General features: G+C 42.7%; 1 protein-coding gene across 5 annotated transcripts; it reads right to left on the bottom strand.

Moving 5' to 3' along the window:
* Window positions 1-109582: 109582 nt before the first annotated feature.
* Window positions 109583-242536, bottom strand: LOC144696719 (uncharacterized). Of its 5 annotated transcripts, none has more exons than XM_078568363.1 (7): window positions 242426-242536; window positions 202290-202413; window positions 175292-179672; window positions 174097-174165; window positions 171692-171775; window positions 163203-163279; window positions 145009-145898 (listed from the first exon to the last, which is right to left on the bottom strand). In XM_078568363.1, the coding sequence occupies exons 3-6, from the start codon at window positions 179544-179546 to the stop codon at window positions 163215-163217; spliced, it is 4473 nt and encodes a 1490-aa protein (XP_078424489.1). In that variant the 5' UTR covers window positions 179547-179672; window positions 202290-202413; window positions 242426-242536; the 3' UTR covers window positions 145009-145898; window positions 163203-163214. The 5 variants fall into 5 exon arrangements, with proteins under 5 accessions (XP_078424487.1, XP_078424489.1, XP_078424488.1 ...); XM_078568364.1 differs by lacking the exon at window positions 145009-145898 and adding an exon at window positions 154598-154838; XM_078568361.1 differs by lacking the exons at window positions 145009-145898; window positions 163203-163279 and adding an exon at window positions 109583-110042.
* Window positions 242537-288358: the final 45822 nt, after the last annotated feature.

Genomic DNA, 288358 nt, shown 5'->3' with positions numbered 1-288358 from the left:
CCTATACTTAAGAGCTGGGTTTTCCCCTTCAGTAGGGGTGGATTGGAGACTTAAATGATAGCTATTGTCTTACATCATTGACCTATTGCCTTACCAGGACATTTCCCTTCTCTATGACTCTCCCTTTTACAATACATCAAATCTCCTGAATTAAATTCTGTTTCAGATGACCTTATACAAAGCCTCAGTGCTCTCCAAATTTTCTCAACCTCAGCCTTGATTAAAGACTGCACCCCTAAGTGTAAAGTATTTAAATGTGCAAAAAAACAATAGATCTAATTGCAGTACCTTCTAGAACAAGAGGGCTATCACACTGCACAGAAGGCAATTTGGGGTTTGTCCATAAGACCAACTGATAAGGGCTATACGCTCCCAACCATCTAAAGTGAATTCTCTGCATGAACTGCCCTTACTAGGGCAGCTGTCAACTTGCAGTTTGGTTGATCAGCTAACATTTTATGCAGCATTTCATTGATCACTGCGATTCCTTTCACTGAGTCCATTGCTGAAAGGACTTTCAACTACAGTATTCATGACCATGATGTTCATGTCTTCATACATGTCTCTAAACTTATTATTGACAAATCCCACTCATTATCAGTAAGAAACTTAGCTGTTGCCCCAAGTCTGGTCCCTATCCATTTTTCTATGAATTTGTCTATTATTATCCTTTTGTCCTTGCAATTTATAATTGTAGAAAGACTAAATCTGGTTGTCATATCTTTGAAGAGTATAATGAAAATATTTGTCTTTGTCCCATACCTCCCATCTCTGTTAAAGTCACTTGCCAATGGAAGGCTTACAATAGGACATGGTGGCATCATCTGGTACTTATTACAGATCTTGCATTTCTCACTAATCTCTTCTAATAGCTTTGTATACTCTTCTTCAACCACACCTGCATCCTTTTGCATTGTTTTTAATTGTTAACAAAGGTGAGCAAATTTTCTGTGTAACTTTAAGACAATTTGCTTTTTGTCCTCTAATTCTTACCACCTGATGCCATTAATATCCTCTAACACTCTGAGAAACATTAGGTTTTGTTAAAGGGATACAATAATATCTTGATTTGGAAACTCAGGATCTGCATTTTACCCCAAAACCTTCACCTTATCATGCTCCACGTCAAGTTTCATTTGTGCCATTTTCATAAAAGGTTTACTCAACAGCAAAGGTTTATTACTAGACTACTACATCAGTACTGTTGACATCCCTTACTCCAATTATTTTACATGGAATCACAACACTTTACTTAGTTCAATTTGTTGTAATCACCAAATCTAAAACAAGTGGTACTTCTATATTCCTTGTGTGGATTCTCACTATGGAGTGAATTTATATATAACTTTTTGACCAATCTGTTTCACATACTTTTGAAGTGCAATCATTCTGTAACACAGCACAGTTGAACAAGTCCATGGCTAACATATTCATCACAGGACTAAAACTCCTTGTGACTAGTATAATTCATTCAGATTTATATTAACTTCATATTCTGCCTCAGAATTCTCTTTGTCATGTGTCAGTTCAGGGACCCTGCCTCTCCACTTTAGGCAGTTCATTGAATGATAACTTGAGTCACACCAGAGGCACCTATTAACTGTTCCTTAGGCATTCCTAAGATTCTTTTGCCTATTATTGCTGTTCTAATTCTGTCTTCTGCTGTTATAGCCAAATCCACTAACTGTGCTTTCATAATAATTCCATCTGTCTAATTCTTTCATTGCACTGATGCCTGGGTCCAGTATCTGGACTATTTTGAAAGCTGGCAATCATTGAGTCCTCTATTCCATGTGTTGTCAAGGCATGTCCCATTTGTTCCATCAAGGCTGCAGGAAATGACTGTTAAACCAGGAATTCTTTCAAGCCTACAAGTCATCTGACCCAATAAGAAATCTCTCTCTGGGAATGGAACCCCAGATAGATCCAGGAGCCTCTCCATATAGAACAGCTTAGCACAATCTAGCAATTTATATGCCAACACGGAACCAGGGATTTCTAAATTGAATTCCCTCAATCTTTTATACAGTTTGTTAAAGTCTATGATATATTCCTCCATTGAATACTCATCTGTTTTCTGAAATCTAGTGAAGTCTGATCATGACTGATATGCATTTACTAGGTCATCGTTCTTGTAAATTTCATCCAAGGACTCTAACAGAAGATTCAAACCTTCAACAGTATCCAACTGATGGGTATCCAACTTATAAAATGCTTTCCTTCTGATTTTACTTCTGCTTCTAAGTGACAATGCTAAGGCCATTCTTGTTTCCTCTTTTGAGGCCACAACCTGTGTCCACACATCCACTTCGTTCTTCCACTGAAGATCTGTTTCAGACTCCGAGAATATCGGAGGGTAACAATACCCCTATTTATATTTGTTTTCTGCTGTTTCTCACAAGATTGTAGTCTTCTGTCTGACTCTTTTTTTCTTAGTTTCCAAACTTCACCTTTAGCCTCTGCTAAATCTCTGCTATTGTGTTATAATGCAGAAAGCCGGTTGTTGGAACTGGAATCAAACTTTACTCAGTCTTACATTTATTTAGAGTGAAACATTACAAGCATATACTTCCTAACTCAACCAAACAAAATTTCAGTAAGTATCTCCTTATATGTGCTCAAGTAAACCCCTCTCCACTTGCATATAATTAAACTCAATTCATAAACAGTTAACACAAGTATAGCTGATCTGGACTCCTATTGCTTTTCAATCAGGCGGAATTGCAAGACCCAGTGGCAATGCTGACAACTACCTTTATTTGGTACTGTAAAAAGTGTCAGGAAATGGGTGGATTAAATAAAACTTCGATTTACAGCTCTCTGGCAATATGCAGGCAAAAGGCAGCTAACAATAGTGTACATGGTGAATAGTATTCAGGGTAGAAAACTAGCTCTTTAGAAATACGTAATAAAACAGTGATATATGTACTGTAGAACATACTGTAAAGAAAGAAATAACCTCAGAAGGACCAATAAAATTATTTTCTATTATCAGTGTCTAGGTTGATGCTGAGCGCCTCATCAGGTTTTACTCTTATTATCATTTCTTATTGCAGTTTGATACAGCTGAGTGGCTTCTTGGCTATTTCAGAAGGCAGTTAAGAATCAACCACATTGCCATCAATCTGGAGTCAAAAGGCACTCTGGGTTCAAGTCCCAACCTGGGACTTAATGGCCATGGAAGATGTGTTTGTGGCATAGCCAGGTAGATTGATTGTCAACCTGTAAATCCTTCTGATATGCCTGTGGCATGTGGTAAGAGCAGGAGTGTTTCCTGATCAGTCAGAATCATGTAGTAGCTGCAATGTGACAGCCTCCCACATTAAAAAACTCCATGTGCAAGTTCTTGTCATGGACCAGGTAAGGAGATTTCCTTCGATTTCCTTCCCTAAAGGGCATAGAGAACCTTTCCAACAATTTAGTTGTTTCGTGGTCATCAATACTGACATTAGCTTTTTTTAATTCCAGATCTATTTAATTAACTCAATTTAAATTCCCCAGCTGCCATGGTCATGTCTCATGTCTCTGGATTATAAATCCAGGTCTCTGGATTACTCGCCCAGTAACTGAACCACTCTGCTACCATTCCCTATAGGAAGGTAGTCAACTTACAAGAATATAGAGAAAATGGTGACACACTTACAAAGAGAAATATTTTATAAGTGTGATACTTTTAAAAGAACAGGCTACATTGAACCAGAAATTAATTGAATCAATCAAATTTCAGGTATTCATTAAGTAACTGGAGATGACCAAGTTCATGTCACTTTGATTTTTGACTTTTTAGTAATAAGAAGCAGTCTTTTCTGAGGATGAAAGTCTCCAGGATGAAAGCAGTTGATTCTGTTTATGCGGCTCGACACTTCTCAGTCTTTTCGTCAGTAGGAAATAGCCACTCTTTGGACCAACCGATTTCCCATGGGTTGGACATCTTCCGAAGAGCTGAGAAGAGTCTCATAGGAATGCCATGCATGTTCATTCTCTCTCTAGATAGGTCGGGATTTTTATTTTGCCCAATGGGTGATTGTCTTCCTTCACTGTTAGGAATATCATTTTGAGTTCAACAGAAATGCCACTGGAATGTCAGAGTTTGATTTAACTGTGTATAATTCCTGATCTTTTTCTTTCTTTCTCTGTTGGGATGACCAATACACAACCTTCCAACATGTGGCCTGATTTCTGAGTTGCCAGTACCTAATCATTTACCAAGCAAATCATTTCTGACAGCAAAGTGTCCTGAAATAGCATTGCACACCACTTTCTGCTTAGAAATCTTACCTCTTCAAAACTTTGAATTTCAAATGCATAGAGAACAATTATATCTATTAATGGTCATTATGGTTGATTCAGTGTGTTCTGTGCTAAGACAGTGTTAATTCAAAATATGAAGTTGTTGCTTTATACTCCAATGACCTCTGTTTTCTGCAGAACAGCCTGGATCATTTACTCTAGCCATCGCAACATTCACTTTAGTCTAGATAGAGTGCTTCATTGCTGATGCAAGGTTTCAGAGATTGCTTTACACCTTGCTATAATAATTGTATTCAGGTTCTTCATCTAATAAGTAACGTGTCAGTTATTTTAATCAAGGCTTATATTTAATATTGCATCAATTGAAAATGAAATGATTAGTTTATACAAGATACCTGGATTAATCCTCACGGCTGAATTGCATGCATGCCAATAAGAAGCCATAATCTTGACTACCATACTCCAAACATAGAAATCTCAGGCATGTTACTGTACTGGATATCAACGATTGGTAAAAAATCTCATCTACTTTTGTGAAATTGTCAATAAACACTTTTCAACTTTTCCCCTTAAATATACCAGAAATTCAGTGGATGGAATACACGAAAATACAGTCCTTGTCGAAATTCATGAGAGGCATCTAAGGCTTATAGTAAAAGCAGGCTAGCTGCACTTTGATTTCAACTCTAACTTTAACAGTAATGAGATCTTTCTGTTAGGGTAAAGGTTTCAAATAATCTACAGTATTTGAATCTAGTCCTTTCATTTCCCAACGTGACACAACAGTAACCTTTCTGCACTAAGGGTTTAAGCATTCACAACATATTTATGAAACCTGGAATCAAATTGCTGAATGATTTTGATGCTTCAAATGTCATGTTTTCCCTAACGTGTTTTATTTGTGATGAGCTGACACTCAGTTCACCATGAGATCAAAGAACCACATTTGGAATTGAAGTATAATGTGCAGTCTACATATCATGAACACATTCTTTGTTCCTCTGCACGGGGTTGATACCTGTCGTGTCAATGTCTGTAACCAAGAAATGGTAACTGACAGTTTATCTTGAGATGTAGAAAATTTTAAAATATCGTCTTAATTCGCTAACTTTTGAAAGTGGACATTTGAAATCAACCAGCAATATTGGTCTGGTACAGATTGTACCATGTGTAATAGGAGCATATAGCATATGCAATATTCTTATTGTGCATAAGCTTTGAACAGTATACAGATATAGTAAATTTTGGTATAAAGAATAGGGAAGTCACTTATTACTTGGGAGGTGTAAATCTAAGTTGGATGGAGGAACAAAGGGATCTCAGAGCTCAAATATACCAATCACTAAAAGTAACTTTTAGTAAAAAAGGTAAAAGATACAAACTAAGCACTAGGTTTTATTTCTATTTTATTTCTATTCACAAGAATGGTTCCTGGGCTGAAGAACTTCAGTTATGAAGACAGATTTGAGAAGTTAGGATTGTTTTCCTTAGAGAAAAGAAGGTTGAGAGGAGATTTGATGGAGAATTTCAAAATCATGAGGGGTCTGGACACAGTAGATAGGAAAAAAATGTTCCCATTCAAAGGATCGAGAATGAGAGGGCACAGATTTAAGTTAATTAGTGAAAGAAGCAATAGTGATATGATGAAAAACTTTTTCATGCAGTGAGCAGTTAGGGTCTGGAATGCTCTGACTGAGAGTGGTGGAGCAGGTTCAATTGAAGCATTCAAAAGGGAATTAGACTGTTACCTGAAAAGGAAGAATGCACAGAGTTAGAGGGAGAAGGCAGGGAAATGGAACTAGGTGAGTTGCTCATTCGGAGAGCCGATCAGACATGATGGGCCAAATACCCTCCTTCTGCACCATATGAATGCTATGATTCTGATTAACTTAAATGGTATGACCCCTGTAGTACAGTTAATTAGTTATGAGTGTTTTATTCATTGTTTTATCCCCGCCTTTTATCCTATTTTCAATCTTCTTCCCACCACCGTCCCCTCCTCCCACCCACCCCACCCCCACAAGGGCCACCTGTCACTTGTTCATGTTGTTCTTTCCAGAGCGCTTACCCTTGTCCTGATATTATATTCTGCTTTCTGACCTTAATGCCACCATCAGCACCTCCTTTAGTCAGTACCACTACCATTAACACCCCTTTTTCCTTTTGTTCATGACATCTTTGGCCATCTCTCCTTTTCCCCCACCTATCACTGGCCTTCTATCGAGCTTCACCTGCTCCACCCCCCTTAAACAGTATAAATTTCATCATATTTTTACTTCTCTTTAGCTCTGAAGAAGAGTCATACGGACTCAAAACGTTAATTCTGTTTTTCTCTCCATAGATACTGTTAGACCTGCTGAGTTTTTCCAGCATTTTCAATATTTAATAAATGCCAGCCTAGCCAGTGGCACACATACATCCTGAAAACAAATTAAAAAGTAAACACATATTTTACACAAATTGCAATACAGAAATTACTTTTCAACTTTGGCAATGGCCAGTTAACTAAATGGTACTTTTTTTATCTCTTCAGCTAATGGTTTTGTTTTCTTCCTGACATCAAGAGTTTGAATCATTACCAAGGATAAGTACAGGTTGTTAACATTTCTTTCTTCTGTACTGCTTTCACATTTTCTGGACTTTTCTATCTCAAGAAATTGTATCCTCCAGGTCTTGTGCTGTGAAAAATGCCTTGGTATTTGCCAGAAGGATGGATAAATATATTCCTTTGGGAAAAAATAATTGCATATACTTTCAAATGGGTTCAATTAGAACAATGCAGTTACACAATGTAATATTTAATGATTTGTTATACATAATGAACATGGCAATATTAGCAATGTTTAATAACTGTGGTGCTTCACTAAGCTTGATTAATTTTACATTACAAATATTGTCAATTTAGGAAGATTAAGTTCAGTTAATGTAAATTATCCGTAATAATTTGGTTAACCGGCATTCTTAGTTCAGAAACTTCACTTACCATTGTATTGAGTGCACATCATTAAATGAGAATTACATCATGAATTGCTCAAGCGATATCATTTTGGCTATTGGTTTAATTAGTGTGATCTGAAAATTCTCCCCATAATTTATCAAAGGAGGGACAATGATGAAAAAATAAGGCATTTTATTTTAAAAAACCTCAGTAAGGCCTCATGCAGGACACATGGAATTTGCAGAGCGGAATCAGTTGATGTAGCATTTTAAGTGTGATTTTCGGAACTCCTGCCTCATCAAACTGTTAAATTTGGAATTTGAGCGAGACATTGAACTGGAATCTGCTGAAGATACACACTGTTAATGCACAAATCAGCCAGCAACTTGTAGTGAGGGAAATAAACCTTGTGAATTGTGAATCACCACAAGTTGCAGAAAGATTTGCACTGCTTTGCTAATAGCCTTGTGGAAATCACACCTCACAATTAACCCCCCTGTGAGTTTCATAAAGTTGCTGAATTTGAATATTAAATGCTCATTACACTCAAAACAAAAAATGAAGTCTAGTAATGAATAGAGTAGAAATGGACAATAAATGACATAATAATTGATAATGATTACCAGTCAACATCTCTGGCCCAAAAAGTGAACATTTAAAAGTGTGGAGTTTCACTCCTTCAGCTCCTAAATTGTTGGCAATTTTAAAAATGCCAAGTTATAAATTTTAATTTTTTTTCTTATGTTTCTGTTTGTATGTCTCTGTTATCTCTCTATTAATCAAATTGTTTTGAGTATTGCTGAAAAAAGAGACCTTTTTGTTGAAGCTTTTCATCTTGCACTCATCAGGACAATTTGCAAGGAAATACCAATGTCATGGGAAACAACATATTTATACAGTATGGGAAGAGAGTGCTGATTGGTTGGCAAATGGACTCTGACTGGTAGAGATGTTGCCATGGAGAATGCATCAGTTGATGGTGACTGATAGCACTCTCTTCTCCATACAGTATAAATATGTTGTTTCTCCTGACATTGGTATTTTCTTGCAAGTTGTCCTGATGAGTGCAAGATGAAAAGCTTCAACAAAAAATGCCTCTTTTTCAGCAATATTCAAGTTCTGTACCACCAAACGACTAATCAAATTGTTCTTTCCCTCTCTTTGTTTCTCTTTTGTACCTAATTTAATATTGAATTCATCCACTTTGATTCACCCTCCTTCCAATATTTATATCTCAGTTTCATTAGTTAAGGAGATAATTATTCACCAAGGTCCCAGCTCAGACTTCCAGCAGCTTTAATGCAGGAAAAAGTCTAAACAATTGAGCTTACTGTAAGATGCCCCACTCCAGTAATGGAGTCATCTGGAGAGACAGCTATCACAGAATCCTTTGTGGAGAAAGCCCTCTACTGATTTTGTATTCGGATACTGTTAATACAAGATGTTCATTATAGCCAGGGAGAGCCTGATAACTCAATTCCATTATGTAAATTTGTTTGCTTTTTCCCTACAGTGGGAGAAAGCAAGAGAAGTGGAAAGTGTAACTTGGATCTGTACCCGGGTGCACTGTGAAAATAAGAAAAAGAGAAAAAGAATGTAAAAGAGAAAAATAAAAACAGGAAATAGGAATAGGGCAGGAATTTTTGATTAAAGCATCGATTGGTCTTTCTATGCATCCAGGTCCAAAAGGAAAGCAGGAAAATTTAATTGAAAGTGATTTGAGAATTACATTGGGTATTGTCTTTTTTGTGAGAAATGAGTCGTATTGCATGTTTTATCAATCATGTAGAGTGAAAGATTTGGCTCCAATGATGTTCATTTTGCTGTCTAATTAATGCAAAAGCAGCACTATTTACAGGGCTGGAGTGCAGCAATGTGGCTGACTTTGACTCAGTTGACCCCAATTAAAAAGATGTCCTCAGTGGAACTGCAGGAACATACTTACACCTTTAACAAAAAAAGTACAAATTTTTAAAAATGCATGTGCACAGATTAATTTTATCAGATAGTTTCAGACAAAGAAGGGCATTCAGCCTATTCACATCATGTCCTCTGAGAATAACGGTCCAAGTGGCTAACCAGAATTCAGTTTTTGAGTTGGTGTGCTGCTACCAATAGCCCCACGTGATTGGGTGTTCTAATTTTCTATTATTTAATACATTATGCTTAAACATGCTCAAAAGCCACTTTGAATTAAGAAAAGTTTGAAATGCAATATATGCACAAATAGTGACTCACTATAGCAGAACCAAATATCAGGAGCATTCCTTATCAAGGGTGTTCATTCAGACAGGATTCAGACCCAATGCAATCTGCACTGTTTGATGAATGAGTTCAACTAGATAAGGCAAACATTATACTTGCCCCAGGGTGTTCCACAGCACAAGAACATTCCCACTGCAACATCATTTGGTGCTCAGCAGAACTCAGTGTAGCTAATATGAATGAGTTTGATTTAATCTTAGCTAGGCTGCCAGGTGAGGAGAAGTTTTTTTTGCTCACATCAAACTCTTGTGAAATTAAAACTAATAAAACATGGAGCTGTGCTGAAACTTTCAACTGCTCACTGCAGTGAGATCTGGCTTAGTTCAAAATGTCTTGGGGTGGAAACTTGCCTTGGGTGGTTATGAAAAATGTGGGATTGCCTGTCATACCTCCCATCTGTTAAGGAGATAATTGTTCACTGCCTTTGACCCAGAAGCAGTAATAGTATGGAAATTTTCTAATTACTTTAAAATATTTGGGAAATCTGTACCTGTTTTTAAAAATGTTTGAAAAGGACTTTTAAGAGTTTGCATTAATTGTAATGGATCAACTTTAATTTTATTGAATAAGAACAATTGGCCCATGTGATCTGGTGACCCTTGACCTAGAAGTGGTACCAGCAGGAAATATGGAAGCCATGTGGCCAGATACAAAGGAGAGCTGGAGGCAGAAGGCAGGCAGATGCAGACAAAAAGAGAAGCAGAACAGGTGGAGAGGAGTTGAGAAGGTTCTGCAATGAAGTGCACCATACAGGGAAGATTGTAGGGGAGGAACACTGTACACAGAAACTGTTGTCTGTGGAGAATTGGCTAAGTCCAATTTGGAATTCGGCTTGGAAGACCTGTAGAGGAGATCTATAGGTGGCATGAACTGCCTACTAAATCAGTGCGATAGTCAATGTTGTATCTGCTATTCCATGTGTAATTTATAGTTTGTGTCAGTCATGATTTGCCTGTTTAGTTTATGTGTTATTTATATTGATTCTGATTTATGTGAAAGTAAAAGTTACAAAAAAATGAAATCTTGCTGCTAATTTCATTTTGGGGGCCAGTCGGTGAATTTACTTATTTTGGTTTATGGAGTCTACGGGGAAGTGCAGCAACTGCAATAAAACTAAATATCAATCAGATGATATAACAGGTTGTCCATACATTCAGTGTTATGATCCGAGATGAATTTCCAAATGAAGATATTCTAAAGTGGAAGAGGTCTCACTGTTTTCGACAAACAGAAGCTATATTTCAGTAGTGTTCTTAGAACAAGGACACTTCAAGGTGTATTAACACCATTATGAAATTCTGTACACAGAGCAGAAATTTGGAGAATCAAAAAAATTGAGCAGTCTATTTTATTCATATTAATTATGCTTGAAAGGTTTTGAGGAAATGTGAGTATTAAAGCCAGACCTTTGATTCTCCTCCCAAATGTCCTGAGTCAGAAGATTGTGGGTTCAAATCCCTCCCCAGAACTTGCGCATGAAATCCATATGAACACTTTGCTGAGGCCATTCAGATGAGATGTTTAGGTGGATGGAAAGAAAAGATTCCACACCACTATTTCAAAGATGTGGTGGGCAGTTCTCCCTGTTCCTGGCCAGTATTTATCCCTCAACTAACACCTAATACAGAAGGATGGACTGTTTATTTCATTGCTGTTTCTGTGATTATGCTGTGCACAAATTTGCCCCCGTGTTTCTTACATTACAATGGTGACGATCTCAAAAGAATTTTATTGACTGTAAGGTGCTTTGGGACCTGTTGATGTTGTGAAAGATGCTATATAAATGAAAGCCTTTTCTATCTTTTGCATTTTTTAATTTATTGTGAAAATTATAACTAATGTCAAGCTGCTACTCTGCTGTATTCAGGAATATGAACTTTTCAAGGCAGATGTTATCCAATCACAACAGATGAAATGCTGTTCTTATTAGCTATTTTAGATCTGAGAATACAAGAATCTCATCACTACACATGACTGGGAGATTTTAAAATCAAATTGTAAATATGCTACAGTTGACTATCTTACAATTCTCAACTCTCAAAATAGTGCCAATGATTATTTTTAAAGAAGCTTCCACAGTTTAGATTTTAGCTTGGAGGCGAGAGGTGGGGCTGTTGCAAGGTCAGGAAACATGCTCGGGCGGGATTCCTGAATATCTTGTTGAATTTAATTTATTTTAATTTTTCTTTCTGGGCATTCCCCAAAGCCAGTCTGACTGAATGGCTGGATGTCTCTTGGGTGGGAAGCCTGCTTCACAAGGCCAAACGCCATGAGAGAAGGTGGGCGTACTGGAAGGCTGAAAGAGATCATGAGGCTGAGCCCAGATCACGAAGGGTTGGGGGCAGATCATGAAGGATCCAGATTGCAGGGGGATCTGGGTCATGGGGCTTCTGGATTATGACGGGATTGGGATGGTGAGGGGAATCCGGATGCCAGGAGCTCCAGCAGTACAGCGGGGTCCCAATTATGGTTGGAGGGTCGGATGAATATATGGAGAAAGGTGGGGGAGATGGATATGGGGAGATGGGGTGTTCTGATCATGGACAGATGGTTGGGGGAAGGTTTATAATAGTGGTGGAGGATTTGGGTGCAGTAAATGGGGGAGGAAACAGATCATATCGGGGATGGGGGGTGAAAGAGCGGTTCCTGAGTAGCTGTTGGGTCAAAAATATATTAAATTAAAAATTAATCAAATTAACAAAATGGTAAAAATGTACTGGCCCACAAGCAGTGCTGAAAAGACGTTTATCTCATGGATTAAGGACATAAGAACAGGAGAAGGCCATTCAGCCCATCGAGCCTGCTCTGCCATTCAATACGATCATGGCTGATCGAACACTTCAATGCCATTTACCCACACTATCCCCATAAGCCTTTACATTATTGTTAATCAGAAATCTATCAATTTCTACCTTAAACATACTCAATGACTGAGCTTCCACGGCCCTCTGGGGTAGAGAATTCCAAAGATTCACAGCCCTCTGAGTAAGGAAATTTCTCCTCATCTCAGTCTTAAGTGGCTTCCCCTTATTTTGAAAATGTGTCCCCTGGTTCTAGACTCCCCAACCAGGGGAAAAATCTTACCTGCATCTACCCTGTCTATCCCTTTAAGTATTTTGTAGGTTTATATGAGATAAACTAGAAATTCTAGAGAATACAGACCCAGTTTCCCCAATCTCTCTTCATAAGACAGTCCTGCCGTCCCCAGAACAAGGCTTGTGAACCTTCGTTGCACTTCCTCTATGGCAATAATATCCTTTCTGAGGTAATGGGGCCAAAACTGCCCCTCACTCCTCCTTTAAGCTGCCAAGCTTCTTGAGGTCTGAGAAATTCAGCCTCCTGTGTTTAAAAATAGAACAACTATTAAATTGAAGCCCACAGCCTTGTTATAACATTTAAATGACCAACCCACTTCCTGCAAGTGGATTGGTCACCTACCCTTAATCCTGCTTCTGTTAAAAACGGAAGTGGATAGGTTCCTGTTGCATGTTAACCTCTGACATGATGCCAACCCACCCATTATTGGGAGTTAAGCTTCAACCCTATAAGCCATGAAGGGTGTAGCCAGGCTGAACGTACACCATATTAAAGCACACTTTAGCTCAGCTTGGCATAGGCTACAGCAAAGTTCGAAAGCTACAAATGTGCGATAGAAATTGGTCCAGTTTTCAATCCAAAGCCAATTGGATTGGAAGTTTAATAACCCCTGGAAAAGTTGAACAAATTCAGGAGACATAACTTCAAGAATGATTCATGTTATACAGGTATATATCGATTAGCCCACACTTTTAATTAAATACATTTATTTATATTGTATTGGTAAATTAATGTGTTTCATGACATCAGCGGTTATGTGCAGGAGACTTTGTAGAAAGATGAAATAGTCTGTACACAAGAGGGATGTGCTTACCTAGAAGCTTATTATGTATATAGTGTAAATAAAGTAGTTTTGAAGAAACCTACATGAATCAGACCTGAGTCACTCGTGACTAGAGGCAAACCTTCCTAATACTGATTAGGCCATAAGTTACTTGAAGAGGGACTCAGGCACTACTCGTTGTGGAAAGCAAGCCACAAAACATGGTGGCAGCAGTGGAATACCAACTCGGTGCCATTGACAGAACACCCACTGGGAGAAATTGGAAGAAGGCTTCTTCAAAGAATCAGACTTCTTTGCTAAGAGGCACACTGAGAATTGGTAGCGATGTCAGCACCAGTCGGGCAGTCACTGCTCTTTCGCAGCAGTTTGAAAACCTCGAAGGTCAACAGAGAGGATAGAGTTGGGAGTTGTGGAAAAAGCAATTCCTGAGGTATCAAGCAGTGTCAGGTTTGCCAAAGAGCAGAAGCATCAGTTTAGTTCATTCCTCTATGCATTGGGGCCTGTTGCCAAAGATGTCCTCCTAAAACAGGAGGTAAAAGAGACTTCTGCAGACTTCAAAACTGCCTTAAAAGTGTTTGATGTATATTTCAGCCCAAAACAGAACCTCATAATTGAATGCACACGAGTCAGAGATCCCAAAGGCCAGTGGAATCTGTCAGATTGTTTCTTACCGACTTGTACAGGCTAGCCAGTTGTTTAGCGGGCATGGTGCATTGAAATATGAACTTATTCACGACTGCATTGTCATCTGAGTCCGCGACGAAAAGCTGTCAGAGTTTCTTCAGACAAAAGACGACTTAATACTCGAGCAAACAGTTCAATACACTAGGCAGGTGAAACTTAGGGAGCAAAATCAGGCTATAATCCATTAAAATACTGAGGCCTTGGACGAGTCCGTTAGTTGGGTAGGTCCAAAGGTGGCAGTCTCACCCGCTCAAAAGCTTGCCAAACCAGTCAAAAAGACAGGAAACCCCATACCAGCCCACTTGAGAGGCACTGTGGCACTAAAAAGAAACACAGAAGGCAAGATTGCCCAGCAGAGGGTGGGGAGTGTTTCCAGTACAGACGAACAGGACACTTCAAGCAGTTCTGTAAATCTAAAAAGTTCATTAAAGGAAGAAAGCAAGAGAATGCCTATGAGATGCGGAAAATTCAAGAAATTGTGAATAAGGAAAGAAATGAAACTACAGATTTCCTAGGAGAAGTAAGGGATCAAGAGCCAGGATTTTGGTCAGTTACATTAGAAATTAAAGGCTTTAAAATTGACTTCAAACTTGACACTGAAGCAGCATTAAAATACTAGCTGCTCATTTGGAATGGCTCAAAGCAGTAGACATCCAGCCATCAAGCATTAAATTGCCAGGTCAGGCAGTACAGATCTTCAACTAAAAGGTGAGATAACCGCCGCCCTATGCCACAAGGGGTGACAGATTAGTGAGACCCTCTATATCATGCACAATCAAATCATATCTTTACTGAGTGGAAATGCATGTATTCAACTGGGCATTCTGGAAACAGTAAACAAGGGCCTACAGCAGGACAACCGTGTACCTTTCATGGAGGAATTTCCAAAGTCGGGTGCAGCAGCAGGTGAGGTTTATTCAATGAGCAGTGGATCATTCTCCATTCCAGAGACACCATCCACTGCATCCCAGGAGGAGACTGTATATCTCTCCAAAAAGGTGCAGAAACAGAAGGCACTGAAGAAAATGGTGACCACCTGAAAGAAGATTTTCTAGGCCTAGGTTGGCTCTTTCCTGAAGAACGTTCTGAAAAAGGGGCCGTTGTAGCCATGACTGATGTTGGAAGATCCTAGATATTGGTACACTTTTTTGAATCTACTTCCAAAGTATATGAAGTCCCTGTTGTTTTTTTTGAGGCGTCAGCTGTGTTTGCTGTCAAAGAGCTGAATTTGTACATTTGTCCCATTGAATCCACCAATGAGATGCATTGTCTATCGCTGGCCGACCATGGTGAACTGTTTAGGGAGAACAGGATGATTGATTCCATTGGCAATGGTAAAGCCTATTATTTTGGGTGAAAGTAAGTTCACGCCCACATGTCAATCTCATCAGAAAATCATCCTTCCACTAACGTTGTCGTTCAGCACAAAAACAGAGGCCAAACCTACAGAACTTCTACAGCTGAAGAATTTTTGTCTAGATTTAGTTCTGGCGATTCATTCCTTTGCTGAAGATTTGCTGAAGTCTTACCTTCTTATGTTGACACAGTCATACCATTGCCTACAGCAGAGCAGCCTCACACTGAAACAAGTTATGAAATGTTACCACTGCCTACAGGAAGTACTGGAGGTGGAGTAGGGAAGTTATATTTTCTTCATATCCTCCCATGTCTACAGGACTTTTGTCATTCTTCTTCTTATTTAACAGATTTGTTTAAATCTCAGATATTGAATACCATTTTTGTCCTCAATACAGGGGTGAATGATATAATTGTAAATTTTTTCATCGAAATTGAAGATACTTTTTCTCCTCAGGCCTTTCTCCAGTGTGCTAAGAGGGAACAGAAGTTCCCTGAGAGAGTGTTAGTTTGTTCTCTTCCTGTCCTAGAGAGTGCGATTGACCATGTCCTGAAGTCTTCTCCAATGGATCAGTCCTTCTTTGAAAAGGTTTCATGATCCTTACAGTTCAGCTGTCGTGGGAAGCTGCTATCCCATTCCGCCGATGTTGTCTTCCAGGGAAAAGACGAGCAACCATATGTGTCCACGATGTCCTCCCAGAGAGCCGAGAACACTGTGGGAGATTGAAGTTCTTTATAATAGTGACTTGGGGGGGAGGAGGAGAAGAGGAGGAGGAAGAGTTGGATAGGATCTGTAAACAGTAAAGGAGGTTATAGAAGTTCAAAAATGTAATGTAAATAGTTTAAGAAAATAGTTTAAGATTGTTATTAAAAAGTTGAGATTACACTTGGGGGAAGGCATACTATAATGGGTTAATAGTTATGGTAATGAGATAGTGATGTGTATCATGATGTAACAATGATACAGCAGTCATGTGCAGGGGACTGTAGAAAAATGGAAGTCTGTACACAAGAGAGATGTACTTACCTGGAAGCTTATTATGCATATAGTGTAAATAAAGTAGATTTGAAGAGATCTACCTGAATTAGACCTGAGTCATTCATGAGTAGAGGGAAACATTGTCAATACTGATGAGGCCACAAGTTACCTGAAGAGAGATCCAGACACGATTCATCATGGAAACAATCAAATTTGTATACATATGCCTAGAAATATGATCACACCACATCCATTCGGCTCTCTGTCACCAGCTAGAGTGCAAGCTGGAAGTATTAAGAACCCTCTTTAAAATATTGAAATAATGATTTATGTAGGATCCTAATGTGAAATTAGGCTGCCTTCTGCATGTGACATGCCACATGATAAACAGCGCTTTGTGTGAACCATCCCTCCTGTCCTCAATACACCACAGTCCTGCAATTTTCATCACTACCATCCTTATTGCCACCATCCCATTGCTTTCCTTCAGTCCAGCACAATGGATCTTGCTGTCACTTCACTACAAATATGGCTTTACACCAAAGTCATGAGGATGCTTTGTGCTCCCTGTGACCACAAGAAGATGTGCCCATGGCGCCCCACTTCCAGAGCATTATTTTAATCCTCCAGCTGTACAAGGTCCCAAGATTGAGTTTCAAGGCCCTAATATGTTTGGACAAAAATAAGTCTTGATATGGACTGATGCCAAAGTCATTAAAATGTAACTATAACCAGCCTCCTGTGTCACCAGGAAGAGTTTCTGATCTCTCAGGAGTCCCCACAGAGAAATTTGCATAGCAAATGTTACTGGCATCTGCTTTCTGAAGTTGTATGGTATGAAATAATGTTAATTTACAAATCCAAAATATTCTGACAGTCTGTTTAACCTTTATCCGTTGATAGTTCACAGGAAAATTAGACTATAGATGTCTCAATCTGCAATCCTTTGAAGAGATACCTATTTCAACAATTTCAGGCTGAGGTGAGGATCATTCTTCCAGGAGCATTGGAACTATAAAATGATACAGCACAAAGAAACCATCTGGCCCATGTTACCTATGCAGGCTCTTTTCTCAAACTATCACATTAACCCCAATCCCCTGCTCATTCCCATTAGCCCTGAGAATTTTTGCCTAGCATTTATCCAATTCTCTCTTGAATGTTAATTTGTTTCCACCCTCTCAGGCAGTACATTCCAAATTTCAACAACTCACTGTTTAAAAGAAATGTTTCCAATCCCACTTCTAGTTTTTTTTGCCAATAACCTTGTATCTCTGTTTTCTGACCCTTTTGCCACTGGAAACAGTTTTCACTTCTATCAAATTGCCTTTAACCCTTCTCTGCTTGAAGGAGAATAACCGCAGCTTCTCCGTTCTTCCCACATTACTGAAGTTCCTCATCCCTGATACCATTCTAGTAAATCTCCTCAGCATCCTCTTCAAGACCTTGACATCTTCCTAAAGAGCGATGCCCAGAATTGGTCATGGCACTCCATCTGAGGCCAGATCAGTGTTATAACATTCTTGCTTTTGTACTCTTGTCTCTATTCATAAAGCCAAGAATCCCACATGCTTTATTAACAGCCTTCTCAACTTGTCCTGCCATCTTAAAAGATTAGTGTACATACACCGCCAGGTCTCTCTGTTCCTGTACCCCCTTTAAAATTTTACCGTTTAATTTATATTGCCTCCTCACGATCTTCCTACTAAAGTGCATCACCTTGCACTTCTCTGCATTAAATTGTAACTTCCATGTGTCTGCCCATTTCACCAGTCTGTCTATGTCCTTCGAAAGACTGTTACTATCCTCCTCTCCGTTTTCTACATTTATGAGTTTTATACCATCTTTGAAATTATTCCCTGAAAACCTAAGTCTAGATCATTGATATATATGAAGGAGAACACAAGTCCTAATACTGATCCCTGAGATATACCACTGTATATTTCCATCCAGTCTGCAAAACAACCATTCACTACCATACTCTTACTATCCCTTAATCAATTTTGTATCTATGCTGCCACTGTCCCTTTAACCCTCAGAATGAAATTTGGTATATAAAAACATCCACTACAGTAGACTAAACATTACACTGCTGCTAGTTGTACTTTTGGACCAATAAGTAACTGTTAGTATTGCAGGAATGGCGGCTGTACCAACCCACAGTCCCTGTACAAAGTATAGGATGAGAAACTGGGCTAGGGTCATTCAGGCCCTATTGCTATAAAACCACTGGAACCAATTGGTCATTCAGTGACAGCTCACCAGTGCATTCCAGACCAATAGCTGTGCTGCTAACAGTAGCCCTCAGGTAGGTTCCGGAAAGGTCAGGGTGGAGGGCGGTGGAAAACAGAAGGGGGCATGAACCCTTGGCCAGTGGTCTGCAGTGTTGCTATGGAGTCAGGTGAAAAACTTCTGCTCTTCCTGGCTCCATGTTAAGGCCAGCTAAAAACAAAAAAACTAATTGATGGCTTCCCAAATTGCACGGTAAACTGCAGCAACATCCAAAAAAACTGAGGGAAGCACACCTATTGCATGCTCTGCTCAGTGCTGCCTTATTTTAGAGCAGGGCCTACTAACTGGTGTTTGGTCACTCATTAGCATATGCAAGGAACCTAACCTCTGTTTGAGGCCCCCGCCAGTGATGCCTGAGTAGACTGACACCTCCCCTGGCATACCCCCTTGACTTTGGAGGAGGGGTAGGTTAGTCTGGTAAGGAAGTTAGCAAACCTGGCTACAGCTTCCCTCCCAGGAGATGGCTGAAACTAATAAAATGGGGCGGGAACATGGTTCCGCTCGATTTTCCAGTCACTGATCAGAGATCTGCCCAGTCTGAAATTCCAGGCACAGTAATTTGTGAAGAATGTGTGAAAGCTGTGAACCCACAGGCTACTGCCCTCGTGCACAGTGATGTTGCTATTTAGCTCTAAGCTTTTCCCAGGATCATTCATTTCCTGAACAGAATAACAGGAGCCACAGCTTTTTCACAGATTTCAGCTGTTTCATGTGAATGTGTAATATACAGGATAAATGTCACTGATCCTCTGAAAGTAAGACAACAGAACTGGATTCTGAAATGGGGCTCATGCTGCCCACGAGAAATAGTGCTCACTTTTGAAATTAGGTCTCAATTTTACAAGAAATTGGAAGAAAAATAATCTGCAAAAAAAAAGATATTCACCGATACTAGTTACGAAAACCTTAATCAGCTCATTCAAAGGTTATTGGCTGCTTTTTCTTTATTAAGCCACTAACTTGTTTATCTTAAATGTGTTAAAACAAATGGCCGGAGGGATTTCACACTAGCATTTTGATGCATTAATTTCAAATGCTGTATAATATGATCCCATTCCAGAAATGTCTAAAATATTTCTCAAACTCTCCAAATTCAGACTGAAGTAGTTGGGTGAGGGCTATACTTTTTTTTCCATGTGTTGATTGTTGTTGGGTGGAGATGGGGCCAGGGGGTGGTGGGGGGGAATTTTCCACAGGGGTTTTCCGATTGCTTACTTTAGCATTGAGATGAGAATAGCAAAAAAAATTGGAGAAAATGGTATAACTGCCTTTTCTTTGCCGTTTCTGTGGGCATTTCTGCTGGTCTCCTATCACAGTTTCTGACTGACAATCGTGGAAATTTCCCCCCTTCCCTCCATGATGATGCCTTTCCACTCTGCTTATGTCCACTTATGCCCCTCGTGCCTCTTTTGTGTGTGATCCGTCTCACACTAACCTTCAGTTAATCTGCATCTCTTTATCTCCAGTCTAAATCATGTTACCATAGATGAGGAGTCTGCAAGCTATGGCTCCAAAGGACTCATGTGCGGCTCCCAACCTTGATCAATCGAATCCAGTTTGATGTTAATTAAATGGTTTGTTTCATTTTATTAACATTGTTCTTGTGAGAAAGTATCAGTCAATTAACAACTTTTTGTGAAAACTATTTAAAATATTGTTGAAATATGTCTGTCTCATTTTTCATTATTATTGACATTTGAGTAACTGCATTGTGGGTCATAAGATATAGCATCTTTGACTAAACTTAAAAAAATGGGTCTTGTTGTTAAGTTTGCCAACTCCTACCATAGGCCTCGCCTTCTCGGACTGCAGCATTCCCTTCTTTTCAGCTTGCCATTACCTCTCTGCTGCAGTGTCACAGGTTTAAAGAAAAAAATCTATCACTGACTACATTCAAAATCTGTAATGCGCCTGGTAAGTTAATGAGCTTCATTGTATTTCACCAGGGATATAGCTCTTGTCAGTTGTCCACAAAGAGACAGATTGATACTAACAGACCAGCACTGAGCCTTTCTTTCAGTCTTGTTAAAAACAATTTAGACCTTTGATTGAGTCACATGACTTAATTTTTAGCTCATTGTCTTAAAATAAGCATAGTTCTCTAAGTGAGACTTCTGAATATTCTTCATACTGAACACGTCCCTTGGATGTGGTGGCAAATTGAATCAGGACAGCAGAAAGAGTGCAGAGGGCAATAAAATATGAATGCTGCTGGTTCAAACCGATTGTACCCATCAGTGATTGGGTCGTTGATTAATCGAACGTGGCCTAAATAACACTGACAGGCTGATTAAAAAAGTGGACTGGGGTCAAAGTCTTCCATTGATGGATCTGAATGTGGAAAAATGGTCCTCCCCTTCTCACAAGCTGCTGCTCATTATCTTGACAGCAAGTCTTCCCTGCCCCTCTGCAAATTGAATTATCTATTGTTCAGCCTATATTTTTCCATTGATGTATACTTCCCTGAATTCCATGGGACCTTTTTAATTATCGTTCAACATTTTCATTCTAAGAATTTCCTTTCTTCGGATTCTAAAACCCTGCATTAGCACCAGAGCAAAATTAAGTTGGAGTTGGTGGTGATTTATAAACAATTTCTAGTCTTGTCTCTGGAGTCTTTTATTTTGACTCCTACAAAGGAAGACTCAGTGTTATAGTGTGTTGAACCTTGTGTTTCATTCTCAGACCTTTCTGAAGTGTTTCCTTTCCTCTTCCTGGTGATGTTTTTAGTTTCCAATTAAAATGGTTTCAGGCAGCTTCACTTCATTTCCCAGAGGTGGTAGCAAAACAAAGTGCATTAGATTTGGCATCAATTGCTACTGATTCAATAATGTTCACTCTGACAGACAGGGAGCCGAACATATGAAAACTGGAATATAACATATTGGCGCAGTACAGTGCAAATTGTCAAAATGATGCCAGAAAATCTTCTGCTGTAACAAACACATTCCATATCAGATCAATATTAGTTCTGTTTCTGGGAATGACAAGGGAGAGGTTCAGCTTCCTAATCTTACTGTCCCTCAACATCTACATAAACTGCTTCCTGCAAAGCAAAGATTTGATGCAATTTTCATCTTGCAAATTGCAGAGGAGTTTGTTTCTCACTTCTTTTTCTGCTAGGTTTCTCCTTTTCCTTCTTCTCTCCTGCACACACATACACTCAACTCATGGACTGCAGCGGTTCAAGAAGGCAGCTCATCACCTCCTTCTCAAGGGCAACTAGGGATGGGCAATAATTGCTGGCCCAGCCTGCGAAGCCCTCACCCCGAGAATGAAGAAAAAAGACATTGACTGTTGGCTGTGGTACAGCTTTCAAGGCAACTTCTGAACATTAGCTGAATGGCCATTCTTCACCCGAGTCATTTTCAGGATGTGGGAAACGCTGGCAAGACTGCATTCAATGCCAACTCCTAGCTGCCCTATGAAATGGTAAGGACACCAAGACAGACCATTGTAGTAATGATGGTACTACTGTGGTACTAGGATGGGATTCCAAGATTTTGAACTAACGAAAATGAAAATGTTCAAGTTAGTATAGTGTGTGGCTTGAAGGTGGTGATGTTCCTATAATCATAATTAAGATCATAATAGGAGCAGAAGCAGGCCATTTGGCCCATCAAGCCTGCTCCGCCATTCAATTTGATAATGGCTGATCTGATTGTGGCCTTAACTCCACTTTCCTGCCTGCCCGCGCCTCCCCCCCCATCCCACCCCTCCCCATAACTCTTGACTCCCATGCAGATCAAAACTGTGTCTAACTCAGCCTTGAATATATTCAATGACCCAGTCACCACTGCTCTTTGGAGAAGAGAATTCCAAAGACTATTTGATCCTCTTCTCCATCTTAAATCAGAGACCCCTTATTTTTGAACAGTGTCTCCTAGTTCTAGATTCCCCCATGAGGTGAAACATCCTCCTCAGTATCTACCCTGTCAGGCCCCCTCAGAATCTTATATTTCAGTAAGATCACCGCTCATTCTTCTAAACTCCAATGAGCTTAGGCCCAACCTGCTCAATCTTTCCTCGTAAGACAGCCCCTTCATCCCAGAAATCAGCTTAGTGAACCTTCTCTGAAGTTTTTCCAATACAAGTGTATCCTGCCTTAAGTAAAGAGACCAAAACTGTACATAGCACTCTAGGTGTTCTCTCACCAATGCCTGGTACACTTCTAGCAAGACTTTCCATGGTTATGCTCCATTCCCCTTTCAATAAAGACCAACATTCCATTTGCCTTCCTAATTAATATTCTGCTTTTTTGTTCTTCCTGCAGAAGTGGACAACCTTACTTTTTCCTCACATTATGCTCCATCTGCTAATTTTTTGCCCACTCACTTAACCTATCTATCTCCCTTTGTATCTTCCGCACAGCTTGCTTTCCTACATATCTTTTTATTGTCAGGAAATTTGGCTACAATACAATTTGTACCTTCATCCAATATATGAATATAGATTGTAAATAGTTGAAGGCCCAGCACTGATAACTGTGGCACTCCACTAGTTAACAATTCACTAACCTGAGAAAGATCCATTTTTCCCGACTCTCTATTCCCTATTAGTTAGTCAATCCTCTATTGATGCTGATATATCACGTCAACATCCATGAGCTCTTATCTTGTGTAGTAACCTTTTATGTGGCACCTTATCAAATGCCTTTTGGAAATCCAAATACACTCGGGAAACTGTCCGCCGCCTGCAATTGGCCCCCAACCGTGATTTCACACTGGCTGGCCAATTAACAGCCAGCTAGCATGAAAGGCGCGCTGAGAACCTCAGCGCTGTCGGGGTGGGGGGTTGGGAGGAGCGCAAGCACAAAAGTCTGCACATGTGCAGGGAAGCGTTCACTGGAAGGTCCCTGAAGGCACAGAGTTACCTCGGGGAGCTGAAGAATTGTGGATTCCAAAATAAAGATTTTAAAAATGATAAAAACATGTCCCCACGTGTGACTCAGTCACATGAACAAGGACATATTAAAAATGATGTTTAAACATTTTTATTGTTTTTTAAATTACTGCTGGAAACCTCATCCCGCCTGTGGATGAAGTTTCTTAAAAAATGCAAAGGCCGCCTGGCCAATTCGACCGCCCGTCAACTGTAAGGAAAAAAAGGTAGAACTTAATTGATTAAGGGCCTTAATAGGCCCCTTAATCGTTGGTGGGCACGCTACTGACTCTCGCGCGTGCCCACCAACTGAAATATCGTGCGAGTGCGCGATGACATCGGGACGCTCGCCCGACGTTCTCGCGCGCTATTTTACACCCGGTTGGGTCGGGTACGTGCCTGCGGTACGTAAAATTCTGCCCACTATATCTACTGTTTCCCTTTATCAACCCTGCTTGTTGCATCCTCAAAGAAGTGTAATAAATTTGTCAAACACAATTTCTCTTTCACAAAGCCACATTGCCTGATTGTATTATGATTTTCTAAATGTCCTACTACTTCCTCAAAAATGGATTCTAGCAATTTCCCAATGGTAGATGTTAGGCTAACTGGCCTATTGTTTCCTGCTATCTGTCTCCCTCCTTTCTTGAATAGTGTTGTTATATTTGCAGTTTTCTAATTGACTGAGATCTTTTCAGAATCTGGGGAATTTTGGGAGATTATAACCAATACATCTACTATCTCCAAGACTATCCACTTAAGACCCAAAATGCAGGCCATCAGGTCCATGGGACTTGGCAGTCTTTAGTCCCATTAGTTTTCCTTGTACTTTTTCTCTAGTAATTATGATTGTTTTAAGTTCTTCCCTTCCTATTGACTCTTCATTTTCTACTGTTCTTGGGATGCTTTTTGTGTCTTCTACTGTGAAGGCAGTTACAAACTGTAACTGGTGAGTAAATCACCTCTCACTCTCTAAAGCCTGTCCACCATCTACAAAGCACAAGTCAGGAGTGTGATGGAATACTTTCCACTTGCCTGGGTGGGTGCAGCTCCAACAACACACAAGAAGCTGGACACCATCCAGGACAAAGCAGCCCACTTGTTTGGCATCACATCCACAAACATTCACTCCTTCCACCATCATGGCAGCAGTGTGTGCCATGTACATGATGCACGGCTGCAATTCACCAAGGCACCTTGGACAGCACCTTCCACACCTTGGACCGCTACCATCTAGAAGGACAAGGGCAGCAGACACATGTCTGTTGTCATCACCTGGAAGTTCCCCTCCAAGCCACACACCATCCTGACTTGGAACTATATTGCCATTCCTTCACTGTTGTTGGGTCAAAGTTCTGGAACTCCCTCTCCAACAGCACTGTAGGTGTGCCTGCACTACATGGACTACAGCAGTTCAAGAAGGCAGCTGACCACCACCTTCTCGAGGGCAATTAGGGATGGGCAATAAATGCTGGCCTAGCCAGCAATGCCCACATCCCATGAATGAATTTTTAAAAATTCTTTTTGAAATCTCTGCTATTTCATTGTCTCCTATTATTAATTCCCCAGTCTCAACCTCTAAGGGGTCAATGCTCACTTTAGCCATTCTTTTTCTTTTTATATATTTGTAGAGGCGTTTATTGTCTGTTTTTATATTTCTTGCTAGTTTTCTCTCATACTGCAATTCCGCTGTAATTATTGTTCTTTTCGTCATATTTTGCTGGTTTCTAAAATTTTCCCAATCTTCAGACCAACCACTAATCTTTGCAGCATTGTATGTTTTACTTTTAATTTGGTACCATCCATATTTCTGCACTTGTCATTCTCACAAGTGGCACAGGTTATGGTCCTGGGAATTGCAGTTAAAATGTGAGCCTAGACAGTGACTGGCTACAGGCTATTTAACTAATGGGATATTACTATCAATCTGCTCCAACATCACTCAATGTCAAAAGGAGCCACTGGGTGAGGATTCTGGAGCAGAAACACTTGCTTTTACTCTTCTCAACTCAGAGCACTGAGTACAATTAGTAGGAAGGAAGACTTACATTTATCGAGGACAGGCTTGTCCAAACTTTTCATGCCAGGGATCACATTTCAATCTTTCTCTCACTCAAGGGACTGATGAGCAAATTCGGAAAGATTTGGCACAACATTAAACATGAATTTCAATAAAATGTTGAGGTACGAAGAAAAGAAACAACTTGCTAAGCAAAAATAAAACAACGTCAAGGCAATAAATTGATAATTTAAAAAATGAGTAATTCATAAAAATAACCATTAATTGTGATACTGTTAAATTGAGTTTGTCTGGCTCATTCCCAGTCTCAGGGTGCTTACTTACGCACCCTCACTCACTGTGTGAGTTGGTGTGACTGTGTTGGTGTGGGGAGTGAGGGTGAGTCTGAAACTTGAGACTGGGAGTGAGCCAGACACACATACACTCACTCTCTCCCTCACACATGCACTCTCACTCACCCCACCAGCAAGATAATTCCCTGCCAGCAACTACCCTCTCTCCCCAACCAGCAGGCACTCTCCTCCCCCCCCGTGCCCACCAGCAATCACTCTCCCCCCACCAGCAGCCACTCTCCCCCCCACCAGCAGCCACTATCTCCCCCACAACCAGAAGCCACTCTCTGCCCCAACTCAATAGTTGTTTTCTCCCCTTGCTAGGTAGTCACTCTCTCTCCGCCTACCAGCCACTTTGTCCCTGCTTGGCAGCCATTCTGACTCTTCCCCACTTCCTGAAAACCTCCCTCCCTCTCCAGGAGACTCTGCTGCCATCGTGCCATTTTTTTCAGGCTTCAGGCTGAAGGAGGCTACTCCTCCAATCAGAGACAGGTTCTCCCCCACATTTGCTGCTGATAGGCTCACTAGTGATCCAATCAACAAACGCAGGAAAGAAATGGCCTGTGATTGGAGGAGCAGCTCCTTGCAGAATCTTTGACTTCACTTACCAGCATTTTGAACACAGGGGTCCATGGTCCGGTTAGAGGGGCCTGGCAAGCTGGATAGTAGCCCATGGGTCACATGTTGAACAAGCCAGATCTAGAACTTTTCATGACCACCAGATGTTTCCAAGCACCTTATGGCAATGAAGTACTTTTTGAAGTTTAGTCACTTGTTCTAATGTAGCAAACACAGCAACTAATTTGCACTCAGCAAACTCCCACAAGCAGCAATATGATAATGACCAGATAATCTGTGTATTGTGATGCTAATTGAGCTAAATATTGACCAGGACACTGGGGATAACTATCCTGCTCTTCTTAAAAATAGCACCATGGGATCTTTTACATCCACCTGAGCAGGCAGATGTGACCTTGGTTTAATGTCTCACCTAAAAGACGGCACCTCCAACAGTGCAATGCTCCCTCAGTATTGCACTAGAGTATGTCTCAGCCTTGATTTTCATTTTTGAGCCCTAGAGTGGGATTTTCTGGCCCCTCCCATCGCCAGGATCGTCCGGTCCCACCAAAAGCCAATGGACTATTGGCTGGCCCGCCGCATACCCCATGGCGGGGCCGCAAAATCCCAGAACTGGACTGGGGCTTGAACCCATAACCTTGTGATTCAGAAGTAAGCATGCTATTAACTAAGCCACAGCTGATCTTGCCCTTCTGAACCCAGGGCGCTGAGTATAATCCGTGCCCCTAACTCTGCCTGGACTGAGATGAGCTAAATCTGTATGGAGCAAATCTAGAACCTTCCTGGCTTGTGGGACTCAGTTGCCCTCACCAGCTGATTCATCCGGGGAGGAGGGACGTTAAATAATTGATTAACTTTATTTGGTTAACCCTGCACCTTGTCTCTATCATCTTCCCACAATACACATCATTCACCACAGTGGAACATCTGAATTCAGGATTCTTCCAATTCCGCTCCTAAACTGGATGCTTAGAATTGCACAGATGGTTCCTCCAGATCACACCCCCACTCCACCCCCAGTTTGTGGAGCAAATGACTCATCTCTAAACAGAGAATTTGTATGGAACCTTGGCTGAGTTCACACTGGACACACTGCTGGGATTTTCTGAGTGAAATCGTCTCTGTGAGAATAAATCAATTGTGCAATGTTTCTCTATAGTCTCCAGAAGATTTTCATTCCCTGGCTATTTTGAGACATGTTTGCTTCACAACCGTCAGATGTGCCTGTGAGGATTGAAACAGTTAACAGGTTCAGTTTTCTGCTCAAGTTGAGTGATACAAGAAAATTGCACTGCTATCCAAATGCATTATTCATTTCTTTATTGATGTGTCAAGTACACACACATTCTACACACACACACACATGCACACACAAATCTGAAGCAAAGATGAGACCACTTCATTTTATTCATTTGCAGAGAACAGAGGAGGTCATTAGTTGAAGCCAGGGTCCATTTGTGTCCATTCTACAACACATAAATATAAATGCCCTTCCCCCACAGCATGATTCCCTCATTTGAATGAGCCCATTTGAGGAGCCATCTGTTGCAGCCGCAGTGCTCTTATATTATGAAGAGTGGCATTCTATATTTTCCTCAATGCGAAGAACACCACTGGTGCTGGCCCTGGGTTTTCTTTTATTTCAGATATCTGCTCACCTGCTGAGCAAGCTCTTGCTCCAAAACCAATCACTGGTTGAAATTGAAAGTAAATTAATTGGACTTTTTTGGTGCAACTACCTTTTGTAAACGTCTTAACTAAATCACTCTGTTGGCACAGGTACAGAAGTTGACGTGAACTAAGTGTGTCAGTGAAATGCTGTCAAGGCATATGGGCAAATTGCTAGCTGTGAATTTTTGCTGCCGTAGAGAATTAGTGACATCTGCTTGCTCTGTGGCTCTAGAGGGGACGATGTGTTTGATATCTCTTGTTAACAATAACTGCTCAAAGCATAACCAATGCATTGTGAATCAAACCTGCACACAGCTTACAGGATTTGCTAATTGGAATTGTGCACAAAGTGAAAATCAGATTCAAAAGAAGTTCCATAGAACCTACTATGCTTTGCCAATGTGACCTGTACATTGTTTGTAATCTGGAGGCAATTATTGTTGTTGGTGAAAACTGCCTTGTTGGTATTTCAGGAGGTATACGAAAAGCTGGCTGAAGTAGGGGACACAAAAAAATATTATCAGAATTCTCACCTGCTGCCCATCTCCTAGAGTCTTTTATGGCACAGAAGGAGGCCATTTGGCCCATCGTGTCCATGACAGCTCTCTGCCGAGCAATCCAGTCAGTATGGCTCCCTCATTCGATCCCCATAACCCTGCAGGTTTATTTCCTTCAAGTGCCCATCCATCTTTCTTTTGAACTCATTGATCATTTCTGCTTCCACTAGTCTTGTGGGCAGCGAGTTTCAGGTCATTATCACTCGCTGTGTAAAAAAAGTTCTTCCTCATATTCCCCCTGAATCTCTTGCTCAAAACCTTAAACCTGTGTCCCCTAGTCCTTGTACCATCAGCTAATGGGAAGAGTTTTTCCTTGTTTAGCTTATCTAAGCCTGTCATTATCTTGTACATCTTTATCAAATCTCCCCTCAGTCTCCTTTGCTCCAAGGGGAGCCACCCCAGAATTTCCAACCTAACCTTGGGGTGAATTTTCCAGGGGAGGCATATTGCTCGTGGGGTGGGGAGGTGCTGAACGAGATCACTATGGGACTTCTGCCCCTCAGTGGAATGAAGTCCCACCCTCAAGAGTTTCCAACCAATCTGATTGGCTGACAGCTCTTGCAGTCCCAACAGCTCCGAAACTCAGTCGTGGGCACTGCTTGATCTGCAAGCAGTCCGACAAAGAAGACAGCATGGATTCTGGACTCAGGTAAATCCAGGATTTTTGAGCAGGGAGGATCGGGCACCTCTGAGTAGCAAATTGTGGGTTTAAGACCCACTGGAATTGTGGGTTTAAGCCCCACTGGAATTGCCAGATATTTCAGCGTGATACCAAGCAACTGAATCATTGCTGGAGGAGCTGTCTTTCAGATGAGACATTAAACTGAGGCCCTACCTATTTGTTCAGATGGACACAAGACGTTCCATTGAAATATTTGAAGAATGGAACAACAACTCTGTTGGTGTCCTAATCAGTATTCTTTGCTCAACTAACACCATTTCAACAGACGATCTCAATTGCTGCTTGTGGGAGTTTGCTATGTGCCAATTGGCTACCACATTTGCCAAGCTAACAGCTATTAATTTGTTTTGGGATAGCCTGAAAATGGTTAAAGGCTCCGTCTAAGTGTAAGTTTTTTTGAACTGCCACAAACTACCCGTATATAGCTGTAAATTGGGATAGCTATAGGCATTATTGCTGTTTTTCATGGCTCCAATTTATTTAAGTGTGAGCTGCTTGTTATATTGACAAGCTCGTTCTATGAAGCAATGTAAAAGTGAACGATAATCTTAAAAAGTACATTGTAACCCTTACTAGCTTCTATTGTAGCAAAATTTTATGTTAAATAATAGTCTCCAGAAGGTATGATATTTGAAAGGACCTTTTACCATAGGCTATTGAGTTAGTTATAAGTCCATTGTTTACATAAGGTCCTAATATAGCTATTATTTCACCTTCTGAAACAAAGGTTGAATTTTACCATGGGCTTCAGAATCTTGACATCGGGACCAAACAGGGTTCTGAGCCTGCACTTGCCAATAGTGAGACCGGCAGCAAAATCTTCCTGGAGGCAGGCCCCTAATTGGCCACCTCTGCACTTGCCATTCTATTGAAGGTGGTGGGTGCACTCCCAAGGCTGCTGGCCCAATCAGAGTACTAGCAACTCCACCAGAAGAGGTGGACACTACTGAGGCAGGCCAGGAACCATGAGGACACCTTAGCATGAAGGTGCCCCTGGAGATGAGGATCTAAAATAACATTAGGCCCCTCAGGGTAGAGAGAAATCCCCTCCAGGTGAATCACTGGGCCGCAGCTGTGGCCCTCCCTGTCTTTGGCCAGGTCATTGGATCATGGAGTCTCTGGCTCCAATGACCCTCTGGCCTGCTGCAGGGAGGCTGCCTCCAGTTTGAGCAGGTGTACTTGACACACTGCGAGGGGCTAATCCACCACTGGAAAGAAGCCAGTGAGCTCACAAAATCATCCTTAATTGAAGCCTTAAACATCATAATTGGCTGCCCACCTCTGCGGAGAGGGCAGGCCACCCTGCTCCCAAGCCAGGACTGGGTAAGTTCCCCAGCAGGGGGATTGCAGCAGGATGCCATTCCAATGTGATTCTCCATATATCCCTGGCCTCCACCTGCCTCCAAACCCGCCTCTACAGGGCCAGGAAAATTCAGCCCAAACAAAGTTTCAGCCAGCAACCACTCTTTGGTGTAATCCCTCCAGCACAGTTTACAAGAGCTGGTATTCTCTTGTTTCTGTGCAAGATTGTAAGAGCTGAATCATTGGCCAGGATTTTCCGACCCGGTCGTGATGGAACCCACCAGGGGAAACTCCAGCCGAAAGTCCATTGACTTTCAACAGGACCGGATGATCCCGGCAGTGGGTGGGACTGGAAAATCCTGCCCATTGTGTTGTAAATAATAAAACATCTTATTCATTCTGCTCTTTGGCTAAATCTGTATTGCAAGAGCATTTGATCCTCTGATCAGACAAGTTTAAACTTAACTAAAGATGGCTCCACTGTACTGATTGTTCTTAAACAAACAAGCTTCTGTTAGCTTTGGATTGCTGACTGGCTGCTTGCTGATAAAGTTTTGTTTGTTGGGCCTTGAACCAGTTGAATGTCTTTAGTTGGAGACCAGCTGTGCAATTGCAAAAAGCTTACATTTACTTCCATGCATAGGTAACCCGGCAGGCCTGAGGCAGCAAAGTTTGTATCCAACCCCAAGCTGTGCTACAGAAATAGAACCCTACAACCCTATAGCCCAACAACTCTCCCTCTCTTTGTAATTTCTTCCAATCCTGCAATGATCCAAGATTTCTGTGCTCCTCCAATTCTGGCCCCATACGCATTCCCGATTTTAACCACTCCACCATTGATGACTGTGCCTTCTGCTGCCTAGACTAGGTTCTGGAATTCCCTCCCTAAACCTCTCCACTTCTGTATGTCTCTCACCTTCTTCATGTTGCATCTTAAAACCTACTTTTTGGCTAAGGTTTTGGTCATCTGTCTTAATATCACATGTGACTTTGTGCCAAACTTTGTCCAATAATGCTGCTGTGAAGTGCCGGATGTTTTATTAAGTTAAAGGTCTTATCCAAATGCAAGTTGTTGTTGTTGTTAACTCATCCTAGTCCACTCACGCTCTTTTGGAGAAGCATTTTTCTGCCCTTAGCCCTGCCTTTTTATCCTGCAGTCTTTTTCTCTCTTTGCTGGTTTCCCACTGATTGGCAACTGCCTGATGATTGTCGTAGTCCCAGTATTCAAGGCCAGCAAAATAGCCAGTTTGTGGCCACGAGCAGAAAAAGTTTATGTGGGACAAAACTGAACAGATTAGTTTAAAACATAAAATGTTGGGCATTTTCTTGAATGCATTGAGATGTTTTTGGAAAAATAACAAATCTTAAGTGAACTTCTTCACCCTAATGTGTCCATCAGAGACAATATTGGCTTCAGTGTTTGGATAAACTAATTCAACTGTTAAGGTACTGGGTTCAAATAAACGTTTGAAAGTCCAGCAGAAGTCAGAGTATTCATCACTGCTCAGTTACCCATGATGCCCATGGCAATTGCTAGGGGTCTAAGCAAATAATTCTTATACGACCAGCTTGGCTGAGTTTGTACCTCTCTTGCCTCTGACTCAGGGGGTTGCAAGATCAAGTTCTATTGCCATAATTGAACACATAGGCCAGGATTTTATGGCCCTGCCACAGCATGTCTCCCCCACCCCCCTACCCCCTCCCCCAACACCCCCCACCCCCCCACAACCCCGCCCACCACCCCGCCCCGGCAGATGCGGTGAGCCATTTTAAATCTCCATTCAATTCGGTGGGACTGTAAAACCCCGCTGGGCTGGAGGGGCCGTAAAATCCTGGCCATAATCAATATTAACAATTAGGGAAGGAAGTACAGCGTTGTTGGAGATTCTGTCCTTTGAAGGGGATGTTAATCTGAGGACCATCTACCTGTTCCAGAGATTCGAGCAGGTGCTAAAGATCCCATGACAGCTGTCTAAGAGCAGAAAGTTCTCTCAATCAAAATTCCTTCTACAGCAACTCCAACAAAACAGATTCACTGGTCATTCATCATTTTTAAATTTTTTCATGGAATGTGGGCCTCACTGGCAGTGCCAGCATTTATTGCCCATTCCTTAATGCCATTGAGAAGGTGGTGGTGAGCCGCCTTCTTGAACCGCTGCAGTCCATGTGGTGTAGGTACACCCAGAGGTCTGCTAGGAAGTGCTAAGTTCATTTGCGTTAGCAGAAATTTGAGGAATGCAAAGCGCTGCCACCATAACAAGGGTTCTTCATTACACATGAAGTACCTTGAGATGTTTCTGAGAGCTGAAGTAGAAATGCAAGTTCTCCCTTACTTTATGAATCATTGGGACAATCTCTACTGTGGGGAGGATGTACAATATTTGCTTTCAACCTTGCATTTTATCTGACTTCACTTCATTATCTGGTTTAAAACATCTTGCTCATTGACAAAATAAAGAAAGCTTAGTTTCCAGCTGCTTTCAGCATTGATTTAACCCAGCCGGGTCAGTGGGAATGGGATATGCGAGCATTTAAAATGGCAAAAATTGACTTACTGCCGGATCCCTGCTGGAACTTCAACTGCTATTTTTACAGTGAAGCTGATTCAGATTACCTTCCAGAAAGTGGCAGGTGTCTCATGAATAAATGTAAATAAGGCTCCAATGATGTTATTTGGGCTCCGACATGATTTTGGTGGTAAGGCCTTCTCGGAACTGACCCCTCACTGGTTGTCTTCCATTAAGCACAGCTGTTCATGCTGCTGAATGCTAAGTCTGGTGCTGTTCTTCTTCTTCCTCCATTCAAGCTACTAATAATATTGGGGAGGTGGTGGCATAGTGGTATTGTAGCTGGACTAGTAAGCAAAAGGCCCAGAGGAATGCTCTCGGGACCTTTGTACAAATCCTACAACGGCAGATGGTGAAATTTGAATTCAATAAAAGTCTGGAATGACCATGAAACTGTTGTAGGAAGGTTCCTATAAGGAGCAGGAGTAGGCCATTCAACCCCTTGAGCCTGCTCTGCCATAGGCCTGATAGTAGCCTGAAATCTGCATCCCATATACTGTTGATAACCTATCATCCCCTTGCTTACCAAGAATCTATTCACCTCTGCCTTAAAAATATTCAAAGACTCTGCTTCCACCACTTTTTCAGGAAGAGAGTTCCAAAGACTCATGACCCTCTGAGTGAAAACATTTTGCCTCATCTCTGTTTTAAATGGGCGACCCCTTACTTTTAAACAATGACCCCTAGTTCTATATTCACCCACAAGAGGAAACATCCTCTCCACATCCACCCTGTCAAGACCCCTCAGGATCTTATATGTTTCAATCAAGTCGCCTCTTACTCTTCTAAACTCCAGCAGATACAAACCTAGTCTGTCCAACCTTTCCTCATAAGACGACCGACCCATTCCAGGTATTAGTCTGGTAAACCTTCTCTGAACTGCTTCCAATGTACTTGCATCCTTCCTTAAATAAGGTGACCAGTACAGTACTGTACACAGTACTCTAGATGTGGTCTCACTAGTTCTCTGTATAACTGAAGCATAGCCTCCCTACTTTTGTATTCAATTCCCCTTGCAATAAATGATAACTTTCTATTAGCTTTCCTAATTACTTGCTGTACCTGCATACTAGCCTTTTGCAAGTCATGCACTAGGACACCCAGATCCCTCTGCATCTCAGAGCTCTGCAATCTCTCACCATTTTGATAATATGCTTCTCTTTTATTCTTCCTGCCAAAATGGACAATTTCATATTTTCCCACATAATACTCCATTTGCAAGATCTTTGCCCACTCACTTAACCTATCTATATATTTTTGTAGTCTCCTTATGTCCTCTTCACAACTTATTTTCCTACCTATCTTTGTGTCATCAGAAAATTTGGCAACCATCCCTTCAATTCCTTCATCCAAGGCATTTATATAAATTGTAAACAGTTGAGGTCCAAGCACTGATCCCTGTGGCATGCCACTGTTTACATCTTGCCAACCTGAAAAGACCCATTTATGCCTACTCTCTGCTTCCTGTTAGCCAGCCAATCTTCTATCTATGCCAAAATATTACCCCCTATACCATGAGCTTTCATTTTGTGCAATAGCCTTTGATGTGGCACTTCATCAAATACCTTCTGGAAATACCCATCTGGTTCACTAATGTCCTTTAGGGAAGGAAATCTGCCATCCTACATGGGACTCCAGATCCACAGCAATGTGGCTGATTCTTAAATGCCCTCTGAAGTGGCTTACCAAGTTGTATCAACCAGCTAAAAAGACGGACCACCCAGCCATGACCTAGGCACTAAAAACTCAGCCCTGTAGACCCTGCTTATTCCTCATTACTAACATATGGGGGCTAGTGCCAAAATTGGGAGAGCGGTCTCACAGACTAGTCAAGCAACAGCCTGACATAGTCATACTCACGGAAACATACCATACAGACAATGTCCCATCACCATCCCTGGGTCTGTCCTGCCGGTGGGACAGAGGTGATGACACAGTGGTATACAGTAAGGAGGGAATTGCTCTGGGAGTCATCAACATTGACTCCGGACCCCATGAAGTCTCATGGCATCAGGTCAAACATGGGCAAGGAAACCTCCTGCTGATTACCACGTGCCACCTGCGCCCCCCCCCACCCCCCCCCAGCTGATGAATCAGTACTCCTCCATGTTGAACACCACTTGGAGGAGTCACTGAGTTTGGCAAGGGCATAGAATGTATTCTGGGTGGGGGACTTCAATGTCCATCACCAAGAGTGGCTCAGTAGCACCACTTCTGACCAAGCTGGCCGAGTCCTAAAGGACATAGCTGATAGACTGGGTCTGCGGCAGGTGGTGAGGGAAAAATACACTTGACCTCATCCTCACCAACCTGCCTGCCGAAGATGCATCAGTCCATGACAGTATTGGTAGGAGTGACCAAAGCACAGTCCTTGTGGAGAAGACATCTCGTCTTCACATTGAGGATACCCTCCATCATGTTATGCGGCATTATCACCATGATAAATGGAATAGTTTTTGAACAGATCTAGCAACTCAAGACTGGCCAACCATATGGCACTGTGGGTCATCAGCAGCAGCAGAATTGTACTCGAACACAATCTGTAATCTCATGGCCCAGCATATCCACCACTCTACCATTACCATCAAGCCAGGAGATCACCGTGGTTCAATGAAGAGTGCAGGAGGACATGCCAGGAGCAGCACCAGGCATGCCTAAAAATGAGGTGTCAACCTGGTGAAGCTATAACACAGGACTACTTGCATGCCAAGCAGCATAAGCAGCAAATGATAGACAGAGCTAAGCAATTCCACAATCAACAGATCAGATCTAAGCTCTGCAGTCCTGCTAAGTCCAGCCATGAATGGTAGTGGACAATTAAACAACTCACTGGAGGAGGCGGCTCCACAAATATCCCCATCCGCAATGATGGAGGAGCCCAGCACATCAGTGCAAAAGATAAGGCTGAAACATTTGCAACAATCTTCAGCCAGAAGTGCCAATGATCCATCATGGCCTCCTCCAGAGGCCCCCAGCATCACAGGTGCCAGTCTTCAGCCAATTCGATTCACTCCATGTGATATCAAGAAATGGCTGAAGGCACTGGACACTGCAAAGGCTATGGGCCCTGACAATATTCCAGCAATAGTACTGAAGACTGGTGCTCCAGAATTAGCCATGCCCCTAGCCAAGCTGTTCCAGTACAGCTACAACACTGGCATCTACCTGGCAATGTGGAAAATTGTCCAGGTATGTCCTGTACACAAAAAGCAGGACAAATCCAAATTGGCCAATTACCACCCCATTAGTCTACTCTTCATCATCAGTAAAATAATGGAAGGCGTCATCAACAGTGTTATCAAGCAGCACTTGCTTAGCAATAACCTGTTCACTGATGCTCCGTTTGGTTTCTGCCAGAGCCACTCAGCTCCTGATCTCATTACAGCCTTGGTTCAAAAATGAACAAAAGAGCTGAACTCCAGAGGTGAGGCCAGAGAGACTGGCCTTGAAGCCAAGCCAGCATTTGACCGAATGTGGCATCAAGGCACCCTAGTAAAATTGGAGTTAATGGGACTCAGGGGGAAAAATCTCCGCTGGTTGGAGTCATACTTAGCACAAAGGAAGATGGTTGTGGTTGTTGGAGGTCAATCATCTAAGCTCCAGGACATCACTGCAGGAGTTCCTCAGGGTAGTGTCCTCTGCCTAACCACCTTCAGCTGCTTCATCAATTAACTTCCTTCCATCATAAAATCAGAAGTGGGGATGTTCACTGATGATTGTATCATATTCAGCACCATTCATGACTCCTCAGATACTGAAGCAGTCCATGTCCAAATGCAGTAAGACCTGGACAATATCCAGGCTTGGGCTGACAAGTGGCAAGTAACATTCGTGCCACACAAGTGGCAGGCAATGTTCATCTCCAACAAGAGAGAATCAAACCATCGCCCCTTGACTTTCAATGGCATTACCATTGCAGAATTCCCCAATGTTAATATTCTGGGGTTTTCCGTTGACCAGAAACTGGACTGGGCTAGCCACATAAATACTGTGGCTACAAGAGCAGGTCAGAGGCTAGTAATCCTGCATTGAGTAACTCACCCCCTGACTCCCCAAAGCCTGTCTATCATCCACAAGGCACAAGTCAGGAGTGTGATGGAATACTCTTCACTTGCCTGGATGAGTACAGCTCAAACAACACTCATGAAGCTTGACACCATCCAGGACAAAGCTGCCCACTAGATTGGCACCCGATCCACAAATATTCACTCCCTCCACCACTGACACACAGTAGCAGAAATGCCATCTACAAGATGCAATGCAGGAATTCACCAAGACTCCTTAGACAGCACCTTGCAAACCCACAACCACTACCATCTAGAAGAACAAGGACAGCAGATACACAGGGAACACCACCACCTGGAATTACCCCTCCATGCCACTCACCATCCTGACTTGGAAATATATCGCTGTTCCTCCACTGTCGCTGGGTCAAAACCTTGGAACTCCCTCTCCAACAGCACTGTGAGTGTACCTATTCCACACGGACTGCAGCGGTTCAAGGAGGCAGCTCACTACCACCTTCTCAAGGGTAAGTAGGGATGGGCAATAAATGCTGGCCCAGCCAGTGATGCCCACACCCTATAAATGAATAAATAAAAATAACATCCATTATAAGCAGATAAAGTTTCCTGAATATGGTGAAAATGAGACAGAAGCAATTTGGGAATTGGAAATTCTCCTGGAAACCTGAAGAACAAAAAGATCCAGTGACCCAATTACCTTCAGGTGAGTGCCCCTTTCAATACTGCTCTGAGACCCCAATCCTGCCAGGTTTTACTCAGGGATGGGCACTTGGTGGGTCTTCTATAATTTTGCATTACAACACTGGGATACTAAATGCACATGGGAGCCCAAATTTTAATATAGACAAAATGTCCTGAAAAGTGTGCTGTTAAAATGGCGAGTAGGAGGGGTCATATGGAGAACACAGTGTCAAGTACACTAGTGCCATTGTAACCACCTGTCCATTCCCTTTCCTATGGACAGACCAGGATTTAATCAGGACTTGTATCTCAATGCACAGGGAAGGAAACCAAATAATCAGAGCAATGTATATCTTCACTAAGTATAGAATAGCACTATACTTGGCAAATGAATTATCAGTTCCTAAACCAAGCAGAATATGTTCTGTTGAGTGAATGCATCATTAAAACCAATGGGACATGATAAATCCCATGAATGATCCAACCTGAGTTATTAATTATCAGGGCCATGAGTTAGCCATTAATCATACCATCAAGATTCTTTATAACAAATTCTGTTTTATCCATACATAAATCTAACACAGGATTGAATATGATTAATGGTGTATTGTATTCTTTTTACAGTTTGTGTGATGTGCTAATTGAGCCACTGTGTGCAGTTGAAATGAGAATTTGTTTTGAAGAGTGATCAAGATAAGGGAAATTTTTACAATTATAACATCACTATATGCAGTAACCAGATGGAATTCTTAACTCACATTTCTACCACCAGCCTCTAACTTCTCATTCAAAACAGTACTATCGTTCTTTTTCACCATAGTTTAGGATTCTGGCATTATTTATCAGTCACAGCACATTCTAGTGCAGATTCTAGGGGCAGGATTTTCACCCTCATAATGGACGGAGTATGGAAATGGGTGGGCGCAGAAATTCGTGCAGGTTTTTTGGCACTATCCTGCATGGGAGCCATTTTCTCAGAGGAGGGATGAGGGGATGGAAGGGCTACCCATCCATAAATGGCAGGTATCCAGCTGTAGTCATTTAATGGCCTATTAAATCGAATTGTCAGAGGCTGACTGGAAATTTGATATGCGTCCCTGGTGTGGACGCTTTGACACATGTTGAGCACAAACTTGGTATCAATCACTTTGCAGAGTAAGAAAATGCATCCCCAGTTCATTGTTTGTCTTGAGAGCAGTTCCACCTATTCCCATCATGGCCTCCCAGGGGTGGAGGTGGAGGGAAGCAACGTTTCAGGCAGTCTTTGCCTGCCCAGCCACATCTGCAGTTACAGGCTACCCTGTGGCAGGGTTTCCCTTCCACAATGGTGGCCAGCTGCTGAGGCCAATTTCTAAATAAATGCTTTTAAAATCAGCAGGGAAGTGCCAAAATGGAGGAATCCTCCCCCTCTTAAATTACAGGCTTCTGCTTCTTCTGATCTAGAGGGCCCTCTATTGACCCTCTAGCTCCAAGAGCCCACCAACCTTCCCTTACGGATGGCGAGCTCATCGTTTGACCCCTAGTTGGCTAGTTCGGGGAAAATCATTGCCAAGTCTCTGTTTCCACACAGTGCAGAGTCATGGCCGCATTTGACCCTGACATCAAGGGCAAAATCTTGCCCTAGGTTTTAGTTCAGTAGTTGCAAGTAATACTATGATTTCCATAGAGTGACTGCTGAGAATGTGGACTCACAATGCCAAGTTGATCTGAATATGAATTCAGCTTGGTAGTGACAATCTTGAAACTTGATATGCATCCCTGGTGTGGATGCTTTGACACATGTTGAGCACAAACTTGGTATCAATCACTTTGCAGAGTAAGAAGATGCATTCCCAGTTCATTGTTCGTCTTGAGAGCAGTTCCACCTGTTGCCATCCATTCCATAATGTTCTACTTGCTACAAATGTCCTTTCATCAACTGAAAGGTCAGACCTATGTGTCAACATTGGCAACTCTCTTCTTATATTTCTCCATGTGGCTAATGGCTAATATAACGCACAGCACTGGTCTAGGCTGAACATCAGTGCAGTACTGAGGGAGTTGAAAGCATCATCCATTCAACGATATGTTAAACCAAAACTCCACCTGTTAGTTTAAATGAATAGTAAAAATTGTATCACATTATTTACAAACTGACAGGGAGTTCTTCTGATATCTTAGCCAGCGTTATCACCTCATACCAACATACCAAAAATAGATTAACTAGCCATACATTTGCAGGACCTTGAGGTGTGCAAAATGGCTGCATTTGCCAGCATAGCAACAGGGATTAGCCTTTAAGAAGTACATGAATGCTTTCATATGGGGAAAAATTCTCCCCCCAGTTGGGTGGGAAATGCGGGAGTGGGAACGGGCAGGTGCATCTCCAATTGGCGCCCCCAGTTAGGGGCACTCCGCCATTTTATGTGGGCGGGCCAATTAAGGCCCGCCCAGCATGATGTCCGCCAGGAAGCGCTATGCGCTCCCTGTGTGGGTGGGGGGGGTTGGTGGGGGGGGGATGGATTCCCTCAGCCAAGAGTGCGCTCTTTCGGGTGCGGGCTAAGTGCTGCCTCAGGGAGATCGGCCCCAATTTAAAACTTATATTAAACATTTAAAAAAATTTTCCCTGCCATTTCCCCTCATGTGACACTGTCACATGAGTTGGGACATGTCCATAAGTTTTATTGAAACCTGTCTTGAAAATTTAAATACCCTCATGAAACCTCATCCCGCCCGTGGAAGAGGTTTCATGCTTTTTCCAAAGCCCGCCAGGGCTCCCGGCCTGCCCGCCAACCTTAAGGGCAGGTCCATTAACAACCTTAATTAGTTTCTAATGGCCTTAATAGGCCGTTGACAGGTCGGCGGGTGCCCAGCTGACTTGGCTGTACCCCCACCGACCTGAAAATGAAAATGACGCAGGATGACGTCAGGAGTTCCACCCGATGTCATCCTGCATCATTTTACGTGTCGGCGAGTGGACCCCGCCCCCGCTCGTCGACCAGAAGACCCTGCCCATGATGTTCTGAAAATGCAAGCCCTTTCTTTCTTGATAACAGACTTGAGCTTATCTGGTCTCTACAGATCCAATTTGGTCTAATGTTGTGCAGTTCAGATTTCTAGTAATCTGGTTTTCTAATCTTTATTTAAATGTTATACTATATTGTTGCAATTGGTGAGATGCAGAGGTCATTGAGAGAAAAAGTGATCTTGCCAGACTGAAATTTCACTTTGTTCCTGTCATTGTAGCATCCTGCTCATCGTGCCTATGGTGGCTCTGTGAAAGAGCTATTCAGTAGTCCCACTCCCTTCATCTTTTCACATAGCCCTGCAGTTTCAGTATAGTGGATTGAACTTATTACATTCATTATTACATAATGGAAGGGGTCATCAACAGTGCTATCAAGCAGCACTTGCTCAGCAATAACTTGCTCACTGATGCCCAATTTGGGTTCCGCCAGGGCCACTCAGCTCCTGACCTCATTACAGCCTTGGTCTGACCATGGATAAAAGAGCTAAACTCCCGAGGTGAGGTGAGAGTGCCTGCCCTTGACATCAAGGCATTTGGCCAAGTGTGGCGTCAAGGAGCCCTAGCAAAACTGGAGTCATTGGGAATCTGGTTGAAGTCATACCTAGCACAAAGAAAGATGGTTGTGGTTGTTGGAGGTCAGTCATCTCAGCTCCCAGACATCACTGCAGGAATTCTTCAGAGTAGTGTCCTCTGCCCAACCATCTTCAGCTGCTTCATCAATAAGCTTCCTTCTATCATAAGGTCAGAAGTGGTGATGTTCACTGGTGATTGCACAATGTTCAGCACCATTCATGACTCATCAGATACTGAAGCAGCCCATGTCCAAATGCAGCAAGACCTGGACAATATCCAGGCTTGGGCTGAGGAGTGGCAAGTAACTTTCATGCCACACAAGTGCCAGGCAATGACCATCTCCAACAAGAGAGAATCTAACCATTGCCCTTTGACATTCAATGCCTCCACTATCAACATCCTTGGGGTTACCATTGACCAGAAACTGAACTGGACTAACCATATAATTACTGTGGCTACAAGAGAAGGTCAGAGGCTAGGAATCCTGCGATGAGTAACTCACCTCCTGACTCCCCAAAGCCTGTCCACCATCTACTAGGCACAAGTCAGGGGTGTGATGGAATACTCCTCACTTGCCTGGATGAGGGGAGTTCCCAGAACACTCAAGAAGCTTGACACCATCCAGGATAAAGCAGCCCGCTTGACTGGCACCACATCCACAAACATTCACTCCCTCCACCACTGATGCACAGTAGCAAAAGTATGTACCATCTACAAAGTGCACTGCAGGAACTCACCAAGGCTCCTTTGACAGCACCTTCCAAACCCACGACCACTACCACTAGAAGGACAAGGGCAGCAGATGGATGGAAACACCACCACCAGGAAGTTCCCCTCCCAGTCACTCACCATCCTGCCTTGGAAATATATTTCCGTTCCTTCACTGTCGTTGGGTCAAAATCCTGGAACTCCCTCCCTAACAGCACTTTGGGTGTACCTACACCACATGGACTGCAGTGGTTCAAGAAGGCAGCTCACCACCACCTTCTCAAGGGCAACTAGAGATGGGCAATAAATGCTGGCCCAGCCAGCGAAGTCCACATCCCATGAGTGAATTAATAAAACATTCATTTACTAGTTCCAGAATCTGAACTGCTGCAGGACTGGCTTTGAATCCAAATTATGCTTTTGAATAATCTTAGATTGTCAATGTGCAGTTACTAGTTGGAAGTTCATGTGCTGAAAATAAAATGTACACAGAACACACAGATTGTTGATAGTTGTAATGCTGAACATATGGCAGCGTTGTCTAATGTCCATTAAGAAATGTGATGGAGTCCTTCATGCTCCATGCAGCCACATGATCTTGTTCCTGCTCAATGCTCTCATTAATTCCACCATCAATCTGTCATTGTTGGATTCTGACTGGGTTGATGTAATACTCTTGTTATTGCCATTTCACTATTTCCTGAGGGCTGCCTGAGGCCAATACACTATTTCCTGGGGTCTGCTCTGAATGTGAAGCCTCCATGTTTAACTCATGCAGTAGATTTTTGTCCTGCCTGCAAGGCCACTGATCCGGCAAATCAGATCACCTACTTATCATGGGAAGATTGCCCAATCTCCAGCCAGGTTTTCTGAAGGGTGAACAATCCACTCTGCCTAACTACCACCCTGGCAGTGAAGGTAAAAATCTATATCCTCTTTCCCAAAATAAATAGTAACGGTTCATTTTTCTTACTGCTGTGAATCTGCACTAAATCTATCTTGCACAGGGATTAGGAAATTTAAAAATTGTAGACATCAATTGTAGCCACTATCCTCAGGCAGAGAACAGAGATGCTGAAATTTGTGGATTGATGCCTGAGCCTGCAGTTATCCACCAGCTGATGCTCCCAACTAAAGCCTCAAGATTAATCCCGAAATGGTGAGGATAAAGGGATAATTAAATTCTGCAAGGGTTACTGGTCATGTGACCTATTCCTCACAGCACACATACACAATTAGTTTAAGTGTTTTCAACAGACAAATGGAGAAATAATGGATTGAGGGATAGAGTATGAGTGAGGTTGTTCTCCTTAAAGGTTTTTTGCAACTAAAGGTTTTCCCTTCTCCCTAACTTTCTTAACATTTTTATGCTACTCTGAGGTCATGGTGTATGGATATGTTTTCCATGTGCATTAATCACCCTTTCAGGACTACCCATTTCCCTCTCATCTTTTCAGTCCTGTTTCCACCTGAGTCTGGTGCTAATTGACCAGGTTCCCTCTCTCTTCTCAGCACTGTTAACAACAACAGCAGCTCATAATTATATAGCACCTTCAGCATAATTAAATGTCCCAAGGTGATCCACACAACCATTATAAAATAAAGTATGACACCAGGCCTCATAGCCATTAGGTCAGATAACCAAAAACTTGGTCAAGAGAGCAGTTCAAACAGGGGATGCTCAAGGGGCCAGAATGGGAGGAGCATAGATAACTTGGAGGGTTGTGGGGGTGGAGGAGATTACAGAGATAGGAAGGGGTGAGATTTGAAGGGATTTGAAAACAAGGATGAGAAATTTAAAGTCAAGATGTTGCTTGAGGGAAACCAATGTAAATTAGCAAGCACAGGGGTAATAGGGGGATGGGACTTGCTCTCCCACTGCTAATAGTTGTGATTATGGCTCCTTCTAAAACATTGTATAGAAGCTGCAAGCCCTATCATTAGCGCTGGAGCTAGATTGAGAGGAAAGGGTGACCTGGTCTAGTGGAATAGATGCCTGACTGGCCTAGGGATGGGATTAGAGGGAAAGAGCCCAATCCTGTCACATGCTGACACAGGCCACAAAGCAATGGTGTCAGCATGTCACACTGATCCTTCATGAGACAGCGCAGCTGAATCCTGCAGACCAAGGGAATTAAATCCAGGTTTAGCTGAGTTAGCTGACTTCAGCCAGTAGGTGGGGTGGCAGCAACAAGCATCATTCTGGCCTTGCTGTACCCGAGGTGAGGGAAAGGAAAGCCAGCAAGACTTACTGCTACTAATTGCCTTTCAATAGGCTCAGATACACAGCAGTAAAAATGGTTTCAAGAGACAGTTTGTTTCTGGGCAAGGAATGGATTGAGGAACACGGAGAGGAGTCTAACAAAGCTGCTCTTCACTGACAAATGAGACTTTTTTCTCATCCCTAAGTTTTCTTAAGTTCTTACATTAATTTCCTGACACCATGATTTGTATGTGTGGATGTTGGGTGAAGGTGGATTGGGATTGACTATCATGGCCCCTGTGATCATATTCATCATCCATGCCCACATGGTTCTGTTTTATACATGATGGATGACCATTTATGTTTTAGAAGGCACCCAGCATAAATGGAATCAGAAACTAGCATGGAATCAATACCTTGGGGGTGGAAGGGAAGGGGAGTGAAAAATGCATAGATGAAAGGTGGGATTTTTTAAAGTGATTAACAGGATCCATAACACTTCTCAACACAGAGTTCCTGTTTGATGCAGTGCCACCCAGTGACAATTTTCAGAACAGATTAATTATCAAGTGGGAGCTAACTGTACAATTCTGTATATTATTGTTAAACCAAGGCTGTGCTTCAAGAGCCCTCCACTTGAGTTGATTTGATTAAAGGTTTGAGGGATAACTACTTAATTCCATCAAAAGTTTTGAGTTTCTGATGCATTTGGTTTGGTGCCAGATCTGAAAATCCAAGGCTCACATTTAAAGCCAGCACTCAGCAGTGAAACTAGCTTTCTTCCACATCTTTATCCATTGTAACTGACTTGAAAATGTAATTTTATGTCCATAGACAAAATGAATAAGGAAAGATGTTCAAATAGGTTAAAAGAACATATTTTAAAATTCCTTGTCAGGCCACCATTTATCTTCTAGAGGTTTTGATCTTACAGCATTCCCGAGATTCTGGAATGGTCCATGTGGATTGGAAGGTAGTAATTATAACCACAGTGTTCAAGAAATGAGGGAGAGAGAAAACAGAACTATAGGCCAGTTAGCCTAACATCAGTCGTAGGGAAATGTTATTATTATTGATATGTTAAAGGAACTAGGAATATCAAAAATCACTATGATTAGACAGAGGGTGGAAATTAGTTGTGGCGATGGAGGTCCCACCCACTGGTTGGAGAACCTGTGTGTCTCCTTTCAATAGCAGGCCTAGCACAATTATGAGGTAAGCAGGCACTTACCTGGACAGTTTCAGGCCTCCCACTCAATCAAGTCCCCAACAGAGCAGTAGTCTCCCCACCAAGAACTGTCGGCCAATCAGAAGCTGACAGCTCTCCATTACTGTCAGCACCACAAGGAATGTTGGCTGCCACAGGTAACAAAATGGGACCTTCACCATGGATCATCACAGGACTCCTGAAGAGAGGTGAGTAGGGCAGGATAGGGGTCATGGAGGAAGCAGGGGGGGCACCGGAAGTTGGGAGAGGGGGTTCAATGCAAGGGCAGGAGTGGCTCTCAGCTGGAACCCACCTTCCCAATGCTGGGTCCCTCAGTCAGGCACTGAGTACTTGTGGAAGAAGGGCACCTCCCTCCCACTGCCACCACCCATTAGACCACTGGTAGACCAGCCAGGTTTTGCTGGACGGCTTTCTGGAAGTGTGGGCGACCCATGTGAGTCCTCGCTCAATCCCCGAGCCACTATTAAATCCCAATGGGCTCAGGGATCATTTGTTTTAAGAGGCTCATTAATGAGCCTATGTAATTGCCTTCCTGCCACTAGCACTTTTTCTGTGTTGGCCCCTTCCCACCGCTCACTAAATGAGGGACAGTCTTCCCACAACTGGGAGTCAGACGCATGTCCTCCCATATGATTCTCCTGCCCCACTGACCATCTTACTCACGCCCAATGGGCTCCACTAAATTCTGCCAGAGTCACCTTGGTATAATGAAAGGGAAATTGTGTTTAACAAATCTATTAGAGTTTTTTGAAAGTAGATAAGGGGTAACTGATGGATGTAATAGAAGCCACATAAGAGGTTTTTACATGTGGTTAAGGACTATGGGAGTGGGGATAAATTAGTGTGGATTGAGGCTTAGTTAGCAGATAGAAAACAGAATTTTAGAAGTGTTGTTGTAGGGTGGCCGAGTTGTGCTATTAATGATAGAATTGATCTGCAGACACTTCTTGGGTGGAAACATTAAGTTCATTTACAATATACTCAGCAGCAACTACACGTGTGCTTTCAACTCCAACTCTATCTCTGCCCTGACTGCTGAGGTAGCCCACGTTACTCTCCTATTGATTATTATAGATCAGGGGTGATCTTGCCAAACAAGTATTATTCTTAAAGATACATTGTACACTAAATAAAACCATAATTACTACATTCCTCCCCCTTTAACTCAGCTATACATATTATATTTACAAGTACATATTTTTCAAGACAACATAATAACTGGATAAGGAATTTACAAGTTTAGTCTTTCAGGCGGTTTCCTGGTACACGTGAAACATCACAGCTCCACAACTTCAGATTCTTTGTCAGGAACCTCCTTTTCTGGAGTTGCCTGAACATCAGGTGCTTCGGTGGGCACTTGCAGTTCTGTATCCTCAACCCTTACAGGAACATCAGACGTGTCAATCCTGGGTTGAGTGCCAACAGGAAACGCAGACCGGGTCATGACCAGGTCTCCCTTCTTTAAATGGTCCACATGTTTACAGAAGATCCAGCCTTCCACCTCCACATGGTAAGATGGAGGTCCAGTCACCGCACTTATTTCACCCGGTAACCACTTTGGTCCTTCCCTGAAATTTTTCACATATACTGGCTCTTCCACAGTAAATTTCCTCTCGCGACTATGCCAATTGTGTCTAGGTTTCTGGCTGCCCTGATTCCTTTCCACCTTCCCCTCGAAGTTCGGCATTATTAAGCTTAATTTCCTCCTGAGACGACATTTCAACAATAACTCTGCAGGTGTGACCCCTGTTGTTGTATGAGGGGTAGTCCTGTAATGAAAGAGAAAGCGTGCTAGCTTGGTTGCCAAGGAATTGCCAGTTAGCTTTTTCATGCCTGTCTTGAATGTTTGAACCGCTCTTTTGGCCAGTCCATTTGAGGAATGGTGGTATGGTGCAGTTTCACATGAGTGATACCGTTGAGGCTGATAAATGGTTGAAACTCAGCACTCGTAAATGACGTGGCATTATTGGAAATGACTACTTCTGGTAGTCCGTGAATGGCAAAGCTCTGATGTAGTTTCTCAATTGTGGCAGCCGAGGTTGGTGACTTCACCCTATATACATCAAACCATTTTGAATGTGAGCATTAACAATGATCAGGAACATTGTTCCCAGGAAAGGCCCAACTTAGTCAATGTGTAACCACACCCAGGGTCTACCCAGCCACTCCCACGGGTGTAATGGAGCTGTCACTGGCAACTTCTGCAGTTGCTGACAGTGCAGACAGCGCTTTACTAAGTTCTCTATTTTACCATCCATCCCAGGCCACCATAAGTAGCTGCATGCTATGGTCTTCATTCGGGAAATTCCTACATGGGCACTGTGTAGTTCAATTAAAAGTAGCTCCCTTCTCTTTGGAGGAACTATCACTTGTGCTCCCCACAATAAGATGCTGTCCTGGCTGGTTATTTCATATCTTCGGTTGAAGTACGGTTGCATTTTGTCAGACACGGGCTCCTGTGAGATAGGACTGGGTCCCGACTTGTCCAGTCTCTGATCCATCAAGCACATACCAACGAGAAATCTAAAAAATTTAACAATATAACAAGTTCCTGTGGAACTGGGACGTGCTCTTCATTTTCTTGTAAAGGCAAAAGGTGTCGGCATTTGCAATTTGATTGCCAGGCCTATGTACGAAAGTGTATTCATATTCTGTCAGAATTAAAGCCCATCATTGTATTCTTGCTGAGGCCATGGGTAGTATAGCCTTGTCCTCACTAAACAATCCTACCAATGGTTCCTGGTCTGAAACTATTGTAAAACGATGGCCGTGTACATGCTAGTGAAATTTCTTGTCACCAAAGATGATGGACAGGCCTTCTTTTCCTATCTGCGAGTATCCCTTTTCCGCTGTGGTGAGTGTTCTCGATACGTAACCTATTGGCCATTCCGTGTCGTTGTCCACCTCATGAGAGAGCACTGCTCCCACTCCGTAGAGAAATGCGTCACATGTCAGCACCAATTCTTTCGTCTGGTCATAATGTACCAATAGATTGGACGAGTGCAACAATTGTTTCACCTTTACGAGAGCTTCTTTCTGCAGCACCTCCCAAGACCAACGTTGGTTCTTTTTGAGTAGAGAATGCAGGGGGGTCAGCACTGTAGACAAATTGGGTGAGAACTACTCATAATAGTTGATCATTCCCATGAATGATTTGAGTTCTGAGGCGTTCTTTGGTGCAGGTGCCTCTCTTGTGGCTCTCACTTTCTCCTCAACCAGGTGGAGGCCCTGTGAATCTACCCGGTAACCCAAATAGATTGCCTCCCTTGCTTGGAACATGAAATTTTATTTTTTTAAATGCACTCCACCTTGCAAGAAACGTTTTAAGACTTCTTTTGAGTTTGCCAAATGCTCTTTTTCAGTGAATCCTGTCACCAATACATCGTCTAAATAGACTACAACCTGGGACAGTCCCTACATTAAGCTTTCCATTCTTTTCTGAAAGATAGTGCAAGCAGAGGAGACACTGAAAGGCAATCGTGTATATTGGTACAGACCTTTGTGGGTATAAATTGTGACAAACACCCGGGAGCCATTATCTAACTCTAGTTGTTGATAAGCATGACTCATGTCAAGCTTTGTGTACATTGTCCCTCCTGCCAGTTTGGCATACAGGTCTTCAATTTTTAGAGTGGGGTGCCTGTCTAGCTTAGCCACTTTATTAACTGTCAGTTTATAGTCTCTACAAATTTGGATGCTTTGGTCAAGTTTAAGGATGTGGACTATGGGTGCTGCCCATTCCGAGAACTGAACAGGTTGTATAACGCCCAGTTTCTCTAGTCTGTTCAGTCCAATGTTGACTTTTTCCTCACAGGGCATATTATTTGCCTTCATGAAATGAAGGGTTGCTTCCAGATCCATATGAACCTTGGCCTGCAGGCCCTGGATTTTTCCCACTTCGTCCTTGAAGACAGTGACGTACTTTCTAAGTAGCTCTGGTAGCCCACTTGCTCTCAACTGGAAAATTTCAGCCCATTCCAACTTAACCTCCTTTAACCAATTTCGCCCTAAGAGACTTGGTCCTTCACCTGTTACCACCATCAGGGGTAGCTTTGTCGATTGTCTTCCATAATGGACAGTTACTCTGCTTATGCATTTTACTTGAAAGTCTTCACCCGTATATGTTTATAGCTTGGCATCTGTTTCTTCTGAACTTAATTGAATGTTTACCATTATTCAAATATCTGAAGGTATGTTCCACAATTACTGTAGTGGAAGCTCCCGTGTCCACTTCCATTTTAACAGGTTTGCCATTTACTTTCATTGTGACAAATATTGGTTCTGTCCTTCCAACTTTCAAATTAAACCATGAGTAAATGTCAGAACTCGTTGTTTCGGGTTCTTCTACATTGTAGATTTCATTGGGCTTCTTCTTTCGTTTACTAGCCTGCTTGAATCTTTCCTTGCACTGCCTCATCATATGTCCATTTCTATGACAATAGTAGCGTTCGATTTTTTTAAACTGCCAAACGCTAAAAGACTGATTGTTTCCATCTCTATTAAAATTATTCTTCAATTTCGCTGCTAAGTTATTTTTCTTTATTCTTCGGCTAGTAGCGGCTGTTTCCCGTTTCTCGGCAGAGTCTTGCTTTTTGGCGCCGCTTTTGGCTGAGGTTTCCCGCCCAATGTGGAGGATGGCCCCATTTTGCACACCCTGTACTGCTTGTGAATCTCTTACAGCGCTTTCCATGGCCAGCGATATCCCTAGCGCCTTCTTGAAATCCAGATTCACTTCGTCAATAATCTTTTCTGAATAGGGTCCTCTTTCACACCACACACTAAATGATCTTGAGCATGTCATTCAAAGTCGTACCAAACTCACAATGTTCCGTTAACTGCTTAAAATTTGCCATGTAGCATGCAGTTGTCTCACCTGGGCTCTATTTTGTGAATTGAACCTGCATTGTGACTGAGGGCTTGGGTTGAAATTGACCCTTCACGAGGTCTACCAGCTCATCGATATTCTTCGCACCTGAACTGCTGGATGCCGTCAAACTTCGAATCAGACTGTAGATTTTGTTCCCACAAGTACTCAAGAGGATCACTCACCTCTCCTCTTCCCCCGTAATCTCATTCACTTGAAAAAAGAACGTGAGGCGTTCTATGTATTGAGACCAATCGTCTATGGCAGGTTCAAAAGGATCAATTCTCCCAACTTTTGGCATTTTGAGAGGGGATAACTTCTTCAATTCAAACAGAGCCTGCTACTTACAATCACTGGGCAAGGTACTGTGTCGATTTCTATCTAACTTGATTTCTTCTGTTCAATCCCGTTCTATCCTTTTCACCAGTTTGTTGTAGGGTGGCCAAGTTGTGCTATTAATGATAAAGTTGATCTGCAGACACTTCTTGGGTGGAAACATTAAGTTTATTTACAATATACTCGGCAGCAACTACACATGTGCTTTTAACTTCAACTCTATTTCTACAATGACTGCTGAGGTAGCCCATGCTACTCTCCTAATGGTTACTACAGATCATGTGATCTTGCCAAATAAGTATTATCCTTAAAGGTACTTTGCACACTAAAAACCATAATTAGTACAAGTGTCATTTCTGAGATGGCAGTGTTTAGCTAGTAGGATTTGACAAGGTTCAGTGCTTAGGCCTCAGCTATTTATAACCAGTATCAATGGCTTAGATGAGGAGACCAAGTGTAATGTATCCAAGTTACAAAGCTAAATGGGAGAATGAGCTGTGGGGAGGAGGTCAAAAGGCTGCAAAGGGATAAAGACAGGTGAAGTGATTGGGCAACAAGATGCAGATGGAGTATAATGTGGGGAAGCGTAAAATCTGCTTTGGTAGAAAGAATAGAAAAGCAGAATTTTTTTTTAAAAAGAGATTAGTAAAAGTGGTTACTCAGATAGATTTAGGTGTCCTATACAAATCACAAACAGGTAAAATACAGGTACAATAAATAATTGGGAAGACAAATAGTACGTCGGCCAAAAGTGTTCTGAAGAAGGGTCATACGGACTCGAAACGTTAACTCTGTCTTTCTCTCCACAGATGCTGTCAAACCCGCTGAGGTTTTCCAGCAATTTTTGTTTTTGTTATTAGAAAGGGGTTGGAGTATAAGAGTAAGGCAGTCTTACTGCAATCTTGGTGAGACCACACCTGGAGTACTGTGTACAGTTTTAAACTCCTTTCCTAAGGAAGAACATACTTGCTTTAGAGGGGGTACAACGAAAGCTCACTAGATTAATTTCTGGAATAACAGGACTGTCCTATGAGGAGACATTGAGTAGAACAAGCCTATATTTTCTGGATTTTAGAAGAATGAGAGGTAACCTTATTGAAACGTGTAAAGTTCTTAGAGGGCTTGATAATGTAGGTGCTTAAAGTCTGTTTCCCCTAGCTGGAGAGTGTAGAACTAAGGTTATAATCTCAGGATAAAGGGTCGGCCATTTAGGACTGAGATGAGGAGACATTTCTTGACTCAGAGGGTTATGGATATTTGGAATTCTCTATCTCTAAGGAGCTTTTGCAGTTAATGAGTATATTCAAGATTAAGATCACTACAGGCACACTAAGAGAATCAGGGAGATGGGACTGGGGGGGTGGGGAAGTAGATGTTCAACCAGAAAGGTGAAGGAAGAATTGATGGGCTGTTTGCTCTTGCTTCTTATGTTCATATGAAAAAAAAGGGAATTTCCAGTTTGAGGTGCAAATTGCACTCAAAATTGTGCCTGTTTTGAGAAGTCTTTTTTCTCTCATTTTCAAACTAAATTGCATGTCATGAAATCCAAAATCCGGCCTGAATCAATGCAATTGGGCAGAGTTTAGAATGTAATTTCCTAAAAAAATTGTTTAAAAAATATATTCCTTGATGTATTTAAGAACGGTAACTTGGTGCAGTTTGATTAATACAGCTGAAAATGGGTTTATCACAAAAAAAAAGCATCTTTTAAACACAGCGTCAATCCATTAACTGTAGGTAATCTGATTTGAAATGAGTGAAATGACTAATTATACTGAGGTACAGGTCAGTTTCTCAGCATTTTTTAAAATTTAAAAAAATATATTCAAATTAATCTATTAATGCCCTTGTGCTCAAAAATAACAGTTTAATTCTTAGAGCTTCCTTGAAGACCTGTAAATGAACACAGACCGCAGAAACTCCCACTGGTAGTTAATTCATCGTAGGAGTATGGCCAATTTTGTGAGTGAGTCACTTTCTAGCAAAATGTTTTTTTAATGTAGAGCAAAAAAAAATCACAGGATCTTGAGTTGTGTTGAATGTAACTTGCACTTAAAATTCTGTGATCTATTGTGGTGGTTAGACCGATTTCAGGCAAATTGCACTGAGAGAAGGAGCGCAGCTGAGTGGAAACTCCAGGGCAACTCCAGGCCCACCATCTTCTTCCCTATATAATCCAGATCCCTGGATCAGTGCCATTGTTAATCATTTCCTATCCGATCATTTGCTTATAATATGGAAGCTTGTGAAGATACAGACAGGCACTAAGCTGGATTTTAGCTCGTCTTTGCAAAATGCACGATTCGACTACAATGCCATTAGTTAACAGGCAAACAGAAATAACCCTGGCTGCACAAACTCAAACTAGTCATGTGTTGTGTTCCAAGGAGATAGTAAAGAAAGAGCTTGCTGTTTTTCATTTGTTTTTTGCACTAAATTTATCTCCTGTCCCTAGTTTCAATGACGGCAATAAGATCAACCAGGAGTCAGGTAGAAGTGGTAAACTTCCTTGCTTACCCAACATTAAAGAACCAAGTGGGTTTTTACTGCAGTCGTCAGCTTTCATGGTCATTTCCTGATTCCAGCCTTCAAGTTAATCGAACTCAGTTTCAGACCCTACCACAATGGGATTTAATCTCATGACCTCTGCATTGCTATTCCAGCAACATACCCACCAGGTTCGGGTCATCTCAAAGCAGTTTACAAGTAACATTTTAATTTTGAAGTTCCATCACTCGTTTTATGTAGGCAAATGTGGCAAGCAGTTTCACACACAAGATTCCACAAACAGCAAATGAGATAAACAACCACTTAAGCTGTTTCATTTTTGATGGCATTGGGTGTGAGGGAATAATATTGTCCAGGACACTGGGAGAATTGGGAACAACTCCTTTTGAAACAGCAGATTTCCTAATGAGTGGTCCTTATATCTCAACCGGCAGTTCCTCAGAGAATGACAGGATTACCTCCTTGGCTGACTCCCTCTGCTGTGCACAAATGGAATAACCTGGTTATAATCTTCACACTGCAGATTATTGCCCAAGCGAACTAATCAGGAGAAAGTTTGCTTTCCAAATCCTTACATGTTTTCTAATTAAGATCACGCCATGCTGTTGAAGAAACCTTGTGAGGAGCGACCTACTAGAACGTGTCTAATCAATTCCCCTTATTTCAAATATTAAATCTTGCCTCTCAATTCATGAGGTGTATGAAAGAATGGGCCTTAGGCTAGACATCAAGAAGACAAAGATCCTCTACCAGCCTGCTCCTGCTGCACAACACTGCTCCCCAACTATCAAGACCCATGGCGAACCATTTGACAACATTGGTTATTTCTCATTCCTTGGGAGCCTCCTCTTAGCGAGGTGAGACATCAATGATGAGACTCAACATCGCCTCCATTGTGCTGGTACAGTCTTCAGCCATCTGAGGAAAAGAGTGTTTGATGACAGAGACCTCAAACCCAGCACCAAGCCCATGGTCTACAGGGCTGCAGTGCTCCCTGGCCTCCTGTATGCATCAGAGACATGAACAATGTACAGCAGACACCTTAAATCTCTGGAGAAATATCACCAACAATGCCTCCTGCACATTCAATGGCAGGATAAGCGCTCCAATATCAGCATCCTCTCTCAGGCCAATATCCCCAGCAACACTGGTAATGGTTAATCAGCTATGTTGGGCGGGCCTCATTGTCCGCATGCCTGACACATGACTCCTAAAACAAGCCCTCTACTCCGAGCTTTGTCACAGCAAGAGGTTACCAGGAGGGCAGAGAAAACATTTCAGTGACATCCTCAAAGCCTCCCTGAAAAAATGCAACGTCCTCACTGATTTGCGAGAATCTCTTGCTCGAGATCACGCAAACTGGAGAAGGAGCGTCTGTGAAGGCACCAACCATTTTGAAAGTCTCCGAAAGAGCAGGTGGAGGCCAAGCGCCACCAGTGAAAGGAGCATTCCAAAATCTGAGCATCCCACCCATCTGACTCCTCAAACACTACCTGTGGCAGAGTGTGCAGATCTGGCATTGGGCTTTTTGGTCACCTCAGGGCCCACAACCTCCGAGTGGAAGAAAGTAATCCTCGGTCCCGAGGGACTGCCTAAGACTAAGAAGATCCGAAAAAGAACAATGAAGGTGTCTCAAGCAGCTTTCATAACAAAATAAACTTCATCTTTGAATCCTTGAGGGGGCGCATTTTTCATCCCTCAACCTTTTCTATTCTAATGAAGAAAAGAAGGTGCATTTATGTAACACCTTTCACAATCACAGGATGTCCAGAAGCGTTTCACACTCCATGAATTACTTTCATTAAAAATATCAGAGCATAAGAAATAGAAGCAGGAAAAGGCCATAAAGTCTGTTGAGCCTCCTCTTCCATTCAGTAATGGTTTTAGGATTGGATCTCTCTTCAGGTAACTTGTGTGGCCTAATCTGTGTTAGGAATGTTTCTTTCTACACATGAGTGATGTAGGTCTAACTCAGGTAAGTTTCTTCAAAAACTACTTTATTTACACTGTATACATAATTAACCTCTAGGTAAATACATCTTTCTGGTGTACAGACTATTCCATCTTTCTTCAGAGTTTCTAGCACATGATTGCGATGTCACTGTTACATCATGATACACACCACTATTTCATTACCATAACTATCAACCCATTATTCTACATCCCCCCGCCCAAGTGTAATCTCAGCTTTTTTAATAACAATCTTAAACTATTTTCTTAAACTATTTACACTACTTTTACACTACCACCATATCCCCACAAATTCCAAACTTCACAGGTTACGCCTTTGCAGTGCCTTCACAGCTCTCCCTGATCTTGTTCTTGTCACCGTTGAACAAGGATGACGGTGTTGAAGCAGTTCGCTGAATGAATCACTATTCTGCAAGGCTGTTGATGTAGCCTTTGTATCATCAGCCCAGAGCTTGTGATAATCAAACTCATTTGTTCTTGCAGCCTCTGATATGATTAGAGCTTTTCTGTTTCTCCTGAACATTCAAAAGAGAGTTGGATGAGATAGGAATGTGGTTATTCTGTTTGTTTAAGGTCTGTGCCTTCAGATTTTCGATCTCGAATCCATACTTTCTGACCTGGTACTGATGTTGCTAATGTCTTCACGCTATTTCAAGAGTTATACCACCTTTTTTGTTTTTCTCATTGATTATTCTCTATATTCCTTACTCTCTTATGTAACAATGTCGGATGTAACATCAGTTGTAAGTTCTGCTTCAACAAAAGAATTTGTGTTTGCAACCGTCAGCCCATGAGCAGCTCTGCTGGTGGAAAGCCATTTCTTAAGGGTATAGCTCTATAATTCAGTAAGGCTAAATTCCAATCACTATTCTCAGTCATTAGCATTTTAATGGTTTTAATTGCTCTTTCAGCCTCACCATTGGCCTGTGGGCGAAGAGGAGAACTAGTAATGTGAGTGATTCCACTGTCTTCTGTAAATTTCTTGAAGCATTTGTTCGTGAATTGTGGCCCATTGTCCGAAATAGTTTTGTCCAGAAACCCATGCGTTGAGAAGATATTCTGCAATCACAGTCTCAGTTGTAGTGTGGAATCTGGTAGCTTCTAACCAATTTGAATAATAATCCATTGTAATGAAGCTTTTCCTCCAAAGTTGAAGAGATCTAATCCCAATCTTTTCCAAGGCCTGACTGGAAAACTAGACGGTAATAAAGGTTCTGTTGGTGTTTGGCCAAAAGTTACACAAGTACAGCATGACAATACACAGGCTTGAATTACTTTTGAAATGCCTGGCCACCACACAGATTGATGTGCACAATCTCTACACTTCACTATTCCCAAGAAGAATCTCTTTCCTCATAGCCTTGAGTATTACAAGACTATGGTTGAATACCAGAAGATCATCCACTATCGTTAGGTATTTCCTCTGTTCATGGTACTTTTGTAAGAGTTGGTCAATTGGACTATATTTTGACCAACCTGCTCAGCAAAATTTCCTACCCTGGATACACTCCACATCTTCCTCTTGTGCTTTCCTGCATTAAAACTGCACTGAGGCTCAAGTCCATGGCTGCTACTTCCAAGGTGAACTCCCTTTCGGGATCTATGGCTCTTAAGGCAGGCATGGTATGCAGGTTGGACTTCAGCTGGACAAAAGTGTCCTTGCACGCCTCGGTCCACTCCCGTTCAACCTCTTTTCAGAGTAGGCAGAACAGGGGAGCTGCTGTGGCTGCATAGTCCTCAATAAACTCCCTGCATCCTTCCACAGTCATGTTTGTCTTTCCCAAAAGCATTAGCATTCTCTAGGACTAGGCTCCGGTACTGTGTTGGTACTCTTGCTAAGAGTCCCTGTAAATCATATGGCTTCATTGCAGCCACACGTCCTGTCCCTCTTCCCGCATGAGGAATTATCAAAATCCCTGCTTCTCCCTTTACTCCTCTCCATAGGCAGTCATTGGCCATATCCACTGCCACACAATGGGTGGTCAGCCAGTCTGCTCCTAACACCTTCTCTTATACCCCGTTCTCCACATGCAGCCTGCATGATCAGGCTTTGATAGGTCGACCCCAGTGTCCAGTTCTTGATGATTGGTCTGTTGATCACTGGCAGGCATCACAAGTATGCCACATCTGCCACAGTCAGTTGACCTTTCACCAGTCCAAACATCTGTTTGTTTTTCAAGGGTCTTACCTCTCAGTTTCGACCGCACAGGGCAGCTATTTCCCTTAGCTCTTGTCTCTCAGGAAGATAAGTAAACATTATCTCATCTCGTGGTCTCTCAGGTCTCTAAGCAACCAGTCCTGATTACATTGTTAATGTATATTTAGCCGTCCTTCACTCCTTCACCTTATGGACCTCTGGACTCCAGTATGCTTATTCCCCCATTTCCCGTCTCACTTCACTGTACATTATGTCTATTCAGCAAGTTGCGTTTTTTTTCTTCAGACACTTGTTTCTCTCAAATCTGTGTACAGCCCGCTCCAAATGCTTTAAATCATATCATGTATAGTTCATAAACATTAAGTGGTCGCCAACATCCTGGACCTGAATAGGTATTGTTGTAAGGTTTTCAGAACTTCACAAACTCTATGATCATGATTCAGTCTTGTGGCTCCATGGATAGCACATCATCCATATGACAAATTACTCCCTGTTTTCCTTTCAGAATGTTTGTCATGGTTCACAGAAATGTCTCCAGATATTCTCCAGATAAAATTCCATACTGAAGGGGAGGGGCAATAAATGTTGTTAGCAGCCTGGACTCCTGGTTGAGGGGTATTTGCCAAAACCTGCTATTAGTGTCAAGTTTGGTGAAGAGTATACTGTTTTGCCAAGCTGTCCTCCACTGATGCCATAACATGGACTTCTCTCTAGGCTGCTTTGTTTAATTACATGAGGTCTATGCAAAGCCTGAGCTGCTCATTCGACTTGGGAACACGAGCCACTAGCACCACCTAGTTTGCTCCCTAATGGGTGATATGACACCTCTATGTAACCTTCTGTCAAGTTCCTTTTTAATTTTCACCAGCAATTGGTGTGATACCCTCCTGGGAGTGTATAGACATGTAGGGTTATCATGTTGAAGCAATGTAATAAGATATTAATGCTTGAGTTTACCAACTCCTCGAAAGAACTTTGGGAATTTTTGGCGGAATTCTGTCCCATTGTCTTGTTGTAGGACTTTTTTCGGAAGACCCAATTGTATACATGCATTTCTGCTCAGTAAAGATATGCTTTGATTGTGCAAGATATAGAGGGTCTCGGTAATCTGTTGCCCCTTGTGGTAAAGGTTATCTGGCCTTGTACTTGATGATCCGTACCACCTGGGCTTTCTAATTTAATGCTGATAGCTGGGTGTCTACGGCTTTGAGCCATTCCAAACGATCAGCCAGTATTGTAACACTGGCACCAGTATCAGGTTTGAAGTCAATTTTAAAGTTTTTAACTTTTAAAGTAACTGATCAAATTTTTTGTTCTTGATCTTTTACTTCACTTAGGAAATCTGTATTCTCATTTCTTTCCATATTCCTAGTTTCCTGGATTGTCTACATTTCATAGACATTCTCTGGCTAGAAAGCCTTTAGTGACATTTTTAGATTTACAGAACTGCTTGAAGTGTCCTGTCTTTCCACATTGAAAACACTTCACGCCCCTTGCTGGGCAATGCTGCTTTCTGTGCTGCATTTAAGCTCCTCAGCCCGGGTACCTCAAGATGGCTGCTGTAGGGTTTCTCGTCCCTTCGCCCATTTTGATGGGATTTTGAATGGACCCAGCTGCTGCCTTTGGGCTGACCCAGCTGCTGCCTTTGGGCTGACCCAGCTGCTGTCTTTGGGCTGACCCAGCTGCTGTCTTTGGGCTGACCCAGCTGCTGTCTTTGGGCTGACCCAGCTGCTGTCTTTGGGCTGACCCAGCTGCTGTCTTTGGGCTGACCCAGCTGCTGTCTTTGGGCTGACCCAGCTGCTGTCTTTGGGCTGACCCAGCTGCTGTCTTTGGGCTGACCCAGCTGCTGCCTTTGGGCTGACCCAGCTGCTGTCTTTGGGCTGACCCAGCTGCTGTCTTTGGGCTGACCCAGCTGCTGCCTTTGGGCTGACCCAGCTGCTGTCTTTGGGCTGACCCAGCTGCTGTCTTTGGGCTGACCCAGCTGCTGTCTTTGGGCTGACCCAGCTGCTGTCTTTGGGCTGACCCAGCTGCTGTCTTTGGGCTGACCCAGCTGCTGTCTTTGGGCTGACCCAGCTGCTGCCTTTGGGCTGACCCAGCTGCTGCCTTTGGGCTGACCCAGCTGCTGCCTTTGGGCTGACCCAGCTGCTGCCTTTGGGCTGACCCAGCTGCTGTCTTTGGGCTGACCCAGCTGCTGCCTTTGGGCTGACCCAGCTGCTGCCTTTGGGCTGACCCAGCTGCTGCCTTTGGGCTGACCCAGCTGCTGCCTTTGGGCTGACCCAGCTGCTGCCTTTGGGCTGACCCAGCTGCTGTCTTTGGGCTGACCCAGCTGCTGCCTTTGGGCTGACCCAGCTGCTGCCTTTGGGCTGACCCAGCTGCTGTCTTTGGGCTGACCCAGCTGCTGCCTTTGGGCTGACCCAGCTGCTGCCTTTGGGCTGACCCAGCTGCTGTCTTTGGGCTGACCCAGCTGCTGCCTTTGGGCTGACCCAGCTGCTGCCTTTGGGCTGACCCAGCTAACAGACTCATCTGAAGTCTTGGCATTTCAATGGATTATAGCCCAATTTTGCTCCCCAAGTTTGGCCATTTTGAACCACTTGTTCAAGTGTCAGGTAGTCTTTTGTCTGTAAAAAAACCTGATAGCTTTTTGCCGCAGACAAAAATGCAGTCGCGACAATTGGGTATTTGAGCATCATGGAGTGTCCCAGGTGTTGTCTGTGACTATGTCCAATCGACTTGTATATGTTTGACTGTTGCATTGAAAACTCTCACTGCTCTCACATAGACAAGGACAACAGCCTCTGCCTATTCTTAAAACACTGAAAATTACTTCGATAGGCAGTTCACTGTCATTCTTGCTGTTTCTCCTCCTCTTCTGAAACGTTTCTGCTCATTGCACCTTGTGATCTAACACTGGCCTATCCAGCTCATTGGACAGCTTTTATAGAAACCAATATACACCACAACATCATGGCACATACAAACACGGTTCTACATATTGAGCAGCATGAGTCCAATCCACCTCTACCCACCACTTTCTCCAACACCAGAGGCTCATTCCACTGGAAGGAGTCAGCCTGTAGGACTGAAAGGAGCAGCTGCTGGGGACTCTAGTTATCTCTGAAAGTTCTGCTCTGTTCATCATTATGCAAATGGTTACCCCACTGTCCAATAAAAATGTGATGAACATTTGTGTTTGACCATGCCCTGCACTCTGCACTTTGTTTTCCAGGCACATGCGGGTTTGATGAAAATGGAATTTTCTGTCTATAATTTCTCTTAGTTTCATCTAGTCAAACTGTGTGTTAACCAATAAAAGAGATGCCTGGGTTTTGAGTCAATACCTCCTTGAAAGGAATTAATTTGTTGACATTGCAAATGTATTGATTAATACTAGGCTTTATTCAGAAATCAATCAATTAAGTTAAATTTTAGTCAGGCATGAATAGAATATGTCAAATGTATTTCATTGGCTGAGGAGTTAATTTGCCAAGCCCAGCTAGCCACTGCAAAATACTATAGATGCTGCAAATCTGAAATAAAAACTGAAAATACTGCAACTACTCAGCAGGTCTGCCAGCATCTGTGGAGTGAGAAACAAAATTAACAGCTGGAATTTTACCAACCCTCTGGAGATGGGCTGCGAGGTGACAGGGCCTGTAAAATGGCAGCAATAGTTGTCAGGATGGAAGCTCAATGTCTTCCCAACACCGCGGAGGAGCAGGAGCAGCAGCAGCTTATTCGCCCAATTCATTCGATTAACTGGCCAATTAATGGCCACTTAACATTCCCACCAGATTTTACTAGTGTTAGGAAAGTCTCCCGCCACGTTGGGAGACAGCTGTGTACAATGAGGCAGCCTTCCAGCATCTTCCCAGAGGTTGGGGTGGGTGGGGTGGTGCTGGGGGCCTTCCTTTCTGACACTCCATGACCCATGGAAGGGGCCCTGATGCCATCGCCAGAGGGCTCACTGCTCTGATCGTAAGGGTCTGCCTGGCCTGGGCACATTAAAAAAAAATGTATTACCTATCCTTCGAGGGCACCTCAATATGGAGTTACTCTCCCCTTCTCCCTGCAGTCGTAGCGTGAGCCACTTCTATCACTGAGCTACTAGTCCTCTGATTGGGTTATCGGCTCTCAGAGATGGGCCACTGCCCTTAATTAGACAGCAGTCCCAGTGGCAGCTTCTTAATTGGCCACTGCCAGTTAAGTCACCTCCACAGTTCCGCCATCTGCTCACGTTGGCTCGGGACCTGCCTTCAGTCCCAGTGGTGGGACTTTCAGGTGAAACTCAGCCCAACTTTTCAGACGTAAGTCCCTTTCATCCTTTTTAAACAATGGCACAACATTAGCTGCCCTCCAGTCCACTGGCATCTTGCCTGTAGCCAGAGAGGATTAGAAAATGATGGTCAGAGTCTCCACTATTTCTTCTCTTGCTTCCTTTAACAGCCTAGGAAGCAATTAGATATGAACGTACAAATTATGAGCAGGGGTAAGCCATTCAGCCCCTCAAGCCTGCTCTTCCATTTGATAAGATCATGGTTGATCTGATTGTGGCCTCAACTCTACTATCCTGTCAACCCCCTATACTCTTTGACTACCTTATTAATCAAGAATCTATCTATCTCAGCCTTAAAAATGCAAACTGAACCTGTTTTCACTGCTGTCTGGGGAAGAGAATTCCTTAAACTAGTGATGCTCTGAGAGAAAAAGTTCCATCTCCATCTCAAATGGGAAACTGCTTATTTTTTAAACTTTGTCCCTTATTTCCAGTATCTCCAACAAGGGGAAACATCCTCTTGACATCCACCCTGTGAAGTCCTCTCAGGGTCTTACATGTTTCAATAAGATCACCTCTCATTCTTCTAAATTCAAATGGACACAGGCCCAACCTGCCAAGCCCTTCCTCATAAGACACCCACTTCATCCCAGGGATCAGTCGATTGAACCATCTCTGAACTGCTTCTAATGAAATTATATCCTTTCTTAAGAAAGGGGTCCAAAACTTTACCCAGTACTCCAGATTTGGTCTCACCAAAGCCCTGTACAACTGTAACAAGATGTCCCTACTTTTATACACAATTCTCCTTGCAATAAATGCCAACATTCCATTTGTCTTCCTAATCACTTTCTGTACCTGTATACCAAACTTTTGTGATTCATGTACCAGGACATCCAGATCTCTCTGGACCGCAGAGTTCCGTAATCTTTCTCCATTTAAATAATATGCTGCTTTTCTATTCTTCCTGCCAAAGTGGACAAGTTCACATTTTCCCACATTATACTCCATATTTTTGCCCACTCATTTAACCTATCTATATACCTTTGCAGGCTCCTTATGTCCTCTTCACAACCTACTCTCCTACCTAATTTTGTGTCATTTGCAAATTTAGCAACTATACATTCTATCCCTCATCCAAGTCATTGATATAAATGCAAATGGTTGAGGCTGAAACATTGATCCCTGTGGCACTCTAATAGTTACAGCTTGCCAAACAGAAAATGACACATTTATCCCTACGCTCTGCTTCCTCTACCCATGCTAATATGTTATCCTTTCATGATGACCTCTTATTTTGTGCAGCAACCTTTGATGTGGCACTTTATCAAATGTCTTTTGGAAATCCAAGTACAAGACATCTACAGGTTCCCCTTTATCCACGTTGCCTGTTACTTCCTTGAAGAACTGTAATAAATTAATCAAACATGATTTCCCTATCACACAACCATAATGGCTTTGCCTGATTGCATTTAGATTTTTTAAGTGCCCTGTTATAACCTCGTTAATAATAGATTCTAGCATTTTCCCTATAACAGATGTTAGGCTAACTGGCCTGTAGTTTTCTGCTTTCTGTCTCCCTCCTTTCTTGAATAGAGGAGCAACATTCATTATTTTCCTATCTGATGGGACTTTTCAAGAATCTAGGGCCAGAATTTTCTCGTCAGCATGCGGGAGCGGACCCCATACGCTGACGTATAAAATGACGCACAGTAACATCAGGCAAACGTCCCAACATCACTGCGCGCCATCGTGATATTTAGGCGGGCAGTTTTCCGATGCGCACCCACCATTAATTAATGATCCACTTAAGGCCCTTGAGGCAGCAATTGTCGGACTTTTCAGGGCCCATGCGATCTTCAGGACGTTGCACGGACGCAACGGGCAAGCAGGTAGGCCACATTTGTATAAACCTCATCCATGGGCGGGATAAGAGGGGTGAGTGGGGTCACGAGTGTTATTTGTCAGACATTTAATTGTTAAAGTTACTGATACTTGCCTGTGTGAGCAGGAATACTTCAAAACTCTTCACAGCTGCTTGGACAAGAGTAACAGGCTTCAGATCAAGGCTCGAGCAAATATCATTTCTGGGGCCTTGCTGGTTTCAGGAAGCCTTCCCTTAGCCTGGGAATGGGAGTTGTGCTATCCACTGGAGGCACCTCCTCTGAGGAGGAAGGGAGGGCCAGAAGGGGGAGGAGGCTGGGAGTGCACATTCAGCCTCCAGGGGAGCCACCTTTGGGAGGAGAGGTGCAGGCACAAGGGGTGCAGGGCCAACAGAAAGTGCAAGAGAGAAGGGGCCGCAGAAGATGCCACTATCCTGCTGCCAGGGTATACAGGCGGCGAAGCAGCTACCTCAATATTTCTGAGGTGCAGTGACGAAGGAGGCTCCGTCTCTCAAGGGAGACAGTCGCCTCCATCTGTCAGATGATAGGCCCTGAGATCTGCGTCAACTGCGTAGGTGGGCACCCCATGCCAGTGGCGCTGAAGGTCACGGCTGCCCTCAACTCCTATGCCTCCGGCTCTTTCCAGGGGTCGGTGGGTGATCTTTGCGGAGTCTCCCAATCAGCTGTCCACACTTGTGTCAAACATGTGACAGACGCTCTGTTCAGGCGTGCATTGACTTTCATCCACTACCACTGGGACAAGGCCAGCCAGAGTGAGCCAGAGGCTTCGCGGCCATTGCTGGCTTCCCCCGCGTCCAGGGTGCAATAGACTGTACACATGTGGCCTTCAAGGCGCCAGCAAGTGAGCCCGGTGCCTTCGTCAACAGGAAGGGCTTCCACTCCATGAACGTGCAGATGGTGTGTAACCACAGGATGCAGATTCTGCAAGTTTGTGCAAGGTACCCAGGCAGCTCCCACGATGCCTACATCCTCAGACACTCCCAGGTGCCGGGGCTCTTCAGTGCTCCAGCCCGGCTGGATGGATGGCTGTTGGGTGACAAGGGCTGTCCCCTCAAAAGGTATCTCATGGTGCCTCTCTGCCATCCAAGAACAGAGTTTGAGCAGCGGTACAACAGGAGCCATGGCCCCACAAGGGCTGTGGTAGATAGAACCATCGGTCTTCTCAAGATGCACTTCCAATGCCTGGACCGCTCAGGGGACACACTGCAATACCCCCCAGATCGTGTGTTGCTGATAGCAGTTGCATGCTGCGCTCAGTGATACAGTGGACGAGGAAAATGTAGTTGCAAATGCTCCGGCTGCACACGATGAGTCCAGCAGTGAGTCCGAGGATGAACACGCACAGGAGAACGCTGAGGGGGCAGACACTGACCCGGGCAACCTCCCAGGAGGCAGGCACACCGGGAGGTTTTAATCCAATGAACCTTCAGCTAGCACACCACAGATGGACCTTCAACACACACCAGGTCTGCAGGCTCCATACTCGATACCTGAGTGCAAAATCTGCCTGGGTAGCAACATTAACTAAGGGCCTTGTCTATAAAGCTCAATGTCAAACAATTCACTCATAACATCATGGGTTCCCGTCCACCTGCAGAAGTAAAGAGTCACCCTGAGCCATGCTCACATATCAAAATTTAATGATTTAACGAAATGAAGTTCAGAAAAAAATAATTACAAAGGTGTTACGCATCACACCAAGTGGTCATGAACTAATAAGGCAACATAAAACCACCGGTGAGAAACCCATGGTGTGCCTAAGGTGCCTTAAGTTTATGCTTGCGGGTGCTACGTCTAGGTGCTCCCCCCTCGCTGGCACTGGCATCTGAGACAGCCTGCTCACTCTGCTGTCCTGTCGGCCTCGATGACCTTGGCGGTCGTCCTCTGGCCCGTGGAGCCTTTGATGGCCCCGCCTGGGAGGGAGCAGCCAGTTCCACAGCTGGCATCTCCCCAGTCACCGCAGCCTCATCGGATCCCACAGTCACTGGCAGAGGGACAGAGGAGCTGCTGCCCTCATCCGGAGCGCCCTGAGAGGAGCCCGCAGAGACAACAGGCAGCTGCTGCACCAAAGTGAGGTCACTTAGGACCTCCCTGTTCACCATAGATGGATGAACACCGAGCTGGGATACTTGGTGCCCAAACCAACTCCCACACTGGCAGTGACCAGCTGAGGTCAATGCCACTGTGAGGGCTTGCAGGTCTGAGCCCAACCCCAGGATGCCCTGATTGATCTCCTGGAGGAGCCTATCCATGGAGGAAGCATGGCACTCGGCCATGAGGGTCATTGCATCGGTGATGCTCCATGTGGACTCCACCAGCACGGAGACCATGCCACGCATAGCCTCATGTATCTCCGTCAGATCCTCCCGCACACCCTGCTGCACTTCTAGCGTTTGCTGCCTCACGGACGACTCCAGAGGCACATCATCAGCCACCGACCGAGCATGTACCTGGTCCCCTGCAGTCCTCCAACTGCCGGCGCCATGGGCACTCTGTCTCCGCCTGCACCTCAAGCGAGTGTGAAGTGCCCTCACCGCTGTGCCCTGGGACACTAGCCGATGGTCTAATTCCCACTGAGGTGCTAGTATCTGCGCTGGTGCCTGCCTGGCAGAGATGGTGTGAGTCCAATTGTTCAGGGGCCTCAGGTATGGGAGGTGGCACCTCTGCCTCCTCCTCCCGGCCCTGTTCCGGTGATGCTGAAAGGAAGAACAAGGACATTTGATTAGTTAAAGTGGAGACGATGTCAATGTGCATGCCTGGCCCCCGGATCAGTATGCACTCATCCTTCCATAATCAATGGGAAACCCATGTTGCAAACTTCAATCATATTCAGCAGTGCCATGGCTGCTGGGACACACATGGTGACCTCAGTGCTCGGCAATCTTACCTTCCCGTGATCTTACCTCCCCATGACACACCAGCCTCACCGCCACTAGTGGACCCGGGCGCATGGCGCCTCTCCAGATCCATCTAGTCACGATGGCCAACTGGGCCTGGCCTCCACCAGTCTGCATCCGCTCGGCGGTGTTGTGTGCAGTCTTCTCCTGAAAAGAAGAGAGGAGCATTGATTAGTCCACCCTGTACCTGGATTCCCATCACATCCCTGCCACCCCAGCCAGAGTGGGACATTGCAGGGCTCCAGTGCTTCATCACCCCGCAGCTGCCGCACACTCACACAAAGAAGCCAGGGCTGACCCACTCCTCGCCCACATGCTGCCTCCACCACATTTGGCACCACATGATCTAACCTTGCAAAGCAAGAACGCACAAGCATGTGGAACGCCAAGAGCAGCAGATGGATTGGTGCCCCACCACCTGGAAGCTCCCCTCCCAGAATGTGAGCACCCTGACTTTGACATGTGTCGCAGTTCCAGCACTGCGCCTAGGTGCAGGTCCTTGAGGTTGCAGCCGAATCTATACTTTGAGTGTCAGTGTCACACATGCTGCGGGTGCAGAAACCATCTCAGCACAACCCTCTCAGAGTCAACTAGGCATGGGCAATAGCTGCTGGCCCACCCAGCAAGGGATCCATGCTGTGAAGGATTCAATGTAGTAACTGCACTCAGAGTTGAGGAGGGTGGGTGGGTGGAGGGGGGAAAGCCTACCTGTTGTGTTAAGTGACCTCTGCCAACATGGTACTCGCCCATCCCGAGCGCAAGAGGTCATTGAATCGCTTGCAGAACTGGGCCCACGTGCGTCGCAGCACGTCATGGGAGCTGACTATGTCCGCCACCTCCTCCCAGGCACATTTAGTCAGATCCTTGAGGTTACCTCCAAAACAGTCCTCTGGGTATCAGTGTCACACATGCTGCGGGTGCAGAACCCATCTCAGCACAAATCTCTCAGGGTCAACTAGGAATGAGGACCTCCCACCGTGCTGCCACCTCCTCCAGGAGGGCAGCTAGGCACTCATCGGAAAACCAAGGGGCTCACTGCCCCGCTGCCCTACCCTCTGGCCTGGCCTGCTCTTCAGCAGTGCTCTGGTGAGCCCTTCTACTGGCCATTGTGAACAGCCTTTGCAAGGCTGCCAGCGCCTCATTTAAACAGGCCACCAGGTCGCCATTGGACCCGGCGGTCATTACACTCTCACTGCCACCCGCCCGCTCCCGCTATCCTCAGGAGTCGCGCATTGCATTGGGCGGGCCTTAATTGGTCCGCCCGTGTAAAATGGCGGCACAGACCTGATTGCGGGCAGCGATCGGCTCCACGCCCGCCCGACATGGGGAAAATTCTCCCCTAGGGAATTTGAGAAAATTACAACCAATGCATCTACTATCTCAGCAGCCACTTCTTTTAAGGCCCTAGGTTGCAGACCATCAGGTCTAATAGTTTTCTCACTACCCTATTCATGGTGATTGTAATTGTTTTGAGTTCTTCCCTCCCTTTCACGTTTTGAGTTACAAGTAGTTCTAGGATGTTACTTGTGTTTTCTACAGTGAAGACAGACACAAAATATAAGTTCAATGCTTCCACCATTTCCTTACTTCCATTATTAATTCCCCATTCTCAGTCTCTGGAGGGCCAATGATCTCTTTAATTACTCTTCCTTTTTAAATCCTTGTAGAAGCTCTGAATGCCTGCTTTTGTGGGTGGGAATTTCCTGCCCTGACACTGGCAGGCATCATCGCAGACGGGACAGGAAAATTTGGAGAGCCGTTAAAAGTCAATATAGTCTCCAAATTTTCCTGTACTGCCCACAACGATGCCCGCCTGTGGCAGGGCAAATCCTGCCCTATATTTTTAACTTGCTTCCTCTCTTACTCTAATTTCTTTCTCTTTTTTTTAAGTTATTCTTTGCTGGTTTTTAAATTCTACCCAATCTTTTGACCTACCACTAATCTTCACAGGAATGCTTTTTCTTTCAATTTGATAGTATCTTTAACTTCCTTAGTTAGCCATTGATGGTGCATCCTTCTCCTAGAGTCTTTCCTTCTCACTGAAATGTATCTTTGCCCAGTGTTATGAAATGTTTGCACTGCATCTCTACTGTCCTACTCTTTAATTTAATTTCCTAGTTCACTTTATCCAGCTCTGTCTTTGTACCCTTGTAATTGCCTTTATTTAAGTTTTAAACACAAGTCTTAAACTCACTCTTCTTATCCTCAAACTGAATGCGAAATTCAATTATTATGATCACTGCTATCTAGAGGCTCCTTTACTATGAGGTCATCAACTAATCCCATCTCATTACACATTACCAAGTCTAGAATAGCTGTTAAAAACAAAAAACACTCTGGATAAGGGTCATGAGGACTCAAAATGTCAACTCTTTTCTTCTCCGTCAATGCTGCCAGACCTGCTGAGTTTTTCCAGGTAATTCTGTTTTTGTCTAGAATAGCTGTTCTCTGGTTGGCTCTTGAATGTGCTGCTCTAAGAAACCATTCCAAAAACACTCTATGAACTCATCTTCCAGACTACCCATCTGATTTATCCAATCTACATGTAGATTAAAATCACCCAGAATTATTGCAGTATCTTTCTTACAAGCCCCCATTATTTGTTCCTATATATGCCATCCTACATTGTAGTTAGTATTAGGGGACCTATAAACTACTCCCACTAGTGACTTATAACCGTTGCTATTTCTTATCTCTACCCAAACTGATTCTACATCTTGATCTTTAGAACTAAGGTCATTATTGTACTAACATCACCCTTAATTAACGCAGTTACCCCACCACATTTTCCTAGTTTCCTGTCCTTCCAAAACATAACGTACCCTTGAATGTTCAGGTCCCAGCCTTGGTCACCTTGCAGCCACAACTTTGTAATGCTATCAGGTCAATTCATCCATTTTGTCATGAATGCTACTTGAATTCAGATACAGAGCCTTTAATTTTGTCTTTTTACTATTTTTGCCAACTCTGGCTTTATCTGTTGGCATACTCTTATGTTTGTGCACTCTGTCCCTTCCTCCCACACTCTCATTATCATTCAGAGATTATTACCTTTGAGGCTCTGTTTTTTAATTTAGCCCCTAGCTGCTCATATCCCCTAAGCAGAACCTTTTCCCTAGGTTGATCTATGTCATTCGTACCTACATGGACAATGACAATTGGATCCTCCCCTTCCACTGCATGTTCCTCTCTAGCCCCGAGCAGATGTCCCAAACCCTGGCATTGGCAGGCAACACAATGCCTGAGAGCCTGGACTCTCACTCTCAGCTGCAAAGAACTGTGTCTATCTCCCCTGACTATACTGTGCCCTACTACCACTACATTCATGTTACCTCCCTCACTTGAATGGCTTCCTGTACCACAGTGCCAAGGTCAGTTCACTCATCCACCCTGCAGCCGTTGTTCTCATCCATACAAACTGAAAGATCCTCAAACCTCTTGGACAATTGCAGGGGCTGAGGCTCCTGCACACCTGCTATTAATCCCCTTACCTGCCTCACCCGCAGTCACACCCTCCTGTCCCTGACCACTGACCAAATCAGAAGACCCTAGCCCAAGGATTGTGACTGCCTTCTGGAATAAAGCATCCAGGTAACTTTCCTCTTCCCTGATACATTGCATTGTCTGTAGCCCAGCCCCCAGCTCATTGACTCTGAGCCGAATCTCCTCAAGCCATAGACACTGCAGATGTGATTGCCATGGATCATACTGGTGTGCATGATCCCACATACTGCAGCTGCAACACATCACCTGCCCTGCCATCCTTATTGCATTTTAATTAATTAATTAATTAATTTCCTAATTTTGTTTTTGCTTCAGGGAATTTATCCTTTTTCATACATGTTAAGCCCCTTAATGCTTCCTCTCTCACTATATAAATGTAATCCAATATTTCAAACTCCTCCTCCCTGATTGCAGTGTCTGTAATGTCCCTCTCTTTTATAAGCATTAAGAGCCATACTGAAGTCCTCGGTCTCCATACACAGATTACCCTCATGATCGCTAATAGGCCCAAATCTTTCTCCCATTATTTTCTTGCTCTTTATGTATTTATAAAAAATCTTTGGGTTTTCCTTGATTTTTACTTGACAATAACTTTTCAGGCCTTCCCTTTGCTTTCCTAATTTCCTTTCACCCCTACACTTTTGAAACTCCTCTAGGTTTTCTGCATATGAAACGCACAATGTCTCTCACAATCTTCCCTTTTTTTCTTTATCCTCTCCTTTAAGCCCCTTGTCATCCATGGGGCTCTAGATTTGTTAACTACGCCCTTTTTCTTTAAGGGAGCATATCTAAACCCTTACTATCTCTTCCATGAATGCCTCCCACTGAACTGGCACTGATTTATCTCCGAGTAGCTGTTTGCAAACCACTAGCTGACTCATGTTGGCTGGATTTTACACTCCCCACCAGCGTGTTTGAAGGCAGTAGGGGAGGGTGGGGGGTAGGCTCATAAAATCCAGTGCATGGCCTTCCTACCCTCCTATCTGCCCACTCTGATATGTCTCAAATTTTATGGGAGACCATGCGAAGGTGAGAGAGGGGCGGAAAATGGAAGCAAAGTCAATGCATGTTTACATTCATCAGCAAGTGTGCACATGGTAATTCAGATGGTTTTGTGTTTAAAGTTTGTAAGTATTGTGCAAATGTGGTAACCTGGTGTTCAAAGGGAAGATATAAATTGGAAAAATAGTACATTTGGTACAGAGCAGTTTGGGTTATGAGGATGAATTAGTTTATGTGAATTAGTTTTTGTAAATGTGTGCTAACGAACAATTCTGAGAAAAGAATGTAAAGGGAATTGCTTCATTGTTTTCTTTCATTAGCCTCTTGTGAATTTTTTCTAGACTTCTGTTCCACATCTGGTCTATTCAATATCTTGTCAGCAACTACTTGTACAAGGGCATAGCCAGCTCTGAAAAGCGTCTAGTAGCAAACTTACAGTAGGAGGGAGCACTGTTCAGCCAGCAGCATGGTGTTTCCCACATGGTAAATGTGCAAAGACTGGTTTCCCTGATTGGCAATGGGAGTGTTATCTGCAAGAGCACTGGTCAAGAGATTGTGGCCTTCATCAATGCAAACAGGGTTGGGAAGTTGCGTATTTTGAGCATGTGAGTTCCCAGCCAGTGCTCCCTATGAGCACCACATAACACTGGGAGCTCAGTTTGGAGAGCAATTCTATTATAGCAGTTTATAGGGAGCTGCCTTTTGCAGTGAGAATGAAGAAAAAACAGGAGCAGCAAATGCTACTGTAATAGAGTACATGATAAATGTAACTATCGTAGCACAGGGGAAAAATCATTTTAAGGTGGATTTTAGATAAAGTTTACCTCTCCTTCAGCCACATGTTTTATTAATAGAATTTTCAAACGTTATGATAAATAAGTAACAGATGTTCCTTTTATTATATTTATCTTCCAAATGGTAAATAAAACATGCTCTCAAATAACCTAGAGCCTGCCACAGAATTTTGTCATTGAACAAAGGGTTATATGCATTCCAGTCTCCACATCTTTGGTGGTTATTTTAATTTTCATTAACCAACCATCTTTTATAGCCAGTAGTCACTGGTGGAGGTATTGGATAAGTAAAGTATCACAGTCTCAGAATATTCTTGTTTATTTCAATGTGATACAAGAATTTCAATTAAAGTTAATGTGCTAAAATCACATCTGAAATAATTGCAAATCCTTTACAGCTAAAATTCTGAGTTAGTTTGTCATCCAACATTAGAATGATCAGACATCTCTTCTTTGGTATTGTAGTTTTTTTTCTTTCTCAAATTGACCAAATGTCAGCTACAATGTGCCAGGTTATCACATAGCTGTGATAATATTTTCATGATATAATGCAGAATCCTGTTTATTTTGACAGGCACAGCATGTTTTTATTTTGTCAGTTCCTTTTGCTGGATGGCATTTCCTGATTACAAGGGCAGGAAAGTAATATCCTTCCAGATATCTCCCCATCCTATTCTGAAACTAACCAACCAACAAGACAAAAGTGACAGCCTCCCATATTGACTTCCTTCCAGTTATATCTATGTCTCTTGCACTTTCCTGTCTCTGGTTGAATGTCTATTGAGTACTTCCCCCTTGACCTTTGAATTTTTGACGGGTTCAGTGCTGAAGGTCACCAGCGGCTGGATCTCAGCTGCTGCATCTCGATCAACAGTCCATGGGTTTTCAGGGTTAAAGTCCAGTGGGATGTGGGTTTATCATTACTTGTGTTGTGGCTGCACATAATTTATAATTTATTGCAAGAGGGCAAAAGTCTAAAGTAGACAAGAATGTAGTTTGCAGTAGTGGTGGATTTAGAACTTACTAAAGGGAGATGTGTGTACAGATAAATTAAAGGTAGATGGTGGCATAGTGGTAATATTGCTGAATTAGTAATCTAAAGGTCCAGGCTAATATTTTTGGGACATGAGTTCAAATCTCACCATGGCAGCTGGTGGAATTTAAATTCAATCAATAAATCTTGAATATAAAGCTAGACTCAGTAATGGTGACCACGACAACTATCATTTTTTAAAAGGACAAAAGAATAAAGTTTTGGATTTCTTTTCATGTCATGTTGACCTAACACTAGCAATTCTTATATTCCTATTTTGCTCTTTCGTAAAGATTATTTTTCTTGCATTGGAAATAAAACCCTTTCCATACTATAATCACTGAAAAGCAACTAAAATACACGATAATCTGATGGGACATTTTCCTCTCTGCCATGTCTGAGTGCCTGGCTGCGGCACAGAGGAAATGGAAACCTTACAGAAAGTTAGTTGCTTTTTTGTTTTTTAGGACTATCTTGGGGGCTCCTGGCTTCTCCTCTCAATACTGACGGCCAGAAGGCATAACTCCAGGCACTAGAGATTCACAATTGCACTCCTGTTTTCAACACCCTGCCATCCCATCCACCTACCCCCACATCATGTACCTCATGCCACAGGCCCATCCTGGAATGGTGCCCAGGCCGATGCAAATAGCATGGGCCAAGAAATTTGTCTACACGTGTCCCCCAGCAAACTCAGTGCATCTCCACAATGCAGTACCTGTCTGGCGCCTAGTGAGGGGAAAGGTGTTGGGGGGGAACAGTGGGTGGCTGTGGCAATTTAATCCGCAATTTACATTTCACTTCATTATCATCCATGCGGAAATTTGTTTCAGGTACATTGCTCGTAAGTTAAAAAAAAACATATAAATGAATAATAACAGTGAAAGAAAGAAAATTACCCTGCCACAAAGCTCTAACTTTAATTAAATATGTATAAAAACTATTCCAATGCATTAAAATAATCAGTCAGTGAGTCCCACCTGTGTGCATATCCTCATCCATCCGTCAAACTCCTGTTAAAAGCTCTTAGAGAGAGGGGCACAAACAGGTTCAGGAACCGATTTGTCCTGCATCTGAGGGATTGTAGCCTTTTCCCTGAATGCAATCAGCAGTAATACTGAAACAAGGGGTGATTCTCATTGGTCATGATGCTTTACTTTTGTCAATATTTTTTGAGAGCAGATTTCATTAAGAAAGATCTGCTCATCAAATACCCTTCCTTCCTGGTTGAATAATTTCTGTTCCCTTAAAGACTCTACTTTCCTAAGACTACAGTACCAGGCAAGACATCCTAAAATATAGGACTCAACAACAGCCATACAGAAGAGTTTCATGATTAGTCAGTTTGGTAGTACAGAACTTGAGTATTGCTGAAAAAAGTGACCTCTCGAAGCTTTTCGTCTTGCACTCATCAGGATAATTCATAAGAATACCAATTCCAAGGGGAAAACAACAATTTATACTGTATGAGAAGAGAGTGCTGATTGGTTGGCAAGTGGACTCCGATTGGTAGAGGTGTTACCATGGAGAATGCACCAATTGATGGTGACTGACAGTTAACTGCCAAACATTGTTTGAAATTTAAACTAGGCAGATTGACCTTGATTGGTCAAGGCATTGCTCTGAGGAATGAGTCAGCGAATTGCTGTCGCTTATTTTGTTTAGCTGAGCCAGGTGCAATGTGTGTACATGTCCTTTCTGTCTGCAAAGAATAGGGCCCTGTGTACAAATACATGTAGCTTCCAGTACACGCAAATGTGCTACACTGCTAGCCCGACTGACAATCTTAAATTGGTTGTCAGTGTAATTATTAGCACACTGAGGATTATTTAGCAAATGTTATCCAATCGTGGAATCAAATCTAATGTCGGACACTGTGTTTTGAGTTTTGCAAGCACAGGCTGGTTGGGTACGGTCTGTACCTTGCAATGATTGTGGGATGTACTCGAAAGGATTTGAATTTTCTGAGGTAGTGCAGTTGTGTATGTCCCTTGACCACCACATCTGTACACTGTTCCCTCTAATTCCGTCTACTTTAACACCTAGATACTTGTAGTTAGTAACTATTTCAATGTCCACATTATGAATCTTCATAGGAACAATGTCATTAACTGGCTTTTTTCTAAAGTCCATGTGTGAAATTTTCTGCTCCTGCCAGCAGCAGGAATTGTGGTGGGCAGAGGCACTAAATTTGGTGTGAATGAAAAATTCAGTTTCTCACCTTTGATGGCGGGTTAAAGGCGGGTCGAGTTTCCCGCTAAGCTATGTTGGGAACCACATTTGCATCTCATGAATGCACATAAAAAGCCATCCCACTGGAATTACGGTTCCCCTCCAAATTAAATGCCCAGATAGTGGATAATTTGAACCGTCTGTTTTGTGAATGTATATAAGTGGGGTGCACCTGGCGAGCTTCAGTTCATCCCCAACTTGGAGGTCAGCAGACAGTTTTCACCTTTTTATACTGTGAAATATAGAGCGCCAAGGGTGGGCACGAGAGGCATGAGCAGCAGGAAGGGCTGAGTTGGAGGTAGGACTGGCGGTGGGACATGAGAGAGAAGGGGTGAGACAGAGACAGGGCTGGGCAGTGGTCAAGGAACAGAGTGGAAGAGTGAAAGACTGTCCCAGGGCAAGAGTTATAAAACTGTCTGTGGAAGAGTCAAAGGCTGTTCAGCTACTGAGGCCTTGCTGCCGGGGGCATATTTCAGAGACTGTCCTGGAGCTGTACAAGCCAAGTTAGAGGGCTCTGCATGGCACACATGTCTTGGTCCCGGTCTTGGGCGAGGGAAGGCCTCTCTGGACAGTGACAGTCGTGTGCAGAATGGTGTCTAGGACATGGTCAGTCACCTAAGGAATTTAGTCCTAGGGGTTCAAGCCATGCAATTGTGAGGCAGGGGGCTCAGTAAGGTTCAGAGGAGGCATCTGGATCCTGTATGTCGGTAGCTGAAAAGTCATGGGGAGACATTTGATGGTCTCATGGTCGGGGTTTGGGGTGGGGGGGTGGGGGGATCCCAAAATGTAAGTGTGCATGTAGTCTCAAGAAGGGGAAGGGTCAGGTCAACAAATGGCATGGGGACATCAGCATTGAAGGTTTCGGGGGGAGAACAGGAATATCCACATGAACAATGATGGGGTGAAGGGTAACAGGGGGAAGCTGGATAGTCACAGGAGGAATGGGAATTAGGAGGCAGAGACTGTGAAGGAGGATGGGAGGAGGTTGGCAGCTGGTCCCACTTACAAAAGTGAAGAGCATCATTTTTGCACTCGCTGAAGAATGACACCGTTTGAAAAACAAGCTTGAGAATGTTGATAGGGGCGGGGTCCCAGGGTGTGTGGGAGGAGTTCAGCAAAACAATTTGGAAGGGGCACCCTATAAATTTCCTGCTCAAACCACAGAGTGCATGGCTCAACCGAGTGCTGGACTTGAGGGTCTAATGCACAATGAACAGTAGACACAGTAGACACAATAAATGGCAGCAGGCTATACCAGACCTGGTATTGAGCAATGAGATAGGATTAATTGATAACCTCATAGTGAATGCACCCCTAGGTAGCAGAGATCATAATATGATTGAATTTGACATTCATTTTGAGGGAGAAATGAGTGTGTCCAAGACTAGTATTTTAAACTTAAATAAGGGCAAGTATGATGGCACAAAAGCAGAGCTAGCTAAAGTGAGCTGGCAATGAGGTTAAGGGATGGGTCGATAGAGGTTCAGTGATGGACATTTAAATGGATATTTCAGAATACACAGAATATATATATTCCAGTGAGAAAGAAAAATTCCAAAGGAGGGCCCTCCATCTGTGGTTAACTAAAAAAGGTTAAAGACAGTATCAAACTTAAAGAAAAAGCAAATAATTACACAAAGACAGATGGCAGGTCAGAAGATTGGAAAGAATGTAAAGAACAGCAAAGAATGACAAAAAGATTAATTAGGAGGGAAAAATTAGATTACAAGAGAAAGCTAGCTAGTAATGTTGTTAGGAAATAGAGCTAGTTTAAGTAAGTTATATTTGTATTTTTTTAGCATTAGGAATGAGTTTTAGCTTTAGTGTTTGGGTTTGATTTGTATTTCTGTATTTGTGTGTTAAGAAATGTCAGATTGAGTTTTAGTTTTATTTTAAAAGGTGCTTGCATTTCTAATGAGGAATTTTACGACTTCTAAAGAGAAGGTAAACAAACAAGGGTAAAAGAATCGGACTGTTGCCTAGCAACAGAGGGCCAGAGATGCAGGTCCCTCCTACAGACACACACACAAGAAAAAAGACAGCAGTTTGATTTGGAAGCTGTTGGTTCAGCTGGTTTGGAAGATAGCTGCCAAACAGAAGCCACCTAGAAGGGGACAGATAGCCAGTATCAAACTAAGGAAAACCCCCAAAATCCAGGGGAGTGGAAGAGGGGGAAGTCCAAAGAAGACTTTCTAGTCAAAGGAAGGAAAGGAAACTGGAAAAGGTCCTATTAATTAATTTACGAGCGACGAACAGAGAGAAAGGCTCCAAGCTTCAGATTTAAAGGGGCAAAAACTTCAGAAAGCAGATTTAAAGCTAGAACAGCTTGCCAGAGGATCGAAGATCCAAAGAGATGGCTGAAGGTCTGTAACACTTTGCTATGGGCATGTGAAGCAGTGGTACTGTTGATGGCTGAGCTGCTGAGAGAAAGTGTATGGAAGACAGCTTGAATGCATGTGGTGACCCAGGGAAGAGGAACATCAGAAGGAGAGTTCAAACCCCTGGAGGTGAACCCTTGCAAAGGTAACAGAGAGAAAGTGAGAGAGAAAGATTTGCGAGAAGATTCCAAAGTGAGTTATTGGAGAGTGGGGATTGGAAACCCTCGTGTGAAAGACGGAATTCAGTGAGACTAGTTGGCTCACAGTGTGACAAGCGTCTGGAGGGAATTGAGGAGAGATCCTTAGCATCTGGTCAAGATGGCATCTGTCACTTGGTTTCAGAGTGTGGTGTGTCTGACCACACGGTGCCATAGATTTACATGGACTGCATACTTACTATGGACATTAGAATACAAGATAGCTTTAGTAACCTGTGTTATCCTTACAAATCTGTATGCATCTGTAAAGGTATAGCTGTGGGTGAAGGAGTATTGTAATATAGTTCATCTTTTCTTATTGAATAAATGTTTTATTCTTTTATTAAAAGTTCATCAGCTGACTCCTGTGACTCTGTTCAGTGGCTACTCTCCACATATCTAACAAACAAATAAAAGTTGGGATCTATCAAGCTGGGTTCTACTCTGGGATCAGGCTTATCCAGGGGTAATCTCAGCTGGGATCGTAACAATATAAAGATGGATAGTTAGAGTTTCTATAGATATTTGAATAAGAAAAGTGTTAACAAAGTGAGCATTGGTCCTATAGAGAGTTCATCTGAGGAATTGATAATGGAAAGTAAGGGGTTGGCGGATGAGTTAAACAGGTATTTTGCTTTGGTCTGCACTAGAGAGGACACAAGTGACATTCCGGAAATAGCTGTAAATCAGGAAATGGAAGGGAGGGAGGAACTTGGGGAAAATTACAATCACCAGGAAAGTGGTATTGAGCAAATCTTTGGGGCTGCGGGCTGGCAAATCCCCAGGTTTGGATGGACTTCACCCTAAGGTCTTGAAAGAAGTGGTTAGTGAGATAGTTGATGCATTGGTTTTAATTTTCCAAAATTCCCTAGATTCGGGGAAGGTTCCATTAGATTGGAAAAAAGCAAATGTAACTCTGTTATTCAAAAAGGGAGGGAGCCAGAAAGCAGGAAACTATAGGACAGTTAGCCTAACATCTGTTAGAAGCTATTATTAAAGATGTTATAGCAGGGCACTTAGAAAAATTTAAGTCAATCAGGCGGAGTCAACATGGTTTTGTGAAAGGGAAATTATGTTTAACCAATTTATTGGAGTTCTTTGAACAGGTCACATGTGCTTTGGATAAAGGGATGCACTGTACTTAGATTTCCAGAAGGCATTTGATAAAGTGCCACACCAAAGGTTATTGCAGAAAATAAAAGCTCATGGTGTAGGGAGTAACATATTGGCATGGATAGAAAATTGGTTAGCTAACAGGAAACAGAAAGTTGGCATAAATGGGTCTTTTTCTGGTCAGCTGGATGTGACCAGTGATGTGCCACAGGGATCAGTGCTGGGGCCTCAACTTTTTACAGTTTATATAAATGACTTGAATGAAGGGACTGAAGCACTGGTTGCTAAATTTGCTGATGACACAAAGATAGGTAGGAAAGTAAATTGTGAAGAGGACAGAAGGAGACTACAAAGTGATATAGATAGGTTAAGTGAGTGGGCAAAGATCTGGCAAATGGAGTACAATATGGGCAAATGTGAAATTGTCCATTTTGGCAGGAAGAATAAAAAGCTTATTATCTAAATGCTGAGATATTGCAGCATGCTGAGATGCAGAGGATCTGGGTGTCCTAGTTCATGAATCTCAAGGGTTAGTATGCAGGTACAGCAAGTAATTAGGAAAGCTAATAGAATGTTATCATTTATTGTGAGGGAATTGATTACAAAATTAGAGAGTTTATGCTTCAGTTGTACAGGGCATTGCTGAGACCACATCTGGAGTATTGTGTACAGTACTGGTCTCCTTATTTAAGGGAAGATGTCAATGTATTGGAAGGTTTACTAGATTAAAACCAGGAATGGGTGGGTTGTTTATGAGGAAAGGTTGGACATGTTAGGCTTGTATCCACTGGAGTTTAGAAGTATAAGAGACAATTTGATTGAAACCTTTAAGATCCTGAGAGGTCTTGACAGGGTGGATGGGGAGCAGATGTTTCCTCTTGTGGGAGAATCTAGAACTAGGGGTCACTGTTTAAAAATAAGGGGTTGCTCATTTATGACAGAGATGAGGAGAACATTTTTTTCTCAGGGTAGTGAGTCTTTGGAACTCTGTTCCTCAAAAGGTGGTGGAGACAGAATCTTTGAATATTTTTAAGGCAGAGGTAGATTGATTATTGATTAACAAAGGGGTGAAAGGTTATCAGGGGTAGGCAGGAATGTGGGGTTGAGGTTACAATCAGATCAGCCATGATCTTATTGAATGGCGGAGCAGGCTCGAGGGGCCAAGTGTTCTACTCCTTCTCCTAGTTCATATGTTTGTAGTGGAGGGTGTAGGTGAACACAGTGATGATTATCAGATGATAGATCTGCTTCCTCATCTGGAGTGGAGTCTGAGGGGCTGAGGCTGAGTCATATAGAGGAGGATGTCCTTCATCTACGCCCTCACTGGCTTGGTGTCAAGGCCGATCTCACCACTCCCGCAGCACCGATCCTTATCCTCTCCTGCCAGCTCTGCAGTCTGTTCCTAGAACAGGGAAAGTGTCCTCAACTCTGGGGTCCTCCCTCCAGTCTTGGTTCTCTCACTTTTGTTATGGAGAATCTTGCCCTGAATAAAGACAGATGGGTTGACTGCGAACACTATGGATGAAAGAACAGTTCAGAAGCATGCAAGAAAGGAATCAATTTGCCATTTATGCAGAATCTTAAAGTGGCTGGCAGACATTCAGTGCTGATATCCCATCTACTGGCAGTGTATATCACCCCTGTGTGTTCTAACCCTTAGACTGCCCGATGTCCTTATGAGAGTGTGAGTTTGGAATGAGTAGAAGTTTCGCTTACCCTGGCAGGGTGGAACAGATCCTTCATCCTTTGTCGGTACTGCAGGGTGGCCCTTTATATTGTTTTCCACGAGTGCTAACCTCGCCGGTGGCCTCCTTCCAGGCTGACGTGGTCAGGTGGGAGGACCTCTTGCTCCCATCCAAGGAAAGAGGACCTATCTCCTGCCTTTCCTAAATGGAGCAGTGAGTGAATGTATGTCCAGGTGCCATTTAAATATGGTGCCAGGGTCTTTGACCCCATGAGGTAATGGCGGGGCAGATGAATCCCTGCCCGTCCCACCACAAGATTGATAAAGCTCCTCCCTGATGCATAGTTAATGAGATGAAAAGTAGAAGGTCACGTGTGTTCAGCCACCCTGCTGCCCAGTGGGAATCATGCCAATTTTCCCACCCGCCTCTGCATTTAGTCTCCAGAATGGAAAACTCCGTCCTATAGCTAATGCTTTTGTCTTGTTGTCATTCAGTCTAAGAGAATTGTTATCTCACCATTTTATTAGCTACTCCACCGAGTTCCGGTAGCTGTTATTCATTATGAGACCCACAAGTACCGTATCATCAGCATCCTTCAGGATCGTTATGTCATTGTGCTCTGATCGACAGTCATTCATGTAGAGGATGAAAAGGAAAGGTGAATTTCCACAGCCTGAGGAGATCCAGTCTTTGTTGATATAGGCTCTGAGTAAATCCCAGAGATTAACACGCGTTGGTTCCTGTTGTGAAGGAAATCACTGATCCAAAGTAGAAGAGTAGGGTTAACATCAAGATTTTTTAATTTGTCCATAAGCTTGAATGGGTGCATGGTATTAAAGGCTGAAGAGAAACCAACAAAGATAGTGTGAGGAGAGTTGTCTAATCTATCTGTGTGCCGTTAGATCAGAGGGACCAAGGTCAGAACTGCATCATCCGCTGACTTATGGGCCAGAGTTTTTACCTTGGCAGAGCGGGTGGGAGCAGCCGGGAAGCCGACCGCTGCTCGCGATTGGGGCCAGACCGCGATTTCACGCTGGTGGGCCGATTAAGGCCTGCCTGGCGTGAAACGTGTGCTGCAGCGCTGAGCGCTGCCTGTGTGGGGATGTGGGGAGAGCGAGAGTGCTTGCTGGGAAAGCTCTCTGAGGCACAGAGCTGCCTCAGGGAGATGAAGGTATAAAAAATTAAAAATAAAGCATTTAAAGATGTTAAAAAGCCCTCATGTGACTCTGTGACTCTGAGCAGGGACATGTTAGAAATTAGTATGAAAATGTTTTTTTTAAATGACGGATCGAAATCTCATCCCGCCCGTGGATGACGTTTCGCAAAAAATGCAAAAGCCACTTGGCCTATTCGCCTGCCAGCCAAGCGTAAGGTTGGACTGGCACCAAAAAATTTAATTCAGTTAGATTGCCAATGGCCTTAAAAGGCCTTTTAATTGTCGGCGGGTGCACTGCCAACTCCTGTGCGCGCCCGTCGACTGAAATATTGCGCGTCATTTTACGCTCGTTCGGGTCGGGTGCATGACCGCCTGATGAGCAGGAAATCCTGCCCATGAGGTTGATAGGCAAGCTGTAACTGATCAACACACATTTGGGGAAAATTAAAAATGCTAAAAGAGAACACTGTAAGAATTTACTGAAAAACACTGAAACTCTCCAGGCAAACCTGGCTGCTAAACATATTAAGAGTTGAAGATTACCAGATGAACATTGCACAGCCTTGAGAGTCAGACTGGAGACAAAAGAAAAGATATCAGTTAGATTAGGTACACTCCCCTCTCACATAGGGAAGGGGCAGAGGGTTTTAGCTTAGATATGGGAAGATGAATAATGGACAAAGAGGGGGCTTTGATGAAACACAAACAGTCTTGAGCTGTGAGAACCAAGGTCTTTGCATTTGTGTTTTAATTCTGATTGGATAATATAATCATGGATACATCCTTTAGAATAATTGGTTAGCAAAATCACATGTTTATGTACTCAATAGGATAGAGTTAGCATGGGACCGGTGTGTTGGTTACCGATTCAAATGTACTCAAATGTATTGTGATAAAAAAAGTACAAAAGTAATGAAATGTAATCAATCTGGGAGCTGGGTCTTCATTCTTAGGAATGATTGCGGCTCCCTTGCATATGCTTGAATAAAACCGGTTAAAGGAAGCCTGAGTCTCTGTGGTCGCTGTGTGATCGGGGATTGTAATTTCTCCTCTTCAACTGGCCTATGTGAAAGTTGCTGGATTGGAGGGGATATCCTCTTCAACGCGGAACAAGAGGATCGAAAAGATGCTGTAGAAACACTTCATGACTATTCATGTAGGAGTAACTGCTCAGTACTGTTGGCATGAATGTTGTAAGCAGAAAGTCAATCTTACGGTTTGCAGAATGATGAACTGAATTTTATACTCTCAGGTAGGCCCGATCACCGGAGTCCAGTTGTGGGTTAAGACATGGACTGTCAGCAATCGATGATACTCTTATATTAATTTTTAATGTCACTCTCACATTTCCAGGTGGATGTTGACTGCTTTAATATAGGTGTGCAGTAACACTCCTTGGTTACAACATTGTAACAAAAGGGAGCTCCATCACAACCATATATAAACAAGGAGGAAACCATTTCAAAGTTGCAGAATATAAAGAGGCACATCCATAGAATGAGGCGATTGTCTATGACGTATATCATAATGCACTATAGTACAATCCTAAACGTGGGCATATCAGTGTAAACTCCAGTCCTTGTTTTATTTCCAAACTTTTTACATTCTGCAATTGCAGTGATAGGAATTTTAAAATAAAGCCACTTTCTGGACTTATACCAGTGAAAGGCCTCATTATCTCCAACAAGTATCTGCAAAGAAAATCAAGGAAAATAAGCCTTCACATAAGACCATGCCTCAAAAAGTTCCTTGAGGGAAGGTTTTTTGTAAAGATTGCATTTGAGCAGCTTGCTGGTTTACATACAAACCTCTCAGAGATAAGCACTAAATGAGTACATCTGTAATTGGAATACTCAAACCATGCACTCATCTGAAAACATTTCTGCTTCAAGTTCGTGAACAAGAGCCAACAGGCAAAGGGTTTTGGCTGTTTGATTGCTTCGCATGGGCCTGAATTTTTCCTGCATCAGGCAGGCTTGGCGGAAGTGGGCAGGGGTGGCCGGGGAGCTGACCGCCACCTGCGATCGGCTCTGGACCGCGATTTCACACCGGCACGCCAATTAAGGCCCACCCTGCGTGAATCGCGAGCAGTTGCACTCACAGGCGGGGGGAGGAGGGAGAGTCGAGTCTAGCAGGCAGTTTGTGCAAACGCACGAAAGAATGCTTCAAGCTCCCTGAGGCACAGAGCTGCCTCAGGGAGACTGAAGCGCTTTTTGAAAAAATTAATAAATACATGAGATGGTACACGTTTTTAATTTCAAAAGGAAGTTTTTATTTATTTTGTAATAGCTTTAGGAAACCTCATCCCGCTCGTGCATGAGGTTTCCTAAAAAATGTGAAGGCCGCTTGACCTTTTCGCCCGCCTGCCAACCGTTAGGTTGGACGGGCAGCGTAAACTTCAACTTAATTACCTTGTTAATGGCCTTAATAGGCCTTTCTATTATCGGCGGGCGTGCAGCCAACTCTGGCACGCGCCCACCGAGTGAAATATCGCAACAGTGCGCGGTGACGTCGGGACACACGCCTGATGCCATCGTGCATCATTTAACTTTCCAGCGCGTCGGATTTGCGCCTGCACGCCAAGGATAAAATTCTGGCCATAAGCTTTAATTCCTGAAAATAAAAATTAGGAAAGATGTAAAACAGACTGTTTGCCCATTCAGGTGATTGACTCTATTGCATAATGTCCAGATCTACACCTATATGTGCTAAATGATTTTAATGTGGTCAATGTCATACTATTTCTAAAAGGAAGATGGAGCTAACCCAAATAAGTAGAAATAAGTAGTTTGACATCTGTGGTATGGAAAATTCTGGAATACTTAATTAAAGATAAAATGATTAAATATCTAGGTGTCATGAAAATAATTATCAATGGTTAATATGGATTTGTAAAAGGAAGACCATGCTTGAGGGAGTTGTTTGAGGTGATGCATGTGGTGGTTTGTACAAATGAAGTGGATGTGATGTTCATTGACTTTCAGAGGGCCTTTATCACACCGGAGACCATTGGAAAAGATGAGAGGATATGGAACTTGAATTAAAAGCTGGTTAGAAGGCAGAAAAAGAGAGTATGAGATCAGAGCAGTTTCTCAGAATGGTTAGACATGCATAGTGGAGTTCCGCAGCATTCTGATTTGGGACTGCTTTTGTTCACCACACACAATAGCGGTTTGGTCATAGAACTAGAGAGAGCAGTATCCAATATTCTAAAATAGGATGACCATAACTTCTGAAGTGCAAAGCAAGCTGCAAGGTGATATTGAGAAGATATTCTGGCAGCAGTTGGAATGTTGCATTGAATTTCAGCCCTGGGTAAGCTGGGGAAGTGAGGAGTTAGCAGAGCAAATCAGGTACGGTTCTACCTCTGACTACATGTTGATATGTGCCAGAGTGTTTCGAGGACTGGATCTTGCCAAAATCTGTCGTTCATACTCACCTGTAATGAAATGATCTTTGCTGAAGGGCTGCTGATGCCAATCAAACACTTCCACTGCAGCAGTCAGTACCTTTGGAAGGGAGGGAATACATGTGGAAGTAACCAAGATGCCTTGTTCTATCATCCCAATTTTATCACTGTGCTTGGAACTCCTGATCCACAGAATGCACATCAAGGCTGCCAGTGTTTGACAGAGTTAAGTAACAATTTGGAAAATTTGAACCAGTAAAATATTGATGTTACATTTCTAAATCTGACAGCATGATCCTTCTTTGATATTTGGGTCACAGCCCCTCACTGGAATTCACATCTTAAGGCTTCAAATTCAAAGATAGGTAGCTCAAATCCATGCCAGCCTTTCTGTTGGAGGGAGAGGACTTAGTTGTAGTTGACGGCCCTTTCTCCAGGTGAAGGATGGACTGGAATTTTTGGGCCTTGAGATCACAGGAATGCACATCACCCTGAGGGGAAACAGACAATAGAGAGGATGGTATTCCAAATCCCCTAGGCCTTCCTCACAGCATACCTTAATCCTCAATTCAGATCAACAGTGTCAGATTGCAGTGTCCATGTGTTAACCCTTATATTCCCCCTACCAGTCACCATGGCCTGTTCTCTGAAATAAAGATGCCTATTTAATGTTGGAATCAGATTGTTCTTAGGGATTCCGAACTCCCTGGGAATTGGCCATGCAATGTTAATTTGTTTGAAATATTGATTCCCCCAACATAGGTTCAGCATAGGCAGAATTAGATGAATCAAACTGCTGTACCATCATTAGCCACTTGAGGACAGCTGTGAGCATAATAGCAACTCGCACCAGTGTCCAGCTGAATTGAGTCATTCTTCTTAAAGACAAATTAAGGGAAGGTTAGAAACTTCACTGAAATGAAATTAGAAGAAGCACAAACTCAGTGCAAACCTGACTCATTATGTAAACATAGCTGAAATAGATAAGGATGAGGCAATTCATTTGACACATCTAATTTATCTGTCACTGGAGGCACCAATAGATGGTATCGCTGGATAATAATCAATCAACTAGAACTCCAGGCGGGTGTTCTCAGGAATTCCATGTGCCCAACTTAACTGATGTGGTACCAGTGCTCTATGACTTGACCAGTGAAGTGGGTTCCAGATTTCCACTGGTCTTTTTGTGGAAAAGTGTTTTTTGTCATCACCTGCAGTCCACATCACCTGATATTCAAATAGATAAATATCAAATCTCTCCATGCTGTTTTGTAAAGTTGGAGAAATGACCTAGCTTTTGTGTTAAGATAGCATAGTGCTAATGTTATTGCACTAATAATCCTGAGGCTAATGCTCCTGGCACAAGAGTTCAAATCCCAGCTTGGTAGCCGGTAGAGTTTAAATTCAATTAATTAATAAATCTGGAATAAAATGTTGGTCTCAGTAATAACTATCATGAAACTATCAGATTGTGATAAAAATCCATCTGGTTCACTAATGTCCTTCAGAGATGAAAATTTCCCATCCTTACCTGGTGTGGCCTACATGTGACTCCAGACCCATAGCAATGTGTTTGAATCTTAATTGTCCTTTGAAATAACCTAGCAAGCCACTCAGGTACATCAGACTCTGGTAGAACAGTCAAACAAGAATAAAACTAGACAGAACACCGGTTTCAACCTAGAAACCGGAAACAATAAAGGCACACCCTGCCCATTTGGCTCTGCAAATCCTATTCCTCAACATCTGGATATCTGTGCCAAAATTGGGACACTGTCCCAAAGTCTAATCAAGCAGCAGCCTGACATAGTCATAGTCACTGAATCATACCACTGAGCCAGTGTCCAAGATTCTTAAGCATCATCCCTCAGTATGTCCTTTCGCACTGAAAGGACAGACACACCAGAGGTGGCAGCACAGTGGTGTAGAGTGAGGAGAAAGTTGCCTTGGGAGTCTCAATATTGACTCCAGGCCACATGAAGTCTCATGGCATCAGGTCAAACATGGGCAAGAAAACCTCCTGTTGATTACCACCTACTACCCTCCCTCGACTAATGAATCAGTGCTCCTTCATGCACCACTTGGTAGCACTGTGGGTAGCAAAGGCACAGAATGTACTCTAGGTGGGGGACTTCAATGTCCATCATCAAGATTTGCTTGGTAGCACCGCTATTGGCCAAGTTCCAAAAGACACATCCGCCAGGCATGAACTGCGGCAGGTGATGAAGGAACCAACAAGAGGGTAAAACCTACTTAACCTCATCCTACCTGTCGCAGATGCACCTTTCCATGACAATATTGGTTGGAATGATCACTCCACAGTCCTTGTGGAGAACAAGTCCTGCCTTCTTATTGAGGACACCGTCCATCATGCTGTGTGGCATTTCTACAATGCTAAATGGCCTGACATATCCCTCACTCTACCATTATCAACAAGCCAGGTGACCACCCTGTTTCAATGAGGAATGTAAGAGATCTTGCCAGGAGCAGACCAGGCACATCTAGAAATGAGGTGCTAACCTGTTGAAGCTGTAACATAGGACTACATGGATGGTAAACAGTGGAATCAGGATGCTCCAAACAGAACTAAGCAATCCCACAACCAATGGATCAGAACAAAAGCTCTGCCATCTTGACATATCCAATCATGAATGGTGGTGGATAATTAAGCAACTAACTGGAGGAGGAGAGTTCACAAACCTCCCCATCCTCAATGAAGGGGGAGCTGAGCAAGCCAGTGCAAAGGACATGGCTGAAACATTTTCAACCATCTTCAGCAGAAAGGCCAAGTGGGTGATCCATCTCGGCCTCCTCCAGAGATCCCCAGCATCACAGATGCCAGTCTTCAGCCAATTTGATTCACTTCATGTGATATCAAAAAACAGCTGAAGCCACTGAATACAGCAACATGGGCCCTGACAACATCTGAAGACCAGGGCCACTCAGCTCCAGACCTCATTACAGCCTTTGTTCAAACACAAATAAAACAGCTGAACATTAGAAGTGAGGTGAGAGTGCCTGCCCTTGACATCAAGGCAGCTTTTGACTGAGTGTGGCATCAAGGAGCCCTTGCAAAACTGAAGTCAATGGGAATCAGGGGAAAACTCTGCACTGGTTGGAGTCATACCTAGCAGAAAGGAAGATAGTTGTGGTTGTAGGAGGTTAATCATCTCAACCCTAATGGCATCACTACAGGAATTCCTCAGGATAGTGTCCTAGGTCCAACCAGTTGTTTCATCAATGACCTTCCCTTCAACATAGGGTCAAAAGTAAGGATTTTCACTGATGATTGCCGGGGTTCAGTACCATTCACAACTTCTCGGATCCCTTTAGCTGTTTGCAATGGCGAGGGTAGTGACTGCACTCAACCAGGCCATATTGCAAAACTCAGAACATTATGCCCAATGTTAGATATGATTCCATAATTGGTCAACACTTGCTGAACAATTGCAAGGGTGCTAAGAATTGCACTAACAACCAATTTAAGATTATCAGTTGGACTTTAAATGTGGCTCATTTATGCTTGCAAGAAGCTACATATATTCATACATCGAGACCTGCCCTCTGCAGGCAAAAGGAACATGTCCAGACATTGCACCTTTTTTTTGAATTAAACAAAAGCGTGGAGTACAATAGTTCCCTGGTGCATTCTGCATGGCAATGCCTCAACCAATCAGAGTCGACTTGCCAACCAATCAGCACCCTTTTCTCATGCAGTATAATTGTTGCTCCCTTTGAAATTTGGCATTCTTGCATCTGTCCTGATGAGTGCAAGACGAAAATCTTCAGCAGTATGTCTTTTTCTTCAGTAATATTCAAAGTCTGTATTACCAAGCAGCTAACACCTATGTAGAATTGTAACAGTGGAGAAGATCAGAGTGAGAAGACACCAACCTTTCCAATACTCATATTTCCCGGACTCCAACTTGCATAGCTATTTACATTGTTTCTTAGTTTTAATGCTTCAGTTCAGGACTTAACCGAGATGAGCTGTTACTTTATTCCACACATAATTAATCTCTGCATTATTATATTTCTATATCCCCTCTACTTTGAATGATCATTTTAATATCTGTCCAGTTATTTTTCTGTTTTGATGAGTCTTTACCCAAAACATTTAACTGCCTTGTTCTTTTCACTGACCTGCGATTCCAATTAATATTGATGCCTAATTACTTGTGCTGTGTGCTCGGAATCCCCTAGGAATTAGGTTAGCTAGGACATTCAGTGTAATAACTTTGCTTTAACTACAATGTTATTGCATCAGTATTGATAAAACCAATCTATGTGCTATATAATAATTCACCACTTGAGGGCAGCTGGGAGCACAGATCACCTCAGCAGCTGAACAGCAATGTCAGGAACTGGTGGAAGGTCACAGACCTGAAACTTTGGGTAGGATTTTCCTATAGTTTTTGGATCCCACATCAGAACCAAAGGGTGGTCCTACGCTTGGATCACTGGGGCCTCAGGGGATGCCTTTCTTGTCCATGGACCCCTGTTTGGGGATGGAGTCTCCAACTCTGAAGGCCCCCCTGGAGTGCCGCAGGGAAGCCACCTCCATGGAGACGGGTGCTTTGGGCAGGGGGGCTGCAACATCCTGTTGGGGCTGCAAAATTACCCTTAACTGGGGCCATGCACTGGAAAGTAAGTGTGACAATTCCTGTGCAGGATTCATAGTCCTGATGTGCAAGTACCATCAATCCTCCTGGGTGCCGCAGATGCTCTATATCATGCAGGCCCAGTGATCGCAGGTCTACCAGCATGCTGTGACCTCACACTAGTGATAATCCATGGAATTAGTCAGACCTCATACGGATCAGATCAACCTCAGAATCTACTCCTATCACATCAGCTCATGATGTAACATCAAAATATCCAGAATGTTTGAACAAAAATTGACAGTTTCAAACGAGCTGCAACATTACACTTGCAGGAGAATGCAAGTCCATCCATTGATCCACCATGTAAGTGCAGTATCCACTTATAAGACAAATTGAAGGTTGAACTAGACAAAATGGATAAAGATGGAATCATCATAAAAGTAAAGGAGCACATAGGCTCGTGCAGCTCCATTATGTGTGTCATTAAGAAGGATGGATCAGTGAGCGTATGCCTCAATCGACGACATTTAAACACAGCTTTGAAACATTGTCCTGACAAAATGCCCACAAAGAGTTATATCCGAGATTTTCAGGCAAAAAAACTTCTCAAAAATTGATGCTAAACATGCCTACTGTCCGGTACATCTCACAGAGAAGTCCCAAGAGTTCACTATATTACTACTCCACCATCGAGCAGGAAACATTAGCTTTAGTGTTTGGAATCATGCAGTGTATCGATCACATGTGGAAGATTGCTCACACCACTTCTTCTCCTCATTACTTTAGAGTAAAAAGGCCTGGCTGAATGAATGATGAAATGGTGAAATCCATAATTCTCAAATGTAGACAGACCAGGCAAGTCCTACACATTTCAATGTTACATCTGAGAGCAACACCTTTAAGTGCAATTATCCCATCATGGGCAAAGCTCATGTTTGACAGACCAATGTGTACCATTCTACCTATTCTTACCCATTCTACTCTCTCAAAAGCTAGAGAACAATTTTTAAAACTGGAAGAGAAGATGAACAACATGCATGATAAAAATGAAGGTACAGAATTGCCAAGTTTACGGTTGGGACAAGTTCACATCCAGGATCCTACAAAAGGTTCCTGGCAACCGGTCAAGGTAACAAGGATTTCTCCAGAATCAAGGCCCTGTGAGGTCATTCCACACAAAGGCACAATGGTGAGGCGTTACTGAGGACAAATCAGATCTATTCCAGCTCCTCAACCACCGTACAGTCCTATTGCATCTAGAACAAGATTCCGAATGAAACCAGGAACAATATCCAAGAATGACAATCCCGCAGATCACTGTGAGGAATTAAAAAAACCTCCAGACAAGGTTTCCATTACAAGATCTGGGTTTACCAGAAAATTACTTTTATGCTTTAGAGACTCAGGGATTCATCAGTTCCATACATTTATGTAATGGTAACTAAACATGAACAATGTATTGTAAATAGTTATACTTCTTTGAAAAGGGGGAAATATCTTTAAAAAGAAAGGGGGATGTTGTAATATGCCTTTAAGGGATAGCAGAATGCCATTCATTAGAAAGGGAATGTGCCACATGATCCAGTTTTATTTTCGCTTGTGCTTTCAACAGAGCACACACACATCTGCAGCTCTGATGTCTTCAAGCTCTCTGTCCATGTATATCTGTTCACATGTGCCTTGAATTGATAAATGAACCCACAATGGGTTTACCCAATCCTTTATGAGTGATTGATGCTTTTATATTAGAACACACATGACAAGCATTTCCAGTGTCAGTGATATAATAATGTTATTAGAATTTATTGTAAAATAGTGGTACCTGTGTCTATATGTGCCTCTGTGTGTGTGTGAGAGAGAGAGAGAGAGACTTAATTGGATTAAAGGCAGCTGGTCTGGAGGCTTTGATCTATTAGAAGATAAACTAGGTTTGAAATGTTAAGTAGGTAAACATGGGGGAAGTTTAGAATGTAAGGTGTAAAAGGGCATTTTCATTTTTAAATAAACTAGACTAGATTGTTTTCAAGGGAGGGGTAAAATCTGTCACCCAACCAGGTGAAGTTTAGAAACAGCGTGTTTATTTTTCCCAAAGATTGCTGGTAAAATTAGTACTATGAGAGATTTTTATTATCAGAGAGGCAAAGTTCAAAGACATAGTGAAACAATGGGAATTTGCATTCAAGGGGGAAAATATGTATAAAGGAGCAAAGGCTGTGTGTAAAGGTAGGAATTTCAAGGTCTAACAAGTGTGAAAAGCCTTCAGCATCTACAGCTCAAGCTGTTGTCTACAACGAACTGAAATTAAGAGACCTCATTTTGAATTGGATTGTTCAGGGTATCATGTTTCTTCGCCTGGGCCTTTTAAAATCTGTGTGTCTTTCTGTTGCTTAACAAAAGGGTAACTGGGAGTTAGATTAATTAGGGGATTTAGAAATCATTATAATAGTAATTTGTATGTATTTAAAATTATTTTTTCTATTAATAAAGGTTTAATTTAGTTTGGTAAGAAACCTATAAGACTCGATGTTCTTATTACTACTGAATTCAAGGCACACATCTTGAAATATATACAAATCGCAAAACAGGCTGTGGCAGTTGTTTCAAGTTTCCCTCTGGGGTTTGAACAACTCAGCATTTACCATCAGCTGTGCCAAACATAGCTGGGGGCTGTTTGCAGGATATATTTGAAATTCCTTGATTGGGTTGGAATTGGTGAATCTTAAGGTTGCAAGTTTGAGAAGCACCTTGAATTCAGGAGTTGCTGTGAAGTTTTTTGAAGCGATGAGATTGAAATATGGCTTTGGCAGTTGCTCAGACTTGTATGGGGGTTGAAGTTATAGGGTGGAATTTTGCAATGCCCGCTGATAGCAGGCGTAATAGGCGACTTGCACAGACAATATGGTGCGATCAGTTTCATGACTGCAGGAAGGCATGTTGCGATTGTTCGTTCAGCCCGCCTATGGCAGGCCGCGTTTACCACCAACGGTCATCGAGGAGCTCATTGTAATACATCAGCATATCATTAAAAGGCTCTGGAACCCCAGGAACCAGAGGCAACTGCTGCCCAGCCTCAGAGACGACTGTTGCTGTTGTCGAGGGGGGAGGGGGTGCTGTGGGCAACTGCTGCCCCGGCGTTGGATCCTGCACACAAGAAATCGAGGTGGGGGGCAGGGGAAGTGAGGGAAATGGCCATGCATTAGGGATACCTGTATAAACTGACCATCCCTCTGCAACTAAGACAGATCAGGCGCAGCCACAGTGATAAGATTGGGGTCAGGCTTCTAACCTGTCCACCCATGCAAGCAACGTGGAGGCACCAAAGGGCCACCAAGCGCTCCATACCTTAACCCCCCACCCGGTCCCCCGGCATGGACTGCGAGTCCCTGACCACTTTATTGGGCCGTGGAGCAGTTGAACTGCACATGTTGTACAATCTCCTCACCAGCACTGGCCATGTAACAGTCACTGCTGGAGCCGCTCACAGCCCCTTGCAATCTCAGCATCCCGGTTTGGACCAGTGTCCCCCATGTTGCAGGTTGACAGGGGAGCCATGCAGCGCACTCATCTCTGGCCATCCGAGGGGTGACCAGCACTCTCCGGGAAGCATTAAGGGGCAGACACACAGGGCCAGGAAAGGTGCTAAGTACAACCATGATAACCACGTCTCTCTCTCTTTCGTGCCGCAGGAGGACTACTTCAGGAGCATGGAGCCTGGTGACCTAGCTGTATGCCTGATGGCCGACAGACAGCAAAGAAGATGGAGGAGAGAGTGACTCTGGTGCCTGGCCGCGCAAAGGCAGGGACAGCAACCTCAGGAAAACGGGCGGCTGGGTCTCCTGCACACGTTGCCCAGGAGTGACAGTGAGCCTTGGCTGGTCAGCGCCTAGTGACACCCAGGGTCTATAGATGCCGCCTGCCATTCCTAATCGAGAACCAGTGTTGCCAATGACTGCACATGTCTAGGGACCTAGTCATTCATATCTGCCACTTACTGCAGGACTTGGCACCAAGGGGACATGGAGGGCATCCACTGCCAGTGGCTGTGAAAGTGACTGCGATGCTCAATTTCTATGCCAGTGGCTCCTTGCAGGGCTCCACAGGTGACCTCTGTGGGATTTCACAATCCGCCACCCACAAATGCATCCATGAGATCACAGATGCCATCTTCTCCATGACACACAACTTTGTGCATTTCACCCGGGACCGGGACAGTCAGGATGGAATGGCCTTTGGATTTGCCCTGATCTTGGGATTCCCACAGGTGCAGGGTACGATTGACTGCACTCATGTGGCGCTCAGGTCTCCGTCGCTACACTCGGTGGAATTCATCAACCACAAGGGCTTCCACTCACTGAACCTGCAGCTGGTGTGTGACCACCAGAAACGCATCCTGCAGGTGTGTGCACGGTTTCCAGGGAGTGTGCACGCCGCCTACATCCTCAATCAGTCACAGATCCCTGGAGTCTTCCAGGGTCCACAGAAACTGCAGGATTGGCTCCTCGGGGACAAGGGCTACCTGCAGAGGCCGTGGCTGATGACACCCGTGCAGCGGCCTCAGACTGCAGCACAGCGACGCTATAATGAGGCTCATGCAGCAGCTCACAACTTGGTGGAGCAGACCATCGGGATGCTGAAGATATGGTTCCGGTGCCTGGACCGGTCTGGTGGAGCCCTGCAATACAGTCCGCAGAGGGTGTCACGCATTTTGTCGTCTGTTGTGCCCTTTCCAACCTGGCGCTGCAATGGGGAGACGAGCTGGCTGAGGAGGAGATGGAGGAGTTGCACGTCCCCTCCGATGAAGAGGTCGCCGACAGGGATGAGGGTGAAGAGGTTCACGGAGACGATGATGATGGGGGTGAGGCTCACGTACTGTTTAGATGAAGCAGGCGTGCTCAGGAGGCCCCCATAGCTGCTAGATTTGTGGGGGATGATGATGACGTGCAGTGAGGTGCCCCCATAGATCCTCACATTGCCGTTGTGAACATTTGACTCCAGTCTGGCTTATGGCAGCGTGAATACCCTCTGTGAGAATGCTCCTGTCATGGAGATGCAGTGGAGGCCCTAATAGTCACTCGAATGCAGGAGGATGATGACAACATGCAGTGAGGACACTCCATAAATCTTCACATAACCTCTGAGAATGTCTGACTCCTGTCTGGCCGAGGGCAGCTCGCTTGCGCTTTGTGATCAGGGTCATATCATAGAGATAAGTGTTGACCTTGGTGTGTTGGCATGCTGGCGCTAAGACCTCAGCCAAGAAACTTTAGATGCATCTGATGCTTCAGTACCTGAGCCCTTCAGGAGCTGATGCACAGCATCAGTGGTCACAGATGCTGAGGAGATGGGGGCCAGCCCCTCCTTAAAGGTGCTAAGAGCACACAGAGAGAATGCGAGAACTCTGTGACGCCTGCCCACTACATTCTAGCAGCAATGACCAGCACCGCCAAGGTGCAGGTATCACTAATGTGTCGAGGGAGTGTGAGACTGGACTATCACTTTGGTCTGAAGGCTGCACAGAGCACAGGGAAGAGGCCCTGGATTGAGACACCTGCCTTTTATCTTGTGCAGAAAGGTTTCACATCTGAGTGACACGAATACTGCTCATCAGAACAAGGAGCCATAGACAGGGAGACATTCTTGCGCGTTTGTTGACAATAGTGAACACTATGTACAAGTGATTAACACACGTGCCCAGGCTGTGCAACTAATTCTCCTTAACTTTCCTAACCCTGCCGCTACGCCTTGGTGCTCCCCAAACATCCACAGTGGAGGTGGGGGCAGCCTGCTGACTGACGCCATGTCTGTGATGACCTTGGCAGGCGTCCTCTGGAGGGCCGAGACTTGGAGGACCCTGGATTGCTTTTGGGGTCCTGCTTGTAGCAGCGGCATCCTCCTCGGCCTGTGAAGCTGGAGCTGCTGAGGTCACAGGAAGAGGGCAGTCAGATGGGCTGGTTATTCCCAGAGTCACCTGGGTGGATGGCCCCGGAGCGTGCATCGGCTGATCCTCCTCCCTATGGGTGCCCGAGTGCCCCTGGCTGACTCCATGAGGGGAATGGGCAGCTGGAGTGAGATCGAGCTTCCCTGCACCCCTCTTGCATACACACTGTTGGAGGCAATCTATGGTGTCAGTGATGGAGTTGAGCCCGCGCGTCGATGCAGGAGCGACGTCCTGGACTAAGGTCTCCATGGCAGCCGTCATCCTACCAGTGTTGACCTCGGTGTGTTGGCATGCTGGCACTAAGACCTCAGCCTGAAGGTGGATGGTATCCTCCATCGTGCCTTGCAATCTGAGGAGTGCAGCGGACATCCCTTCCTGATATTTCCGAACTTGCCTTTGTAGCTCCAGAAACTGTGACATGACCGAGTCCAGAGGCACGTCACCTGACTAAGAATTAACTAATTTTTGGCCTCCAGCAGTCCTCCGAGTGCCGGAGACCTGGGAAGTCCCTGCAGCCACCTGCTGTCGATCAGAAAGTGCGATGTGCTCGGCAGATTGTGGTCCCGAGGCTACTCTAAAGCTAGGTCCCACCGAGGTGTGTGTCTCAGTGCTGGGGGAGGGTGTGGGTGAGCGCTTTGACATCAACTTCAAGGAGGGTGCTATTTGCCATCAGCTGTGCCAAAACACCAGAATTTTCTGTTTTTACTCCAGCAACTGAACGTCCTTGTTCAAAGCAAATTATTCTCAATAAAACAAAGCTCCAATGTAAATTTGCATAAGCTCAATGAAGGTCTGATTTAACGAGCTGTACTAAGTGTAGATGTTAGTTTATTGATCCAGATGTTAGCGTGGCATATCCAGCTCATTCTTCCATTTCAAGCCACAATAAGCCCAATGCATTTATTCTATTTTGAGGAAATTACTGCAGGGTAATTGTTTCCAAAATCCCTAATCCAGAGGCGAACCCTGGCACTGATCATTTCTTTTGTGAAGTGCTTCCTCAGAATCAAAATCACAGAATTGTTACAGCTCAAAAGATGGCCATTCAGCCCATCATGTCTGCACAAGCTCTCCAAATGAGCAATTCACATAGTGCCATTCCCCTGCCTTCTCCCCATAACCCTGCACATTCTTCCTTTTCAGATACCTATCTAATGTCTCAATTGAACCTGCTTCCACCACACTTTCCAACAGTGCATTCCAGACCTTAATCACTCCCTACACGAAAAAGTTATTCCTCATGTTGCTTTTGCTTCTTCTGCCAATTTAAATCAGTGCCCTCTCATTTTCGATCCTTTCATAAGTGGGAATAGTTTCTCCCTATCTGCTCTGTCCTGCCCCCTCATGATTTTGAATGCCTCTATCAAATCTCCTCTCCGCCTTCTTTTCTCCAAAGAAAACAGGCTATCTTCATAACTGAAGTTCTTCATCCATGGAATCATTCTGGTGAATTGGGGAGTCTAAAACACAGGTGTTCAGCCCTAGGACAAGGAGCTGATTACTTAGGACTGAGATGAGGAGAAATTATTTCATTCAAAGGGATGTGAATCCTTGGAATTCTCCACTCCAAAGGGTTGTGGGTGCTCCATCGTTAAATACATTTAAGGCTGGGATAGACTGATATTTTGTCTCTCAGGGAATCAAGGGATATGGGCAGCAGGCAGGAAGGTGGGATGGAAACCCAAGTTCAGCCATGATCATACTGAATGGCAGAGCAGGCTCGATGTGCCATGAGTTCGTCCCCTGCCCTTATATCTTGTGTTCTTGTGAATCCTTGCTGCACTTTCTCTAGTGTTGACCATTTTGAATCACATACTTGTTTCTATTTGTGCCTCTATTATCCTGCAGCTGCATGGTAACTTGAAACTTAACCATTTACTAGTTCATTTTACATCTTGTAGTCCAATGAGACTCCAATTAGAAATAATTGTCATGTGATTTAGCTTCACTGAATCTTCAATTGCAACATGAATGCAGCAATATGGTCTGAACAGATATTTGAAGGAAGCTGCATCAGACTCCTTGCAAAGGGTGTTCAAGTAGTAGCTTGCTTCACAAGTTTAAAATGTAATTTAACCCTTGAGATTTAGTCTCAATGCATTGGTTTGATTGTAATTTGGCATCTGTGATGATAGAAGTAGTTGATATTCACTAATGATCAAGCCTTATTCCATAACAGAACTTGAAAGGATAATCTTATCACTGAGAGTTAATCTTTCTTCCTCTACCTTGCCCTTAGTTGCATATGTAAGATGTGAGGACAAGGGTGACAGTAGCATCAAGCATGGAAACAAATGAATTACATAGTCTATAAAACTGATTATAGCTGGTTAAGTTCTAGATACACCTTTGAATGGAGCAGAAAAAAAATCATTGAACTTTGGCTTAGCCAAAGACATTCCAATTGCTGTACATCCAGTGTCTCCTCAATATTGAAGAAACAACTATCTTAAAAAGTGAAATATAACTCTGTTTTTCATAGATTCACTGACTTCTACATGGGTGAGTCAGTTTTCTGATTAAAAGAATGTTCCAGTTTGGAAACTGAATCTACCTCTTTTGCTTCACTATTTATGAAGTGTGAGGGAGCTCAGTGATAATAGATGAATCAAAGTCCGACACTGTTATTACACTAAGGACTATAGTCCTTTTATACAAATTGAACTGGAGAGCTACATTGTCCAAGTTCCAGAGAAACAATAATTGTCTGCTTTTCAAACTAAAATTTGAATTCTGGTGGCACATTAGAAACAAGACAGTATAGGAAAGTTCAAATATAAGTATTTTCTCTTTACAAGCAGAAATTTTTCATCTACTTCAATCATTCCTGCCTTTTGTTGCAACTGTCAGAATGAGAATGTATACAGAAGCCTGAGATGAGGCAGCTCTGACCTTGAACCTTGCTCCAAACTAGTGTTGTATGTCATGTGGGCAAGTTAACACTTCTATCTTGCAGTAACACTTGAAGACAGATGTCGTTTTTTTTAATTAGAAAAGATGGGAGTAATCAAGCTTGGAAAAATATAAAGGAAAATTCAGATTGTATGGATGTCTTTGACTGGCAAATATCCATTCCTGAGGCCATTTTGCAGGAATGACAAAGTCTTTTTCCACTGAAAAATCTTATATTGTGACCTCCTTTAATTCTGTACTTCCCTGTATATTACTGAACTCTAAGTAAGATGAAATTAAAGAATTACGTAGCAATAAAAACACAACTCTTTCCTAATTGTAGCACAAAGGAATATGGCGTTATATTTACTGCAATTGTTAGCATTACTCTTCCTGTCACTGAGAAAGCAAAAAGTTCACTTTGCCTCCGCTATCAATTTCGATCTGATCCTTGCGTCTCTGAGTGCATGTCAACACAAGAATGGTGCTGTGCAGCAGGAAGTGGAGTGAGAAGTACAGGAGGCAGAGACTGGGTAAAGACGGATCCAATAGGAGAGATAGGGGAGTGAAACAGGCAAAAACAAACATGTAGAGAAGCAGTGTTGGGTAATATGCTCCTGTGAATTGTCACTCAATAGCCGGTGGTTCCAGTAACAGTTCACATGCCTTAGCTGAGGTGAGGAAATTTCACACCAGCATTGCTCCTGAAAGAGCTGTCCTAGGGTTGAGTTGAGCCTACTGATAGGTCTGGGTTTAATGCAGATCTGAGTTTGTGACCTAGTCTGAAGGTTGGTCAGCTGAGGCCTGCCACAAGATCAGGGTTCAAAACCCACTCATAATGAGGCTGTGGATCGTCAGTACCACAAGATCTGTTCATGGGGTTGATGCAGAGTGTTTCCATTTGCCCCTTGGTGGAACAGATGATTTCTTTGATATTCCTACTACCTCATTAAGATTGCTGTCATATTTCACAAACAGAGGCCCCCTTGAGACATGAGATTGCAGCTCAAAAAACAATGCCTTTAGATCTTAATCCACACTGCAAGCTTGTAAGATATGACTTTTATTGATATTCAATGCATTTCACAACACTCCTGGTAAAATGGAAAGTAACAAAGTATGTCCTATGAATAACCAAACACAAAAGCAAAATACTGCAAATGCTGGACATTAGGAAAATAAAACAGAAGATTCTGGCAATACTCAGCAGGTCATGGAGCATCTATGGGGATGTGAAACAGAGTTTCTATCCCATCGTTTCCCAGCTCCGGGGCATCATAGCTGGGGTTACCCCAAAGATGCGCTGGGGAAACCCCTCCCCTCCCCACCCCACCCCCAGAAGTTCCATTGGGCAATTGCCCTGCACTGGGAACCATCCAAAAGAACAATTTAAATCACAAACTTGGGATGGTTCCGACTGTCTTACAGTGATTGTTACCGAGAAAAAGTTAGAAGCATTAAAATCACTTCTAACTTTTGGGTAACTATAGTACTGAACCACCCCCCCCACAACCAGACACCTGAACAACCCTACACCCCCGACCCCCTACCCACTGACCAAACCCTCCCCGACTACATGACCACCCCCACTAATCAAACCCCCTAACCACCTGATCCCCCCAACCCCCCAATCCTGCCCACTTACCTTTTCCCTGGCTTCTCAAAATGGCTGGTCCTTTAAACATACATGCTTTATGGCAGCTAGTGCTGTAAATAAAGGGGGTGTGGCTTCCTTACCTCCGACCTTCCTGCCCTCGACACAAGGCACAGGGAACCCGCTGCACGACACAGTTCTCACCCGCCTGAGTCGGAAGGTGGGGCAAGAAAGGAATGGCTTCATTTCCAGGTAAGTAGGTAGTTTGATTGCCACTCCACAGAGGTTATGGGCCATTATTTCAGATTTTAAATGATTACAGAGGCAGTGAAAGGAGGGAGCAGGGGAGAAAAGATTCAAAGGTTTGTGATAGAGTGGAGGGCAGGGGAGATTAAATGGCAAAAGTGATGAAACTCTTTCGAGTTATCAACAGTCACAGATTGTAACTCTTTCGAGTACATTCACAGTTCTTGGTTTCCGGGAGTGGGTCATGAACCCACAACCTTCTGATTCAAAGGCAAAGGTGCTATGAACTGAGCCACAGCTGACACCTCGCAAAAGTGATGAAGGTGCAAGGCAAAACGGATGATTATGGGACATGAAAAAGATAGGTCTAAATGCGTTGTAAATGACCTGAACAGAAACATTCTCAACAGCTGCTGTCCAAGAAAATCAGAGTAATGATTATGATGCAAACTTTTCAGGCTGGTAATTCCTGAAGCTGGCTGTAGTGAATCTTAAGAAGAGAGTTTTTCTTCCTCTTTCCTCTTTAAACTTACTGCAGACATACCTCCATTTCAGATAGAGGGGAAGCTGAAGACTTAACCTCAGCCCTTGGGCTTGTTGCATATGGAATTGGTTAATTGGTCTGCCAATAAAAGCTACAATATCAAATCAGAAACCTAATTCCCCGAACCTCCCCTCGTCCTCCATAGGCCAATATTCCTGATTAGCTATTTTCTATAAAAAGAAACAATTTGAATATTACATGCACAAATATCAGCAGAAGGTACTGCAATGTTAAAAGACAATTGTCTTTTGTCTCACTGATGTGGGTAAAAATTTTTATGGTTAATTCCGCACCCCTCCCTCTCTGCACAAGACACTATTTCCTTTTGGGAAGAGTTTGCCAAAATTCCTAGTCATCTTTTGTTTCTACAGCTGTGGACTGTTTTTTTTTTAAATTAACCTGTAGAAACATGAGCCTGAGTTTCTTACAATGACGTGATGGTTAGATTTTCACCTTTGTGGTCTGCCTGTCAAGTATTACTGTGTAGAGTGTCAAGGAGAAGATCAGGCGGGAACATCAAAGCTAGGTAATAGAATACACCCTGCAGCCCCACATCTTACTTATATTTAAAAGAGGGAAATCCAGTGGTTTTGAAAGGGATCTGCAATCCATCCACAAGATTTTTCTCTCTGTGCTCCCTCCAGTAGGGAAAGGTGAAATCCACCCTAATATAGTTGAAATGAAAATTTTTTCAATGCTCAAACAGGCAATAATCTCAAAACACTGCACTTTTTATATATTAAATTTCATTAATTAAGACTCCTTTGATATCTGATCAATGAAGAACTTTCCAATGTTCTCTCAAATCAGAAATTCTTTCTTTAGATTGAAAAATTGTGCTATTTAAGAAAGGTGGTAGAGGGAAACCAGGGAATTATAGACCACTTAGTTTAACATCAGTTTGTTGGAAAATTATTAAAGCCTGTAAGGATATGGGAACTGAACACCAGAGAGAGCCAGCATGGATTTGTAAAGGGTAGATCATGCCCAGTGAACCTGATTGATATTCTTTTTGAAAAAAATGATGAAAGTAGTAGACAGGAATGTCTATGGAGATCATTGATATGACCGATACAGAAGGCACTTGTTAAATTCCTCATAGGAAACTGTTAATTAAAGCTGAAGTTTATGGAATTGAAGTCAAATAATTGACCTGGTTAGGAAACTGGTTGAGTGGAAAGAGATAAAGGGCAGGTAGTCTAACTGGCAAGATGTGACTGGTCATTTCCCAAAAGGATCTGTATTGTGTTAGGAAATAGAGATAGTTTAAGTTATATTGCTTTTTATGGGCATTAGGAATGAGTTTTAGGTTTAAGGTTTAAGTTTGATTTGTATTTCTGTATTTGCGTGTTAAGAAAAGTCAAATGGAGTTTTAGTTTCTCTTTAAAAGGCTACGTGCATGTCTAATGAGAAGCTTACGACCCCTATAAAGTAAAAGTAATCACAAGACTAAGAAAGAATAGTGCTGTTGCCTGGCAACAGGGGGGCCATTTAGGCAGGTTCCTCCCACAGACATACACACACAACTAAAGAAACAGCAGTTTTAAGTTCAGCTGAAGCCAGGAGCCCAGAGAGACTGGACACTGGGAGAGGGAACTGCAAATATCCCAAAAAAACAAAAAGGTCCCAAGCAAAGGAAAAACTGCAAAAATCCAGCTTCAGATTTAAAGTGGGAACAGCCTGCAAGAAGCAAGAAGGTTCAAAGAGACAACTGAAGATCTGTAACTCTTTGCTATGGGCATGTGAAGCAGTGGTGCACTGTTAAGGCCGAGATGCTGAGAGAGAGCGTATGGAAGACAGCTTGAATGCATGTGGTGACCCAGGGAAGAGGAACATCAGAAGGAGAGTTCAAAACCCGTTCAAAGGGAGGCCCCTTGTGGAAGGCGTCCGAGAGAAAGCGTCGATTTGGGAGAAGATTCCCAAGCGAGGTCTTGGAGAGTGGAAATGGGAAAATCTTATGCGAAGGAGGGAATTCAGGAGACTGGTTGGCTCACGGTGTGACAAGCATCTGGGGGGAGTTGAGGAGAGATCCATGGCATTTTGTTGAGGTGAAATCTGTCACTTGAGGTCAGAATGTGTTGTGTCTGACCACTGGGTGTCATAGGTTTACATGGACTGAGTACGTACTGTGCACATTAAAGTATAAGATTGCTTTTGTTGGCTTGTGTCATCCTTACAAATCTGTATATACCTATAAAAATGTAGTTGTGGATGAAGCAGTATTGTATTGTAGTTCATCTTTTCTTGTTTAATAAATATTTTATTCTTTTGTAAAAAGTTCAACAGCTGACTCCTGTGACTCTGTTCAGTAGCTACTCTCCATGTATTTAAACAAAGGGCAGAATTTTCCGGTTGGCATGGAGGGGCGGGCCTGATATGCCAACGTGTAAAATGACACGCGATGACGTCGGGCGTACATCCTGACATCATTGCACTCAGGAGCGATGTTTCATTAGGCGGGGACACACCGATATGCAAATGGCCTATTAAGGCCATTAAGGATCTAATTAAATTTATTCTAAACGCTGCCTGTCCAACTTTAAAGTTGGTGGGCAGGCGAAAAGGCCAAGAGGCCTTCACGTTTTTTAGGAAACCTCACCCATGCGCAGGATGAGATTCCCTAAAGCATTTATTTAATAAATTTAAAAATTTTCATACACGGTCACATGAAGGGACATGTCTAAATAGATTTTTACACCTTTTATTCATTTTATTATCGATTCAATCTCCATGAGGCTGCTCTGTGCCTCAGGGAGATTGAAGCACCCTTTCGTGCACATGTGCGAAAGACCACTGGCCGCGACTCTCCCTCCTCCCCCCGCCTGTACAGGTAACGCTAAGCGCTACCAACTGTGTATTACACGGGGCGGGCCTTAATTGGCCCACCTGCGTAAAATGGCGGCATGGGGCTGATCGCGGGCGACGATTGGCTCCGCGCCTACCAAGCCTGCCTGCCACATGAAAAATCCTTCTTAAACAAATAAAAGTTAGGATCTATCAGGCTGGGTTCCACCCTGGGATCAGGCTTGTCCAGGGATAATCTCAGCTGGGGGTCATAACAATTGGAGCTATGACTATTCACTGTGTTTATTAACAACTTAGATAATGGGATAAAATATACTCTATCTAAATTTGTCAATGTCAAAGATGGGCAGCATTGTAAACAGTGTAGATGGAAGCATAAAATTACAAAAAGGTGTAAACAGATTAAGTGAATAGGCAAAAAGTGGCAAATAAATTTCAATGTAAGCAAATATGAAGTCATACACGTTGGACCTGAAAGGGATAGAACAGGGTAATCTTAAAATGGTGCAAGGCTAGAAACAGTGGAGATCCAAAGAGACTTGCGGGGTGGGGGTGGGGGAGGGGGAGGGGGAGGGGGAGGTGGGGATCCAGGTACATAAATCATTAAAATGTCCAGAAAATAATCAAAAAGTCTTAATGTCTAGAGGACTAGAATATAAGGGGGTAGAAGTCATGCTTCAGCTACACAAAGCCCTGGATAGACCACACCTGGAGCACTATGAGCAGTTCTGGGCACATCTTTGGAAGGATACATTGGCCATGAAGGTAGTGCAGCCTAGGTTTACCAGAATGATACTTGGGATCCAAGGGTTAAATTATGAAGATTACACAAATTAGGGTTATACACTCTGGAATTTGGAAGGTTAAGGAGTAATTTGATTGAAGTTTTCAAGATATTAAGGGGAACAGGTTGGGGTAGATAGAGAGAAACTAGTTCTAATGGTTGGACATCTGGGCTATGGGGCTAGGGAGCATAGTCTAAAAATTGGAGTCAGGCCTTTTGGGTATGAAATTCAGAAACACTTCTACACAGAAAAGATGGCATAAGTTTGGAATTCTTGTCAACATATGGCAATTGATGGTCAATCAACTGCTAATCTTAAATCTGAAATTGATAGATTTTTGTTATCCAAATTGTTACATCAAGTGAGGAAGGGTAGAATGGTTCCCTCTTTTTCCACTCCTCATTTGACTGCAACAGATTTTTTAAAAAAGGATATGCTTGCCAATTCTGTGGGTGTTTAACTGTTTATGTGCTGTGACTGTAAAAGACACAGACAGGTTTCCTTGTAAGGGTTTTTTAAAAGTGGAAGAGAATAGTGTTTATTACACAAGCAAACACACACACACACACACACACATGCAAAGGAGGATGGGTTAAGCAGTCCTTTTAGAGTTACAGGTCTTGTAGATTGATGCCTTGGATGGTTTCAGGCTGAGCTCGAGGGTCCGTCTGAATTTGGCATCGAGATGATTTAAGTATGTTGGCGGATGATTTCACTATTCTTACGAAGTCAATATTTGCTGTGTTGAATTTTAAAATGCTTCCTGTGGTGCAGCAGACAGGGCTCAAACTTGCAGGCTGGATGGAGAAAGAGACAAGGGAGAGACAGAGATGAGAGGGAGAGAGAGAGAGTCCCACTCAGGTGTCCTGCCTCTTTGGCATGTGTTCTGTTTCTGTGGCCTGCAGAAAAACATTTTCTTAAACAAAAAAAAGAGGGTTAGGTGGCTATTCATATAATCCTCTCTCTACAACTGATCAGTTACCCAAATATGGTCATGGCTACTGGATTCCAGGCACATGATTTTGTCTTGATTAGATTATGGTTGGAAGGGCTCCTCTCTCAGCCAGAGTCCACTATCTGAAGTGATTACATCTAATAAATTGTTCTCCACCAAGGTGCTGTCTGAGTGTTCTGCAAATGGGTCAGGAGATGTGGCTCATTCATGTCCCTCTCAGGTCTTTTATAGGTTCCTACAGACAGGTTGACTCCATTCTAATGGATTTGAAATTTGTAAGGAACAGTGATGCAACCCTTCAGCCATTTTAGAAATTGCTGTTTCAAGTCACTGGAATACTGTTTCTGTCTTTTAATATTCAATCAGTGTTTTTTCAGCCAGTATATACATAGTCATTTTTAATATTAAGCATGACTTTATAACAAAATTATTAAGGGATATAAGTCATATGGGGCAGAATATTGAGCTCGGTGGGCAGGCGTATGGTCGACCTGGCCGAGCATAAAATGACGCATGATGACAGCGGGCGAGCATCCTGATGTCATTCTGTAGTCCCGCGATATTTCATTCAGCAGGTGCACACCGGAGTGGGCAGCACGCCCGCCCACAATTAAAAGGCCTATTAAGGCCATTAAAAAGGTAATTAATTTCAAATTTACGCTGCCCATCCAACCTTATGGTTGGCGGGCAGGTGAAAACGCCAAGCGGCCTTTGCATTTTTTAGGAAACCTCATCCACGGGCAGGATGAGATTCCCTAAAGCAAATAAAAATGAAATAAAAATTTCACACTTGAATTAAAAACATGCCTCTGCTCATGTGACAGATTCACATGAGGGGACATGTTTTATGACATTTCTATTCACTTCATTATCTTTTAAAAATGGTGCTTTATCTCCCTGAGGCAGCTCCGTGCCTCAGGGAGATTGAAGCGCTCTTTCGCGCGCATGCGTGAAGTTTGTGCTAGGCCTGCTCACGCTCCTCCTCCCACCCCCCCCCCCCCACCCCCCATCCACACAAGCAGCGCTGCTGCTTGCGTTCCACGCTGGGCGGGCCTTAATTGTCCCGCCCATGTAAAATCGTGGTGCAGTGCCGATCGCCGGTGGCTTCCCAACCACCCCCACTGAGCACCCCCACCAAGGGTAAAATTCTGCCCATGGAGTTAGGTCACAGATCATCCACATTCTCATTCAGTGGTGGGACAAATGAATAAATGGCCTACTCCTATTCCTATGTTCCTTTTATTGCAATGTTTCACCATTTAAAGGTTAATTTTCTTAAATAGAAATACCAAAGATTTGTAATGAGCAAATATTCATGTAAGAAAGCAATGGGATGTTTGTTGGCTAACCATTCCTTTTATTCCCTGATCTTAAATAACAGCAAAACCAGGGATTATTAGATAAAATTGGCATTCCCTTGAGTTCCTTTCATTCTCAGATAGCTTCCCGAACAGCATAACTTAAATGCTATCTTCAGGTATGCCCTTAAACCCAGATCTGCTTGCTTTTGCCATCAACTGCAGCCAGCTGCTGTTTCAATACATTCTTTAATCTAATAGTACAGATCTTTAACACTTCCTATATTCCGCAATGCAGCAGAACGTTTAAAACATTTTTAGAGCCACTTTTCATAAAATTCTCTCTTTAAATTATTTGAATGTGTTTTCCAGCTTACACACAGCAGCAAAACTTCTCAACGTTGCTAATGACATTGTGTGTGAAAATTACCACTGGGTCGTTATTCCTCAAGTCTTTTTTGACATTTCTGCAGCATTTTACCTAGTTGACCTCGAAATCCACATTCAATATTTATCTTCTTTAGTCTATCAGCTAAGGGGAGAGCATGAGGCAGCAAGATCCATTTTAACTTGCTCTAGTAAAGAGCTATGTGAGAAACAGCGGACCAAATGGCCTCCTTGTGCTACACACTTCTATGAATTTATGGTGTTTGCCTGTTAGAAGGCAGGAAATTACATACCATTGTAGTTTAAAGGGCTTACATATCAAAGATATGTGTAACTGAGCCCATGTGGCAGAGGCTCAAAAACCAATCTAGCATCAACTGTGAAAATTTAAACTGCTGGATGCCTTTTACAGAGCTTAATGATCAAATCTCACTGTTGCTACTACCGCTGGTGGTACACGGATCAGTGGGTATGGTAAAATGGTGCCCAATATCGGGGTCGGTGTAAAATGGACATGTGTGGTGTTATCATCTCTTATGATGACAACACATCTAGAACCTCCCACAACCCTGTCTAATGACAGTACATTGTGGTCAGGAGCCACCTTAATTTCAAGAGCATAGAACACATCTAACTTCTCAACTTGCCAGTCAACTTGTGAGAACACGTAGAAGTAGTTGAACTCTTATTTGGACAGGCTCACTTAACAATACATCAAGCGGTACACTTTTAGAGCAATAAAATTGAGGAGCACTTCAGTTGCTTTAAAGTGTGCTCTTGTTTTCTTCTTGGATATAGTCTCATATTTTGTCTTCTGGTTTCCAGTTTTCTCCGCCCCAATGCCTTACTTGTGAGGGTCTCTTTTATCCAATTGAGCCCTCCCTGTGTCAAGTCTAATGCTCACGTGAGCAATGCTAGCCTCATTTAGGCATGTAATGTTTTGCATATCCATCGTTGTTCTTTCCCTCTTATGTGAAGGCTGCTACATCCTGTTGCTTTTCATCTCAAAATATGCCCCCCACCCCTCCATTGGGTTACACAGGCAACTTTAAGGTTTAGCTTTCAGCTGCAGAAAGCATCTTTTTTAAAAGATTGATATTATTTCCTATAAGCCGTCTACTTTGGCATCTTTTATATTATGCCCCGTTTCTAAATTGTCCCACTCTATTATGCTACAGAGAAGGGTATCTAATAAAGTCAAATGTTAGTTTCTAATAAAGTTAAGTGTTAGTAACCTTATTAATAATCTCAATCTTACACACTTGCCCCTTTGAGGGCCAGATATCCTTATCGACTACTCACGATTGATTTCTTGTTAACTTAGCTTTTCCTAACCGGTTGGCACTCCCCACCTGATATTCCTTAGAATTATAAGTTATTAGAACATACTTACTGTATATACAATTCAGGCTACAGATTATGATACAGATAAAGAAAATCATAATTCATGGTACAGAAAGTTACAATTTATTATATCATCAATAAGTCATGAACTTAAACGATTTTCCAGTTCTTCTTTATTTTTATCCATCTTATGGATAGTTTTTACTAAGCCCTTAATTATCTCAATACAAACTTCATCCCTTTTACTTTAATTTTACTCACTTTTACTATGATCAGTGTGTTTAATTCCATCCTAATTGTTTTTAAATCAGTTTCTCTATGGAATGTGTACCAATGCCCTGTTGATTTAAAAATGTCTCAATCTACCGGCCAGATTAACCATTTCATATCTTGCTGTTTATTAAGTAGTTGTGCATGTCTGGGACCTGTTCTTCAGTGCATTTCAACCATGCATTTTCACATGGTAGGTAGTTGCTTCATATGTAACAAATCATACTTCCACAAACTCAGTGGTATCCCAAAATCATGCCACTCAATCAAGTCATTCTTGACTTTCAGGTGATCTTAAAAGATTGAAGGAGGTGTCTGTCGGAACATCTTTGCTTATCCTTCTCTGCATGATAGCTCAGGTCATGGCCAGACTATCAAATTCAGTTCTCTTAAAAAGTTCATAAGTAAGAACACAAATATCTCCAGGTAAAGCTATCAATTTACTTGTCTCATCTACACTTTCCTGACTTTCACTAAAATATAAATGGATGCCAGATTGATATATTCCATTGAATGACACCCAAGCTGAGTCATTCAAAATCCCATTTGGTGGTGTGTCTTTTTCTTGTTTCTACCATTTATTCTAAGTTTGGCATCCTATCAATTACCATTCTATCTCATTCATGAGCCCTGGAGAAACTTTGCTCTCAAATGAAATGTTATCATAATATCTTTAAAATAAAAATCAAACATTCCAGTTGATTCCAGGCTTTAACGTATTTTGTTCATTCATTCTTTATTTTAGTTGACAATTTATCTTCTCAAAAGTAACCCATTAAATTGTGTCTGACTCTTTTCATTCCAAAATTATCCAAATTCAAATAGCAATGGTGTTGTTGGGCTGACAGGTTTTATTAACATTCAGTCTATTCTTCTCCAAAATAAACTTTTGTTTTTTGATACCCAAAAGCCATCTAGACTGTTTAGCATTTTTTAAAAAAATTACCATGTGATTATCCCCTTAAACTTCAAGTAAATTTCCTTGCGTGTGTGGAGTAGAATCTCTTATCAATTTATTTAATCAATTCCAATTTCAGAAACAATTATACCCAGGCTTGGTGTTTTAAATAGTGTTTTTATATCAAACACAGAAGTGCTTGCAATCAGTTTAGAAGTAACATCAATATCTCCAGTTCTCAAGCACTTTGTCTTGGCAAAAATTGGCATGAATAGTTAAGACCAAGTCTATGAAAGGCAAAACTTTTGGTCCAAATTGAAGGCTGTAGAAAAGTTCTTGAATTTGTAAAAACTTCTGGGTCTCTTGCTGTGGTCTTATACTGATATGGCCCTGGAAACCATCACCAACTGTTTAAAAACAAAAATAGAGAATCCATTTGGATCTGTCCAAGAGTCCAATGGGTTGATACGTCCAAACATATCTGTAAATTTAGGCACATAAAATTTAATGTCTAATAATAAATATATATTTACATTCAGCAATACAAAAGCAGTGTGGTAAATTAAAAATCAGTGTCTGCAGAAAGGGTCAACTTCTCTGCTTGTTTTTCAAGGGGCCGCAGGAAACTTCTCATACGCATGCAATTGTGTCACTTTACGCAAGCTTTCATTTGAAAAACCTTCCCAATCAGAAAATAACCAAATCCCGTTTTAAATTTTTTTTTCCCCCCCGCCCAAGTTCTTTTGGTATCTTTTCTTCACAAAAGCCCAAATTTAATCTTTAAGGATTGAAAATATTAAAAATCATTAGTAACGTTATCATTTCAAAAGGACAACATTCTTATCCCAGAAAATGACATTTTAGATTAAACTCCAATCATTTCCAAACAATTTGGCATTTTTGTTGGAGGTTTCCAACGCACGATTTGTTTGCTACCACCAGGGTGATTATTAACCAGAATCAACTCAAATATCCCAAATTCCAATTCACATCATTGATCATTTAAAACCCAAAACTGCCAAGCTTTAGATGTGTGTGAAGTGAATTATAACCCTGACCCCTTTTGGGGGCTATCCCAGATCATGAGCGCTCACTGATAATCGCCCTCACTTGAGTTCAAAATAGTCACTTCCCACAGACACTTGTTTAGGTCTGAGCAAGTGAACAATTTTTCTCCCCAAGGAACATCATCATCAAGGGATATTACCTTCTTCCAGGTTGCTTTTTAAGTCATTTTCAGCTAGGTTATAAATACCCAGATATTATAAGTGTCCAGGGGTCTATCTTCAAAAATATCCCCACTTTAGGAGAATACAGAAGGGGGTTCTTAAGTCGGTTCAGAAAACTATGTGAGAGGTTATATTTTACTAACTTATTTACAAGTTTATTAAAGAACCGTTTAACATGCAATACACTTAAAAGTGTACATCGCAACGTTAAAGGCTATAGAAAGATGAAAAATATAGTCTTAGTTCTAATATTGAAGCCAACAAAATTGATTCAAAAAATGCTACTGACCAAAATCTCTTAGGATATCCATCAAATATTTAAAGCAAAGTATGACCTTAAATCCCAGAGTAGTTTTAGCTGTTTGAATAGCAGGACACAAAAAACTGCTTGTTTAAAGTGTCCAACTCTTCGACACCTTGAGAAGCATTGGTTTAAGGCTTCCCCTTAATACTTCTGCAATACTTCTGATTTTCTGCGCAGAAAGCCTGTATCTTTGTACCCTACTAAACTAAATTACATGATCCCTAGCAGTTATGTGTGCTGGTTCCTTGTTTAAGCTCTTTCTTTTCGATTATCCCTTTATAATTTACTATTATTAATAATTATTTAATTGTTGAGGATTGCCTTAATAAGTGCAGACACATGGGAACACTACCACCTGGAAGTTCCTCTCCAAGCCACTTACCATCCTGACTTGGAAATATATCGCCGTTCCTTGGGTTGGTTTGACGCCGTTGGGTCAAAATCCTGAAACTTCCTCCCTAACAGCGCTGTGGGTGTACCTACACCACATGGACCACAACGGTTCAAGAAGGCAGCTCACCACCACCTTCTCAAGGGCAAGTAGGGATGAGCAATGAATGCTGGCTTAGCCAGCAACACTCAAACCTATCAGTGAATTTAAAAAATATATCTTGACATAATAACGAGAATGTCACCAAGGACACCAATGAAATTCTAGTTTTCACAACAGGTTAGTTAACCTTAATACTCCCAATTTAATTCAAAACAATATTTGGTAACTAAACACATTTCTTTAAAACTCCAAAAAAGAATAGCAGTTCTTTTTTTCAACAATTTCTAGTCAAATCAAAGCAAAATATTTTAAACAGTCCAAATTGGATCTCTGCCAAACATCTTCAAGGTTTCAAAGCTGAAGCTTATCTTTTACAAAACAAACTGTTCAGTGATTCTCCCACAATTACAAAAATAAATTTTCAATGAAAATAATACCCAAACCAGTAACTCTAATTTAAAATGCAATTCAGTTTTTATATTTTTCTTGCCACATGATCTTACATTGAAATAAACAGACTCAACAATCACATTCACACATCCATAATTATGAGCAACTGAGAAATATTGATTCCTGCAATGGGTTATGAATTCAAATTGCCAAAAAATCTGTGGCCAGAATTTTACGTTGGGCGTGCGGTTTGAACCCCTAAATGTTATGGGAATGGACTGGCAAAAAGTTCAGTCATGAAACTACTTTAATCAGAAGGTCAGAACAAGTTTAAGTCATCAGGTAAATTATAGCAATAAACTCAGGCAGTGATTGACAATTTAATGCAGCTATATGCTTCCCATATTAAGACTAGGCAGTGAGTGCACAATAACTTCTCTTTATGGAGCTTATGGTCTTCACGCTCTTCTCTGTTTCTCTCTCTTCTTGTCTCTTGTATTCTGCTTTCCTGTTTTCTCCACTGCATGGCCTTACTTGAGAGGGTCTCCAGACTTTTATCCCATTAACCCTTCTCTGTGTCCAGTCACAATTCATGTGAGCAATGTTAGCCTTACTTTGTCATGTAAGGACTCAGGCCTAACATTCACATACTCTACCTCACTTTCACACACCTTCAAATGATGTCAGTCATGTTGTTGTTCTTTCCCTCTTATCTCAAGACTTCTACGCTCTGTTGTTCCTTATCTCAAAGCAAGCACCCATATAAATAGAAACAATATAAACGATATACAAAACAAAAATAAAAATACCTGGTAAAACTCAGCAGGTCTGACAGCATCTGTGGAGAGGAACACAGTTAACATTTCGAGTCCGTATGACTCTTCAATAGAACTAAGGAAAAATAGAAAAGAGGTAAAATATAAGCTGTTTTGGGGGGGGGAGGGGAGGGGGTGGGGGGCGGAGGGGGGGTGGGGAGGGGTTGGGGAGGGGGTGGGGGGGGTGGGGAGGGGGTGGGGGGGGGTGGGGAGGGAGTGGGGGGGTGGGTGGGGGGGGGTGGGTTGGACCTGTAGAGCTGGATAGAGGGCCAGTGATAGGTGGAGATAGCCAAAAGATGTCATAGACAAAAGGACAAAGAGGTGTTGACGGTGGTGCTATTATCTAAGGAATGTGCTAATAGGTGATATTAAGGGTAGAAAGCAGGACGAGCAAGGTACAGATAGCCCTAGTGGGGGTGGGGTGGGGGGAAGGGATTGAAATAGACTAAAAGGTAGAGGTAAAACAATGGATGGAAATACACTTAAAAATAATGGAAATAGGTGAGAAAAGAAAAATCTATATAAATTATTGGAAAAAAGGGGGATCGGAAAGGGGGTGGGGATGGAGGAGAGAACTCATGATCTAAAGTTGTTGAACTCAATATTCAGTCCGGAAGGCTGTAAAGTGCCTAGTCGGAAGATGAGTTGCTGTTCCTCCAATTTGCGTTGAGCTTAACTGGAACATTGCAACAGGCCAATGACAGACATGTGGGCATGAGAGCAGGGTGGAGTGTTGAAATGGCAAGCGACAGGGAGGTCTGGATCATGCTTGCGGACAGACTGAAGGTGTTCCGCAAAGCGGTCACCCAGTCTGCGTTTGGTCTCTCCAATGTAGAGGAAACCGCATTGGGAGCAGCGAATGTAGTAGACTAAATTGAGGGAAGTGTAAGTGAAATGCTGCTTCACTTGAAAGGAGTGTTTGGGCCCTTGGACGGTGAGGAGAGGGGAAGTGAAGGGGCAGGTGTTGCACCTTCTGTGGCTGCATGGGAAGGTGCCGTGGGAGGGGGTTGAGGTGTGGGGGGTGATGGAGAAGTAGACCAGGGTGTCCCGGAGGGAACGATCCCTGCGGAATGCTGCCGGGGAGGGTGAAGGGATGATGTGTTTGGCGGTGGCATCATGCTGGAGTTGGCGGAAATGGCGGAGGATGATCCTTTGGATGCGGAGGCTGGTGGGGTGATAAGTAAGGACAAGGGGGATCCTATCATGGTTCTGGGAGGGAGAGGAAGGTGTGAGGGCGGATGCATGGGAGATGGGCCGGACACGGTTGAGGGCCCTCAAACGATATACAAGTTTATTAAAAACCAAGCAGGGAATTCAGAGCTAGTGAGGCTATCAATCACAACATTAAGTTATTTGGAAAAGATAGAAAACAGAATTTTATTTCAAATTGAGAATCCAATTTTGAAATCCAAATATTGTTACATTAACATATTTAAATAAGATATCCATCAATTATAAAACTACATTTACCTTAAATCCCCGATTTAGTAGTAGATGACTATAGAGTTAGCAAGGTGTCTCTGACCCAGGGAGATTCCTCATGGCCCTGCTCTAATTGCCAGGCTTTTACAAGAGACGCTGAAGTGAGCACAGCGATTCTGAAGAAACAATGGGAGCTTTCAATGTTTATACTGCTTTTCTAGCTTATTTCCAATTTGTGTCTCAATTCAAAGCAAGGTTGGTCCCCCTTTAATTTCCAAGTAAAGTTAGTCTCATTTTATTTTCCAAGTATGCCATATATTTATAAACTACAAATACTTATGTTTGTCAACATTTTCATAATTCTGCTGTGGTTTCACAGAATCACAGAATTTTAATGGCACAGAAGGAGGCCATTCAGCCCATCATATCTGCACCGGCTCTCCAAATGAGCATTATGACCTAGTGCCATTGCCCTGCCTTTTCCCCCGTACCCTGCACATTGTTTCTATTCAAATAATCATCTAATGCCCTCTTGACTGAACCTGCCTCCACCACACTTCCAGGCAGTGCATTCCAGACCCGAACCACTCGTTGTGCAATAAAGTTTTTTCTGGCGTCAAATATGCTTCTTTTGCAAATAACTTTAAATCTGTGCCCTCTCTTTCTTGATCCTTTTACGAGAGGGAACAATTTCTCCCTATCTACTCTGTCCAGCCCCCTCATGATCTTGAAAACCACCATCAAATCTCCTCTCACCCTTCTCCTCTCCAAGGAAAACAGTCCCAACCTCTCCAATCTATCCTCGTAGCTGAAGTTTCTCATCCCTGGAACCATTCTTGTAAACCTCTTCTGCACTCTCTCCAATGTGTTCACATCCTTCCTATGATGTGGCGACCAGAACTGTGCGCAATACTTCAGCTGAGGTCTAACGAGTGCCTTATATAAATTCAGCATAACCTCCTTGCTCTTGTACTCTATGCCCCTATTAATAAAGCCCAGGATCCTATATGCTTTATTAACTGCTCTCTCCACCTGTCCTGCCACCTTAAATGGTCTACGCACATATATACCCAAGTCTTTTTTCCCCTGCAGCCCCTTCAAAATTTCACCCCTTATTTTATATTGTCTGTCCATGTTCTTCCTACCAAAATGCATCACCTCACACTTCTCCGCATTGAACTTCATCTGGCCCACTCCACCAACTTGTCTATGTCCTTTTGAAGTTTCACACCATCCTCCTCACAGTTCACAACGCTCCCAAGCTTCGTATCATCCATAAACTTTGAAATTGTCCCTTGTACACCAAGATCTAGATCATTAATATATATCAAGAAAAGCAAGTGTCCCAATACTGACCCCTTGGGAACTCCACTACAAACCTTCCTCCAGCCCGAAGAATTGGTCATTACTTCCTGCTTCCTATTTCTCAGCCAATTTTATAATCCACATTGCTACTGTCCCTTTTATTCCATGAACAATAACTTTTCTCACAAGTTTCAGGATATGCAAATTGGACATGATTCATTGGCTCCAGTTTCAGCTTTAGTCAGTTTGTCACAATTGAGTTGACTATGTTTTTGGACTTTCGGCAGAAAATCATCTTAGAGAGTTATCCTTTGTGGTTGTCGTGCAGGGTTCCTGGGAGGATGAGATAAGCATTTATTTCAGGGCCTCAGTATTAGAAAGATGAACTCTTTTAACCTTTTAAGCCCTCAATGGAAAACGAACTATTGTATCCTTTAAGCTGTCATGGCTGAATTTCTTCACAAGATAACTTGTATCTATAAAGAGCCTTTATGTTGTAACATGTCCCAAGATGCTTTTCAGGAAAGTTATCAGAAAAAATTTGACTCCAAGCCACACAAGGATATATTTGGCTAGATGGCCAAAACTTAGTCACAAAGGTAGGTTTGGAGGAGCATCTTAAAGAAGGAAAGAGAAGTAGAGAGACAGAAAGCTAGAGAAGTGGAAAGGTTTAGGAACAGAATTCCAGAACTTAGGGCTTTGTCACTAGTGGCACTTTAATCATCTGACCATATGCTTTTTTTCCCAAATCAAATAATGTTGGCATAGTGAAGGCATTCAAGGCATTCTGCGAAGGAACTATGTATTCACATCCATTGTGCTGTAGAAGTTGGCACATGTGCAAACCTATAGAACAACCTAATCAAAGCTAAGACAGCCCACAAAATGCTATATATGAAAACAATCTTATCAAGTAAAAACAAGTTGTTAAATGCACTGAAAAACGTTGATGGCATTGAATTGGGGTATTTTAATTTTTTGTACTCAAAAGGAAGTGTTTGGGTTAATTTTACGCATTCTTAATCTTTGTAATTTTAAGGGTTTTTTTAAACAAAAACAACAGAACCAGCAGACTATCACATAGAAAAATTACAAAGTCTCTCAACTCCCTCTCCCTCCAATTAAGCCCAGCATGCTCCTAACACACCAAACTTGTTAAGGGTGTATTTCTGCTCTTCTTATTTGTCCCAAACTCTTCCCTTCTTCAGCGCTCATGAGTCATTCTTTGTCCCAAATAAGCAGGGCTGGCTTTCACTATTTTCCCTCTAATTTCTAGCTAACGCTAGAAATCTCCACTCATTCCAAAATGCTGCTCCTAACTTCTCCCCTCTTCTCACAAAGCAGCACTTTCAGCCTCTCTCCGATACCCCCTCACCCCCACCAAAATGCTCCCTGTGGGATCCATGTATCTTTAGATAATCAGATTTGATTGATATCTACACACAATCTTATTTATGGACAACTATATGGTTAAAAGCTAAGCAGCAAAGCATGATGGTTATGATTGTTCACAAAAAGCTAAAATATAACATTACTCATGCTATAGTATGGGTACTCAGCTCACCAGTTGTAGAAGGGGAAGTGAGATTAGATGGCTGGGCTAGAGTTTTCTAACCTGGATTGTTGTGAAACAAAGGTCAAGTGGTGTATCCTTTTTGATAATTTGATTTTTTTAAATGAATAAATATATTGATGTAACTGCAAGGCAAACTGATGAAGATCAGCTGAGTGTTAGAATATACAAACATGATGAAATGTATCTCTACCAGATAATGTATGGATTAGGAAAGGACCATGACCTTTGTCTGAGTAAATGCTGGAAAATTTGCTTTTCCATTCTATGTTAAGAATAATAGTGAATAGAAGTTGCGAAAGTGTAAAATGGCAGAAATGATTGATGTCAGCAGACATGTGAGCTTTGGATTGTCTGCAAAAGGGAAAAAATAGGAAACATCTGTGAGGGCTTACATGTTGGCCCAGGCCATGCCTATGGACAACTAATGAGGTAATCTTGGCCCAATTATGCTGACCAGAGACAACTATAGCTTAACATGGCATGGGAAGGCTCTCGTGACAGGATAAAAGGGCACTTTGAGACATCTCTGGCATACCTCAAGAGAAGACGATACCACAATCAATAGATCATAACCAAGAAAGTGATGCCCTAGTAACTTTGGAGACCAAGAACCACAGTTCACTGTTACAACTATTGCCATTGTTAAGTATCAATTTTGTGAATGCTAATTGAGCTTAAAAACTTGTGGTACTAACCAAAGCATTCAGTGTCCATGCCTGTTGGGCCAAGGAGTGGTTAAGATGTCTGTATTCAAAAATCTATATAATCTGGCACCTCTGGAACTTGACTACTCTAAACCAGGCGTTTGGGTGTGATTTACAGGCAACTGTTGGCACCGTCTACCTGGTCATGGGCGTACGTGTCGAATGGGGAAACCATGGGAGCGATCGGCAAAACCGTCCAGTAGTTAAATCTTCTGAGAGGCAATGCCAGATAGGCCATTATTGGAAAATCTATGGAGTAAGTTGGGGGAAAATGTTGTATCTTGCCAATTGTTTTGCAACACGAGCAAATAGGTTCCATTCAAAAAGGTAGCTCAGCCCATTCAGGAAATATTAAATGAGCTGAATAAGAATTGTCGTATTGCTGAAAAAAGAGACATGTCGAAGCTTTTTGTCTTGCACTCATCAGGACACTTCAAGAATACCAATATAAGGGGAGAACAACAATTTTTTCCTCTTATATTGGTATTCTTGCGAAGTGTCCTAATGAATGCAAGACAAAAAGCTTTGACATGCCTCTTTTTTCAGCAATTCTCTAGTTCTGAACTACCAAACAACAATAAGAATTGTAGTATGGAGGAACTGAAGGTCCTCCTGTTAGAGTATTTGACTCTGGTGGTTGAGTCCCTTTTAAGAAAGTTGCTGTGTTTGTTCAGGAACACACTGATTTGAAAAAGTAAAAAGTTGATAAGGCAGAGTTAAATCAAAAGGGAAAGTGGCGTATAAAAATCAGCATCTAAAGAATCAATGCTAGGATAAGAATAGGGAAATTGGAACTTGTAGAGAGAGTCTACAGACAGGAGCAAAAGGTGAGAGATAATGGAGATGTAACAAGTAGATTATGGAGTTGGGATGAAGAAATAAATATCACTACATTTCAGAAATGGGCTGGCAACGTATGGTTGGTGGACCAAAAGCAGGTGAGAAGAAGGAAAAGGAAATGAAAGAAACCTGCAGTAAAGGTTAAAATGCTCTGCGAACAATCGGGATCGTTTACGTTTAGAGATTTTCTGATTTGTAAATGAACGACTGTTTAGTTTATATATATATATATATTAGTATTGTGCACAGATCTAAAAGTTGTTTAATTCTTTGTCATCCTGTCTTGGATGTTATTTTAAGTTTGTCGCTTGTATGATGTGTATATTATTGCTGGTATTTTCCAGCTGTAAGGGACAACGAGTTTGAAAAACTGTCCAATGTGCACTTAGTTCCAGAGTAGAGTAGAACTACTGAAGAGGGAACGAGGTCCTTGTTGAAGGTTTATAAATTTTCTGTTTAGGTTAGAAAATTATGGGTCAGCTGCGGCAGTGTGGTACTGTTATCTCGACTGTAACTGGGAGGGGACAAACCTGGTGCAGTGAGGTTTACATTATAATAATGAGCTGCTGAATTAATGGTCAGAAAGAGACACAGGAAAAGAAGCTGAAAGTTGAAACCATCACTGAAGCTGATACCTGGCTTCCGTGGCACAGAAAACTAAACATGAAAATTCTAGTGAAACTGAAAGTGAGTGAAAGTAAATTAAGAAGGTATACACAGAATTGAAAAAAAAACAAATTACATTTTAAGTTAAAGAAGCTTGGAAATGTTGTAGAGGTGAAACACAGGCTCTGGGGAGCTCCATCTTCTTTGTTTCTTTGATGTAAGAATCTTGAAGGTTTCCTTTTTAGTTGTTTGTTGAATTAACTTCTTAAAGTTTCAATTACAGGCCTTTGTAAAGGTACCTGAAGATGACGAGTGATGTCATTTGTTTTTCTCCTCCCCCTGCCCTCCCCTTTAAAAAGCACATGCTAAATTATTAAGGTGAAAAGTCCCACAGTAAAAATTGAAGTGCTGTGAAAAAGGAGGAGGCAACTCTGTGTGTGCGGATTTGTACATGGAAGCTTCCTGCTAGTGAATGAAATGGGCCGTGAGAATGTTCTATAAAACTGTTTGTTTAGACCGGCTCGGATTCTGATTTGTTTTCCTGAAAATGGTAATAACAGTCTGAAGGGGGATACGGTTTAAAAGTTTTGAAACTGGAGGACTATTGCCGGCCACAGCGAAACTCTAATAATACTGACGGGAATTCCAATCTGGATACAAATTCACACCTGTAAGAGTGGGGTAGTTTTTAAGGTTTGATAGTGTAAATTGGAGTTTGGGAGATCAATTTAAGGTGATTGGTCACTGATTATTCCTGGGCTAAAAACTCTATACGAAAGCCAAAATGTTTGGGGAATAGTTGGAGGTTTATGCTCTAATCCAGTTTGCTCCAGGGCTTTTGATCAGAAGTAACCAGTTTGAATTTATCTATGCACCTGGCTTGAAGAAATTTTCATGTTCTACTTTGAAAAATGGGGAGTGGTGACATAATTACTCTGAGAACTTTTTGCCCCACAAGATCCCCATATTCCAAAATCTTTACATCCCCATCTTCCCTGTTTCCTCAAAATGCCGATTTTAGCTTCTGCCAATTTTCCTTGCCTTTAGTCACCTAACATCTTCATCCTGAATGATTAATTGTAAAGATAACAGGTCTAAACGCTATCCTTTCTACATGAGATTTTATGACAGTACTGAACAATGCAAAAGACGGAGGGCGGAATCGTCCCAGATTTGCACTAAGTGCGGTAGCGGGTGGGTAAAACACTATTTTACCAGCTGGCCAAAATTGCAGCTTCTAACACTGTATCATCCCAAACCTGCCTCATTAATTATGCATTTCCGGGAAACATGCCGTTTCAATGGCGGGCGGGTGGGTGGGCTCTCATTCGCTCGTCACATCATCACCTTGCCACTTCATCACACCAGACGCGATATTTAAAGTGCAGCCACACGCACACCTCTCAGTGCTTCCAGCCCAGGACTGCCGCATGGAAGACAAAAAGACTGCAGCCCCCTTGTTTAGTGACACGTACCTTGAATGCCTTTTGGACACCATGGAGGCCATGATGTCCTCTAGCCCTGCTCTGGCAACAGGAGGGGCAGCTGTATCACCAATTCAGCATGGAAGCCGGAGGCAGTGGTGGTCAGCGCCAATGCCCTGCAGAAGAGAACAGCTACAAGATGAATGGTCTCATCCATTCTGCCAGGGTAACTCACACTTCTCATCATTCTCAACTCATCACATGTTCATAAACCCATCATAAATCCACAGGGTTCTCGCATCTCAAGGGATGACACCACTAACTCTCACACACACCCTCACATCTCCATCAGGCTCATACCCTCTTGAGCTCGTGTCTTCATCCTGTCCATGGCTCCGTTCACCCCACAAACATTCCAGTCAGTGCTATGTGTCCTGCCCTCACACTCTCCATGTTTCCACTCAGGAGAAGCTTGCTCGCATCAGCAGGGAGAGGTCCCAGACTGGGGGTGCAGTTGCCCACGTTAGGTCCCTCACTCACTTTGAGGAGTGTGCCATTGTGCTGAATGGTAAGGACATGGACCATGCCTGTGGTGAAGGTGAGGTCGGTGGCAAACACCCTCGTGGGGATTCTGCACCACATCATCCCTCTATCAACACAACTGTGAGTGCTGTCTCTCCTGCTTTTGATTCTGCTGCCATATACTAATTATCTCTACTTTGGTTCACAGGGAGCTCTGCCAAGCGACCAACACCCTCAGCCAACCAGACCCTCAGCTCCATCCATGTCCTCACCAGCCAAGAGGACACCTCCTCCATTGAAGAGCTGGAAATAAGCAGCCTGGAAGACCCGTCACAGTGCTTACCCACACCCTCCAACAGTGCAGAGACACACACCTCGGTGGGACCTAGATCTAGAGCAGGCGCGGGTTCACAATCTGGCATTCACCACATGGATATATGTCCGCAGCAGCAGGAGGCAGGTTCGTGCGAGCAGAATTCAGCACTGAGAGGACTGCTGGGGAAGAGGCATCTGTGAGGTCCAAGTCACATGACGAGCCTCTGGATTTGGCCTTCCAACTCATCCTGGAGAGTCAGCAGAAGGCATGGGAAGATCATGCAGAGCTGTTGGAAGCCCTCAACAGAGTGGCTCACAAGTCAGAGGAGTGTGTCCGCCTGGTCTCTGATGAAGTGCTGCCCACATGTGCGCATATGGAGATCTCCATGGGGAGGATGGCAGACGCCATGGAGACCCTGGTCCAGCAGAATGCGGAGATGTGTGCAGACCTGCACTCCATCACAGGATCCGTGGGTGAGTTCCTGCAGTGGTGATACGAGAGGGAAATGAGGCACCTTGACATCCCCCCAGGTACTCCTTCCCCTCAAGGAGTCAGGTCGGGGCCCCTGGGCACCCAGAGGGAGGAGGAGTTGCAGCTGGACACCCCTGGGTCATTTACTCGGGAATCTCAGAGGCTGTCCTCTCCCTCTGAGTCCTCTTTGCCTGTGACCCCCTCAACCTCGTCCTCTGTCACCGCAGAGGGAGCAGCTGGCCAATGAGTGATTCTGGAGGGAGAAGTATGTGTGTGGCCTGATTCCGATTCTCTCATGCACGCAGATCCTTCCCATATCACACTTACCTCAATGTCCTGAGCATTTTGAATGCTGCCTGCTGGGGTTCACTTTCAGTTGTCCATCTGAGCTGACCTGCATCTCACACTCCCATGCAGCACCTGATCTCGCCCACCACAACTCTCGTTTCACTTTCAATTTGGACAGCATGGTGGTGATTCAATTCTTCATTCACTCCCCCATCCTTTCCCTTCCCCCAGTCACCCATTTCCTTTCCCCCATCACTTTTGACCCCTCCTCCCCCTACCCACTGGCTGGCATCACCTTCCACCTCCCCTCATGACCTACCAGCCACAACCCTTCCCCTTCGGGGATGTCCAGGTGAACGTGCATGATTCCCTTCCTTCCCAAAAATCTGCCCCCATCCACATTCACCTCCCCAACCTCATCCTTCCCATCACCAGGGTCCTTGTCTGCCTCTGAGTCCCCACCAATCACCGATGCTGTCCATTCTACCACTACTGTCGAGCCCTCATCCTCCCTCCCACTGCCTCACTCTGCCCTCAGTGATTCTCATCATTCGCTCAATCCACGCCCACCCTCAGTTCACTCCCTAAGAGGTAGTCATGGACTCCTCAGAGCTTTCCCTTGAATATTCACCTAGACATCACCCTTTCTGGACCCCTTCTCCCCCGCGCCCCCGGACTCACCCACCCTTAGTCCTTCGCCTCTCTTAGACCTTCTTTCTCCGCACTCCCTCTCCTCTCTGCACTCCTTCCTCCGCACTCCTCCCTCCCTCCACCCAGACTTCCTCCCCTCTCCACACTCCTTCCTCCCTCCTCCCAGACTCCTCCGCTCCACAGTCCTCCCTCCCCCTTCCAGACTCCTTCTCCTTCCTGCACTCCTCCCTCCCCCTAAGAGTCCCTCCCCTCTCTGCATTCCTCCCCCACCCCAGACTCCTCCCCTCCCTGCACCCCTTCCTTTACACCTTCCACCTTCCCCTTACACCTACCTCCCTAGCTGCGGTCTTCTTCCCTGTTACCCCTCTTCCCCAGTACTCCCTCACCCCATCCTGGCACCTTCATTTCTGCCACTCCCCCTCAACTTCACCCCATCCTAACACCTATTATTCTCCCAGTCGATCCTAGACCTTCCTCTCCCACTCTCTGTACATCTTCCTTTCCTTCCCCTCGACCATCATCCGGCGTGAGCAGATCCTCAACGGTGACTTTCCACCTTTCATGAGCTGCTTCGCAGCAGAGCCATGTCCATGAGAATCCACCCAGCATGCCCTGGGCGTTCCTCCAGTGTGCTGCTGCCGTCACACTCCAGCATCTTCTGCTCCTTGGATGTCCGCGATGTGAGAAAGGCCCTGGTGGTAAGTCCTGACTTCTGCACGTCACACTTGCCAAGACGTGTTCTGCACCGGCGTGTTTTCCCGCCGACGTGGGCGGACCATCCACCGGTGTGGGGAACGATTCTGGTGAGCTGGCCTTATAATGATATGCTGATGTATTACAATGAAGTTCTCGACTCTGATGGCGGGAAACGTGGCCTGCCATAGATGGGCTGAGCTAACGATCGCAAGCTGGTTTCATGCTGTCGTGAATCCGATTTCTGGATTCTCACCATATTGTCCGCTCAGCCACCGAGCACGCCCAACGCCAGTCATCTGTGTAGCCCATCATCTGTGATTTTGTTCATAATTATATTTAGAATATGTTGAATATCCACTCTTCATCTGGATATTTTATAAATATTTACTGCAATAATCAGTGCACTTGCTACTCTTGGTCTTCTCTCTCTAAGGGTACTGTACGTCACTTCCCCCAAAAGATCAGTGGGTAAAGGTCGCATATAGTCAGTAATGCAGTGGCTATTTCTACTGGACTAGTAACCCTCAAGTTAACAGCTTGCCATGGTGCAATTGTGAAGCTAAATTCAATAAATATTGTAATTTGTGAGCTGGCACAGTGGAAAAATCCCATGGAAATTGCTGTTTTGTGTCCACAAATGTCCAGGAAGGAAATCTGCCATGCCAACCTGCTCTGATCTACACATGACCCCATCCCCACAACCAAGCCATTAAGGCTCATCCTTTAATAGGCAATCACCATGATGAAGGTCCAAGATACTGCAAATATCATTGATGTCTCAAGAACAAATAGAAAAACCAAGGGTCCCAAGTTAAATTCTTGACCTATGATTTAAAAAATGAGATTCCAAAAGATATTCCAACAAATAAACTCTCTTCATTGAAACTGTTATGGCCCAAACTCAGGCCAAAGTATTTCAATTTGTACAGAATTTGGTGTAAAAAGTTTAGATGTGTTCATTTAAGTAAATCTCACAATAAATGTGAAAGCCATTCAGTTTAGCTATGTACATTCTTCAAGCAGAGTACTAATAATCTTGATGTAAAATTAAGACATATCCCAGATTTTTAGCAGCCTAGTAAAAATATGCACTTTGAAATAGTCATTTGTTGCCAGCATGAAGGACTAACTCACAGTGCACCACCAATTAGCCTAAATTAGGAATCATTCCCTGTCATTTGTACAATAGAGATGTATGTTTTCAGTAGATCAAATCAGGCAATCATAATACAAATCAGTCAGTTAGATAAATGTGCTTTACCAGATACCATGTTGGAATTGAAAAGGGTTTGATGAAGACATACTCCATCTCCCATGTACACAGAACGTAGAAGTCAAGTAGTTTTAATTTGAATAATTAAGTTGAATATTTTGAACCTGTATTGAGAGGGAGGGTTAATACAGTACTTCCTGGCATTGTATCAGTGTTATAACTGTGCTATTTGCATCATTAGCTTAGTAAAGAATGAGTCAGACCACAGAGTTCTACTTGTCATTGTCATAGAGGGCACAGAAGGCTGCCATTCAGCTCATTGAGTTCATATCGCCTCCCCACAGAGCAATTCAGCCAGTCCCACTCCCCTGCTCAGTCAACTGTAGCCCTACAAGTTTATTTCCTTCAAGTACCAATTCAATTTTCTTTTGAAATCTTTGTTTCTGTATCCACCATCCTTGTGGACAGCGAATCCCAGGTCATTATCATTTGCTGTGTAAAAAGTCCTCCCTCACAATCCCTCTTGCATCTCTTGTCTAACGTCTTAAATCTGTGTCCCCTAGTCATATGAACATTCACACGAACATATGAACAAGGAGCAGGCCATTCAGCCCCTCAAGCCTGCTCTGCCATTTAATAAGAATATGGCTGATCTGAAAGTGACCTGAAATTGCCTACCCCAATTCACTTCAGTCAGCTCTACTTTTATGCCCTCATAATTGCCCTTATTTAAGATTAAAAACATAGTCTCGGACCCACTCGTCTGTCCCTCAAACTGAATGTAAAATTCAAGCATATTATGGTTGCTGCCACCTAGGGGTGCCTTCACTATGAGGTCATTAATTAATCCCATCTCGTTGCACAATAAGAGGTCTAGTATAGCCTTCTCTCTGGTTGGCTCCAGAACATAAGAAATTATCCCAGAAACATTCTATAAGCTCCTCATCTAGGCTACCTTTGCCCATATGACTTTTCCAGTCTACATGTAGATAGAAATCTCCCATGATTATCGTTGTGCCTTTCTGACAAGCTCCCTTTATTTCTTCCATTATGCTCCATTGTACCATGTGGTTGCTATTAGGGGCCATGTACATAATTCCCACAAGTGACCTCTTGCCTTTACCATTTTCCATCTCTACCCAAACCATTTCCACATCTTGGTTTCCTGAACTTAGGTCACCCCCTCTATTGTGCTAATACCATCATTAACTAACAGAGTCACCCCTCTATCTTTTCCTTGCTTCCTGTCCTTCCTAAATGTCCTATATCCTTTAATGTTCAGGTCCCAATCCATGTCCTCCTGCAGCCATGTCTCTGTAATGGCTATCAAATTGTACTTATTTATTTCTATTTGCACTCTTGGTTCATCTGTTTTGCTTTGAATGCTTTGTGCAATTAAATACAGAGCCTTTAGTTTTATCCTTTTATTCTTTTTATAACCTCTAGGCTGATCTGTTGATTTACTGTTAGATTTGCACTCTCTATCCCTTCCTGTCACGGTCTCTTTTTCATTTCTGGCAATAATACCTTTCTCTTTTGCCTTGTCTTTACTCTTTGATTTAATGCATCTTCCCAAATTTGTACCCTTGCCCTCACTACTTAGTTTAAAACTCTCTCTACTTCCCTAGTTATGTGGCTCTCAAGAACACCAGTCCCAGCAAGGTGCAGGTGTAGACCATCCCAATGGTACAGATCCCACTTTCCCCAGTATTGGTGCCAGAGCCCCATGAACCAGAACCCACTTCTCCCACACCAGGCTTTGAGCCACACATTCATTTCTCTAATCTTATTTGTCCTATGCCAATTTGCATATGGCTCAGGTAATAATACAGAGATTATGACCTTTGAGGTTCTGCTTATTAATTTGGTGCCAAGATCCTCAAACTGACTATGCAGAACCTCCTTTTGCCTATGTCATTGGTACCAACATGGACTGCGATGGCTGGGTCCTCCTCTCCCACTGCAAGTTCCTCTCCAGCCCCGAGCAGATGTCCCAAACCCTGGCACCGGGTAGGCAACATAGCCTTCTGGACTCACGCTCTTTGCTGCAGGGAACAGTGTCAATCCCTCTGACCATACTGACTCCTACTACCTCTACATTCCCCTCTTGAATGGCTTCCTGCACCATGGTGCCATGGCCAGTTAGCTCATCCACCCTGAAGCCCCCACTCTCATCCAAACAAGCTGAAATAACCTCAGACCTGTTGGACAATTGCAAGGCCCGAGGCTCCTGCACTCCTGCCCTCTGGGTCCCCTTACTTGCCTCACTTGCATTCACACACTCTTGTCCTTGACCACTGACCAAATCAGAAGACTCCATCCTAAGGGGTGTGACCGCCTCCTGGAATAAAGTGTCCAGTTAATTTTCCTCCCCCGATATGCTGTAGTGTCTGCAGTTCGGCCTCCAGCTCAATAACATGGAGCCGAAGTTCCTGCAGCTGCAAACACTTACTGCAGATGCGTTTTTCCTGGATTGCACCAATATCCAGAAGCTCCTACATCCTGCAATTGCAGCACATCACCTGCCCTACCACCTCCAAAATGTGTTAATCAATTGCTAATAGGTTTTGGCACTGCCAGTAAACTTTACAATACTGATAAAACTAATAATACCAGATCCTGGTTTACCTGCTGCTTCTGCTGCAACAAAATGGAAATCAAATGCTGGAGGCTGAAAAAGAGTAGAAGAGAAAAAAAAAAGCACCTCCTCCCCACCCTTCACTGAACTCCCCACTCAGCACAACTTACTTCTCGCAGTAAACCTTACCTAAAGCACCTCTTTCCCCCTATGCACTGAATTCCCACTTGGAACCAAATTCCCATATACTCACTCGGTCTCTGTCTCACTCAGGCTGAAGTCTCCCCTCTGTGACTGTGCGTCTCTTACTGACCATGCGCTTTAAAAGTCCCTTTATATAAGCTAGACACTCGCTAGCTTCACTTCCTGCTACAGTAATCAACATCTATTCAGGCACTTATTCAGGCATGAGCTTTCAGGTGATTGACAGTTAACTGCTACTAAGGCAGTTGGCTGTTTAACTAGGCAATTTATCTTACTTAAAGGCTGCTAGTTCTAGGTCAGAATCTGACTCTTACTCTAAAATTGAACTTGAAAAAGATTTAGCAGTTGAATTCCCACTTTGAACCAAATTCCCAAATATACTCACTCGGTCTCTGTCAAGGAGAGTGCGAGAGGACCACCCCGAGCCAGGCAGTCAGCAGCACCTAGAGGGGAGTGTGACAGGAGGACTTGTTTCTACCTGTCAGAGCCGAAGTATGACGTCAAAGGAAAACAGGTAAGCAATTAGTGGGTATCTCTTCGAGGCCATGTTCTTTGGGAACTGGGCTGACTGATCCTTTGTCCCCTTCACTGTCAGGGCTGACGGCCTGAAGGTGCTGGGGATATGGTTCGGAGGGACCGGGGCATGCGTTAGAAACTGGAAGGAGCGAGTGGCTATGGTGAAAAGGAAACTGGGCATGTGGGAGCGACGCTCCCTCTCCGTTGCGGGAAAGAACCTGGTCATCAGGTGTGAGGTACTCTCGCTGTTGCTGTACGTGGCGCAGGTCTGGCCCATTCCAGACTCCTGCGCGATGGCGATCACTCGAGCCATCTTCCGCTTTATCTGGAGGTCGAAAATGGATCGTGTCCGCAGGGACGCGATGTACAAGCCTCTAGATAAAGGGGGAAAAAACGTGCCCAACATCGCCCTCATACTGATGGCCACCTTTGTGTGTGGCTGCATCAAGCGGTGCGTAGACCCTCGGTACGCAAACACCAAGTGTCACTACGTGCTGAGGTTCTACCTGTCCCCGGTGTTGCGAAGGATGGGTCTGGCCACGCTGCCGCGGAACGCTCCAAGTAGTTGGACCGTGCCGTACCACCTGTCCCTGGTGGAAAAATTTATGCAGAAAAACACCTTTGACCACAAGTCCATCAGGCAGTGGTCAGCACGCAACGTCCTAGAGGCCCTGAGGGAAAAGGAGAGGGTGGACCCTGTGGGATGGTTCCCCGAGCAGACTGTCAAAGTCATTTGGCAGAATGCCTCATCGCCAGAACTTTCCAACAAGCACCAAGACGTAGCTTGGCTGGTGGTGAGAAAGGCCCTCCCCGTCAGATCCTTCCTACACGCCAGGAGGCTCACCCCCTCTGCACGTTGCCCTCGAGGTGGCTGTGGTGGGGAAGAGACCGTTGTTCACCTCCTTGTGGATTGTGCCTTTGCAAAGAAAGTCTGGAGAGAGATGCAGTGGTTGCTGTCGAGGTTCATCCCGAGCAGTTCTGTGACACAGGACTCTGTGCTCTACGGGCTGTTCCCAGGGACACACACCGAGACAAACATCAACTGCAGCTGGAGGATCATCAACTCGGTGAAAGACGCGCTTTGGTCTGCCCGAAACTTGTTGGTCTTCCAGCACAAAGAGTTGTCCCCGACCGACTGTTGCGGACTGGCACAATCCAAAGTCCAGGACTACGTGCTGAGGGACGCACTAAAGCTTGGGGCAGCTGCCGCAAAGGCGCAATGGGGAAGGGTCGCTGTCTAAGACCTTTCTACCACAGCGCACCGAGAGACTGGGAACTGTTTAGAGCCCCTCGGGCTGTACAGATCAAAATGAAAGGCTGTAAATGATTGTAATATTGTTTGTACTGATGCACCTGGTGATACATTTTGTAAAAGTTTAACCTGGATTGTACCCTTGTAATGTTGTTTTTGAAATGGTTTGGAATGTGATTGAAGATATTTTATGAATAAAGTATATTTTTACAAAAAAAAAAATCTCTTCCATGTCTCTTTTTATTGGCCAAGTGATTTAAACCAGGACACATTATTGCAGCTGAAGAGTACAGGTAAGAAATTCACTTTTAAAATATTTAACATCCAAGTTAATTAATTAAATAGAGTAGAGATGGCTGGGCAGGCGATGTGTTGCAGCTATAGTATATGGGAGCTGGTGGATGCCGGGACGATCCAGTTGTCATGGTCCATGTAGGTACAATGACATAGGTAGGGCTAGGAAAGAGGTTCTGCTGAGGGCTCAGCTCAGCTCAGGGCTAAATTACAAAGCAGAACCACAAAGGTAATAATCTCCAGTTTACTACCTGAGCCATGTGCAAATTGACACTGAGTAAATAAGATTAGAGAGGTAAATGTGTAGCTCAAAGATTAATGTGGGAGAAATGGGTTCCGATTCATGGGGCACTGGCACCAGTACTGGGAAAGGAGAGAGCTGTTCTGTTGGGATGGGCTTCATTTCAACCATGCTTGGGACCAGTGTCCTGGCAAATCGTATAACTAGGGTTGTAGATAGGACTTTAAACTAATTAGTGGGGGTTGGGGGGGTGGGGTTCAATTGAAGGGAAGCTTAAAAAATCAAAAGGAAACAAGACAGCAGAGACGCAGGGCAGTGAAGAGGCGAACAATAATCTAAGTGACAGGAAGGGGCAGAAAATAGCAGAAGAGTGCAGCAGAAATCAGTACCAGAATGGGCAATAATGGTAAATAGTCAAAGCTTAAGGCTCTTTATCTGAATGCACGCAGCATTTGTAACAAGATAGACGAGTTGACGACATAAATAGAAATAAATAAATATGACTTGATAACTATTACAAAGACGTAGTTGCAGGGTGACCAAGGCTGGGAACTCAATATTCAATGGTATTCGACATTCTGGAAAAATAGGCAAAAAGGAAAAGGAGGTGGGGTAGCTTTGTTAATAAAGGAAGGTATCAGTGTGATGGTGAGTAGTGGCATAGATGCATTAGATCGTGATGTGGAATCAGTTTGGGTGGAAATAAGGAATAGCAAGGGGAAGAATTCATGGGTGGAAGTCGTCTATAGGCCCCTGAAGAGTTGCCTCACTGTAAGACAAAGTATAAATTGGGAAATAATGGAGGTGTGTAAGAAGGACGCTACAATTGTCATGGGTGATTTAAATCTGCATATTGACTGGGCAAATCAAATTGGCAGGGGTAACATGGAAGACGAATTTGTAGAGTGCATCAGGGATTGTTTCTTAGAGCAATACATTGCAGAACAGGTTACTTTAGATCTAGTAATGTGTAGAGGTGGAGTTAATAAGAGATATCCTAGTTAAGGATCCTCTAGGGGGCAACGATCGCAATATGGTAGAATTTGAAATTCAGTTTGAGGGCGAGCAACTTGGGTCTCAAACCAGTATCCTCAACTTAAATAAGGGCAATTGCAGAGGTATGAAGAAAGAATTGTCTAAAGTGGGCTGAGAAAATAAACTAAGGGGAAGGTCAGTGGATGAGTAGTGGCAGACATTTAAGCAAATATTTCATAATGCTCAGCATAAATTTATCCCTGTTTAAAAAAAAGGACTCTATGAAAAGGATGAACTGCTTGTGGTTAACAAAGGTGGTCAAGGAGAGTATCCAATCAAAGTCTAAGGCATAAAAAAACGCCAAAAAGTAGTGATAGGCCAGGAGATTGGGATTTTTTTTTTAGGAACCAGCAGTGGATGACTACAAAGCTAATAAAAAGGGAGAAAATTGATTACAAAAGTAAATCGGCAAGAAATATAAAAACAATCAGCAAGAGCTTCTACGGATATATAAAGGGAAAGAGTGACTAAAGTGAACGTAGGGCCCTTTGAGGACGTGGCTGGAGAATTGATAAGCGGAACAGGGAAATAAATGGCAGATAATTTAAACCAGTATTTTGCATCAGTCTTCATGGTAGAGGACACTATAAACATCCCAAAGATATCCACTAAGCAAGGAGCTAATGGGAGGAAAGATCTAGTAACAGTCTCTATCACTAGGGACAAAGTATTTGACAAGCTAATGGGACTAAAGGCAGACAAGTTGCCAGGACCTGATAGCCTGCATCCAGGGGTTTTAAAAGAAGTGACTGCAGAGATAGTTGGAGGCGTTGATCGAAATATGTCAGAACTCACTGGATTCCAGGTGGGTCCCAGCGGATTGGAAAACCGCTAATGTGATGCCCCTGTTCAAGAATGGAGGGAGACAAAGGGCAGGAAACTATAGGCCAGTCAGCCTAACATCTGTGGTTGGGAAAATGTTAGAGGCCATTATTAAGGAATAATTAGCATGACATTTAGAAAAGCTTAACACAATCAAACAGAGTCAACAAGGTTTTGTGAAAGGAACATCATGTTTGACAAATTTGCTAGAATTCTTTGAGGACATAACAAGCAGAGCTGACAAAGGGGGACCAGTAGATGTAGTGTATTTGGATTTCCAGAAGGCATTTGATAATGTGCCACATAAAAGGTTATTGCACAAGATAGGAGCTCACGGTATTGGGGTAATGTATTAGCATGGATTGAGGATTGGTTAACACACAGAAGGCAGAGAGTTGGGATTAACAGGTCTTTTTCAGTTTAGAAAGACGTAACTAGTGGAGTGCCACAAGGATCAGTCCTAGGGCCACAATTATTTACTATCTATATTAATGACTTTAAGGAGAGGGCAGAGTGTAATGTACCCAAATTTGCTGACAATACAAAAATAGGTGGGAAGGCATGTTGTGATGATGAGGACATAAGGGATCTGCAAGGGGATATAGATAGGTTGAGTGAGTGGGCAAAAACTTGACAGATGGAGTTTAAGTTAGGAAAGTGTAAGGTTGTGCAGTTTGGTAGGAAGAATCAAAAAGCAGGCTATTATTTAAATAGAGAGAGACTCCAAAAAAGTGCAGAGGGATCTGTGTTCTTGTGGATAAAACACAAAGTTAGTATGTGGATGCAGCAAGTAATTAAGAAGGCAAATAGAATTTTGGCCTGTATTGCTAGGGGGTTGGAGTTTAAAAATAGGGAAGTCTTGTTACAACTGTACAGGGTGTTGGTGAGGCCACACCTGGGGTACTGTGTACAGTTTTGGTCCCTGTATTTAAGAAAGGATATACTGGCATTGGAGGCAGTTCAAAAGAGATTCACTAGGCTGATTCCTGGGATGAAGGGGTTGACTTATCAAGAACGGCTAAACAGGTTAGGCCTTTATTCATTAGAGTTTAGAAGAATGAGGGGTGATCTTATTGAAGCATACAAGATTCTGAGGGGGCTTGACAGGATAATGTTGAGAAGATGTTTCCACGAGTGGGGGAATCTCAAACTAGGGAACATAATTACAGAATAAGGGGACACTCATTGCGAAGGAATTTATTCTCTCAGAGGGTAGTGAATGTCTTCAATTTTCTACCCCAGAGAGTTGTGGAGGCCAGATGACAAAGTATTTAAAGAGGAGGTAGATAGATTTTTCAAATATCAGGGAGTTGAGGGCTATGAGGAGCTGGCAGGAAAGTGGAGTTGAAGCCTGGGGCAGATCAGCCCTGATCTTATTGAATGGTGGGGCAGGCTTGAGGGGCTGAATGGCCTACTCCTGATCCTATTTCTTATGTTCTTATGTCTCACTCAGGCTGAAGTCACCCCCTGTGGCCATGTGCCTCTTATTGACACCTCTTACTAGTCGTTGTACAATCAACTAATGGGAAGAGTTTTTCCTTGTTTACTTTATTCAAGTCTGTCATAATCTTGTACACCACTCTCAAATCTCCCTTCAATCTTCTTTGTCCCAAGGTGAACAACCCCAGCCTTTCCAACTTAACCTTGTAACTAAACCCCACCTCCTCACTCCCCATTTCTAGAACCATTCTGCTAAATCTCTTCTACGCCCTTTCAAGGATCATTACAGCCCATACCCTCTGACCTCTGGGACATCAAAGCCACTGAACACCTGACACCACCTCCCTCCCCCTGCCCCCATTCAACCCAAATACCTTACACGCTTGCATGTCTTCTCAAAGTGGCTGGAACTTTAAGCCTACTGCTTTACAGCAGCTTGTGCCATAAAAAAAACAGGGCATGTCTTCCTTACCTCCGACTCCCCGACATTCGACTGAAGACCTCAAGAACCCGCTGCACTGCACTGTTCTCACCCGGTCCGAGTCAGAATGTCAGGCGAGAGAGGTGCAGCTGCATTTCAGTGTAAGTAAATAGGAGCGGAGTGGCATCTTTGCTAAAGTGTGATGACCAGAACTGGACACAATAGGGGCCTAACCAAGACTTTATAAAGGTTCAATATAGTTTATCTGCTTTTATACTCGATGCCTCTATTTATGAAGCCCAGTATCCATACACTTTATGCCCTGCCACCTACAAAGATCGATGCAATGCATCCCCAGGTCCCTCCGTTCATTACACTCTTAAGAACTGTGCCATTAAGTCTACATTGACTCTCCCCATTCCTTTTGCCAGAATTCATTATGTCACACTTCTCTGTATTAAATTCCATCTGCCGCCTGTCCACCCATTCTGCTAGCCTATGTCCTGTTGCATACAATTTGTACCATCCTCACCGTTTGTCATTCCTCCAAGATTAGTATCATTGGAAAATTTTGAAATTTTACTCTGTATTCCAAGATCCAAATCATTTATATCTTGTTGAAAAAGCAGTGGCCCTTGAGGAATACCACTACCATTTTCCAATACAACAACCACCATCTACCACAACTCACTGTTTTCTGTCCTTAAGCCAATCTTTCTTTTACCCAATTGCACGCTGATCCTCCTATTACATGAGCCTCAATTTTGTTAACCAGCCTTTTATGTTTTACCTTGCCAAACACTGCCTTAAAATCCATATAGTTAACATCTAACATCTTCAACCTTCTGTTACTTCATCAAAAAAGCAATTAGGCTAGTCAAACACGATCTGCCTTTTATACATCCATGCTAGCTCTCCTTAATTAACTCCAACGTTTCCTAAGTGCTGTTAATTTTTGTCCCTGATTAAGGATTCCAAAACCGTATCCACCTGTGATGAACGATGTATAGTTTTTAAGCTGAATTATCATGTATGTATGCATTTTTGTGTTAAGGAAGGTAGAGTGCTTTCAGTTTCATGTAGGTTTGGTATGAGTCTTGGTGCCAGAAGTCTGGATGGACATGTGGCTGAAAGGTCAGTCTTTTACAACCCTGAGTTCAAAATAAAAGCAAAGAGCTGCAGATGCTGGAAATCCAAAACAAAAACAGAAACAGAAATACCTGGAAAAACTCAGCAGGTCTGGCAGCATTGGTGGAGAAGAGCACAGTTGACATTTCGAGTCCTCATGACCCTTCAACAGAACTAAGTAAAAATAGGAAAGGGGTGAAATATAAGCTGGTTTAAGTGGGGGGGTGGTGGCGGGTGTTGGGACAAGAAGCCAGTGATAGGTGGAGATAACCAAAAGATGTCACAGACAAAAGGACAAAGAGGTGTTGAAGGTGGTGATATTATCTAAAGGAATGTGCTAATTAAGGGTAGAAAGCAGGACAAACAAGGTACAGATAGATCTAGTGGGGGTGGGGTGGGGTGAAGGAATACTAAAAAGGCTAAAAGGTAGAGATAAAACAATGGGTGGAAATACATTTAAAAATAATGCAAATAGGTGGGAAAAGAAAATTCTATATAAATTATTGGAAAAAACAAAAAGGAGGGGGAAGAAACGGAAAAGGGGTGGGGATGGAGGAGAGTTCATGATCTAAAATTGCTGAACTCAATATTCAGTCCAGAAGGCTGTAAAGTGCCTAGTCGGAAGATGAGGTGCTGTTCCTCAAGTTTGCGTTGAGCTTCACTGGAACAATGCAGCAAGTCAAGGACAGACATGTGGGCATGAGAGCAGGGTGGAGTGTTGAAATGGCAAGCGACAGCGAGGTCTGGGTCATTCTTGCAGACAGACCGAAGGTGTTCTGCAAAGCGGTCACCCAGTCTGCGTTTTGTCTCTTCAATGTAGAGGAAACCGCATTGGGAGCAACGAATGCAGTAGACTAAGTTGAGGGAAGTGCAAGTGAAATGCTGCTTTACTTGAAAGGAGTGTTTGGGCCCTTGGACGGTGAGGAGAGAGGAAATGAAGGGGCAGGTGTTGCATCTTCTGTGGTTGCATGGGAAGGTGCCGTGGGAGGGGGTTGAGGAGTAGGGGGTGATGGAGGAGTGGACCAGGGTGTCACGGAGGAAACGATCCCTACGGAATGCCACCGGGGGGGTGAAGGGTAGATGTGTTTGATGGTGGCATCATGCTGGAGTTGGCGGAGGAGTAAAGCAAGTAAAGTAAAGCAGCATTTCACTTGCACTTCCCTCAACTTAGTCTACTGCATTCGTTGCTCCCAATGCGGTTTCCTCTACATTGAAGAGACAAAACGCAGACTGGGTGACCGCTTTGCAGAACACCTTCGGTCTGTCTGCAAGAATGACCCAGACCTCGCTGTCGCTTGCCATTTCAACACTCCACCCTGCTCTCATGCCCACATGTCTGTCCTTGACTTGCTGCATTGTTCCAGTGAAGCTCAACGCAAACTTGAGGAACAGCACCTCATCTTCCGACTAGGCACTTTACAGCCTTCTGGACTGAATATTGAGTTCAGCAATTTTAGATCATGAACTCTCCTCCATCCCCACCCCTTTTCCGTTTCTTCCCCCTCCTTTTTGTTTTTTCCAATAATTTATATAGAATTTTCTTTTCCCACCTATTTGCATTATTTTTAAATGTATTTCCACCCATTGTTTTATCTCTACCTTTTAGCCTTTTTAGTATTCCTTCACCCCACCCCACCCCCACTAGATCTATCTGTACCTTGTTTGTCCTGCTTTCTACCCTTAATTAGCACATTCCTTTAGATAATATCACCACCTTCAACACCTCTTTGTCCTTTTGTCTGTGACATCTTTTGGTTATCTCCACCTATCACTGGCTTCTTGTCCCAACACCCGCCACCACCCCCCCACTTAAACCAGCTTATATTTCACCCCTTTCCTATTTTTACTTAGTTCTGTTGAAGGGTCATGAGGACTCGAAACGTCAGCTGTGCTCCTCTCCACAGATGCTGCCAGACCTGCTGAGTTTTTCCAGGTATTTCTGTTTCTGTTTTTGCCTGAGATTCAAGAGATGGGTTGAGGGGGTTGAGAGTTCAGGGATTCAAAAGCGAAGTTGAAAAACCTTACTGTTGCTAGCAACAGTATTCAAGTGACAGAGTGACAGAGAAAGACATGTGGTGAGAGGCAGTTCAGTCAGCAGGAAACAGGGAGAGAAGACAGGAATTTTAAGCCCTCTGATAAGAAAAAACACAATGCTACTGGCTGAGTGGGTTTAGGAAACTCATTATTGCTTCATCTGCAGAGCAAACATGAGTTTAGAGTGCGGTTTTTGGAGTCTCCGTACGAGTTGGGTGAGAAGCATCAAGTGAATGCTCAAGAATTCACTGGAAGAAAACCATTTGCACGTGTGCCAGTCCCTAGCAAGGAGCCTTTGTGTCAAGCCAGTGGTAACTCTTCATTGGTTTATGCATTTGTAAAGATATTGCTGGGTAAAGAAATATTAGGAAATTGAATCACCTTCTTGTGCTTGTATTGAGATCTTTTTGTCTGGTGTAATATAGTTCATTTTTCTTGTTTTAATAAATATTTTATTATTTGCATTAATAGCTCATCAGCATACTCCTGTAAATTTGTTTAGTAACTTTCGTCCACAGTTTCTAAATAAGTTACAATCTATCAAGCCAGGTTTCAGTCTGGGATCTGATTTGTCCAGTATTAACATCAGCTGGGGTCGTAACACCATCACTGATGTTAGACTAACTGGCCTATAACTTGCTAGGCCTGACCTTGCACCCTTTCTTAAAAAAGGGTGCCACATTTACCACTCTCCAATCCTCTGCCAGCTCCCCCATATCTAAGGAAACTTGAAAAATTAAGGCAAACCTTTGCGTTATTTCCACCCTACTTCCTTTAGAACCTCCAGAGGTCCCCAGCATCACAGATGCCAGTCTTCAGCCAATTCGATACACTCCACATGATATCAAGAAACGGCTGAAGGCACTGGATACTGCAAAGACTATGGGCCCTGACAATATTCCGACAATAGTACTGAAGACTTGCGACATCCCTAGCCAAGCTGTTCCAGTACAGCTATAACACTGACATCTACCCAGCTATGTGGAAGATTGCCCACATATGTCCTGTACAGAAAAGCAGGACAAATCCAACCCGGCCAATTACCGCCCCATCAGTCTACTCTTGATCATCAGTAAAGTGATGGAAGGGGTCATCAACAGTGTTATCAAGTGGCAGCTGCTCACTGACACCCAGTCTGGGTTCTGCCAGCACCACTCAGCTCCTGACCTCATTATAGCCTTGGTTCAAACATGGACAAAAGAGCTGAACTCTAGAGGTGAGGTGAGAGTGACTGCCCTTGACATCAAGGCTGCATTTGTCCGAGTGTGGCATCAAGGAGCCCGAGCAAAACTGGAGTCAATGGGAATCAGGGGATAACTCTACACTGGCTGGAGTCATATCTAACACAAAGGAAGATGGTTGAGGCTTTTGGAGGTCAGTCATCTCAGCTCCAGGACATCACTGCAGGAGTTCCTCAGGGTAGTGTCCTTGGCCCAACCATCTTCAGCTGCTTCAGCAATGATCTTCCTTCCATCATAAGGTCAGAAGTGGGGATGTTTACTGACGATTGCGCAATGTTCAGCACCATTCATGGCTCCTCAGATACTGAAGCAGTCCATGTCCAAATGCAGTAAGACCTGGACAATATCCAGGCTTGGGCTGACAACTGGCAAGTAACATTCATGCCACACAAGTGTCAGGCAATGACCATGTCCAGTAAGAGAGAATTTAACCATTGCCCCTTGACATTCAATGGCATTACCATCACTGAATCCCCGACTATCAAAATCATGAACTGGACTGGACTAGCCATATAATACTGTGGCTACAAGAACAGGTCAGAGGCTAGGAATCCTGTGACAAGTAACTCACTTCACGGCTTCCCAAAGCCTGTCCACCACCTACAAGGCACAAGTCAGGAATGTGATGGAATACTGTCCACTTGTCTGGATGAGTGCAGTTCCCACAACACTCAAAAAGCTTGGCACCATCCAAGACAAAGCAGACCACTTGATTGGCACCACATCCACAAACATTCACTCCCTCCACCACATACGCACAGTAGCAGCAGGTTGTACCATCTACAAGATGCACTTCAGGAATTCACCAAAGCTCCTTAGCACCTTCCAAAGCCACAACCACTACCATCTAGAAGGACAAGGGCAACAGATAGATGAGGAACACCACCACCTGCAAGTTCCCCTCTAAGTGACTCAACATCCTGACTTGGAAATATATCGCTGTTCCTGAGTCAAAATCCTGGGATGCCCTTCCTAACAGCACTGTGGGTGTACCTATACCACATGGGCTGCAATGGTTCAAGAAGGCAGCTCACCACTGCCTTCTCAAGGGCAACTAGGGATGGGCAATAAATGCGAGCGAAGCCCACATCCTGTGAATGAATTTTTAAAAAACCTGCCTGCAAGTCGCCTGGACCAGTTCACTTATCTACCCTAAGCATATTGAACCTTTCCAGTATTTTCCCCATAAATTTTCACACTACCCATTGCCTCCACCATCTCTGCTTCTATTAATATTTTAATAGCATCCTCTTCCTTAGTAAACACCGATACAAAGAATTCATTAAGTATTTTAGCCTTGCCCTGCACCTCTAAGTATATATCACCTTCTTTATCCCTAGTAGGACCCAGTCCATCTCTCACTACCTGCTTACCATTTACATGCTGGCAGATTTTTGGGTTCTCTTTTATGTTGACTGCTGTTAGGGGGAAATTAAAAATGCTAATAGAGAATACAGCAAGAATTTACTGAAAAACCCCTAAAATCTCCAGGCAGACATGGTTGCTAAACATATTAAGAGTTGAAGATTACCAGATGAACATTGCACAGCCTTGAGAGTCAGACTGGAGACAAAAGTATGACATAAATTAGATTAGGTGTACTCCTCTCTCACATAGGGAAGGGGCAGATGGTTCCAGCTTAGATATGGGAAGATGAACAATGGACAAAGAGGCAGCTTTGATGAAACACAAACAGTTTTGAGTTGTAAGAACCAAGGTCTTTGCGTACATGTTTTAATTTTGATTGGATAATATAATTATGTATACATCCTTTAGAATAATTGGTTAGCACAATCATATGTTTATGTAATCAATAGGATAAAGTTAGTATGGAACTGGTGTGTCGGTTACTGATTGGATGTATTCAAATGGAATCAAATGTATTGTGATAAGAAAAAGTACAAAAGTAATGAAATGTAATCAATCTGGGAGCTGTGTCTTCATTCTTAGGAATGATTGCGGCTCCCTTGCATATGCTTGAATAAAACCGGTTAAAAGGAAGCCTGAGTCTCTGTGGTCGTTGCAGGATTGGAGAGTGTAACATCTCCTCTTCTCCGCCCCTCTCAACCTATTGCCTTTATCAGGTGAGTTCTTCAAATGAAAACCAGATACGAATCATACAGCCTCCATTTTTGTTTCTTTATCTCCCTCATCATCCAAGGAGCTTTGGCTCCCTTTCACCCTTGTTGGAATGTACTGAGCCTGTAGCTGAAGCATCTCTTCCTTAAGAATAACCCATTAATCCATTACAGTTTTTCCTGTCACTCGCAGGTTCTATTTTACCCTGGTTACATCCCCTCTCATCACATTGAAATTATCCCTCTTCCAATTAAAAGTTCTATTAGATTGTCATTGCTCTCCTCCATTACTAATCTAAACCTCATTACACAATGATCACTCTTACCCAAATGTTCCACCGCACACAACCAGTCCACCTCATTTCCCAGCACCAGATCCAACAATGCCTTCTTTCTAGTGGGGCCAAGAACATGCTGATCAAGGAAATTCTCCTGAACAGAATTCAGAAGTTCCTCCCCTTCCTTATCCTGTCTAGTGAGAGAGCAGGAAAGTAGGAAGATGATGCTATCAAAATCATAGTGAAAGAGGAGATGGTTGAGATACTGGATGGGCTAAAAACTGTAGAAGTACTAGAAAAGCTGACTGTACTTAAAAGTTAATTAAGTCAACAGAACCAGATGTGATGCATGAGAATGCCGACGAAAGCAAGTGTGGAAATTGCAGAGGTGCTGGTCATAACCTTCAAATCATCCGTAGATACAGGGGTGGTGGCAGAGAACTGGAGAATTGTGAATGTTATGTCCTTGTTGAAAAAAGGGTGTAATTATAAACCCGGAAACTATAGGCCAGTCAGTTTGACCTCAGTGCTGGAAATCCTTTCCCTTCTCAAACCCATTCCTAGCTTTCCTGAAACTCCACATACGAATATCTTCATTCAGGTTTCTCTTTACCACAATGTCCTTTGAGAAATGAGACAACTGGGAGAAGAAAACAAAAGCACAATATTTTACATCTTCAAGCCTTATCCAATCAAAAAGATTAAGGTTGATTGAGAGAAATGTTCTCTGTGGAGTGATGATCTACCTTTTGAAGAATGAAGAATGTTTTGCCTAAGTAATCTACTTATCTTCCTAATTTATTCAGCCATCACTTACAATATATGACAACTGCACAAATTATTTGAAATGGGTCTCCAAGAACTTACACCAAGTCACCTTGGAGTACCACAGAGGTCACCTGTTCAAAATAGTAAGGCGATGACCCTTTGAGAAAAGCACAAAGCTGATAGAATAATCAATTGCTGCAATCGTAACTGTTCTGGGTTGGCTCTCTGAAGACCCATGCAACTGGACACCAGTGGAGACCGGAGACAGTGTCATATCTGGTTGTTCAATTGGGTTGGAGGTCTTCCTCCATGGGAACTTCCCAAACTCACTAGACTTAGTTTTCAGCAGTTCTGATTCTAATATCACATGATACAGCGAAAGATTTCCCCACCACCCTTATGGGCTCTTGGTGCTCTCCTAACTGGGACATGTCATGTCATAACTAACATCTTATTGAGATGCCGAAAACCCACCTCACAAGTCTGACTAGACTGGCATTTTTGACATTTTGACTGAATTTACAACTCAGTTTCAATTTGTTCCTTGGACAAGTCTTTGGCTAAGAATAGGGAATGAATGAAATAGAGCTGAGATTTCCTTTCTACATTGCACGAGAGTTGATGAATGTTTTAAGGGACCTGGTGACAAAGAAACCCAGGCCAGTGCTCAATGTTGTTGTATAAGGAGCTGTGACAAATAAAGTGGAACCAGATGATCTACTTAATTTAATCACTTATTCAAATCTTTCCCTTAGGTCTCCTGGATACAAGTAAATTGGTGGACAGGGGCATAGGCATCAATGCTGTTGTCATGTTTTGCAACATATATCAAGAGCCCCCAACCATGAAGGTAAATAAATTGCTTAGATTCTCTTCAGTATTTTACCTCAGCATTAGCCAGTATGGCAGCAGGACATCATGGGAGTTTGGCTTAGAGCTCAAATACCAATGGCTGATTTCTGAATAACTGTTGGCACTAGTTAGGCATTGCACCACAGTTGATGATCCGGAAATTGTCTTACATTTAGTGACTGATACTGGAGAGGGTTAGACGATACACCAAAATCTGCTGTCTCCATCATATTAAGTCCAACAGAACACTTTCCAACTTCTACCCTGAAGTGGCTCTCATAATAAGTTCTCTCTTTCTCGGTCTGGTGTTTGAAGTGCATCACATCAAACTCAATCAAGGAATCTCCTTTCCCTTTGTGAACTTGATTCATACATTCACGTGGTCAGGATTCCTTTTTGCAATTTTGATCATCTCTGCCAGCCTCGAAGCCTTGTTCTATTCAGAGCAAGTTGGACACCAAGTTGGGTACAAAATAAAGGGCACTGGGGATAGAAGTTCTGACTGTCACTTACTAGAAAATCCTGCACAACAAATCGTATACAATAAAAAGCAAAACTGAGTCTGGGCTCCAACATTCCATTAAGTCCAAAAAAAATCAAAACTAGGTGAAGCACAAACTTAAAACTCAACAAAAATAAATGTTGCAGAACAAGTGAGGTGCTTCCTATTGTGTTCATTTCAGGTATTTGGAGTGAATTGAATTGGGAGGGAGAAAAAAACTGAAGATGTGGCAGAAATTAGTCAACAGGGTTGAGTTGATCTAAAGTGCGAAAATTAACCATCTGTCTTAGATTCTAAAGAACTCTGATACTCAATTATCCATAGTCTAAGGGGACCTATACCAAAAGGTCTGGAAGGCTGACAGATGGTTGGAGTAATACTGCAAAGCACTGTAACAAAGGACTTGATTCATGAAGAATCTCTAGTGACCTACTTAAAAAAAGCATCTGCGCATCAAATCAGAGCATCTTGCAGGTATTATAAAGGGTTCATTTTTTAAAGAAAAACTTCAAGACATTAACACTGAGCACACTGCTTTGAAAGCCTAGTGCTCGAGTTACGCTATAATTACAATTGTAAAGGAGATTTCATTTTTTTTCCTAATATTACTGCGGGATACTGAAGCAGGCTTGTGGAGGCTATGTGTTGTGTGTGACTAATTTAATTAAACTGAAGACAGTCAGGCTGCAAGGTTTAAATCAAAGGGATTAGGTGTAAGGCAGCATTTTGAAATGGAAATGGACAAACTAACATTTGCATTTGTAGATAAGTTGAAAGGTTGTTTGAATTTCAAAGGGGAATTAGAAGGTAACAAGGAAAATGGTTACATCTTACAGGAGTTCATAGATAAACAAGCAAGGTTATCATGTTTTATTGACCCAAGAGCAAAGTCAAAATGGAAACATGGAAGATTTTTATATTCTGGGAAAAGTATCTTCCAAAGAAAGGTTGAAACAATGGGATTTAAAGATCAAAAGGGAGAAAATATATTTAAGGAAAGATTGAAAGCTGTATTGGGGTGGCCATGAGAGATCTTGAAAGGTGGGCTGTGCAAAGACAGACTTGTGAAGAAACAGCCTTTAGCCACCCCAGAGAAGGTGGGGTGCTTGTTCCAGAAAGCAAGGTTTTGTTAAAAGTCTTGGAATTCCATTATCGAGTGAGAGAAGCTGTTAAATACCTCCCTTATAGCAACAGTGGGTGCCTTGTGGTAATATTACTGGATGTTTTATAGATTAACAATGTATTTGGGCTATTGCCTGGAAAAGGGTGTTTATTTGGGAGTCTAGCTAAGTATAAATCTTTTGGCAATTGTTATAAGGCTAAATTTAACTAATTGTACTCTTGTGCACTTAAGTTCTCTTTTTTATTAATAAATGTTACAATTTAATATTTAAAATCTCCAAAATTAGTAGTGGACTCTTTACTTCAGAACACATACCTTCTCTTAATAAAAACTGTCATGAAGTTATTAATGTATATATTATTGGAAAATCTTTTTCTTTTAAAATAGAGGTTTAATCTGTGGGTGTTTTAATTGGATTAAAGCCAGCTAGTCTGGATGCTTTGATGTGTCCTAGTTTTGAGATGTAAGAGGTCGAGGGCATTTGTGTTTTTTTTGAATAGAGCAACCAAGTGGGGTGAAATCTGGCACCTAGCTAGCAGAGACCAAGCAATGTTTATATTACTAATAAAATTGGTGCTATGAAAGGGGTTTTATTGTTAGAGGTGGAGTTCAAAGAGGCTGTTGATACATTAAGAATTTACATTCAATGAGATGTGCTGGATATAACCGGTAGCAGTTTTTGTGTGTGCAGAGCAGAGGCAATGCAATATCAAAGAAGCCTTCAACTGTCTCCACAGGAGCCAAAGTGAGAGGAATCTCATTTTGAATTCGCAAGGTAAAATGTTTTGCCTGGTGTCTGGTAAGTCTATGGGTGCTATTGCCTTAATGGAGATTGGTTTGGGAATTTGTTAAAAGTTATAATAGTAGTAATTTGTAGCCATGTGTATATATTTTTATATATACATATATATTTGTGTAAATTAATAAAATGTTTCATTTAGTTTAATATAAAACCTCTAGAATTGATGGTTTGATTCCTGAATTTAGAGTTGCACCTCAAACATACCACTTAAAATAAAGATTATGACAGTTGTTTAAAGTTTCCTTCCAAGATTTTTTAAATAACTCAGCTTTACCAAGTGCTGGGTCATAACAATACGAATTGCAAATTGTTGTGATAGCTTGGCCAAGTTTCCCTTTGGAATTTGTTCAGCCAGGCAATTACCACCTGCCATATCATAATGCTTTTAGAAATGCCAGATATTAAAATTTTTTGCAGCGCCATAAAAATGAAACTGAAAAATTCTATAGGTCTCAGGAGATACTGTTGTAATTTTATAGTAAGGTTTGAAGTAGATTTGAACTTTGTCAATATTCTTTAATAACATACAATTTTGACATCTAAACAAGTGAATAACTTCACAAACTAGCAAAACAATGGTTAGGAACTTCTTTCATTTGCAAACATTATGCAAAATGTTATGGTCACATGGAAGTAGAAAATGTAGTGTCAAAAAATTACGAAGTTCAATATTAAAAAATGGCTTTATAAACAATATATTGAAGCCAATTTACCAGTATTTCAGATCAAAATTATACATTCTGAAAATACAATGCACTTACTTAGCACAGCAAGAAATTCTCTCCCAGCCACGTGTTTCTTTATTCATAGTTATAAGTGGCACATTGTTTAACACGGTGTAAAAAAATCAGCTTGATTTATATACTGAAATCAATATATGTACAATTCAACTGAGGTACTAGTCAAGTCAAATGAGGCAACTGTCTCAGGTTTTGATGGAATCTGATCTCAAAGTAATAGCTCCAAAGGGAATTGCCTGAAATAACTAATTCGTTAGACAACCTATGAAATATCTGAACGCAATTAGCACAGATTTATGACAAATGAACAATTGAACCTTTTCACTCTTGGCCTTGGTAGTATCATAAGAAAATGTTACTTAAACGCTTAAAAGTAGTAACAAAAAAAAAATCACCATTGTATTTCATACAAATTAATGGTTTATCTTTCTTAAAAAAAAGGGTCAATATTAAAGGTTGCCAGTCAAGAAAGGAGCAAGAGAAACTTCATTACACAATTATTGGGATTTGGCTCTGGCTTTCGCCCTGGCTTTGCAGGGCTTTCCAGAAACAGGTAGTAGACTGACGAGAACAGCACGTTCTCCTGACGAGGAGCAAGTTTTATCCCGGATCATAACACGACAGTTATAGTTGGGTAGAAGCTTGGCATCTGTCACAAACAACAAAAAAAAATTAGCACCCAAGAATCAAAGTGAAGTACGTTAGCTTATTCAACATTAGTTTATTTTTCACTCCCTCATTTCCTGAAAATGCTGATTCAATTGGTTCTACAGATGCCAATTTGACTTTAATAGCATGCCCACTTGACCATTTTTATGTAAAGAACTTTCATTTACACAGCTTCTTTTATACCCTTGGAATATCCCAAAAATACTTCACAGTAAAAACCTATTCAGTGATTGTTGACAGGTTATTTGATATAATGGGATTGAGATAATCACGATTGATGCTAATCCTGTCGTTGTCCAGTATCGAGAAATAGCTTTTATTATCACGAAGGAGGATTTTTAGCTGCATTTTCCCTACCTATCTTAGAAAAACAGAGGCCAATTTTTATTCTGACAGTTGCTTCAACTAATTCAGCAGACAGAGGGACCAAACTCAGGACCATTTTGATCAGTAAAATTCAGTATCACACCTTAAAGTATGCTTATTGCTTGTGCATTTAGCGCAGCCTTTTCATCCTTAAATATTCTCCTGAAGGTGATGATTCATGTTGGATCAGCTCAGTCAGCCCTTACACTTCACCAAAATGGCTATTCTTCATGTGCAATTACAGTGAGAGTTATCAAGTGATTTGACATGGGATGAGGAGTGGAGTGAAAAGAAACAAAGCTAAGACCTTTGTATAATAATCAGGAATGAGAACCAAGTAGTTTTCTTTCCTGCTTTCTTTGGCCTTAGTCTCACTGGGTAAAGTTATGTATCCCCATAATACCTTGCTTTCTATCTTTTTTTGCAAGTTTTGAAGATTTTTTTTGTTGTTGACATCCAAGAAAGAGAGCGTTTTCAAAGTTCATAGATTCACTTGGTTAAATGGTCAGTATACATACCCAAAGTATATCCTAATAAATGGATAAATGCAAATGGAAGAGGCAACTTTGTAACATAAGTGATCAGGTATCAGTGCCAATAGCAGCAAAATCCTCTTGATAAGCTGACAACAACAACAGTTCTCACCATCAACAATTGTCAACTATCTTACCTCAGAGTGGGAGGAACTATTTCTTAACCATCTGTTCAGATTTGCCAGCCTATACAGTTCATCTGCTGGTACTATTATTTTTTTTCCCCTTTATTCTTTCATGGGATGTGAGTGTCACTGGCAAGGTCAGCATTTGCTGCTCATCCCAAATTGCTCTTGAACTGAGTGGCTAATTCAGAGGTCGGTTAAGAATCAACCACATTGCGTCAGACCAGGTAAGGATAGCAGTTTCCTTCCCTAAAGGACATTAGTGAAACAGATGGGTTTTTATAACAATCAGTTATAATTTCGTGGCTTTATATTCCAGGATTTATTAATTGAATTCTAATTCTATTGTGGTGGGATTTGAACCCATGACTCCAGCATATTAGCTTGGACCTCTGGATTATTAGTCCAGTGACATTACCACTATGCCACCATCTCCCCATAAATCGTAATATCACTTGCATCAATTGCACTTACACAAAATTTGCTTTAAAGTCAAATTGAGAACTTTACATATGCAGCTTCCTTAACATAATAAAATACATTATCCAGTACAAACGGGACAACAACAGAAACTGACTCCATTAGGAAACTTACATTTACATAATGTAAAAGTGACAGTATGTCACAGTGAAGAAAGGACAATGAGTTGTTATTTTTATTTGCTTACCGATTTTAAGTGCTGCGACTGTAAGACACACAGGTTTTCTCATAAGTTTTAAAGAAAGAAAGTAGTATTCATTGTACTTAACATCCAATGTATCAAAAAAAATCCAACTCTCACATGCATCCAAGAGAGTCAAACACACAGAGAAGTAAGTTACAAGGAGGGAGGGTAGGTTAAATTGTTTAAGGGTGTCCAAAAGTGAATCATATAGGGATCTTGTTGTTGATGTGTTGGACGGTTTCAGGCCATGTTTGATGTTTTTTTTTCTAGATTCTGCAATGAGACAATTTAAAGGCTTGACGGCTGCTTGGTTCACACTGAAGACACTGCCTGCGACGTTTGTCTGGTCATAGGGCACAAGCTTGCAGAATGGCGAGTTATGTAAGTGTTCGGCCATCCTAAGAACTGCTGTTCAGTTCATTTAATGTTGTCGTCACTCTTTTTAAAAACTTATCCTCAGATTATAGCCCACTCAATAAAGTCATTTTCAATATAAATGATGGGTTTGTAACAGTGGCAAGAGAAGAGTATAGCGGGACTTTGGACCATTTATCATTAGTAGTGATGAGGCTTGTCTGAGGACAGGGAAGAGGCAGATGTGGGAATTAGAGATAGTTTAATTAAGTTAAATTCGTATTTGTAGGTATTAGGAATGAGTTTTAGCTTTAAAGTTTAAGCTTAATTTGTATTTCTGTATTTGTTGTGTTAAGAAAGGTCAAATTGAGTTTTAGTTTCACTTTAAAAGGTGCTTACCTTTCTAATGAGATTTTTATGACTGTTGCAGCTAAGTTAAATAAGGGTAGAGGAACTGGGCTGTTGTCTAGCAACAGGGATCCAAGAGAGGCAGGTCCCTCCCACAGACAGACACACACAAGAAACTAGAAACAACAGTTTGATTTGGAAGCTATTTGAGTTCAGTCGGTTTTGAAAGTAGCTGCCAGGAGAGACTGGAGCAAAGGGGACAGATTGCCAGTCCCAAGATCTAGGGGAGTAGAACAGGAGAAAGTCACTAGGAGACCTTCTAATCAAAGGAAGGACAGGAGCCTGGGAAAAGACGTTAATGAAGTTAAGAGTGAGGGGCAGAGAAAGGCTCCAAGCTTCAAGTTTAAAACTTCAAGCTTAAAGAGATAAAAGTTTACAAGAGGCCAGAAGATCCAAAGAGGCAACTGAAGGTCTGTATCTCTTTGCTATGGACATGTGAAGCAGTGGTACTGTTGACGGCTGAGTCGGTGAGAGAAAGTGTGAGGAAGACAGCTTGAATACATATGGTGACCCACCAGGAGAGCGGAATATTGGAAGGCAAGTTCGAGACCCTGGAGGAAGGTGTCTGAAAGCAAGCATTGGTTTGGGAGAAGATTCCAAAGTGAGTACTTGGAGAGTGGAGAATGAAAACCCTCATGTGAAAAACGGAGTTCGGTGAGACCGATTGGCACATGGCGTGATAAGTGTCTGCGGAGAGATCCATAGCACCTGTGTGGGATGGCATTTGTCACTTGGTTTCAGAGTGTGGTGTGCCTGACCACAGGGTGCCAAGTGGTTTACATGGACTGTGTACTTACTGTGAATATTAGAGTATAAGATAGCTTTTGTAACTCATGTTATCCTTACAAATATGTATATAATCTGTAAAGGTATAGTTGTGGGTGAAGGTGTATTATAAAATCATTCATCTTTTCGTATTAAATAAATGTTTTGTGCTTTTATTAAAAGTTCATGAGCTGACTCCAGTGACTCTGTTCAGTAGCCTCTCTCCATTTATCTAAGCAACAAAAATAAAAAGTTAGGATCTGGGTTCCTCTCTGGGATCAGGCTTGTGCAGGCGTAATCTCAGCTAGGATCATAACACAGAATTACTAATTTTTTTTTAACTTCTTATTGAAAAAGGATGAAGAACATTCTAGTGGTGTGGAGTGTGCAAGGGAGAAAACACGCTGGAAATCCTTTGGAAGTCATGCTGCAGTTGAAGGTGAACAAGGTGCTGGTTTTTAAATATTTACATTTTTTTTTATTATTCATTCATGGAATCTGGGCATCACTGGCTAGGCCAGCATTTATTGCCCATCCCTAATTGCCCTTGTTTAGAAGGCATTTATTTTTAAAGAGTCAACCACATTGCTGTGGGTCTGGAGCCAGACCAGGTAACGATGGCAGATTTCCTTCCCTAAAGGACATTAGTAAACCTATGATGGAAGATGGATTTTTACGACAATCAGCAATGGTTTCATGGTCATCATCAAATTTTATTCAATTCAAATTCCACCAGAGCATTACCCTGGATCTCTGGATCATCAGTCCAGTGACAATACCACTATGCCACCACCTCCCCCTTGGGTTATTCGTGGTGATTGCAAATACTTTCACCATTATCTTTCAAAGCTCACTTTAATCAGTTAAATCTTCCAATAGATTGGAAGGTAGCATTATTAAAAATGGAACAAGAGGCGGACCCTTTAGCTATCAACATGCAAGCCTTATCTTGATTTACAGAAAAACGTCCCAAGGCTTTGAAGCAAGATATTCTGTGGGATTTGTGAGCATGTATGCAGAGAAGAGCCAGACAGCCTGGGTTCGTTGAGAAATTCAAGTCTTCAGGTAATAACAAACTAGGCAGGGCAGTGCAATCAGAGGAAGCAGCTGAGAAACGACAAAACAAGTTGGACAGCTTACGTAAGCAGAGAAATAGCAGATGAAATTTAATCAGTACATAAGGAAAACGGATGAAGCTAACTACATTTCATTGCTAGCTATTTCAACATTATGACAAGAGTCATCTTAGGTAAATTCAATGCTCAAAATGTCCGATCAACACAGTAGAGGAATCAGCAAAGCAATAAAATATTAAAATGTCAAACCGATAGAACATGAGTTAGAGGGATTCATGATCAAATTGTATAGTGCGCCAGTGTTGGACCACATCTAAACTAATACATCCATTCTGGTCACCGAGAAACAAGAGAGACTCTCGAGCACAAGAGCATTAAGACCATAAGACATAGGAGCAGAAATTAGGCCATTCGGCCCATTGAGTCTGCTCCGCCATTCAATCATGGCTGATAAGTTTCTCAACCCCATTTTCCCGCCTTCTCCCTGTAACCTTTGATCCCCATACCAATCAAGAACCTATCTATCTCGGTCTTAAATACACTCAATGACCTGGCCTTCTGTGGCAATGAATTCCATAGATTCACCACTCTCTGGCTAAAGAAGTTTCTCCTCATCTCTGTTCTAAAAGGTCTTCCCTTTACTCCGAGGCTGTGCTCTCGGGTCCTAGTCTCTCCTACTAATGGAAACATCTTCCCCACATCCACTCTATTCAGGCCTCTCAGTATTCTGTAAATTTCAATCAGATCCCCCCCTCATCCTTCTAAACTCCATCGAGTATAGACGCAGAGTCCTCAAACGTTCCTTATATGTTAAGCCTTTCATTCCTGGGATCGTTTTTGTGAACCTCCTCTGGACCCTCTCCAGGGCCAGCACATCCTTCCTGAGATACGGGGCCCAAAATTGCTCACAATATTCTAAATGTGGTCCGACCAGAGCCTTATAAAGCCTCAGCAGCACATCCCTGCTTTTATATTCTAGTCCTCTCGAAATAAATGCCAACATTGCATTTGCCTTCCTAACTACCGACTCAACCTGCAAGTTAACCTGAAGAGAATCCTGGACTAGGACTCCCAAGTCCCTTTGCACTCCAGACTTCTGAATTCTCTCCCCATTTAGAAAATAGTCTATGCCTCTATTCTTCCTACCAAAGTGCATGACCTCACACTTCCCCACATTGTACTCCATCTGCCACTTCTTTGCCCATTCTCCTAACCTGTCCAAATTCTTCTGCAGCCTCCCCGCCTCCTCAATACTACCTGTCCCTCCACCTATCTTTGTATCATCTGCAAACTTAGCCAGGATGCTCTCAGTTCCTTCATCTAGATCATTAATGTATAAAGTGAAAAATTGTGGTCCCAACACTGACCCCTGAGGAACTCCACTAGTCACTGGGCGCCATCCTGAGAAGGACCCCCTTATCCCCACTCTCTGCCTCCTGCCAGACAGCCAATCTTCTATCCATGCTAGTACCTTGCCTCTAACACCATGGGCTCTTATCTTACTGAGCAGCCTCCTGTGTGGCACCTTGTCAAAGGCCTTCTGGAAGTCCAAGTAGATAACATCCATTGGCTCTCCTTTGTCTAACCTGCTCGTTACCTCCTCAAAGAATTCTAACAGATTTGTCAGGCATGACCTCCCCTTGATGAAACCATGCTGACTTTGCCCGATTTTACCATGCACTTCCAAGTATTCTGAAAACTCATCCTTAATAATGGACTCTAAAATCTTACCAACCACCGAGGTCAGGCTAATCGGCCTGTAATTTCCTGTCTTTTGCCTCACTCCCTTCTTAAACAGGGGGGGTTACATTAGCGATTTTCCAGTCCTCTGGGACCCTCCCTGATTCCTGAAAGATCACCACTAACGCCTCCACTATCTCTTCAGCTATCTACTTCAGAACTCTGGGGTGTAATCCATCTGGTCCAGGTGATTTATCCACCTTCAGACCTTTCAGTTTTCCTAGCACCTTCTCCTTGGGAATGGCCACCATACTCACCTCTGCCCCCTGACTCTCTTGAACTTTGGGGATGTCACTTGTGTCTTCCACTGTGAAGACTGACGCAAAGTACCTATTCAGTTCCTCTGCCATTTCTTTGTTCCCCACTACTACTTCTCCAGCGTCATTTTCCAGCGGCCCAATGTCTACTTTTGCCTCTCTCTTACCCTTTATATATCTAAAAAAAAATCTTGCAATCTTCTTTTATATTACTGGCTAGTTTACCCTCATATTTAATCTTCTCCCTCCTTATTTCTTTTTGAGTTGTCCTCTGTTGGTCTTTGTAGGCTTCCCAATCCCTTGGGTTCCCACTGCTCTTCGCTGCATTGTATGTTTTCTCTTTAGCTTTTATGCTGTCCCTGACTTCCCTTGTCAACCACGGTTGCCTCGTCCTCCCTTTAGTATGCTTCTTCTTCCTAGGGATGAATTTTTGCTGTGTCTCCCAAATTACTCCCAGAAACTCCTGCCATTGCTGTTCCACTGTCTTTCCTGCTAGGCTCATCTCCCAGTCAATTCTGGCCAGCTCCTCCCTCATGCCTCTGTAGTTGCTTTTATTCAACTGTAATACCGTTACATCTGATTCCAGCTTTTTCCTCTCAAATTGCAGAGTAAATTCTATCATATTATGGTCACTTCCTCCTAAGGGTTCCTTCACCTTAAGCTCTCTTATCAAATCTGCCTCATTACACATCACTAAATCTAGAATTGCCTGTTCCCTAGTGGGCTCCACCACAAGCTGCTCCAAAAAGCCATCTCGTAGACATTCCACAAATTCCTTTTCTTGGAGACCTTCCTTAGTCTTAAACACTATCATTACCACTCACTTTGTCTTGTGTCAAATCTCTCCTGAGCTCCCACTTAGCCCTGTCCTTTTTTGCTCCACCCCCCTCTCTGCATTATAAAATCCATCACATATCCACTTCCCTTCAGCTCTGAACAAGAAACGTTAATTTGGTTTCTCTCTCCACAGATGCTGCCAGACCTGAGATTTTCCAGTATTTTCTGTTTCTATTTTAGATTTCCCACATCTGCAGTATTTTGTTTTTATTGCAGCAATGAGGCTGATCCTGAATGTCAAAAGCTGCGGGTTATTCGGAGCTGTATATTTATAAATAATTCAAAACAAGACTCACCACTGTATCCTCCCCAGGGGCTGCCAGAAGCAATAGTTAGAAATTTGAGTCCGGTGTAGATATTTTCTCGGGTTGAGAAAAGTCAATTACTCCCTCAAGTTATCTTGAGTACCATAACATTATAGAATTGACTCATCACCCATTGAATTTCAACATATCTCGCATTATCTCCAGGAAATTAATCCAGGTCTCCTGTTTGAATTTGCTACGTTCAACAGTAGCATTGTTAAACAAACATTCCACCAAGGTCCACACATAACAGCATAGTTTAAAATCTCAACACATCACAAAATGATACGCAGATTTCGTAGAATGATAGCAGAACTGTTTGGAAAAAAATACTTCTTAAACTTAATTTTGAAATACAGGATGTTTTCAGGTCAGATAGAAATGCCCTGGTCCAGAATACCTCAAGCACCTCCCTACAGATCACTATCTCTAGCAGTTTAGGCTGGATTACTAGCCAGAGCAAGGGAGTCATGCCTTAGGCTAGAACACAGTAAACACTAGTAGGTATATAATTTACTAAATACCCTGCTTATTTAATATCATATTTCTCTACATATAAATTTCACTTCATGTGACTTAGTTCAACAAAGGCAGGCACATAACAGAAGTTTACTTGCAACAGCAATATAACCAAAATAAATCAGCTCACCGGTCTAATGTTTGCCAAGCAGTCAATGATTCATTATTACAGCAAATCAATCCTGACTACTTTTTTCAATAGATTCTTATTGGCAGTTTTGAACCAGTTTATCCTAAACCACAGCCATATGTTTTTCAAAACAATCAGATCTGTGATGATCGTGTCAAATGGCAGAGCAGGCTCTAGAGGCTGTACTGCCTACTCCTCCTCCTAGCTCATATGTTTGTATAAATCATGAAGAAGCAAGTTGCTGGCTCATTGGCTTAACATTGCATTTTTCATTACAAGTTTACTTCCTCTAACCAAACACCACACTCTGATAAGTTAACTATCAGATTCTAACCAGGACATTTGCAATGTCATTTGTGATTTTGTTAAATTCAAGAGAAAATTAAATGTTCCAAGTATGGACCCCTTAATTTCAGTTTAATATTATACTCCTCAGGAATAGGCAAATGTTTCACTGATCCACAGTACCCAAATTGGGAACATGACAGCAGTTTTAGTTCAAAATTCCTCAAGGATCAACTGATCATCTGCGTTAATTTCATGTAACTTTCCATTCATTTTGACTTGTATGGAAAAGTTTAACCACATCTAATTAGTGTGTTCAGCACAAGTAGTTGGTATTGGTGGAATAAGTTCTTGACACATGATGCATTAATTAGAAGTGGGTTTTAACATAATCCAACACCTTCTCCAATCTCAGTAAGCCTTCTAGATCAAAAAAACAACCAAGTCAAACAAAAATATTACAGATCAAGCTTTATTCTGAACTGAAGTTTTACTTTCTTGGATGTTTTGTGTCATGATCCCTCGGACTTTCTGTCAAACTCTCCATGCAATCAGCCTAGAGAAATAGATAAAATACCACAGGTGGAACTGAAACACACAATGTCCAACTATTATGAGAACCATAATTTGTCCCATTTTGTTACCCAACAAAGATCCTAGTCGTCCATTTCCTTCTTTAATGCTTTAAAACAACACTTAAGGTTAGCATTTTTAGAATCTCAATATTCTACAAGAGGTATATTTCTACCTTTGGATGCCATTACCAGATTCTTTTTCTCAAATTGAACTACCATTAACCTACAGCAGTAATGAAATTATGAGTTCACTCAATGGCCATACTATGATTCTTTGTTGTCTTTCGACATGCTTGTGTTTATTTGCCATGTTCAAATGATGTCCAACATCTGGAACTAGATGAGCAGAGATTTCCTCCAACTAAATATTGGGAAGACTGGAAGTCATTGTCTGCTGTGCCAATCACAAACACCATTCCCTAACCACTGACTCTTCTCCCTGATAAATGCGAGGCAGATCCAGATCGTTTGTAAACTTGGTGTTGTATTTGATCTTGAGCTGAGCTTTTGATTATATATCCACTCAATCACCAAACCAGTCTACTCACATGACACTTGAATCCATCCTGCCACAGCTCATCTGTGGTTTCATAAACCTCTGCTGACCATATCCTAATTCCCAAGTCCAGTTCACTATTACCCCAATGCTCAGCTGAGTTACATTGGCTCTTGGTACACCAACACCTCAATTTTAAATTAGTCATCCCCCTTTTAAAAATATTTCCATGGCCTTACCCCTTCATTCTCTAACCTCTTCCAGCCCTAGAACCTACCAAGGTCTCTGCACTTCAAAGAAGAGTGCAGGAGCAGCACCAGGCACACCTGAAATGAGGTGTCCACCAGGAAAGCAACAACACAGGACTACTTGCGTGCCAAACAGTATAAGCAGCAAATGATAGACAGAGGTAAGTGATCCTGCAACCAACGGATCAGATCTAAGCTCTGCAGTCCTGCCACATCCAGTCATGAAAGGTGGTGGACAATTAAACAACTCACTGGAAGAGGAGGCTCCACAAATACCCCCATCCTCAATGATGGGGGAGCCTAGCACATCAGTGCAACAGATAAAGCTGAAGAATTTGCAACAATCTTCAGCCAGAAGTGCTGAGTGGATAATCCATCTTGGCCTCCTCCAGAAGTCCCCAGCATCACAGCTGCCAGTCTTCAGCCAATTTGATTCACTCCACATGATATCAAGAAATGGCTGAAGGCACTGGATACCTAAAAGGCTATGGGCCTTGACACTATTCCAGCAATAGTACGCAAGACTTGTGATCCAGAACTTGCCATGCCCCTAGGCAAGCTGTTCCAGTACAGCTACAACACTGGCATCTAACCGGCAATGTGGAAAATTGTCCAGGTATGCCCTGTGCATAAAATGTAGGACAAATTCAACCCGGCAAATTACTGCCCCATCAGTCTATTCTCTAACACCAATAAAGTGATGGAAGGTGTCATCAACAGTGCTATCAAGCAGCACTTGTTTCACAATAGCCTGCTCACTGATGCTCAGTCTGGGTCAGTCCGGGGCCACTCAGCTCCTGACCTCATTACAGCCTTGGTTCAAACATGGACAAAAGGGCTGAACTCCAGAGGTGAGAGTGACTGCCCTTGACATCAAGTCAGCACTTGATCGAGTGTGGTATCAAGCAGCCCTAGTAAAACTGGAGTCAACAGGAATCAGGGGGGGGGAAAAATCTCCACTGGTTGGAGTCACACCCCTAGGAAAGGAAGATGGTTGTGGTTGTTGGAGGTCAATCACCTCAGTTCCAGGACATCACCACAGGAGTTCCTCAGGGTAGAGTCCTAGGCCCAACCATCTTCAGCTGCTTCATCAATGACCTTTCTTTCAGCATAAGGTCAGAAGTGGGGATGTTTACTGATGATTGCGCAACGCTCAGCACCATTCACAACGACTCAGATACCAAAACAGTCCATGTCCAAATGCAGCAAAACCTGGACAATATCCAGGCCCAGACTGCCAAGTGGCAAGTAACATTCCCACCACACAAGTGCCAGGCAATGGTCATCTCCAACAAGAGAGAATCTAACCATCACCCCATGACATTCAATGGCATTACCATCACTGAATCTCCCACTGTCAACATCCTGGGTGTTACCATTGGCCAGAAACTGAATGGACTAGCCATATATGAGGTCAAAGGCTAGGAATCCTGCGGTGAGTAACTTACCTCCTGACTCCCTAAAGCATGGCCATCATCTGCAAGGCACAAGTCATGAGTGTGATCCATCCAGGGCAAAGCAGCCCACTTAATTGGCACCCCTTCCACAAACATTCACTCCCTCCACCACCGAGGCACAGTTGCAGGAACTCACCAAGCATCCTTCGACAGCACCTTCCAAACCCACGACCACTACCATCTAGAAGGGCAAGGGTAGCAGATACATGGGAACACCACCATCTGGAAGTTCCCCTCCAAGCCACTTACCATCTTAACTTGGAGCTATATCACTGTTCCTTCACTGTCACTGGGTCAAAATCCTGGAACTCCCTCCCTAACAGCACTATGGGTGTTGCTTTACCACCTGGACTGTAGCGGTTCAAGAAGGCAGCTCACCACCACCTCTCAAGGGCAATTATGGACAGGCAATCAATGCTGGCCTAGCCAGCAACACCCACATCCTAGAAAATGAGTGAAAAACTCCACCGATTCTGGCATCTTGCACATCTGATTCTATTTGCTCCACAAGTGGCCGTGGTTACTTCAGCCACCACAGCCTCAAGCCCTGGAATTACTACCCACCCTAAACCTTCCCATCTTTCTACCTCTGTCACCTTAAGAAGTCTCTTAAGCCCTACCCATTTTGCTGTCCTAATATCATTTGGTGGCCTGGTGTCAAATTTTGCTTGCTAACTCTCCAATAAAGCACCTTGGGTCATTTTACTACATTAAAAGGTATTATAAATATAAGTTGTTGTTGGTATAAAGCTCCATTATTCCAGAAAATAATTTCATAGTTTTCTTCTCAACTATTCCCACTTCGTTTGAAGTACCAGTTATACACATTTCATATGCTCTCCATCCAAGATCATGTCCTTTATCCATTGGAATATGGCAATTTCATTTTCCAACTATGTTGGATGATAATGAATCCCACTGCAAGCATTCTAATTATCATGGTCGCAACTAAGGCCATTCCCAATTCTAGCATATGAACCTGAAATAATCCTCAGCAGACTCTTTCCAATCAATGTTCAGTTTGCCTCACTTTATGTCCTATCATGCTTATTGACAAACAAAGAAAAATGGGATCACCCCCCAAGGTTCCAGCTAACGGGTTGGGGAAATCCATCACTATAATCATAGTTTATCCCATAAATATTCTAAACAACTGTTAGCGCCTCTACCTCAAGACACCACCTTCATATTTTGTGTTCTTTTTGATTTCCTGCTATTATTGTCAGGTTTGCTGCATTTTCAGCTGATTGGGCATTGCCGGCTGGGCCAGCACTTATTGCCGGCTGGGCCAGCACTTATTGCCGGCTGGGCCAGCACTTATTGCCGGCTGGGCCAGCACTTATTGCCGGCTGGGCCAGCACTTATTGCCGGCTGGGCCAGCACTTATTGCCGGCTGGGCCAGCACTTATTGCCGGCTGGGCCAGCACTTATTGCCGGCTGGGCCAGCACTTATTGCCGGCTGGGCCAGCACTTATTGCCGGCTGGGCCAGCACTTATTGCCGGCTGGGCCAGCACTTATTGCCGGCTGGGCCAGCACTTATTGCCGGCTGGGCCAGCACTTATTGCCGGCTGGGCCAGCACTTATTGCCGGCTGGGCCAGCACTTATTGCCGGCTGGGCCAGCACTTATTGCCGGCTGGGCCAGCACTTATTGCCGGCTGGGCCAGCACTTATTGCCGGCTGGGCCAGCACTTATTGCCGGCTGGGCCAGCACTTATTGCACTTGAGGTGGTGGTGGATACCTGAATCGCTGCAGACCATGTAGTGTAGTACACATATAGTGCTGTTAGGAAGCGACAGTGAAGGAACAGTAATACCAAGTCAGAATTGTGTGGCTTGGAGGGGAACTTGCAGGGGATGGTGGTCCCATGTATCTGCTGCCCTTGTTCTTCAAAGTCATAGAGGTCACGGGCTTGGAAGGTGATGGCAAAGGAAACTTGAGTTTCTGCAGTGCATCTTGTAGATGGTACACACTGCTGCTACTGTGTGTTGGTGGTGGAGGGAGTGAATGTTTGTGGAAGGGGTGCCAAACAAGCAGGCTGCTTTGTCCTGGATGGTGTCAAGCTGCTTGAGTGTTGCTGGAGCTGCACTCATCCAGGCAAGTGTAATACTCTATACCCCAACTTTATAAAGCCTAGCATGCTGTGTGCTTTAACAGCCTTAGCAGCTTGCCAGGCAAGATGTGTCCTTTTGCTCCTGCACCACCTTTAAAGTTTCACTTTCTTTCCAGATCAGTTCCTTTACTAGATTTTTCCCCCCAAATCCACATGTCCAAGTTCAAACACACTTTTTCTTCATACAATATTAAAGTTTTGATTCCCTGTTGTAATGAGTCAGTACTCTTCCTTTCACGGGTGGAATGATCTTTCAAGGTTTCACCTCCGTCTTTGAATTCCAGCCCAGTGTCCCAAGGTGCTTCCAGTTGATCCGATTCCTTTTGGTCCTCCATTTGTTTCTGCTCTGAAACTGTTGGTAGACTTCACTGCATTTGCACATTTGTGTAATTAGTGAACCTTAAATTCTCAAAATGTACTATACATAAACTTAGTGATGAAAAGTCTTAATATGTATGCATTATTGGGATGATTTGTGGATTTTAAGCTATGTTGTTAAGAAAGCTTTAAAGTTGACATCTCTAAGTGCCAAATATTGTAATGTAGTTTGAAGAATGAATACGTGGGTCCTTTGGAGTGAACTGAAGTTATGGCTAGGACACATTTGGGTTCAGCAAGTCCAGCTTAGCAGAAAGAAGCAAAAACTACGATGCTCATTGGCCAGGAAGGGGCCTGAAGACTAGATAATCCATGTACCTCCGGTTAACAGTTATAAATTGATTGTTATGAGGAAGCTAGGAGCACTCTTCCCATTGATCAAAAGTTACAAATATTTAGTTAGAAATCATTAGTTGCATTGACACAGGTGCATGTACTTGGGGTAAATTTTGCAAAGTTACCTGCGAAAAGGGTATTAAAATAATGACGCATCACTGAGGTCTTTACACTTACCAGGGGTTAGCATTTGTCACTTGCTGGAGGGCATTTGTCAGGAGAGATTTAGGAGTAGGGCACTTGCTAGCAAGTTTGCACGTGTCAACTGGCAATGTCCTATGCAAGTATTAGTCACAGGTTGAGGGGTTGCTGTAGGAACCCAGAATTATGCTTAGGTAGTGATTAAAGTAACTGTCACAGGGCTGCGGAAGGCCATAAGAATCCAGAATGGACAGGATTGCTAGGGCTAAAATAATAACCTTAGGAAAGGCAGAGCGAAAGAGCGAAAACACTCAGCAGAAACTGCTGTGAAGTGTGCAGCTTCAGCTGTTAAGGTGGACTGAAAGCTTCCGCAGTTAAGGTAGACTGGAAAGTTGAGGGGGTAGAGGAGAGAGAACGAGAAGGTTACCCATTGCCATTATTTCCCTCATAACTTCTCCAGTGTACCCAGATCCATTGTCAAGAGTGGAGTATGGTCACAATCCTTATCTCAGAATCATCTTTTACCAAACAATCCACTACAGATTTGAAGATCTCCGTATGCCACTACTCACTGCCAGATCTGAACTCATAGTGACATGAGTGTCTTGATGAGCCAGTGGTTTCCATCATCGTCCTTGCTGATTACACATTTTGTGTGGATCACAGTAACATCAGCTGACTAATTTTCAGTCTTTTCCTACGATTCTCATATTTTATAGCTTTGCCCCTAACTGCGCATCGGATAACTTCAGTACGAATCTAGGTACAAAACTTAGAGTCTTGTCACCAAGTCAGTTCCCTGTGGATTAGTGTAGTCCATTCCAGGTCAATTTCAAGTGCTTTCATCTTTGCAAATTGGGCTAACCTTTATCCAATTGAAATACTAATCCTCTGTCTTTCACTATGAGAACATAATAGCAGGAGTAAGCCATATGGCCCATCGAGCCTGTTCTGTCATTCAATAAGGGCAAGGCTGATCTGATCTTGGCCTCAGCTCCATTTTCTTGCCTACTCTCTATAACTCTCGACGACTCTGTAGTTCAGATATTTTTCTATCTCAGCTTTGAACATATTCAATGCCTCACAGGTCTCTGGGATTGAGAATTCCAAAGATTCATGACCCAATAAGGTAAAAAATTCCTCCTTGTCTCCATCTTAAATGGAGATCATATTCTAAAACTATGCCCACTGGTTCTACATTCAAGGTGAAAAAAATATTCTCAGCATCTAACCTATCAAGCCATTAAGAATTGTGTGTTTCAATAAAATTGCCTTTCGTTCTTCAAAACTCCAATGAGTGCAGGCCCAACCTGCTCAACCTTTCCTCATAAGACAACCCCTTCATGTCAGAATCAAGCCTAGTGAACCTTCTCTGAGCAGCCTCCAATCTAAACATCCTTCCTCCCTTAAATGAGGCCAAAACCGTATGCAGTACCTTACCGCCACTGCACCCCACCCCACCCTACCCTGTGAATCAAGCCTGTTCTCCTCAGGTGAGAGATCTCTGTAAAATGGAAGTTGTTCAGGGTAAATCCTATGGTACAATAACCTTGTTATTGCAGTACCCAATCCAAGATTGAGGTAAGTAGGAAACCCAAGACAGTATCTCTTGAGCAAATTAAATGAGTAGCACGAGGATTGGCTATACAGTTAACAGTGGCAACACCAACAACCATTCCTTTATATGTTCAATACTCTTCAGATTCCTCTGCTTGACTGAAGTAATGGGTCTGAGAACTCAAGCATAAAATTCAAAATCACCATGAACCCTAGTGCAGTACCCTTCATAACACTGTATGCCTTTTCTTTCAATTTGATACCATCCTTAACTTTCCTAGCTAGCCACAGATGGTTGATCCTTCTCAATCTTTTTTCCTCAATGGGATACATGTCTTTGGTCAGAGTTATGAACTATCTCCTTACACTACCACTGCTTCACTGTAGTCTTACCTTTTAATTTATTTTTCCAGTCCACTTTAGTCAACTCTGCCTTCACACTTGTGAAATTGTGTTTAAGACACTAGTTTCAGACCCAAGCTTCTCACCCTCAAACGGAATGTGAAATTTTAATCAAGTGAAATATTATGATCAGAGTGGCTTGCTAGGCTGTTTCAGAGTATTCAACCATATTGCTTTGGATCTGGAGTCACATAGGCAAGACCAGGTAAAGATGGCAGATTTTCTTCCCTAAAAGGACATCAGTGAGCCAAATAGGTTTTTACAACAATCATAGTTTCATGGTCACCATCAACGAGGCCAACTTTCAATTAAATTTAAAATTCCACCAGCTGCTGTGGTGGGATTTGAACTCATGCCTGGTCATCTGGATTACTAATCTAGTGACATTACCACTATTCCACCACTTCCCCCAAAGTTTCATTAGTCCTGTCTCATCACACATGATTAGATCTAAAATAGCCTGTGCCCTGGTTTGATCCACAACCAGTTCTAAGAAACTGTTCCGAATACACTCGAACTCATCCTCAAGGGTACTTTTGTCAAGTAGATTTGTCCAATCTAAGATGATTAACATCTTCCACAATTATCGAAGTGCCTTTCTTACAAGCTCACATTATTTCTCAATTTATACTCTGTTGTATAGTGCAGCTACTGTTAAGGAGCTTATAGATTAGTCCCACCAGTATATTCTCCTCTTTTCTTCAAGATGACATTCAGATAAATCTATGCCATGAGTTTTTCGTTTGACAGAATCCATTACTGAAGATTACTTTATGAAGCTGGTAATGGGTACTAAGAAGCTGAACACTTTGCAGCTACCTCAAATTTTGGGATATTTCATTTTGATTCCTCCTGGTTGGACAGAACTTGAAAATTTGGTAACTCAACATGGTGGGCCAGACAATCTATTTGCTTCTCAACGCCTTGCAATTTGATATATTTGTCTTGGTGACAGCTTGGTGAGCCATCATACCCTAGTCCTTATTAAATGTCCTGTCTCAGATAAATCTTGGAGCTCAGCTCTTAGTGATCAGCAGCTTCTCTTTAAAATCAAAGTGTTCTGTTGGATAAAAGTGCTGCAGCTGGATAAGCTGAAACCTAATAGAGTCAGCAATTTTGTCTTTTTAGAGGGCTGTAAACAGTTAATCGTCTTACTCTGACCTTTGCTATTAAATGTACAAGTTTAGTTTCAAATAATGCTGCTTTCACCATCATACCTTGGATTTTCTCTATTTTTTCTTAATCTGCATTTTCCCAGAAAAGGGGGTCCTAGTGGTTGTCTTCTGTTGACTGTCTGTCAGAATTGAAAATCAATGAATACAATTCAAAGTTCAAAACATCAGAGATCCCCTGTAACTCTTCAGGAGTATTTGTGGAGGTAATACTCAGCACTTTCTGCTTGAATTGTAAAATTTATGCCTGGTCAGAGAACATCAAAGGAAATCCACTGTGGATTTCCCAACATGTGATTTAATATTAACAAAGCCATCATCTATTAGAGCCTGTAGAAGCACTTCCAGCTTTCACAAATGGTCCTCAGGGTCATAATCAATAAGCAGAGGCTGTCCACATAACAGGTTAACCCCCTAATACCCGTGTATTAACTTCCTCACTAATAATTTTGCTGGGGATTAAAATACATTTGGGATATAAATATTCTTTGATACTGTCAACCCTCAAATGTGAAAACTGTAGCAAATCTGCAGTTCCAGAGGCATGCTCCAAAAACCCATTTGCTAGATCAATGGTGATCTTGTATTTGCATCTAGGCAAACTTGCAATCATTCCTTTGTCACAAAACTATTATTTTTCATAATAGTATTGTGGGATATTGTAAGATAGGCTTGTGTGGTTCACTGGGTGGCTGATTTAATTGAATCAGTGTCAGAGACTACGAGGTTGAAATTATAAGAGTCAGGTTTAAAAAGGGTATTTGAAATGCTAGTGAGTGAGCTAGAGTAGAAGAGTCAGTAAGTACAGTGTGAATGGAGTTTGCACTTTTAGATAAGTAAAGGGATTATCTGATTTTCAAAGGGATGGTGTAATGTTTACAACTAGGCAAAGTTTTTACGATTATTTTTCCCCAAAAGGAAAAAGGCCATAATGATGACATGAAAGATTTTTATTTTACGGGAAAAATAACTTTCCAAAGACATGTAGAATGGGAAACAGCCTGGACAAACTTATATTGAGTTTGAGAGAGTAAAACAAAGTAATTCTGACTGGTGGACATGGGCATTAAGGGTAGAAACAACATATGCAGCTCAGAGAAGTAATTCTTTTGCAAGAATTTAAAGATTCAATTCCTTCAGTAGTGAGAACTCATGGGGAGGAACAGGGGGTAATGGCTAAGCAAGCAGCAGAGATAGATGATTATGAGTTAGTTCATAAATCTAAACCTTTATTTGTCACCCTTAAAATCAGAAAAGGATAGGAAGTGGGAAGGTGACAGCAAGGAAGTTAATCAATGAAAGAAGGAGCAGCTGGAAATTTTCAGGAAGTTTCTCTTCAAACCAAAAAGGAAGGTGCTGAGGGTAGAAGTAACACTCAAAAACTGAGGTGTTTTCATTGCAATAAGGTAGGGCACATAAAGTCAGAATGTTGGAGGCTACTGGGAAAACCTACTGCAGTGACTGGAGTGGAGAAAGTTCTAGAAGTAAGAATACCGTGACTTCGGAGATCTAGAATCAGGAAAAGCCAGCGGTTTGTGTACAGGTGAGGCAGGAAGAATGTGTAATAGGTAAAGAAGTGGGAATATGTTCACAATTTACCTAGGGGAGTGAAGGGCAGGTTGCAGAAATGTTTTAAGACTTTGAATGTAAGGGGAAAGTTAATCCAATGTGTACAGGGTGGAGCAGGCAAAGATATTAAAATTTTAAGACACAGGGGACAGTCAATCCTTAATGTTATGGGATAATGATATTTGTTGTCCAGAGGGATTATTGCAGGAAAAAGTGGTAATAAGTGCAATTCACAGAGATGCTAACCCTATTCCATTGTGGAAGGTATATTTAAAAAGTTGAAAACAGGAAAATTGTTGGAGTAGTGGAAAAAATGCTTATTGCAAGGGCTCAATTTAGGTAATGATATAGCTGGGTCACATGTTGGTGATGCCTACTGTAGTTGAGCAGCCTGTAGGGGTACATTCAATAAAGGTGCTGCCTCAAGAACATCCCGTTTCCACATTGTGCAGTAACTAGATCACAAACTCGGAGGTTGAAACAGGAAGATAAGGATATTCAATTAGCTGGCTGATATTCAATTAGCTGGGTCTATTTTTGAAAAGATTGTACAGGAAGGGAAGGTTTCAGGGAATATATTAAAGGGACCACTTAAATCGATTCAGGAGAAGTTAAAAGATCAGAAGTCGGAAACTACTCTCCTGGATTATGTGATAAATTTCCGAGAAAGACTGAACAGGACATGTGAGTCAGCTAAAGAACATTTAAAGATATCACAGTAGGTGTTGAAGGCGAAGGCAGATAAGAAAACCAAAGCTCGTAATTTTGTTGCTGGGAAAAAGGTGTTAATTTTGTAATCAGTATTGGGTGAACCATTAAAGGCAAGGTTTAGTGGACCTTACAGGATTGAGAAGAAACTGAGTGTAGTAAATTATTTAATAAATACTCCAGATAGAAGAAAGAAGCAAAGGGTGTGTCATGTAAATATGCCTGAAAGGTACTTTAACAGGGAAGATAACCAAAAGGAGATATTAATGGTGGTAGATAAAAAGAAAGAGATGGAAATTAAAGATTATGAAATTGATTTTCCTCTAATCAAATTGGACAATGAGAGTTTGCTTAAAAATTCAAATGTAATATTGAGTTACCTTCCAGACAAGTGTCAAAGTGATTTGGAGAAGCTATTCCAGTCATACAAATCTATTTGTTGAGGAGGACAAATTTAGCTACACATGATGTAGATGTGGGTGAGTCAATTTCAATAAGGCAATGACATCATTGAGTCTAGGTGCAGTAACTGGACCTCGCCTACTGTGATAGTACTGAAACCGGATGGAACACAAAAGCTGTGTTTGGATTGTCAAAAAGTAAATGCAATGACAAAAGCGGATTCATATCCTATGCTACGGTTGGAAGATTTCATTGAGAAAATGGGGCAAAGTTTATTACAAAGATTGACTTGCTGAGAGGATATTGTCAAGTACTGCTTTCGGAGAGAGAAAGAGAGATATTGGCTTTTGTGACGCCAGGTGGACTAAATCAGTTTAAAGTCATGTCATTTGGTATGAAGAATGTACCAGCAACATTTCAAAGAATGACAAAGTAATTGCAGATCTGAGCAATTGTGCTGTTTATATTGACGACTTGGTAGTTTCCAGTCAAACGTGGAGAAGCATTTAAAACATCTGAAAGAACTGTTTGATTGACTGCAAGAAGCTAATTTGGTGGTGAACTTGGCTAAGAGCAAATTTGCAAAAGCGCAAGTTACATATCTAGGCCATATCATTGCACATGGTCAGGTAGCTCCAAGAGATTTGAAAGTAAAAGCCATTGTGAATCTCCCAGTGCCTACTACAAAATGAAAAGTTGAGATTTTTGGGCATGCGGAGATTTTACCAGAGCTTGTACCAAATTTTAGTAGTGTGGTTGCTCCATTGACTGAACTAATTATTAATAGTTTCAATGGAAACAGGAGTGTCAGAATGCATGTGACAGTTTGAAAACTGTCGACTACGACACCAGTTTTGGCAGTACCTAATTATGCCAAGCAGTTCAAGTTGGTGTTTGATGCAAGTGATGTAGGTATTGATGCTGTATTGTTACAAGATGATGAAACTGAAATTGAGAAGCCGACAGGATATTTTCAAGAAAGCTGGATGTACATCAGGGAAGATAGTCAACCATCGAAAAGAAGACTCTAGGTCAGGTGGTAATATTGCAGCATTGAGATTTATGTTGCAAGCAATTTGTCAGAAACAATTGTTTATACAGACCACAATCCTTTAAAATTTCTGGACAAATGTCGAGACCAAAGCACAAGACTGTTCAGATGGAGTTTATTACTGCAACCGTTTAATTTACAGATTATACATGTGGCTGAATGAGAAAATTTAATTGCAGTTGCACTGTCAAGAGTTTAACGGTCAAAGAAAATTGGACATTTAAAACCTGGTGAGTGGACTGAAATGACCTCTTGATACAAAGTACTTAGTTAAGTATAGTAAGTAATGAAAGATGGGTTGAGAAAATGAAGCCGTCTTTTAGAATTAGGATGGTTCATTTTTCCATAAGCATGGAGGTATCACAAAACTATCATATTTTTCATAATTGTATTGTGGGATATTAAGGTAGGCTTGTGTATGGTTCTGTGGGTGGCTGATTTAATTGAATTAAGAGTCAGATAGACTGCAAGGTTGGAATTGTCAGAATAGTCAGGTATAAAAAGAGTATTTGAAATGCTAATGAGTGAGCTAGAGTAAAATTGTCAGTAGAGAGGATGTGAATGGAATTTGCATTTTTAGGTAAGTGAAGGGGTTGTTTGATTTTCAACGGGATGGTGTAATGTTTACAACTAACAAGATCAATAGGGCAAGGTTATTATGTTTATTTTTCCCCAAAAGGAAAGTGGCCATAATGATGGCATGAAAGATTTTTATATTATGGGAAAAGTAAATTTCCAAAGACATGCAGAACAATGGGATTTTACACATGAAAGAGTAACATTTTAAAAGAAAGATAGAAAGCTATGTGGGGGTGGCTGCGTAAAATCTTGAAAGGTATACTGGGTGAAACAGCCTTGTAGAAAGCCTCTAGCCGCTGCAGAAGAAAGGCTGCTCCAGTAATTGAAGCTGTGTTAAAAACCTTTGGAATTCCACTGTCCAATGGTTACTATGGTAACCTTACTGGATTGCTTATTTAAATTTAAAATCTATTTTGGACTGTTGCCTTAAAGGGTGTGTGTTGTTGGGAGGTTAATTTGGGATTTGTTATAATATCAAATAACTGTAATCTTGTGCTTAAATTATTTTCTTTTGTTAGTAAATGTTTTAATTTGATTTTTAAAATCACTAAAGGTGTTAGTGGACTCATTAATTCTGAATTCAGTGCACAAGTCTTCTCGTAATAAATACAAATTGCAAAACCGTTGTGATAGCGTGGCCAAGTTTCCCTTGTGGATTTGGTCTACCTGGCACATATCACCTGCCGCATCATAATTCCTTTTACAGGCATTGAATATAGCCCAAGAGGTCTAGTTACTTTGTGTTCTTGAAATTCTACCATCAACCACCATCTAGCTTCCTTACTGGGAAGATGAGTTGTTTGTTGTACTCCTTCCCAATTCAATTACTTTGAAGATGTTACAAGAATTTTTATGATGACCCTTGCATCTTCCAATACAGGATATTGTCTCGCTGCAGGAGTGTTCAATATTTATGATTAAAGGGCTCACTCTTCAGCATAAGTCTCAGGCTTGGTAAATCCTGTTTATCCTATAAATGGGACTCCAAATCGGTCTCAGTAACCCACAGTTCAATTACCTCTAGGATATTTACAGACAGCTATTCTGGCCCCAAGTGTCCTGGCTTGGTTTAGGTAGTCTCTGTCATCTGTTGACTTGTTGGTCAGGTCAACCTGACCTGGTCAGGTCTACTCATTTCATAGAATTACATCCATTAAACCATTTTTTTGAACTGGGTTATTTTACTGATCCTGTGATACATTAACAGCATCAATGGTCCATTATTTCAGTAGCAAATCCTGTTTATTTCTTTATCAGAAACATCTCTGCCTGTGTATCTACTAGAGTAAAATCACTTCCATTTATCAGAGATCTCCAAGATACAGATGATTGGCTTTCACTGTCCTCCTTCATGTATTCTAGAATAGTCCTGAAGAGCAGTGGATCTCAGATCATAACTCCTCTCCACATTCCCATAATCCCTCCAATCCCTTTTGGAGATACAGTATATCTGGATATCAGTTTGCCTTAACCAGTTCCCCTGACCCCTTTCAATTCAGTTGAGGGTTGCCTACTTGACTGTGCATGAGGATGTTTTTGTCCCTGCCTCTGTTGTCGGGGACCCTATGATTGACAGAAACATTGTAGCCTCTGACCAAGCACCAAGTTTTGCACTGATTTTGAAATGCTGATACTTATCTATGGGGCATTGGTTCTGCTTCTCCTTTTCCATCTAACTTCCTACACATTCTGATAGGGCTTCCTTAGCCAGTATCCTGACTGAGGAGTCTGCCTTTCCTTGTGGATGTCATCCCTTTAGCATGTGGGTTTAGGGTGTTTCTTCCCAGCGCCATGGTTAAAATGACATGACGATAGTGAAGTTAATTAATCTGCCTTCATTTCTGCTTTCTTCTCTTATTTGGCAGGGGGGTGGCACGAGGAATGGTGCAGAAGAATGGTAGGTCTTATCCTTTTTATCTAGCTAGTGTTATTTCACCAAATGATGGCAGAAATGAGCAGCTCCACCACAGATAGCTCATGTAAAAATAGTCCAACAACTGATATCTTACATCCTCCAGGATGCATTATTTTACCAATTCCATATAATGCTCCTTTACCCACTTACAGGGATGAATCAATGGAAGTCTTCTGGACAATCCTTCACAATTTTCTGTGCCTGTGCACACCTTGTTGGGAGGTCAAATTTACAACCAATAATCCTTTTCAAGCACAAACTAATTCTAAGCTCTGCTATTAACTGCAACATGTTTCATTTGTAGCACACTGATTTTATTGCGCTCTGAATTACCAGAGAATCCTCATTTCCATGCCGAAACACTGCACTTCCATTTGTTTAACTAGTCCATGAGATCCCCTTTGGGTTACTTCCTGAAGAGTCCTTTCGGACTTGATTTGATCAGTTTTGCGGGTATCCCTTCCATGGTTTGAGTCACGATTGGACCTGACCAATGAGCTGAGTATGTTTTGATCTTGGACTGTGTCTGTGGCTGGGAATAGGCAGCTTTTATCCATAATATTCTGACGTTGACTTTGAGGAGCATGAATCCTACCCTGGATTATCAGAGTAATCCACTGCAGTGATGGGAGTTAGAACTTTCATCTCCCTACAAGAGGAGCGTGATATTTAAATGTTTATTCCTCCAGGTGAAGATCCCTCCCTCCCTTAGGTTAGGACATAAGCCCATGTCTAGATAACAGATTGGAGGGGGAGGCCGCAAATCCTGTCATTCTTCCTCCTTCAACCAGCCTCTGGAGTGATCTAACCATCTACTGGTATTCTCCCCAAATTCTAGTTCTCTTTCAGCTGAGTGCTCAAGGCCAGTCCAGGGCAGAGTACATAGACTAATAATGCCTGGTTCTGGAGCTGTTGGGAAATAAATTTGGTGTTGAATTTGGCCAGTTTAAGAATTTGTTTTCAATTCATGTGAACTGGCCTTTATTGCAAGGGGATTGGAGTACAGGTGTTTTTACACAATTGTATACAGCCTTGGTGAGGCCACACCTTGGAGTATTATTCGCAGTTTTGGTCTCCTTATCCAAAGAAGGATATACTTGCCATAGAGGAAGTAGCAACTAAAGTTCATTAGACTAATCCCTGAGATGGCAGGGTTGTCGTTATGAGGCAAGATTGTGGAAGCTGGGCCTGTATTCTCTAGAGTTGAAGAATGAGAGGTGATCTCATTGAAACTTAAAAAATTCTTACAGGGCATGACAGGGTAGATGTGAATAGGATGTTTCCCCTAGCTGGCGAGTCTAGAATCAGAATAAGGGGCAGGCCATTTAAGACTGAGATGAGGTGGAATTTCTTCAAAGGAAGGTGAACCTTTGAAATTCTCTTCCCCAGAGGGTTGTGGAATCTCAACCATTGAACACATTGTAGACAGAAATAGATAGATTTCTGGATACCAATCACATTAAGGGAGATGGGATAGTGGGGGAAAATGTCGTAGAGGTAGATACTCAGCCATGATTTGTTTGAATGGCGGAGCAGACGTGACAGGTTGAATGGCCTACTCCTGCTCCTACTTCCTATGTAAGGGAGATCCCGTGGAATTATTTGAAGAGCAGGAAAGCTCTCCCAGTGTCCTGGCCACATTTAGTCCACAACTAATCCCACTGAATTGGCCATTTATCTCACTGCTCATAGTGAGACCTTGCTATGCGTAAATTGGCGGCCACAGTTCACTAATTTCTAGAAGCAGCAACATATCAATAATACTTCTTTGGCTGTGAAGCACCAGAGGACATCCTGAAGTTGTGAAAGATGTGACACAAACAGGAGTTCTTTAGTTCTTTCCTTTTAAATACAAAAGGGAGGAAAAATTCCCTAAACTGAATCATAATTGGTCTGCAGTACATAGTCCAAGCTGCAATTCCCAAGGCTTTGATTTGGTTCAAATTTTGTTTCCTAATGCTTCTGTGAAGCTTCTTAGGATTTTTCAAACTACGTTAATGATGCTATATACATGCAAGTTGTTATTTTAGAGGCAAATGTAATAAAGTTGCTCTATTCTTGACATTGTTCCAAGTGAAAAATTTCACTGGTAACAGTCACACCTGCTAGCCCCCAACATTTGCGAGTAATTTCAGCTAATATTTTAACAGAAATTCTAAGGTAGTATAGCGCTAAAAGAACACAGTAACAGGAAAGAAAGGTGACTGTGGTACACCATTCTTGTTTTACCATTACACACACTTTCTGTTTCACCGTATGGGAAATGTAGCCCATAGATTCCAGGACAGAAAGAATCTACAAAATCCTCACCCGCAACATCATATCTTGCTTTCTTCTGCGGACTATGGTTGTTCTTCTGCAGACTAGGGCTCTTGGCAGATTTTGTTTTCTTTCCTGGAAGAGTAGTGAGCAGCAAGTTTTATCAATGGGGAAAAAAAAACTTCTTTTAATTACACGTCATTTTATCACTTACCGAGTATGGCACTGAGATTTTTCGAAGTTAATCAAATTCCACAAGATCCAAGGCTTTTTGATGAAAATCCATACAAAAACAATATATCCCAACTTTTTGAAAAGTTGGTTATACACACATCTGTACACCCACAAATGAATGAAGAGGAGATCTAGGTAGTACAGGAGTTTAATCCTAACACATACTGCCAGGCAAGCAGATAAGCCAGTGACCAGCTAATGCTGCCCTATAATCATTTACTAGAAGTTGTGAAAAATGGTAATTATGGATGAGGACGGTCATTCAGCCCATTTTGATTTATCCAACGAGAAAGATGCCTGTGGTTTCAAAAGTCGTTTCAGGGTTTTGCCTCCACTGATCTAACTGAAAGTCTATTCCATAGATCAGTGTGTGTGAAAGAGACCTTCCCAGAATCAATGTTGCATTTTATAAGTCTGGCTGGCGTTCTCTTGCAATTTAGAGTACTATTTATCCTTCCCATCCTTGACCTTATAGATCAACTCTCAAGATATCTTTCCAACTGAAAAGTCCAAGTTTGTTCAATCTTTCCTTATAATTCACCATCCTGACATAAGGCAACAAACCCATGACGCTGCTCCGTGCAGTGCCTGCAGCATCTCAACATAGCCTTGTTTCTTCATGTCCGGACCTATTCTGGTCCATTCACTACACACTTTTAACATCCTCTGACTATATTATTCAAGATAAGACATTCTATTTGTTTTTTTGATTGCTGTTCTGAATTGGTTGAACAGGTCAGTTATCAAATTGGCAATTTGCTTTCAGTTTTATTGTCTATTTCAGCAGCACACATTTTGTATGCTCATCACCCATGCAGCACTTGAACTTGTCTGCATTAAGTTTCCCCTGTGGCTGTTTTACGCTCATGCAGCTTCTGTCCAACTGCCTCTAACTTTGAAGCTGCCTCTTCGATTCCACTACCCACCTAAATTCCATATACAAATACCATAAGTGAAAGAGGCTTTTATGAAAGCGTATAATAGAATTTACATTTCACACACACAAAAACACTATACAATTATCCAAAAACAAATGGGTTTATTCAATTGACTTCAACTACACATCATTTCATAATGCAACCATTGGCATCCCAGCATGTGTGAAATAAAATGCAAATCATAGCAGCTCCTGCAATGCAGAAGGAAATAACTGGGAGCCATGATCTAGTCAATTTAAACAAATTGTATAAGAGGTCTTGCAATGGCCAATGCATAGACAGAGCGGTGTACATTCAAAACATTCCAGCAGAGTTGACTTTAGTGATGATTGACAACAGACAGTCGAATGGCTGATCAGTGAGGCGAGTGGGGGGTTGGGGAAGAGAGGCGGTATGGGGAAGGAAAGAAAGGATTTCAATTGAAAACCTGCTTCACATTTAGGAAATCTGTGGACAGCTGGTCTTGGGCCAGGCCATGCCACTGAAGACTCTTTCCCCTCCTCTCTTGGCCAATCCCCCGTGAGTTTACCATAAACACTCCAACCAATTTCCAGATAGATTTAACAGAACAAGTGATGGTCTGAGCAACTGGCCCCAGAGCAGACAGATGCAGCTCAATTCCACGTTGAGCTCCTGATCGTGGCATCCCATACTAGGTCATCACAGGAGGGCCAGAAGTTAGAGAAAATACTGGTTGACTGCCACAGCTGAATGTGAAGAAGTGGGTCAAATCATTGTGGAGCTCTGGTCTGGAACTCTAGAAATTTATGGGCCTTCACAAGGCATCTCAAAAGTACGTACTGACAAGGATATCCACATATAAATTTTGATGTTATTTTAATACTGTCAAGTCATCCAATCCCAAATTCCTCCCACAACTCATGAGATTTGAGACTGGGCAAATGGCGGCAAGAAGCCTTAGATTAAGATAAGTCATTGTTCTCAAAATCATGCAGTTCAAGCATGATGCTCTTAGAATCAAACCTGAAGTGGAATCAACCCCAAAAGTGGAATCAACCCTGAAATTTATATCTTAGATAGCCTTTTTAAGTACCAACAGTATGTGTCAACTTCAATAGTAAGAAAAACAAAAGCAACTGAAACTTAAAAGCCAGGTAGTCAAATCAGCAGCGAAAAACACCAGCTTTGGGCTTGATTGAACTTAAGAATGGTCGGACTTTCCACTATAATATCCTTTCTACTTCACTACATATAGCAAACAATTTTTAATTCTTTATAAATTTAAGTTTAAAAATAGGAAAAGAGAGACTACAAGATCCTCACCCTGAGTATCACTTTTCCTTTGTTTCTGTGGACTCCAACAATTAGAAGCATCAGGTTTCCTTTTCATTACTAAAAACAAAATCAATCAGGTTTGAAATATTAGAAACTTTTCTTATCTATTTTTAACTTCATATAGAAGTATTTCACATAGAAACGCTTTCTTCCCCTCCCGGGAGAATAAATGGCTGCAAGTGGTGGACAGGCTAGAAGGGTTTAACGTGATGGTGCGGCCATCATGATGTGCGGCAAGCTTGATGATCAGCTGGTCTTTTTCTACCCATCAATTTTGTATGTACATATTTCATGTTGAAACATTCTTTCAACAACTGTAGCTGGTTTTCGTGTACTCTGTAAAGTTGTTTGGCATTGCAGCTGAATTAGTCAACTCTTCATCTTATACCATGATACAAAAGACCAAATAAAAAGCCATACAATTAAAATGGACGATTTACCTTCCTCCTCTCCCACATCTAACCAGTCCCTAAGCCTTCTAACTTCACAAAACTGTCCGTCTGTGCCCCTAACCCCTCTTTCACTTTAAAAAAAAAATCGCCTCGTTGCTGGAATTTTCCAAAAATTTCTATCTTTGTTCCCATTTCTTCCATTCAAAAACTTAGAATCTTTCAGCATGACAGTTCAATGGCTTCATTAACACCAAGGCCAGGATCCCCATCACAATCTCAAAAATCAAACTTTCAATCTTCAACTCTATCTACAGCCTGGCCCTCTCTCCATAATTGCTTCTAGCTTGAGATACATCCTTGTCTACACCCTCCTGCCTACTTATTGTTCCTTGCTCCCATGTCCAGTCTATTACAATAGCTCCTACAGCTATTGTGCTCACCCTTCAGAACTTGCCACCTCAGCCATTTCCAACTTGCCACCTCCTTCCTCAAAATAAACTATACAATTAGATTACAGATTTGTAATTACTCCCACATAATTGTCTCAATAAAATAAAACATGCTGTATCCTTGAATGGTTCAGTCAAGCTTTTAGGTGGGGTGTGGGGGAGGCAGAGAAATTGTCAGAAAAGGGGAAAAGTTTGTCAGCACCTGTTTTTCATAACATAGGCTGCTAAGAATGTTTCATGAAGTTGGTATTCAAAGAATAGTGAGAACATCAATACATCTTTATCAAGCAATAATCCCAAGTTATTATTGCATTGAGCTAAAGAGCAGTCAGTTTCTCATACCCTTAAATCCAAGTTTAACTCCAAGATGCCGTTTAACCTTCTTATCAGTTTGGTCACTGGCTTCCTCATTCAATACATTCTGAAAAGGATCTTCGTTCACATTTTTTATTTTATCTTCATTAAGTTCCTCTTCCAGAACAATCCAAGTGTCTTTATCTGGTTCAATTTCAACCACATCCTGAGAAGTGACTTTGCTTTTCTTGGCTTCCTTCAGATGGAGTTTCCTTTCAGGTGTAATTTTGCATGGTAATTTATCTGATTCTTCAGAGACATTATTAAGGGAACTTGGGTTTGCATTGCCTAGCTTGCACAAGTCTAATTCATTTTTTGCTACTCTAGTATTGTTTTCACCAGACTGCTGCTGTATTGCTTCAACAACGCATACTTCTTGCTGCACTTCTCTCATAGCTTTATCCTGATAGTCAGGGACAATGCTAGTGCAGCTTCTGGGCACAGAATTCCAGTTTTCAGATACTTCTAAGACTTGCTTCCCATTAGTGGCAATTGGCACAGTGTGTGAAGTGGTCTCTATTTCCATCTGTTTTACAATACAATTTGGATTACTAGTCTCATTGCTATTGTGGGTCTCGTGTACTGCATTTGGCAAATCTACCTGGTTTTCAGCTTTATTTCCCTGTGATAATTTACAATGGCAGTAAATGCCAAGCACGCCAGATGCAGCTAGCCAGGCATTAATACAACAATATTCTTTTTTTTCCCGTTGTTTTCCCTTCTTTGCAGAATTGTTCTTATTGCTGAGAGACTGTAGTAATGCATGATTTTGATCTCCCCACTGTCTACCTGATAGCTTCATCCCCATTGCCTTGGAACTGCTAGCCTTCCACCCATCACTGCTGGCATTCTGTGAAGTTTTAGTTTGAGTTTCCTCATTCAATCTCGCATCTGTGCGATTGAATGTTTCAGACCATGCACTTTCTGCAGGCAGCCTCTCATTTGGTTTTGGTTTTGATATTTCAGCAAGCAGATTCAGAATTTCAGTGTGTCCAAGTACCTTTATGTTGTAAGACTCGTTACAATCTGAATCCTCATGCAGGCCAGCTTTATCACCTTCATCTGGCATTTGTGCTTCTTCAATGTTTGGTAATTTACAATCACAAGTTTCTCCTTGTAGACTATAGTGTTTGCAAGTCAACTTCTGAGTGTTGCCACATGCAAGTTTGGGAGGATAAGGATTCCAGAAATTTAGTAAAGTTTCAATTTCTGTGTCAATTGAATGCAACAAATCATCAAGATCCTGAGTTTCCTGATCTAAAAACTTTAAAGGAGATGGGTTATTAATTTCAACAGTCAAGATATTCTGGTCAGAAACCAATTTTGCATCCTGCTCTTTCAAATCAAATGGTAACACTGAATCAGTCAGCTGAGGTTCAGTAAAATTGCCTTTGTCTCCAGTTAGATCTATTAAAATGTTAGTTCCAACTTCATTAGATTCAGAGGTCAATTGACTATTGTTTTTTTCCAGTGAACTTCCCAATATGGATTGCGCATTTTCCATTTTAGCGGATTCTTTTACGGAAGAGCATTGTCTGCTTTCTAAATTAGGTGGAAGCATAGATATCAATTGCGGATTTTCCTTCACAACAAGCGTGTCACAATTTTTGTGACTTTCTTTGTCTTTCAAACTAGATTTTCCAGTTGTTGATTCTTTTATTGAAGATGAATCACTCGCTTCCTCTGTTGAGGAGCTAGTTAGATCAACCAAAGGGCAAGGCGAGTTCCGTTGAACAGACCTCCACAATCCAGTATTGTCTCCAAGTGAAAACACACCAGTGATACAAATACCAGGTTGAACTGTATCATCTCTAACAGTTTGATCAGCAATTGTAGCCTCGTTTTTAGCAGAGCTTTCTCCGCATGTTATCAGTTCTGAAGAGTTTGCCGTTTTCTTATTAACAGGTAAAAGTGCACTTTTACAACCACTTACATCCTTTAAAGCATCTTCCACAGAAGTTATAAACCTTTTTTGAGGCGGACTATCAGTCACATTTTTCTGACTATCACAAGGTGTCAGATCATGTTGGATATTGGAGTCTTTAGACAATATTCCTGCATCCAAAATTAGGTTCCTTTTTTTCCCATTTAACTCAGTGGAAGACAACAACACTCCAGTTGAAGTCTTCTGATTGGGTTCCAGCAGTGCATTCACACAATTTGTCTGCTGCTCAATAAATCCTCCTACAGTCGATGAGCTGATACCCAACATTTTTTCACATCGTTGCCCAGTGCAGCTCGACGGACTAGCAGCTGATGACAATGCTGCTTTAGATTTCTCCGACACTGAAGAAAGCACTTCCACAACTGAATTAGAAGTTTCACCTTGGTATTCAGTAAGCCTTACCGGCATATGCTTTTCTTGAGTCAATGTTGTAGAGGGGCTACAAACAGAAGTAGCCTCCATATTCTGGCAATTCTGCATAACCACCGAAGGTGGAATCACAAGTACAAGGCCTGGAGTATTCTGCTTCCCATAGTCTCCTCTAGATACAAGTTGAACAGGGGAGAGTACAGAGTTGTCATTGCTGAATGCTGCAGGAGAATTAGAACCTGAAGAAACAAGTTGAATTGTTTGTTTACCTACATCTTTAGATGCTAATTTGATTGCCGAGTATAGCACATTCATAGAATGAGGAGGATTTGAAGGTAACAGGCTACTCTGATGATCACTGCTGTTATACAAAGCCCCCATTTCAACTGCAGATGCAGTTACAGTCTGTTGGATGATTGAATTTGAACCGTCTATTGATGAAACTCCAAAGTTACAATGTCCAACAGACAAAGGGGATAACTGTGAAGCCGCAGAAATTGTATTCTGTGAACTTACATTAGCAGTTGAAATGTGATTTCCTGAGGATATTACTTTGTGTTGGGCATTTACATCCGAAGATATCGGAGAAGTTATAATGCTCTGTTCATTCATAGTTGAAGGCGTGTAAAGGAAGTGAATATTGTGTACATTTTGTTGCCTGTATAAACTTGGCTTAAAAGTGAGAGGAGGTATAGCTTGTGCAAGGGGAGTGTTTCTCTGTGCATTTATCTCTGTAGTGGATGACTGAGTAGCTTGGTTTTTCTTTTCAACTGGCTTTTCCGAAGTTGAATTGGCATCTTCTAATGCTCTATTCTGATCACTTAATTTATGTAACTGAGTGTCTTCAACATGCAAGTTCTTCACGTTATAAGTGTCAGTACATTGAAAAGTATGTGGATTTTGCTGCAAGTTTTTCCAGTCATGAGACATTGGAGTAACCCGTGCAAGCACCATTCTCTTTTGCCCATTTGAATTTGCTGGTGAAAACCAAGAATTAGTAGTAGTGTGCTGTACATTGGGCTGCGAACTCAAACAAACTGATGGCCCTGTCCGTTCAGAAACCTGCAAACTACCACGGGAAGAGCTAGCTCTTTCTTGTGTTCCATTGGTGATGATAGGTCGAGAAACACAATTTGTAAGGGTCGGCCAGTTTCCCTGGCAAAGCTGAACAGATGTGCCATTGGCTACAGCTGAAGGTGCTCTGCACTGATCTTGATCTGCACCAACCTTCCCATAAGCTGCTTGAATTTGTATCTGATCATTACATTTCACAAAACTATTTGCCATTGCACCAAGAGATGAGCTACAACTTCCTTGGGATTCAGAAACATTTATATGTTCTTGGTCCTTTAAGATTTGAGGTACACTTCCATTTTCAGATGTCACTGAAATTAGCATTTTAGATGAATGGCCAACATTTTGACTTTGATAAGCTACCACTGGATTAAAGGTTTGCATTACCCTAGCAGAATGGATATTGTGGACATCAGTCTGAACAGTTTGTCCAGTAGTAGCGGTGGTCATCCATACAAGTCCATTTAGAGCAAGCTGTTGGACTCTTTTACTGGTTAAAGAATTGTCTTTGGCAAGTATTGTGGCTTGCCTCTTCCCTGGAGCAGCAATAGTTTGAGACGTTGACTGTGAAACAACTTCATGGATTAAAGTGTTTTGTGCTTGTGAGTTAGCTTTAACAACAGAAAGCACTTGCTGAGATTTGTACCCCTGTGTCTGCGCCATTGGCTGAACTGTCCCAATCATCTGGTTGAGGGTATGCAAGGCATTCTCAACAGGTTTTGTACTGGTGTTCTGATGAGTGTGTGGGGGTGTTGGATGTACAAATGTTCTGTTTGCAGCACATGCGACATTAAGAATCGGCTTAGATATTGGATACGGTGGCGGAAGTCCCTTCTTACAGTCGTAAATTTTCATTATTGCAGTTCTGGGCAAGAGGATTCATCACTTCTCTCAAAGTTGAGTCATAATCAGCCAGATGTTTAAGGTCCTTGGCACAAAATCTTTAACCTATGCAGATCCTACACCACAGGAGCACAGGAACTGCAACAGAAAAAAGGAAATTATTAGGAGTTTGAAACTATATCCACATGATCCAGACACTGCTCTCAAAATATTTTTAAATAAAGATGATGGACAAACACAATTTAACCTAAAGGCCAAAATGTTTTACACAAGAGTAACTAAATTAATGCCTGTAAAACTGTTCACAGTGCAATCCCCCAGGTTTCCGATATGTCATCCCAGACAGCGTTCCTTTCCATTGGAAGCCAGACAATAAATTACTGCTAATTTACCAGTAGGTTTCAGAAGCCATTTGTTAATCATTGCCTATCTTCTGAAATGGAGACAAAAGTTGAGGAAAGGGAGAATCAACGATGGTCCAGGCTGAAGGTGAGGGAAGGGTAGAAATTGGAAATAAAGTCAATGAAGTTTTCCAGTTCATGCAAAAAATGGGAGGCAGCATGATACAGTCATCAATGTACCAGAAAGAGATGAGGGAGGGACCTGAGAAGGATTGGAATAATGAATGTTCCATATATCTCATAAAAAGGCAGGTATAACTGGGACCCATGAGGGTAGCCATAGTAACACCTTTTATTTGAAGGAAGTGAACTTTAACATGCTCTCTTTTTCCCCCACCTTCTGCTCACCCAACTCATGATTTCAGCATCTCCTTCCTTCTCCTTCCCGCACCTCACCCCCTCAACTGCCATTTCAGACTCTGCTCCAACCCAGTGTTTGGCAGTTCCCAGCCTTTGTGTAATGGCAACCTTTTTACCTAGCATTCATAGCAGCAGAAAAACTTCCCCCATCCTGGTGACAACACTTTGCAAGCAAACGTTCACATATAGGGGGTGGACGGGGGTGTCAATTTCTCTACGGCTATGCATGCTGGGTGATGGATCTCCATTTCACAAAAGCTGTCATCTCATGCTTGCAACGCCTGATGTTTTCAATTATAAATACTTGGTGAAACAAAAGCTGTCCTTAGTTCATAATCGGTAAGTGTCTGCTCTCTATTATAATGCAAGTTATTTGGGACAGATTTTTTGGTATACCCGTTTGTACCAGTTTCTCTGTATTAATGTATTCCAATTCCCTTCCAGCCTGAGCCCACTAACCAGTTTCTGCACAGCTTTGCCCAGCCATAAAGTTCTTGCATCTTGCGTACCATAATATTTTATATTTGATTTCAAAAAAAGGAAAATGATAAAAATACATAAACAACAATTAAACCCATTGGCCTAGATTATTTGAGGTCTTCACAACAAAATGGATCCACTTTGGAAACCAATTCTCGAAAACACAATGCCATGTAACCAAAAAGTCAATTTCACTTATGAAACCAGTGTCCCTGATATTACGTGTTATATGATGAAGCACGACCATTATATATAAAAAGAGAGTCCGAGACTCAACACAAAATAAGTGTGCCATACCAGGGAGCGCCAGCCAGTGCACATATCTTACACAAATTTTTTATCTGGATAGCTTACTGACTACTTGCCTTCATTTTTCTTGTAAATCATCACTGTCATGGTTTCTTGATTATTTTATTATTTCATGGGATTGGGGCATTGCTGGCGAGGCCAGCATTTGTTGCCCATTTCTAACTGCTCTTGAACTGAGTGGTTTGCTTGGCCATTTCTGAGTCAACCACTTTGCTGTGGGTCTGGAGTCACATGTAGGCCAGGCCAAGTAAGGATGGGCGATTTCCTTCCCCAAGGTGAATTAATGAATCGGATGGGTTTTTTTTTTACATCAATGATAGCTTCATGGTCACCATTACTGAGACTAGTTTATATTCCAGATTTATTAATTGAAATTAAGTTCCACCAGCTGAAGTGATGGGATTTGAACTCTTGATCCCAGAACATTAGCCGAGGCCTCTAGATTACTAGTCTAGTGATATTATCACTATGCCTCCATCTCCCCCGATAAACCAATTACAATGCTCAAAACGCGTTGACAAAAAGGTGTCTGTTTATTTTTTCAGTGATAAATAAGTGTAGTTCTACCAAATCCAATTCATTATAATTTTCAAAGTAAGATAATATATTTTTAATATTGTAGTACTCCTCAATGATTAAATTTATTCACAAAATTGCTGCATCTTTTAATGTCTTCCTTACTGCAGTTTTCACTTCAAGGTACTTGCCTCGCTCATAGCCAAACTATTACTCTTTGCTGAAGGATGATTTTGCAGTCCAATCATGTAAACATTCTCCCCAGGATGAATCTACTGCTGCTTCGCTAGTCAAACAATAGCATGGTCGCTTCACTCCAAAAATCTCTCTGATTGTTTTGTAAAGTATATTAAGCTGAGACTGTGAGGATGAGGGAGACAAAGAGAGACAGACTGAAGAAGTTAAACAGATACCTTTCCGGAAACCAAATATCAAATTTAGCATTTGTAACTATCTCTTAGAAAGTTTCAAGCTGGTTCAGTCATCCCGCTCCATGCCTGTCCCTCCACTCAATGAAATACCAGGAATTTACCAGTGAATCATATCCAATATTTCTCAGCCTGCAACTTCTCCTCTCCTATTTCTCCCAGTCATCAAGACCCTCCTAAGTGTAGTTCTAGCAAATCCAATGTTCATCCTCTGCAGCAATGCCAAATCAAAGCAATCTCCCCACTCCCATGCTGTCAATGTCACGAAGATGGGTTGTGAGAAGTGATGAATCCTCTTGCCCAGAACTGCAATAATGAAAATTTACGACTGTAAGAAGGGACTGCCGCCACCGTATCCAATATCTAAGCCGATTCTTAATGCTGCATGTGCTGCAAACAGAACATTTGTACATCCAACATCTCCACACTCTCAGCAGAAAACCAGTACTAAGCCTGTTGAGAATGCCTTGCATACCCTCAACCAGATGATTGGGACAGTTCAGCCAATGGCGCAGACACAGGGGTGCAAGTCTCAGTAAGTGCTTTCTGTGAGAAACCAAAAGTACAAGCAGCTGCCGTGGAAAGTGACTGTCTAGCTGCAAACAAGCATTTGGACAATCCGTAAATCATTTTTCTGAGTTCACCTTTTGTTTAAAAACTTGGCCAAGCTTTGACATCTGTAAAGTTTTATTTCTTTTTGTGCATGCCGAGTGTAATCTCAGATTACTCTCAGTGCCATGTGCTAGTGAACATAGGAATAAGAGGATTGAGTGATTGAACACGTGAATGGAGAACTGATGTAGGAGGGAGAGCATCAGATTTCTGAGGCATTGGGACCAGATCTGGGGCAGGCAGGAGCTGTACAAGATGGATGTGTTGCACCTTAGCAGGACCGAGATGAACATCCTCACAGGCAGATTTGCTAGTACTGTTGGGGAGGGTTTAAACTTGACTGGCAGAGGCAACTCGAGAGGAAGCTCAGATTGGAGGGAAGCAAAACTGGTAACAGGAAGTAGAAGAATAGTAAGTGACATTAGAAGGCAGATAAAGCAAAGGCAAGCATCAGATAGGATCAGAATGCAGAATAATGTTCAAACAATAAAGTTAAGGGCACTCTGAATGCATACAGCATTCACAACAAGGTAGATGATTTGATGGCACAGAGATAAATGGGTATGATTTGTTTGTCATTACAGAAATGTAATTAAGGGTGACCGAGACTGGGAACTGAATATCAAGGATATTAATCATTTAGGAAGGGTGGGCAAAAAGGAAGGGGTGGGGTGGTGCTGTTAATAAAGAACGAGATTAGTGCATTAGTGAGAGAGGACCTTAGTTCGAAGGGTCAAGATGTAGAATCAGTTTGGGTGGAGCTAAGAAAGAGCGAGGGGCAGCAAACATCTTTAGGTGCTGTTTGTAGGCCACCAAACTGTAGTAGTAATGTTGGACATGGTATAAATTAGAAAATTAGAGCTGCGTGTAAAATAGGAAATACAGTAATAATGAATGACTTCAATTTACATATAGACTGGGTAAACCTAATTCGCACCAAGCTGTGGAAGGTGAACTCCTGGAGTGTACACAAGATGGGTTTCTGGAGCAGTACATTGAAGAGCCAACTGGGGATCGGGCTATTTTAGATTTAATATTGTATAATGAGAAAGGGCAAATTAATAGCCTTGCTGTAAAGGAGCCTTTAGGAAATAGTGACAATAATATGATAGAATTTTACATCAAGTTTGAATGCGATATAGTTCATTCTGAAGCTAGGGTCTTAAAATCTGAACAAAGGAAACTACGAAGGTATGAGGGGCAAAATGGCTATGGTGGATTGGGAAAATACATTAAAAGATTTGACAGTAAACAAGCAATGTCTACTATTTAAAGTCGTATAACATGGTCTACAAATATACATTCCTCTAGGACAAAAATCCAACAGGAAAGGTGAATCAACTGTGGCTAACAAAAGAAGTTAAAGATTCAATTAAATCGAAGGACGTGCTCGAAGGTTACCAGGAAATGTGGTTAATTTGAAGCTTGGGAGCAACTTAGAAGCCAGCAAAAGAGGACCCAGAAACTGATAATGAAAGGGAAAAGAGGATATGAATGCAGGCTAGCAAGAAACAAAGGCGGACTTGTAAAAGCTTCAAGCATGTGAAAAGGTTATCTAGGACGAATGTGAATTCACTGCAGTGGAGACAAGAGGATTTATAAATGGAGAATAGGGAAATGGTGCAGAAATGAAACAATTGCTTTGTGTGTGTCTTCAGAGGAAGATACAGAAAATCTCCCAGAATTACTACGGAATCAAAAGACCTGTGAAAATGAGGAACTGAAAGAAATTAATAGGAGGTAGTGCCTGAAAAATTAATGTGATTGTAGGCTGATAAATCGCCTGGATCAGACGAGCTACATCCTAGAGTGCTGAAGGAGGTGGTTATAGAGATAGTGGATGCTTGGTGCTTATCTTTCAAAATTTCAGATTCTGGAAAGTTTCCTGCAGACTGGAAAGTAGCAAAGGTGACCCCACTATTTGAGAAGGGAGGAAGAGAGAAAACAGAACAACAGAGCTGTTAGTTTGACATCAGCAGCAGAAAAAATGTTAGAATCTATTATAGAGGCTGTGATAACTGGACACTTGAAAAAAATATGATTGGCAGAGTCAATGAAAGGGAAATCATGTTTGACAAACCTGTTAGGAGTTTTTTGAGGTGTTACTTGTAGCAGATATACAGGAGAACCAGTGGATGTGCTGTATTTGGATTTTCAGAAGGCTTTTGTTAAGGTCCCACACAGGAGGTTAGAAAACAAAATGACAGCATATGGGGCTGGGGGTAATATACTAGGTATGGGCTGAGAATTGGTTAACAGACAAAACAGTAGGAATAAATGGGTCATTCTCGGGATGGTATGCTGTTATGTTTAGGCTATCGCAAGGATCAGTGCTTGGGTCACAGCCGTTCACATTCTACGTAAGTGATTTGGATGTGGGGATCAAATGTAATATTTCCAAATTTGCTGATGATACAAAACTAGGTAGAAATGCAAGTTGTGAGGAGGATGCAAAGAGGTTTCAAGGGGATTTGGACAGGCTAGGTGAATGGCCAAGAATGTAGCAGATGGAATATAATGTGAATAAGTGTTAAGTTATCCACTTTGGTAGAAAAAACAGAAAGGCAGAGTATTTCTTAAATGGTGAGAGGTTGTGAAGTGTTGATGTCCAAAGGGACCTGGGTGTCTTTGGTCATGAGTCATTTATTAAAGCTTGCTTGCTGCACCTACATGCTTTTAGGAAGGCAAATGGAAGATATTGGAGTACAGGAGTAAAGATGTCTTGCTGCAATTGTACACAGCCTTAGTGAGACCATATCCGGGGAGTATGATGTACAGTTCTGGTCTCTTTATATAAGGAAGGGCATACTTGTCATAGAGGGAGTGCAACAGAGGTTCACCAGACTAATCCATAGGATGGCAGGATTGTTTTTTGGGGAGAGATCGAGGAAACTGGGCCTGTATTTTCTGGAGTTTTGAAGAATGAGAGGTGATCTCTTTGAAACTTATAACTTTTTTTTAAACAGTGTGAGACAGGGTAAATGCTTCCCATGGCTGGTGAGTCTAGAACCAGGGGACACAGTTGCACAATAAGGGGAGGCCATTTAAGATGAGATGAGGAGGAATTTCTTCACTCAGAAGGTGGTGAATCTTTGGAATTCTCTACCCCAGAGGGCTGTGGAAGATCAATCATTGAGCACGTTCAAAACATAAATCGATAAGATTTCTGCATACTAATGACATCAAGAGATATGGGGATAGTGGGGAAAAATGGCTGACCATCTACCTCAATGTTATGATCTATTTGAATGGCAGAGCAGGGTTGACAGGCTGAATGGCCTACTCCTGCTCTTATGGTCCTCGTATGCGTGTTTTTTGCATTAGTGGGAAGATGGACATATGCATACATTTTTAACCTTTTGTTGATATTTTCTGTATCTTTACCTGAGCGAGTTTTAGTAATAAGACTAATTCCTTACTTTTTAACTCAACGAATCTGGCTGACTTAATCCTTACACCGAGCTATACACAGTGAAGGACATATCAAACCAGCCTCTTTTAAAAATTCAAACTGTTGTAACAAACCCAGGAGTAGGACAGGGAGAGGAGACAGCTCACTGATCCCAACCCGGTGGTAACACCAACCTCTGCAATCCCACACCAATGCTGTGTAGACATAGCATGAATAGATAGTACAACCTATCCTACGGGTACACCAAATGTCAAAAATTTGGTCTGAATAAGTCATAAGTTCGGGCTAATCTTTGCTTAATTTCTTACTTAAGACTAAGGGACTGAAAAGCGGAACACTGTGGATGCTAGAAATCTAAAATAAAAACAAAATGCTAGAAAAAAGCTCAGATTAGGCAGCATCTGGGCAGAGAGAGAAAGACAGTTGACATTTCACATCTGTAACCTTTCATCAGCTCTGGGAAAAGTCAGATGTCAGAGTTTTGAGCAAGGGATGGGTGAAATAAAAGGGAAAAAGGAAGATCCGTGATAGGGTGAAAGAAAGGAGAGATTGAATGGCAGAAAATTTAGCCTTTCGGGGACAAAAGGAACAGAGTTGGGGCAAGAAAAACAAAGTAACAATGTGCCTAGAACAGGTGTGCTGCTTAAAAGAAAAAGGGAAAAAAACGAAACAAAGAAAAGCAAACTGTGGATAGGGGTCACAGTCCGAAATTGTTGAACTCAGTGTTGAGTCCAGAAGGCTGTAAAGTGCCCAACTGAAAATTCAGGTACTGTTCCTGAAGCTTACATTGAGCCTCACTGGAATGATGCAGCAGGCCAAGGAACGAGACGTCAGCGTGAGAGCAAAGCAGAGAATTAAAATCACAGGCCACCGGAAGCTCAGGGTCATGCTTGCAGACAAAATGAAGCAGTTCCGCAAAGTGGTTACCCAATCTGAAATTGATTTCCCCAATGTAGCAGGAGCCACATTGTAAGCAGCAAATACAGTAGACTAGATTGAAAGAAGCACAAGTAAATCGCTGGTTCACCTGGAAGAGGTGGTTGGGGCCTTGGACAGTGAGGGGAGATGAGATGAAAGGACAGGTGTTACATCTCCTGCATTTGAATGGAAAGGTTCCATGGGAAAGGGATGGAGTGTTGGGGGTGACCAGTGAATGGACTAGGGTGTCACAGGAGATACAATTCCTTTGACATGACAAAAGGGAGGGGGAAGATGGGTTTGGTGGTGGCATCACATTGAAGGTGGTAGTAATGGTTGAAAATGATCCACTGAGTATGGAGGTTGGTGGGGTATAAGGTGAGTACAAGGGAAACCCTATCGTGGTTCTGGAAGGAAGGGGATTGGGTGAGAGCAGGTGCAGTAAACGTAGCAGACGTGGCCAAAAGCCCTATGAACCACGGTGGTCCAGTGGGACACTTGGTTGGGTGGAAGGCTGTACCATCAGAACAGAAGCTACAAGAGACCGAGGAACTGGGAGAATGGAAAGGAATCCTTATGGGGTGTAAGGTGTGAGAAAGTGTAGTCGAGGTAGCTGTGGGAGTCCGTGGGTTTATAATGAATTATCAGTTGATAGCCTATCACTAGAAATTAAGACAGAGAAGTCAAAGAAGGGAAGAGTCAAAGATGGGCCATGTGAAACTGAGAGAAGGGTGGAAATTGAAAGCAAATTTGAAGAAGTTTTCCAATTCAGGACACGGGTAGGACATGGCACCGACATAGCCATCAATGTACTAGAAAAAGAATTGAGGGAATGTAGGTGTAAGGAGAGGGTGGAAATTGAAAGCAAATTTGAAGAAGTTTTCCAATTCAGGACACGGGTAGGACATGGCACCGACATAGCCATCAATGTACTAGAAAAAGAATTGAGGGAATGTAGGTGTAAGAAGACTGGACGTCCATGGTAAAGAGGTGGTGGTTAGGGCCAGAAAATTGTGAACTTTTAAAGTGACAGAGGGCATTAGAAGAGTCACAAATGTAGGTGGGAAAGACTGGACAATGGGAGAAAAAATAGAATTCAGGTAGGAAGAAATCAGTTCAATGGGGCAGGAACAGACTGAAACAATAGGTCTACCAGGGCAGTCCTGTTTATGAATCTTGGGAAGGAGGTAGAAGAAAGCTGTACAGAGTTGGGGAGCTATGAGGTGGAAAGCAGGTGAGGGAAGATCACCAGAGGAGGTGAGATCAGTGACTGTTCTGGAAACAATGGTCTGATGCTCGGTGGTGGTGTCATGGTCTGAGGAGGGAGAAGAAGTGTCGGAGAGTTGGTGTTCAGCCTCTGCTTGGTAAAATTCAGTCCGCCAGACAACAAAACAGCTACTCATCTTTCAATCAGGCACTTTACAGTCTTCTGGACGCAACACTGAGTTCAACAATTTCAACAATGAACTCTATCTTGTTTCCTTCGCTTGTTTCATTTTTTTCTTCAGTTAGCAGCACACCTGCTCTTGGCACATCTTTTGTTTCTTTGTTTCTTTTCCTGTCCCATCTCCACTCCCGCTGGCCCCTGAGGATTAACTTATCTGTCAATCAATCTTTCCTGTCTTCGACCCTATCACAGGCCTTCCTTTTATCCTGGTCCCACATACCCCTTGCTCAAAATCTATTACATCTTGAATTTTTCCCAGATCTGATGAAAGGTCACAGGCCTGAAAAGTTAACTTTTTCTCTCTCTACACAGATGCTGCTTAACCTGAATTTCTTTCCAGCATTTTCTGTTTCCAAGACTAAGGGATTTCTGTTCTTGTGCCTTTAATTTTACCTGTAAATCCATTTCAGGATTCAAAATTAACGTCCTCTTAAAAAGCATCAACTAGGCCCCTGAAAATGTGCAAAATTTAACAGACATGTTGAAAATTATGGATGGTCAATTTACATATTTTCTGATGAGATAACTTCCTACCTCGGTTTACATTTCTTTGAAATGCATGACACTTAAACCACAGGTCAGGGCCATAAAGCAGCTTTCAAGCTGCCTTAATGAACCATGTCTGAAGCTGCCTGACTGGTTTCACGAATGAAATGGTCATCCTTTAACTTCCTGACTGAGGAAGGGAACAGTTTCAGGATACCTATGATGCCACTGCTTTGAGTCATTTAACGGCTGGCTGTGAGAAACCTCTGTGGCACAGCATTGATTCGGGATCCTCAAAAAATCAGCTTGCTAGGCTTCGCTGCTGTGGCACAGTGGGCATTTAACATAGCAAACAAACTCGAACTTGCATTCTATTCTACCGGGACCAGCCTTCGGCGCTAGCAAAGCTCAGGATCGCAACCCAGAGTAGTAAACTGCCCCTTCCCCGCCCTACCCAATAATAGCAATAACAAAAACGCAACTTCGACTGGTGCATTTACATACCATCTTGCTTTGTCTTTTCTATAGATGGGGTCAATGTGAATTTTTATGACGTACCTCCTCACAGCTCCGTCACACCACTAGATTCATCTATTTCCCCCACAAATTGAGCCAACTCTGTTGCCTAAGTTTTGAACAAAATGCAAAATAAACCGGCATCTGCTCAAAATGCACACATGCAATAGAAGCCACCAAACAATCCAACTTACGTCTAACACCCAGAAAATGAGGTCTTCAGCTTCAGCAACCACCAACACCACCCCTCCCCCACCACCTTTCATTAACATCTCACCCAAAGGAAACAAAAACAGTGAAGAGTGTGGGGGAGGGGAATAGGAAAGAGGGGGAAAAGTGTGTCTATTAACACTGTCTGCCAATGAGCTGTGCCAATAAATTGCACTAGGTCAGCCAAACAATTGCAGGCAGGACTCAGCAGTGCATTTTACAGAAAATTCTATTCACTCAGCTAACAAGTCTGTTTAAACAGCAACACCGAAAACAGTCTACAAAGTATACAAACTACAGCACACACAACTCACGACCAAAACTGCATCAACTTCTGATAAAAGGTGATTTCTCCGTCAAAATGGATTGAGTGAAGAATGGCTAGATACAAATTCTGCACATAAAATTAATCACAATCACTTACATTAAGCAGTGTGGTGTTCAGGGGGTTAACATGGAAACTATCCAATCACCTCCCATGTCACACACGTACCCCCTCACTCGCAACCTCCAATCATTAAGCAAGACTAGAGGTGACCCACGAGTAATATATTAGAAATCTTGTCGATGCCACTCACTCCTTCACCACACGTGTTATTAGTTTTATTTTCACAATTTTGAGCGTCAAAAAATTAAGTGGGCAAATTGTTAAGTCAATAAGAGGTTGAAGAAAGAGTCTCAATATAGATCAGACTGCTGGTTATGCTGGCATTCGCTCAAGGGTGCTAAAAGAAATGGAAGCTGTACTTTGAGCCTCATTCTCTACATATAACAGCTCACTGGAACGGTGGGAGACCCATTTGGTGAACTGGGGAATTACAAGTCCATATGTTTGACTTCAGAGATAGGTAGGAGCTAGAAAAAACTGGAGACATACTATGTAAGGACAGGTAGGTCAGACAAAACATTGGTATTCAATCTAATAACCCCAATAAACATTTCCTCCTATAAAATACAAGCTAATTCTGCAGAGGGGGCGATTTTAAGAAGTCTCTTACAGAAGACATTACTCGCTAGCGGTTTGTTAGGAGAAACAAGAGGTGTGCCACACGTGCTAAAGATAAGGCAAGATAGCCAAAAGGCATATGAAAAGAATGAATAGATATGTACCGGAAGCAGTTAAGGAAGTGAATACCATGCCATGTTTTCCCATGTAAAAGGCACAATAAGCAGATAGGTGACAATGTGCAGGGGCGTTGAAGGGAGAAAGCCAAGGGATCTCACTTGCACAGTGGAAATGCAGAATAAGCCTAATGATGATCATGAAACTATCGTCTATTGTTGTAAAAACCCATCTGGTTCACTAATGTCCTTTAGGGAAGGAAATCTGTCATCCCTACCTGGTCTGACCTACATACACAAGATCCACAGCAATGTGGTTGACTCTTAAATGCCCTCTGAAATGGCCTAGCAAGTCACTCAGTTCTCAAGGGCAATTGGGGATGGGCAATAAATGCTGGCCTAGCCAGTGACACCCCCCTCCTATGAACGAATAAAAAAAAACAGGTTGGTATACTCACCTATTAACTGGAATAGTGTAGTTAAAAATGCAGCTGATAAACAAAGAGCCTGGTACTTAAAATCGGATTCAGAATGTCTGCAGAGAAAGAACTCTTAAAAAAGATGAAAAGACTATTAAATAGGATTGCTAACTGATGCAATGGACTAGATTTTACAGCAGAAATAGGATGAGGCCAACAGTATTCTGTCATTTACATGGAAATTGGACAGTAACTTCCAGCGACCACATGTGCATTTAAACACAGAAATCAAGAAGTTATTACAAAGTTGCACTGATCCTCTAGAAGCCATGTATTTACAGTGTTGCACCACTGAAGTACATTAAATAATGTGAAGTTGTATTTACCTCAGTGTAAAGAGAATATCATTTTTTCCAATATTACTGTGGGGTACTGTGAAGCAGGCTTGTAGGGGATGTGTGTGTGTGTTTGTGAGACTAATTTAATTAGACTGAAGACAGTCAGACTGCAAGGTTTAAATCAAAGGGTTAGGTGTAAAGCAGGCATTTTTGAAGTGGAGATGGGTGAGCTACCAGTATATACATCAGGAATAGGAATTTGCATTAGGAGATAAATAAGGAGTGAATTTTTGGCTATTGAATTTCAAACAGGACAAAGGAAGTTTTACAACCAGCAAAGATCATAAATAAATAAAGCAAAGTTATTAAGTTTATTTTTCCTGAAAGTGGTGGCCATAAAGACAACATGAAAGATTTTTAGATTCTGGGAAAGGTAACTTTCAAAAGAAAGTTAAAAACAATGGATTTAAAAGATGAAAGGGGGAAAAACATATTTACGGAAAAACTGAAAGCTGTATGAGGTGTGTGTGGCCATGTGATCCTGAAGACTGTGCTGTGTGGGTAATCCTGCAAAGGAAGCAACTTCTAGCCACCCCAGAGAAGTGTCTGGCCATTCCAGAAAGCAAGGTTTTGATACAAGCCTTGGATTTCCATTGTCAAGTAAGAGGGAGAGAGAAACTTGTGAAAGAGAGAGAAGCAACAGTGGGTGCCTTGCAGTGATATTACAGGATGGTTTACAGCTTAAGAATCTATGGGGGCTGTTGCCTGGAAAAGGGTGTTTGAGAGTCTAGCTAAATAGAAATCTTTTAGGAAATGGTATAAGGCTAAATTTAACTGTGTAACTGTAATCTTGTATGTTTAAGTTTTCTATTCTTTTGTTAAGAAATGTTTTAATTCAACATTTAAAATCTCCAAAAATGGTAGTGGAATTTTTAATTCTGACTTCAGTACACATACCTTCTCGTAATGAATACAAATTTAAAACCATAGTGATAGTTTCCCTTGGGGATTTGGTCAGCCCGGCAAATACCACCTGCTGCATCATAACATCAGATACAAACTAAACGTGCCATATAAAAGGTTGGGCTAGTCCATTCTAGTGCAAGTTCTGTTAATGATGTTGCAGATCTCAAATACTGAATCTCGGCACTGAAAACTAACTTTTACAAGTGCGGAGCCTCATTGTCAGCTATTATTATTGTTGGTGATTTTTAACCTTTTCTTTGTGGCATCTCTCATTCGAATATTTCTTGCCCTCTTTATTTCACTTCCTGAACATGATTTGACATGGAGTTCAATACTCTGATTGGCACTTCCTGGTTCAGACTGTGCTGTTCATTAATGACTTTTTGGCTCTATCCCATAGAAAGTCTGTATGCAAATGCAAAGCCACTTACTGCAAAATCTGGCCCATTGTAAAGACCACACAGCATAGGAGTGATCATCATAGCAACAAGAATAATTTCATATTAGCTGTACGTCACAGAACCATAGAAACAGCACAGAAAGAAGCCATTAGCCCATCATGCCTGCACCGGTCGAAAAATTTAAAGTTAGCCGACCATTCTAATCTCACCTTCCAGCAGCTGGCCCATAGCCTTGCAGGTTACAGCACTTCAGGCGTAGATCCAGGTACCTTTTAAATGAGTTGCGGGTTTCTACAGCACCAAACCAGGCAGTGAATTCCAGATACCCACCACTCTCTGGGTTAAAAAAGTTCTTCCTCATGTAGGAAACGTAAATATAAATTTAAAAGTAAACCTTTTCCTACTGAGTTTTTTTAATACTGTGGTTAGGAATTCCCTTTTAATGTGCATCTTGTATTAGTTCCTGGGTAGATGAAGGGTTAATTGTAGTTGTGAGAGTACGGCCTGCACGGCTTGAGATAATTGGAACCATATGCATGGACGGATTGTTTATGTTTGGGTCATGACTATGGCTCAATCCTTGTGACTGTGGGTCACGATCACAATCAATAGTTAATGTAATGTTACGACCAGGTCCCAGGCGAGGTTCCCCCAAATTGTTATGCTCCTGGGTGAGGGGGGGGCGAGGATGAACTGCATTCCCCTTTTCATTCAACCCCCTTAGCTGGTCGCAATAAGGTTTATTTAAAAAGGATCCCTTCCCTCATGGATACATTTTACGAGTCCAAATGTATTTATGTTTTAAAAGGAGCTGATTTAACCAGACTTTGAGTCAAAGAGTGAGTTTATTAGCTACTAAAACACGAGAAAAAATAATAAAAATGCAATACAGATGCACACAGATTAGAAATGAGAAGCAAGTCCAGAAACAAAAGTTAAAAAAGATATACGAATCAGTCTCTGGCTTGTTGGTGAGGAGTAGATGGTGAAATGTTGCAGTTAAGTTGGTTGATTCCGGTAGAGCTGTCAGTTAAGCAGTTGGTTTGAGGATTCTTGATTCCGCAGGTTAGCTGAAAGGAATTGTCCAGTTTCCTTTTCAACTGTGGCTTTGTTGACTTGTTACTTGCTTCCCAAGCAATTGGAGGGAGACTTTTTAAACCTGCAAGCACAGGGATGCCTAGTTGATGTACTTCAGCTGTGACCTTCACGGCGCACACTAGCAGAACAGAACACCAAAACTAGCGCACACAGACCAGGGTTGCAGCTGGCTTTTAACCCCTTTTCTTGTGTATTCCTGGAAGGGAGAAACAAACACATCTTTCGTCCAGACACTGCCTTCTTCCAATTCAGTTCATGTCCAAAGTCTGGGATATAACTCAACAGGAGATGGTTTCTGATGAGATGGTAATCCACCTCCATTATCACCACAACCACAGGAGATTACAGTTCAGTTTTTGCATTGCATCTCTTTCCTTTGAAATGTCTGTCTGAAGTAGGTCTCAATACCTTTTTAGGTGCGACATTCCGTTCTCTTGACTAGTTGGTCAAGTGTAATACACAGGAGTTTTCCAGCAAGTGGTTACTTTACAGTCTTAGGCAGCTTTTGCTTGTATGTCCATTTTTTAAAAAAACACTTCTTACTTAAAAGTTCAACATGTCCATAAGTAATTCGGGGTTATGATCGGTGGTCGTGACAATAAGTCTCGACAGGCAGAAAAAATGATCAGAATTTGACAACACAGAAAGAGCCCCTATATAGATAGAAGGAAAGCACTCAGAAAAGCTCATGGCACAGATTTTGAAGGTAACAGGGGGAGCGAAGGAACAAATCACAACAAACTGACTGTAGCCGCTGGAGTCAGTGGGAAGCAAGAACTACCTGATCTAGAACACCAAGTGCCTTTGTTTGTAAGTATAACTTCTGTAGCTTAATAAATTGCCCTGATACCATTGCATCCAGTGTCTCCTTGTCCGAATGTTACTGTCTGGTCTCTGAATCTTGCCAGCTTAATTTGATTACTTTGAGAACGCAGAGAAAGCATGTCAATCATGGGTTGCAATTGTAGGAACCTATGATTGCTAAGTCAGAAATGTGGTTCTATTTAAAAAGAAAATGGTGGGACCAGATACAGCTCCACCTCAACTACTCCAACCGCACCTTTTCCTTGCTGCTAACACATCTCACTTAGCGTCTCCCTGACTGTCAGATACCTCCAAATGAAGCAGATGATGTGTCTTCAAGAGAAAGCCACACTATATTGCATCATACTCCATCCAACTACTTGGAATCTTGCAAGCGAGCTCGAGTCAACCATGTGCATACAACTTTTGTTATGGAAGTTTCCGGAGAGCAAGACAGTCCCCAAGTAAACACATCTGCAGTAGATGTCTCGTCTCAGATCTCGCATTCCAGCCCAGTGACTGAGATGGAAAGTTGGAGAAATTCTGACACAATAAGGTTGGGGGGGGGGCGCGGGCAGCATCTGGATGGCTTGCTCAAGCCTTCAGTCACACCTCGTATGTGCAGGTTTGCCACAGGAATTGGTGTGACCAATACTGTGCAGCATAAAGGGGGACCCATGTGAGATAGAGATATGGGAACCTGCAGAAGCTGATCCTATCCAACAAGTACAATGTACTTGCTAAATAGAAACATAGAAAATAGGAGTAGGTCATTCGGCCCTTCAAGCCTGCTCCACCATTCAATATGATCATGGCTGATCCACTATTTCAACACCGTACTCCCGCTCTCTCCCCATGCCCCTTGTCACCTTTAGAGTCCAGAAATCTAACGATTTCCTTCTTAAATATATTCAGTGACTTGTCCTCCACAGCCTTCTGTGGTCGAGAATTCCACAAATTCACCACCCTCTGATTGAAGGAAGTTTCCCCTCATCTCAGTCCTAAATGGCTACTCTGTAGCCTGAGAATGTGACCCCTTGTTCTAGACGCCCCCACCCACAGCCAAAGGAAATATCATCCCTGCATCTAGTCTGTCCATCGCTGTCAGAATTTTATACGTTTCAATGAGATCCCCTCTCATTCTTCTAAACTCCAGTGAATACAGGCTTAGTCGACCCAATCTCTCCTCATCCAACAATCCTGCCATCCCAGGAATAAGTCTGGAGAACTTCCACTGCACTCCCTCTGTAGCAAGTATACCCTTTCTAGGGTAGAGACCAAAACTGCACACAATACTTCAGGTGCGGTCTCACCAAGGCCCTGTATATCTGCAGCAAGGCATCCTTGCTCTTGTATCCTCTCGCAATGAAGGCCAACATACCATGTGCCTTAACTGCTTGCTGCACCTGCTAGCTTGCTTTCAGTGATTGGTGTAGAAGGGCACCCAGGTCCCTTTGTGCATCAACATTTCCCAATCTATCACTATTTAAATAACACTCTACCATTCTGTTTTTTCTAATGAAGCGGATAACTTCACACTTATCCACATCATACTGCATCTACCATGCATTTGCCCACTCACTCAACCTGTCTAAATCACCTTGAATCCTCTTAACACCCTCTTCACCACTCACGCCAAGTTTTGTGTCATCAGCAATGTGGAAATATTACATTTGGTTCCCTCATCCAAATCATTGATATATATTGTGAATAGCTGGGGTCCAAGCACTGATCCCTGCGGTACCCGACTAGACACCGCCTACTACTCAGAAAAAGATCCGTTTATTCCTACCCTATGTTTCCTGTCTGCTAACCCATTCTCAATACGTGCCAATATGAAGTGCGAACTGGTACACTTTGGTACGAAGAACATGGAGACACAATATAAAGGATACTATTCTAAAGGGTGTGCAGGAGCAGAGACACCTGGGTATATGTACATAAGTCATTAAAGGTGGCAGGACAGGTAGAGAGCTGTTTCTGAAGCATACAGTATTCTAGGCTTCATTAGTAGGGGCACAGAGTACAAGAGCAGGGAGATTATGCTGAGCTTATATAAGACACTAGTTAGACCTCAGCTGGAGTATTGTGTACAGTTCTGGACGCCACACTATCGGAAGGATGTGAATGCACTGGAGAGAGTGCAGAAGAAATTTACAAGAATGGTTCCAGGGATGAGACACTTCAGTTATGAGGAAAGAGTGGAGAAGTTGGGACTGTTTTCCTTGGAGAGGAGAAGGCTTGATAGAAGTTTTCAAAATCATGCGGGGTCTGGACAGAGTAGATAGGGAGAAACTGTTCCTGTTCAAAAATGGATTGAGAACCAGAGGGCAGAGTTTTAAAAGTGTTTTGCAAAAGAAGCAAATGCGAGTTGAGAAGAAACTTTTTCACACAGCCAGTTGTTAGGGTTTGGAATGCACTGCCTGGAAGTGTGGTGGAGGCAGGTTCAATTGAGGCATTCAAGAGGAAATTGTTTTTATTTAGCTAATTACCCAATGTGCAGAGTTATGGGGAAAAGGCAAGAGGTTGGCACCAAGTCAAAATGCTCAGAGCCAGTGCAGGCACGATGGGCCAAATAGCCTCCTTCTACACCGTAACAATTCTGTGATTCAATATATTATCCCCAATTCCATGTGCTTTAACCTTACACACTAACCTCTTATGTGGGACTTTATCAAAAGCTTTCTGAAAATCCAAATACACCACATTAACTGGTTCTCCCTTATCAATTCTGCTTGTTATGTCCTCAAAAAACTCCAGTAGGTTTGTCAAACATGATTTTCCTTTCATAAATCCATGTTGACTTTGTCCAATCCCATTAATATTTTCCAAGTGTCCTGTCATCACATCCTTTATGATAGACCCTAGCATTTTCTCTACTGTTGATGTTAGGCCAACAGGTCTGTAATTCACCGTTTTCTCCCTCTGTTTTTAAATCGTGGAGTTACATTTGCTATCCTCCAATCTGCCGAGACTGTTCCAGAAGCTACAGTATTTTGGAAGATGACAACCACTATTTTCATGGCCGCCTCCTTTAGCACCCTGGGATGTAGATTATCAGGCCCTGAGAATTTATCAGCTTTCAGTCCCATTAATTTCTCCAGCACTATTGTTTTTGCAAAACCAATTTCCTTCAATTCCTCCTTCTCACTAGACCCTTGGTTCCCAGCATTTCTGAGAAGTTATTTGTGCCTTCCTCCATGAAGACAGAACTAAAGTAGTTGTTTAATTGCTCTGCCATTTCCTTGTTCTCTATTAGAAATTCTCCTGTTTTGGACTATAAGGGATCTACGTTTGTCTTCATTAATCTTGTTATATAGTTTTACAGTCTGCTTTTATTATTCCTTGCAACTTTACTATCATACCCTGTTTTTCCCCTTTTAATCAATCAATCTCTTGGTCCTCCTTTGCTCAATTCTAAACTGCCCCCAATCCTCAGGCTTGCTACATTTTCTAGGAACTTTATATGACACGTCTTTGGATCTAATATTAATAATGTTAGCCATGGTTGGGCCATTTTTTCTGTTTCTTGTAAATGTGTGAATATGATGAAAACTGTTGAAAGAAGAGTGGGAATGCAGGCCACGGCACCCTGGAGCATGAAACTGTCCAAAGAAAGAGGAAGATCAGGAAGGCGAGCATAATGTGGTAGCTGTAGAGGATTCAATAATTAGGGAAAGCATTTTTTGTAGGATTGAAAGTCCCGGACGGTTTGCTGTTGACCCGGTGAGGGTGAAGGACATCTCAAACTGACTTGAAAGGAGGGGGTGGCGTGGGAGGACCCAGTCACTCTAATCCATGTTGGAATTAGCAACACGGGTAAGTACCAGAATTAGGAACTAAATTAAAGGATTATAACCTCTGGCATGAGGTTGTTTGCTGCACAGTGAGCAGAAGCTCCAGGTTCAAGTCTCACCAGGACTTGACGGCTGATGAAGGGGGCTACATAATGTAGCTAAACAGGTCAAGCATCAACATGCAAATGCTTCCAACACACGCCAATGGTGGACAGCAAAAGCTGGAGATATTCCTGGTCAGCCATGTGATCAAAAGAACATTGGAGCCCCTACCATCACCACTCATAGCCCCAGACTACAACATGAATGTAAAAAGGCATGTTGTCACAGCAACTCAGGCTTCAAGTGAATTGCAACACACCAACACCAACCTTTGGATTGTTACCTGAGCCACACACACATTGACGTAGGAATTGTTATGAATGCAAAGTTTTATAAGATGATTATGTTTTGGACTGTTTTTTTTAATTTAAGGTAGAATAGATCTGCTACGAGTTCTGTACAACAACATGCCTCTGATGCTTGGTTACTAAAAAGACCTGGGGCCCAGATTAAGATTTACAGATAAGGTGAAACATGTTCACAGCTGAAAACAAAGGTAGGAGCAGCTGAGCATCTGTGGACAGATCATCTTTTTTTATTCGTTACTGTGATTTGGGCATCACTGGCAAGACCAGCATTTGTTGCCCACCCATAATTGCCTCTGAGAAGGTGGTGGTCAGCCGCCTTGTTGAACTACTGCAATCCGTGCTGTAGGAACACCCAAAGTTCTGTTAGAAAGGGAGTTCCAGGGTTTTGACCCAGTGAAGGAACAGCAATTTCCAAATCAGGATGGTATGCAACTTGGAAGGGGAAAATGGTGGTCTTCCCATGTAACTGCTGCTCTTTGTCCTTCTAGGTGCTACAGGTTGCTGGTTTGGAAGGTGCTGTTGAATGAGCCTTGGTAAGTTGCTGCAGTGCATCTTGCAGAAGGTACACACTGCTGCCACTGTGCATCGGTGGTGGAGGGAGTGAATATTTAAGGTGGTGGATGGAGTGCCAATCAAGTGGGCTGCTTTGTTCTGGATGGTGCAGAGCTTCTTGAGTGTTGTTGGAGGCTGCATTCATCCAGGCAAGTGGCGAATATTCCATCACCCTCCAGTGGACAGGCTCTGGGGAGTCAGGAGGTGAGTTGCTCTCCACAGGATTCCCAGCCTCTGGCCTGCTTTTATAGCCACAGTATTTATATGGCTGATCTAGTTCAGTTTCAGGTTAATGGTAACTCCCAGGATGCTGATAGTGCAGGATTCAGCAATGGTGATGCCACTGAATGTCAGAGGGGAGGAGGGGATGGTTAGATTCTCTTAGGTGGTCATTGCCTGGCACTTGGTGCGGCGCGAATGTTGTCACTTATCCGCCCAACCCTGAATATGGTCCAGGTCTTGCTGCATATGGACACGGACTGCTTCAGTATCTGAGGATCACGAATGCTGAACATTGTGCAATCATCAGCAAACATCCCCACTTCTGACCTTATGATAATGGGAAGGTCATTGATGAAGCAGCTGAAGATGGTTGGGCCTAGGACACTACCCTGAGGAACTCCTGCAGTGGTGTCATGTGGCTGAGATGATTAACCTCCAACAATCACAACCATCTTCCTTTGTGCTGGGTATGACTCCAACCAGTGCAGAATTTTCCCCGAGTCTTATTGACTCCAGTTTTGCTAAGGCTCCTTGATGCCACACTCAGTCAAATGCTGCCTTGATGTCAAGGGAAGTCACTCTCTCACCTCAAGTTCAGCTCTTTTATCCATGTTTGGACCAAGGATGTATGTAATAAGGTCAAGAGCCTAGCAAAACCACTCTCTCTTTCTGTCCAAAAACTGAGAGGGGTCTCAGAAACAAAAGGTTGCAGCTGGTGTGGTCAGCAGAGAGGAGAGGGCTGTTACTCCTCTGCAAGCCATCAGGCAGAATAGGAGGAGTAGGCCATTTGGCCAATCAAGCCTGCTCTGTCATTCAATTAGATCATGGCTAACAGCTGGTAACAGCTGTGAATAAGTAGAGGTATAAATGCAGAGATTAGACAAGCATGTAGCAAAAGCAGATTTTAATGGGGAATTTTAACTTTCATATAGATTGGGATAGACTGACTAGCACATCAGAAAAATAGTGAATTTCTTGAGTGTGTCCGAGAAAGTTTTCCGCAACAACGTGCATTAGAACCAACAAGGCGTCATGCTAAGTTCCCGTTTTAAGTTGCTTCATTCAGCGTCATTGCACTTTAGCGTCGCAAATAACGAGACCAGCATGCGCACCTGACGTCGGAATTTCCAATTTAGCATTGTTTCATGCTGGGGCTGGTGTAGTGTCGCATGATCCAATCACTGTCATTTTGGAGTGGTCTCACCCACTCACCAATTCTTCCCGCTCAGCTCCTATTTCTCCCTCACTCACTGCCTTCTTTCAAGCCCTTGCTCACAGTGAACGTTTGGGAGGGGCTGGCAGCAGACGGGAGGTTTGGCAAACTGGAGAGAGAAGCAGCTGGCAGGAGGCAAGTAGAAAGAATTAGCATTTAAAATATTTTTGAATTTATTTGATTTTTAACGTTATTTCATTTACAAATATAGGAATGTAGGCATGTACAGTATTTCAACTTACAGGGTATAATGTTTGAATTTTTTTCTAATGAGAAAGGTCCTACAGAAGCCAACTACAGCTTTTACATTAGCTGTAATCCAATTCACTCAAAATTATTTTGAAGTTTCACTTTTCAGCAACAAAACTGCAGAGTTAAGCAAGGAATTACAATATTAGATTCAGTAACCATTCACATTTAGTTAACAGCCTAACAGAGCAGAGAATCATCTGATAGTGATTCTAACATGTTCAAATTCAATGTAGTATTTGAAAGGGAGAAACACGAAGCAGCTACTAGGATTCTAGGCTCAGGCAAGGACGACTTCAGTGGGATGAAACAGAGACTGTCCACAATAAAGCGGATTAAATAACAGAAGATAAGTGGGAGGTATTGAAAACAGTGTGTGCAAAATAACTTGTTTATACCCCTCAAGGGCAAGAGCTTTGTAAAAGCCAATATAAAACTAAAAGAAAAAAAAATACAAAAATGTGAAAAGCAGCCAATGGGACAGATACAAAGAACTGCAAAACTGATAGTGCTGTAAAGAAAAGGATATCAAAATCAACAAAAAAGCACGCCACAATTATATTGGGAAATAGAGGGTGGCCAGGAGCAATGTGGCCCCTTGAAAAGTGATACCATCGATGAAAATAAGGAAATGATAGACATGTTGAATAATTACTTTGCATTAGCATTTAGAGTCAAGGAAGAGGTCAGCATGTCAGACATCCCAAGCAAACTAACATTGAATCTTCAAAATTAATGCCAGCAAAATAACAGTAATGAAGAAAGTAATGGCTCCTTTAGACTGGAAATGTGTGCATATCACACTGCCAAGAAAGGTGAGAGGAATCTAGGGAATTGCAGACTAGTTCGCCTAACATCTGTTGTCAGGAAATTACTAGAGTTAATAATTAAGGATAGGGTGACTGAACATCTTGAAAATTCAGCTCATCAGTGAGAGCCATCACAGATTTATAAAGAGGTGGTCATGCTTCACTAATCTAATCAAACTTTTTTTGAACAGGTGACTGAAATAGTGGACAGTAGAATGTCTATGTTATATTTATATGTGCGTCAAGAAGGCATTTGATAAAGTCCCTCAGAGATTGAAGGCCAAAGTTGAAGTTCATGGAATAGCAAGCAAATTATTGACCTGGTTAGGAGATTGGCAGGAGAGAGCCTAGGGATAATGGGTAATTGGCAGATCGCAACTAGTGGTGTCCCACAAGTGTTTTGGGGCCTCAACTGTTCATTGTACAGAATGCTGGTCTTGATGCCTAGAGGATAGAATACAAAGGATAAGAAGCTCTGCTTCAGAACAAAGCCCTGTCAGACCACATCTAGTACCTGAGCAGTTTCAGGAGATAGGGTTCAATTATGAGAAGCAATTGCACAAACTAGAGTTGTATTCCCTTGAATTTAGAAGGTTAAAGGTGATCTCAAGAGGGCAGAAGATGAAGAAACTTTTTCTGGTTGGGAATTCTAGGACTCAGTTGCATGGTCTAAAAATTAGAGTCAAGCCTTTCACAATACAAATTAAGAAACACGGAAAGTGACAGAAGCTTGGAACTCTCTTCCATAATGGTAATTGATGCCGAGTCAATTGTTAATTTTAAATTAGAGATGGATAATTTTTTGTAGTCAAAAGGTATTAAGAGATATGGAGCTAACTTGGATGTAAGCAGTTTGGTTGCAGATCACCTACAGTCTCAAATGAATGGTGGAATAGCTGATAGGGTTAAATGGCCTACTTAGGGGATAAATCGAAGATAGGCACTTAATTTCCAATAGATTATGGATTCTGGAAGTTCAGAGGATGTCATTTTATTAGGGCAAAAGCATTCCAATTTGTACCTATATCCTCCAAGAGGTTTTAAATTCTAATGCAATTTTAATAATTATTTTCTTTTGTCACAAAATGTCTAATTTCATGATTCATATGTTTTAGGAGTAAAACTTATATTTAATAATTCAATCCAAAACTAAGATGAATGCAAACTCCTGCTGAGAATCTGGTAAACAGACCCTAAGTAATTGCCAAAGGACGAACATAAGAACATAAAAAAGTAGGCTATTCTGCCCCTCGAGCCTGCTCCACTGGTCAATACGATCATATTTGATTTGATGTGGCCTTAATTCCATTTTCCTGCCTGTCCCCCCATACCTCTGACTTCCTTGTCAATCAAAAATCTGTCTAACTTTGCCTTGACTGACCCAGCTTTAACCGCTTGCCGGGGAAGAGAATTCCAAACACTGACAAACCCTTGGAAAAGAAATTCCTCATCGCAGTCTTAAATGGGAGTCCCCTTATTTGAAACTGTGCCCCCTAGTTCTAGATTCTCCCATGAGGGGAAGCATCCTCTTAGCATCTACCCTGTCAAGCCCCCTCAGCAGCTTGTGTTTCAATGAGATCACACCTCATTCCTCTACATTCCAATGAGTATAGGCCCAACATGTCCAACATTTCCTCATAAGACACCCTTTCATCCCAGGAATCAGCCTAGCGAATTCTTCTCTGAACTGCCTCCAATTCAAGTATATCCCTCCTGAAGTAAGGTGGCCAAAACTGCAGTCAGAACCTGGTGCAGTTTCTTCAATGCCATGTACAGATGTTGCAAGACTTCCCTGCTTTTAAAATCCATTCCGCACTGCAAAGGCCAACATTCCAATGCCTTCTTACTTGCTTGACTAGCATGCTGACTTTTTGAGATTCATGTACAACACACCTACGTCCCTCTGTACCATGTTATTCTGCAATCTCTCTCTCTCTCTATTTAAATAATACCCTGCTTTTCTATTCCGACTAAAATGGACAACCTCACATTTCCCCACATTATATTCCATCTGCCAAATTTTTGCCCCTTTGCTTATCACATACATATATAGCTACCTATCTTCATATCAGCAAATTTGGCTACAAAACAGTTGGTTGCTTCATCCAAGTCATTAATATAGATCAAGTAGTTGAAGTGGCAGCACTGATGATTTTTAAAATTCATTCACAGGATGTGGGCTTTGCTGGCTGGGCCAGCATTTATTGCCCATCCCTAGTTGCCCTTGGGAACATGGTGGTGAGCTGCCTTCTTGAACTGCTGCAGTTCGTGTGATGTAGGTACACCCACAGTGCTGTTAGGAAGGATGTTCCAGTAATTTGACCCAGCAATAGTGAAGGAACGGCGATACATTTCTAAGTCAGGATGGTGAGTGATTTGGAGGGGAAATTCCAGAGTGGTGTTCTTCCCATCTATCTGCTGCCCTTGTCCTTCTAAATGGTAGTGGTCGTGGGTTTGGAAGGTGCTGGTGAAGGAGCTTTGGTGAATTCCTGCAGTGCATTTTGTAGATGGTACAACCTGCTGCTACTGTGCTTATGTAGTGGAGGGAGTGAATGTTTGTGGATAGAGTGCCAATCAAGTGGGCTGCTTTGTCCTGGATGGTGTCAAACTTCGAGCGTTATGGGAGCTGCACTCGTCCAGGCAAGTGAGGAGTATTCCACTGCATTCCTGACTTGTGCCTTGTAGACGGTGAACAGGCTTTGGGGAGTCAGGAGAGGAGTTACTCGACACACAACTCCTAGCCTCTGACCTGCTCTTGTAGCCACAGTATTTATACGGCTAGTCCAGTTCAGTTTCTGGTCAATGGTAAACCCTCAGGGTGTTGATAGTGGAGGATTTGGTGATGCTAATACCATTGAACATCAAGGAGTGATGGTCGGATTCTCTCTTGGTCATTGCCTGACACTTGGGCTGACAAGTGGCAAGTAACATTCGCGCAACATAAGCTTGGATATTGTCCAGGTCTTGTTGCATTTGGACATGGGCTGCTTCAGTATTCGAGTTGTCATGAATGATGCTGAACATTGTGCAATCATCAGCAAACATCCCCACTTCTGACCTTATGATAATGGGAAGGTCATTGATGAAGCAGCTGAAGATGGTTGGGCCTAGGACACTACCCTGAGGAACTCCTGCAGTGGTGTCATGTGGCTGAGATGATTAACCTCCAACAACCACAACCATCTTCCTTTGTGCTGGGTATGACTCCAACCAGTGCAGAATTTTCCGATTCTTACTGACTCCAGTTTTGCTAAGGCTCCTTGATGCCACACTCAGTCAAATGCTGCCTTGATGTGAAGGATACTCACTCGCTCACCTCACCTCAAGTTCAGCTCTTTTATCCATGTTTGGACCAAGGATGTCATGAGGTAAGGAGCTGAGTGGCCCTGGCTGAACCCAAACTGGAGGCCAGTGAGTAGACTATTGCTAAGCAAGCGTCGCTTGATAGCACTGATGATTGAGAGTAGAGTGGTGGGGCGATAATTGGCCGGGTTGCATTTGTCCTGCTTTTAGTGTACAGGGCATACCTGGGCAATTTTCCACATAGCCGGGTAGATGCCAGCATTGTAGCTTTACTGGGACAGCTTAGCTAGGGGCACAGCAAGTTCTGGAGCACCAGTGCCTTCAGCCGTTTCTTGATATCATGTGGAGAGAATCGAATTGGTTGAAGACTGGCATCCGTGATGCTGGGGACCTCTGAAGGAGGCCGAGATAAATCATCCACTTATCTTTTGCACTGATGTGCTGGGCTCCTCCATTATTGAAGATGGGGATATTTGTGGAGCCTCCTCCTCCAGTGAGTTGTTTAATTGTCCACCACCATTCACGACTGGATGTGGCAGGACTGCAGAGTTTAGATCTGATCCATTGGTTGTGAGATTGTTTAGCTCTCTCACGCTGCTTATGCTGTTTTGCACACAAGTAGACCTGTGATACAGCTTCACCAGGTTGGCACCTCATTTTTTAGGTATGCCTGATGCTGCTCCTGGCATCCCTTCCTGCACTCTTCATTGAACCAGGGTTGATCCCCTGGCTTGATGGTGATGACAGAGTGGGGGACATGCTGGGCCATGAGGTTACAGATTGTGTTCAAGTACAATTCTGCTGCTACTGATGGCCCACTGCTTCATGAATGCTCAGTCTTGAGTAGCTAGATCTGTTCAAAATCACAGTGGTAGTGCCACACAACACGATGTGAAGGCAGGACTTCGTCTCCACAACGACTGTGCGGTAATCACTCTTACCGATAATGTCATGGGCAGCTGTATCTGCGGTAGGCAGGTTGGTGAGGATGAAGTCAAGTATGTTTCTCCCTCTTGTTGATTCCCTCACCACTTGCCACAGACCCAGTCTAGCAGCTATGTCCTTTAGGACTCGGCCAGTTCGGTCAGTAGTGGTGCTACTGAGCCACTCTTGGTGATGGTCATTGAAGACCCCCACCCAGAGTACATTCTGCACCCTTGCCCTTAGCGTTTCCTCCAAGTGGTGTTCAACATGGGGGAGCACGGATTCATTAGCTGAGGGAGGGCAGTATGTGGTAATCAGCAAGAGGTTTCCTTGCCCATGTTTGACCTGATGCCATGAGACTTCATGGGGTCTGAAGTCGATGTTGAAGACTCCCAGGGCAACTCCCACTGTGCTGCCACCTCTGCTGGGTCTGCCCTGCGGGTGGGACAGGATGGTGGTGTCTGGGACGTTATCTGTAAGATACGATTCTGTAAGGATGACTTTGTCAGGCTGTTGCTTGTCTAGTCTGTGGGAGAGCTCTCCCAATTTTGGCACTCGGCCCCAGATGTTAGTAAGGAGGACTTTGCTGGGTTGACAGTGCCTAGGTTGATGCCAGGTGGTGTCCATCCGGTTTCATTCCTTTTTTATGGCTTTGTAGCGGTTTGATACAACCGAGTGGCTTACTAGGCCATTTCAGGGGGCATTTAAGAATCAACCACATTGCTGTGGGTCTGGAGTCACATGTGGACCAGACCATGTAAGGACAACAGATTTACTTCCCTCAAAGACTTCAGTGAACCATTGGGTTTTTACAACAATTGGCAATGGTTTCATGGTCACCATTAGACTTTCAATTACAGATCTGCCATGGCGGGTTCGAACCTGGTCCCCAGGTTCTCTGGATTACTAGTCCAGTGACAATGCCACTATGCCACCTCCTCCCCTGATCCCTGCAGCACTCCACTAATTACAGTTTGCCAACTGAAAGTGGCCCATTTATCCTGACTATTTCTTGTTAGTTAGCCAAATCCTCTACCCATGCTAATATATCACCTCCCGCAACACCACGTTAATGCTTCCCAAATTGAGGCTAATGGAGAATTTCAGCATTGTGGGGTATGTTTAAATTGAAGGGTTTTTTCAAAAAAAAAAATAAACACTTACCTTTTCACAGGCTTTTTTGGCAGCAGCAATCAGGCCTCATCTGTACATTAGGGCATATCCACCTATATTAAAAAAGGCACAAGGATCTAAAAGGGTCTCGCCGCTGTTAGAACTCAGTCCGAGCTCCACAGAGGCCATCGTTGCCTCAGAGCTCACAACCCCAAAAATCTCGTCCTCCAAGCCCATTGGGATCACGACCCACAATTTAGGAAGCCTTGCCATATGCTCTTAGCTTGTGTGGTAACTTTTTATGTGGCACCTTTTGGAAATCCAAATACACCACATCTGCTGTACCACATTATCCACCCTGCTTGTAACTTCCTCAAAAGAACTCTAATAATTTTGTCAAACACTATTTCCCCTTCACAAAACCATGTTGACTATTAGATTGTATTACGGTTTACTAAACATCCTGCTACAACCACTAAATTGGCTCTAGCATTTTCCCAATGACAGAATCACAGAACGGTCACAGCACAGAAAGCGGCCATTTGGCCCATTGTGTCTGCATAATTTGCCTAGTGCCATTCCCCTGTCTTCTCCCTGCAATCTTGTACATTCTTCATTTCCAGATTTTCAGTCCAATTCTCTTTTGAATGCTTCGATTGAACCTGCCTCCACCACACTCAGGCAGGGCATTTAAGAGCTTAACCACTTGCGTGAAAAAGTTTTTCATGTCACTTTTGCCAATCATTTTAAATCTGTGCCCTCTCACTTGATTCTTTCACAAGTGGGAACAGTTTCTCCCTCTCTCTGTCCAGACCCCTCATGACTTTGAATATCTCTATCAAATCTCCTCTCAGCCTTCTTCTCTTCAAGGTGAAGAGCCCTAACTTCTCCAATCTATCTTCAAGACTGAAGTTCCTCATCTCTGGAACCATCCTTGCGAATCTTTTCTGCACTCTCCCCAATATCTACACATCCTTCCTAAAGTACTTTGCCCAGAACTGGATGCAAACTCCAGTTGAGGACAAACTAGCATCTTATACAAGTCCAGCATAACCTCCTTGCTCTGTACCCTATACCCCTATTAAAGCCAAGGATAATGAATGCTTTATTAAATGCTCTCTCGCAACCTGTCGTGCCACTTTTAATGACTTATGCACATATACGCACACAGGTCCCTCTGCTCCTGAACCCCCTTTCAAATTATACCCTTTATTTTATATTGGTTTCTCCATGTTCTTCCTACTGAAACAAATCACTTTACATTTCTCTGCATTGAACTTCATCTGCTATATACTGCAGTAAGACCCTGGGAGCTCCACTGCACCCCCAGGCCAAAAATCATCCATTAACCACTACTGTTTCTATCACTCAGCCAATTTCATAGTCATGTTGCCAATGTCCCTTTTATTCCATGAGTTATAACTTTACTCAAGTCTGTTGTGCGACATTATATCAAATGCCTTTTGAAAGTCCATGTACACCACATCAACAGCATTGCCGTCATCAACCCTCTGTTAGCTCTTCAAAAACTCCAGCAAGCTAGGTAAACACTATTTTCCCTTAAGAAATCCATGCTGGCTTTCCTTAATCAAACACATTTGTCCACGAGTATTAATTTTGTCCAAAATTACTGTTTCTACAAGTTAAACTGACTGGTCTGTAGTTGTTGGCCTTAGCTTTATATCGTTTTTTGAACAAGGGTATGATATTTGCAATTCACCAGTCCTCTCTCTGGCCCCACGAGTCGAAAGACGACTGAAGCATTATGGCCACTTCCTCCGCAATTTCCAATCTCACTTCCCTCAGTATCTGTGGATGTATTTCATCGGTCCTGGTGCCTTACCAACTTTAAGTATAAACAGCCTATCCAATACCTCATCAATTCTAAACCCTTCTCATGTCAGAATTATCTCCTCTTTCACCATAGCCCAGGCAGCATCATCTTTCTTAGTAAAGACAGCTGAAAAATATTCATTTATACCTAGCTATGTCCTCTGCCTCCATCCATAAATCCTTTTTCGGACCCTAGTCAACCCTACTTCTTTTACCACCTTTTTTTTTTAATATATCTAAAGACAACTTTGGGATTCCCTTTTATGCTGGCTGCAAGTCTCTCTTCACACTCCTTCCTTACTTCTCTTATTTGCACTTGATAGAGCAACTGGGAGTTTGGTGAGTGAGTGGGTCAGTGAAGAGGGGAAGGGGATGCACCTTTCCTTTTCTATCTTTTTCAGCCTCCAGTATTTGGTTCTTACTCAAATGCAGCGAAAGAAGCTGATTGGTGAGTAACTAGTAAATTATGCTACTTATAGTAAAGTTAAGGAATGGCAGGGCAGCTCAGTCAAGCGTAATGTGCATCCTGTGTACGTGGGAAGTCCATGAACGCACCATGTGTTCTAGACAAACATATCTGCAGAAGCTTGAGCTCCAAGTTTCGAAACTCAAGCAGTGGCTGGAGTCGCTGTGGTGCATCTGCAAGGCAGAGAAAGCGCGTTTAGGGAGATGATCACACCACAGGTTAGGAGCATGCAAGTAAAGAGAGAACAGGTGACGACCACCAGGCAGTCTAAGAGAATCAGCCAAGAAGTGCAGGAGTCCCGAGGTGATCTCACTCGCTAACCGGTTTTCCATTTTGGATACTAGTAGGGTGATGATTCCTCAGAGGAGTGCAGCAACAACCAGGTCTATGGCACCATTGATGGCTCAGTTTGCACAGGTGGGGAGAAAGAAGAGTGGAAGAGCAATAGAGAATTCATTAGTTGGGGAACAGACGGGCGTTTCTACGGCCACAGATGTGACTCCAAGGTTACGTTGCCTCCCCAGTGCCAGGAGCAGAGATGTCACAGGGCAGCCACAGAGCATTCTTCTGGGGGAGGGTGAACAGCCAGAGGCCATGATCCACATTGGGACCAACAACATAGGCAGAAAGAAGGGCAAGGTCCTCAAAGCAGATTTTAGGGAGTTGGAAAGAAATTAAAAAACAGGACCTCAAAAACACTAATCTCAGAATTACTCCCAGTGCCATGTGCTAGTGATAGTGAGCATAGGAATAGGAGGATTGGGCGATTGAACATGTGGCTGGAGAATTGGTGTAGGAGAGGGGGCATCAGATTTCTGAGGTATTGGGACCAGTTCTGGGGCAGGTGGGACCTGTACGAGGAATACACACTGCGTCTTAGCAGGGCTGAGAATAACATCCTCGCAGGGAGATTTGCTAGTGCTGTTAAGTGAGGGTTTAAATTAGATTGGCAAGGGAGTGCGAACCTGAGAGGGGGCTCAGATTGGAGGGAGGCAAAACTGGTAACAAGTAGAAAAGTAAGTGAAATTAGAAGGCAGACGAAGTGAAGGCAAGCACCAAATAGGATCAGAATACAGAATAATGTTAAAAAGACCAAGTTAAGAGCACTCTATTCAAATTCATTTTCAGCAGTAGATGTTTTGAAGGCACAAACAGAGGTAAATGAGTATGATTTACTTTCCATTAGGGAAATGTGGTTACAGGACGACCAAGGCTGGAAACTGAATATTCAAGGATATTCGTCATTTAGGAAGCACTGGCAAAAAGGACAAGGAGGTGGAGTAGTACTGTTAATAAGGGACAAGATCAGTACCTTTGAGAGAGGGGATCTTAGATGAAACTAGGAAATAGCAAGGGGTAGCAAACATTGCTGGGGGTTGTTTACAGCACACTAAATTGTAATGGTAATGTTGGGCACAATATAAATCAAGAAATTAGAGCAGCATGTAACATGGGTAATTTCAATTTACATATAGGCTAGGTAAACCTAATTAGCACCAATTCTGCCGGGAATGAATTCCTGGAGTGTGTAGCAATGGCTTTCTGGAGCAGTACATTGAAGAGCCAACTAGGGATCGGGCTATTTTAGAATTAGTATTATGTAACGAGAAAGGGCTAATTAATAACCTCATTGTAAAGGAGCCTTTAAGAAATAGTGACATTAATATGATAGTGTAAAATTCTGAGTTTGAAAGTAAGAGTTCATTCTGAAACTAGGGTCTAAAATCTGAACAACAGAAACTATGAAGATATGAGGGGCAAGTTGGCTATGACAGATTGAGAAATACACAAAAATCTGACAGTACACAGGCAATGGCTAGCATTTAAAGTATTACATGGTCTACAATATATTTCCTCTAAGAAACAAAAGCCCAAAAGGAAAGTTGAATCAACTGCGATTAAAAGTTATAGATTGCTTTAGATCAAAGGAAGTGGCTTTTAAGGTTGCCAGAAAAAGTGGTAAGCAACTTAGAATTCAGCAAAGGAGCACCAAAAGCTGGTTAAAAAAAAATATATGAAATGCAAACTAGCAAGAAGCAAAGACAGATTGTAAAAACATATTTCCATTATGAAAAGGAAAATATTAGCAAGTATAAATGTGGGTCTATTACAGGCGGAGACAGGAGAATTTATAATAGAGAACAGGGAAATGGCAGAGAAACCAAACAATTACTTTGTGTCCGTCTTCACAGAGGAAAATACTGAAGAAATTTCCTAGAAATACTCGGGGACCAAGGGGCTTTTGAAGATGACGAACTAAAAGAAATCAGAGGTAATACTGGAAAAATTAACTGGATTGAAGGTTGATAAATCCCCTGGACCTGATGAGCTACAACCCAGATTGTTGAATGTGGTGGCTATAGGGATAGTGGATGCATTGGTGGTTATCTTACAAAATTCTATAGGTTCTAAAAAGATTCCTGCTGACTGGAATGCAGCAAGTGTAACCCCACTATTTAAGAAGGGATGGAGAGAAAACTGAGCTACAAACCTGTTATTTTGGCATCAATAGTAGGGAAAATGTTAGAATCTATAATAGAGGCTGTGATAACTAGAAAACAATGATATGATTGGCAGAGTCAATGTGGATCTATGAAAGGGAAATCATGGTTGACAAACCTGTTAGGAGTTTTTTTTTGAGAATATTGCTTGTAGCATAGATATACAGGAGAACCAGTGGATGTGATGTATTTGAATTTTCAAAAGACTTTTGATAAGGTCCCACACAGGAGGTTTGTAAACAAAATTAGAGCACATGGGATTTGGGGTAATGTATTAGAATAGATTGCGAATTGATTAACAGACAGAAAACAGTGGGGATAAATAGATCATTCTCAGGATGGCAGGCTGTTATTAGTAGGGTACTGTCTCTGTGAACAGCTGTAGTCCAAGCACCATCTATAGAAATGATTTGGATGTGGGGACCAAATGTAATATTTACAGATTTGCTGATAATAAACTAGGTGGGAATGTAAGTTGTGAGAAGGGTGCAAGAAGGCTTCAAGGGGATTTGGACAGGCTAAGTTAATGGGCAAAAAAGTAAAAGGTTATCCACTTTGGTAGAAAAAACAGAAAGGCAGAATATTTCTTAAATGATGAGGTTGTGAAGTGTTGATGGCCAAAGACATTACTCACAATAAAAGAGGTTGTGGTGGAAGAATTAATCCAGGCAGGTCTCTTGGTTAAAGCTGGTTTATTTCCAAGACAACTGCTCAGCGCTAGCTTCCTAGTAGCTTCCACCCAAAGTGTTCCAGCTGTACCGTTTTATTCTATTCAGTTGGGATAATTAATGCCCATCATCTGTTTAACTACCAATTGGTTTTAACAAGGTGATTGCCATATTAACAGATTCCCTTCATTTCAAATTAAAACTAAAAAAAAATAACACTTTATTTTCAACAAACAGAAGGAAATAATGTCACGAACTTCCACGTTTATAATTTCCAAATTTCTTTTGCCACATAAATACACACAATTATAAAACAAAAACAATTTTTTTTCATTGCATCATTATAAGACTCTTCCAACACTTAATTTTTTTTAGAGCAGGCACTTCTTTTTGTAAAACAGTCTGACACAGTAAAACAGTAAAACTTGCACCAACCCATTTTATCTTAGAGATCTCTTATCTTTCTAACATCTCCTTTATGCTGGGAAAAACTCAACAGGTCTCGCAGCATCGACAGAGAAGAAAAAAGTTTTTCCAGGTAATTCTGTTTTGGATTTCCAGCATCCGCAGTTTTTTGTTTTTATCTCCTTTATGCTGGCTAGGCCTATTCGTACTCTTTTTCCCGTGACACTTTTTGTGGAATGAACGTTGTCCCAAAGAGACCGGTTATCAACATAACATTCTATGGGCAAACCTTTCCCACATTGCCCCTTATATAATATTTCTGTCAATATATTGGACAAGTAAACCCCCATATCTAATGCCTCTACTAAGGATAAAGTTTCAGAAGCTAAGGTGCTTTTCACTACCCTTATTTTCTTGGCCTCCCAAGCCAGCGGGCAACATTTATCATTCTCTCCCACCAAGAATATGATGCACCCTGTTGTGCTCAAGTACCCATCTGGAAGACTGGCATGTGAAGCATCACTAAAAAAACAATCAACCTCATATCTTCTGGATCACCCAAGGCTGGAAACTTGAGCACACATCTCTCAGAATTAAATTTTTTTTCAAAAAGTGTTTTATTTGCTCTCAGAACTTGCTCAACTGTAGCATGTTTCATCATGGTACTCAGCTCCAACACATCATAACTAGCGTCAGGCCTAGTCTGAGCGCACAACCAGTTCAACTGCCTAATCAAACTTCTCAACTGTTCCATTTCTTCCTTGGTAGCATGATCCTCTTTTTGTGAGGATCTACCGTGAGTTATTGGGATATAATTAACATTTTCTAGATAAGCTTGTTGATTCAATGTCACTCCTAACTTGCTCTGCTTAATGTCTAAACCTATGTATTTAAAGGCCCCAGAAGCTTGACTTCCAACCTGGAATTCCTTCTTTATCTTCTCAACTACTCATTGTTCAAGTTCTACAGATCCTCCCCACAGGAAATCATCAACATGCATGATAAAGATCCCAGCTAGTTTCTCCTTATGGTACCAGTAGAACATCGCGAGGTTTGCCTTTAACTGAATGCAACCTATTTTCAACAAGACAGGCCTCAAGGAAAAACACCATACTCTTGATGCATCATTCAACCCATAAACACACTTATCAATTTCCATAGCTTTCCTTCTACATCTTTGGGTGGTTTAAAAAAAAACTTCTCTTTGAAACTTCTCCCCCTGTAAAAACACAGCCTTTATGTCAATCGATTTGCACTTTCCCTGCAGTAGGCGAGTCCACTCTGACTCCTGATCTCCTAGTCTCTCTGCATAGCCTCGGGCTACTAATCTCGCTTTGGCCTTTGGTCTGGGAGTATCTTATCTGTACAGATCCATCTGTGAGATAAAGCTGGCTGTCCTCTGTCAGGTGTTTCAGAATTACTCCAAATTCCTTCCAACTTTAACTCTTTCCCATTTGGCTTCCTTTATCTGCTTACTTTCCAATTTATTAGCAGCTACTAGAATCTCTGTCATAAGGACTTCTATTTCTATCGAGACTGCTAGCTTGCTCTCTAGTCTTCCTTGTTAAGCTACGGCCTCTACTTACATTCCTCTCCCTTTCTGGACTGCTACTATATGATCGTCCTCCCATGCAAACAGAACTCCGTTCGCAAGTCCGTGATCTTTTTCTAGGGCCATGGCCACTTTCTGGCCCACTGTCAGAACTCATACTGCACTTTGAGTTTCCACATCTTGATCTCGGTTTGCCAATCGATAGGTTGTCTCCTGTCCTTCATCCTGCATATTTAGCCAATGTTTGTATTTACCAGTGGCGTTTCTTGCACTCCCTATGAAGGTGGCATCTCTCCACTTCCTGGTCCCTTCTGGCATGTATGTTACCTTTGTCCCTACTTTGGGTAGTTGCTCTTTTGGACAAATAGCGATGTCCTGTGCGTCAGTATTACTTTGTTCATAGTCAGTCAACCCTGTATCTGCCATTGTCTGCTCCTCGTAACTACCCAGTGTATGTGAAGTGCATGGTGCCTCCTCGCGTTCTATGTTCTGTTCAGAACCTGTAAAGGTATAGTCAGTACCAATTAACCGTGAAGAATGTACCCTAACAGTTTGATTACCATGTTGAACAATTACTACTTCCCCATCACTCCCTAATTACCTTGCCAGGTCCTTTCCACTCTTTCTAGCCTTCCCTTTAATAATATACCATGTCTCCTTGCCTAAACTGTATTCCTGATGGTCTTATATGATGCCATAGGGCACACCGAATTTTCTCCGAAACCTCAGCTTTAAATGAAAACTTTTCTGCCCACATGCAAAGCGTTCAGATGAGCAGAAAAGGTAGAGCTAATGCTATTCCCTTCTAGAGCAGGGGAGCATTTGACAACACCAAAGGTAACTTTGGATTCCTTCCATACACCAACTGATACAGACTGTACCCCCCAGCCATTTGCAGAGAGTTCTTTGCATGCACCGCCCATGCTAGCGCCGTTTGCAGTTTACAACCTGGTTGATCAGCTAATATTTTATGTAACATGTCATCCATTACTGCATGGTTTCTTTCACAAAGACCATTACTAAAAGGGCTCTCAGCTACAGTGTGCATAACTATGATTAAATTTTCGCACATATCTCAAAATTCCTCATTGGCAAATTCCCCACCATTATCTGTGAGGAACTTCGTTGGTGTTCCTAATCCTGTTCCTACCCATTTCTCCATGACCTTATCGACAATGCTCCTTTTGTCCTTACTATGTATCACAGTGGATAGACTAAATCTGGTTGCCATATCTATGAAGTGAAGTAAAAAGATACCCCTATCCTTGTCCCAAACTTTCAAGTCCATTGCCACTGCATCGTTAAACTCCCTGGCTAGTGGCAAGCTCATAACAGGTCGCGATGGTGTCTTGCAATATTTAAGGCAAATTTCACACTGACTCGTTCAATAAGATCATCATATCCTTTATCGACCACTCACACATCTCAAAGCAGAGTCTTCAGTTTCTGTGGCACCAGATGTGCAAACTGTCTATGTAATTTGCAAATGATCATCTTTTTTTCCACCAAATTCTCATTCTCAGCAGTTAACAAGGCTTCATGAACTTCTTGATAAGAGATCGCAGGCTTCCTTAGTGGCAAGCAGTAACGGCCTGACTGAGTTAAGTTAGAGATCCACATTTTTCCCAAACATGACTGCTCTATCATTCTTCATATCTAGCGTCATCGGAGCCTTCATCTCAGATTGACTCAACAATAGTGGTATCTCACTAGAAACATCAGTAGTGACAAATAGATTGATCCCTGCTATCTTACAAGGGAGGACCACTTGTTTGCAGGATGTTAATGTATTGTCATCTCCGAACCAGAAGCAGGTAGAACTTTCATACTCCTTGATCTTCTGCCGGTCTACCGCATCGCGACACTCCAGATAGCAATTAAGCCAGTCCATGCCGCACACTGCAGAAGTGCACCAACTGTCTAGAACTGCACAGTTGAAGGAATCTACCATCAAGATACTCATCACTGGATTCAAACTCAGTGATCAATAGAATGCCATCATGGCAGTCACTATCATCATTTTCAGTTTCAGATGAATCTGTCTTGTGGGTCACTTCAAAAACACGATTCCTTCACGGTGGGAAGTTCATTGCTTAATGATACTGGGAATCACACCGCAAACACTGATTAACCATTCCCCGTGCATTTTTTGGGTTTAAACGCCTACGGTCACCATCCCAGGCATGCTTTTTGTCCCGACTCTCAAATTGGCTAGAGTTACGACAATTTTCAGACCTCGTCATTAACCCCATCTTTGTATTGGAATCACAGAATCTCAGTGCAGAAGAGGCTCTTCGGCCCATCGAGTCTGCACCGACACGTGAGAAACAACTGACCTACCTACCTAATCCCATTTACCAGAACTTGGCTCATAGCCTTGAATGTTATGACGTGCCAAGTGCTCATCCAGGTACTTTTTAAAGGATGTGAGGCAACCCGCCTCCACCACCCTCCCAGGTAGCGCATTCCAGACCGTCACCACCCTCTGGGTAAAAAGGATTTTCCTCACATCCCCCCTAAACCTCCTGCCCCTCACCTTGAGCTTATGTCCCCTTGTGACTGACCCTTCAACTAAGGGGAACAGCTGTTCCCTATCCACCCTGTCCATGCCCCTCATAATCTTGTACACCTCGGTCAGGTCACCCCTCAGTCTTCTCTGCTCCAACAAAAACAACCCAAGTCTATCCAACCTCTCTTCGTAACTTAAGTGTTTCATCCCAGGCAACATCCTGGTGAATGTCCTCTGCACCCCCTCCAGTGCAATCACATCCTTCCTATATTGTGGCTGTTGGGGGAAAATTAAAAATACTAAAAAGCACACAGTAAGAATTTGCTGAACATACTTAAAATCTCCAAGCAGCCATGGATGCTAAATCTATTGACAGCTGAGGGTAAGCAGATTGACACTGCACACAAAGGGGCTTTGAGTTTTGTGAGATTTGCACAGTTTCAAGAGATGAGCTAATGCCCAGGCACAGGCAGAACCATTCAAGTGGTCCAATGGTGCGTTGAAGCCTTTAGGCTGGACTGGAGATAAAACATAACAAAGTTAGATTAGGTATACTCCTCTCTCAGATAGGGATGGGGCAAATGGTTTAGCTTAGATATGGGAGGACATACATGGACAAAGATGAAACACAAACAGTCCTGAGTTGAGAACCAAGGTCTTTGCGTTTGTGTTTTAATTTTGATTGGATAATATAATTATGTATACACCCTTTAGAATAAATGGTGAGCAAAATCACATGTTTATGTACTCAATAGGATAGTTTTAACATGATACCTGTGTGCCGGTTACCGATTGGATATATTCAAATGTACTCAAATGTATTGTGATAGGAAAAAGTACAAAAGTAATGAAATGTAATCAATCTGGGAGCTGGGTCTTCATTCTTAGGAATGATTGTGGCTCCCTTGCATATGCTTGAATAAAACCGGTTAAAAGGAAGCCTGAGTCTCTGTGGTCACTATGTGATCGGGGATTGTAACTTCTCTTCAACTGGCCTATGTGGTAGTTGCTGGATTGGAGGGAGTACCCTCTTCAGTGGTGACCAGAACTGCACACAGTACTCCAGCTGTGGCCTCACCAAGGTTCTATACAACTCCAACATGACCTCCCTACTTTTGTAATCTATGCCTTGATTGATAAAGGCAAGTGTCCCATGTGCCATTTTCACCACCCCACTAACATGCCCCTCCGCCTTCAGAGGTCTGTGGACACACACGCCAAGGTCCCTTTGTTCCTCAGAACTTCTTAATGTCACGCCGTTCATTGAATACTTCCTTGTCAAAGTACTCCTTCCAAAGTGCATCACCATACACTTTTCAGGGTTAAATTCCATCTGCCACTTATCTGCCCATTTGACCATCCCGTCTATATCTTCCTGTAGCCCAAGACACTCAACCTCACTGTTAACCACCCGGTCAATCTTTGTGTCATCCGCAAACTTACTAATCCTACCCCCCACATAGTCATCTATGTCGTTTATATAAATAACAAACAATAGGGAACCCAGCACAGATCCCTGTGGTACGCCACTGGACACTGGCTTCCAGCCACTAAAGCATCCTTCTGTCATCACCCTCTGTCTTCTACAACTAAGCCAATTTTGAATCCACCTTATCAAATTACCCTGTATCCCATGTGTATTTGCCTTCTTTATAAGTCTCCTATGTGGGACCTTGTCAAAGGCTTTGCTGAAATCCATGTGAAGTACATCAACTGCACTACCCTCATTCTACATATCTGGTCACCTCCTCAAAAAATTCAATCAAATTTGTTAGGCATGACCTCCCTCTGACAAAGCTATGCTGACTATCGCTGATCAAACCTTGCCTCTCCAAGTGGAGATAGATTCTCTCCTTCAGAATTTTCTCCAATAGTTTCCCTACCACTGACACGTGAGTCACTGGCCTGTAGTTCCCTGGCTTATCTCTACAACCCTTCTTAAATAGCGGAACCACATTAGCTGTTCTCCAGTCCTCTGGCACCTCCCCCGTGGCCAGAGAGGAATTAAAAATTTGGGTCAGAGCCCCTGCGATCTCCTCCCTTGCCTCCCTCAGCAGTCTGGGACACAAATCATCTGGACCTGGAGATTTTTAAGCCTGCCAACACCTCCAATAACTTGTCACTCCCTATATCAATTTGCTTAAGAACCTTGCAGTCTCTCTCCCCGAGTTCAATACCTTCATCATTATTCTCTTGGGTGAAGACGGATGTGAAGTATACATTCAACACTCTAGCGATGTCATCTGGCTCCACCCATAGACTTGCCCCCTTGGCCCCTTATGGGCCCTACTCTTTCCCTGGTTATCCTCTTCCCATTGATATACTTACAGAATATCTAGGATTTTCCTACTTTTATCAGCCAGAATCTTCGTCTAATATTTGGTCGACTGCGAAATTCGGTCACCATTGAATCCTCTATCTTTTGTTTTACAGCACAGTTGTTCGCATTTGCTAAAAGAGTGGCAGGGAACGACTGTTTCCCCAGAAATTTTTTTTGAGCAACAGCCATTTGATCTAAGAGATTCTTTCCCCCGGAACTGAACCCCTGTTAGTACTAAAAGACTATCAACATGGGAAATGCGAGCACAGTCCAGTAATTTAAATGCCAATACCGATTCTGGAATTTCAAGTTCAAATCGCTATAGTCCCCTGTACCATTTATCAAAATCCATGATATATTCTTCCATGGACTGATCATCTGATTTCCTAAACCTATCAAAAGATCGTCCAAGCTTCAGACGCTTCCAATAACTCATCCTTTTTGTAGAACTTATCCAAAAATTGTATCAGACGGTTTAATCCCTCTCCATGATCCAAATCATCCACTTCCCACTCTGAAAATACTTTACTTCTTATCTTACTTTTGGCTGGTAACGATAACGCCAAAGCCATACCTTGCTTCTTCCGGGGTATAGCAATAACCCGGGTCCACATTTCAACTTCAGTCTTCCATTGCTGATTAGGTTCAGAGTCAGAAAAAATTGGTGTATAGTTAAAGCTTGCAATTTTGCACTGTCCTTCTGCCATTCCGTAACTTAAATTGTTAGCAACAGTACACTTCTTTTCCCTCAGAGGACTGAGACAGAAAGCTTTATATACAGCAATCAATCAGCAAAGCTTAAAGTTCATCCTCTGCTACCATGTTACTCACAATAAGAAGTTGTGGTGGAAGAATTAATCCAGGCAGGTCTCTTGGTTAAAGCTGGTTTATTTCCAAGACAACTCCCCTGTGCTACTAACTTCCTAGTAGCTTCCACCCAAAGTGTTCCAGCTGTACCTTTTTACTCTATTCAGTTGGGATAATTAATGCCCATCACCTGTTTAACTATCAATTGGTTTTAACAAGATGATTGCCTTATTAACAAAGAGACCTGGGTGTCCTTGGTCATGAGTTACCAAAAGCTAGCATGGGGGAAAATGGTATGTTGGCCTTCATCGCAAGGTGATTTGAGTACAAGAGTAAAGATGTCATGCTGCAACTGTATATCGCCTTGGTGAGACCACAACTAGCATATTGCGTAGTTTTGGTCTTATCAAAGGAAGGATATACTTGCCATAGAGGGAGTGCAACTGAGGTTCACCAGGCTGGAATGGTGGGATTGTCTTATGAGGAAAGATTGCAGAAACTGGGCCTGTATTCACTAGAGTTTTGAAGAACAAGAGGTGATCTCATTGAAACCTTCAAAATTCTTACAGGGCATGACATGGTAGATGTGGATAAGAAGTTTCTCTGCTTATCCCCTGATTCTAGACTCACCAGAGTCTCAGAATAAGGGGCTGGCCATTTAAGACTGAGTGAAGAGGAAGCCCTTCACTCAGAGGGTGGTGAAGCTTTGGAATTCTCTACCCCCGAAGGCTGTCAAAGCTTAATCATTGAACATGTTGCAAGATAGAAAATAATAAATTTCTGGATATTAATGACATCAGGGGATATGGGGATACCGCAGGGAAGTGGCGTTTAGATGCTCAGCCACCTACTAAGTGAATGGCAGAGCAAGCTTGACAGGCCGAATGCTCCTGCGCTTATGTTCCTGCTTCTCAATCAAATTTTCTATTTGATGTATCATAAACACACTCTCTCTTCTTTATTTTAAATTCTTTTGTCAATCAGAAGCTCTGGATTTGTTTGCCCTGCATTTCCCTTTTGGAGGAAATATACCGCGATTGTGCCCAAACCTTTTCTTTGAAAGTACAGCTACCAATTTTCCTGACACGTCATGCCACAATGAAGAGGCGTGAGTAAAATCTGAGACCAAAAGAACTCTGCTGACCAAGATCTGCACGATTTGTACAGCTACCAATTTTCCTGCCAATCTTTGACTTCAAATTATTTGACCCAGGTCCGTTCTTACCCCACTGAAGTTGGCTTTGCCCCAAATTAATTATTCTTACTCTGGATTGTTCTTTGCCCTTTTCCAATCAACCTAAACCCTATGACGCAATGATCACTGTCCCCTCAATGTTCTCCTACTGACACATGATCCATCTGGGCCACCTCATTCCCAAGAACCAGGTCTAGTAATGCCTCCTTTCTCATTGGGCTGGAAACACACTGCAGAAAATTTTCCTCAGTACTGGGAACTATAGACCCCCGCTACCCTTTACACTACCACGATCCCAGTCTCTCTCTCTTCAGCTACAATGACCTGAGAGGTCATTGGCGACCATGGACCTTCATGTTAATCTTGCTCCAAAAGTGTGGATCATCTTCGTTGGTTGTACCTTCATCCAGTTTACAAGGCATTTTAAAAGGTCGTTCTTTGTTTACCTCGGTCGCTCCCATCAGAGTCAAAATCACAATTTAATACGAGCCCAAGAAATTACAACTATTTCTTCCTGATCTTGGTCAGCAGAGTTCTTTTGGTCTCAGATTTTACTCACGCCTCTTCATTGTGGCATGACTTGTCCAAGATACCTTCATTATTCACCTCAAAAACCACAACTCTGCAGCCTCAATTTTGCATTGCTTCATTGATCACCCAACACTTGCTTCCGTATGTCAAAATTATTTGGATAATAAGTCCCCCATTATAACTACTCTATGATTCTAGTACCTCTAATTCCCTCGCAAATTTGTTTCTCTATATCCTTCCCACTAGTTTACGGGGAAGCGGTGGCATAGTAGTATTGTCACTAGACTGGTCATCCAGAACCCAGGTGTAACGCTCTGGGGACCATGGCAGATGGTGGAATTTGAATCCAACAAAAAAATCTGGAATTAAAAGTCTAATGGTGACCGTGAGACCATTGCCAATTGTCATAAAAACCTAGAGATAAAAACAAAAAACTGCGGAAGCTGGAAATCCAAAACAAAAACATAATTACCTGGAAAAACTCAGCAGGTCTGGCAGCATCGGCGGAGAAAACCTATCTGGATCACTAATGTCCATTAGGGAAGGAAATCTACCATTCTTACCTGGTCTGGCCTACATGTGACTCCAGACCCACAGCAATGTGGTTGACTCTTAAATGCCCTCTGAACAAGGGCAATTGGGGGTGGGTAATAAATGCTGGATGAGCCAGTGACGTCCACATCCCATGAATGAATACAAAAAAAAATTAGTGGCCTATAGCCCACATCAAGCAATGTAATTATACCTTTTCTTTCTTAGCTCTAGTCAATTAGATTCGCCGTTGGGTCCTCTGGGACATCCTCTTTCTCCAGCATAGCAATTCTCTCCTTAATCAATACTGCCATCCACCTCCTTTTCTTCTTTACCAAATACCCTGAATCCAGGAACATATAATATGGTCCTGCCCTTTTTTGAGCCAGCTCTATTAGCAGCCATTCAGTGACATGGCACCAGAGAGGCAACCCACCATCTTGGATTCATCGCAGAAATATCTGTCTATTCCCCTATCAAATCACTTATCAGTATAGCTCTTCCAGTCTTCCTTGTACCCTCCTGTACAGCCAAGCCACCCGTGGTGGCATGGACATGGCTCTGCCTACACTCCCCAGATGAGCCACCACTCACATTAGCATTCTGAATACTGGTTGAACAGCTGGATGCACTACCTGGCTGCTCCTTTTTGAATACCTGGTGGTCACCCACTCCCTGCATACTCTTAAGCTGCAGGGTGACCACATCTATAAACATGCCACCCACAAAGCAAAGTATGATTAAAAGAATAAAGAGGGAGAAATTGGAGTATGAGACGAAACTAGCAAGGAACACAAAAAGTCAGTAAAAGCTTCTGCAAGTGTATAAAAAAAAGAGTAGCTAAAGTGAGTATTGGTCCCTTAGAGGGTGAATTAACAATGGAAAATGAGGAAAGGGTAGAGGCCTTGAACAAGTATTTTGTAACTGTCTTCACAGCAGGAAACACAAAAAGCATCCTAAGAATAGCTGAAAATCAAAAGAGAGGGAGGAACTTAAAACAATCACTATCAGAGAAAAAGTACTGGGAATACTAATGGGGCTTAAAGCTGACCAGTCCTCTGAACTCGATGACCTGCATCCTGGGGTCTCAAAAGAAGTAGCTGCGGAGATAGTGGATGAATTGGCTGTAATCATCCAAAATTCCTGAAATTCAAGAAAGGTCTCAACAGTTTGGGATATTGCAAATGTAACACCTGTTCAAGAAAGGAGGGAGGAAGGAAGTGGGAAATTACTGACACGCTCAACCTCAAGGTGCACCAAAGTAGCCCCAGCTGTTGCTCAAGTTCCGGGCAGCATCTTGGAGTTCCCAGAATGTGCATTCTAGAGATTGGAACAGCCCTGCCGTTTCTTTATTAGGTAACCTTGCTACTGCTAATAAACCTTACCAATACTAATAAACCTTACGAATACTGATAAATCCAACTTAACGCACCTTACTAGTAGTAGTGATAAACCTTACTTAAAAATGAAAGACAAGATTCACATCTACTCATGTAAGGAGAATAGCTACTCATGGATTACTTAAGTGTAATATTTTTATTGTTTTTAATCTGTCAGTTGTTTAAACTCAGTCCCAAAGCAACAATACCAGCCAATCACCTTACCACTTCTGTGATTTTTGTTTCTGAACGCAGGCTATAACAGCCCCAAACTCACTCACTCTCACGCTGCTTTTATGGCCCCTGTTAAGCTAACAGACATTAGGGCTAAAAACAAAAAGCTAAAAGCTACTGCGGATGCTGGAAATCATTAGGCTAACTGGCCTATAGTTTCCTGCTTTCTGTCTCCCTCCTTTCTTGAGTGGGAAGGAGTGAAGAGCTGTGGCACACCTCAATTTGGTCCCAGTATTGAAGGAAACCTCAAAATCCTGATAAGTACAGGGAACTCTTGGGTGAAAATAACAGTAGGTTGGGGAGTGACCCGTTGAGATTGGAGAGATTAAGCAATAAGCGTTTCTGAAATTTTAAGTTAATTGTACTAGCTTTTAAAAAAGTTCTTGTGCAGTAAAAGTTATTTGTTTAAAACATGAAACCTTATGGCTGAATTCTTTCAGTTAATAACTGGGAGTTTGAATTTCTTCTTAAAAGTTAAAACATTTTAAACAAAAGCTTTTACTGTACAAGAATCAAACAAAGGACAAACAACTAATTTAATACTATTTCATAAACACTTATTCTTTAAAAATGAAAACCTTAACAGGTCACATCCAGTTCTGTTTTTAATTCCACCCAAAGTTCCCCTACTCTTTCCAGGGCTTTGAAGGTTCTTTCAGTTCTCCCGAGACCAAACCAAGATGTGTCACAGCTATTAGGAATTCACTTTGATTCTCCTGTGTTCCTGCTAACCTCATATATGAGATTGATTCCTTGCAGTCCTTACACAAGCATTTAGCCAGGCAACCCTCCAATTCTCTTAAGAACCTCACGCTTGTTGACAACCCAGCTCAAGTCTACTCTTCACTGCTTTCTTGTCAATAATTCCAAAATCATTTGATAGCCCTTTACTACAGGTACGAGCTGTTTCCCAGCACTGACTGCTAGCAGCTTTTACTCTCTCTGTGTCTGTGAGAAAACACACAGATAAATCCAAAACAAGATTGCCTCCCTGAAATCTAGCCCCACAGCAAGGTGTCCCAGAAAGAAGTTTCAACTAAATAACTTCAATTTCCAAACTTGACCTTTGATCTGAAAAGATGTGGATTTAAGACCTTCCCCTTGTTTACTTGCTGCTGAACTTTCCTTGATCTGGAAATTATATAGATAACTAACGCCTCCAATGGGGCCCACTGCAATCTTACCAAACTTATCTTCAGTTCCCCAGCCAGACAAATCCAGTTGCCATTTTATGGCTCTCACCCTTCTAATTCTGACATTGCAAGCACATTATGGAACATCCTTTGAACGATCATTATTATCTTAGGGGTGTGTTTACCAACCTCTCAAACTCAGGTTTTCTTTCCCCCCACCCCACCCCCAATATATTTTACATTTAATACTTTAATCCCCAATCTATAAGTTTTATTCCTAAAACGTATGAATCAAATTAAACATTTTCACAAAATAGCAAATAAATGAAATTCCTGTATCCAGAATAAGGCATCAACAACAGCATAACATTGCAAATAAAACTGCCATAGCATGATGAGATTTACCCATTGAATTAGCTGTGTTTTTAATGACTTCGTTAAAGTTTACACTTCAAGTCTTCAGGGTCTCTCATTTCGGGCTTCAGCTGGATACTTTTCTGCTGGAACAGCTGGAAAGGTTTAATAAACATCTGAATCTCTCAGCATTTCTAAGTTTGACTTTTATAAAAAAGGGTGTAACTCCTCACTCTATGATCATTTTTATTTTGCTTTACCCAAAAGGCAGCTGGAGATTAAATTTCCAGAGCTTCTTTACAAGCATTAATAATAGGTAAAAAAATTCTAATTAAGAACTGCCTATCTAACAGCTGCGCTTTCTTTGGCCAAGGATGGACGAAAGCACATTTCACCACCAATGCAGTACTTTTGAAATGTAATCACTATTATAGATCATAGGAAAGCCAAAGAAATTGAATTCAGAACGTACCTTCTTTTCTCAATCAAAATAGTGAAAACTCAGTTTCTGTTAAGGACCAAGACTGTTTAATTTTTTAAACTGGAAAACTACTCACGTTATTTCTGAGCACTCCCGAGATAATTTGTTTATAGAAACATAGTTCTAGAATGCTGCACAAGTCAGCAAGTTTGCTTGTAATGCACTAAGTGGTTTAAGGGAGAAGCCAGCTGACAGCAGGGTAACCAATAAAGAGTGTCAACTGGGCTGGCATGGGTCATTTACCGCAGGTGAGGGAAACAACAGGTTGGGAAGTGATGCAGTTTAGTTTGAATAGGAGCAAGAGCAGTTCAGATCCCATTTTCTAGCCCCCATCCTTCACAAAGACTACTAAAACAACCTGCATTTATGTAGCACCTTTAATGTTGAGAACGTCCCACAGCACTTCATATTTGTGTAATCAAACAAAAATGGTGGAATGATTAATGAGGAGTTTGGTCAAATAGGTGGGTTTTATGAGGGGGAGGAGATGAAAGCTTTAATGGGAGAATTCCAGATCACAGGGCCTGGACAGCTGAAGTCCCTCCCTAATACTGACACACTGGCACTGCAATGCTCCTAAACTTACTGATCCTACTGGAGTCCCGAAGTTCCCACATCACTTACAAATTGCTGAACTCCCTCTCGATCTCTACAAATGCGCCCAAACCTGATGACCTTCCTCCACAATACCCCCAGTTCCCATGACCAATTTTTAATCTGTGAATCTGCTCCAGTGTTCACAGGACCCTCTTCCAGTCCCGATCTTCCATTTTCTCAGAAAATGCAGCACACCAGTGAGTTAAACTGAAATTGAACAATTTAGCCAGGGTAGGTGTAGATGTTGGAAAATTTAGATTTCAAATAATGACACCATCTACCTCTTTGACCCTCTTTCACACAGATGCAATTCAATCTTGAAGTGTTCATTTTCAGTGCATCTTCTTCATTAAATGGGGTTCCATTACATCTGAAACACCCCTTGCATTTACAAAGCACCTTCAATGTAATAATACATCTGAAGACCATCACAGCGGCACTTTCAAAAGAAAACTCAATACTGAGCCACATGAGATATTGGGATAGAAAACAGGTAGGTTTTAAGGTGAATCTTAGAGAGGGGTAGAGGGGTTTAGGGAGGAAATTCCCGAGGTTGCGGCGTAGATACTGAAGGCACAGCCACCAATGGTACGACAATGGAAATCAGGAATGTACAGAGGGCAGGTTTAGAACAACACAGATCTCAGAGGGTTGTAGGGCTTGAGGAGTTTTATTTTTAAAATTCATCAACAGGATCATCAACTGGCTAGGCCAGCATTTATTGAGAAACGTAGTCAAGCAAAAACAGACCAGAATCGAGGAGGTATAAGGATTAACTACAAACTTGGTCAAAATTATGAGCTTTCTTAAGCAAGGAGATGGCAAGATTATTGAGGTTCAAGGGAAATGGAGGGACAAGGCCATGGAAAGTTTGAGAACAAGCATGCATTTTTTTAAAAATAGAGACATTACCACACGCAAGAGCTAATGTAGGTGAGCAAGCACAAGGGTGATGGGTGAATGGAGCTTAGTGAAAGTTAAAAAATGGGCAGAGTTTTGCAATGAGCTCACGTTTACAGATGGGGCAAGGTGAGAGACCAGCCAAAAGAGCATTAGAAGAGAAGTCTAGGAGACAAATGCAGAGACGTGAATTTCAGAAAAATACAAGCTGATGAAGGGATTAAGAAGGCCTATGTTACGGAGATAGAAGTAGGCAGTCATGGTAACAGAGGGGATACATCCATACTTTTTAAATTTGTTTATTCACTTCCTTTGATCTGCAAAAATCTACAGCAATTACACTTTCTAGGTATTAGAATGTAAACTTGTTTTGAGGTTTTAATTCAGATATTTTCTTGGGTTCAACAACAAGCCAAACCCCATTCAGTCCAATATATAGGCAATTTGAGAGCCCAGGAGTCAAATAGACATCACCTGTATCGCAATAGGCTGGCTATACCATGTACAGAGTCATGATGATGACCATAAGGCTTTGGAAAGAGATAGAATTAATGATCTTGAGGGATACCAGTAACTTTTAAAAAGAAAATCAAACTCCAAGTTAAGATTTCAAATTTTAAACAGAAACTTTCAATGTACAAGAATCAAACAAAGCATTACTAACTTACACTATTTCATGAACCAATATTCTTTAAGCCTGAAGATGTCAACAGGTCACCCCCTGTACTACTGCTATTTCCATCCAACAGTTCCCCTGTACTTTCTGGGACGTAAGGGTTCCTTCACTTCTGGGGCCAAACCAAGGCGTGCCACAGCTCTCGGGAATTCAGTTTGATTCTCCAGTGTTCCTGCTATTCTCCGAGATATGAGATTTGTTGGGGTCATCCACTAGTTCTAGCTAGTCAACCTTCCAAATTTTATTTAAGCACCTCAGCATTGGGGACAGCTCAGCTCAAGCATGGACTTCATTGCCTTCTTGCTTAGTGGTCTACAGCTCCCGACAGCTTTCTCTCTCTGCCCGTTTACAAGCTGTTCCAGCTCCAAATGTAAATAACCTGTTTCAAAGCTGCTCTCAAGCCAAATAGCCATTTCTGCGAGAAAACACAGGTAAACACAAAATAAGAGAAAACTACTTCACTGTAAACTATCCCTCTGGCAACATGCCACATCTGGGATGTCCCAAATAGAGGTTTCAATTACTTAACTTCAATTCCTAAACTTGCCCTTTGACCTTAGAAGTATTATGGATAATTTAAGATCTTCCCTTCTTACCATGCTTTCAAACCTTTTTGATCTGGGGCCCACATGAATAATTTAAACCCCTAATAAAAATAACTGGACATCTCATCTCCACCAAAGAACTTAAAGGGCTATCCATTATTTAATGTTTTTCTACTTCTAATTCTATCTAGCACCAGAGATGTACCACCAGCAGTGCCTTTGCAAGATCCTCCAAATTTATGACAAGAAAGACAGGCCAACAGCAGCATCCTCTCCCAAGCCAACTTGCTCAGCTTCAAAGCACAAATCACTCAAAACTGGACAGGACATGTCACTCATAAGCCTGGCACCCGACACCTGAAGCAACTGCTCTGTGACGGAAACAAAAAATGCTGGAAAAACTCAACAGGTCTGACAGCATCTGTGGAGAGAAAGACAGAGTTGACGTTTCAAGTCCATATGACTTTTCTTCAGAGCTAAAGGGAAGTAGAAATGTGATGAAATATATACTGTTTAAGGGGGGGTGGGAAAGGTGAAGCTGGATAGAAGGCCAGTGATAGGTGGAGGCAAAGGAGAGATTGTGAAAGATGTCATAAACGAAAGGTCAAAGGGTGGCTAATAGTGACAGATGGCCCTAGTGGGGGTGGGGTGGGGGGAGGGGACGGTGGTGGGAAAAAAGATCGGAAAGGCTAAAAGCTGGGGATAAAACAATGAATAAAAATGGAAATAAATTTAAATAATAATGAAAATAAGTGGGGGAAAATAAATCATTTTAAAATGAAAATGAATACAGAAAAAAAAGAGGGGGGTCAAAAAGGGGTGAGGATGGAGGAGAGAGTTCATGGTCTGAAATCGTTGAACTCAATGTTAGTCCGGAAGGCTGTAAAGTGCCTAGTCAGAAGATGAGGTGCTGTTCTTCCAGTTTGTGATGAGTTTCACTGGAATATTGCAGCAGGCCAAGGACAGACATGTGGGTATGAGAGCAGGGTGGTGTGACCAGTGTTTCCAGTCCTACTCAGGCCTCCTCCCACAACTCTTCTTTCGGTGCATCAGTGACTTTCGGTGCCGCTTCATGCTCTCATCTGGACCTGGAAAAATTTTATCAATTTTGCTTCCAATTTCCACCCCTCAATCACTTTCACATGGTCCAACTCCAACACTTCCCTTCCCTTCCTTGACCTCCCTGTTTTAATTTCTGGTGATAAACTGTCCACCAATATTCATTACAAGCCCACCGACTCCCACAGCTACCTCGACTACAGCTCCTCACACCCTGCTTCCTGTTAAGACTCCATCCCATTCTCTCAGTTCCTTCACCTCTGTCACATCTGTTCCGATTGATGCCACTTTCCAAAACAGTGCTTCTGACATGACTTCCTTCTTCCTTAACCGAGGTTTCCTACCCACAGTGGTTGACAGGGCCCTCAACCATGCCCAACCCATCTCCTGCGCCCAACTCAAGTCTAACCTCCTCAAAGCCTGGCTCTCTGGAAGATTCCTGCCATCGGCCGTAGAGCAGACCAAGTCTCTGTATACCAACCTCATCCTGCTGCATCATCACCAGCTTCAAAGGAATTCTGAAACTCCTGCCTTCAGCTAGCTGAACATGCCTGAACTTTAACCCCATTGTGAAGGAACCCTCAATGCACTCTGACATTCATGTGAATTAAAAAACCAAAGGCCTGGATATTAAGTTATTGCTCTTCGAAAAACTCTTTCCTTTCCTGTTTCCTCATTTGCTTGTGTATCTATGTAGTTGCAAAGGCCATCCTCCCAGGTTTGAATGTATAAATAAATAATAACTCTGATTTAACCCTAAAAAGAGTTTGCTGAGTCACTTTAAAATTGACTTCAAAAAGGGGTTTGGGGAAACACGCCACAAACTATATTAAAACACTTCTGCTTACAGATGGGCAGCAAGAAAAATAAAGGAGTTTAGTTTTGCCTCCATCCCCTGACGGTAACAACACTTTGGAAGACAAAGCAACATGCATAATGACTATGTTACACATTAATGCAAAGCAGACCTGGCACAAGATCCTTCAACGTTAACATTATCTGGCAGTTTGCTGGCCAATTTGCACAAGCCTCTCTCATGGTTTCGGAGGAACAACTGAATTAGGACAAGTCAGGCTGAAATGTCCTCGCTGAGTTGTCTAGAGTATAACAGAAACTTAAATGTGCATCTCAAGCTCAAATAGAGCTGCCAATCAAACAGATTTTCAAACAAAACCCACAGGACATTTATATTGAAAATAAATGGCTTGACCCTGTTGTGAATACTCAGTTCGTGGTTCATGTGTTTTAGAATGAATCTTGTAGTTTTAGAATAATTCTTAAAAGTTATTAAGGTTAACTGTAGAAAATGGGATAAATGCAATTAACGCAAGCTTGAAGTCTATAACACTTAAAGGCTGAGGCCCTGGTGCCTTGAAGAGCTTAACAACTAGAAAGGTAAGGCAATTAAAATGCTGGGCTTCAGATATTACTGGAACACAAGGAAACTGCAGTTCAAAAGGTGACCCATGTTTGTTTAATAAAAGCAGAATAGAAATGGTAGAGCTATAAAACCGCATGTGGGCTTACTTAGCTGAAGAGTTGGAGGCATCTGCTATGCTTGCAAGAACAATGGCAGCCCAGAGAGATGTTTTTGTTTTGGGAGGTAGACCCTGAAAGGCTGTGAAACCCATTTATATAAAAACAAAAAACTACTGCGGATGCTGGAAATCCAAAACAAAAACAGAATTACCTGGAAAAACTCAGCAGGTCTGGCAGCATTTACTTTACCCATTTACTTCATCGCATCAAAGAGGAAATTGTAAATGAGGGATAATTAACTTAAAAGATCGGTTTGATAATAGTCCAAAGCAGGTTAAATCATCATGGAGGTGGGTGGATCTTTGGAAGACACTCTGGTTTAAATTTATATGGGTGTTTGCAGAGAGCGCTTTTCGGTTGGACCTCATGTGGTTTGCAGCTCACAGAGAAGAAAGCCAAAGTAAATGACACTTAGTATCATGACCCAGCAGCTGGTAAAGCTGAGTTATTTAAAAATCCCAGCGGGAAACTTAAAATATAGGTTATGACAATTGTTTTAAGTGGTATGCTTGAGATGCAGCTCTAAATTCAGGAATCAGGCCACCAGTTCTTGAGAGGTTTTATACTAAACTAAATGAAACAATTTATTAAGTTACACAAATTAAATACATAGACATGGCGACAAATTACTACTATCATAACTTTTAACAAATTCCCAAACTAATTTCCATTAAGGCAACAGCAACCCATAGACTTAAGCAGACACCAAGCAAAGCATTTTCACCTTACAAATTCAAAATGAGGTTTCTTTCACTTTGGTTCCTGTGGAGACAGTTGTAGGCTTACAGCTACTTTGATCTTACATTACCTCTGCCCTGCACACACAAAATTGCTGTTATACCCAACACAGTTCACTAAATGTAAATTCTCGTTATAATCATCAGCTCCTTTGAACTCCACCTCTTCTAACAATAAAAGCCCCTTTTATGGTACAAATTTTATTAGTAATATAAACATTTCTTGGTCTCTGCTAGCTAGGTGCCAGCATTCACTCCCCTTCTTGAATCCTCTATTCAACAAAATGCAAATGCACTCTACCTCTCCTATCTCAAAACTAGTACACATTAAAGCACCTAGACTAGCTGGCTTTAATCCAATTAAGACACACCCACAGACTTAACCTCGTCTTTAAAAAAAAAATCCAATAACGTTATATGCATTAATAGCTTTATGACATACCCCTCCCTATCACAAAATGAACCGTCATAATTCTAAAAGACAGCTTCATTTAAAAACCCATCTCACACTATTACATTACCAGATGCATGCATTAACATAATACACACACACACATACATCCTTGGTATCAACAGAAATCACTCCAGCTCAGTGTCTAGGTTTTTAAAATGTCCAATTTTCCTTTAAGCTTCAAACTCTTGATAATGCATCTACAAACAAATTTTCTCTTCCAGCAATATGTATAATCCGTAGATTAAAGGGTTGTAATAATAGGCTCCATCTGAAAAGCCTTGCACTTTTATCTCGAAATTTGTCCAAAAACTTCAAAGGATTATGGTATGCATAAACAATTGTTTATGAATTGTTTGCAACAAATTTAAAAATGCTGCAATGCTAACACTAAACCCAAAGTCTCTTTCTCGATCGTTAAATATCTTCTCTGTCGAACAGTTTACGTGAAAAATATCCTATCGGTTTTTCAATTCCAATGTCATCTTCTTGTAACAGCCCCAATGCCTATATCGCTTGCGTCGACGGTCAACTTGAATTGCTTGGCATAATAACAACTGGTGTCATAGTTAATTCAGTTTTCAAACTGTCAAATGACTTCTGACACTCCAGTGTCCATTGAAACTTGTTCTTTTTTTAAAAAAATAGTTCAGTCAGTGGAGCAACCACTTGGCTAAATTTGGTACAAATTTCTGGTAAAACCCACTCATGCCCAGAAATCTCAAAACTTCTCTCTTTGTTGTTGGCACTATGAAATCCACAATAGCCTTGACTTTCGCATGTCTCGGAGCCACCTACCATGTCCAATTGTATGGCCTAGATACGTAATTTGCACTTTTGCAAATTCACTTTTAGCCAAGTTCATCACCAAATTAGCTTCTTGTACTCAAATAAATAATTCTTCCAGATGCTGTAAATTCTCCTCCCGCGCCTGAAAACAATTAGATCATCAATATAAACAGCACAATTGCTTAGACCTGCAATTGCTTTGTTTGTCAGTCTTTGGTATGTCGCAGGTTCTTCATACCAAATGGTATGGCTTTAAACTGATAATAGTCCACTTGGCGTTACAAAAGCTGATATCTCTTTTGCTCTCTCCGACAATGGTACCTGCCAAAATCCTTTCAGCAAGTCAATCTGTGATAAATTTCAATTGTCCCATTTTCTCAATGCAATCTTCCAACCGTGGTATGGGATATGAATCCGCTTTTGTCACCGCATTCACTTTTTGATAGTCCACACAGTCTGTGTTCCATCCAGTTTCGGTACTAGTACAATGGGCAAACTCCAATTACTGCAACTAGACTCAATTATATCTTTTTGAAGCATGAAATCAATTTCCTTTTGTACTTTTTAAAACTTTGCTGGATTTATTCTATAAGGATGTTGCCTTATTAAAGATGATATTTCTATTCATACATTATGTATAGCTAAATGTGTCTTTCCCAACTTATTTCCACAAACGGGTTTGTGTGACTGCAATAGCTTTTCCAAATTACCTTGACATTTGCTTGGAAGGTAACTCAATATTTTATTTAAATTTTCAAGTACCCCCTCATTATCCAATTTGATTAGAGGAAAATCAATTTCAGAGTCTTGCACTTCTACCTCTTATCATCCACCATCACTAATACCTTTTTGTTTCTCTCCCCTGTCAAAGTACTTTTTAAGTATACTTACTTGACACACACTCTACTTCTTTTTTCCATCTGGAGTATTTATTAAATAATTTACTTCACCCAATTTATTTTCAATCCTGTAAGGCCTATTAAATCTTGCATTTAATCAATCACATGGTACTGATAACAAAACTAGTACTTTCTCTCCGGAAGTAAAACTGCAGGTTTCATCTTTCTTATCTGCTTTCACTTTCATCACTTGCTGTGGTAGCTTTAAATGGTCCATAGCCAACTCTCATGCTCTGTTCAATCTTCCCCTGAATTTTGATAGATAATCCAAGAGAATAGTTTCTGAATTTTGACCCACAGATTTCTCATGAATCAATTTCAGTGGTCCCCTTACCTCATGACCATAAACTAGTTCAAAAAGGCTAAAACCAGTCGATGCATTAGGAGCATCTCCAATAGCAAACAACAAAAAAGGGATTCCTGTATCCCAATCCTGTGCATAATCCTGACAGTATGCTCTTATCATAGTTTTTAAAGTTTGATGCCATCTTTCTTTGTGATTTTGGATGATAGGCTGTTGACTTAAACTGTTTTATCCCCAAACTGTTCATTACTTCCTTAAACAGCTGCAACATGAAATTTGACCCAATCTGATTATATTTCCTTAGGTAAACCATATCTTGTACAAAATGTAATCAACTCCTCCACAATCCTCTGTGTAATATTTCTTAAACGTATCGCTTCAGGAAACCTAGTAGACACATCCATTAGTGTCAGTGAATACTGATTGCCATTTTTAGTCTCAGGGAGGGGTCCTACACAATCAATCGTGACCCTGGTAAAAGGTTCTTCAATTATTGCGATTAAAGGCGCCGACTTAATCACTGCTTGTGATTTTCCTGTTATTTGACATGCATAACAGGTTTTACAGAATTTGACTACATCCCTATGCAATCCTGGCCAAAACAAAAAAACCTCTATCTTTTCCTGTGTTTTCCTAATTCCTAAATGTCCCCCCATTGGAATTTCATGAGCAATCCTCAGAATCTCATTTCTATACCTTAATGGGATAACAATCTGACGCACCTCCTTCCAGCTTTCATTTGCTGATGATCCGACTGCCACTTACTCATTAAAATACCTCCTCGAAGATAACAACATACTGGAATACATTTTGCTTCTGTTTAAGCTTTCTGATATAACTGTTTTAATTCCAAAACATTTTTCTGCAACTCCACTAACCTTTGAGTTAAACATTTCAGCTGAAGTTTTCTGTATTCCTTCTTCTTGAACAATGTTATCAAATTCAGCACCAGCTAGTTGGATTTCGACACCTTCTCCTTGCCTTTGAACTGCTTGCTTATCTCATTTGTCTTGTTGTTCCCTGAGCCTTTGATCTTGTTACAACACAATCAGGAAACAATTGAGGGTGTCCCTTCTGTAAGACCTCTGTCGAAAACACTTTTACGGGCTGCTCAACTACCATAGGCATCACCCACATTTGCGATCCAGCTATATCATTACCGAGAATGCCTGTAATGGGCAATTTTTCTACCACTCCAACTTTGCTCTTTAAAGTTTATTCCGTTGAGGAAAATGATTTAGCATCTCCATGAACCCCACTTATTATTACCTGCTCCTGCAATACACCCTTTGAACAATAAATATCACTATCCCACAAAATTAAGGATTGACTAGCCCCCGTGTCTCTTAAAATTTTAAGATCTTTACCTACTCCACCCTGTACAGATGGAAAGACTTCCCCTTCACACACAAAGTCTTTAAACATCTCTGCAAGTTGATCCTCAGAATTCTGAGTAAACTGAACACATTCCCATTTCTTCACCTATCATTGATTCTCCCTGTTTCACCTGTACACAAACCACTGGTTTCTCCTGTGCCTGAACCTCAGAACCCATAGTACTTTTACTTCTAGAGATTTTCTGTACCCCAACAATTCCAACAGATTTTTCCTGCAATCTCCAGCACACTGACTTCATATGCCCCACTTTATTACAATGGAAACACCTCAATTGTCAAACATCACTTCTACCTTCAGCATCTTTTTTATTCTGAGAAAAAACTTCTTGGAAACTTCCAGCTACTACTCCTCTTCCCTGACTACCTACCTTCCTTTCACCGTCCCACTTTTTATCCTTTTGCAATTTGAAAGGCTGATAGAAAAAAGGTTTTGCTCTATAAACTAACTCAATCATCAGCTATCTCTGCTGCTTGTCTTACAGAATCAAGCCTCTGTTGCTCCACATGAGTTCTCACTACCAAATGGATTGAATCTTTAAATTCTTCCAAAAGAATGACTTCCCTGAGAGCTGCATAAATATTTCTAGTTTTAACACCCGTATTCACCAGTCAAAATTACTTTGTTTTACTCTTTCAAACTCAATATAAAAAGTTCGCCCAGGCTGTTTTCTCATATTTCTAAATTTCTGCCTGTTGCTTCAGGAACCAACATATATGCACTCAAAATAGCCTTTTTCACCACATCATAATTCACCGACATTTCTTCTGATAGCCAGGCATATACCTCATGCACCCTACCTCGCAACTTAGACTGTAATAATAACATCTAGGTTTCCTGTGACCATTTCACCTGTTTAGCTAGCTTCTCAAATGAAATAAAGAATGCTTCAAAATCTTTTTCCTCAAACTCTGGGAGAGTTTGTACAAATTTAAACATCCCCCCATTGGGTTCTACTCTGGCGATAAGTCCTTCCTCACCTACTGGCATCTCTTTTTAACTGCCAGCATTTTCAGTTGGAATTCTCTCTCTCTCTTTTTCTTTCCTCCTCCATCTCCACAATTTCTAATTCCCTGTTAAAAGCCATTTCTCTGTCCTTTGCTTCAAATTCAAGCATCTTCATTTGCAACTGAAGTCTCACTACCTCCAGCTGTTATTCACTAGAGTCAGGTTTCACTTCCAACTCTAGATACTGTGCCATACGTTGAATTATATCTGCTTTCCTAGCACCCTCAGATAAGCCCAATTTTAACTTATCTGCCAACTCTGTTAACTTACTTCTGGTTATTTTCTCCAAACCAATCAAGAGTTATATCTTCTACTCCCAGTCAAGTCTTAGCAATTACCAAAGCTATCTTGCAGTGTCGCCACTAAAATACCTCACCAACTCCTAAATTCAAAGTGCTTCTCGTACTCGTAAATTTAAGATTCACCAATTCTAAACCAATCAAGGATTTGGAAATATTTTTATCCCACTTGAGCCCCCCAATTATTATGACCCAGTAGTTGGTAAAGTTGAGTTATTTAAAAATCCCAGAGGGAAACTTGAAACTGTCATAACCTATAATTTAAGTGGTATGTTTTGAGTTGCAGCTCTAAATTCAGGAATCAGGCCACTAGTTTGCGAGAGGCTTTATATTAATCTAAATGAAACAATTTACTAAATTACACAAGTTAAATACATACACATGGTTACAAATTACTACTATCATAACTTTTAACAAATTCCCAAACTAATCTCCATTAAGGCAATAGCAACCCATAGACTTAATCAAACACCAGGCAAAGCATTTTCACCTTACAAATTCAAAATGAGGATGACACAAAGATTGGCCGGGTGGTTAACAGTGAGGTTGAGTGTCTTGGGCTACAGGAAGATATAGACGGGATGGTCAAATGGGCAGATAAGAGGCAGATGCAATTTAACCCTGAAAAGTGTGAGGTGATACACTTTGGAAGAAGTAATTTGACAAGGAAGTATTCAATGAACGGCATGACACTAGGAAGTTCTGAGGAACAAAGGGACCTTGGCGTGTGTGTCCATAGATCGCTGAAGGCGGAGGGGCATGTTAGTGGGGTGGTGAAAAAGGCATATGGGACCACTTGCCTTTATCAATCGAGGCATAGGTTACAAAAGTAGGGAGGTCAGGTTGGAGTTGTATAGAACCTTGGTGAGGCCACAGCTGGAGTACTGTGTGCAGTTCTGGTCGCCACATTATAGGAAGGATGTGATTGCACTGGAGGGAGTGCAGTGGAGATTCACCAGGATGTTGCCTGGGATGAAACATTTAAGTTATGAAGAGAGGTTGGATAGACTTGGGTCGTTTTCGTTGGAGCAGAGAAGACTGAGGGGTGACCTGATTGAGGTGTACAAGATTATGAGGGGCATGGACAAGGTGGATAGGAAGCAGCTGTTTCCCCTTAGTTGACGGGTCAGTCACGAGGGGCCATAAGCTCAACGTGAGGGGCAGGAGGTTTAAGGGGGATGTGAGGAAAAACCTTTTTACCCAGAGGGTGGTGACGGTCTGGAATGCGCTGCCTGGGAGGGTGGTGGAGGCGGGTTGCCTCACATCCTTTAAAAAGTACCTGGATGAGCACTTGGTACGCCACAACATTCAATGCTATGGGCCAAGTGCTGGTAAATGGGATTAGGTAGGTAGGTCAGTTGTTTCTCACATGTCGGTGCAGACTCGATGGGCTGAAGGGCCTCTTCTGCACTGAGATTCTCTCACTTTGGTTCCTGTGGAGAGTTGTAGGCTTACAGCTGCTTTAATCTTACATTGCAGTGCAGAGGCACAAACAAAATTGCTGTCTGTTATACCCAACACAGCTCATTGAATGTAAATTCCAATGTATCAACAGCCCCTTTGAACTCCACCTCTTCTAACAACAAAACCCCTTTTCATAGTACCAATTTTATAAGTATATAAACATATTGCTTGGTCTCTGCTAGCTAGGTGTCAGAATTTACTCCCTTTCTTGAGTGCTCTATTCAACAAAATGCAAATGCACTCTACCTCTCTCATATCTCAAAACTAGTGTACATCAAAGCACCCAGACTAACTGGCTTCAATCCAATTAAGACACGCCCACAGACTAAACTGCTATTTTTTTTTAAAAATTCCAATAACATTATATACATTAATAGCTTAATGACACTTAGATAAGCCTGCACCAGAAGGAAAGTAAAACTCTAACCCTCGTCATTGACCGCATGGAGTTCAGGTGAGGCTTAATCTCAGTTTGAATTTTGAGAGTGAACAGAAGCTGGAAGATTGCCTGGTTTGAAGCTAGTGGGAGAATCTACAGTGGGCCTCAGTGTCTTACTGCAAAAAAAATCAGATTAGCTTGTAAGGTATTGGAAAAATAATCAGAACAAGGGATTGAGGCCTCCACAATCAAGAGAGTCTGAGAACAGCTGGAGCTAAGGAAAATTCTCCAGAAGATTGTTGCATACTTATGGGCCACAACAAGTATAAAATAGTGAAATCATAGTTGCGTAGCTCTTATTTGTTAAAACGAGATATTCAGATTTTAAAAAAAATGTTAACAGTCCCTAACCAGATTGTAACAGCCCATTGCTCATACCTTTTGCATACATTTGGTTGTCCTGGGTCTATGGTGTACCAAACAAGCCTCATTATTTTCTCAGTCTTGGTATGGAGAGAAAAGGAATTACCAACAGGACACAGTTAAAATTGCTTAATTTGTCATGCTAATTGCCACAGTAACTATTTCAGGAACGTCAATTTACAGTAATTAGTTCTCACACTAATCTCACTGTCTACCTATTTCACAGCAATGAGGTTTTTGTTTTAAAAAGAGACAGGCTACATTAAATAGTTCCACTTTAGAAGAGCAAATACACTGTTAAATGGTGCTGTTCTCCTGTAGTTGTAAATCTATTGATGTTCCAAACTAACCACAAGTTTTGTGGAAAAAACTGATCTCAAACAAGTTATAGATGGTTGAAACAAAATACTGTAATGTAAACCCAACAAGTGCAATTTGTTTTAAGAAATCATATACAATCGAAATAGTAACTGGCCAGTGCTATTTGTGCATTTTCTGTTCTATTTTGGATTTCCATCATTTGCAGTCCCCCATACCCATCATTTCCCATTGAAAATATGTACACTTGGGATACTCGCTCCTCAATCATAATCCCAGCCAACAAACTCCCAGTCAGACACTTTTTTAAAAATTTGCATACTGGTTTGGTTAAACATTTGTAAGGAACATATCTTTTTTATTTCTGTTGGGCTGTTGTAGAGAACATATATCTTTTTATTTTCTGTCGGATTGTGGATTAAAATTACAATGGCTGCAGGTTGAAAGACATATCCACTGGAACAGGATGAGAGATATATACACTGGAACAGAATGTGCCATGAAAGACAGGATGGTGCCAGAAAGGGGTCCTGCACCAAGGCAACGTTTTAATTGGCTCCTGAAAAGGTAAGCAGGTTTTGTGAGCGCGATGCAGCTGAATAGCTCCTAGCCTGAAAGGAACAAGGCCTAAAACCTCTCTCTCTCCTGTGTGTGGAAGATTCCAGTAATTCCACACTATTAGCTAGCTTTTTCTCCTCATCTCTATAATTTGCTCTCTGAAATCCTCTGTCAAGAGGCAAAGAGGAAAAATACTGTTAGAGACATTGAAAGGCAAGTGCTCAACCAATGAACTTAATACTGAAAGTGCTGGAAGACCATCTCGTGCCATCAAAGAGAACTGAAATGAATTTAGAAGACATTGATCAAAATCAACCCATCAAATCCTGTACTCAGGAATTGGTGATATTGAACTGTTTTATCCCACCCTTAAAGTGCCTTATGTATCTTGTATGTGTGTGCATAGGGATTTAAGAACGAGGTAGAGTTTGAGTTATAGTGTTAGAACTTAGCAGTTCGTATTTCTCTCTTTTGCCACTGGTTAATGACAGTTTGTTCAATAAACAGTTATTTACTATTAAGTTTAAAAACCTGATGCTTGTATTCTGCTAACCTAAATTAAACTGTTAGGTAGAATTGGGGCAATCTTATAGCGCACTAGCCCCAGAGAGTCATGACACATTGGTATGATGCAAACAAACAGGTTTTTTTAAATGAGTATTTTTTCAATACTGGAAAGGTTTTAAGTTTAAAATTGACCCAATATGGATGGGCATTAGAATTACTTTATCATTTGATAGAAAAAAAACGATCATCATTGAATCATCATAAAGAGAATATGGCTTCAATATGCACAATTACATTCTAGTTTTGAAAGATGGGCACCAATAGGTGACACTTAAAATGAACTTCAATACAATTAAGACAATTCATTAGAAAGCAGTTGAAACCAACTAGACTGATAAGAAAACAATGCGATCAGAGTGCAGCCAAAATCCTGGGAAAAAAATGGATGTGTTAGTTATAAAGGGCTGGTGAGATAGAAGACTAGCAAAACCATGGTAACGGCTGTTGCGGCTGGTTGTCCTAGGATGGGCGAGCAGTAAAAGTGAATTCCCAACCGACCCTCTGTATTTCCCTTTTGTGGCAAGTGTCTGGTCATCTGCTTTGATAACACTTCCATTCAAATGATTTCAATGGTATATGATTAAAGTTCAATTCATTTCGTATTTTTTTGAATGGTAACCCTGAACATTACGAACGTACATCTAACATTTTTCCATCACAAATTTAGAGGCTGATTTGTAGGAATTGTTTTTTTTTTAAAAAAAAAGATAAATCTGGCACTGTTCTGTCTCAGGCTCTCTCTCTCTCTCTCTCTCTCCTCTCCTTATCTCCCGCCGTTACTATCAGGCTATTGAAGAATTCAATAAAGCTCGTGGTCTCTGATGGCTTTAATTGATTTGAATTTTGATCTTTCACACATTTTCGTACACCGGCATTGTTACTTGATGTATTTTAAAAGTACTTTCACCAAGTATTACACTTATCTGGACTGACGATTGTACTTCCTACTGTACCTGGATTTCTCCCCTTTTCATGTCTTTTTAAACGAAACATTAACAATAATAATATGGGCATGGTGCCGATGTTATAGAAAATACCGCTAAAACGCTTTAAGAGTTTAAAAGGAAGCAAAAAGCCCAAGTGTGGACGGCAACTGGACAAATCCCGTCCTCCTGTGTTGTTTACCAATTGTTGAAAATCTCACCGAAAAAGAGCGATTAAAACCGGCGGGGGTGGGAGGAGGGGAGGGGGGGCGGTGTGGGGGAGTCACTTTAAAAAAAAAGGTGCAAGGACTGCGAGATTCAGCGGCTCTCGACCAAAACAAAGCAGGGAATTTGAGAGCGTGCAACAACAACAAAAAAAGTACTCACGTTAAAACGCTGCAGAGCAGAGCGGAGCAGAGAGAGAGAGGCAGCGGGATCCCTGAGGAGCTGGAACTCCGCGACTCCCTCAACACAAAGTAACACTGCAGCCGGCCGCCCGTGCGCCTGCGCGCCCGCCGCGGGAACGCCCGGCCATTGTGACGTCACAATTCCCCCATCATGGCAACAGCTGCTGGAGCCTGGCGCGCGGGCTCGAGCTTCTCTTTCTCTCTCCTCCTCCCCCCACCCCTGGCCGGGGTTACCAACCCTCCAAGATTGACCCCGCTGGAGTCTCTCTCCCAGCCATCCCACATACACGAATCTCTGTAGGACACTGCTGGAGGGCAACCAAGGGAAGAGAAAAAAAAATCATAGGGACATGACAAACATCTTTTCCATTTTCTTTGTTCACTTTTTGAAAAAAAATAGACCTGCTTTTCATAAAACTGGACCTCTCCAAGCACTCTACAGCCAATGAAGAGCTTTATGATGTGTGGTCACTGTTGTAATGTAGGAAATTCCACAGCCCTGCCTGCTCAAGCAGATGTAAAAGATCCCATGGCACTATTTCGAAGAAGAGTAGGGGAGTTCTCCCTGGTGTCCTGGCTAATATTTATCCCTCAATCGACACTACACAAACAGATTATCTGCTTATTACCATATTGTTGTGTGTGGGAGCTTTTTGTTTGCTAATTGGCTGTTATGTTTCCTATTGCTCCTCTTAGGCAGTCCCTCAGGATCAAGGATAACTTGTTTCCACTTCAGTTCAATGTGTTCTGAGATGGCTCATAGGTCCAATGTGCAACCTGCAGACTCTGCCACATGTGGGGCAGGTGGTGTTTGAAGGGTTGGGTGGATGGGTTGTTTGGCGTCCCTCCAACGCCTCGATTTCACCTCTGCACATTCCCGACGAAGTCTCTTGAAGCGTTCGATGCCTTCCCAGATGAACCTTCTCTACTTTGGTCAGTCACAAGCCAGGGACTCCTGGTGGGGATATTTGACCTTTTCAAGGATGCTTTGAGAACATCCCTAAAATGCGCTGTCCTCCTGGGAGTCTCCTGCAACTGAGATCTGAGAAGTGCAGTTGCTTCAGGAGTCTGGTATTAGGCATACGAACGACATGTCCTGTCCAGCTGGTTTTGAGTGATTGGTGCCTTGATGCTGGGCATGTTGGCTTGGCTTTGTGTTTCCTACATTATAACAATGACCAACTTCAAAAATACTTAATTGGCTGTAAAGCACTTTGTGGTGTTACATGGCCATGAAAAATACTATATAAATGCAAGTGTTTTTTATTATTTCAACTGTTGCCCACATTGTCAGCTCTACAGGAAAGGCTGGGCCCCACACCCACAACCACTGTTTTCATGGAGCAGACGACGGTTTCTCTGTATTGGAAGGTGGGAATGGAAAATTCAAAGAACCCATCCCCATCACTGGGAATGTTACATGTGTAATGGCAACACCCAAATCTACCTCTCCACCACCTCCCTCAACCCATTAATGGCTTCTGTGTTGTCATGCAATTTCCTCCCATTTAAACATTGGGAAGGCCAGAACCATTGGTCAAAATTTTACGGCAGCAGGATTTTACGTTCCTGCCGAAGCCAGTGAGGTTTAGAATGTCTTGCTGCATTTTACGGCCCCGTCCCCGCCGAAACGGGGCTGTAAAATTCTGCCCGTTGACTTTGATCCCCACCACAATGTCCGTAAGCTCGCCACAGATTCCATCTTGTTGAGAAATAAGCCACAAGCGTTATTAAATCTTTATTTACATGAGGTTACTTTGTTTCAAGTGAAGCACTAATAGGCTTTCTGTGGATGTAATATAGAATGGTGCAAGTAATGGTGGATAAAAGGTAAAACAATAACAGTTTACTCAGCTATAATCCTTTGATAGAAGGTCAGATAAACCTAATCATAGCAATCAAACATCATGCATAGTCCATCAGCAGACCATATTAATAACTTGAATAAGACTAGTTAGTCAGTATCTTGGGAAAACAACCACCACAGGCCTGGGTGACCGTTTTGCAGAACACCTTCGGTCTGTCCGCAAGCATGACTCAGACCTCCCAGTCGCTTGCCATTTCAACACTCCACCCTGCTCTCATGCCCACATGTCCGTCCTTGGCCTGCTGCATTGTTCCAGTGAAGCTCAACGCAAACTGGAGGAACAGCACCTCATCTTCCGACTAGGCACTTTACAGCCTTCCGGACTGAATATTGAGTTCAACAATTTTAGATCATGAACTCTCTCCTCCATGCCCACCCCCTTTCCGATCCCCCCCTTTTTTTTCCAATAATTTATTTAGATTGTTCTTTTCCCACCTATTTCCATTATTTTTAAATGTATTTTCATCCATTGTTTTATCTCTACCTTTTAGCCTACTTCAATCCCTTCCCTTCACCCCACCCCACCCCCACTAGGGCTATCTGTACCTAATGCTTGTCCTGCTTTCTATCCTTAATTATCACATTCCTTAGATAATATCACCACCTTCAACACCTCTTTGTCGTTTTGTCTATGACAGCTTCTGGCTATCTCCACCTATCACTGGCCCTCTATCCAGCTCTAACCACCAGCCCCCCCCCCCCCCCCCCCCCCCAACCCCCTTAAACCAGCTTATATTTCACCTCTTTTCTATTTTTCCTTAGTTCTGTTGAAGAGTCATACGGACTCAAAACGTTAACTGTGTTCCTGTCCGCAGATGCTGCCAGACCTGCTGAGTTTTTCCAGGTATTTTTGTTTTTGTTTTGGATTTCCAGCATCCACAGTTTTTTGCTTTCACCACAGGCCTAGCTGAGGTGTCCCAGATTGTGAGAACGTGATACTTGTAATAGAATAGGTATAACAACATTATGATCAACCTATAACAATGGAAAGTAAGTCAACATTTCCTGGCATATCAACAGTTCTTGGAAACTATGTGACTCCAATGGCAGCTACTGAGACCAGGGGTAACGCAATGCCTGGGACTTAGATGGACCTATTCCCATTGTTGTAAAAGGACTTTGCAACTAGACACATTTCAAAAAGACCTTGCAACCATGCAAGTCAATCAATTGACACCTTCCTGGAACATAAAGATACAAGAAGACCCTTAACCAGACTCCCAGCACTGCAGTGGATAGGGAAGATAGAAAACCCATCTCAGAAGACGGCCAAGAAAGAAGATTTCAAGCACCATGGAGCTAATTATTCCACTGCTTTGATGTGGATGTCTCAAAGGTTATATGAAGTAAAACAGTAGTTTAGTTTACCAATCTGTTGAATTATTTCAGTCTCTATCACTTGAGTCTATAAATCTTCATGGAATCATATTCCTACAAACTGTAATGCTCAACTCTGCTAAACTTTCGTGCATTTTGTGCTAATAAATCTATACCATATTCTGTCTCTGTGAGATCCCTGCCTGAACTGGAGCAGTGTTTCCAATTCCCAGCCAAGTGTCCTACATGATCCTTGGCAATCCTGAGGTGCAAAATAACTTTGGCTTATCTTCTTTGTTCCTCTTTGGGCTACTCCACAAACCATGGAGGTTTGGAGCTGGCACCAAGTTTCTTCAATCATACCAATTGTAAAGAACCTATTTTTTTTATTTTTCTTGGGCTGTGGCTTTAAAATCAGACTGTAGCTTTAAAAAACTACCATGGCTGCAGTTGAAAGACATGTTCACTGGAATATCTACAATGTTGCTATCCTGGAACATAGGGTGCCATAAGAGAACAAGATGGTGCCAGAAAGGGGTTCTGGACTAGGGGGAACTGCCTGACGACAACATCTTGACTGGCTCCTGACCAGGTGATCAGGGGTTTTGTGTGGTAACAGTGCAGGGAGAGCAGCTCCTAGCCTTTAAGAGGGAAGACCTGAAACCTTTCTCTCCTGTGTTTGCAAGGCTCCAGCAATTCTGCCATAATAGCTGGCTGGCTATCCCTCACATCACTATAACCTGCTTTCTCTGAAAACCCCTTTCAAGAGGAAATGGGGAAAAATCACCGGTAGAGACATTGAAAAGCAAATTTTTCAACCAGTGAACCACAGACTGAAAGTGCTGGGAGACCACCTTGTGCCATCAACAACAAACTGCAAGAAATTTGGAAGACATCAATCAAAATCAACCCATCTAATCCTGTACTCTGGATTGGTGATATTGAACTGTTTTATCTCACGCTTAAAATACATGTTTTGTGTGTCGTGTGCGTGTGTTTGTGTATAGGGGATTAAAGAATGGGTAGCGTTTAAGTTATTGAGTTAGAAGTTAACAGTTCCTATTTCTTTCTTTTGCCACTAGTTAAAGCCAATTTGTTCAATAAACAGTTATTTACTTATTAAGATTACAAACTTACTGCTCGTATTCTGTTAACCTAAATTAAACAGTTAGGTAGAATTGGGGCAACCCGGTCTGGTCAAACTTTTTACATTTGACGTGGCTCGGGAAACAGTGGGGCTTGATATTACTGTGCACTATCCCCAGTGAGTCGTGACACAATGCTTTGACACACCATAATCTTAAGAAACAAGAAATAGGGCAGAAGACCAGGCATGTCACCTTCTACTTCATGATCATTGCAACACCAGTATTATAGTGACTACAGATGGACACCCAATTATATAAAGTGGAGAAGTCCCAGGAAATCTTGGGGTAGTGCATTGAGGCGGGGCGTTGCTTTGAGACCTGTCATAACAGGTCTACACCCCATTTTCCTCTTTCCTGTGTCTCAGATGCAGTAAAAGGAAAATCTCCATTCAGGTCTTTTTAAAGTGACAGAGTTGGTCACAAAATCAACAGCTCTGGGTCTTTAAGTCAGAGAAACCAATTGTGGTTACAAGATATATGACTGTAGGCACAGGAGAAATCTCACAATTCCGGCACCCGGTCAAGGTGAATCTGAAGCAGACAAAGGGCTTGTGAGGCATAGGGTGGAATCGTCTATGCCTGCTGACATCATATGTGTTCAGTGGAATGAGCGAACAATATGGTGAGATGGCCACAAATCAGTTTCACGACATTGTAAAACCAGTTTGCAATTGTCTGCTCAGCCCTTCAATGGCGGGCCGCGTTCCCACGGACACCAGGAACCTCATTGTAATACATCTGCATATCATTATACGGCTAGCCCACTGGACTCATCCGGCCACCCAGCCCCCACCCCCACCCACACCCCTGCTGGATCATCCACCCACGTTGGCGTAACTGCATGCTGATGTGTTTCACAACAGCATGTAAAAGGCATGCACTTGGCAAGCTGCACTTTGAGGGGAACTCGGAGGTGAGGGCACAGTAACGTTACGGAGCACTCACAAGGGACGCCTGTTGGACTTCAAGGTTGAGGCACATTTGGGGTGGGGGCAAAGGCTGCCCTGTAGTTGAGGCGACTTTAGGGGGTTGGTGGTAAAGGCTGCCCTGCGGTTGCAGGTAGCGCACAAGCACATGCTGGGAGTTGGGGGGAGGGGAGTGGGGGGGAGGGAAGCGGCCACCCATTAGGGACAGCTTGTATAAAGTGACCATTCAGCCGAGACAGTTCAGGCACAGCCAGATTGGTATAATTGGAGTCGGGCCTCTAGCTTATCTGCCCACTCAAGCAACACAGGGGCATCAAAGTGCCACCAAGTGCTCCAGAGCTTTTCACCCCTTCGGCACAGACTGCAAACTAATGAACATTTTAGTGGACTGCAGAACAGTTGGATGACTGGGCACGTTGTACAATCTCTTTGCTGAAGCTGGCCATGGAGCAGTCACTGGTGGAGGCGCTCACAGTCCCCTGCAATGTCATCATCCCGATTCGGACCAGTCTCCCCCATGATTCAAGCTAACAGTTCAGCGTGGGTTAGGAGAATGCCTGCACCTGAGCTGAGAGCACAGCATGCAGTCCAATGGGCAAAGCTGCCACCAATTGGCCAGGTGGACTGGGGCAGAGGAAGGTGGGGTTTCGGGAAGCCATGCAGCGCACTAAACTCTGGCCATCCAAGTGGTGACCAGCATTCTCTGGGATGCATGAAGGGGCCTTCAGACTTAACCAAGAGAGCTTCTTAGTACACCCATGCTAACCCATGTGTCTCTCTCTTTCATCCTGCAGGAGAAGTACATCAGGATCATGAAGCCTGGTGACCTAGCTGTACGCCTCATAGCATACAGAAAGCGAAGATGACAGAGAAGAGGGTGGCGGAGGTGCCTGGCTGCGCAAAGGGAGGAGCAGCACCCTCACATGCTGCCGAAGAGCCACAGTGAGCCAATGCATGTCAGCGCCTAGCTAGACCAGGGCCTATAGACGCTGCCTTTCATTCCTGCAGATGACTGACAACCAATGTTGCTGAAGACTGCGCATGTCCAGGGAACTGGTCATTCACATCTGCCAGCTACTGCAGGATTTGGCACCTCATGGACATGGAGGGCATCCACTGCCAGTGGCAGTGAAAGTGACAGTGGCGCTCAATTTCTACGGCTCCTTTCAGGGCTCCACAGGTGACCTCTGTGGGGTATCACAAGACTCCAACCATAAACGCTTCCATGAGGTCACAGATGCCATCTTTGCGAGGGCACACAGGCTGTGGGGATGGCTCCTAGGGGACAAGAGCTACCCACAGAGGACATGGCTAATGTCACCCATGCGGCGGCCTCAGACTGCAGCAGAGCAAAGGTATAATGAGGCTCATGCTGCAACTCGCAACTTGGTGGAGCAGACTATTGGGATGCTGAAAATGAGGTTCCGGTGCCTGGACCGGCCTAGTGGAGCCCTGCAATATGGTCCACAAAAGGTGTCATGCATCACCATTGCTGCTGCTCCCTTTACAACCTGGCGCTGCAATGGGAAGAAGAGGAGCTGGAGGTATCCTCCAATGAGGAGGATGTCGATGGAAATGAGGGTGAGGAGGCCCTCGGAGGCAACGATGACGGGGATGAGGCCCTCGCACTGACCAGATGAGGCAGGTGCACTCGATGGACACTCATAGCTGCTAGATTTGTGGAGGATGATGATGACATGCAGTGGGGAGACACCATAAGATCCTTACTTTGCATCTATGTATGTTTGACTCCAGTCTGGCTTATGGCAGCGCACATACCCTCTGATAACAGCCACTCAATTGCAGGAGGATGATGATGATGACTTGCAGTGAGGAGACACCAAAAGATCCTGACATAGCCACTTAGAATGTCTGACTCATGTCTGGCCAAGGGCAGCTCCCTTGCACTCTGTGATCAGGGTCACATCGTAAGGACTCAGCCATGAAACTTTAAAAGCATCTGATCCAGTACCTGAGCCCTTCAGGTGCACAGCATGACTGGCCACTGATGCTAAAGAGATGGGGGCCAACCCCATTTTAAAGATGCTGAGAGCACAAAGAGAGAATGACAGAACTCTGTGACACCTGCCCAAGACATTCTGGCAGCAATGACCAGCACCGTCGAGGTGCAGGTATCAGTAATATTTACAGGGAGTGTGAGGCTGGACTATCACTTTGGTCTGAAGGCTGCACAAAGCACAGGGAAGAGACCCTGGACTGAGACACCTGTCTTTATCTTGTGCAGAAAGGTTTCACATCTGAGTAACAAGAACACTGCTCATCAGAACAAGGAGCCATAGGCAGGGAGGCATTCTTGGGAGCTTATTGACAATAGTGAACAGTATGTACAAGTGATGAACACTCGTGCCAGGCTGTGCAGTATATCTTCTTAACCTTCTTAATCCTGCTGCTACATCTTGGTGCTCTCCGGACATCCACAGCGGAGGTGGAGGCAGCCTGCTGACTGCTACACCCTTTCTGTGAGGACCTTGATGGGAGCCCTCTGAAGGGCTAAGACCTGGAGGGCCCCGGCCTGCTTTCAATGACCTACTATATGGCAGTAGCACCCTCCTTGAGCTGTGGAGCTGGAGCTGCTGGGGTCACAGGAAGAGGGGATTTGGATGAGCCGGACACTCCCGGAGTCACCTGGGTGGATGTACACCTGCTGATCCCCCTCTCTATGGGTGCCCAAGGGCCCCAGGCTGACTCCTTGAGGAGAAGGGGTAGCTGGACTGAGATCAAGCTGCCCCGCACCCCACTCGCGTACACACTGTTGGAGGCCAACTATGACCTCAGCGATGGAGTTCAACCCGCACAGCAGTGCAGGAGCGACGTCCTGGACCAAGGCCTCCATGGTGGCCACCATCCTACTAGTGTTGACCTCGGTGCATTGACATACTGATGCTATCATCTCAGAGTGAAGGCGGATGGACTCCTCCATCGTGCCTTGCAATCTAAGGAGTGCAGCGGACATCCCTTCCTGATGTTCCCGTGCTTGCCTTTGCAGTTCCAGAAACTGTGACATGTCCTGGTCTAGAGGCTCATCATCTGACTTGTGCTCAGAAAATTTCTGGCCTCCGGCAGTCTTCTGAGTGCCAGACACCTGGGAAGTCCCTACCGCCACCTGCTGTGGATCAGACAGTGCGATGTGCTCACCAGATTGTGATCCCGAGGCTATTCTAAAGCTAGGTCCCACTGAGCTGTGTCTCTGCGCTGGTGGAGGGTGTGGGTGAGCGCTGTGATGGGACTTCAGGGAAGGTGCCTTCAGATTCCTCTCCAGGGGTTTCTTCGGGACTTGATTGGAGGCCCTGGGTCATGGACTCTGTCGGCTGTTTGACAGATGTGCCTGCAAAAGCAAGGGGTGATAATTAGTGCATGGCAGTGGCCTGTGAAAGAGGACACATCGCTCACATCATGGTTGTCTGGTGGATGTTGCACTGCTGGATCCTCACTTTGGATTTAACCAGATCGGCACCGCCAAACTCACCGTCAGCATGGGAACGGTCCAGATCCTCACCAGCCAGCTCAATGGCTCTGTTTTCAACGTCCGTGAGGGTCTTGATTTCAGGCATTCCTCCAACGGTAAGCGACTTCTCACTCTTGTTGTGTGCCAGCTTGTAAATAAATAGAGATGGAGAGAGTGTAAGCAGGGATGCCTGCCAGGCCAGATGATAAGTGTGCCTGGCATGTGTGGGTGGTGATTGCTCCCATGAACTGGATGAGGGCAATGAAGGTGTGTATGAGGGAGTGAATGGTGATGTCCCTTGAACTGGGAGTGAGTAAGATCCCTCTGGAGGTGTGATGGGATTGTGAGTATGTGAGTTGAGAGTGCGAGATGAGTGACTTATCCTGGTGGAACAGAGGAGATCATTCATCCTCTTGTGGCACTGGGTGGTTGTCCACTTTTGCAGGGCGTTGCCGCTGACCACCACTGCCATCACCTCCAAGCCAGATTAGTGAGGTTGCTGCCCATCCTGTGGCCAGAGCAGGGGTAGCGAACATCATGGCGAGCATCCACTGTGTCCAAATGGTACTCCAGGGACACGTCATTGAACCTAGGGGCTGCAGTCTTTTTGCTTTTCAGGACCATGTCTTCTTTGCAGCAGTGGTGAGCTGGAGGCACTGAGAGGTGTGCCTGTGGCTGCACTTTGAATATGGTGCCCGGCGTGATGAAGCGGCGAGTTGATGGTGTGGCGGGTGAATGAGAGCCTGCCTGCCATGGAAACAGCGTGTTTTCCAGGAATGCATAATTAATGTGGCAGGTTTGGGATGATACGGCGTGAAAAGCCGCCATTGTGCCCGGCGGGTAAAACGTTGTTTTTCCCACCCGCTACAGCACTTACTGCAAATGTGGGACATTTCGGCCCATCATGTTTTCCTTTACTTCAGTGAATTTGTCCCAAATGCTTGCTGTGGGTTGGATAATGGGGTAAGGAATTTATCGAGTAACTAAAGGAGGAAGGACTGCAACTGGGCAGTTTGGTTTCATTTGGCTGTGAAATTGCATTTACACAGAGCCTGTGTGAATCAAATGAAGGATTAAACTGGTATATGTCAGGTTTAAAATGGTTCAATATTAATAGTCGTTTGGTAGTACAGAACTTGAGTATTGCTGAAAAAAGAGACGTCAAAACTTTTCATCTTGCATTCATCAGGACACGTGGTCAAAATATCAATGTAAGGGGAAAACAACAATTTATACAGTATGTGAAGAGAGTGCTGATTGGTTGGCAAGTGGACAGCTGTCAGGAGAACATTTAACTATCAGAAGACTTCCCCGCTGTTCGGAGACCATAGGAAGACTGTGTAACTGCCGGAGAACTCAAAAGGATTATACTGCTAACTTAATTATGACCTCTGCCCAGAAATCAAATGAAGTGATATTGTTTTAATCTCTAATATTGTTGCAGGAGATTGGTTTTGATCTCTATTACTCGAATTGTCTTCTATTTTTTGATAATTTTCCGTTTGATTTAACTATTAATAAATGAGACATTGATCATCATTTGACATTGTGAGCGAACCCTTCACACTCAATTCATGTAAACAAGTTACATATACAAGATGTACATCACCACCATGTAGTGAAAACTTATTTGATAAATGAAAGCCCTATATAAAATTGGCTTTAGTATTTCTGAAGAAAAATGGGCCCCTAAAAGATTATTTGAGGACTTGCAGACTGAACATTGTTTTAGTTGTGGACACTGAGTGAAAACAAATTGCCAATCAATAGCGGGTTGTATTGTGGAAACTTATGGCTGATAAGTCACCAGCACAGAGCTCCAGTTCTATTTTAAAAACTAGACAGAAGTTAGTGAGAGGAGAAGAGACACAACATTATTGCGACTACTCTAACCTCACCTTTCACCTTCTGTCGATGCTACTTCACCTGGAATGTCCCTGACTGCTTGCTAACTCACAGCTCCATGCTTCAATGCACGTTTATGGATTGCCTATGTAACAGATGACCTGGCTATTATTTAACCCCTCAAGCCTATTCTGACATTCAGTGAGACCATGGCTGATCAGTGACCTAATTCCATATACCCGCCTTTGCTCCATATACCTTAATGCGTTTGGTTAACAAAATTCTATCAATCCCAAACTTAAATTTAACAATAAATCTAACATAAATTGCTGCTTCTAGAAGGTAGTTCCAAACTTTTATCATCCTTTACATGAAAAGTTTACTCATTTCACTCCTGGATGGGTCTGGCCCTAATTTTTGGACTATGCCGCGTACTCCTAGATTCCCTGACCAGTGGGCATAGTTTTGCTAATCTCCCCTGTGTGACTCATAAACATTTACAGCACTGAAGGAGACCATTCGTCCCATCATGTCCATACTGGTCAACAAAGATCTGACTATATTTTCCAGTGCTCGGCTTGCAGCCCTGGAGGTTATGGCAATGCAAGTGAATATCTAAATACTTCTTAAATGTTACAAGAGTTTCTGACTCAACCACCCTTTCAGGCAGTGAGTTTCAGACTCCCACCACCCTCTGTGTGAAAAGATTTCTCCTCAACTCCCCTCTTAGCCTTCTACCTCTTACCTTAAATCTATGCACACACACACACACACACACCGCACCCCCCCCTCCCCAACCCTGGTTATTGGCCCCTCTACTAATGGAAAAAGTGCCTTCCTAGCCACCCTATTTATGCCCCTCATAATCTTACACACCTCTATCAGGTCCCCTCTCAACCTTCTCTGCTCCAAGGAAAACAACCCCAGCCTATACAATCTTTCCTCATAGCTCAGACCCTCTAGCCCAAGCAGCATCCTGGTAAATCTCCTCTGCACCTTCTCCAGTGCAATCACATCCTTCCTATAATGTGGTGACCAAAATTGCACGCAGTACTCCAATTGTGGCCTAGCCAGCAGTTTTATACAGTTCCAGCATAGCCTCCCTGCTCTTGTATTCTATGCCTCGGCTAATAAAGGCAAGTATCCCATGTGCCTTTGTTAGGGGGCAATTAAAAATGCTAAAAGAGAATACAGTAAGAATTTACTGAAAAACCCCTAAAATCTCCAGGCAGACATGGCTGCTAAACATATTAAGAGTTGAAGATTACCAGATGAACATTGCACAGCCTTGACAGTCAGACTGGAGACAAAAGCAGGACATAAATTAGATTAAGTGTACTCCCCTCTCACATAGAGAAGGGGCAGATAGTTTTAGCTTAGATATGGGAAGACATACAATGGACAAAGAGGGGTCTTTGATGAAACGCAAACAGTCTTGAGTTGTGGGAACCAAGGTCTTTGTGTATGTGTTTTAATTTTGATTGGATAATATAATTATGTATACTTCCTTTAGAATAATTGGTTAGCAAAATCACATGTTTATGTACTCAATAGGATAGAGTTAGCATGGGACCGGTTTGTCGGTTACCGATTGGATGTATTCAAATGTACTCGAATGTGTTATGATAGGAAAAAGTACAAAAGTAATGAAATGTAATCAATCTGGGAGCTGGGTCTTCATTCTTAGGTATGATTGCGGCTCCCTTGCATATGCTTGAATAAAACCGGTTAAAAGGAAGCCTGAGTCTCTGTGGCCATTGTGGGATCGGAGAGTATAACTTCTCCTCTTCAACTGGCCTATGTGGTAGTTGCAGGATTGGAGGGTGTACCATCTTCAATTGGTGTAGTCGGCAGGATTTGCCTGGACCTCTGTGAAGGTGGAACAATGATCTGGTGAGCACTTTCATTTTGAAAGATACTCTCCGGTTGTTCGTGTCAGACTAGAACGGAGGTCTAATAGTGCGGATCCGAATGTTTCAGCCAGGGAGACTCAGGTGGACAGTTGAGGCAATTGAGCTTCGGGAGACGGAGTGTCTTGGGGGAACTGGGAGTCCCTGTTTAAAGTTGAGACAATTGAGCCTCAGGAGACAGAGTGTCTCGGGGCAACTGTGTGTCCGTGTTTAATGTGTGAATGTGAGTATGACTGAGAAGATTGAACTTGAGTTCGTTGCGGAATGGGGAGGTAAAGGAACCATGTCCCTTCACCTCGCCAGGAAGCATAAAAAGCTGATCAGCAGATTGAAACAACAAGGTTGGCAGCCGAGTGATTCACCACTACGCTCTAAGGAGTGGTGGAAAGCTCAGACAAGTGATAAAACCGACAAAGCTACAGTACTCATTTTGAGTCTGTATCTGCAACAAACTAAACTAATACAAAAATATCTTGGTTGAGTTGTGCCAGTGGCAGCGGCAGATCGATTTCTCCCAGAGGCCACCAACAGTGAATGGGAATATGTGGAAGGATGGTTGGGACCTGAAAGGTCCCCTACTGAATATTTTTGTAACTTAAAGAAATGAATTGATCTAAGTTAAAAGAGCTGTTTGTGCTGAAGGGAGAGAGAGAGGGAGAAAGGTGGTACCCCTAGGGGGTTAATGAGCAGTGATAGACAGCAGCAGAGAAAATGTGAGCTTCAGTCAGAAACAAAAATACCTGGAAAAACTCAGCAGGTCTGGCAGCATCGGCGGAGAGGAATACAGTTGACGTTTCGAGTCCTCATGATCCTTCAACAGAATTAAGTAAAAATAGAAAAGGGGTGAAATATAAACTGGTTTAAGGTTGGGTGGGGGCCGGTGGGGTGGTGGGGCGGGGGTGGGGGGGAGGGGTTGGGACAAGAAGAGCTAGGTAGAGGGCCAGTGATAGGTGGAGATAACCAAAAGATGTCACAGACACTCGTCTCATTCTGAGATCCACACTCAGTGCCATGCGCCGCCATATGAACACACTCGACCTCTCCCTCCAGCAGCACCGCCGCACCCTTTTTCAAAGCTGCACGTGCCCCCAGTTTCATTTTATTCTTCGTCTCATCCGACGCCTCAACAAGAAACTTTTTCTCTTTCTCTCAAGTGCAAAGGAACGCAAGCTCCAACAACTCATCGACACCAACACCCATCCAGGACCCTCCACCCCTGCTTGTCCCTCCGTCCCCACCCCATCTTCCAATCCCAGCCCCAGCCGTGTATTCACTATACCCCCTGACCTTCCCCTCTCTGATGCTGAACGTTCAGTGCTCAGCAAAGGACTTAGTTTCATACCCTTACGCCCTCATCTCAATGAATTTCGGGCTCGGCATGATGCTGAACTCTTCTTCCGCTGTCTTCGTCTCCGTGCTCATTTCTTTGGGCAGGAGTGCTCTCCCCGTTCAATGGATCCTTTTACCCGCCTCCAATATTCTCCCTCCACCTGGACCCCTCCCTCTGGATTCTTACCTTCTCTTGATCTTTTCATTGAGAACTGACGGCGTGACATTAGTCGTCTCAATTTCTCTCCTCCTCTCACCCATTCTAACCTGTGAACTTGCTGCACTCCGTTCTCTCAGGTCCAACCCTGACATTGTCATCAAACCCGCTGACAAGGGTGGTGCTGTTGTTGTCTGGCGCACTGACCTCTACCTCGCAGAGGCTGAGCGTCAACTCGCAGACACTTCCTCCTACCTCTCCCTGGACCATGACCCCACCACTGAACATCAAGCCATTGTTTCCAGGACTGTCACTGACCGCATCTCCTCTGCAGATCTTCCTTCCACAGCTTCCAACCTGATAGTCGCCCAACCTCGGACAACCCGCTTCTGCCTCCTACCCAAAATCCACAAACAGGACTGGCCCGGCAGACCGATCGGTCAGCCTGTTCCTGACCCACAGAACTCATTTCTCGCTATCTTGACTCCCTTCTCTTTCCCCTTGTCCAGTCCCTTCCCACCTACATCCATGATTCCTCTGACACTTTACATCACATCAACAATTTCCAGTTCCCTGGCCCCAACCGCCTCCTCTTCACCATGAACGTCCTATCCCTCTACACCTCCATCCCCCACTGGGATGGTCTGGTGGCTCTCCGCTTCTTCCTCGGACAGAGGCCCGAACAATCCCCATCCAACACTACTCTCCTCTGTCTAGCTGAACTTGTTCTCACACCGAACAATTTCTCCTTTAACTCCTCTCACTTCCTCCAAATAAAAGGTGTGGCTATGGGTACCCGCATGAGCCCCAACTATGCCTGTCTCTTTATGGGGTATGTGGAACATTCCTTGTTCCAGTCCAACTCCGGTCCCGTCCCACAATTCTTTCTCCGGTACATCGATGATTACTTCAGTGCTGCTTCATGCTCTCGTTGGGACCTGGAAAAATTTATTAATTTTGCTTCCAATTTCCACCCCTCCATCATTTTCACATGGTCCATCTCTGACACTTCCCTTCCCTTCCTTGACCTCTCTGTCTCAATTTCTAGTGATAGACTGTCCACCAATATTCATTACAAGCCTACCGACTCCCACAGCTACCTTGACTACAGATCCTCACACCCCGCTTCCTGTAAGGACTCCATCCCATTCTCTCAGTTCCTTCACCTCCGTCGCATCTGTTCTGATGATGCCACTTTCAAAAACAGTTCCTCTGCCATGTCCTCCTTCTTTCTTAACTGAGGTTTTCTACCCACGGTGGTTGACAGGGCCCTCAACCGTGTCCGGCCCATCTCCTGCGCATCCGCCCTCACACCTTCTCCTCCCTCCCAGGAACATGATAGGGCCCCCCTTGTCCTTACTTATCACCCCACCAGCCTCCGCATTCAAAGGATCATCCTCCACCATTTCCGCCAACTCCAGCATGATGCCACCACCAAACACATCTTCCCTTCACCCCCCCCGGCGGCATTCCGTAGGGATCATTCCCTCCGTGACACCCTGGTCCACTTCTCCATCACCCCCTACTCCTCAACCCCCTCCCACGGCACCTTCCTATGCAATCGCAGAAGATGCAACACCTGCCCCTTCACTTCCCCTCTCCTCACCGTCCAAGTGCCCAAACACTCTTTTCAAGTGAAGCAGCATTTCACTTGCACTTCCCTCAACTTAGCCTACTGCATTCATTGCTCCCAATGCGGTTTTCTCTACATTGGAAAGACCAAACGCAGACTGGGTGACCGCTTTGCAGAACACCTTCGGTCTGTCCGCAAGCATTACCCAGACCTCCCTGTCGCTTACCATTTCAACACTCCACCCTGCGCTCATGCACACATGTCCGTCCTTGGCCTGCTGCAATGTTCCAGTGAAGCTCAATGCAAACTGGAGGAACAGCACCTCATCTTCCGACTAGGCACTTTACAGCCTTCCGGACTAAATATTGAGTTCAACAATTTTAGATCATGAACTCTCTCCTCCATCCCCACCCCCTTTCCGTTTTTTCCCCCTCCTTTTTGTTTTTTCCAATAATTTATATAGATTTTTCTTTTCCCACCTATTTCCATTATTTTTAAATGTATTTCCATCCATTGTTTTATCTCTACCTTTTAGCCTTTTTAGATTCCTTCACTCCACCCCACCCTCACTAGGGCTATCTGTACCTTGCTTGTCCTGCTTTCTACCCTTAATTAGCACATTTGTTTAGATAATATCGCCACCTTCAACACCTCTTTGTCCTTTTGTCTGTGACATCTTTTGGTTATCTCCACCTATCACTGGCCCTCTACCTAGCTCTTCTTGTCCCAACCACCCCCCCCCCCCTCCCACAGTTCTTAAACCAGCTTATATTTCACCCCTTTTCTATTTTTACTTAGTTCTGTTGAAAGGTCATGGAGGACTCGAAACGTCAGCTGTGCTCCTCTCCACAGATGCTGCCAGACCTGCTGAGTTTTTCCAGGTATTTTTGTTTTTGTTTTTGTTTTGGATTTCCAGCATCTGCAGTTCTTTGCTTTTATCTCTGTGAGCTTCAGTCAGTTTGATTGTCCCTATAGGTAGAGCCTCCAAGATCCCTTTATTCCCCCCACTGCTATTTGAAATTTCATTTAGTGTTATGTTCAATATTATAGGAATATAAATACATACCTTTATACATGTGTTTGTTTGTGTGCAATGAAGTATTTGTATGTGAGCTTTAATGTGTTTTCATCCCTAAATTGTCATTTGTGTATGTAGTTCAGCACTTTAGAGTCAAAGGCCCCATATTAGACTAAAGGAAAAGTATACTCAAACATTCCAAAGTTTTGAGTGTAAGGTTTGAGTTGAGATTTCTGGCAAAAATCACAGTTTGAAGGTATTGTAAAGATAAAACAGGGCTAGCCTTTGTTTGAGATGAACCAAACCTTGTACCACCCCCTTGCAGACTTGCAGCTTCCAAGCTGATTGGGATTGATACATACGAGTTGGTATTCTAAAATTCTGAGGAAGTAAAAAGATTACCTGAAATTCAAAAGGATTCTAGGAAAACCAAAAGACATAAACACACTAGGTCTAGGTGGTTCTAATGGATAAAAAGGGATTTCTTTTGAAGAGATGAATTAAATATTAAAGGAAATCTGCATTCCAAAAGCACTGTAATTTGAATTTGGGACAATCTTGAGATGTAAGGTGCAGTGTAATTTAACAAGTTACTTTAGAATAACGAGGGTGCTATCCAAAGATAAAGAATGTGTTGATAAACATATGGGACTTCTAATCTGGATATAAATCATTACACATGATAAAGAGGTTGTTTTAATTTTGATAGTGTAAATTACAGTTCTTACAAAGTTTAAAAATTTGAGGTTTGGTTCTTGATAAAGTTCTCAAAAGGGAATTTTCATTTTAAAGGGTTTTTGACAACAATTGGTACTAATTCAAATGCTGCAAGCTTTTGTATTTGTAAGTCTGTTCCCAAAATGTGAAGTTAAGCTCAAGACCTTGACAAAGTTTGGCAGAAATCCAATTTTTGCCTGAGTTAATGAATTTGGGATAATGCTAAAAAAAGTCAGACATAGTTTAGTGGGTTACTTTTGAGGCAATAAGATGTTGTTTGAGAAGAAGATATGGAAGCAAAACATGTCAAAACCTGATTTCTGTTTTAAAAATGTTATCAGAATACTTTATTGGACTATAAAGTCTCTCCAGACAACCTGAACAAGATAAGATGGTAGCTATTGCGTGTGTAAAATGGTATGAGGAAAGGATTAAGGGTAGGAGAAAGAGTTAGGGAAAAAGGACACCATAATATACAAACTATTTTAAGGGAACTGAATTTGATAAGCTGGCCATCAACTGAATCATTGGAACAGCATAGGGGAAGATAAGCAAAAATCTAGAGGCAGAGATCCCCATTGACATAGAATACTTAATATGGCCTAAATAGTAACGAAACATTTTAAACGATCAAGACAATAGAGAAACTGACCTCAAGAGAATCTTAGGATGATCGTGGTCAGGGAAAAAAAACCTTAGAGGTGAAACTATTCGGAATCTGTAGTTGAGGCAATTGAAGGGTAAGGAGAAATAATACTTAACAACAATTTACCACAAGATGGATACAGGTAAAGGAAAAGCTGGGAAAAGGCTAAATAGATGTATTACTGACTATATTAATGTGCATGCGAACTACAAAGAGTAAGACCACAGGATTAACACCTTGATGACAGGCAGAGTTAAGTGGCTCCCAGAGAGAACTGCCACTGGAAGTGAAGATAGTGAGCCATTGAAAGATAGGATAAGAAGGTGCATTGTAGAGTTGTGTAGACAGCTTAAGGAATTGAGGTCCAACATGAGATAGCAGCAGGAGATAGTAAACTGGAAGGAGAGGGGGTGCCTACCCAGTTGGATTCAGATCAGGGAACTCATTTCACAGGGAGAGTCATTAAAGAAATGTGAAAATTTATGGAGATTAAACAGAAATTCCATATTTCTTACCACCCCCAGAGTTCAGGGATGGTGGAAAGGATGCACCGAACTTTAAAAAAAAATTTAGCCAAAACAATTCAGGAGACAGGGAACAGCTGGGCCACTGTATTGCCCAGCATTCTGATGCGCCTTAGGGCTACACAAATAGGACCACCGGGTTCACCCCATTGAATTGATGACCGGAAGGGCCATGCAATTACCTGAAGGCATTACAGTGGGAGGAGGAGTTGTAGGGCCACTGAAAGGAAAAATACGGGACTATGTAAGGGAATTAAGTAAGCAATTACATGAGTTGAGAGAGGAAGTTAGGGACTGACAGATGACTAAGGATATGGAAGCAGGCAAATCGAAAGAGCAACAATGGACCCCCCAAGTGGGGAATAAGGTGATGGTCAGAGTGAGCTCGGAGCGAACAGGGTTTGCCCCAGGTGGCATGGACCATATGAGGTAATTATGACAGGTGATATGTGCGCACTTGTAGATATGAAAATGGGAAATAAATGGAGGCATTACACACAGTTAAAGATATATGATGGATCACCAAGTGGTAACCCGGACAACGGGAGCCAATGTTAATATTTCCACAGGTCCGTGATCATGGCTATGGGCGTGTCAGTGCTGGCATGGGAAGCCCCAATGGTCAAAATCAATAATGACACTTGCCTTCACTCTGGGCAGTACATACTGCTTCCCTAAGGAGGAAGTGGGGAATGGATAAGAAAGCCCAACACTAGGATTATGGATCAAGTCACTACACGGCCACATCAAACGAACAATTGGGAACAGGACCCTCACGTGTGATCACACAAAGAGTTGTAAGAGTACCTTACATTTAACAGCACCAGGGCAGCCAGATTGACACCACTCAAGTGTAACAATGGGAACTTCACGGGATGGTGGTACTTACCCAAGGGTAAGGACAATGATGAACTGATGAATGCATTTTTGAGGATACACCCCGGCAGTAAATACACACCCAGTAACACCTCACTAAGCATAAGCATAGACATGAGTGGTGGGGTAATGATAATTGGGATTTATGACAATAGAACTGGCCTGGGTTGGTGGTATGGGGGATGTAGAACGTACGTGCCCCCTACTAGCTTTTCATCAACAAGCATTTGGATGTATCAAGAGATTAATGTGACCGCCGGATGGAAAGACCTACCTCCCTTTGTTTGGGAACCGGGTCTTGAGGGACAATATTGTCAAGAAACATGTAAATATGTAATAGATAGGCTTGATTGTTATGATACATGATGTTTTACTTTGACTACGTGTGGATATCAAAGACCCACTCAATGTCCAGATGTAGTAAGCACCCCCCCGGATGGGATAGTCAGGATAGGAAAGTCAAAACTATTACATGATGTAATTATGTCTCCCTGGAAGTGACATGCAATGTTGCAGGACTCCTGTCAGTATTACACACCACTTGTCACAGCGACCAAAATTCCGTAAAATGGGCTAGAAGCCAACTGAAGAGGGGAGTTAAAGACTATAAATTTCGAATTGTCCCGGGAATTAGAGCAACAGCACAGGCTAGGTTAAAAAGAAGTATACTAGGAGACATCGGAGAGCTATTTGGGAGTGCCAATTCCATGCTTAATTCAGGTCAGATCTATGACCTCAATGATTATGGATGCTGAGACTTATGTAGTGCCGAGGGTTGCACTACAGTGGGCGCAGGACAGGATATGCCCGGACGTCTGTGAAGCTATAAGGAGAAGGTCTTCTACAAATCCTTAGGCATACTGCAGGGATAATAGACACAGCTGTATCACAAGCCACAGGGAGGGCATGCGATATGCTAGCACGAGATCTAATTGATGGGGTAAAATCCGACATTGAAGATATCAAGTTCGGAACAATTCCTGAACACATGTTTGAGTCAGTTTACCAATTAAACCTCATAAAGTTACGCAAAGAGCGGCAGGAATTGGTGATTACACAACCTCAAGGTGGAGGAGAGAATGGAGTTATAAAATTTGTCATTCCCCAAGAACATCATCCAAACGGGGCTTTCCTGAACAGCTACAGGATAGAGTCCCTAGGAGTAGATAAAGGGGGGATGGTATTCCGCGTAGGGCTACGTGGATATATATCCTATGTAAAAGACATGGTACTGATGAGTACTAGAGACTGTTGTTCAGAATCAAGTTGTGTGCTCATGTCAAACGCTGGAGGTATTTACAAACACAAGAAAAGTTACTTTCACCGCTTTACCGATTCAGGAAGCATTTAAGGCAATTCAGGTATCCTCAGTTCAATGGTGCTTCATGACCAGCGAGGCTGAGTTCCTTTATAGGGTCTTACTTTGTGCTAACAAATCGAGTTTCTGCCTACAGGTGATCGATCCTTTTACTATAGGAGACTTCCATTTGCCAGGCAGAACCACAGGGTACTTGTTTAGCCCTTGGTGGGATGACGCATTGTTCACTAATCAAGCTCCTGTCAGAATAGCATGCCTAGCCATGCAGGAAGCCACAAGAATAGCTCAATCATATGTAGAAGCTCCCAGAGAGCAAATTGCGAGAGGGCATGTGCAAGTGGATTTAGCTACCCAATCGGCCAGGAGGTTAGCCCAATCAGCTACTTCCTATGCTACGGCCGGGAGATTGATGAATTGGTGGGAGATTGTTAGAATAGGTATGACGATAGTCACAGGAATTATGCTCTTATGGGCTATCAGACTCCGCAGATACCAACATAAAACCTGGAAAGAGACTCCCCAGGCACAGACAGCAACAAACCAAAGGTGCACATCAATTCCCCAACCTATGCATACTCCAAGGGAGAAGACAGGAGAAGGGAAAGTTCGGTTATACAACCAGGTGGTTTAGGATTCCTCTGGCGGTCTGGACGACTGGCCACCCAAAGGACCAGAAGAGGAATCCTCAACTTAAGGTGTGGCCAGCTTGGGCTTTGCCAAGGGCCAAAAGGGGGGACTGTTAAGGGGAAATTAAAAATGCTAAAAGAGACTACAGAAAGAATTTACTGAAAAACCCTTAAAATCTCCAGGCAGACATGGCTGCTGGAGACAAAAGCAGGACATAAATTAGATTAAGTGTACTCCCCTCTCACAAAGGGAAGGGGCAGATGGTTTTAGCTTAGATATGGGAAGACATACATGGACAAAGAGGGAGCTTTGATGAAACACAAACAGTCTTGAGTTGTGGGAACCAAGGTCTTTGTGTACGTGTTTTAATTCTGATTGGATAATATAATTATTTCTACATCCTTTAGAATAATTGGTTAGCAAAATCACATGTTTATGTACTCAATAGGATAGAGTTAGCATGGGACCGGTGTGCCGGTTACCGATTGGATGTATTCAAATGTACTCAAATGTATTGTGATAAGAAAAAGTACAAAAGTAATGAAATGTAATCAATCTGGGAGCTGGGTCTTCATTCTTAGGAATGATTGTGGCTCCTTTGCATATGCTTGAATAAAACCGGTTAAAAGGAAGCCTGAGTCTCTGTGGTCATTGTGGGATCGGAGAGTGTAACTTATCCTCTAGTCTATGTAGTAGTTGCAGGATTGGAGGTTGTACCTTCTTCACCTTCTTAACCGTCTTATCTACCTGCCCTGCTACCTTCAGGGATCTGTGGATAAGCAAACCAAGGTCTCCCTGATCTTCAGTACTTTCCAGAGTCCTACCATTCATAGTGTAACCCCCTGCTTTACTAGCCCTCCCCAAGTGCATTACCTCACACTTTTCCAGCCTGAATTCCATTTGCCATTGCTCTGCCCACCTGACCAGTCCATTGATATCCTCCTGCAGTTAAAGGCTAACCTCCTCATTATTTAGCACTCTACCAATTTTCATGTCATCCGTGAACTTCTTGATCATACCTCCTACATTTAAGTTCAAATTATTTATGTACACCACAAACAGCAAGGGAATTCCCCTTAATATCTTGAAAACTTTGATAAAATCACTCCTTAACCTGTTAAATTCCAGGGAATATAATCCTGGTTGTGTAATCTTTCCTCGTAGTTTAAGCCTTGGAGTTCAAGTGTCATTTATACTGCACTTTCTCCGAGGGCAAAATATCGTTCATATTGTGTGGTGCCCAGAGCTTCTAGCAGTTCTCCAGGTGTGGTCCAATCAGTGCTTTATATAGCTGAAACATGACATTTACTTCTTGTATTCTCAATCTCAAGATATAAAGGCCAGCTTTTATTAGTCTTTTTGATTATTTTCTGTACCTTTTCATGACATTTTAGTGAGCTACATACCTGAACCCGCAAGTCTCATTGAACCTCCACTGTTTCTAGAATTTTACCATTTAGAAAGTACCCTGTTCTATCTATTTTAGGTCCAAAATGGATGACCTCACATTGGCCAACATTGAAATGGATTTGCCAGAGTCTTGCTCACTTAATCTGACAATATCTCTTTGTAATGTTATGCTTTTATCTACACTGTTGTGATGAGCTTTGCAGTGTGCAAAAAAGCCTGTATTTTTGAGACCATTCCGCGAGCCAGAAGTGAAACAGAGCTAAGCTTCTGGGAAGAGGGTTGTAGAGTTATTCCTGGCTGTGAGGCCATTTCTGAGAAGTGACCTGGTACCTTGAGGTTGTTATGGAAATGGAAACTAGGTAACCAAAAAAGACAAATAGAAGCTAATTAGGAGCGTTAGGTTTCAGCCTGTTGTGCTACAGATGAGCACATAGAACTCCTGGTGTTTAGGGGAAGCAAGCAGAGCTCTTTATGAGAATGGTCAGTTTTTTTGTTTGCCAGAAAAGAGGTCAGACAGGAGCTCTAGGTGTAGCAATGTGCAAGCTAGCTAAAAGGGATTGAATCCTAAAAGTAGTGCGAATAGCTCAGGTCGACGGGATGCTTTCCTGGAGGTGGCGGCAGTGAAGAGAGAAACACTTGTCTCAGGGATGGGAGCAGGAGGCCCCTCCACCTCACTAATGAGGCCTGGGAGGAGGTGGCATCCAGGGTCAGCAGCCATGACGTGGTGAGGCGCACATGGGTCCCATGCTGTAAGCGCTTTAACGATCTCCTGCGATTGGGAAGGGTGAGTACCATGTTGGCATGGGTCAGTTTTCAGAACAGGTAAGAGCTGCCAATTGCCCCCGTGGACCTCAGAGGTGTTACAGTGTGAGTGACAAATGTTAATGTGGCAGGATCTGGCCAAGTGGGTGAGCCCTGGCTGCATCTGCACCTTACGGTTCCAGAGTCATGAATCCGCTGAACCCCGCGAGATGTTCCTCAGGTAGGATTGGCCAGGCTGCAATGGCGCTGCAGGTAGAGGGTGGACTATTCAATGCTCCTTTATCCTTTCAGGAGAAAACATCCCATAACAATGCAGAGAGGTTGTGGACTGGCGGGGGACCCCCACACCTCCTCACCCTCAGTAGCTACAAGCGGCAGGCGCTGGAGCTGGAGAGGCACCATGCACCTTGGTCAAGCGGCCGCAGTGAGGCTTGGGTGCCAGAGGGAGGTAAGAGTGCAGTGCAATGAGGTGAGAATGTGGCTTTTTTCAACCATTGCAGTGTTGTCTCTATATTTATGTGAGCCTCAAACCTGGAATGCCCATTGATAATGGAAAGATGAGGACACCATGATGCAGATCAATGCCAGACATGCACACAGTCTAATGACTTAAGCTAATGACATGTCCTTCTTCACCCTTTGAGGCTCACCAGCAGCCCCTCATTGTGAGGAGCCTGAAGGCCCATCCCTGACCCCTGATGATCAACACACTGAGCACACACCAGCATCAAAGCCTCTTTGTAAAGCAGGCACCAGCACAGATACCAGCACCTCGGTGGGCATAAGATCAGCTTCTAGTATTTCGGTGCACATTGGAGAGGGCACTTCACACTCACTTGAGGTGCAGGCAGAGGCAGAGAGTGCCCAGGGCATCGATAATCAGAGGACTTCTGGGGACCAGGACAATGCTCAGTCGATGACTGATGAAGGACCTCAGGAGTTGTCCCTGAGGCAGCAGCTGTTGATGTCCAGCAGGGTGTATGGGAGGATCTGGGAGGATGAGGGAATGTGTGCCATGGTTTCCATTGTGGATGAGCCCTTGCAGAGCGTGAGCAATGCGTTGACCATCATGGCCAAGTGCAATGCCTCCTCCATGGAGAGAGTGGCGACTCTCATGAAGAGGCTCCTCCAGGTTCTCAATCAGGGGTTCCTGGGGATGCACTCAGGCCTGCAAGCCCTCACTCCGGCAATGACCTCAGGTGGTCAGTGTCAGTGTGAGAGATGGATTGGGCACCCAGTATCCCAGCTAGGCCCCCATCCATCAATGATGAGCAGGGAGGTCCAGAGCAACCTGCCATTGGCGTATAAGCTGCCTGTCGCCTCTGTGGGCTCCTCTCAGGGTGCTCCGGATGTGGGCAGCAGCTCCTCCGCCCCTCTGCCAGTGACCGTGGCATCCAATGAGGCTGCAGCGACTGGGGAGATGGCAGCCGTGGCACTGGCCGCTCCCTCCCAGGCGGGGCCACACAGGCTCCAAGGGCCAGAGGACGCCTGCCAAGGTCATCAAGGCCAACAGGACAGCAGAGTCAGAAGGCTGTCTCCAATGCCGTTTCCAGCGATGGGGGAGCACCTAGACGCGGCACTCGCAAGCGAAAACTTCAAGCACCTTAAACACAATACGGCCTAATCACGGGTGATATTTGTTTCCCCCAATTTTCTGTTCTTTTTTTAATGGTGTGATGTAAAACACCGGTCAACGTTAATTTCTGCAACGTTTGTCAATCAGCAGTAAATGAGATTTTTTTTTGCAACTGGCCTCTGGATGCTTCATTTGTTCTGTAGGTGCAGGGTAAGCCATGGTGTTATGATGGACGTGTGACTCCTTAAACTTTATTGCATTGGCACATAGTGTATGTTGTTGACCAAGGAACTGGTCCTGTCAGGGATCGAGTATGGGGCCTGCAGCCCTGGCATGTGGTGGTGGTTGTTCTTATTTGGTAGGCTAGCTGAAGGAGCGTTTGATCAAAGCTCCCTGGATGTCCCTGCCCCCCTGGAGGTTACCCAGGTCTGTGTCTTTGCCCTCAGCGTTCTCCTGAGCGTGCTCGTTCTCGGACTCACCACTGGACTCATCGTCTGTTGCCTGTGCAGCTGCATCAAGATCTTCCTCCACTGCATCCCCCCTTGCCAGTGCCAGATTGTGAAGAGTGCAGCATACAGCCACTATCAGTGACACACGATATTGGGGGGCATTGCAGTGCGCGCCCCAAACGGTCCAGGCATTGGAAGTGTATCTTGAGAAGACCTATGGTTCTCTCTACAGCCCCTTCCACCTTGGACTTCCTGTTGGCCCTGTGCCTCTTGTGCCTGCGCCTCTCCTCCCACAGGTCCCTCCCCTGGAAGCTGCATTGCGACACCTGGCCTCCTCCCCCTTCTGGCCCTCTCTTCCTCCTCAGAGGAGGTGCCTTCAGTGGAGACCACAATCCCCATTCCCAGGGTAAAGGAAGGCTGTCTGATAATTGGATGGCCCCACGTAGTGTGAATCCTCCAGGGGCTCGGAAGACAACACTGAGTCCTGAACTGAAGCCTCTAATGCTCTGAATGCAGCTCTGAAGTGAACTGAAGTTGTCCTGTTCACAGAAGCAAGCAGCAGCAAGTGATATCCAAAACTACTCACTATCCGCTTTGTGAAGACCACTGACCGCTCTTATCCCGCCCATGGATGAGATTTTGCAAATTGTGGCCTGCCCATTTTGCCCATGCAACGGCCTGAAAATTGCATGGGCTACGTAAACTCAGAGTCAATTGGTCTCTCAAGGGCCTTAACTGGCCACTTAATTAATGGCGGGCGCGCCTCCGTCTTTATCGTGCGCCCGCCTAGTGAAATATGCGAGAGTGTGCGTTGACATTGGGACACTCGTCCGACGTTAACGCGCTTTATTTCATGCACGGGCGTGTCGGGCATACGCCCGCATGCCAAGGGTAAAATTCTGCCTTGGGTGTTTATATCAGAGATGACCAATCATTGGTCAATTCAAAAGGAACTCTGGAAAACCAAGGCATCAAGACTGTCATGACCCAATGATATTAATTATATCTGGGGAACTCAGTTGGAATAAAGCTGCCAGTAAAAGCAACTTGAGGGCCAAACCCAGTGAGTAGGAAAAGTGAGAGACCCTACGTACAGGAGGCAGAGTTTAAAGGACTTTCAGACTGCACATGATGCCACATATATGCTGGGAGTGATGCTGAGTGATGCTGGGAGTGATTATGGCCCAGGAAAGATGAATGAGAATGGACAGAGAATACTTGAGCTCTGCTGCTTTCATGAGCTTTGTGCAACTAACACCTTCTTTTGGAAGAAACCATGCCACAGGGTGTCCAGGAGACATCCATTGGCACCAGCTGGATGCAATTATCACCAAATTTACTCTCTAAACAGCATTCTTAACACAAATCTCAACGCCAATGATACAAATCACTCCTGGTGTTCACTAGGGTGAGGATGCAACACTTGAAGTTTTCTCATTCAAAGGAGAAAAGCCGTCCTTGTATCAACATCAGCCATACTGTCCACCCAGATAAAAAACAAACAGTTCCATGACTCAGTTCAACAGGTGCTCTCCAGCATTCTCACCCAGAGTGCAGCAGTGAAATGGAACATACTTCGAGACACCATCTACAGTACTGCACTCAACATTTGGGAAGCAAGAGTGGAAAAGTTCTGACTGGTTCTGAAGTGATTTATAAACTTAACCCCTTATGGGGCAATTCCAGATCGGGAGCTGTAGTAATTATAGTTTTGGGAAATGGTGGGCTGTCGCTTTAAGAATAATACTGTGTTGTAAGATCACATGACCTGTATAAACCAAAATGTTAGCAGGAGAGGGTTCTTTAGTTATGGAGTTTGATGCACACGTGTAGTTGCTGCTGCTGCTGCCTTGCAAATAAAGTTAAATGTTTCCACTAAGAAAAGTTATCTGAAGATCAACTCGATAACAAACTGGCGAAGAGGGTAAATCAGATTTGGTGCTGTACCTCACCCAGCAATTGTGAGTATCTAAGTTTGTTAAAAATAAAAGAAGATATACTCATGGGGCCCAGGCTCGGAGGCCTAACACTCCAGCTTCAACTCAGCAGAGAAAGTGAGTTCCAGTTGATTTTAAAAAGTGTATTTTGAATCTCTATTCTAACTTGCTTTCATATTAAAGGTGAATAGGAGAACTATTTTATGGATTGATGAATAAAGACCAGTAGGAAATTTTAAAACAAATTGAAAAACTAATTGAATATAATAGAGATGCAGGGCCAGACAATGAGTTATAGCTGCATGATGTGGGAGCTGGTGGACCCCATTTTGGTTCCTAGTGACCACATCTGTAGCAAATGTTGGTTGCTCGAGGAACTCCGGCTCAGAGTTGATGAGCTGGAGTCTGAGCTTCGGACACTGTGACACATCAGGGAGAGGGAGAGTTACCTGGACGCTGTGTTTCAGGAGACAGTCACACCCCTTAGATTAACTACCTTAAATTCGGCCAGTGGTCAGGGACAGGAGCGTGTGACTATGTATGAGGCAGGTAGAGGGATCCAGAAAGTAGCATTGCAGGAGCCTCAGACCTTGCCCTTGCCCTTATCCAACAAGTTTGAGATTCTTGCTCCCTGTGTGGACGAGAGCGGGGACTGTAGGGAGGATGAGCAAACTAACCATGGCACCGTGGTACAGGGAGCCATTAAAGTGGGGGGAGAGAAGAGAAATGTAGTTGTAATCGGGGACAGTATAGTTAGGGGAATAGATACTGATCTCGGTAGCTAGGATCGAGAGTCCCAAAGGCTGTGTTGCCTACCTGGTGCCAGGGTTAAGGATATCTCATCTGGGCTGCAGAGGAACTTGGAGTGGGAGGGGAAAGATCCAGTTGTTGTGGTCCACGTAGGTACCAACGATATAGGTAGAACGAGGAAAGAGGTTCTGCTGAGGAAATACGAGCAGCTAGGGCTAAATTAAAAAGCAGAATCAAAAAGGTAATAATCTCCGGATTACTACCTGAGCCACGAGTTAATTGGCACAGGATCAATAAGATTAAAGAGGTAAAGAAGAAAAATCAAAGATTGGTGTGGGAAAAATGGGTTCAAATTCATTGGACATTGGCACCAGTACTGGGGAAAGAGGGAGCTATTCCATTCGGACGGGCTCCACTTGAATCATTCTGGGACCAGTGTCCTGGCAAATCGCATAACTAGGGTTGTAGATAGGGCTTTAAACTAAATAGTCGGGGGGAGGGTTCAGTTGCATGGAAATGTAAAAAAATCAAATTTTAAGGAGAGGGTAAGAGTGCAGGTTAGTGACGAGGCTGATTGTTACCAAAAAGTGAAAGGAAAGGACAGAGTGTGTGAACGCCATATTGCACCAAAGAATCATATAACAGTAGGGAAAATTGACAACAGGGCAAAGTTAAAGGCTTTGTATCTGAACCCGCGTAGCGTTTGGAATAAAACTAATGAGTTAACAGCGCAAATAGAGATAAATAGGTATGATTTGGTGTCTATTACTGAGACGTGGTTACAGGAAGAACAGGCTTGGGAGTTGAATATCCAAGGGTATTCAGTGTTTTGGAAGGATAGGCAGGAAGGAAAAGGAGGTGGTGTAGCTTTGTTAGGAAAGGAAGAGGTCGGTGCTTTAGTGAGGAATGATATAGGCACTGGAGAGCAAGACGTAGAGTTAGTCTGGGTAGAAATAAGAAATAGCAAGGGAAAGAAGTCCCTGGTGGGAGTAATCTATAGGTTCCCAAACAATAGTTCAGCAGTAGGGCACAGTATAAACCAGGAAATACTGGGAGCATGTAAGAAAGGCACAGCAATAATTATGGGTGATTTTAATATGCATATAGACTGCACTAATCAAATTGGCAAGGGTAGCCTCAAGGGAGAGTTCATAGAGTGCATTAGAGATTGTTTCTTGGAGCAATATGTTGTGGAACCAATCAGGGAGCACGCTATTCTGGACTTGGTTTTGTGTAATGAGATGGGATTAATTAATGGTCTCATAGTAAAGGATCCTCTAGGGAAGAGTGATCATAGCATGCTAGAATTTCAAATTCAGTTTGAGAGCGAGAAACTTGAGTCCCACACTAATGTTCTGGAGTTAAACAAAGGTGACTACATAGGCATGAGGGCATATTTGGCCCTAGTGGACTGGGCAGGATGACTACAAGGTAGGACAGTTGATGAACAGTGGCAGATATTTAAGGAGATATTCAATTCCTCCAAAGTAAAATATATTCCAAAGAGGAAGAAAGATGGTAAGAGGGGGAAAAAGCATCCATGGCTAAACAAGGAAGTTAAAGATAACATAAAGGCAAAAACTCAGGCATACCAAATTGCAAAGGTCAGTGGCAAGCTGGAAGATTGGGAAACTTTTAATGATCAACAAAGGGTTACTAAAAAAATAATAAGAGCAAAGGTAAATTATGAAAGAAAACTAGCACAAAATGTAAAAACTGATAGCAAAAGTTTCTACAAGTATATAAAAGGAAAGAGAGTAGCTAACGTGAATGTTGGTCCCTTGGAGGATGAGACTGGGGAGTTAACAGTGGGGAATGCAGAAATGGCAGAGACACTTAATCAATATTTTGCCTCAGTTTTCACGGTGGAGGACACTAGTACCAACCCAATAGTAACAGGTACTACAGAGAGTATAGAGAAGGAGGAATTTAGAACAATCACTATCAGTAGAGAAAACGTACTGAGCAAACTATTGGGATTAAAGGGTGACAAGTCCCCAGGACCTGATGGCCTACATCCCAGGGTCTTAAAGGAAGTGGCAGTGGAGATAGTGGATGCATTGGCTATAATATTCCAAAATTCCCTGGATTCTGGAAAGGTTCCAGTGGTTAGAAAAATGCTAATATAACGCCCTTATTCAAAAAGCGGGGGGAGGCAGAAAGTAGGAAACTATAGACCAGTTAGTTTAACATTTGTCATTGGGAAATTGTTGGAATCCGTTATTAAGGAAGTGGTAATGGGGCATTTGGAAAGTCAAAATGCAATCCATCAGAGTCAGAATGGTTTTATGAAGAGTAAATCGTATTTGACTAATTTGCTAGAGTTCTTTGAAGATGTGACAAGCAAAGTGGATAATGGGGATTCTGTAGATGTAGTTAATCTGGACTTCCAGAAGGCCTTTGATAAGGTGCCGCACAAAAGATTAATACACAAGATAAGATCACACGACGTTGGGGGTAATATATTAGCTTGGATAGAGGGTTGGCTAACCAAAAGAAAGCAGAGAGTCAGGATAAATGGGTCTTTTTCTGGATGGCAAGCTGTAACTAGTGGGGTGCCACAGGGTTCGGTCCTTAGGCCCCAACTATTTACAATCTATATTAATGACTTGGATTCAGGGATAGAAGGTACAATATCTAAATTTGCAGATCACAACAAAATAGGTGGGAAGGTAAGTTGTGATAAAGAAATAAGAAATTTACAAATGGATTTGGACAGGTTAGGTGAATGGGCCAAAATTTGGCAGATGGAGTTTAATGTGGATAAGTGTGAGGTTATCCATTTTGGTCGGAAGAATAAAAAGGCAACTTATTATTTAAATGGAGAGAAACTTCAGAATGCTTCAGTGCAGAGGGATCTGGGTGTCCTTGTGCATGATTCGCTGAAAGCTAGAATGCAGGTACAGCAGGTAATAAGGAAGGCAAATGGAATTTTGGCATTTATTGCTAATGGAATAGAGTATAAAAATAGGGAAGTGTTGTTGCAACTGTACAAGGCATTGGTGAGACCGCACCTGGAGTACTGTGCACAGTTTTGGTCCCCTTACTTGAGGAAGGATGTGGTTACATTGGAGGCAGTTCAGAGGAGGTTCACTAGATTGATTCAAGAGATGCAGGGCTTGTCTTATGAGGAGAGATTGAGCAGTTTAGGCCTATACTTGCTCGAGTTTAGAAGGATGAAAGGAGATCTAATTGAGGTATATAAAATGCTGAAGGGGATAGACAAAGTAGACGTGGAGCAGATGTTTCCCCTTGTGGAGCGTTCTAGAATGAGAGGCCATAGTTTTAGGCTAAGGGGTGGTAGATTTAAATCAGAAGTGAGGAGGAATTACTTTTCTCAAGGGGTCATGAATCTGTGGAAATCACTACCTCAGAGTGCAGTGGATGCCGGGACGCTGAATAAAGTTAAGGAGGAGATACACAGATTTTTAATTAGTAACGGGTTGAAAGGTTCTGGGAGAGGGCAGGCAATTGGAGTTGAGGCCGAAATGAGATCAGCTAAGATTGTATTGAATGATGGGGCAGGCTCGAGGGGCTGAATTGCCTACTCCTGATCCTACTTCTTATGTTCTTATGCTCTCATCCGAAATGCCACTATTTGGCAGAATGAATCCCTTTGAGCCACCCATAGATGATTGGTCTCAATATATAGAACGTCTTGCATTCTTCTTTCAAGCAAACAAAACCATGGGGGAGGAAAAGAGGAGAGGGATTCTCCTGGGTATTTGTGGGAACAAGACCTACAGTTTAATTCAAAGCTTGATGGCCCCCAGTGCTCCAGATTTGAAGACTTTCAGTGAATTAGAGACCTCATTAAGAGACATTTTCAACCCAAGCCCTCAGTCATAATGCAGAGGTTCAGGCTCAATTCACGGAATAGAGCCCGGGGGAGACAATTGCTACCTACGTGGCAACATTAAAAAAAAACTAAAGGAATATTGTGATTTCAGTGAAACCCTGAATGGCATGCTCAAAGATTGTTTGGTATGTGACGTGCAGGAAGACACTGTTCAGCGAAGATTTCTGGCTGAAGTGAATCTTTCAGAAAGCGTTAGAAATAGTGCTGGCAATGGAAAGTACCATAAAGTATTCACAAGCAATTCAAGGGGTGCAAAATGGTGCCATACTCCTAGACGGGCGGGAACAGACAGCCGAAAGTGGCACAAAAAGCCGGGACTCCACCGCAAAGTGGGATACAGCCCCCGCTAACAGAAAAATGAGAGGAAACAGCTTAGCAATTAAATTGAAAAATAACTTTCATCAATGTGGAAACAATCAATCTTCCAACGATTTGCAATTTAAAATTAGAATGTTATTTTTGTCACATTATGAGAAAATGCAAAGCAAGATTTAAACAGGCTTCCAAACAACAAACGAAGCCTAATGAAGTCTATTGTATAGAAGAGCCAGAAACAACCAATTCTGACATTTATACATTACTCAACATGAAAGTTGGGAAGATAGAGCCAAAATTTGTCACAGTGCAAGTGAACGGTAAACCGTTAAAAATGGAAGTAGACGAGTGTGCTTCTACCACTGTAATAGGAGAACACACTTTCAGATATTTAAATAAAGGTGATCAACAATTAAATTGGGAACAAACATTTGCCAATTTGAAAACATACACAGGTGAAGTTAAAGGTATCACCAGAGCAGCTGTTCATTATAGACACCAGTCGGCACAGCTACCAGTGATTGTTGTAGAAGGTGAAGGGCCAAGCCTCCCAGGGTGAAATTCGTTGAAGGAGATTAAATTAAACTGGTCCGAAATCTTCCAGTTGTGAGCAGGTAGACTATCAGAGCTGCTAAAAAAAATGACACCGTACAGGTCAAGATTTATATAGACTCAGGGGCAACCCCTTGCTTCTTGAAAGCAAGGTTGGTGCCATACACCCTGAGAGAGAAGGTTGATGATGAGCTGAAATGACTAGAGAAACTGGGTATCATAAAAGCGGTTCAGTTCTCAGAGAGGGCAGCACCCATAGTCCCTGTTCTTAAACCAGACCAAACCGTCCGGATCTGTGGGGACTATAAACTAATAGTCAACAGAGCAGCCAAACAGGACAGGTACCCTATCCCAAGATTGAAGACCTATGTGCCAAGCCAGCAGGAGGGACAACGTATACAAAGCTTGACATGAGTCACGCACATCAGCAACTGGAGCTGGATGATGCCTCCCAGGAATTTGTACCAATAAATACCCACAAAGGGATATACCAATGTACATGCCTGCACTTCGGTGTTTCCTCAGCTTGTGCCATCTTTCAGAGGACAATGGAAAGCTTACTACAGGGACTATCCAGGTTGTGGTCTACCTGGACGATGTACTGATAACTGGATTCACAGAAAAGGAACACATTTGGCTAACTTAGAGGAAGTGCTGTGACAATTTTCAGAAGCAGGAGTTCTCCTGAAGAAGGAAAAATGCACCCTTCAAGCAAATGAAATTATTTATTTGGGCCACCGGGTAGATGCCCAAGAGTTACACTCGGTTGATGAGAAGGTTAAAGCCATAAGAGAGGCACCTGCGTCCAAGAACACCTCTGAACTTAAATCATTTTTAGGGATGATAAATTATTATTGGCAATTTCTACCAAATTTATCCACAGTTGTAGCCCCTCTACATTCACTGCCAAGAAAAAAACTGGCGTTGGTTTTGGGAGGCATCCCAGAAAGAAGCCTCCATGCAAGTAAAACAGCTCTTACACTCTTCAAATTTGTTAGTGCATTATGACCAAATGAAGGAATTGGTGCTAACCTGCGATGCGTCCCTCCATGGAGTGGGAGCAGTACTATCTCATAAAATGGACGACGGCGCAACGAGGTCGATAGGCTATGTATCCAGGACACTTACCACAGCTGAGAAAGGATATTCTCATATTAAAAAAGGTCTATCGATTATTTTTGGTGTAAAAAAATTCCACCAATACGTGTATGGGCAACATTTCACGATAGTATCAGACCACAAACCACTTTTGGATCTGTTCAATGAGGAAAAGGCTATACCTCCCATAGCCTCTACAAGAATACAAAGATGGCCCTTAATTTTGGTGGCATATGAATATACCGTTGTATATCGACCAGGGATTCATATAGCAAATGCCAATGCTCTAAGTCGCCTTCCTTTGCAAGAGAATGATGAACTTGTCCCTATCCCACAGGAGTTCATCTTAGTTATGAATTTTCTAGATTCCTCACCAGTCATGCCAGGCAGATAAGAAACTGGACAAATTGTGATCCAGTCCCGTCTCGAGTGAGAGACCAAGTGTTACGTGGTTGGTCCCAGGAACCAGTCTCTGATGAATTGAAGCCGTTTTTCAACGAAGACACGATTTGAACAGTCAAGATGGTATTCTATTATGGGGTACACTGCACAAGGAAGGGAACGACTTTTAGTAGAGCTGCATAGTACCCATCCAGGGATCACCTGAATGAAGATGATAGCGCGGAATTATCTTTGGTGGCCAGGAATGGATGGTGATATTGAAAATGTGGTAAAACACTATGTGCAATGTCAACAGCTAAAGGTTGCTGGTGGCAGCCCCATTACACCCATGGGAGTGACCTGTTAGACCCTGGGTGCAATTGCACATTGACTACGTCAGTCCTTTCCTTGGAACCATGTTTCTACTGATTATGCATGCTCATTCCAAGTGTGTAGATGTTTATGAGATAAAGTTGCCAATGTCCGGCACTACTATAGAAAAACTACGCCAGAGCTTTGCCACCCACAGATTGCCAGAGGTAATCATCTCAGAAAATGGTGCTGCATTTACGAGCTGAGATCCAATGATTTATCAGCTTCTATGGTATCAACCATGTGAAGAATGCACCGTACCATCCGTCATCAAATGGACGGACGGAAAGGGCAGTACAAACTTTTAAGGGGGTATGAAAAAAATTAACAGGTGATTCGTTGGAGACCAAACTTGTTCGTTTTCTATTTCACTACAGAATGAACCCCCCACACTACAACAGGAGCAACACCTGCAGAATTACTGATGAGGCACCATCTTCGGACAAGGCTATGCCTGATACTTCCCAATTTGAAGGGATGGTGGAGAAAAGACAAGGGAACCAAAAAGCAACTCATGATTTGCATAATGATGAGCAATAATTTACTGTCGGAGAAACAGTATATGTAAAGAATTTTGGTGGAGGATCAAAGTGGTTACCTTGTAAAGTGAGTTTGTGACCAGACCATTGTCATACCATGTGGAAGTGGAGGGTCAGATCACCCGTAAGCATGTGGATCATTTAAGAAAAAGAGATACCCCAACAGAATGATGTTTCACCTGTAACCATTGCTGAACCAGTGGTTCCTGCTGAAGTTGCTCAACCAAGGACAGACAGACATGCCCGATGTCTCTGTCTGAGTCAAAGGCACTGAACTGCATGTGCCTAAATGAGGTGCCTGATGTTAACGCAGTTCCGGGGAACGTGTTTCCTACAAAAGAATCAGAAGCCATGGAACTGCGACATTCCACACGGATCAGGAAACCACCTGAAAGACTGAGATTTCATGATCTGTATTGTAATGTCATGAGATAAATATACTTGTAAATATAAAATGTACAGAAAAGTTAAAGGGGGAGGAATGTAGTAATTATAGTTTTGGGAAATGTTTGACTGTAGCTTTAAGAATAATCCTGTGTGTAAGATCACATGATCTGTGTAAACCCATGTGTTAGCAGCACGGGGACCCTCTACAGGAGAGAGTTCTTCTTTAGTTATGGAGTTTGATGCACACGTGTAGTTGCTGCTGCTGTCTTGTAAATAAAGTTAAATGTTTCCACTAAGAAAAGTTGTCTGAAGATCAACTCTATAACAGGAGCATTTCTCTGATAATTACTCTCACTCAAGTTTAAGCTAGTCAGATCCCACAGAAAATTGTTTGGGTCTGAAGAACTGATCTATTTCTCCCTTAAGGAATGGAATCAGCAAAAAATATTATCTTTTTCCAGATAGCCATCTTTAATAAGCATCAGCTTGGTTATAAATATCTTGGATATAATAAGGGTCCAGGGATCTCTCTTCAATAATGTATCTCCCCACTTAGGACCATACAGAGAGGGGTGCTTGGAGTTGTATGCAGAATACTACGTGAGACTATATATTTACTAACTTATTTAACAATTATTAAAGAACTGAACATGCAATACACGTTAATGGCTAAGTTCATCAAAACATTAAAGATTATTAAAAGATGGCAAACATAATCCCATTTCTAATATAGAATCGAATCCATCAACCTCTACAATGTTACAGCAAAACATCTTAGAATATCATCAAACTCTAAAATAGAGCATTACCTTAAATTCCCCGAATAGTACACTGTCTGCTTAGCAAGATATCGCTCCTAAATTATGAGTAGAAATATCTGACTATGCATTCGGCACCTTTACCATGAAAAGCAGTGGTGAGGATTCCAATACTTCTGAATTATCACTGGTGAAGTTCCTATTTTTATACTGTTTCTAACCTAATTAAGTCATCTTTTGCAAGTCTGGATGTTACCTCTCTGTGTTGGTTCATCCCCCTTTCATTATCCTCATAAGGCTATACCATTCACCATTATTAGTAACTTATTTAATTATTGAGAATTCTCTTATCATGAAGTTGTGAACTTTTATCTGGTCAAAAATGTTTGAAATATCTTACAGTAACAATTACTGTAATTTCTGTTTACTTGTTTCTTAATTTTATAATTATATCTCATATTTAAAAAGGTTTTTAAAGTTTTACAAAGAATGATCAAGAAGTCTTTTCATTTCCTTTTCTTCTAGTTCAACCAGAGTTTATATGGTTTTTTATGGTTCAAACAGGAGCTACACACCTATAGCATCTATTCCCTTGTGATGTGTAATGCTCCATTCCTTTGATAATCTTAATGTGAATTGATAATGGTTCACAAGATATTGGTAATACCTAGTTCTATCCGGTACCAGCTTCTAACAAATTTTTTTTCAAACTTACCCCATTAAGATTGCCAGGTTACAGACAAAACACCTGCTTTATATCACAAAGAGATGTCTGTTAATACAATTTAACATTCATTTTGCTAAAAGCTATGTTATCAGGATTATAAAATAGACAGAACCCATAATCTGTATTAGCTTATACCACATACCTTGTGTGCAAAGAGCTTAAAAAACATTCCAAAGCCATAGATAGATTTTAGGTAATGAACATGTGTTTTAAATCTGCATTGTGTGCCAGAGATACTGTGACGAAAATTTTAACCCTTTCCTGCTTTTAAAAAGAGTGACCATTTATTTGTATTAGAGTGGCTATACAATTGTTTTAAGGGAATCTTTACATTTTAGGAATAATGTCCTAATTACATCTGAATTCTACCTAATTATCTATATTCCACTTTAATGATATCTACATCCCTTCGGATTTCGAGGCTAACATCACTGTGATGGAACCTGTCATTGAAGCCAAGTGGTCCACCTTCATTAATTACAAGAGAGACCCAAGCGAGAAAACTCTGAAAAAATTTAAAGCCACTCAAAGTAAAGTCCAACAGACAGCCAGGCAGTCACCAATGACTACTGGTTACAACTCTGCCAGAATACCCACATGTCCTTTGACACAGGAAATGCCAGGGGCATGAATAAAGGGATCAAAAAGGTCCATTGGCAAAGAAAATGACTCCACTGAAACAAAGACAAGGGGAGGTTATTGCAGTCACAATAAACAGTTGGAGGCAGCGGCGGATTTACCGTGAAACACGTCGTGCAATGGCATGGGGCCCTCAAACAACAGGGGGGCCCCAAACTGCAGGATAGTCTTTACAATTACACTTGAAATAAAGATTAATAAACCAAACACGAAACCTGAGGGAAATGTTAAAGCGAAAAGGGGTGAAAGACAAGTGAAACACAGATTAAAATGAAATTAAAACACAAGCACTGGGCTGATGGCTCCATGGCGTTCGGAGATTGTGATCCCGAGGCTGCTCTAGAACTTGGTCTGACGGAGGTGTGTGTGTCTCTGCACTGGTGGAGGGTGTGGGTGAGCACTGTGATGGGTCTTCAGTTAGGGTGTCATCAGACTCCTCTTCCGAGATGTCTTCGGGGCTTGAGTCAAGGACCTGGTTCGTGGACCCCCTCAGCTGCTTTCCAGATGTGCCTGTGAAAGCAAGGAGTGATCATTAGTGTATGGCAAGGGACTGCAGAACAGGGGAACTCACTCACAGCATGGTTGTCTGATGGATGTTGCACTGCTGGATTCTCACTTGGTTGAGCACTGTCGACCTCACCGTCAGCACAGGAACAGTCCAGATTGTTGTGGGCCAGCTGGATGACTCTGTTTTCAAAGTCCGTGAGGACATTGTCGGGCATTCCTCCATCAGCCTGCGATCTCTCCCTTTTGTTGTGTGCCAGCTTGTCCTGCATGAATACAGGTGGAGTGAGTGTAAGCAGGACGCTTGCCTGGCATGTGTGGGCAGTGAGTGGTGCCATGGGTGGGATGACAACACAATCCGCAGGGCAGGTGAAGGTGTGCGTGATAGAGTGAATGGTGATGTCCCTTGAACTGGCAGTGAGTGAGATCCCTGTGGATGTACGAATGCTTTGTGAGTGATGAGAAGATTGACTGGCAGGACAGAAGATGCCGTTCATCCCCTTTCAGCACTGAGTGGCTGCCTCTTTTGCAGGGTGTTGGCACTGACCACCGCTGCCACTGTCTCCCACATTGGATTGGTGACCTTGCTTGCTGGTCTTCACCCAGAGCGGGGGTCAAGGACTTCACAGCGGGCCTCCACTGCACCCAGTAGGTGCTCAACGGAGCATCACTAAATTTGGGAGCAGCATGTTTCCTCCCTTTGGCAGCCATGACTTTGCAGTAGCTTCTGATGCCTTAGCGAGTGCTAGCTCTGTGCCCTTTAAATATGGCGCCCGGATTACCGAAGGCCTGAGGTGACGGCAGAGTGGACAAATCAGATGCTGCCCTGGCAGTAATTCCCGTGAATGCATTATTAATGACGTGGGACACGCCAGAAATGGGACGATACGACACAAAAACCCGTCATTGCAGTCAGCAGGTAAAAACGACTTTTTTCCCACCCGCTACCACATTTAGTGCAAATCTGGGGCGATGAGTCTGGTAATCAAAAACACAAAAAAATAAAGGCGAGGCAAGAAGATGAAGCTAAGCAAAAAGCAGTTTGTCATCTTATTTTAAAAAGCTTTAAGTATTGAATAGTGGACATTCATTAAAAAGTATGGGCAAGAAAAGATCTGAATTATCTGACCACTTGCCGAGTTGTGGGGGGTACCCCAATGAGTGCAAAGTTTAAACAAGTGGACTCTGAAGCGACAGTGGAACTACAAAATATTGGTAATTTTGTCAACAGACAGCCAGGGAAGAAAGCTACCCTGAAGACATTGTGTTGTGGCCAAAACCTGTTTCATTGGATATGAAAGAACAATTCTTACTAAATAAACCGCAAAACTTAGGTAATATGGAAAATTTGAGAAAAGAGCATGATGTTGGAGGCCGAAAGCAATTTAGAGGTCTTCATGGGTCCTATTTTCTGAGGATGAAGAAAAGTGGGGTGACAGAAATTGGTTGATTTTTTTTCAAAAACCACTAAGGCAGTCTACTGTCATGCTTGCAAATTATTCCCTGATCCTAGTAAAGGAAAACAAACATCCATTGACAGGCACTCTAATTGGAGAAACATTGGAAGATATATTGCTGATCATGAAACTTCCAAAGCTCATATTAATGCTATGAGTAAGTTCATTCAAAGGTGCAAATTGATTCTGCGTTATCGGCTCAGTTTGAAAAAGAGAGTTCTTATTGCTGTGATGTGTTGTTTCCACAGTCAAACTGCTGCCTTCTTTGGGACTACCTCTAAGAGGACATGATGAGTTATCATTGTCAAATCAAAAAGGTAACTTTTTAGCCTGCCTTGAATATCTTAGTGAATTTGACAATTTTCTCAAAGGGCATTTGAAAAGTTACCAGTATTGTGGCTCAGGGAAGACCACCTTTCTACTGCGCCAAGCCCACGATGAATTCATCATTATAATGGCAGAGCAGCTCAGAAACCTATTCACTTATGAAGTAAAAGATGCCAAGTACTACTCCATGATAGTCGATTCAACACCAGATAAGAGTCTTGTGGAACAAAAAAATCCTAATTGTGATGGATGAATTTTTAAAAAAAGAGTTGCTGGGCAATGTCTTTACTAGCTGAACAGGTCACCTCACCGCTTCATCAAGCCAGGCACCACATTTAAAGTACAGCTGCGCTCACAGCTTCCAGCCCAGGACTGCAGCAAAAAAGACATGACCCTGAAAGGCAAGAATACTGCAGCCCTCAAGTGCATTTTAGACGTCGTGGAGGCCCACTGTGATGTCCTCTACCCCCACTCTGGCCGCAGGAGGGGCAGCTACTTACCACTCCGGCTTGGTAGACGATGGCAGTGGTGATCAGTACCAATGCTGTAGAGAAGAGTTTGGCCATCAGTGCAGCCAGGGTATGGCATCCATTTCATCACTCTAAACTCACACACTCAAGGCCATCACACATTCACTGCCAGCTCAAAGGACATCACCATCCATTATCACACACGACATGCCCATCTGGCCTCATTTCCTGTGGAGACTGCCTCCTCAGCCCTCACCATCTTAAGGCCACTTGCACAGATCAACATGTGGCCCCTGTTATGACACAGCAGTTTGTAAAGGCGGAGTTATTTAAAGCCCCAGAGGGAAACTTTAAACAACTGTCATAACCTATATTTTTAATTGGTATGTTTTGAGTTGCAGCTCTAAATTCAGGAATAAAACCACCAGTTCTCGAGAGGTTTTTATATCAAACTAAATGAAACATTTATTAATTTACACCAAATTAAACACATACACATGGCTACAAATTACTACTAGCATAACTTTTAAAAAATTCCCAAATTAATCTCCACTAAGGCAACAATAATCAATAGACTTAAACAGGTACCAGGCAAAGCATTTTTCACCTTACAAATTTAAAATGAGGTTCCTTTCAATTTTTTCATTTGCAGACAGTTGTGGGCATACAACCTTAGGTCTTACATGCCTCTGACTTCCACACAACAAACCTCAGGTTATGCCCAGCCTTTCCCCTTTGAATATAAATTTTCATTGTATCACCAGGCCCTTTGAACCCTTTTCATAGTACCAATTTTAATAGTAATATAAACATTGCTTGGTGTCTCCTAGCTAGGTGCAAGATTTCACTCTCACTCTTGAATGCTCTATTCAACAAAATGCAAATGTACCCTCTACCTCTGTTATATCTCAAAACTACTGTACATCAAAGCACCAGACTAGTTGGTTTTAATCCAATTAATGCACACACAGGCTAAACCTCTATTTTAAAAAAAATAATTTCCAATAACATTATATACATTAATATTTCTTCCTGACACCCCACACACACCCTGGGTTACCCTCCTTCCCCAGTCCAGTTCTTGCCCTGCAGCCTCTTCCTTTGCCTGAGGCCACTTCTCCTGATTCCTCAAATAAGACCTTGCCCTGCAGCCATTGAAAGGCCACCCATATATGGCTGATCTGGTAGGTAGAGGCTAATCCGTGAGCCCCCCACTAAAAGTGATGTGGTGCTATCTGTGAAGCCTGGCGCTGATGACTGTGAGTGCTGACTGAAGCTAGGTAGGCAAACAAACCTTGACGTCTTGAGCGAAGTGCAGTCCGCCAAGTGCACGTTGCTTACGTGCTGTTGTGAACCATGTTGGCGCGTTTTCCCGCTGACATGGCGGACAATCCAGGCAGGTGGGGGAATGAGTCTGGGGGTGGGGGGCTGGCTTTATAATGATATGCTGATGTGTTACAATGAGGTTCCCGATGTCCAATGGTGGGGAACGTGGCCTGCCATCGGCGGGTGGCATGGATGATCGTAAATTGGTGTCACGACGCTGTGAAACCAACTTTTGGCCTTCTCACCATATTGTCCGCTCATGCCGCCGATCATACCCAACACTGGTAGGCATGGAAAATCCCGGCCATTGCTTTGTTTGCCATCAGCAAAGCTCCAATTCCTGATGCTATACTGCCTGAGATCATCAAGCATGTGGAAACCGGCACTTCTGTTACATATAAACAAACTTCTCTCTCTCTGCTTGAGGGAGGGGGCAGTGACCCAGGGTATGTGTGATGCAAAGATTGTAATCCTGTACAAGAATAAGGGTGACCACAGCGATTGTAACAACTTTCAATCTTCTGCTGAGTATCGTGGGAAAAGTATTTGCCCATGTTACCCTTGTCAGACTGTAGATCCTGGCTGAATGCACCTACACCAAATTCCAGTTTGGTTTCAGAGCTGGAAGACCTACAATTGACATGGTCTTCTCAGTCCGGGAACTGAATGAGAGAAGCCGCGAACAAAGGAGAGTGAGGCAGTTTATTGAAGCTGCTGGAGAGAATTGGCTGCCCGCCGAAGCTGCTCAATGTGATCTCCTCTTTCCATGATGGGTAAGGTCAGCCATGACAGGGCAACATCAGAACCCACTCAGATCCGCAGTGTGGTCAAATAGGGTTGTGTTTTTGGCATACTCTCCTCTTTGCTGCTGTCAGATGCCTCATGTCATCTATAGAGGGTGTCTATTTACATACCAGAACTAATGGAAAATTGTTCAGATAAAAGCAAAGTATTGCAGATGCTGGAAATCTGAAATAAAAACAGAAAATGCTGAAAAAACTCAGCAGGTCTGACAGCATCTGTAGAGAGAGAAACTCACTTAATGCTTCAAGTCCGTATGACTCTTCTTCAGAGCCAGAAAACTTTTCAGCCCTGTTTGCCTAAGATCCAAGACAAAGATATGCCAAGTCCTCATCAGAAAATAGTTCTATGCTGACGATGCTGCACTGGCATTCCATACTGAGGAACACCTGCAGCAGCAAAGGGACAGACCCTGACACCTGTGAAGAGTTTGGTTTCCCCATCAGAATCAGGAAGACAATTGTCATGGTCCAGGATGTTGCCTTACCACCATCTATCAGCATTGGTAGCTTCACATATCTAGGCTCCACAATCACCAACAATCTGTTATTTGATGCTGAAATCAACACACGAATTGCAAAAGCTGCAGCTGTCGTGACCAAGCTGAGTGAGAGAGTGTGGAACAACAGCAAACTGACTGAGAACATCAAATAATGAGTGTAGCAAGCTTGTGTCCTCAGCGCATTCCTCTATAGTGGTGAGACCTGGACAACATACATTAGGCAGGAGAAAGGATGAACACTTTCCACCTTCACTATCTCAGATGAATTCTCAGCATCTCTTGGCAGGACAAAGTCACCAACTCAGAGATCCTCAAGGGTGCTAATTACATCAGCATACACCCATTGCTAAGCCAACAATGTCTGTGTTGGCTGGGCCACAGTCGACAGGTGGATGACAGTGACATACCTAAGAACCTTCTGTAAGTGAACTGGTCACTGGATCACGGCCTCCTTGGCATCCATATCTCCACAAAAAGGACAACTGAAAGTGAGATTTGAAGATGGTGGATATTGACGCTGACAAATGGGAGACAGTCGCTAATGGCTGTGACTTCTGGAGGCTGGCTGTTTGGAAGGGCATTGGAAGAGGTGAGCAGAAATGAAGAGCTCAGCTAGCTGAGAAGAGGGCCCCCAAGAAACCAGAGGCCAACGAACCTTCCCAGCCCATTGTCTTCATCTGCTGCAAATGCAGCAGAGACCGCCTCCCAAAGAGTGGGGCTCCTGAGCCACACCATGACATGCTTAACACAGAGTGGACCACCACAGCACACACTATCATCTTACAGAACAGAAGGCTGCCACAGACCACAGCTGCTGAGACATTTTGGAGAGTTATCTTTGTTGTATTGACCATTTAAAGTGAAATTCATTGTTTCTGTTGAAATATCATATTTCTGTTAATGCACGCTTAATTTATGTTGATTTTGGTTTAATTGTTACAGCAAATGTTTTAAAAAGTGAAATCTTGTCCATCGGTTCCTTTGGGGTTATTTGGGGATTCATTTCTTTTGAGGTTATTAGTCTCTACCGGGATCGTAACACTGTTTACAATGCAGTTTATCTTTGTGTCATTAGCAAATTTGGGTATGTGATTCTCTATCCCATCATCACCAGCAAATGCCATGAATACTTAAGGTCCCAACACAGATTCTGCGGGACACTGCTAACCACATCATTCTACTTCGAGTAACTGCCCATTACCCTTCTTGTTTCCTACCATTCAATCAAGTTCCTAACCAAGTCAATAATTTGCCTTCAATTCCAAGAGCTTTACATTTAGTTAGCCATTTCTCACGAGAGGCTTTATCAAATGCCTTCTGAAAGTCCGTATAAATAACACAGACATGCCGCTGTCCACCCCATTAGTGACCTCTTTAAAAAAATTCAATCATTTTCGTCAGGCATGACCTACCCTTTAAACATCCATGCTGGCTCTATCTGACCAGCTGAACATTTTCAAACTCTTTCGAGTTATCAACAGTCACAGATTGCAACTCTTTTCAAGTACAATCACAGTTCTTGGTTTCCGGGAGTGGGACATGAACCCACAACCCTCTGATTCAAAGGTGAGGGTGCTATGAACTGAGCCACAGCTGACACCTCCTGAACATTTTCAAGGTGTTCAGCCACTCTATCCATAATTAATGAGCCTTGCAATTTCCCAAAAAGTGTTAGGCTAACTGGTCTATAACTCCCAGGTTTCCCTTTCTCAACTTTCTTAAATAGTGACATGTGCAAATTTCCAATCTTAAGGAAGAGTTCCATGAATGGAGAGAACTTTGAAAAATTATAATTAAGGCACCTATAATGTCCTCACCTACTTCCTTTAACTCCCTAGGGATGGAAGCCCTTGGACTTGTGGGTTTGTCACCCTTTAGTACCACTATTTTCTTCACCTTTCTTTTGCTTATGTTAATTTTGATGAGTCCCTATCCCTGATGGTAATAGTTTTCTTGGAATGCCTGGCATGCAGATTTCTTCCTCCGCTGAAAATACTGAAGCAAAGTAATTGTTCAGCCTGTCCGAAATTTCCTCATTTTCATTGCAATATCATTGTTATTTATTTTCAAGGGCCTACACTGTTCTCGGCCATCCTTTTTTTCCTAATATTGCTGCTGTAAGATTATTAACACCAAACTCTATTAAGACCCCTTTTGGAGCATAGTGAGGTAAGAAAATGTAGAAATAGGGTATAGGGAGATGGATTATGGGAAATAATGTTAAGCTTTAAAAAAGTTGCTACTGCAGCTGAAAGCTAAACCCTGAAGCTGCTTGTGTTAGCTTATGGACAGTGGTGGTGCTTGTTTGAGATAAATGCCAATAGAATGTTGCAGCCTTGGGATAAGAGGAAATAGGACAATGAATACCAGAACATCATGTGATTAAATGAGGCTAGCATTGCTGACATGAACAATGACTGGGCACGGGGAGGGATTCATCAGATGAGAGCCAGGGTAAAAGAGACCCTCCCAAGTAAGACAACACAATGGAGAAAAGTAGAAACAAGAAGACAAGACAAGAGATGAGAGAGAAAGAAGGGGAAAGAAGTTTGAAGACCAAAAGACCAAAGCTGCAAGAAGAGAAATCATCATGCGCCCAGTCTCATTATGGGAAGTATAGCCTGCATTAAACTGTAAATGATTGCCTGTGTTTATTGCTCTAGATTACAGGAAACTTAATAAACTTGTTCTGACTTTATCTCATTAAAGTAGTCTCATGACTGAACTTTATTCCCAGGCAGACACATAACA

The sequence above is a fragment of the Cetorhinus maximus genome, chromosome 22, assembly GCF_964194155.1.
Source record: "Cetorhinus maximus chromosome 22, sCetMax3.hap1.1, whole genome shotgun sequence".
NCBI lineage: Eukaryota > Metazoa > Chordata > Chondrichthyes > Lamniformes > Cetorhinidae > Cetorhinus > Cetorhinus maximus.
This window is presented reverse-complemented; position numbering and strand designations above follow the sequence as displayed.

What these genes read in the sequence shown, in the direction of transcription:
- LOC144696719 (XM_078568361.1), bottom strand. Translation starts at nt 179,546, where the DNA reads ATGAAAATTTACGACTGTAAGAAGGGACTTCCGCCACCGTATCCAATA. An exon ending in AAGGAAAAGTGATACTCAGG is followed by an intron (nt 171,776 to 174,096) that starts GTGAGGATCTTG and finishes CTACTCTTCCAG; the next exon opens with GAAAGAAAACAAAATCTGCC. An exon ending in AGCAAGATATGATGTTGCGG is followed by an intron (nt 110,043 to 171,691) that starts GTGAGGATTTTG and finishes GTTTTTAAACAG; the next exon opens with TTGGTGATGGTTTCCAGGGC.